Source organism: Clarias gariepinus, chromosome 8 (genome assembly GCF_024256425.1).
Source record: "Clarias gariepinus isolate MV-2021 ecotype Netherlands chromosome 8, CGAR_prim_01v2, whole genome shotgun sequence".
Classification (NCBI taxonomy): Eukaryota; Metazoa; Chordata; class Actinopteri; order Siluriformes; family Clariidae; genus Clarias; species Clarias gariepinus.
The window spans coordinates 17424948-17636978 of record NC_071107.1 but is presented as its reverse complement, the minus strand read 5'-3'; the positions used below and the strand labels follow the sequence as shown (position 1 = coordinate 17636978).

At 39.4% G+C, this 212031-nt stretch overlaps 4 protein-coding genes and 1 non-coding gene across 18 annotated transcripts; 1 reads left to right on the top strand and 4 right to left on the bottom strand.

Moving 5' to 3' along the window:
* Positions 1-913: 913 nt before the first annotated feature.
* Positions 914-127978, bottom strand: zmiz1a (zinc finger, MIZ-type containing 1a). Of its 11 annotated transcripts, none has more exons than XM_053501887.1 (24): positions 127410-127978; positions 97085-97206; positions 79811-79885; positions 50327-50446; positions 44564-44677; positions 38741-38846; positions 17283-17418; positions 15991-16114; positions 15664-15881; positions 15002-15197; positions 14440-14730; positions 13371-13553; positions 13222-13287; positions 12301-12469; positions 11837-11978; positions 10576-10786; positions 10030-10135; positions 8648-8808; positions 7967-8034; positions 7735-7803; positions 7333-7586; positions 6359-6525; positions 5197-5460; positions 914-4045 (listed from the first exon to the last, which is right to left on the bottom strand). In XM_053501887.1, exons 4-24 carry the CDS (start codon positions 50393-50395, stop codon positions 3938-3940), a joined length of 3222 nt encoding a protein of 1073 aa, XP_053357862.1. In that variant the 5' UTR covers positions 50396-50446; positions 79811-79885; positions 97085-97206; positions 127410-127978; the 3' UTR covers positions 914-3937. The 11 variants fall into 11 exon arrangements, with proteins under 11 accessions (XP_053357862.1, XP_053357867.1, XP_053357858.1 ...); XM_053501892.1 differs by having other exon boundaries at positions 13222-13290; positions 14440-14712; XM_053501883.1 differs by having other exon boundaries at positions 13222-13290; positions 127410-127977.
* A 42004-nt stretch (positions 127979-169982) lies between these two features.
* On the bottom strand, positions 169983-170064 carry trnas-uga (transfer RNA serine (anticodon UGA)). Its single transcript has one exon. It is a non-coding gene; the product is annotated as a tRNA-Ser (tRNA).
* A 10033-nt stretch (positions 170065-180097) lies between these two features.
* rps24 (ribosomal protein S24) lies at positions 180098-183623 on the bottom strand. Its single transcript, XM_053503045.1, has 5 exons — positions 183547-183623; positions 182811-182876; positions 182515-182724; positions 182256-182369; positions 180098-180168 (listed from the first exon to the last, which is right to left on the bottom strand). The coding sequence occupies exons 1-5, from the start codon at positions 183547-183549 to the stop codon at positions 180166-180168; spliced, it is 396 nt and encodes a 131-aa protein (XP_053359020.1). The 5' UTR covers positions 183550-183623; the 3' UTR covers positions 180098-180165.
* A 2967-nt stretch (positions 183624-186590) lies between these two features.
* LOC128529243 (microsomal triglyceride transfer protein large subunit-like) lies at positions 186591-193566 on the top strand. Of its 3 annotated transcripts, none has more exons than XM_053502650.1 (18): positions 186591-186660; positions 187251-187432; positions 187627-187752; positions 188406-188513; positions 188615-188734; positions 189358-189497; positions 189643-189793; positions 190050-190198; positions 190272-190440; positions 190533-190640; positions 190804-191013; positions 191122-191333; positions 191522-191619; positions 191807-191928; positions 192114-192338; positions 192556-192680; positions 192785-192955; positions 193251-193566. In XM_053502650.1, exons 2-18 carry the CDS (start codon positions 187313-187315, stop codon positions 193384-193386), a joined length of 2490 nt encoding a protein of 829 aa, XP_053358625.1. In that variant the 5' UTR covers positions 186591-186660; positions 187251-187312; the 3' UTR covers positions 193387-193566. The 3 variants fall into 3 exon arrangements, with proteins under 3 accessions (XP_053358625.1, XP_053358624.1, XP_053358623.1); XM_053502649.1 differs by lacking the exon at positions 186591-186660 and adding an exon at positions 186900-187015; XM_053502648.1 differs by lacking the exon at positions 186591-186660 and adding an exon at positions 186900-187015 and having other exon boundaries at positions 187248-187432.
* A 952-nt stretch (positions 193567-194518) lies between these two features.
* Positions 194519-209532, bottom strand: pald1b (phosphatase domain containing paladin 1b). Of its 2 annotated transcripts, none has more exons than XM_053501305.1 (20): positions 209298-209532; positions 207437-207637; positions 206801-206903; positions 206116-206295; positions 203507-203671; positions 202872-203032; positions 202704-202779; positions 201614-201762; positions 201387-201480; positions 201170-201274; positions 200972-201067; positions 200650-200784; positions 200401-200517; positions 200136-200315; positions 197651-197848; positions 197420-197560; positions 197243-197314; positions 196938-197078; positions 195479-195634; positions 194519-194980 (listed from the first exon to the last, which is right to left on the bottom strand). In XM_053501305.1, the coding sequence occupies exons 2-20, from the start codon at positions 207622-207624 to the stop codon at positions 194831-194833; spliced, it is 2607 nt and encodes an 868-aa protein (XP_053357280.1). In that variant the 5' UTR covers positions 207625-207637; positions 209298-209532; the 3' UTR covers positions 194519-194830. The 2 variants fall into 2 exon arrangements, with proteins under 2 accessions (XP_053357280.1, XP_053357279.1); XM_053501304.1 differs by lacking the exon at positions 209298-209532 and adding an exon at positions 207910-208269.
* Between the last annotated feature and the right edge of the window lie 2499 nt (positions 209533-212031).

Genomic DNA, 212031 nt, shown 5'->3' with positions numbered 1-212031 from the left:
CACACATACACACACTTACACACTCATTTACACACGTCGGGGAATTTGGGAACACCAATCAACCTAACCTACATGCATGAGAACATGCAAACTCCATGCACAGAGAGACAGGAATCGAGCCGGCTGGGAATTGAACCCGGACCCTGGGGGTGCAAGGCGACAGTGCTTTTCAAACTCATTCTCATATTTATTTTTTCAATTCTGTAAAGTCACTTTGCAACAATAATCATTCTTAAATGTGCAATATAGATAAATTGGATTAATTCTTTTAATAATTACCTTCAGTACTCAGTACTAGATTTCACAGTGTGGCTGTTAATTTAGTGGGATTCATCCATAAGAGCCTTAATAAGCTCAGACACAGGGCTGCCAGGGGTGGGATCTGTGTTCCAGCTCTCTCCCAAAAGTGATTAGCGGGGTTAAGGCCATGGCTCTGGACAGCTCACAGAACTCTGTTTGTGTACGTTAGTTCCAGTGAAGAAAAGCTGTGATGCTATAGCCTAAAAAGCCATTTAAACAATTGTGTGATTTAAACATTTGAACATTTGAAGACCAGTGCATGGCTGTAACACACATAAATTTCAGTGACAAAGAAAGAAAACTCCATGTTAACTTTAACACTTTTTCTGTTATACTAAACTTCCAGCAACCTAACACTCAGTATGACTACAGATCAATCCCTAATACTGTATACACAGTAACACTTACCTACCAGTGCTTTTGTAATGAGATCAATGTTATTCACGTCATCTCTCAGTGGTCATGTTATGGTTGATTGGTGTTTATAAATATAGTGAACTGTGAACATACTTATAAGCGTACATGTAGAGCACTCAGACCACTTCTCAGACAGATAAGAAAGCAATTAGCTCTAACCAGACAAATGGAGCAAAAAAACAGACAGACATCTTAATGAGCGTGTTTCATCTGAATACATATTTATTAGATAAATATTAGGATGTCACAGCATCTAACTACATACAGTTTTGCAAGACTAAAAATCACAATTAGTTTTTTTTCTTCCGAACAGTTTAGAATATGAAATGATTGTACACAGAATGTACAAAACAAAAAAGACAACTGCCACTTTAGGCGCCAATCACCTCAGATTGTACCTTTTGCCCACCCCCCCTCCTCCCCGATTTCAATATCAAAATTGTACAAACTATTAATTTGGTTACAATCTTTTGGAACCACTCCAGGCCCCATCCCCGTCCTCCGAATTATTCCCCAGGATTTACTTCATCTTTTGTAGCACCTTATAGAGTACACAGGTAATGGAGCAATACACGGAAGCTAATTACACAAAGGTGAAACAAGTGTGTCTCTTCGCCCCCCATAATTCCCCTTTTCTAGGAGGCATTGGAAATATTTTACATAAGTGAAACGAAAGAACAAAAAAATATATATGGAAAGAGGTTCCACAGACGCTAACGAACACAGATTCATTTTACCCAATTCGAGTCTGATAGGAGGTTGCAAGCTTTACAAATTCTAAATACACAATGCACATTCCCCTGGGGAAATTGAATACATTTCTGTTAACGTGTCTTTATTTGTCATTTACATATGTACATGCATCCCTTATGTCCCCTGCTAGGGCGTTCTTTCAAACCGATTCCCACTGAGACCTGTGACTGAACCAGGGACAAACGGCGTCTAATTCATTTCACTGTAACTGTTTCCACACTGACTCGCGTTCTTCCTCAATAACTACAACTACGGTGAGCGACAGGTCGAAAAACAGGGACTCGTCTCAACAACCTGCAGTGTAACCAATGTGCAAGTGGAGAGTTCAGTTCAGTTTAGTTCAGTTTCTGTCTGTAGGTGTCTACAAAGTAAGAAGGAAAAATGTGGCAGTGCATCGGTTAAAAAAAGACATACAAGTGAATTATAAAGCAGGTGGAGCTGGAACACATTTGCCGGTTTAGGACTACAAATGTGTCAGCACTGAACATAAAGTCTATACATAACTGAACACCGACAGTCTGTGATACAAAATAATTTAAAATGGAAAGAAACATTGAAAAATAAAATACATCGTGAAAGGTTCTCGCCTGTACTAAAACAAGTGATTGTGAGCACCGACTCCAAAGGAAAGTCAAAGCAAACATACAGTACATTTTGATGATTAACAGAATTTAAATAAGCAAGGAGTAATGCATATTTATTTGCAGTTCCTATTATGCTTTTTTAATTTATAGTGTGTTTTATGATACAAAAAAAAAAAAAAAAATCATGTGTTAAGTGGTTTCCTTTCTGACTAGGCAAGTTAGGCCTAACGCCAAAATGTACACTCATGGGGAAATCCTTATTTCTCCGAATTCTTTTAGGGGGTTGTGGAGATAAAAATAAAACCGATCTCGAACGCTGACTTGTACATAGACGTGTAACCTCTACAAAACCAAGACCTAAGAAAATTATTGTACCATACAATACTACATGATAATTTGTTGTATGAATGGACTGATGGAAATGAAGTTGTCACATGCTCAAACATGGCAAAAGAAGATTATTAGCTTGGTACGACAGGTTTGCTCCATCTCTTCCAATCACTACGCAGAACTTTGGTAAAACATGGCCGTTTCGTAATAAACGCACAGACACTGTACATTTAGAGAGTTACACCAACAGGGGAAAAACAGGAATTATATCATGAACAATATATTGCGCATAACAAACGTAGTCTGTACGTGATCAGAGTTCATGTTTAAAATAAATTAAAACAGGACAGAGGAACACACGTCTGAACGCACCGATTTAAAAAGAAAAAAAAAAAGGCAAATCAGTCACTAAAACGACATGGGATTGGCACAAGTGCACAATGAACACACTGTATGCACACACGGAGATCTTGTTATTCATGACATCACAGGCCTGGGAGGGACTAAGCTCATGCATTAAAATGGGAAAAGACTCCCAGAAGAGACAGCTGACAGAGGATACGGATGTTTTTAACACTCGAACTACTCTTTAAAAAGTGATTGCGTTACTTCTTACGTTACAAAATGAATTGCCCCATCGACGTTGATTCCACACCACTCTGAGATGGAGAGATTTGTGAAGGAGGTACAGTGCTGGTTATTTATGCACTCAATCACACATACAGTATTGATATGTTGGTGTTTCTATAAAAAACAGTGAAATGAATTGTCACAATGCCCTCGGGAAAAAATTGTTTTGATTCGAATACAACACTCGTGAGTGAACGTGATGGATAAAAGGAGATGCGATATGCCGATCTGAATGGGCTTCCCACACGTCACGCGGTCGCATGTTTTTACATGAGCTACAGAGGACGTCAGAGTCCAGGCATTATTAGTCTGTGAGACGGGAGTACCACATCGCTATGATGCTAAACCTCTCAGTGACTGTGATGCAGCCTTTTGTTCCTGTGATGTTTTCCTTTTCAGTCTGAATGATGTTGTGCTTTTTCCAAGGGACTTCTGACATACAGCGAGGACATCCAGTCAAAAACGCTAGATGGAGATTTGGGAAGCTGTGGAGGTAAAGCTTGGAAGAACAAACCTCAGAATGCTCATGGGGGACACACACATAAGCCAGTACAGGAAGTATCTTTTTTTTCTATTCAGGTCTTGCTTTTCACAAAAGGAAAAAAAATCTGAATTAAAAAAATGCTACAACACTTTCCTAGTGAGCACACGTACAGTTCTGTGTGACATATATTCTTATGATTATAGCTGCACAGTTTTTTTCATATTAGTATTGAAATATCACTTTAGTGCCAACCAACATGGCTGCCATACATGTGTGGAAAAAGGACGTCCGTAAAAGAGCGAGATATTTACACAGGTAAAGGCAGAGGGAGGACGAGTGTTTCACGGTTGTAAAGTACTTAATTGGTGGTCAGGGTTGTCTGCTTGACTCCTGACAGCTGAACTTGTCAGTGCCTCACGTAAAAGGTGGGTTAGAGAAGTCAGTTGTTCTCAAAGAGGGAGAGCAGATCGTCGTTGCTGTTGCTTGGGAGGTCCGGCGGGTCCAGATACGACAGTAACTCATCTGGGTTAGCCAGCTCAGGCAGCAGCTGCACACAGGATGACAGGAACGGCTTTAGAAACAGTGTAAAGTGGTAATCATTATGTATCCTATATCTCTACATTGTACATTTTTTTGCTGAAGTATGCAACAAAAAAAAACTTTACTTTAGTATATCCATATTCAAGTTTATTTACTCCCACAAAACAAGGCTTTTGAATGTTTGATACGAAGTAAAAATTCAGTAATCTGAATTATTTTATGCACTGAACTCCTATTACATGACTGACTGACCAAATCAATGCATACATAAGCAAAGGTAGATATGTTCCTGTTTAGGTGGCAGTGCAAGAATAGATCACTGTTTTTATTTTATATAAAAGCCAATGCAGTATTCATTCATCTTCTATAGCACTTAGCCTAAACAGGGTAGCAAAAGCCTATCCCAGGAAACCTCAGGTACAATACAGGGTACACTCTGGACAGGGAGCCAAGTAATCACAGGGCACACACCACACAATCAGGCAATTTGAGAACACCAATTAACTTAATCTGCATGTCTTTGGACTGTGGGAGGAAACCTGCCAAGCACGGGGAGAACATGTAAACTCCACTCACACACCTGAGTCAGGAATCGAACCCTTAACCATAGAGGTGCGAAGCCACAGTGCTAACCACTGCGCTACTGTGCTGCCTCAAGGCATGCATAATAAGTTAAATATATAAAACATATTCCTGAAATAAACAGTATGTCACTGCAGTCTGTAACAAACTCCAGGCGTTAAACAGATGTTCACACATTAAAGACTGAATGAGATATCTAATGACATTATCATTAAATTAATAATATTATATTAGTATACTATAGTGCAGAGATTTGATAAAACAATTATTGTAATTGAGATTAAACACCATGATTATAACTAAACTAAATATATGATTGTGTTATCTTCAAATTATCTCCGACAATCCCAGTTGGCTTAAATAATTAGGATTAGAGATTTCAGTGCTAAAAGTGATGTCTACCTAAATGTCTAGTAGTATAAAATAATGTTACTGATTTTATAATGATTCGTTTTTTATTATTTTGCCAGATTTATTTAAATTTTTTTAATTAAAAAACAACACCATCATATTTTCCATTTAAGCGAAACGTTGAGAAATACCTAAGGCTATGCTGCTTTGCACACTGATACTCACCTCCAGAGAGGGCTCGGGCATGTCTGCTGCCCCCTGACCCCCCACCTGGCCCTCAGACCCGGGGTTAAAGGACATGTCACCATGCGTGTGGCTGTTAGGGCCAGGCTGTTGCTGCTGTGAGGGCGGGGCTTGGCGTGGGGGCGGGCCAGATGAAGGACCACTGTGATGTAATGGCTGTGCAGATTGGCTGTTGGGGTGGGGCGATACGTGCATGCCTGGTGCCATGGAAGCATGGGATTGCTCAGCACTCACAGGATGAGGCATCTACAGGGAGAGCAGAGAGACGCAGTGAGGCATTATGGGTATTGGGGAGCATGAGCAGCCAGTCACATGCAATGGAACTCTGAGGACAATATCGGGTTTATAACATGGATGTTTAGACAGCAGTGGTAGGTGTTTCGCCTGCCATGCGGAAGGCCCGGGTTCGATTCCCAGCCAGTGCCCAAACCCTAGCCACTGGATGCAGTGCCGGTCCCAAGCCCGAATAAAATGGGAGGGTTGCGTCAGGAAGGGCATCCGGCGTGAAACCTGTGCCAAGTTGTAGTGCGGACTGGATATTCCGCTGTGGCGACCCCTTGCTGGGAGCAGCCGAAAGACCGACAACATGTTTAGACAGCAGTGCTTGTCCTGTTTACTTTATTTTATAACAATACATGTTTAATAATAGATGATATGGCCTCTTTTACCATTAACGTTATAAGTTAATTATAATCTTTAAAAAAAAAACTTGCGATATTCCTACTATCATGAGTGTATGACCAAATAAAAAGTGAGGTCATGTGACAGGATCTTTTTTTTTTGTTTCATGCTGTAGTAACCAGTTATTTAAAAACTTTATTTAAGACAAATAAACCAATGGTTCCACCTTAAGTAAATGTTTGACATGAGTCACTTTGACCTGAAAATAAGGGTAAAAGGCAACGTTACCCAATTCCCTCTCTTCTCCAAACAAGTGCCTATGAGAATACGTTGTAAAAAATATCAAACAGGTTCTGTCAACAAATGGAAGGGTTTGGTCCAGATTTTGTGTTCGAATAAAAAACAAGACTCTGGAGTGGTTAATATAAACAACATCTGAATGAGAGCAGCAAGGTTCTGGATGAGAGGACGAGGCAGCAGCTGATGTCAGAAATCTGGATGGCTTTATATGCAGGTGTCTTACCGAGTCGGCCATGCCGTGGCTCAGAGGTTTGTCTGGACCCATGAGGTTGTTGGGTACGTCCGGAGGGTGCGAAAGCTGAGGGCCGTGCATGAAGTCATTTATTGGAGGTCCTCCACCGGAATTACTGTGTGGAAAGTCAAAGTTTCCATGGCCCTGGTAACTGTTGCCTGACAAATAAAAGCAAAGACGTGTAATGAGGGACTGTAACCCGTAAGCCAGAGGCACAGAAAGAAAGGAATCCTCATTTTACTAAGTCTTTTAAAAGAAACATTCCAGTGTCAATCTGCCTGTAAAAGAAGGGGTCGATCCAAAATAAAAAGATCTTGCAAAATTTACTATTTACTTTTAACTAGTCACAAATGATCGTGCCATTTGGTTTGGTCTTCAAAACATTTATCTGTAAGACTCATCTTATCCAATCCAAAATGGGCAGTATATAACAATATTTATAAAAATATACAAGCAAAAGCACTACATATCCCTGGAGAGCCAAATAATAGCACACAATAAAATTTTCTTTTTTTACTCCATATTTAAAGGTCAGACAATTTATAATATGTTAGAAATGAATCGAAACCGACATTTAAAACCTCTAATCGACATAACCTTGTCTATTATTCTTGTACTGTCCCCTTAAATACAAACTACTGCATGTGTATAGTTACATGACTCCGTCCTGTCCAGACTACGACATGGAAGCAATGTGGAGAAGAAATAATAATAATCAATGTAAAATATTCAATTCATTGTATTATATATTTGATATTAGCAAACCACTAATTTCTAAAATCTTATTTCAGTTATGATAAAATGTGATCTTGATGTCTGTAATATAGATGCGGCATTTTAAATGATCATTTGTAACTGACAAACTGAGACAAAAAAAAGTAAAAAGTAGTCATTGTTTATATTTTCTACTGCTATGTAGGAGATAGGAGTTTAATTTGAATTTAGGCTGGAGTAGGTGGACTCACGTTGGTTACCTTGGCTGGCGTACTCTGCGTTGTTCCCTCCATGCTGAGGGGGGAGCGAGGTGTACGGTGAGGGTCCCGGCCCCAGCTGATCAATCATCTCCATCACATTAGGCATGATCATCTGACTGGGACTCATGGTTTTAAAGCGCTTGGCCAGTGGCCCATCTGGATCCTCCTTTATGTGCAGGTCAGACTTTATAGGCACCGGCCGCCAGCTACATGTGGGGTCAATCGTGACCTCCTCAAACTCCGAACTAAACAGGGTAAAATAATAATAATAATAATAGATGGTTAAGACAACCCAGGCTGTACATGCACTTATATGACAACGTGGCTGAATAGTTTATGAGAGTAAAAACAAGAACTAAATGGGCTACTGATTGTGGTTTTACTCATACATACTTTTGAATGGCATTGAGAATTCCCCACATGTACTGGTCCACTTCCAAACCTTCTAGCAATGCGGTTTTACTAGGAACAGAAAGCGTGAGAGAGAGAGAGAGAGAGAGAGAGAGAGAGAGAGAGAGAGAGAGAGAGAGACATAAAAATTATGAAGTTATGTCGAAAGATACAGTACAAAAAACACTATCTTGGTCCAACAGTGAAACCACAGCAGCTGAGTTCTGCAACTTACTTGCATACAGGACACCTCCACGTCCCTCTCTCACAGTTCAGCTGCAGGTAGGACTCCAAGTCAAAACACTGCAGATAAGACGTAACATCAGTAACAGAAAATAATAACACAATATCAACAAAAAATAAACCAGATGTGACATATAATGCTACTTTTGATACACACTGTACATGTCCTCTGAGCCCATAGTGTCTATGGAACAGGGAAGATGGTGACAGTGTTGCAGAAGGTTGCGCTGGCTGTGACTTTAACACAGTTCATTTAAAAAAGTGTTGTGACACGCTGAGGCAGTGTGCACATCTGTGTTTATTCTGAGGATCTTTACAGTGCAAACAGTTTGCTGTGCAGATACAGGCTGAATAGACGGAACATAATTATTGAGTTTAAGTTGAGGTCATAAGAACAAAAGTGGAATTTAAATAGATTTATATGAAAATTGTGGCTTACTTATGTGTATGTGTGAAACATTAGCTCACACTTTTACAAACAGTAACTGAAATCTGATGTGGACTGAAATACTGACTAACATGAAACCAACCATTTAAAAGAACACATCTGTAGAAATGCATCTGCTGTCAAACTGGATTATTCTAATATAAAAAAACATTATATTCCAATAACAACTCTGACAACACTCATCTTTGTTTAGATATCATTTTTCATTTGTTTGTATCTGATTACCTGTACATGCTTGCAGTCGTGTCCCCGGGCTGGAAGTTGAATCCGCCGGAATGTTATGGGACACTTAAGGGACACTTTGATGGCCGTCTGCTCCACGCCATCCTCTCCGTTCAGTGTAGCGTTCCCAGAGGATGCTGCTACACTGCTGAAATTTCTCTTTACTGCACACAGAGGATGAGAGGAATCAGCAGGCGGAAGAAGCAATGATGAAGCAGAACGCAAAAACAGATACAGCAGTATAAATCTGGTTCTTAGGCAGGACACAAAGCAGAGTCTATAAAACCCACTTAGGTTTAATAGGATCATTGTTAAGCATGATCCTATCAAACCTTGACTTTTTAAATAAAGAAAAATCTATTTTATCAAATACAATGTCCAAGACATACAGTTATAATTGAAGATTAGTAGTATACGGCACTGTGCAGTACAAATGTTTTTGAGCCAGTCCTCATTTCTTCATATTCTGCCACACTTCCTTGTGATTTTTAACATAATTGTGGGGAATAATTCTCCAGGCTTCCTAAAGGACTTTTTTGCCAGTCCAGTCCCTGTACCTGACCAGTTTTAGGGGAATGTGTTGTGTATGTTAAGCCAAACTGTCTCCCATGAATCATTCAAGAATAAAAACCATCTAATTTATGGCATAAACCAGTGAGAGACAGGTGAAGATGAATCAGGCAGATGATCAGGAGGGTTATTAGTATACTGGTGATGCTGAATGCTGAGCGGTTGGAACAGACGAGAGGGGAAATGAGGTTGCTGCTGAGGATTTTACATAAACATATTGTATCTTTAGGAAATTTGCTGTGTTTTGCAGTAAAACTTTTGTTCCCCTTTCTTTCATTTTTAAACTACTGCTTTAGTTTAGGGGACCTGGAGCCTCTGAGCATGAGGTCGGAAACACTCTGGACGGGGTGCCGCCAATCCATCACAGGGCACAAACAAATACACCCTTACATGCTCATTCAAAGACTATGGGCAATTTGGGAACGCCAATTAGCCTAATCTCCATGTCTCTGGATTGTGGGAGGAAACCCACCAAGATGGAGAGAACATACAAACTCCATGCACACAGAGGAATCAAGTCCTACCCTGGAGGGGCTAGGTGACATGCTAACCACTAAGCCACTGTGCCGGCTCATTTTAAACTACATAATTTTATTTATTTTGAAAAAATATGAGTGATGGCTCAAGATTTTTGCACAGCATTGTATGTACATCTCATTCATTTCTCCACTATGGAATGTAGTGTTTAAAGAGTATGCTTTGGGTTAATAATCCAGAATTATGTTTTTTCAATGCAGCTCAGCCTATATATTTTATAATGTATAACATATGATAATCTAATAGAATTCAGTTCACTGTAGAGTGTGCGCTCTTACTTTTGGTAATGCAGTGTTCTGCTGGCAGGAGCCTCTTCTTGAGCAGGCCCTGCAGGACGGATCTCACTGACGGCCTGTGCACCAGCTGCAGCACGAACAAGTGAGACTGCGACAAGAGCAGACATGTGTTAACACACACCAGCGAGACTCCCACACCATCCAATCTCCTTTACATTAGTGCCCTGGGATAATGATATCTCCTCTGTGCCATTTGCTTTTCCAGCAGAAGCCCGTGAAACCGATACCAAATGCGATGCACACAGATACAAAACACACAGGCACGCACGCGCACACACACACACACACACAGTGGAGGATCCTACACAGACCACAGCTGCTAAACCAAACCAGTGCTTCCATTATATTCTACATTTTATTCATTTAGCAGACACATTTAACCAATATGACTTGTAATTGGGACAAAATAAAATGTGACTACAATGTACGAGAGTTAATGGTGACTCTCCTGCTTCGTTAAACGAGGTCAGTAAATGAGCCTATACATTATTCAAGCATGGCTGTTAGCTGAAGTGTAGCAGTACTCACACAGCAGCAGGCTGTGACGGTAATCTGGATGGTGTTCCTTCCCGGTTGACACACATGTTTCAGGAGCAAGGGTTTGTGGGATGTCTTGTTGTCTCCTCTCTCGATGGTAAGTGGCGTGGCATTAACGCTGACCTGCACGGACGCTGGCCAATTCGTGTTCATCTGCCGGTCCTCATGGTGGTAGCACTTAAACTGCAGCTCCAGGTCAGACCTAAAACCAACCCGCAGTTACTCGATTAACACCATACTTACTAATATCTTCTATTTCTATTTCTATTATATATTACATGCATATTTAAATTACAGGTTTCAATAACAGCATAGTGCACGAGAGGATGTTCAAAAAGTTGTTAAGAGGATATGCAGAGACGCTGGAAGCAGTCATAAAGCCAAAGGGTGAGCATTAAGGTGTACATGAGATGGGTTTTTTTCCCGCTTTCTTACTCTTAACGACTTTCAAATATCTTTAAACCAATCCTTCAAGCTCACCGTTATTCTGTTTGTACTTGGCTGAGATATTTTCTAAAAAACATAGATTCGATTTTCCAAAATAGGAACATTATGTAAAACACAATGACCCAGATAAAGCATTTAACAAAGTGTATATACCAATGTGGCAAATTTGTAATGCAGCAAGCCACACCATCTCAGCAATCTCTTTTTTATACTCTTTTTACCGTTGTAAAAATCACAAACCATAATGATCAAAGGTTTCACATAAAATTGAGTTATTATAAAGCCTTTCTGGCTGCTCACTTGAATTACATCATTCAAAACCTCAACAGCTTCAAAATGAGTACGCTTACAAATAATGTCATTGTGAATCTACATAAAATGTTTTTAACTAAAATAAGTAAAACCCAGACTTCTAAAAAAATAATTAATTAATTAATTAATTAACCAAGGCAATTAAAAATGAGCCAAATACTTGAAGCAGTTGAATTTTGTTTATTAAACAAATATCCTGGTTATGTATGTATTTTATGGTTAAAACATTTGAAGCAAAAATTGTGAGGACCACACTGGCTTGTAGGAATGGCAGCATTTTTTTAAATGTGACAAACAACAAATATTGTTTTTTGTATTTTCATTTGTAAATTCATTTTAATTGTGTATGCTTTTGCCTAAGAGTATGCAAACTTTTGCACTTGACTGTATATAGCTGCATTCCATGCATGCCAAAATCTATTTAAAATGGATGACTGTTTTATCATTATTACTATTATTATTACTTATTTATTAATTAATATTCTTTACACACCTCCACATAAGTGTTTGATGTACAGAGGGCCGCAAGTGGAAGACGTGGTTGCTGACAGCCAGGTTGTGCTCCAGTCTGAACGGCTCGAGCACCACGCCGTCACGTACAGGGAAGGTCAACCGCAGCTCCTCATTGGGGTTAGCTAAAAGCAGGACACAGCATTAGCTCACACACACTCGCACAAATGCCATAAGTAGTTTACTTTTTAACCGACGCCCACTGCACTATACTCGGGAGAACGTTGCTTTCAGGGTCACATCGCTTCACCCTTCCCACTGAAATGCATGTATTATGAATGCACTTTGTGCAGATGTGAAGCAGACTGAAGCGAGATAAATGAGCAGTGGGACTTCTTCTCACCCACCTGAAGGTGTTAAGAGGATCAAACACTTTAGTCCTGACTGATACTGAGGTTTTAATAAAGCTGACTGAAAGCTTTAAACTGTTCTGTCAGTGAGACTCACTCGGCGGTGGAGGAAGAGACGTCATATTCGGTTTCATATCAGGAGGAAACGGAGGCTTGACGTCCTGATTAGGCGATAGGTATTGAGGCATACTGCTTCCTGGAGTCATGGGTGGTGTGGGATTCCCAGGAACAGGTGAATGGGGGTAGTTCACAACCTGCCGAGGAGGCTGCAAAAGGAAAGTACATATACGTTTCGTTTATTCGATTTATATATTCTATTGAAATGCACAGGGGGATAGCTTTCATGTTCAATAATCAGGGGCTAAAAATAAAAGACCTAAAGTCAAATATATATTAAATAAACAAGATCCAATTATTCAATTGAAAATGATTCAGTGTAGCAACAAAAAAAAAGAGTTATACTTATTACACTACAAAAAAAGATAGATCTCCCACAAAGCAAATCTCACCAACGATTATTACAATCTATTTCTAACCCATTTTTATGCTTGCTCTATTGGCAGAAAAAAAATGAAGTGAAATTATCTGACTATAGAACAAGAAAATGTGAAGCTTGAAATGAGTAAAAATGTCTAGAAATAGGTTTAATAATCTTATATTTTGTTGACTGTAATCTTATTATACGAAGTGCTACAGAATCCTGAAAATACCCAAGATCATTTCCCTTGCTTAGATGTCATTTTTACAAAGAACATCTTGATCATTTGAATATACCAGGGTGTCCCAAAAGTCTAATATCACAGGATTAATTTGTATAGTATTGTATAATGTAATTACAGACCATGATGTATCTGAGCAAAGAAGTGAGAATTCAGAGAATTCTATTCACAGGAAATGAGTTTGACACTTTCCATTTTTCCTCCTATAATACTGGACTTATGGGACACTGTGCACAGTAAAAACACTAATATATCAAGCACAGTCCAAGACCACAAAGAGAAGTAAAGGAACTGCTTACCCCGCTGCTTGGATTATAGCCATAACTACCTCCAGGGAAATTGTTATTTTGGCCATTAAATTGCTCCTGCTGAAAGCAAAAAAACACATCATGAGCTGTGTACAATGAAGTGCAATGTTGCTTTGTACTTAGCAGTTTGTGACCCTCACCTTGTAGTATTGACCCATGGGAACTCCTGAAGGTGGGTACTGGCCTGTACCCTGCTGGCCTGGCATCCTCTGGCCGGGATAACTGGGAGAGGGCAGGGCTCTGGAAGCATTAGGGTTAGGGTACTGTCCTTGCTGATTGGGGAATTGGCCATTGGGTCCAAACTGCTGACCACCATAGTTTGGCTGAAGTGAGAATAATAAAACAACTACTTATTAAATTTACTATGTTTATGGAAAAGTTTTTAAATGCAATTTCTGAATAAAAAAATTTGTTCTGACACATTTATAAATATTTAACATGATCTTGTGTCTAGTCTTTTGGTTTAAAAAGTCAAATTATTGAAAAATGATAAGATAAGTATAAGATTATGTCTTTTATACGTCACATTTATTGACAGAGAAATCTGCAAAAAATTATCTTTAGAACACTAAATGTGAAAAAATGAAACAAAATAAATAAACATAGCTGTAAACATGGAAAAATATTTTGATACTCTAATTCTAATTCTAAACTCTCATTAGAAAATTCTATTTCTAATTCTGATACTGATAATTCTGCCAATTTGGATTACATTACATATTGGTTTGTATTTATGCAATTTATACTATTATACTGTAAGTTGAAAAAAATAATTATGTATAGCAATTAATTTTTCTGGCAATTCATGTATCAGGATACTGACTCCAAAATTATTTTTTTAAACCTAATTTTAGTTTGTACATGCTATTTGCATTTGAGGTGGGAGAATGTTGCAATTCCTTCATAACCCTAAAGGTGGTGCACTCTGAACTAGTCACGTATTGGAAGGCAGTACAGCATACAGCGTGGTAGGAGCAAAGTATTTGCTAGAATTGTGAAAAAATCTGAAGAAAAGGTAATGTTTATAAAATTATGATACTGCAGAATCACAATACAAATCATATCTGCACCTGGGTATTGTGATAATATTTTATTGGGTACCCCTTGCTTATTCCCATCCCTAATTGTTAATATGTCTGTTACATCATAAAAACGTAACGATGTTCACTGAAGCTAAAAAATAAAGATAACAGAAGGCTCAATCCTCACCTCTCCAGGGTAGGGCCTCTTTGTGCCCTGAATTGGCATGGATTGTGCCCTGGGGCCTGGATATCCTTGCTGGGGCATCCTTTGTCCATGTGCCCCAAATGGCCCCATGCCTGGTGCCCGGGGTTGATTCATGCCCATTGGAGGACCACTGATATTCGAGCTGTTCATACCAGCACCCATGCCAGCTGGGTTCATGCCTCCTGCCATGGCCGGTGGGCCCCTGGGTCCAGGCTGGTTCATAAACTGGCTGTTATAGCTCTGCGCAGGGCCCATCTGAAACGATGAGCACATCTGAAGAAAACAAACAACACAAATACATATACTTATTATACTTTGCAGTTGACACATGCTGTTTACTGTGCATATAATAATTCATGTCATAGTTATTTAAATCTTTAATACCTTATTTTAGTTTTTTTGCTTTACTATATTCTTATTCTATGCCAGGTCATACACACTTGGACGTGAAATCTTACTTGTCTGATTCTGACTATATGAGTCAGTAAGTAAGCAAGGGAATCAATGGCACCGTTACAGTCTTGACTGAATGCACTTCATTCACCTGTCCATACTGGTTAATTTCTTTGTTGGTTTCCTGAAGGGCAGCCACAGTTGCCGTGGCAGTTGCTGTTGCGGTGGCAGCAGCAGCGGCGACGGCAGCGGCAGCGGCAGCAGCGGCAGGCTGGGTAAAGTCAGACGGAGGCCGGGTGTGAGGGGGTATGCCTATACCACCTGGAGCGTTCGGACCACCCGGATAACTTGGAGGGGGGAAAAAAATGAACAATGAACTAATGAACTTAATAAACACTCAGGTAGAGTGAAGAGGCAAGATTCCAAGAGACTTTCACATAAACCAAGACAACACTTAAACAAATAGAAGAAACCCTTTCTGCTTGATTAAAAAACTGACATGATTGAGTCTAGTGGATTTGTAAATACATCTTTAATCACTATTCTCACTCTCTCTCTCTGCTTGGCACCATGGGAAGGTGATATCATCTCTTTTGCGAAAACTCCTGGAAGACTAACATCCCTGAGCTAAGTGTTGGCTTGGCATTGGAATAAAATATCAAATGTCACTAATGGAAGCCTCATTGCCCACGTTTATTGAATTTCCCACAGAATGGGGCAAGGAGAGACTCCTCTCTTTGTGCAGTATCTTTTCCATCAACGTGTTTCATTCTGGTGCACAGATTTGTCAGTGCTGATGTTACAAACACTCACCTCCCGCTGAATCCGCCAGCTCCCGGATGCCCCGCTCGCCCGTACATGCCCTGCTGCATGTAAGCCTGGTTGGAGCCACCTTTGGCTGTGAACTGCTGCTGTTGGCCAGGAAACTGAGGGGAGTTCAGCCCTGGGTTGTTGGCTGGCATGCCAGACCCAATTCCATTGCCTCCAGGGTTCATGGGGTTGTTGCTGTTAGCCATGGGGTTGCCCAATACCTAGTATAATGACAGCAGGATTAAACCTTTTGGTTTCAAATATATTTACAGAACACCAGACCAAAGATATTAAAATCGGAACATTTCATACATCAGTGCGTGTTCTTACTTGTCCCACCTGACTTTGTGATGTATTGGTCACCCCCCACACAGTTGTCACAACTGACAGTGAGCCTGGGGCCTGATTGGCATTCTGCTGCCATGGAACGGAATCGTATGGAAAGGACCCATCACTGAAAACCAAACAAACACATCAGCTAAATGAGATTTAAAAAAAAAAGCCATGTATGGGGAGATGAACTGACTTTGAGGAAGAATTCTCTCTTTAGTAGAGAACATTGTTTCTCAGCAAAGCAAAGCTCTTCAAAGATTCACCAGGGAGACTTTCCTTGGCAACCAATCAGAGCTCAGGCCCTGACTACAGAATGTTCTATTAAACATAACTTCATTGAGCCAGCAGTTCTCTTCTGCTTAGATGCCACAGAGGCCTTCTGGCACGGTATCAACAAACAATTCTATTGCCCGAAGTTCTTTACTGACTTACACAGATAAAGGTTTAAAAGCAAGATGAGATATCATCAAATGTTTTCTTTATATTGGGGAGTCTCGAGTTTGCAAGCTATCAGAGTCATCTTGTGATGATGCAATGTTTACGCTACGTGGCTGACAAAACTTTGACTGCTGGTGCCTTGGAAAAGACTACATACAGGCAGCGGGTGGTAACAAAGGTACTCTAATAAAAAGGGACAGCAGTATCTTTTTATTCAGGTCTTTTCTGTTTTTTGTACATGTTCAATCTAAGTGAGGCGATACAATAATATGTAAAATCGAGGCATTTTGTGCAGGAAAAAATGTATTGAAAGTGCATTCGGGTGATTTCACTTCAAAGTAACAAAGTGAAATAAAAGTGACTCGGCTTTGTAAATAGGAAACAAAGAGATGACTTTAGTTGCTGTTGCATTACTTACTTCATTTATTTGCATTCACACCTGTGCACACACACCTCCCATCCCCAAGCTTGCAAAGAGATTTTGCGTATGTCATTTACATTTATTTACATTTATTCATTCAGCTGACGCTTGTATCCAAAGCAACTTAAAAGTAAGCAATAATGCAATCCAGGTTTATTCCTGAGCAGTTGGGGTTAAATGCTTTGCTCAGTTTTATGGTTCTCACTGTTCTGAGATGAACTTCAGCAGAACCTCAGTATTAACGCAGAGTACATTAACTAATAGGTATAGAAATAAATTTTACAAATCCATTGCTCTAACATGTAAAGAGATGGCCAACATCAATAGAAAGCATTAGAGCCAACAGGTACAGTACATGCAGTGATCATCTTAGTGTTTGAAAAAAGGTCCAGTGTGGGACAGGCTAGATCTCAAGGGAGGCTATACTGACCCGTGGGAGAGCGAGGGCTTCATAGAGTTCATGGGTGACTGCATAGGCACTTTGCCCTGGGGTTCGTTCTGCCGATTCTTCTGGTGCCGCAGCAGGAGGAGCCGACCCAGCTCCTCGCACCAGGACGACAGCAGCGCTAGAGAGAGAGAGAGAGAGAGAGAGAGACTGATAATGAGTCTACAGATTTAAGGTTTAGGAACATTAATATGACACAGGAATATAGGACTTGCAGCGTGCTTTACTTTTCATTTAGATAATCAACATTCATAACCCTGATCCAACTTGTTTATTTTAGTACTAAAAACAATTTTCACCTACGGTTAATAAATGACACATTTTACTGAAAGGATGTAATAAATGACAAGCAAAGCCATGCCGGAGAAAAGATAACTACAATAATTCAGTGAGACTGCAACACAATAACACATCAGCGTCTCACCTTAACCTTCACTGACAATAACATGCCTTTTTTTTTTTTGCTTTTATCAATTTGCAGCTGCAGTTTCAGCCTCTACCACAGGGGGTCACTGCAGTCCTGCATTTTCCCAAGCATTTAGAGTCATTTCAGCCTCTCTCAGGATCATATGCTTTTCATCCGCAGCGCATTGTAAGCAGTGATCCTACTACAAAAGACTGCTCTTGTCTTCTCATGGTGGGAGGATTAAAAAAAAAACAGGAGAGGAAAAGAGAGAGAGATTGAGATACGGGAGACACGAACTGAGGATGGTGAATCATGTCATGGCAACAGTTCACTGTTTGTCTTTCTCTACATCTCTGACTCAAATAAGTGCTTTAAGTGCTCTTTGGACTCTGTGTGTGTGTGTGTGTGTGTGCGTGCGTGTGTGTGCGTATGTGTGCGCGCGCGCGCATGTGTTTATTCAAACACCTGTGTGCAGTGAGATGAAGGAAATGAGAAAATATAAGAAATCCATGCTGTCCATTATCGTTCCACTCAGATACAGCACAAAAAAAAAGCCACAAACTGCCTCGCCAGTGCAGTCTTCCCACCACCATCAATAAGACGGTGCATGAAATATTTCCTTTAATACAAAATGAGTTCATCCTCTGGAACAATAGCCTTCTTTTTTCCCTGAGACCCCACCATGGAGACAGTGGACAGAGAATAAAAAATGCCCTGTGTGCTTATTTCGACACAGAGGGTGGTGTTAAAGAGTCTTTTTCTCCTTGTCTGGGAGACTGCAGCGCTCTCTGAGCTGAGTGCATGCTCTCTCTCTCTCTCTCTCTCGCTGGTGCACAAAGACAGACGTCTGCTTTAGCTCTTTCCTCCCTGTATCGATCAGCCAGTAATGACTAATAAGACTGCTCAGCTGTCTCCTGTGCCCTTAATGCTGGGAGAATGTAAACGAGCAAACACACGTCTGACAAGCGGAGAGGACCCACGTGCGCAGAACACATTTTCACCTCCATCTCAGCTCGATCACACATGGTCCGTGTGCATTTGTTTTTTGTTTTTTAAGACACATTTTGAAGGTAGATTATCTAACAACACATTGTCCCTCTTGTACACCTTTATTCATTACATTTCCGTTCTTTCCTCCTTGCTCTCCCAATGTCTCTCTCTGTCTGTCCGGGTTATAAAACATACAATTACAGTAAGGCCATGTATCGGTACACGTATCAAAGAGCCGCGTTTGAAAGCGAGTGTGGCTCGCAGCGCGACGGGCATGAAAAGCTGTCGCAGCAGGCTCGGAGCAAGAGGCTGGAATCACCCACCTACTTAAATGAGAATTATTCCACCCTGCCATTACAGAGAGCTTATCTCTGCACTAAATCACCACCTCTGCACGCTGGCAACTGCTATTTTCTCACAAAAGACCAACTTAGAACTCATATGACAGGTTACAGCCAGCCACTGCCTGCCAATTCCTCTCAGTAGTCCTGCTAGCACACCTCCTACACCTAACAAAGAGCAGAGCACTCATGCCTGCTTTCCAGCCTGTGCATTAGGTGCAAAAAAAAAAAAGAAAGAAAAGAAGAATGATCTGTACTTAGCTTTAACACCTGAACAACTTAAATCAACAAGCAACAACACCTTTATTCTAGTTGAATAGCCTATTTTTTTCCTGCTACACCTCCTGTGTTTTCATCTGAGCTGACATTTACTCCAGTCACTAATTCTGCTCTAACCACGTCTCCCACAAACACACCCAATTCTGCCTCCATTTCCTTCTTATCCTAATCTCTGTACTATTCGCTCCCGCCCTTTTTTTTCTGCCACAGACACCTGCTCCAGTGTTAGCTGTGGATTGGGTGTTGGCAACTTGGCAGTGGGCGATATGGCTCCGTCACAGGCAGAGTGTGGCATTCTTTTCTCGCAGGACAAAGTTCTTCCAGCCTCCAGCGGTTCCATGTGTTGGGTTTCTGACGTTAGGAAGTACGGTGTCGTGGGTGGGTTACCGCGAATGTTGGGTATGGTGGGCTGGTTTTGTACTGGCTCTACAGCCTGCGGTATAATCTAATAACCGGCATGTTATGCGCATGCTGGCTCTGTGGCATTCTGCAGTATGGTGATGGAGAACAGGATGCCAGGGTTGGCACGCAATGGCGAGCTTTAGCCAGAGACAGACGCAGCAGGAGGCAGAGAGAGCAGACACACAGCAGGGCTCCCACTGGGCCAGGCGAGCACCAGTCATCCAGGGCTGAGCCTCTACTAACACCAAATTATCCAGCAGCAGTCATCAACTCATGATTTACTAGCGCAGAACGTCCAGACGTCTTACGATCCAGTGGAAGAAGTGAATTAACAACTCAAACAACCTTATTTGTGAAGTTTTAGTTTTTTACTCAATGTCTCTTAAGGGTTTCACTTTTCATCGATTTTTGGGGAGTGGATTATTTTTGTTTAATCCAGTGTTTTAAAAAATTCCTGCATTGTCCTTGCAAGATGATCAAAATATTAGATCATTTTATGTACAGTTCTTGTTTAACACGGTGTATAGTTCATAGCCAGCACTAGGTCACCCTGTGCTCCAGCTCTGGTGACTGGGCATATCACAGGTACACCAAATATAACAAAGCAAACAAAGCAGAGGCAGGAAAACATGCCGGTTATTAGATCTAGGGAACAAATCTAAAGAACAAATCCTCTGGTATAGGGAAGTCATTAAAGATTAGTAATTGTCAAAGTAATCATGATAGCCACAATAATATGTACAATTTAATACAGCGCAAAATGTATTCTAATTAAGGCATGACATTATCAGCACTGATCACTTAAGTAGTCGTGACAGATCTTAATGAGGGACCAGCAGACTTTAAATTATCATAGCACAGAACCGACAATACATTCTCACGTCTGTACTACATTCGTCTTCTCTACAAATGACACACTTGAAACATTTAAACAAGTCTACACCGCTTGTTAAGATACAAGTTAATAATACATAAACTTGCTGTACTGACTCTTATGCTAAATATGTAATACGGTTTAATATGTAATTATGTAAATTAATATGTAATTATGCAAAACCATAATGTTTCCTAAGCACAAGGACATGTTTCTAAAAAGAGACTTCGGTTCACGTCTTTAAGTTGTTCTGGACAATATCATCTGATAAATGCTGCGAAGGTAAATGTCATAGTCTCGCAGTGACTCCTAGGAAACATGCTCTAAGGTGTCGGATCATCCTGTCAGCCAATAGATCTGATGAGAGAACAACAGTCCGTGGCCGAGCAGACAGCTGGCAAACAAGCTGCAGATTTCAAACATGACCTGTCTCAGTGTCTCAATCCTCCTTACCCTATGCCCTCTTATCCGCACACTGTGGTATAGTGAACTGACGTCCATCAATTCCTCCTGCTGATCATGATAAATCCTCTAACATGCAGGTTTCCATTGGTCTTTGTCACCCTGGTTACACAAATAGCCCCTAAATCTGCTGAAAATATGTGTGCTCAGCCGGGTAGGCTTTGCACCCCTATTTCTGCACCACATCTCAGCCACTGCCCTTTTTTTTTAGTACAACAAAGCCTTTCCGTCACTAATAAAATGGAGTTTGCAACAAATAGACAGTGGTGTAATGGAGAAAGGCCAAAACGAACAAAGCCATCAAAGTGGAGAACTCCACTTGACTCTATAATCACAGCCTGGCCTTATCAGATAGCAGATTTGAGCCTGGCCCGAGCAGGCAGCCCACTGTGCCAAACGCAGCACAGTGCCCTCGTCTTTTCCATTACTTATTCATTGAATGTATTACATCTCTGCATGTGAAGAGGCAGGCTGTGGGAAAAGAAGATTTGATTATTAAGAGTGGTGAGAATTATGAAGTGATGATGTTTTGGATAGTTACTCTGCAAGTACGCCTATCTGCATGCTAATTTGATCTGATGAAGCATTTATGTTATATTATTAAATAAGGTTTGCATGTCTAAAGGGCAATATCTTTGTATAATAAAGCAATTCACGGGGAATGTTAATAAAAGTGAAGGTTAGGTTAGTCTTGAATATTTTAAGTAATCAAATTTCTTCCTGATTTACACAGTGGGCATTACTATTCCAGACTACACGTCCCAAATCGGTATTTTCTAAAAACTGAAACAATATTCAAAACTATTTTCTGAAATCCTCTATCACATTTCCTTTGCTATACTTTCATCGCTTGATTCTTTCTTTCTGTCTGCACAGTGAGGTTATTAGTGCTCATTCCGGATGGCTGCCATGCTGGCGAGTGTTTAAAGTCAATCATGCCCTCTTGTCTTGTTATATCCACATGACACCACGGAAAAAAAGCCATTTCCTGCCCTATAATGACATCCGTGAAACCCCTCATTCAGCCAGCTCATGTATCTAATAATAATAATAATAATAATAATAAATTATTATTATTATTATTTCTGGAAAGATATGCTATTATATAAAGATAGTTTCCATTATTTCTAAGTCTTGCACGTGAGGTTGGTGGCAATAATCACAGAGCAAAAGCATAGTGTAAATAGATCCATAGATGTAGTGAATATATAAAATGTCAGTATGAGAGAATCTAACAACTAATTTCCTATTTACATTAAAAAAACAAAAAAAAAAACGTATATGCACAACTTCAGGAGAAATTTCCATATTTATTTCATTCTAATATGTTCCCATGCAAAAAGTGCAAGCTGGTCAAGAGAAGAGAAATCACAAACTATTTTAAGCTATAATGCCAAGCCATTACGTTTACAGTACATTGCAGATTCATACAATACCAGATTCATCACTGCTAAAAAGAAATGTGAATTTCCTGCTATAGTACATTTCAAATAAGATCCTAGAAAAGCTTGTCATGAGGTATGTGTTGTCCCTCCTCAGTATGAAACCCCACCATGATTTTACTGACTGTTTTCTATTTTGGTTTCAGAAAATGTCAAGTCATGAATCTGTTTAGTAGTTTTTACTACCATCTAATCTTAAAAGGATGTGTTTAGTTTTTTTATACATCACAAACATCAAACCTGTTGAAAAGCTGTCATGGGTAGCAGATAATTATGCTGGTTATGGTATCTTTGGGAGCCATTCTTTAAGATCTCCCTACCATAAAACATTTCTCGACAGCACAAAGGCCATGATTGTACAGAGATGTCGTTTAGTATTTGAAGGTGTAGTAGGTGTGTGTTCCCAGCATAATGACACTGTGCAGGCCCTACTGTATGAGGAAAACCTACTGTACATACTAATTAAAACTACAGCTGATCCTGGGGGGTACAGACTGCACGCATGCTACGGGACCTATTAAACCCTGACTGACTGAGGCTGGTGAGTCGCATCGTGGCGCCCTCTACCTCTGATGTAATGGCTCAGATCTGTACACACACAGCAGGCGTGCTGCACACATGGTGTACTTCCTAAAAATCTTAAACGGCTAATCACTAGAAGTTCAATTCAATGTCAAATATATACTGTGTATATATATATATATATATGTGTGTGTGTGTGTGTGTATGTATAGATCGGCCTCATTCTTCTTAAATTTTGGATCAGTTTTTAACAACTTTTTTGTTGTGTCTGTGGGGCCTATAGTCTACAACAGATGTCCTTTAAACCTTTCTGTGTAGAGGAAAAAATGCTCCTGTATTTGAAGCTTTCTAGAAGACATTATCTGTTCAATCCCAATGATAATGTAATCATATTCTGTAACATCCCTAGTAAGTTCAGCCTTACACTGGCGCTGTTTAGTGTGGAATCAAAACAGAGGAACGGCAATGATTTTTTGTCAGTGCAGATATACTATTTGAGCTGCCACTGATATCTACAATGCAGCCTCACTGCCACACAGTCTTTTTTAAAGCATCAATTGAAATAGCTTGATTCTAGGTGAACTGACAAAACAAATCATATTGTATTGTGTCTGCAAAAGCCAGTACAATGAATGAAATAAGGATTACTCACAAAAAGGCATTAACAACACAGAGGCCGGCCTCAGAAGTGAAGGACACACAGATGAAGGTTTTGCTTACACATACGTAGTAATATGTAATAAAATAAGGAAATAAAGAGGCAATTGGGAATGACTGACACAGTCTGAAAAAGCTTTTCCTTGTCTGTGGTATTAAGTGAGTGCGGAGCACTTTTTGAAAATATGATAGAAAACATAACTGAGCAGCACATGCTTCTGCGATACAGTTATGGATGCCTATTTAGCAGCCAACGAGCCACACACACCCCCGCGAGAGGAAGCACATCGAAAGCATCTGTGTCACTGTGACTCAGCTCCTGTGACTGCTCACAGATGAATAATAATAAAAAATAAAAAGAAAACTGAATGAATGTCCAGGGTGACAATGGCAGGGGAGAAAGATAGAGAAACAGAGAGAACGAGCTCTCTGCTGGATGTGTCACACAAACCAAATGAAGCTAGAACACAGAAGAGTACCTGAGTCACTTTGACATCTCCTGCAGGTGTTGGTTTCTGTAGGGTTCAAATTCAACATTTTACTCATGGGGGCAAAGCAAACGTCAACACAAACAATGCAGCATTAACCAAAAAAAAAAGAAATTCATTTTGTTGTCATTCATTTGTTGATGAATGACTTGATGAGGCATGAATGGCCCTCGGTAAAAGTCAGGAAGCCCTGAGCAGCTCAGTGCAGAAATGCAGAGCCTGACCTGCCTAAAAAAGTCAAAAACATACTTAATTACTCTAGACACTGTGTTAATTTAAAAAACAAAACATCAACAACAAATAATTAATTATTTAAAAATCTAAGCACTATTCATTAATGTTAAAGGGCCAATATGTAACTAAAAAAATGGATTTGTTTTGTTTTGCTGAACTATGAGCTTGCGTGTTGTATGAAATCATTTACACACGTACTGTAGCATTCCTTTCTCAGTCTATATATGAAAATTCATATGCAAGAACGTCACTCTGAATTCCTCATGCATGTGATGTCACCAAAGCGAATACATACTAAAGATGGGGAAAAGGCATAGAAATGTTTTAGTGTTCCATGGTACGGTACAGGCAGCAAATATCTCTTCCTGGTCTCCCGAAACACCCAGACATCAGAAAGCAGCAGCTAAAGCTGATCTTTTCTCATGTCCCTGAGGGTTTTAGTCTGTTAAACTGTTTGCTCAGCAATTTTCAGCCTGGACTGCTAGAACACAGTCTAGACGTGCCAAGAAGTCACTGCCGCAGTCCATACATAACTCGTTTTATGCCGATGTTTTATTTGTTAATGATTATATTATCACAGTGAACACTGATTTTAAGGCATCTTCATCTTGGATTTAACATCTGGGAACATTGCAGTTTTTTTATGTTTTACACTGTATGAGCACTCCATATCACTTCAAGAAGCAATACAGTCAAATGATAGTTTACCACAACCACAATAAGGTAAAAAGGCCTGCTATATAAGCTTGTGTTTATCTATAAACTACATTAACTTTTTTTTTAATGATATGGCTATGACAGTGCATGATATAGGTGGTAAAAAAAAAAAAATAAATAAAAAATAAATATATATATATATATATATATATATATACAGTGGAACCTCGGATTACGAGCTTAATTCGTTCCGGAAGTGGGCTCGTATTCCAAAACACTCGTAAACCACATTTAATTTACCCATAGGAAATAATGAAAACTTAAATTATTCGTTCTACAGCCCAAAAAAAATAATACATAAATATAATTAATACAAAATATAAAGTAAAAATAAAACAAATTAACCTGTACTTTACCTTAAAAAAATGTAAAATTAAACCCCGACAGATAAGGGTTTTCGTTTGTGCATGCAGAGTGTGTGTGTGTGTGTGTGTGTAAAATGTGCGCGCGCGCGCACACACACACACACACACACATTAACGGATAGACCGTTTTTAAAACCATTTAAAAATTAGCAAGGAACATTCCTAGTCACACTCACGTGAGCGCATACTAACAGGATCACTGCTGTAAGTAAAACAACAACAACAAAAAAACAAATTAAACAGCTCCTCACCTTTGAAAACAATCGCGACAGAGAGAAGTTTGTGTGTTTATTTGGCAACCTGAGAGGAGGGGGGATGAAGGGGGGCTCGCTCGCGTTTACGGCCCCCTTCTCTCAGGTTGCCAAACAAACACACAAACTCTCTGCCTTACACAGACACAAACACACACTCAAAAACACTGCAGGCACTAAGACCCAGCAGGGGAGACGATAGGTCTCGGCTTTACAGCTCCCCTTCTCTCAGGTTGCCAAATAAACACACAAACTCTTCTCTGTCGCGACTGTTTTCAAAGGTGAGGAGCTGTTTAATTTTTGTTGTTGTTGTTGTTGTTGTTTTACTTTACAGTAGTAATCCCGTTAGTATGCACTCACGCGAGTGTGACTAGCGATGTTCCTTGCTAATTTTTAAACGGTTTTAAAAACGGTCTCTCCGTTAATGTGTGTGTGTGTGCGCACGCACACGCACATCTCACACACACACACACACACACACACACAGCGCGTGTGTGTATTCACCCAGCAGGAGAGACGATTACCTTACAATTCTGCTGCAAGAGAGAGAAAAACCGTTGGCTCACTTGTGATGACGTAACGCTCGTTGTTAAAACAAGAAGCGCATGCGTGAAACATGATACTCGGTGCTCGTTAACTAAGACAATGCTCGTTTTTCAAGTAAAAAATTATTAAAAATTGTTGCTCGTCTTGCAAAACACTCGTAAACCATGTTACTCGTAATCCGAGGTTCCACTGTATATATATATATATATATATATATATATATATATATATATTTGAAACATGTATATTCTCCTACAAAATAATCATATGAGACATTATGTCACAAAGTCTTTAAAATATTGTCTCATTTTAAAATGATATAAATATCTGCAAATTATCTGAGATATGTTTATATTTATTATGGACCGCTTGTCATTTAATTTCATTGAACTATTTTTAAAGGGATTGTACCCCCTTATATATATATGTTTTATAACTGATTTTTACACTTTAGTTACTCAATATACTCAACTTTATTACTGGCTCCAAAACAACGTAGTTTCCTTGAAAAATTAAACATATCTTTTATAAATTTTATATAAAAAAATATTTTGTATAATGTACAGTATTTTTATTCCATGAAAGTATTAATATTCCATTCATCGATTTATTTTTCAAATGCTTATGCAGTATAGGATCATGGTGGCCTGCAGTTTATTCCAGGGATCTCAGGACACACATGCAAAGGACACACTGGATAGCTTAGCCAGACAATCCATTGTAGACGAATAGAATAGAATATAGAAAATTCAATTATTTGTCACATGTACTTTACAGCACAGCAAAATTGCTTCTTCGCATATCCCAATTAGGAAACTGGGGTCAGAGCGCAGGGTAAGCCAGCTTACAGCGCCCCTGGAGCAGATAGGGTTAAGGGCCTTGCTCAAGGGCTCAACAGTGGCAACTTGTTGATGCTGGGAATCGAACCCCTGACCAGTAACCCAGTAACCCACAACCTTAACTGACTGAGCCACCATTGCCCAAGAAGGTGACGAGCATTCGACTCTGGCGGGACCCGAACCCGCAACCTTTGAATAGCTCTACAGCTTAGCCTAAAAGTCCAATGCGCTATCCATTGCGCCACAGAGCCAACCATGGAAACATGAATATAACATACACAGACTCTCACGCTAAATCATCCGCTACAGGCAATTTTGAAAACATCAAAGCTTACACTGAATGTCTTTGGACTGTAGGAGAAAACCAGAGTACCTTGGGGAAGCCCAACAAGCACAGCAAAAACATGAGTTTGTTAGAAAATAAGAATTTATTCAGAAAACATATAATAAAAAACATAGTTAAATAGAATGGAAATAAAGCCATTGATAATCAACTATAATTGAATAAAAATATATATATATCTCTTTCTGACCTAATTAAAATAGGAGAAGGACGAGAGGCATTTCACAAGCTGTGATAATAGATGATAAAAACACTGGCGCGTATATATCACTCAGCATCACAGATATTTTACAATTGTTAAATACACTAATTGTCAGTCGCAGTATGGGTAAAAGTAGGTCAGTACGGTCAGCCATACTGAGGAGAAAATAATGACGTGCCAAAACCCACATTAAAAACCAGTCACGGACACACTTTAAGCAAGAAAACACATCTGATAACTTTCTCCTTAATAATTAAGTTAAGACGCTTAAGTCGTCCAGAATTGACTTGGTATTGTTTATTTAAGTCTAAATCCCAAATCTCTCCCTAACCCTTAACCAGGGTACAACTTGGTGTGTGGACTGTACACCACTGTGCACTAGATTTCCATTTAATGCTATCTCGAATTTAAATACTTATCGGATTTATATTTTTACCAGAAGTTAACATAACTGATATAATAAAGCGTAATAAGTGGTATAAAGTGGTATACAAAAAATGTATGAGATTTACAATAATATCCACAAACTCCATGGTTAATTCTCCATATCTTTTAGCTACATGGTAAGATTTCACCTCTGTTAAATTACACTTTCGCCAGCTCTGCCAGTCACAGTTAGTTACTTGTGCCAGTGGTGAAAGGATATGTGTTGGCGGAGCAAAATAACTGCTTAAATAAACGTACAAATCATAATCTGTTGCTAATAAATGGTGTATGTGGAACTGTTGTATTAAAGCAATATCACACTCAAGGTAGAGCTGTGGTGTTGAATATCAGCAAGGCTGTGGTGTTGAATATCATCACAGCTATCTGGATATCCTGGACAACAGCACGCCGTCTCGTGTGGTTTTGCTTCATTTATCATTTTCAATACCATTCATCATCCCTTTTTTAAATTCAAAATAAATGTTTACACATAAAAGTACAAATCCAATAAGTATCTAAGTTTATTATTATATTGGTATCAGACTTTTTGTAATTTTCTACAAACCAGGAAGTGCTTGAGGCTCTGAGCTAATGATCAGGAGCTTGTGAGTTTAAATCCCAGCACAGCTGAGCATCCACGGTTCAGTCTTTTGAAGTCTACTTAGTTAAAAGTATCAGCCAAATTGATGTGTGATTTTAGTGGGTCAGTCTTATGCCTATCAGTGCTCACCTGTTTGCTGGCTATTACTTAGACCTGGTACTAGTTAATCCGCTCCTTATAATCCACAAATACATACAAACAAAGAATGCATCATTTGATAGTGTACTTAGACATCTATTATAAAAGAGGATCGATGCAAAACAGACAGTACAATGTCCTCTGCTCTAGGATACTAACTAGCTAAAACTCTACAGGCTTATCAGATAATTAGCTTTTCACATTTAAGGAATTATAAAAAAAAAATAAAAAAAAACTTGACAGAAGGCAAAGCAGTGTTGGTGATAACCTTTGCTTTACCACATGCCAATTTTTGGAGACTTTCTTTTGCTGTATTCAAATAATCTGTAGGTTTTGTCAGACTTGATTCCATCTGTACTAGCATTTGTAATATTTCTGGCAGACTAGTAAGAAATACAAACCCACTTCATTTCATTTGCAGTAACAAGCTATCACAAAATTCTGTAACATCAGTTAGGTTTAAGGGCTCTGAAATGTCATTGTTAGCATAAAACATGGCCCTGGAATAATGCAGCTGACAGGAATTACAGCCATGCCTAGTTTGCCTACAAAACAGCTATCGCCTGTGTAGAGGAAACGTCGCTCCAGTCTGGTGTTGTGACTAGTGTAGCTTACAATTATTGTTAGCTGCATGTGAGAGGTTAGAATAACAAAAAGAAAAGTACACACAGACACAAAAGGAGAATTGGCAGGATTGGCACATATGCTAATTCCTACCTCACATATTTTGAATAAAACTGCATTAAATTCATGACTTTCTGCCCCAGAAATTTCCTGTATAGCTAAAAGCTCATGCTGTATGAATGGTCCATGTGAAAGCTGATTGTATCACTGTCTACAGAGAAGCTCGAGAAAAGCAGAGCTATTAAGCACACCTCAATGAGGAGGCAGAGTCGCTCGTGAACAGCAGGATCCTGATTATAGAAAACCACAAAGCATTTCAGTTTTGTCAGTTAACATTCACCACACTCAGAGTGTTAACAAGAGTTCACAGACATTTCTATTGTACCAAAGACACATTAGGCTGTTTGCTGGACAAGTTATTTGTAGTTATAAACGGTTGACTGTTATAACTGTTCGATGGTTTTGGTGCCCAGCAATAACAGCATTATGTTTATCTGTCATGGTTCTTTCTGTTTTATTTTGTTTGTTAGTTGTTGTTGTTGTTTTTTTTACTAAGACCTTTTTCAGTTTAATTACTGCTTGGTAAAATTAAATCTGCAACATTGTAATAGTAACTATCACCTCTCTAATTTAAGCGTGCAAATTTAGAGTATGTTTCAAGTAAACACACATCTGTTTTTTTTTCAGAAGTTTTAAAAGTTCACAGCGTTATTGTTCAGGTAGGATAGTGTGAATAATATCTGAGTCCTTCTTACCATTTCCCTCTCCATACAGGAGAAAGAGCAGTGCACTGACCCGGGCTAGTGGAGGCCGATTGTGTCTGCTTCACTACTGGTGCCTTCTGTGTGAAATTTGATATCCATCAAATACTATATTTGTGTCAGGATTTTCTAAATGAAAAAGTGACACTGAACATTCATTCATTCATCTCCGTTATGTGGTGAATCTAGATTAATTTTAACTCTACTTTCTGCGGCTGGGTCAAAAATCGTCATCGTCTGTATCGTCTTTATCCTGTATAAAGGGTCGCGGGGGGCTTGAAGCCTATTCTAGGAGAATCCATCACAAGGCACACACCTACCCAAAGTAAACCAGTGCCAATAAAGTGGCAGTGGTAAAACAGTGAGTCGAGGCTCTGGGTGACTGGGCATAAGGTTGGGCGGTTCAAGCCCTAGCTCCACCAAGCACTGTTGGACCCTTGAATAAGGCCCTTAACCCTTTGTGCTGACCCAGCACTCTGACTTCAAATGGGATATGTCAAAGGAAAAAAAATTTACTGTGCTGTAATGTACTGTAGTGTATATATTCGACAAAAACATGCTAACTCCACACCACAGATTAAAGGCAAAATTCAACCCCCCCATCTGCAGGTGTGAGGTGAAAGTACTAACCACTTATCCACAATGTATACATTTACATTATTTTATATAGTAATTCAAGTATCAAGTATTATAGAACCTACTGTATGTAATGGAGATAATAACACGCTGTATCAGCACCAACAGCACAACAAAGGAGACATTTGCCAGTATGAATTACAATAACAGTGTTGTTGGAGCTCAGACTGGGAGGGGAGAAACCTGGACCCAGGCCATGGTCATGGCTGGTCTCCTCCCGCTCCATTACAAATCAAACTTTCAGCATAGGATGGAAACTTCACAACTTTCATAACATATTCACTTTCCCCTATTCATATTTTAAATCCCATACCATGAGCATCATTCTGGTAAGTTTTCCCCAACACGTAACAAACTCATCAACAAACATAACCATGCTTGCCTTTGCATTTCACTTGCAGAAAACCAAAACATCTGTTACTTCAACTTTTGCCCTACAAGGTAAACTGAGAAATACAGGAAGTCTCTTATACTCGGAGCAGCTCTATTGGCCGGGAATGTTACAAATATTTTTCTGGTGCATTTTAAAAAACATGAGCTGCAAAATCACATTTTTGGAACAAGTGCTTTAAATATTAGAACCAAACAAACAGTCACAAAGAACTCCTGCAACTGCCTTCAGATCTTGCTGCCTCGAAGATACTGTAACTCTCTCTTTGGTAGAGAAATGGCCACACATCCGCTACGCTACACAGTGCAGACGTGCAGTTGGGTTGTAAGAGCGTCCCGAGCTGCTCTGTGTAATTGGGCGAGCAGTTGGAGCCGAGCTGTCGCATGGCTCATGTCAAGCAGCTAAAGGACTGCCAAAAACTCCAGCCTCAAGTAGGTCAGCTCTTCTACAGGAAATAATCAAGCCCATTCGGACCTTCTCTCTCAGTGTGCGAGCAGGAAGTGGGTCAAATGTAGTCAGCTGTTACAGCTCTATCATTCACAGCACTGGAAGCTCCAGTCACGCTTTACAACTCGGTTTCCATTAGTTAAAGGCACAGTGGGGAACTCCCTCTGGAGCCCCATGGAGGCTAAAGCTCATACCAGCAGCTTGATGCAGATACAGTACCACTCTGGAACCCGCCCACACACACGCACACACAGACATGCGCGCATATAGAGACACACACACAAACAGACACACCTCTGTCTCCAGACATTACTGATACACTCAACTACAAACAGACTTACCGATGGCCAAGCTTTGTCTCTGCACGTCTCAGCCCATTCTCCTCACCACACCGGGGAAACAGGGCTCAAGCGGTTGGAAAACAACTCCAGAAAAATCTTCAAGCTTTCTGATCTCTTCCCTGTTCTTCCCTCCCTGTTTGCCTCTGTCTCTCCCTGCTCCTCTCTCTCTGTCTCTCTCTCTCTTTCTCTTTTTTTTCACTCGGTCTGTCTGTTTCTCAGGGCACCATGACTCTGTTTTCTCTCTTCTTTCGTCTGTCCAGTGACTGCACGATACACATCAATTATTCAGAAGCGGTCTCTGGATTTCCACGGCAAAGCCAATCACAGATGGAGCTGTGTGCTAATGGGCTCCTGCTGTACCTGCCACCGGCTCCTTCATGCTCCGAGACACTGGGCCACAGGGAATCAGGTTAAGCTCTTCAAAACTTCACACAGCACACACACGGCACACACACACACACACACACACAAGCTTTCCTATACACACATACAGACACACACACACACACTGCTGGAAGAGTGACCGCATGCCTGTAAAGCATCTGCAGTGCAAAGTCACAAATGAACAGGAAGCTCTCTCTGGTTTCAGAGGGGTTAAAAGGAAGCGAAAGAAAAAAAAAGAGAGAGCGCAAAAGAGTGAAACAGAGAGAGAGAGAGAGCCAGAGAGAAACAGAATGAAGCAAATCCTTTCTCACCTTGGATGTTCGGTGTAACTGATGTCCCCAGCCTATCTGTCTCTAGTGATCCATTGCACCTTTGCCTAATGTTCTCATCACATCGAGATGGATGGACAGACACACACATGTGCGTAGACGCACTCGTACACACACTCAAATACACATGCACGGCGTGCCACTTTGCCCCGAAGGGAGCAAGAGGGAAATATGCAGGCGGCTCACATTTCAGACTTGCAAAGGGGGATGGTGCCTAACGTGGCAGACAGTCTGTGTCTTGGCCTATAGCCAAAGCATCACAAGAGACAGCGATGGGAAAAAATCCTAAACAACAAGCTTGAATCAATCCAGTCAAAGCTGTGTTTGAAAAAAGTGACTACCGCTACCAAAGCAGGGGGAATCCTCCCTATTGGTGAAGCTAATCGGTGCGAGTTTATGTGGGTTTGTCTGACACAAAATTAGTGACATCAAATTACACTGATTAATTAAGTCCGAGGCTGATGGCTGGCTCAACTGAACCATCTTACCCAGACTATCAGAGAGGATGACACTGATGGGAAAACTGTTAGTTTTGAACTCCCCTGATGACGGGGACTGATTATAACCCCCGGAAGTGCTCAAATTTTAGAAACAGAACATGTTTTTTTTTTTTTTCCCGGGCTGTCAGTGGTGAGTAATAATTTATTAATGAATAATGAGTTGCACAGTGCTGCGTTAACATGACACAGCTAAACCCCTCGAAAATTATCGTTGTTATTTTTATCACTTACATCCTTAAAAAAAAAAATAAATCATCTGTTCAGACGTTATATATTAAAGCATCAGGGCCAGCGCGACCTCGCAGCCTGAGACTCGGCATCAGTCCCTCAATATTATATTTCTACAGGGTGAAAGAATTCATAGAAGCGCGAGGACATGTCAGGACTGCAGGCTACATTAAAGAGGTGAGGAGATGAAGCTGGCTCAGACAGGAAATTGAGCTTCCTCTCACTCTTACTGCAAATGCAATGACTCATAGCAGGTCTCCGACAATATACTCGCCACTGCTAGCACATCTGGGCGGACGCAAACAAGTCTTCAAAGCCGGTTCAAGTCCAGATGAACTTTTTCTCCATGCCATTAAAGCTCTGAACTGGTGATAGTTTCATGCCGAGTGCAACATAAGGACTGAACTCCAGTTTAACTGTTGCGGAGCGATTTCATCAGCTGGACAGAGCACAGAACGTGTCAAAACAGTGGCCTCGTTAGAGGCAAAAAACAGTCGTGTTCATTATTTCAGCCTGCTCTTCTCCACACCGCAGGGGTTGATTACATTACTAACAGAAGAGATTCTGGCTTACTAATTACACATCATTAGAGGTAAAGCTTCACACAGGGAAACTGAGACAGTGGATTTTTTTGATCACTGGGTGCTGAATTGAATAAAGAAGGGAGAAAGGATGGTTTGCGGCGAGGGCGTGCTGCAGGGAGAGCCCTGGGCTTGGGTTTCCTGTACATCCTGTACACTCACATCAGCTCTGTAAACTGTGTGTGCGGTTATGACATGTAAAATACAGCGAGGCCGAGGAAAGCGATCCGTCACTGGCAACATGGCAGATTGGGTGCTCTCTTGGCGCTGCCTTCCAGTTGGGCTGATTTACAACATGCTGACAGAATTCTTATGCAAAGCAGTGACATTCTTTACATTTGCACTACAGGAGGAAGGTAGTTCCACCTCGCTGCTGCAGCTTTATAGAGCTGCTTTCACTTTCATTCAAAACATTACAAAGCTCATCACTGTGTCTTCTCGAGCAATCAGCTCGGTCTAACAAGGCTATTCTTACCCTAACTTGCACAAACAAATGTGATTAAGGAGGAAAAAGCACCGGCATGGTGCAAGTTTTGTGCTGCTAAAATGAGAAGTGGGAAGCATCGCTCAAGGAGACGGCTGAGTGCATTAACATGGCAGCTCACGCTTGCAACAGAGGGCGCCGAAAATTAAGAGAAGGATGATTTTTCACCGAGCTGCTGTAAGGAGTCAGGGTGCATGCTGGAGACTATCAATCTCTGTCCCGCTCTTTGGGTGTTAAGCCATCGTTTAGACCCTCAAAAAGCCACCAAAGCACCTCTTCAAACTGAAGAGCTGAGGATTTTTGGACTGTGTCATAATCCTGAAAAATGATCAAATACAGCGGTAGGGTCATAAACAAGAGAGCGATCCCATGATTGTGGAGCCATTTGTGTCCTACTGATATTTGATTCACAAATGCGTATGTAAATTACAGGTAAAAGACATTTTACACGTAGGGCAAGTGTAGTTTACAAAATCCTCCGTACATATATCAGATAAATAACTTTAATATGAACGATTCATTACATATCCAGTATATACAACATAATATATACCATGAGATATAATCATAATCATTAATATATTTAAAAAAATATTATTTTACGATAATGTGTAAATCATTTAACATCCTGTGCTCATCCTTCCCCCCCAAGTCATGTATTATAAATAATAATTAAACAAAAACTTTCAGTTCTGACAACATTCTTTCATTTGCCGTCATTCATGCTGTTACATGAACACATTTAACCCTGGGAAATCTTTTGGAATGTTTTTAGAATATAAGTCAGATGTTCGACAGGAAGCTGCATTTTGTGAATTTCCTACGGATCATGGGAAGAAAAAAAGAATCGTGAACGATTAATTGAAAAAATATTGAGTAAATCATAATGTTCTCATGCCATTAGCATTGATGGTAATCAGATGTTGTGCATTCGCTATTCAATTTCAAGAGAAAAATGTCATTATTATCGACACTGTTACTCTTTTAAGGGCATAAATGCAGCCTGTGTCAGCAAAGCGATGCTAAAAATAAGAGATGTTGTCTTAAGGGTTAAATTTGCTTTTCTTGAAAAAATAAGTTTTCTCAGATTCTGTATTAACAAAAGATTAATGATTTTAAAAATTTGCAGGCAAGATAACATGGAATAAATAAGTCATGGAATCCCTTATAAAAATAAATAAGTAATGTGAGCGGAACTCACAGAGTTATAAACGCTAGTACATCACATTTATTAGAAACCAATAAATCCCTTTAAAAAAAAACTTAGATAAATATAAACCCAACTCAAAGTTCATTGCAGATGCACTGCAGTCACAGAGGATCTGTTGTGTTCTGAACACTCAGAGTACACTTCGAAAAGGACAACAAAGCCTTGTTGCGTATCTAGTCGCAACTGTCTTCTTGCTAAAACTAGCCAAAAAGGCGCGTTAAAAAAATAATACTAAAAAAAAAAAAAAAAAACACTCGACCAGGAGTGCACCTTGCAATTAGTCTGTCGCAACATCTCAGGAAGAACAATGGAGTGCTATCTTTGCTCTCGCATGCAAGCAAAAAACGGGTCTTATGGAGACGAAATTGGTAGAGAAAAGTGTAAACAATAGCAGGCCGCCTGAATAGGGGTGTGTGTGAATGAGAGACGCGTCCTGCCAGACAAACACATTAGCTGTCACTCGCTATGCTAATGTACTTTCTATTAAATGTCAGCATGACATGCTCTAAGGGAAGAACAAGCTGTTGATCTAAGACAGCTGACTGCTACAACTGACAGCACAATGTTCAGATAAAAAAAAAAAACGACAACGGTGGTAAAATATGTACATTTTAATAATATAAATGTGCTCACATGAGTGAAATAATGAGTCAGTTCATTGGTTTGTATATCAGGATAATTCAGATATGTTCAGATAAAAAGCCTCCGAGTGTTGCAAGTGTTCAGCGAAACAGACAAAAAAGCCGCTGCAGGATGTTAGACGAAATAATTATCTTATTGCCCTGTCAGTGGGGCGCCCACCAAAGCCGGGGTAAGGAGTCTGTCTGTAGCACGTAAGCAGATCAGCTCCAAATCCAGACACACACTGTGGACAGATCACTGCAGCAATCACAGATTAATACAGGAGGCTAATCCTACTGACAGAGAGGTCAATGTCCTGTTCAACCTGTCCCTGACAAAACACTCCTCTCTCTCTCTCCCTCTCTCTCTCAGTCCACACACACACACAGTCCTAAAGATCAGTTATTGATAGGAAATGGCAGGCTTGTACACTTTGTACTAATCACATCACTCTTTTCCAATCTTATCAAACTGTCAAGCGAATGTTTCGCATACTTTTCAGACACCTCTGCTGTACCACCGCCGATGTGTATCTATGTGAACATTAAAATGAAAATCTGATGAAGATCATCGGAGAGCACAAGATAACGCCGTCAATAAAATTTTGATTGTCATACAGTGGATGATGGACATCAGAGATTAATTCGTCGAACGACAAATACAGTGCGACAGTAATTCCACAAAGTGTCGATTAGAAGCTTTTTCGAATTAGGTTAATTATGGACAGTTATGGTCTTGTCATCTGCAGTGTGTGTAGTGTGTGTTAGTGCAGGCTGGGGATCTCGTTCTGACTGAGCATTGATCGAGCAGCATGGCCCGGTGCTTGAGTGTGCGGTGTCGGGTGGCCGTCCTTCTGTCGCCATCCTGCCTGTCACTGGCCTTTCCACTGGTGCTGCGCTTTCCCACCACTGCCCGACATGCATGTGTACCTGCGTGTGTCTGTGTTTTTATGTAAATGTGTGTATGAGCGAGACAGAGTTGAATAAATAAAGAGACAGACAGGCTTACAGGCGAGGAGAAAATGAGGAGGATATGAGCACAGGGAAGGATGCTAAGGCCAGGCAGAGCGAGTGTTTATGGCTGCTGTGTGCTGTCGTCTCCCTGTCTGGGGCGGCAGACGCCCTTGTGACAGGGTCAAGATGGATGCCTGTACCATGAAAGTGTGGACGCTCCAGTCGTATCTACTTCCCTCCCCTTTCTTTAGCAAAGCATGCTTCCAAATGCACCCGCGGCTAAGAGGACACAAAGGATCCTAACAAGTCCAGCAGGCGCCACACAGCTCCTCTCAGTTTTATGAGGCACGTGAGTGCAATCCACGTCAATAAATGTCAAATATTATCTCCCTTTATACTCGGTTCCTCTTAGTATCTACAGAAGAGAACCAGCCACTCTTTTTGGGAGGCTCCCAGCATCCAGCAATCCTAGTAATCTGTACTGCTTTAAAACATCTGTTTATCTTCATTCCCCACAGCTCGGCATGTCAGGCCTCCTCTGAATGAAGTACACACACACTTCAACCCGAGTGCTCTCTCGCCATCTATCTGTGTCTCGCTGATGCCCGTTCGTAGCTCACTTTGACAAATGGACAAGAACAGGACACTTTAGGAGAGCTGGGCTTTGGCTCAGCAGGTCAGGATTTCAAACAGAGTCGGTTGGGAACGAACACCACTCTCAGGCCATGATATTTCTAGTGTCTGTTATCTTAATGCATGAAATGCCATAAAAGCATCACCTTTTCATAGCTCATCAGCCACCCTGGCCTTTTTTAAATACTAACTCAAAACCATACGTTTGGGTTGAACATTTATATAGGAGTAAATTTAAGCTTGCCCTTCTTCTCCGTAACATGTGGAAGTTATTCTGACTTTAAAAGCAATGTCGGAATGGAAGTGGTTGTCGACTTTTTCAAGCACTTAATTACTAACTTTCCGCTGGAACTGAAAGTAAAACCTTATGTTTTGCCTCCTCGTGCAACTGGCAAACATCAAGGTGAAGAACGGCTGACCATTATTTAGACGAAGTAGACCTGTATAGCTGATAGTTTGTTTTGATGAAGTTTTAAAGGGTGAGTAATAGAAAAGGAAGCTGCAATTAAAGAACAATCACACAATATAAAGCCATTTAGCCAGCTTTCATCCACAACTGATCCTGCTTAGCCCTACACTAAGTGTCTGAGCAAGAGGCTGATTGAACCGAGTGAGTGATTTACAAGAAAGGCTTTGAATCTGACATGAAAAGACATGTCGCTTCTTCATACAAGTTTGTGATGTATAAAATGCTGCATTTAAAAATGAAGACATTGTAGGACAGCCAGCCTGACTTGAGAGACAGAGAAAGAGAGAGGAAACAGTGCAGAAAAAGTGTGAGACAAAAGGCCTCACCTGCTGACTTTGGGGTGAACTTGTCCCGGTTGGCTGCACACACAGCCAGGAGCCGGTAGCCTAGGTCCAAGTCGAAGCCCTGCTGTGCAGCAACACGGCTCACCACCTGCAGGGACAGACCAGGAGTGTGTTAAAACATGTCTTTGTGTCAGTGGCAGTGCATGTGAAGAAACGTTGCTTGCTTTTCTGTGGTCTGCAGAAAACTTAAAAAATTTTTTTTAAAAAGGCTCAAGATACTCTCCACACTACATGGCAAACAAATTCGGTCGTCAAAGTGCTGTGGTAACATTAATTTGGCAACATTATAGATGTTGCAACGTTGCTATTAGTTTTTGAAAGTTATAATTATTTCAATGAAATGACGTCTGAACGACGTGGACTACATGGGAAAACTTGAACAAATGCTCCGAACACAATGTTGCAAAACAACAATATTAAGACCAAACTGATGGTCTGATTGGAATGCAACCTCCACTGTGGTGAGAGCACTGCATGCTCACCCCTCAAGCACTTCGGGACATGCTGATAATTCTCCTAAATGCACACACCCAACTATAAGTGCTACAAAAAAAAAAACCTGACAACAGCAATTTACTGAAATATTAAACTGGAAAGCAGCCAAAAGAGCAAAAATGCTTAAAGTCTGAGATCTGTCTTGTGAAACCGGACTTGATGCAGTTTGGCTGTTATGCGTACACCATATCACAGTAGAGCAGGGGTAGGCAAGTTTGGTCCTAAAGCGCTCCAGAGTTCAGCTCCAACCCTAATCAAACACAGTCTTTAGGAAAACTTAGGCTTCTGGTAGGTAAATTTTTTTTTTTTATTATTATCAGGGCTGTAGCTGAAATCTGCAGGAATGCGGCTCTCTAGGACCGAACTTGCCTACCCCTGCAGTGGAGTGATTTGGGAGATAAAATGCACCACATGGTAGTATTACTGAAAGAAAGTTAAACTGAGAGGTAACTTTAGACTTTAACATGAGATAGACACACTGTGTACAGGAAGCTGTAGTGTCTGTGCCCGTCTCCGACTGGAATTCTAAACTTCATTAGAATGTGAAGGGAACGAGGATGTTGTAAGACATACTGTATCTGCAGCATTGTGTTAGGCTCATTTATTCAACGTAATCTCAACATCATTTCATCAAGTCATTCTTTTAACTTTCATAAACAATGATTTCCCAATGTTCCGTTGTAATGGCAACGTGATCGCAAGGGGCGTTTAAGTCAAACCGGGACTTGTGATGTAATTTAGGCATAAATAGGCAATCAAACAGATTGACATTTACAGCAGGCTTCAAGTACAGTATAAGGATGAGACTCTTAGCCACAATAGAAAGTTTGATTGGTGCGAATGTTTTAAAGAAGGCTTGTACTTTCATAAATGACCATCCTGGCCAAGGTGGCTCAGAGCCTATTGCAGTTGTTCCTGTGGACATTCAGTGAGTAGCATGTCTGATTCTTAAAAATCAATAGATAACTTAACGATAGGCAACTTGCGGAAGAGACGCATCTGACTGTGCGAACTGTACACACAATCATTCACAAACCCCTCTTGCACATTATAGGAAGTTGGTTACTGCTATATCCCCCATACGGTCCTGACCTTACTCCAAGCTATTTCCACATGTTTGCGTTATTAAAGGAATTCCTGTGAGGCCAGGGTTTCAGAAATGAAGCAGGCAGTCTGATCTGTCTGGTGCACTTTGAAAACTTCCTGTCTTGATGGTATCGCTGGGATAAGTGCATTAGTGTAGCAGGGGATCATATAGGGAAATAAAGCTAGTTCTTACTCTCATAACTGTGTTTTATTTGTGCACGATCACAATTCCCGGTTGGTCTCAAATGCCTCTTGAATATTACAGCGGTCATTCAGCATTAGAGTTACTGCTAGGTAGGGGATTCGAACTGAACTCCTCGAACACACTTCTTTCGGACCGGACCTTTTCGATTTACATAAGTCTGTATTCTATATGCAATTATGCTTCCTTAAAATTTCCCCCGACCCTCATGAGAACGGCGGAAAACCAGGAGTGTGTTAGCACTACACTCTTCACCCTGCTTATCTCATTCTCTTACACAAAATATCTCTCTAAAATAACTCATAGCGGAGCAATTTCCCCTATTCCCCATTCAAACACATGAAATATTTACCATATCTGTTTGCATGAATAATGCATGGCAAAGGAAAACAGCCACCTCCACTGATATGGCTCCGTGTTAAGGTGGTATTGGTTATTTTCTCAGTGCTGGGCTGATGGGTTTTTCCTTGGAGACATGCCTGTTTGTTCTCTTACTCACCTAAAGCCTAAAAATGGCCCAACTTAAAGTAATAATGATAATATTTCAGTGCAAATCTGGAGTGAACAAGACCAAAGTTTATTGTGTGATATGAAAGGCACAGCCGTGGAAAGAATTCTGCCTCCACAACAGGGTTCAGTCAAACTAAAGAAAAAGACACCCCTGTCATTTACTGCAACAGTGCACAGTCCTGGACTGCTCCAGTTACAGCTCCTTTTTCCTAAAACAAACATTGATGTTTCTTCACATACAAAAAAAAAGAAAAAAGCTGACATGATCATGCGGAAAAAACAAACTAAGTCTAGAGAAAACACAGAAAACCAACCTGGCATTGATCAACATGCAGTTTACTGTCTGTACTGTCAGCTAGAACATGTCATCTGCTAACAAACAGTAAATCATACACCTCTGCATCAGCTAGACAGTGCAATAATTCACTTATTAACTCTATTTAATTCAAACAAACCTTCTGTTATAGATATGGACTCACTTCAGTGTTTGACTGTCAGAAAAAGAGAAAAAAAAATCAGGTTTCATGGACAAAATGACAACCTAACCTGGAAAGACAGCTTTTCATTCATGGTTTAATAGTCAAATAATTCAGTGGTGACAGAACTCCAAGATCTGATGAACAGCATCTCTTATAATGAAAATCCCGGGACATTTTTTATCCTGTAGTTTGCAGGGCTTTTGACAGCAGAAATGTCGACTTACTGCCAAACTTTAATTTCCCCTTCTGCAACTTGCATCTGCCAAGAGTACGGGACCAGGCACTGTGCCACGCAGGCTAGCACGGATTCGAACGGGCTTTAGAAATGTTCCCTCTCATAAGCCTTTGCTTCATAATCTCTTTTCTTAGAATGCTGGCCCAAAAATTATACGATTTACCAGCAACATTTTAGGTCACTGAACCAGGCTGATCCGAGTTTACAGTTCTATCGTGAAGCAAGAATATGAGGGAATCAAAACAACAACAAGAACAGTTGAGGATCAGTAGAACAAGGGACATGTCGTGAATAAATACACCCGGGATATTTACTTCTAGGACTTAGCTTCCGTTGAAAATGTAACTTAAATGAATAAAGATGATAATAAACTAGGCACCAGGTCAGTCCGTTCCCAAGCTTGGGTGCTTGGGGATGTGAGTATAAATAAGAGATCAAAATAACCTCATTGGGAGTACTCGTGCTGATCTAAAACTGCTGATTAACAACAAAAAAAACTTTAAATCCACTGTAACCCTAAAAAAGGATAAAACCATTACTAAAAATCTAAAAATGCACTCTATAATAAAAATAATTCCTAGTTCATCAAAGCAACTGAGCCTCGATTTCTCTCTCTCTCTCTCTCTCTCTCTCTCTCTCTATATATATATATATATATATATATATATATATATATATATATATATAGTATTTATTTCTTTAAAGGGAACCTATTGATTTTATACATTCAGATGTGTCTCCAGTATGCTAGTACAGACAAATAAAAAAAGATAGGAAATGTTTTTTTTTCATCTATTTTCCATTTTTTTTATTGGTCAGGGCTTAAACAAGTCAATTACATTTTCCCTCTATTGTGACCTCATATAAGTAGATCCCCTTCACTGGGTTGTTGGTCGGCCCTGTTATTCTCTGGTGAAGCACTAAAGCAGCACATTTGGAGTAAGACTCAGAAACAGAAATTTTAGCAAGAGCCCTAACACACACACTCCACTTTGGCAGAGCTCTGGGACCTGTGTTAACTTGTTAAAGAACCTGAAAATATGGGATTGTTGAGTACAAAAAAATGTAAAATGGGTCATTTGACCCACAGCTGATAAAGAAGGACAGTGAAACAATGTGCTTCCAGAGAGAAGTTGTCAGTATCGCTCCTGACAGGCTATGGGACATGTCATTTATCATTTGGCACAGTGTAGAGAGTGTGTGAGATGGAAGGAAAAGAGTGTGCTGGGGACAGAGCAGCAGCAGTGAGCTACCTGCCGCCCGAGGGGCCAATGTGTAAGACATGTCCACATCTGTCGGCCAGCATTCTTATCAGCTCTTCACTTTCATCTCCTTAACAACCAGAACAGTGCTGGAAGGCGGGAAAGGTGGGGAGAGGGGAGGATGTCGGATGCTAATGCTAAACACACCATAATAGACTAAGCATGCAAAGTGAACTGACAAAGACAAGCAACGCTATACACACAAACGGCACATGAAAAAAAAAACATCTATAATTATGTGCACACTAAAACCTGAAAATCTATTTAAAAATGATCCTTTGAATAAGAGATAATAGGAAAAGACCAAAATATTAGACAGTACTTTTATTCTGCAGTATAAAGATAATGCCATATAGATGGGCTACAGGAAGAAGCAGCAGACTGAATCAGAATGAACTCACCCTGAATCTCTGAGCTAGGGGTGGTCTTGTCAGAAGATCAAAGCTAAAGCGATTTTCCTCCTCTACTTTGGGTTCACACTTGTTGTGACATTCACTTGCAATCTCTCGTGTCATCTACATTGTGCACTTAGCCTTTGATGATACATGATAGAGTCACTCGAACTATGCACAAAATTCCTCCCTTTAACTTCCTGCTGCTTCTCTGGGTGTCTCGCTACAGTTTATGCTAGTCGTCAGGGACGGAAATAAGAACTCGAATGGAATTTGTTCCCTACGTGAGCCCTCGATTGCAGAATTTACTGTAATTAATCAAAGGGCAAAAGGCTACAAGTGGTTTCTAAGAGTGGCTGGATTCTCTGGTCGGCTGGTTTAAACAGGGCTTTAGGGGCTTTAAGGACTTATTTAAAGAATAAAGATTATTTTGTCGTTTACTCGATGCTCCTTCAGTTTGCCATTAAGTCCCATAATCTCACCATAAGATGAAGATTCATCCAGCATTACCCCCAGCTGCTCCTACAAAAGAACACTCTGGGCTCACTCAGCTAAACGTGCCTGTTGATAAGACATAAATTTTCCCCAATATGTTTTTTAGTAAATCATTATCTGAAGAATGGAGATTGATCACAGGCAGAGTGAAAACGTCTCTGCTGGAAATCAATGGGAGGGACGGCTTTACAGCCGCGCTAAGCGCCTGCTCTGGAGGCCTGTGTGAAGCTGGAGGTGCTGGTCCCTGGCCTCCTGCCATAATCGATGAGCAGCTGCAGTGGAGGATGGCAGGGTTGACTGCTTCTCCCTGACCTGTGCTTAAGTACCAGTGTCTTATCAGAGCAAAGGGGAGAAGGACAGAGTGAGAGGGAAACCCAGAGATATAGACTGTGTGTGCGTGTGAATGAAAGTGAGGGGGCAGGGCAAGACAGATAGAATGAAAACCAAGACTGAGAAACAGAGAAGGAAAAAAGGGCAAGTGAGTGGGAGTGAGACAGAGATTGTGGGAGAGGGAATAAAGGCACTCTAAGAGAGACTGAGCTGGGAGAGAGAAAAGGGGAGAGCCTGGCTATGTGAAGCGTGACTTTTGCTTTAACCTCCGTCTCCGGCCCCTGATGGGGCAACAGGAGGGGAGCAGCTGATGTCTTACCGTCAGACATCCCATCAGGCTTTGCTCAAAGGGCCTTTGGAAAGCTCTCGGGTCTCCACACCAGTCGAGCAGCTCTGTAGCCGCTGTCTGAAAATTGGCCGGATTCTGTAAGTGCTGTTGAAGGAAAAGAGAATGTAAATTTACTATACCAAGCACTTGTTATATATTGTTACCCATACATGTAACTAAAGGAAAACAACATATGTGTGTTTATGTGTGTGTGCAATTTTCATATACGCTCATATACAAATTCACATATATGTTAGGCATGAAATTAACACCAATGCCGGGTAAACTAAACTACACTACTAAACACCAACTATACACCAGTAAAGTGGGGAAAGGATCCTGGGCACCCAAGGCTCACTCATGCCCGTGGGGACCAAAGAGTAGCCTATTTAGTCGAATCTCACCAAAAAGCCAGTGCAGCACAAACCAACAAAAAAAGGTCAATGATGGCTACCAACACTGACCGATACTTAACACTCACTGGGTCATAGGCACTGTACACAGGGCCCAGCAGGCAAAGAGCCAAAAGCTGCCAACCTGGCCTCCAAATTTCCCCAATTAATTTTCTCAACCCAAATCCAATCAACACACCCCCAGATGTACTGTGGAGTCATGCCCCGGGGGACCAGGTGGCACAAGGGAGATCCAAAATCTAGGTGGTTTTCATCTTAATGCTTTTTATGGCTGATCAGTGTATTTTGGAAATGTCCATACTGTATGTTACACTTATCTATGGGAATGTAACACGGAATGTAAGAGTCACAATCGTTTGTTTATTTACTTGTTTTTAGACTGAAACGATCTGTATGCCTTAAAATGCATCGTTGATCTTTGGTAATTATGACATATTTAAATAAACGATGAACTTGATTAAAGGATTAATAAATTGCTTATTATATAAAAAATCTCTATCTTATTCGATTGTTTGAATTACAACTTATACATACATCATTACACAGACATCAATTAATGAATAAATGAATGAATGAGATTACCATAAGCAGGATCAGACAACAAGGTAAAAGCAATTTACTACAGTACAAATTAGACCTGTAACTACACAGCTACAATTACACTGATTAGGTAAGCTCGGGATACGTTGCCTGATCTTGCAATTATGGTTAAACGACCAGAAACGAATATGTGTGGTAGCTTCTCTTCTGACTGGCTGGAAAACAAACTCTTACTCACTGTGTAAAGAAAAATAAAAGTGTTTTATATTTATACTTCTTCTGTGACTCTTGACTCGCACCTGTGCAAGTTTTTTCTTCCCCAGATGCTCCCTGCTGATTCATGGCTACAATTTATGTTTTGTACTTAGATCTTAAAAGCTGCAATTATAAAATATATTCTGCATATTTGCAAATGTCAAAACTGCAGTTGTGGTTCGTGCTCCATATTTACACATCCTGAGATATAGTCACAAAACCAGTTCTACGCATTTACAGTACGTTGACGTGCAAGATTGCTGCCAGGAGTCATGTGATATTTGAGTTGCCATCTTATGGGTGTTTTCGTTTATATTTGCAAAACGTGCTCAACACATTTGCAAATAGTAAAATCCAAGTCCAAACTGTTTCACAATACAAGTACAAAATCTGCTCTACGCATTTGCAAATGGTCACATAGATTGTACACTTGTATTACAAAACTTCCTGTAGATGTTTAGATTTTAGGTTTGATGTCATTGAATTATTTGAATTATTAATCGTAAATACGTACTGATATGTCGTGCTGGGATCGGTGGTGTGTGTCACCTGACGGCGTTCAAGGAGCATGATTGTAACTCAGTGTCACTGCGATCGTGTATTTATTTCAGGAAGTGACACATAAATCAGTGTGTTCCTTCAATGTTTTATGATCTAATCACTCAATGAAAAGAGATAATAAACACAGTATAAACTAGGTGTTGGCACATCTGTTCCGGTATGAGACGATAATAATAAGATTTTACCCTAAGCACAAGTCAAATCAATGGATCAGAGCTTTAGGTACTTCGTATGTCCAGGTCCAGACATTAAGCGAAATAATTTTTTATTGTATCAATCTTACTTTGATCACTGGACCTTCTGACCTTCACAGGAAAGTGAAATTCTTTGCCTCAGAGCATTCTGAGATAAAAGACATTCTGACTGAGGGTTGTTTATATTTCCAAGTCTGTCTCTGGTGAGACTTGCAGCTCCTCCTGCTCCATCTTTGCTTAACCTCTGCTGCATCTGTGTGACCCTGTGAAGACCCAGCCACTAAACACGAGGCCTCCTGGCTTGAACGCAGCTGTGCATTCTGGGACGGCTCGCAACAACCCCCCCCCCCATTCCCTTCCCATTAACAAAGAGCTCGGTACTCCTCAAGGCCTGCTCACACCACCCTAGTGTGACCTAATCCACCCTCCTCATCATCTTTTGTCCACTAAGATGTAATAGATCCGCAACACTGAAAGCAGTAGCCAAGCAGGCGGGTAAACAAAAGAATGCACGTGAGCGAAGCTTTGAGGTGCTGAATGAGAAAGGGGCTTATTCTTTTTCACAGATTTTTCTTTTTCTTTTTTTTATTAAGCCCTGAAATTGTTTATGCTTTTCTTGAGTAAACCCCTTCTTTCTTTTTCTTCCCTATCACTCTGCTGCTCACAAGACATGATGAGAAATTTAAACAAACGAGCCAGCCTCTTCAGAGCTCTCGCTCTGGAGCCGGCCCAAAGCTGTACGGCCGTGCCGGGAGGAAGACCGCGCACACTCTGAAAACTTCCATTATGCTTGCTGACGGGCACCTCCTCTTCTCCGCTCGCTTCAAGGAAGCGGCATTGTCTCCGGGGGGGCAGCAGAGGTCGCCATTTGAATGAGAGGCTTTGGTGTCCATTGACAAAGAGCTCATGTGACAAAGAGCCAGTGTGTGCTGCCGCACAGACCCGCTGAGTAAATCCCGTGCAACATAAGGGCAGTGTGGGCTAGGAGGAAAAAAATTAAATCTCCTCCCGCCATGAAGCTGGTCTATGCTAGCTGGTATTCTGAAATGAATAATAAGTCACAGGGGAGGAAACGGAAGATAACACGAGGCGCGACGTGGCACAGTTTAGTGACACAGCCGAGCCAATGCGTGCGTCGAGAGCCGGTTGGCACAGCTCATGACGCAGGTGTTCTTAGAGCTCCAGCCAAACCTCAGCGCTCCACCTTTCTCCCAGCCATGTTGACACTGTCTAAACATGACCCCCACCACCACCACCAACACCACCACAGGACTTCAATTTATCACTTGACAAAGAATGTCAGCGTCATATCTTTTAAGTCTTTTAAGTTTGAGTAGGACAAATAAGAGATGCCTTCTAACGTTCAACAGTCTAGAGGTGAAATAGAGCGGCATGTCTAATCAAAAGCCAATTTCTTCATTTCGTACCATCGGGAAGTGAGGGTTTGTCTCGTCAATACGATGAGGTGAATTACACATCTGGCTGCTTTAGGAGCAGAGCATGGCTCAGTAGCACCACATATTTGTATTCCTCTTGCAAGCGAATAGTAATTCAGTCCTGTTCCAGAACATAGGAATAGACTTTCTAATTAAAACCGAGTTGCTCTGCCATGTTTCCCTAATTAATTTCAAGCACTGAAGTTCTTGGTCTTGAAGAGGAAGGGGCAAATTAATTGTTCTGATCATCTGAGATAACATTTTTAAGAGCTCCGAGGGAAATGTTGTGAACAATAAAGAGAGCTATATAGACCCTGAACAGGAGGGAGTTTCGCTCGAAGGAGCTGAAAGTAATGGTGTGCCAAGATCCAGAATAAACACTGAATGGAATTTAGTTTGAAGTGCAACTGTAAGGGCGTGGGGGCTGTCACTGAAGCAGTTCTCATTTTGTTTGATAGCTTTCAGCTGCTCTCGGCTGGGCATGTGGCTTTTACTGTGCATCGGGAGCCTCGTGACGACCGAAGATATGCGCCGAAAGACCGGTGTAATTGAAAGTGCTTTAACAATGAACGGAAGGGAAAAAAGTCACTCCTTTAACACTCACTAGCTTGGAGAAAATATCAACAGATAACGGATAGGAGATATCGAAACCTGGCTGAAAGTAATATTTAGTACATTGTAAATCAACAGATGTTTTTACCATGCTAAGAAAATTATATGCAGTGTTACAGCATCTTCTTACTGCTTCTCGAAGTGTGCTTTACTATCATGTTCAAAAGTATGTCAAAAATTGATTTATAGACAAAATGCAGTGCAATATCTCACTGATAACATGCAATCTCAAATCTCTTGCTTTTTTTTAATAAAAAATCAGAATTGTGTATGTTTGCTCAATCATGTGTCAAGTCTGATGCTAACTTAAACACACTACTCATTTTCCCCCCCAAAAGTTATCATCAGACACAGCTAACTCATCATCGTAGCTTAACAGGTCCACGATTCTGGCTACAAATGAGACGAAAATAGTAGCAGCAAAAAGAGCATCATGTCACAGGCCATAGGCTGAAGTAAAATAAAAATAAATAAGAGAAAGTCCCCATCAGATGCGGAGTATCAGCCTCCCGGGCAGCCAGGCTTCAAAGACGCTCCTGGAGTGATAAGGTGCCCTTGTTTACCAGCAGACAGGATCAGGCTGTACCTGCTGCAGCAAAAAAAAAAAAAAACAGCAAACACACTGGCCTCCAGCCAGCACCCCCGAATTCGAACGGCACAGCACATCGGGCTGCATGCAAATACACATAAACGCATAACACCGGCAATCAGCGACCTATACAGACTGACGCGCCTGTCACGCCTGATATACTGCACACTCACCACACCCCGTACGTGCCATTTCAATTTGATTAATGAGTGTCAATCGATGGTGTTTTGTCTTTTTGGTTAATAAGCCGCAATCTGGCACGCATAATAAAGCTAGTAATGTCATTTGTTATGAATTAAGCAGGTGAAACATTTCAATTGCCATCCGCTAATGCCACAGACTGGTATAATTGAAAGGGCAGAGGTAACAAAAGCCAAGAGTTAACACGCACACACAAACGAGATACTATAAACACTCAGGAGCACACATATAGTCATGTACTGCACTCTCATAAAGCTGTCAACAGCAACAAAGAGTCACACCTGCGCTCAAAAACAAACACACTGTCAAGCGATTAGCCATGTTTATATATTTAAAAAAAAAAAATGACAAAAGCATAGCCCTGGGTCAAACTATTATAACTATGTGCGTTTGTTGTATATACGTACAACGTCTTACGCTTACGTACAGTAAATAACCTGCGTCCAGTCATTCATTAATTCTGCACTAGAATTGCATTTGTGTCTAGTCGATATTTCAACAGACTGGTGAAAGATGTTGTCATGTGCTAGACACAAAGCTTCAGAAATGCCTGGGAAAGGGCTTACACAGAAGGACCTCGGCTCTGGCCCCGTTCTGCAACCCGATCCGGGCCCAGGCAATTGGAAAGCTAACACATCACCATTTAAGGCAGCTCACACAGGCCGAGCAGCCGTGACTGCTCAGCTACCAACTGCGCACATGTGCCAGTGCTCAAGCTATATTTGTACGTAGACTTTATGAAGGGCTGCGACAGAAGTAAGACAAGTACCCTACCCCCCCCCCCCCCCCCATCTCATCCCCTCCCCCAAAAACCCTCATGTTTTGACACTATAAGGAAATCCAGGGTATAACTCTGGCTAGGATTTTGATTACGTCTGATGAGCTCAATGTACAGTACGCATATAAGTGAAGGCTGTTTAAGTTGATTGTGCTTGGTGCTCCTGTCAGCTTACCTGTTTGATGCACAGCAGTCTGTCATTGGTCTGCTGTATATGCCTGTCCATCGAAGGAATCGAATTCATCTTGATTGCTGTCTCTTTCTCTCTACCTGGAAGCCATTAAAGTTCTTCTCTCTGAGGATCGGACAGACAAAGAGAGGAATGTGTCAGCGGAGAGGGAAAGCACTTCAGTGACGATCACCTCAACAAGGACATTAAGCGTTTTTCTTTTTGTTTGTTTGTTTTTTTATAGGATTTCAAGGATAACCAATTCACACATCTCCATTCATATTGCATAGTGATATAGTACCATATATATAAATAAGGAGTTATCTGTGAAATACAGATGTATAAGATGAGCCATATGTTCACGGTCATACCCGTGGAGTCTGTCATGGATACGCTAGTTTCAAGAGCATAGGCTGTCCACGAAAAATGAGATGTTACGGCCAAGATGTGCGCCGCACGTGCATGAAAAAAGCAAAGGCTGCATCCCATCAGCATGTCTATTACATGGTATTAAAGGTATCATACATTCCATTCAAGGTTATCAATTCTGCCCTGCTGGCTGATTTACAGTTCTATTTAGCACTGAATAAATCCAGGGCGTCTGGCTCGGAGCCGTAACTCATGTGCCAGAGGAGACTAGGGGCGGTAAGGCAGGACTTCATTCCTCATCAGCCCAACTTATCACCATCACTCTTACAAATTTCCTGAATCCAAACAGCCAGGCAGCTGAAAGAATCCCCCAGCATGCAGCCCTGTGGCAGCCAGATAAAAGCTCGCTTCACACGCATTGTATATACGATCTGGGTGCTTAACATGCGCTGGAACGTGTTGCGTTTAGGTATCTTAAAGAGAAACCGTTATCCGTGAACTGACAAGCTCACTGATGAACCCCTAGACGTGAAAGTTAAAACTGTATCAGACTGACTCGATTATATTCTAGTAGGTCAGTGTAAGCGAAACAGCACGCGTTTATTCCAGGATATACAGCACTCTGGGAAGTAAAGCCAGCGAGTTAACCTAAAAACAGCAGTTGAGCTCTGAGATGCGAGATGTGCAGAAACAGGATGTTTCCAGCAGGGGTCTCCCTCCTACACTGCAGTCTCGGCACTATCGGTGCACTGCTTGCCCGTGTTCCTTTAAGCCTTTACAAGCGCTACAAATCCTCTACTCCTGCTCGCTGACAGGACACTCTCAAACCTGCCGCATGCCCAGTTGACCTTGTGGCTATTGATTAACCATTTCCTACCGATTCCTGCTGTCTCTCACCTTCAGCAACCAGCTCAGATGCGATAACAAACAGTTAAGGCCAGATAGAGAAGGCTGGGGAAGAAGGAAGTAACAAGCTTGTCTGTGTCTCCCTCACACTCGTGGGTTATGTTTATTGGAAGGACGACAATAACACGGAAACACTGTCGCGGCGTATGCTGAGTGTCCTGCTCTCTGACGCAGGCCAGTCGTGGAGCACAGCCCAGAGTCCGGCGCTCTGCTCCTCCCTCGACTGCTCTCTCCTCTGTCCCTCAGACAGGGAGGGCTGGAAAAACACTGGTTATATAACCCGGCAACTACCTCAATGAAAACAAACTCATGTCTTCATTATCCTGAGAGAAGCACAACCTAGCCATGAAGTCATTCCAAGCACAAAGGCTGCAGTCAGATACTCAGACGGTACACGATTCCAGCACAGGTACCCGTAGCGCTAAAGATATGCGTTAGCATTGAGATAACTTGCATACTGCCCTGAATGCAGCCATATGAAAGATGTAAGAGCGTACACAATTAGAGGAGGTGATACTCTGGGATTACAAAACCCGACCCATCTGGGCATGAAACAGCCCTCCGAAGCGGAAGGAAGATTAATCATATCAGAGAAGCGGCCCTACTAATAACGCATACCACCAGAGCGAAAAAACAAAAGCCAGGAAGTGGGGCAAAAAATTACTGTGTGGAAACCCGTTCCGCCTTAACAGAGGAAGCAGAGGAGCAGGGAGATAGAAGGAGGAATAGAGAAAGCGCTAGAGCTAGAGGTACAGGGGTTAAGAGAAAGGAGATTATCTCTTTATAATCAGACGCACGCTGCATAACTGAGTTCTATATTTTCAGCTCGCGAACAACTTCTTGCTCTCACTCTAAAGATATCATCAGGGTTAAAGACACGGGTTGGGAAAGAGCAATACCAGCACACACGATCGTATGGGAAAGCAAAGGCCAGGGTAAAGCAGCGCCCGTAATTACGCATCTGAACTTCTCAAGCCATTTTATACGGTAACGCTGCCTGTCCCGGGCCGCGCCGGCTTCGTGAGCGCCGTAGTGGCTGTTATCAGTCACCTCTCGTGCTGGGTACAAGGGTGAGGGGTGTTAAACAGTGTGCCAGCAGGGGCTGAGAGGCTCGACTCCCACACTGATCGATCAGACCAGAGAGCAAAAATAAATAAATAAATAAATAAATAAATAAAAAAGCCTTCACATGCTACAAGTTAGGCTGAGTGCCTGGATGCAAACACGTGTTGGCTAATGAACACTTTAACAATTAAAAAGGATGGAGAGGAAAAGAGTCTCACTGTACAAGTCGCAGCAAGTTTGTAAATGATTAAAGCATTTTACAAATACTTCGCCATGGTACGTCATGACAGAGTGTAAAATCTGGTAAACGGCTCGAGCCATGATTTAAATGTGTAGATGTTTTTTTTTTTTCTTTTTCTGGTGCTCCAGATGCACGGGTCCAGTGTGCAGCCTCTGCACAGAGTATAAAGCTGTGTTTGTTGTGTGTGTGTGGGGAGTTGGGCTGGGTAAAGGCACTCCACTGCTTGCCATTGTCCTGTCCCAAAATGTGCTATAATCCCCTGAACAGTCTCTGCCACTCGTGTGTGCGTGCATGCGTGCGTGTGCGTGTGTGTGTGTGTGTGTGTTGGCCTCCAACTGCCCCAGCCTCTCCCTTTCTCCTTTCCTCCCCATTCCCTCCTGCCACTCATTCGCCCCCTCCCTCCTTCTGTCTCTCTCTCTCTCTGTCTCTTCAGAGCCCTGGGAGCATGCTGCTTTAACAGGCTGAGGAATGGATTCATTTCATCTAATGTGGTTTGGTCTGCAGCAGAGCCACTCACCCTGAGCAAGAGGCTCCCTACTGCAGTCATGTGTTTTCATACAAGCCAATCAACACGGCTGCACCAGCCTGGCCTCTTTCCCTCCCACAATCTCTCTCTCTCTCAGTCTCACTGTCGCTCCTTCTTCCCTCCCTCCATCTCTCCATCCCTTTGACTCACTCCAGCCTCCCCATTCTTCCTCACTCGCACCCCCCTCCTCCTTTTTCTCCCGCCTTTCTCTTTCACTCTTTCCATCTGCCATTGGCTCTCTATTTCACACTGTCCAGCAGCTGACTTCCCTCCACATCCACCTCCTTTTAAACGAACCGACTTCTAGACAAGGTCTGTTAGGAGTGTGCCGATTATCATTTTTTTTTCTTCTTCTTCTTCTTTTTTTATTCATTCCCTGGCTTACTGGACAAGCATTAACTCACAGTCGTTGTAAATGGAAAATAAAAACATGCAACCGGTCTTTCAATACACATTTAACATCGCTATTAGCTCTGCCAGTTATAATACTAGAACCTACTATGCAGCATCTGTCAGTGGTAACATCGCTACTGCTATTTTTTGCCCCCGTCCACCTCTTCCCCAGAGGGACTGATAAGATTGGACATTATGCACTCAGCTCCTAGCTAATGCTTAATCCTGGCCGATGCTCTGTGAAGGCGAAGAGAGAGAGAGAGAGAGAGAGAGAGAGAGAGCACTTGGTCTGAGATAAAACAACGTAAGGCCACAGAGTGGCAGTAACATGAAGGTAAAATCATAGACATATCAAAGCAGAATGACACGAAACTAATTGTTTACTGAAGCTGGATTTATGCGCACTAATAGGCCAGATGTCTTACAAGGTTAATTAATTACATTTCATTATTCAACCGCGCATTAACATGAGAAATAAACAAAATCCAAAATGACTTCTCAGATCACCCATGCCAAAGTCACACACTCCAGTGCTTTGTGCAGTATATTTCCTACAACACCCCAGGAGATGCAATGACCTCGGCGTGTGTGACCTTGCCCCCAATCGCGCCAGGGAGGCATTGTTGAAAAGCACATCGCTAACACGGGGCCAGTTTTCGCCACGCTGAAAAAAATATATTGTCAAGCCAGCATTTCTCACATACAGCCAAGCGGTTCCTGCCCCATGCTGCTGCTGCACCACGAGCAGAGCTCAGATAATATCCACTTTAACTTCTCACCTGAGGGGAAGTGCTGCAGAAAGAGCTAGCGTCAGTGCAGTGGCCAATTTTAATGCACAAGCTGTGACTTCTGGAGCCGCTCCGGGGTCAGCTCGGAGTTTTAGCTCATGGCGGGCGAAGCACAGTAATTCACCCGAGACGGTCGAACTTGCACCAGCAGTTAGTGATGAAAGTGCTACTAGAATATATCCGTGCAGCTGATGTGCCAACTCAGACCTTTTAAATTAAAAAGCAAAAAAAAAAACAATTGTTTTAAGTAAACTCATTATCTAATAAAGGGACTAATTTGAACACACAAATGAGCTATTTTATATAGAGACTATTCCTGTGGTCCTGTGTTCTGCGCTTCCCAAAAGGGAAAAATTGAGAGCAGCTGTTTAACAATTTGATATTTGAGAGCATTTGGTGGCTATAAATATTGAACAGCAGCACCGTGCCAGAGGTCCCTACAATGGCAGGTATGTGCAACCAGATACCCAAGGGAAAATCCCATCATTCCATGAATGTGCTAAGGGGAAAGGGCCATGGGTACGCTTGAGCTCCGTGATTCACTGCGCTGAAGGGAGTCTGTGAAAACATCCAGCAAGTTCAGATAAGAACAAGCTGCCCTGCTGTGGCGCTCGGCCTGCTCGAACTGACACAACCACGAATCACTGGGAGAGTCTAAATCACAATTTACTCTTATCAACTGTCAAACTGTGTGTGTTTGTGTGTTTGTGTGTGTGTGTGTGTGTGTGTGTGTGTGTGTGTGTGTGTGTGTGTGTGTGTGGCATTGCTAAAGCATGTTTGGCAATCCAGACAATTTAGTGTTTAACTCATCCCAAGATTCTTACTCAATTGTTAAAACTAGATTATGGGTAAAATGGTGATATGGCATCATTTCTGTGATAGAGTTCTCTGAGACAATATTTATTCTTTCATTCATCTTTTATAGAGTTTATCCTGTATGGAGCTGCTGGAAGCCTGGGCCTGTATTCACAAAGCTTCTAAGACTTCTCTCAGAGAGCTCCTATCTTATCCTAGCCAAGTCCTAGCTGGGAGTCCTAGACTAAAAGTGATTTGGGAAACTTCTCAGAGCTATTCCAAGTAAGGAAAGTACAAAAAAAACTTTATTAAAGTGAGGAGGTGTGGTTGACCCCGTTGCTAGGGACGGCGCAGCAATTCAGGGACTGTGATTGGTTGATAAAAAGTCTGTAAAGGTCTTAAAATGCGCTCTTTGTGAAAATAGAATATATGATAATAGAATAAACAAATCGTAATGTTTGTATATAAAGAAATTGTATTATCATAACTACAGGCTACTTTATGAAAAGTTTCTGCTATAGGCTTGAAAATGTGTCTACTTTTGAAGCAACCAGTTTCCACACAGTAGTTACTATATTAGAGTTCTTACATTTATTAACCACACTGATTTTATTACTTGTGATCTATTTCAGATTGACGGGAGCAAAATGGCTCATCTTTCACCAGTTTACATGATTGCAGGACAATCTATTCGAGTTGCACTATAAGTTGCACTTTTGGCTGGTATGTAGCCAACAATCCAAGATGGTTGGAAGGAAGTAAAAAAACAAGAAAACTAAATTAGACAGATAAGCAGTGTTTACGTTCAGCTTTACGTTCAGTGTTTGGAAAATATTTCTTCTTTCCGCCATTTTGTCGTCTGCTAGAGAAACTTCTAAGCCTCTTAAAAGTCCTCCTCTCTACTCTTAACACTTTTTACCTAAGGAGCTGTTTAAAAGGCTAAGATGTTTCATGAATCATTTTCATGTTTACTAAAATTTTGTCATAAATTTAAGGGGAAATTCTAAGAAAATGTCTTAATTCTAAGAATTTTCTTAGAATTTCGTCAGCAGGGGCAACTTTTAGGCTTAAGAAGCTTTAGGAATATGGGCCCTGAAGCCTATCACAGAAGACACCCTGAAAACGATTCCAATCCATTGCAGGGCACACATGCACACAAGGGCAACCTGGACGCACCAATTAGCCTGCTTTGCATGTCTTTGGACTGTTGAAGGAAACCGGATTATGCAGAGAAAACCAACCAAGAAGTGGGAGAACTTGCAAACTCCATGCACACAGACTTAAGGCGAATGGAACTCGACACTAGAGGTGCAAGCTCACAATGCTAACCACTACACCACTGTGAAGCCTTCTAAATCGATATGACATATTCATTTATTTATTTAAATTGCTAAAGGTTGTTGCATAAGTGTGCATGAAAATATCTCCAGGAACCATGATCGAGCCAATCCGCACTACCTCAAGCCTCTCCGCACATCTTTTGTCATTTTATCATGTTACACTGCTTCTCTTTGTCATGCATTATTTGTGGAATTCTGCACAAATCAATGGAGGTGGGTTTTGCATTTTGCTTTCATTTCCACATTGTGAAAAATACTGTCTAGTCTGTGGTTAATCGATGTAAGGGAGCAGCAGTACATTAGAAAAATCAGGTCACACTGAGCTCATGACCACCAGTGAATCTCGCATGTGCTGTTCCAGTCTAAAAATAGAGCTTAATGCACATCACATCGAGGCAGCCGATGTCTCTAAGCATTAGAAAAAAAAAAGATTCCAAGAACAGTGAAGCGATGTAGTAGTCAGGGTGCGCAGCGCGATGCTTCAGGAGGCGTCCGATGAAAAGTTTTGTACGTGTAAGTATTTACCTCTTTGAATCGAGAACGGTAGACTTCAGAAGGTATCTGTAATATTTCAGGATGCAGCATCTTTGCCAACATGATGCACTATCAGTTAAGAGGCAGCGTTCTTCAATCTGAATGCCTGGCCAGCAGAAAATGTGGTTCCACTTTTAAAAAGATACTTAAATCTTAAAACGTCTAATTTAGGGTGACAGCAGAAAGGAGAAATTCCAGGCCCAGGCTTTTTGGATACACTGTAATTTACATTCTTGCAAAGTTCATCAAAGTGAGAGGTTGTATTTCAGGCTGGGTCTTTATCTCAAAGCTTTTCAAACAAGAGCGCTCTGAGTCAGGAGACTGGTGCAGGCAGAAGTGCTTTAAAACCGAACTTGGCAGGGCACAGATCCAGCCCTGTGCGCTAGCTGCTTGAACAGGTACCGCTGAGAAATTCCACAGCCTTCCGTTTCACGCCAGGCTCGACCTAAAAGTGCTGAAAAATCAGCTCCTGGATGATCTACGCTGCACGGGCCAAGGAGTTCACTGCCTCTTGTGCTGGACAGAGAAGGAAAACCATGTCCGCGCCTGCTGCCAAGCGCTGCACAAATACAGCACGCGCGCACACACACACACACACACTACAGCTGCATGCAGATTTTATTACACGTTTATTCGCTTACACTAACACATGAATGATGCAGGGCCTCCAAAGAGAATGTACAAGACTGTATGAGGGTATGTATATAACACAGACAAAGGCTGTACGAGTAATAGAGATATTAAAAAGAGACAGATGAAAGAGGAAACTGTGTGAAGATGCTTGTGCTCACAGACAGACACAGCTAGACGGTGTCTGTCTCTAGGACACCGGGTGTGGTGACCCCTAGTGTGGCAGCGTTTTCTTCTTCTGCTTTATGAAACAAATCTAATTACTAAGAAGCAACCAATGAGATGAAAAGAAAACCAATTAGAGGCGAAAGTAGGACTCCATGAACAGGAGTTGTCAGTCTCAGCCACGGCCTGAGCGCCCAAGTCTAAAGCGGAGAATCTGATTACCCTAGCTCGCAGCAAATCACGCTTCCACCATAATTAAAGGGATTCATCTACGGCCGTGCACGCATCCACCAGCGCCCATTACTCCAGGGCCTGAGTGCAATCTGAAGCGAGCCTCAAGTGCAAAAGGGCAAAGGGGAAGCGATGAGGCTCTCTCGTTTTTGCTGCTGGATTGGGCAGAGAGCTAATGAGATTAGGCTGTAATGGACTGAGAGTAAACTCACACTTAATACAAGCCCTGCCAGACGGGTGCGAGCTCTCGCGGCAACTGTGCTGATCGCGGAAGACATGGCATGCACAGGGCTAGCATAAGAAAGGTTGGCACGTGGGATCCTGTACGAAGACCACGCCGGGCAGTAAGGGCGCCAGCGGGCATAGAGTAACACCACCGCAAGGCTGAGCTCGGCGCTTCACACAAACACCGCTCTGTGTTCACGCTGAGGAGGCTCATTCACACACACGCAGCTCCAGGACTTTCCCTTACAGAAAAAAAAAAGAAAAGTCCTGAAGCCAGGCGTGGGCACTACTAAATATTTGTCAGCCGGAATGTAACCACCGGGTTCTTACACAGCCTAGACTAAATTCTGCCGGTTTATATTCATTGTTTAAGGAATACTCAAGGTTTTTGGTTTTTTTTTGGATATAAACCGATGCTCTATCTCCCACATCAGTAGCATATGTGCAACAAGTTTTCCTATTCTGAGGGGGAAAAAACACAAAACGTAATAGAATGGATGTCTAAAGGCACTTGTTCATGCAGTCAATGTATCTTCATGCATAACACATTTTTACAGAACACTTTTACAAGTCCTTCAGTCAAACAGATTCATATTGTCCCTGCAAGCCAAAAAAAAATTGAATATGAATTGCAGAGTACATTTGAAGTATATTGCACTGCTGTGGCATAGAAACTTTTTTCTTGCCCTTTTTGTCACTAAAATGTTGCTTGTGATCATTCTTCCACACAAAATTGCACGACATAGATGCTGAGCAGAGTTGGTGAACCGTTGGAACGGTATTTTTAGTGTAGTTCTTTAGGACTATTCCTTTCTTTACAAATGTACATAGGCATCTTGGACATTACTTGCTGGGAACCTGCTCTATGAATTGACCATACGGGGTGAGGAGCCCCATTCATCAACTGCACCATAGCGGAGCATAAGATGCGTGTGTGGAGGATGGTGGCAAAATGTCACACTATCACAGAAAGAATCGGCGCACGCGAGGCGGCCTGGAATCAATCCTGCCGGCTGCCACTCAGCCCCTGTGGATTAAGATTTAAATTGGAGCCCATCTACGCTGTCACTAAAATGGATACTGTATCCTTCATGCAGGAAGTGGGGAATTACTGCGCCTCCTCCTTGTTTCCCCCCACCACCACCACACACACTCACTGCTCTTGACAGATAAGTGGTGCAAAGCAAAGCTGCGTGGTGCAGACAGCGCTGCTCCAGACCCAGCGGCCGCCTTCATCTAGGAACGAGCAAATAGAGCCGGAGACGCGTGGCTCTCCGAGTGACACGCTATTGCTTTCACAACCTCACACGCCATGAACCGAGCGCAAACAAAAACAGCCAAAGGCAGTTCTCGCTCAAACAAAGCTTTCCAAATAAGAGAGGCAAATCCAAGCCAGGAAATGGCACCGCCATAATACTCGCTTGTAAGTCTCCATTCCGCTCTCCTCTACTCTCCTCGCTGGGATGGTGTAGCTGAAAGGTCAGCGGTGGGTAATTTGTTTTTAGCCACGCGGACAGCCTCACAACAGACGCAGGCAGGTAAACCAATTACGCCGTGACATGAATCACCATGACGAAGGGCAGTGCAGCCATTAGAGGCCATGTTACTGTCCTCCTTCTCCTGAGCACAACCATGTCCTTGACACCCAGGCTGCCTCTCTTAGCCTCCCTCATTAGCTACCCTAAAATGTCATTTTACGCAGAGACCCGATTTAATGTCCAATACTATTTTAACAAATCGGCAAAAGGTCATATTCCGTGACTATGACTGCTCTTTACACGGGCGACGATCATTCGAGCCAGTCGCTGCATTTATTATTCGAGCAAATCAAAAAGCGAAGGCTGCAACAAGCCGTGTCCTCAGCCTAATGGCATAAACAGTTGTGCTGCTCCGAATAAACCATTAGTCTCTCTGGCTCTGTGACGGCTTGAAAAGAATGTCCCGTCGGCCTCCCACCAATGCACTGAAACGGGAGAGATCTGTAGAGAATTGTTGGCTTTTTGTAAAACAAGCTTACAGAAAAGACGATATAAAGAAGACCTGATTTATCTTAATAAATATTTCATAAAGCTTCACAAGTCTGGCAGGTTTTTTTTTTTTTTTCTGGTCTCCACCACCACCTTGCGAAAAAAAAAAAAAAAAAACAGCTTTCTTGGCATTCATTACCGGCCCTCCAGAGGAAATCTGCAGCTCTGTCTGGTGGCCATGGCGGCTTTATGGATGTGAGCAATTTCATCCACGTCCTTCTCTCTGCTTTTAATCAAATTGACTCCCTCATCTACCTACAGTAAGGAAAGCTCCTTCTCCAGGCTTCTGACACACACACACACACACACACACACACACACACTCTACCATTTGACTTGCAGCTGGCCTATGGGCAGAGCAGAGCTCCTGTGTGTCTATGTTAAATACGCCACCTCTGAAATTATTGATGCAAGCGAGCAGCGAGACTTTTAGTCTCTCTAACTAGCCTTTTCTGCCATCTGGCTCTTTTGCTCATCCACTGTACTCTATTCACCAGCCCCAGAGCAGCCCTCGGCCTCGGCTCGGCTGTTACTATAGCAACGGGGCTCTTTCAGCACTTGCAAAATAATGAAGACAATGTGTTTTCCATTTAGATTAGTTTTTGGCTTGGCGGAGATACAGAGTGTCCATCTTAGCACCTCTTTCATGGCTGATACAATGCAATAAAAAATGGCTCTCCCAGTCACAACTACAGGTTAAGATTCGCTCTCGGGCAGATGGCTGACAAAAAGGAGCTGCTGTTTTAGCAGCACAGAAAAGTTTACCAACAGCCTAGAAGATGAGATCTTTGGCCAACAGCAAACAAGGGAAACGGATAGCTTTTCCAACTTAGATTCGGTTACTTTAACATCTGTTTACCTGCACAGTCATGTAGTGTTTAATGAGTATCTTGAGGGACTAGAACTTTTTCATAATATAAAGATCTGTATTCAGAACTGTTTTCTCCTTATTTTAACACACACCTCCTTTTTCGTTCATCTGAACAAGGATAACGAAACAGGTGCAATGCAACTGTTTACTTTGGTGACTTTCCAAAACTTTTTTTTTTTCAAACCGATACCTTTTTGTCAGCAAGCAACAATCCCGCCGAATGTACTGTACACACTCTTACATCATGACCGATGTGGAAATCAGGCAACAGTGATAAGGCGACTTACAACAAAAGTCAAAGCACACATCAAACACATGAGCTCGTCCCCCGAAGCTTTTTCATTCCAGACTTGTGTCACACACACACGGTCAACACTAACGGTTCGAGCCGAGGACACGGCGAAGTAACTGGCAGGTAGTTAAACATCTTCGCTCTCAGATACCTGTTAGCGCTACTGATATAACGTCCAAACAAAGTTTTTGCCTGGTTTGGCCTTTTCTCTGAAAGGAGCCTTGGTGGAAAGAGCTTAGTGCATGTTTACAGTGGAAACAGTGAGTCTGGGACATTTTCTTCAAGTCCCTTTTCCACTGTTTATACAGAGGGGAGAGGAAGAACACTTCCTGAAAGGAAAGCCAGCTTTCCAAGCCCAAATGAAATCCAAGCGTTTCAACAAAACTGCAGACAGGGGAACACTCTGTATCCAATTTTTGTTTTCCACTTATTGGCCAGTAAACACATGCACGCACCATTGGGCCCCTGCACATGTGTATGCCTTCTTTCTCTGACACACACACACACACCATACCACAACACACAAATAAATGGTACATGCAAGAGATTCCCCTTTCATTCTAATGAAAAAAATCCGCAGTTCCTCGGCTAAATGTTTACTAGCTCTAATAGGTTTTTGTCATGCAACAGAGTTAGAATTTATGAGTTTGCAGCAGCAGTTTATCTGTAAAAAATGTAATAAGCCACTTCTTAGATCTCCTCTTGCCTGAAGTAATTGAGTCGCACATGGCCCAGCTCTGATTGTTTTTCACAGTATCTCTGGCATTATTAAATAGAAACGCAAACAGTAAGACGCTTTCCTCTTTAATTACCCCGAATAAGTCTATTAACAAACAAGAACTGCTTCACAACTCCTCCTGTACATAATACTCTTATCTAGCTTTGAGATCGAATTCAAATGAAATCTCTGCCGAATACAAATGATTACACAAAGCATGTGAATATTTAGACACGTGCTCAGATGTCACTTTTTCCGCTTGACCAGTTGTGTGTATAAACACACACACACAGGTAGCACTCAACTACTCGAGGTCTATGTACAGTGGAGGAGGCAGGTCAGGGCAGATGAGGCACCCTCTAGAAAAACCGTATTCAGTCTTATTCTATAGCATTTCACAACAGCGTGAAAATTCATTTCAAAGTAATTTCAGAGGAGCGAACAGAGGAATTGCTGGGGACTGCAGCGATATTGCAAACAGTAAGCGATTATTAGCAATCGAAAACAGTCCCAGCTAATTGGCTAGCTCAGGTCAATACACAGCATGTATATTTAATGAGCTGCTGGGGTTCATCTGATCCAAAAAACATCACAAGGGGATCAGTGGTCAATTTCACGTGGAGTAAATAACCATTTATAATGATGCGTTGTTAATGTTTCATTGCACCAAACGACAGGAGATTCCTCTGATCCCATCTTCTACTGATTCAGGATGAGGTGTGATATGTATACTTGAGCTTTAGTACCACACTTTGCGGAAAAATGGTTTATGATTGTGATGAACTTGGCGGGAAAAAATGCCACAGATTTTGAGTATAGTTCAATCATGAACACGTTCCCGTAGAATTTAGTACACCGATCAGCCCTTACTAAGGTAAGAGCTGGGCCCCACGAAGTATCCAATTATGTGTTCAGTGACCTTAGAGGTAAGTGTCACTAACTCCAGTATTAAACAGCCAAAAGCAGTTAAAACAGCAGCGCAGGGCGAAGGCCTACCATATTATTAAGTGCATTAAACAAGTTATGTCCACTTACGGCCTCTGGCTCATTAGGAGAGAAGGAGGTTCATTTCTTCCTTCATAACGGCATTAAACACCTACAGCACAATCGTGCTGATATTCGCAGCTTTAGCTGTAAAATGGCCACTATGTTTGGAAGTGTCAGCCATGCTGGCCTTGTCCATTCTCGGTTAGAAGAGCCCTGCTAAAAGGCCCATTGTTCCAAGTGACAGGCCTGCTCGAGAATATGTAAAGAGGAAGAAAGCGAGCGAGAGGCAGGTGGAGAGGTTTGATTAATGCCACACGCTGCCTGGGCTGGGCTGGTGGGAGACCCCCACAGCGCAGCCTGCCAGCCCTCACAGAGACCACCAGGTGAGCGCCATTCATCATCTGCAACTAACACAGCCAAGCCCAGCCGAGCCCAACCCGTTCCAGATCGGGCATCTGCTCACAGAGGGCCCACTCGACACTGACGCACACACAGACACCCCATGTGTCTGTGTGTAAAAGCGACACAGAGACAGAGAGCGCAAAGGAGCGAAACGCCCCTCTTCCTCCTGCCCTCCGATCCCGCTGGGGTAGATACCGTGCGGGGCCGCAGAGGCCGGCTTCCAAGCCAAAATCTGTAAGGCTGGTCTCGGCCAAGTCTGGCTCAGCACGCACTCATTAAGATGCGGCCGCTTTGAGAGGAAAACACTCGGACTGATGTCATGGGGTTCTGCGCTGCCATAAGGTCACGCTGCAGCCCATGCCACTCGATTTACATAAATGAAACAAAGGCGCATGCAGTTGGCTATGAAGCATGTGCAATGAGCCATGCATGACAGCAAGCAGAACAGTGATACGGCCCTGTTCATTATACGAGCCATGTGGCGTCGTGACGTGCCGCTGAATTTGTGTCATGTGATCAAGACTATATGAAACTATTTATTCACTTGTATTGAGTTGTAACAGCAACGAGCCCTCATTTCGCTCTAATGAAGTCAGATAAATTGTTTCCTCCCGAATTAACCACTGGGCAGATTACATTATAAGATGATAACTGCTGTAAATGCGTATGACAAAACCACTAGGCTTTCAACTAATTATCACTCGATTCCCTGCTTGCGATCACAAAAGAAGTATGTTGATGGCTTTTTTGAATTCAATTTGAAATTGATTAAAGTTACAACACTGATTTTACTTCACATTACATCAAACACTCAGCCGAGCTGTTTTATTGCCGGCGGGTGTTTATTTCATGAAACACATAGTGGATCTGCTATGTTTTATTCTCTTCAATCCACTCCATTACTTAAGGCTTGCTGATTTCCTCCATCTGACATAATGAACACAAAATTTTCTCCTTTGCCATCAAATCAATAAATTTGCCTAATAACTATTGACAGGCTCCATTCAAAACAATATGACACGCAGGCCCATTTAGCTGCATTAATTGGTGTTTAGAACTCATCGATCGAACTTTTTCCTTTTCAGACATCGGACATTGTGAGCCATGGCCCTTTCTAAGAAGGTGCCATGGACAGAGGAGCAGAAAAGGGGATTGTTTAATTATACAAGCTTCTCATGCCAGCACACAATGGGCAATGATTAGCAGAAGGTGTGTCGTTGCTGGTCAGGGATGCTAGATGTTGCGTGAGCATTGTGTTTGTCTGGCAGATCAGTGCCAGGCAAGACCAGGCACTCCACGGAAAACACAAAAGCTCACCCTGAGCTGTCTGACCACCAGCCAGATTTGACACACACCAACCGAGAAAAAGCATCTGGATTACCTAAATGAATTCTGCTTTCTGACAGTTGACAGAGGAGAGACTGCAACGGCAGCATTAACCTTTTTATAAAGACTGTAGGAAAAAAAAGCCTAAAAAAACACACACACACACACACACAAACACATAAAATTAGAATAAACAGATGTTTGTCTTACTATCCTTGTGGGGACATCTGGTTCTCTACCAAGACATAAACACACGAAATGAGCATATTTGCGTAACAAGAGTAAAAAAAAAAAAAAAGCCTGATTTTATCCTACAGGATGGACTGAAATCAACTAGATCATATTACTGTGGGCCAGATTGGGGTAGTCTGAGGGAAGGGAATTAAACGGTGCTGTTAAATGATTTTTTTTTTTGGACTTTCAGGTCTGTGGACAGCTTACAAAGCAAACAATTTAGCATGGAGCACAAGGATAGCTTTATTGTGGCAACACACAGTCAGCACAGTGTTAGGGAGCAGGAGCAGGAAAAGCTGGAGGTGTTTTATACTCGCTACAGATAATGGCAGCAGGTTATACCCGAGGCAGGGAAAGAAAGAGAGGGAAAGGGACAAGGGTGGGAGCAAGCATTGATTTTGCACACTGCCCCTCTTTCTATTACAAGAAGCTGATCAATATGCTTGACACAGTGCAGCACAGGAATACTGCTAAAGCTGCATATCTGCACTGAGCATGTGGCCTGTCTGGTAATCATTCTTTTCTGATTGCGTCTCCCCCACCACTCGAGTCTGTTTAAGTGCATCTGTAACCACCCCCCCGACTACACACACAGACACATATCTAAAGATACATGTGCACACCATTCATCAGTATTTTCATGGAAACACACTATGAGAAGCAGATTTTCGTGCTGGTAATGCACGGATGTATGACAGACTCTTGACGTGACATCTACGGTTTGTTTCTCAGACTAAATGCGTGTGGTTATGAGTGGATAAGTCACTAATCAATAGTGCACAAGCTCTACGGTCCAGGCCAGAGTACTGCAGGTCAACCAATCTAAAGCACTGAAATCTCAAACCTCATGCTGTGTTTATGCTCCCCTCCTCTCTCGCCGTCTCTCCATCACTCTCTTTGAATCCATAGCCACAGACACGACAATAATCAGAATCGTACACAAACACCCCGCCCTGTTCGGAATGTAATTGTTGCAGCGTGCAGAAAGTGAGTCTCTGCGGTCTGGTCTCTGCCGGGGCTCGCACGGTATGCTGCCTTTGATCAGATAATCATCGCCCGGGTGTTCGTTTGCAGAACAGGACATCGGTTGCATCTCGAGGATCAAATGCGTCCGCTCAAAAGTTCATGTCTGCTACTGAGAATGAAACTAAGTGGCGCGTACACGCCTCGTACGAGGGAGAGAAAAAAAAATCCAAGGAAAGTGAGTACGACAGCACTGTGTGCCCTGTGTGTGAGCTTTAGCTTGTGTCAGCACACTGATGTTATGATAGTGGCATGCGGCTATTGCTGTTGGCATTACGTGCTCCTGACTAGCTGCAGATTTACAAGAAGTGTGCAGCTTCTGGATCCTCTGCTAGCACAGCACCTGAAAAGTAACCAGGCTCGAGCACAGACTCGAACGCTGAGTCAAGATCAGGTAATAAGGCACTTCCTTTCAGCGTCTGAATAGAAACAGACTATTAAGTGTAGGAAGGTCTTATAGTGCCAAAAGCCGGCTCTAAGAGCTAAATAAATATAATCAGTGACTACACGCTGCTGTATAACTGCATTCTGTGATGAGCTATTTTGGCAACATAGTCATTTAACACAAAAGAGGTTCAAAGGCTTCTGAAGTGCTTTAATGGTATAACTCTATGTTCACACTAGCAGGCAAAAAAGCAACAAGTTGCTTATGCTGTTTGTAGTTTGTCTTTCATGACCATGCACTGTGCAACTAGACTTTTGCTCCTAATGAGAAACTATATATATATATATATATATAAAACCCACCAAACCTGTGCTAACCATTACGCCACCATGCCATTTGTGTATACTACACGTACTGTATAGTAGCTATTATATCTCTTAAGGTGGAATTAAATTTATCAGTGATCAGTAGGGATAGGAATAACCAGGGAGTACCCGATATGATATTATCACGATACTTAGGTGCCAAATTAATTTGTAATTCTGTTAGTATCACAATTTTATAAATATCATTATCTGTATATCTATATATATTTGTTTTGTTTTTGTTTGTTTATTTATTTTGTTACAATTCTAAATAAACTTGTCAAATAATTTGTTTGTCCCACACGGGACCCTGTGCTGCCTGCCAATGTGTAAATCTTTTGGAATGCACCACCTGTAGGATCATAGAGGAACTGCAACATGGTACCACCTCAAATGCAAACTAAAATATATCAATATAAAATATATAAATTTTAAAACATCGATTTTGGACTCCAGAAAAGAATTAGGATACATCACTGAATCGATTTTACCCATCTCTACTAAACTGACTTATTACATGCTAGACTCCATATAAGTTTTTGATATCAGTTTGGCAAAGCAAGTAAAGTATATACAGTACACTCACCAGAGCGACTAATGATTGGTGTAAGAAAGTTTTTCACAATGTCTCTAACCACGTTTAGTGAGAAATTATACTCTCTATATAGGATAAAACAGTTAACAGTTTACTTCCAGTGGTTTTTTTTTGTGCAAACTGCAAATGGGAACTAATTAGAAGTAGAAACTAAAGTGAGAAAAGATGAGGAGACACGCCAGACCACATTCATCCTTCATCTAAGCAATAAATCTACTGCAATGTATGTACATATCTTATATACAATTTGGACAGAATTATAGAATTTAAAAAAATACATGTATGCAATTTTAGAGATAATTTATTGTTTAATTTATGTTCTTCCTTTAATGGACCAGTTTTCGAATTAGTTTACACTTTTTAAATTCTTTAATTAAACATATACAGAATATGTTCTAATACAGATTTCTGTACATATACGGAAAATGATCTAAAATTCACTTATGGTTTAAGGAACATGCCACAGCTTTTGCTGAAGATATAAACACCCTCCATTTTCCTTAAATACTCACATGTTGAGAGGAGGAGCGGTTTTTCATTTTAGGGGTTTATGAGCGGTACCTACTGGAGTGTGGAGCAGAAAATGGGAACAACAAAAAGGAATAGTGTTCATAGCTGCTTGAGATAATATAGGCTATAATAACGCATTATATTATAATATTAGCATTATTGAATTGAACTAAATAAAAAAAAACATACTGCCTAAAAATGTAATTAAAACGTATTTGATAGTCTACCTGATTCACGGCTCTATAAAGTTATAGTGGAAATTTTTAATGATAAGCTAAAAATATTGTCAACAATATTGTAGCTGTGTCCTTGCAGATACTAACCCTGAGTCAAATGGTAAGCTTTTAAAAGTATCAGCCAAAAAAAATAGAGAGGAGGCAAAGGCTTGAGTTAAATGAACACAGAGTCTGATGTATTGCTGTTCTCAGAAATGAACTGAAACCAGTCTGAATTCCTGCTGTTGTTTAACCAGTACGCATATCTTTTTTTATTTAACACTGTACTTCACTGTGTAAGTGCTCCAGATAACAATATCTCATGTTTAAAAAAAAAGAAAAGAAAAAAAAGAAAAATAACGTGACGAGAGTATGTGACATTTTCTCTGCTATTTTTTTCATCATATTAATCACCATAGTTTGTACTTTTCACAACGCCCAGTTCTATTACACAATCAACATGGCCATGTGCTCAGCTATCGTTTTGGTCCTCCATGCTGCTCTGAGTCTGGCCTCGTCTGTGTCTGACTGATCAGCTCTGTCTACACGCCGGAGAGTGAGTGGAGATGCTGGGCTCAGGTCACAGCCCATAGCGTTAAATGATGTTTCAGGCAGCGGCTTGAGCTATGCATTAGTCAGACACGCTCCCGCATGCTCCCAATGCTCCCTATACTGCCGCCCACCTTCGATCAAAATTCATACCCTCTTCATTATGATTTAATGCTCCACACAAGATTCTCTAAATGAATCCTACACAAATAACATGGCCATTAGGTCATTTAATATCCTGAGTCTAAACGTGTGGGGCCCCTGGGGTTCTGCTCCTGTCTAGACATATGGAAGCACTCACACATGCACACACTCGCTCGCACGCACGCACACACACACACACACACACACACACACACTCAAAGCAATCCACCCAGTGCACTGAGGTCCCCCAGGAGTAGCAAGAGAGACAGAAACTGCTGAAAGAGACCAGGAGCAGAGAAAATAATCAGCAATAGTCGACTCTGGATTTATCAACCCGAAAAAAGAGCATCCACACTGGCCACTGCCTGCTCCTTTCTTACCCAGACTCATCTCTTCTGGCAACATTTCCTTGGTTACAGAGATGGGTCTTAAGCGATTAAGAGGAAAGAAAACAAAAAGGAGTTGCTGACGGACATATTGTGGGAGGCTGGGCCCTTAGAGCGGCCCTCCTCCTGCCTGCCTGCCTCACAAGCATGACCTCTGAACCCTGCCAGGGGCCCAAAGCACAGAGTCCCAGCACAAGCTGAAACTTAAACTCCTGTGTTGCCATTCCATTTAGGCCACAGCTGACAACTGGCCAAAAGGAACTCTTTTTGAGAAAGACAAAGACTTGAGCTGCTCCTCACGCCGATAGCGCCGGCACGAACAAGCACTGTGCAAGCACAGAGGCACTCTGCTTCTGTAGTTAACACTCCCTTTGGTACACAGTGTTGTAAACACATGCAAACACGTGCAAGATCGCTCAATGGCCCCATTGCTTTAGTGGCAACCATTAATATCAGCCGAGCAGGAAAGCAAAAGCTCCTCTCTTTTCACACCTCAATAATAAGCTGTCTGATGCTTTGTTAGAAGATGAACAGATTTAAGAGGATGGAGAGGGCAGAGGAGGAAGGGGGTGGGGGGTGGGGGCACACATGGGGAAGGAGTGACAGAGAGTGTGTTCTCAGCACACAGCTACATAAGGAGACACGATGTCCTGTTTTGGTGCGTGCCATTCGCAATGGCAAAATGCAGCGTGTCAGCTCACCGGCTGAGTGCGCTCGGGAACAAAGGCACAGTCAAAGGGGCTGGTAATGATCTGAGAAACCTGCACAATGTCTGCAGAAATTCCCCTCGACGCAGACGCCAGCCACCCAGAGGAAGCTTGTGAGTGCAGGACTAGCCCTGGTAATCTGTCTCCCACTCATAAAAAAAAAAAACGAGAGACAGACACAGAGAGAGAGAGAGAGAGAGAGAGAGAGAGAGAGAGATCAAACTGAAAGGGTACTGAGGGGGTGGTTGCTAATGCTACAGTGGATGACATGGAAAATGTTTCTTTTAATGTGTTACATAAAATAAAGACTAAAATCAGCCTATAGATAGTAGAAAAACACACTTTTAGCCTCAATGTAAAATGAGCAGATAGTTGTTTTTCTATACTGTATATATGCGACACAGTGGCATACAGTAGTGGTTAGCAATGTGGCCACGCACCTTCAGGATTCCGGTCTCGAGTCTGTGCCTGTGCTCGGTGGGTTTCCTCTCTGTACTCCAGTTTCCTCTCACAGTCCAAAAGTATGCAGATTAGGTTAACCAGTAAATGTGCTATCGTTATATATGTGTGTGGTGTGATGGATTGGCACCCTGTCCTGGGTATACCCCCGCCTTGTGCCCCAAGTCTCCTTGTATATTTTCAAAACTATGAAATAACACATGGAATTAAGTAATTATGTAATAACAACAATGACAACACTCTGTCGTTATTTCCCAGCTTTTCTGAAATAGTTCTTGCAAGAACAGTATTGTCAAGTGCATTTGCAAAACCCAGCAAGCGCCATGATGAAACTGGCTCTCATGAAGACCCTCACAGGAATGCACGACCAAAATTTACCTCTGCTGAAGAGGTAGCAGCCTCAAAAATCACCAATTTACAGCATCTCGGATTAGAGCCGTTGTGAAGGCTTTGCAGAGCATATGTAGCAGACACGACTATTCAAAGGAGATTATTGCACATTCTGTCCGCCTTCAGCATTGCTTTACAATGTAGAAATAAATACAAATCAGGAATGACCATGCATTTAGGAAGAGATCTTAAAGAAAGAAAGTGATCCTTTTGAGCAGAGCGCGAGAGAGCTATTATTATATAATCAATATGTACACCTGTCACCTTGTCCTGATAACTCAATTATGTTTTAATGTACCAAATTAATATACTTATATATATATATATATATATATATATATATATATATATATATATATATATAGCGCACATGATTTTTAGAGTTGCTGCGCAGCTTACACTACACTACATGACATTTATCATTTGGTCATCTGTTTAAACACCACTGTGCGTTGTGCCTGCACTTTAACCCGTCACTATAACAGACACCTGTCGTAGTGTATTGCTTTATTACGTCTACATAATCGTCTACGCTAACTGCTACGGGAAAGGAGCTACATTTTCCGCCTGGAGCTGCAACACTAGCAGCACTGCATCTGCATTTCATGCCGTGTACTATGGTGCCAAATCAAGCCTTTTAAGTAATAGGCTAGCTCAACATGGTGGCAGAACATCACAGGCTTAGGCACGTGGTGCGGAGACAAATAGCGGCTCAGACGTTCCACCTCATCGAGGCTGCACGGATGGACTAGACTCGTAGTAATTAAGTTCATTAAGGCAGACAGGAAAGGCCAAGCTAACCATAGGGATCCTACTGAATTGGTGTTTAATCCTTATAGGGGAGGCAGTAATCCTTCAGGGTAGCATCATCCCTACACCCTTCTTGACTGATCTAGATCGCACCTCCACCTTCACCTGCACCCTGAGGCAGAGAGATGAGAAGCAACAACCAGCTACAAGCGTGTGATAATGAGAGCGACGAAGCCTCAGTCTGAGGCCGCTGGAGTAATTAAACTCCCACACGGCTTCTTCAGGGGATGAGGAGGTGAGATCTCCTGAGACTGACGCCCATTTTGCGTGGGCTACTGGGAGCTGCAGCACGTCGTGCTGCGCGGGACCAGAGGGACGCTAACAGATGAATGCCTGTCACTGAAATGGAGCTCCTGCCTTGCGGAAAACAGCTATAAGCACCGCAAACTAATCTGGAAAAGGAAGATGGGGGCCATAACAGAGAATAGTGAACACACTCATTCACATTTACTGTAAGCAGTGAAAAGAAAAATAAACCGTTCTCAAGTCATATTCGTGCTACTTGTGTGATGATTTATGATATTTTTTTATTGATCATGCATGCAACGTAAATGACATCTAGAGTTTATTTTAACAAAAACGCCTCACTGGTCCACTAGCGTCCACAGAACTGTTTCCGTAATTAGTGCTATTGTATGCTGTGCTGTTTTCTCTACATGGAAGTGAGCATGTGGGAGGTCAGAGGCATGGTGCCCTTTCCAGCTGTCGATGGCTCTCTGTATACATAGTGGAAAATAGGCTCAATCTTATTCACAAGAGATTTCCAGGCAGCAGCTGTACCCTTAATAATTAAAAACTATGTGCGGTATTTAAATTAAACTAGCATGTCTAACATATATATATTAGCAAATTGGTACATCATATTAAACTATACAACAACCAGAGAGCAGCATATGCTCAGCGGATATGCAGCTGACAAGCTTCATTATGCAACAAGATAATATATACATGTTAAGGGGGAAAAAAAGTCTTTATGTCCCTGGTTTTGTATATTTTCAATGTAGGTTCAGAGGAATCGGACTATCAGGACAGTCCAAAAGCCCATATCAGGAAGCTAATGCAGCAGTGATTGCTAAATCACTTTTTCATGTAAAAATCTGCTTTAGCCAGGACACGCCGACAGAATCCGGAGTAGTAGCAGCAGCAGGCAGTGCAAACATGATCCTGGCATGGGGAGAGCATGACAGCAAAAGGAAAGGGGCATTATCTACTATCAGTCCGCTCCCTTCACCCACATCCCCGCCTTGGGCCTTCCTTCCCAGTTGCTTGGCCAGCTGAGCAATCAGGTCAGTCGGCTCTTCCTGCGTCGCCCCTGGTCAATTGTTCCCTCTCTACGCCTCGTGTGCAGCCCACAGCTCTGCTGAAATGATGTCATATCTGTTCCTGCGGCAGTCAGACTGTGCCACGGCGTAAACACACAGCGGAGGTGGCTGCGACTCTGGCAGGAGACAATGAGTCGGGTTCGGTTACGCCAACATTCCTGATGATCTCTGCACTTCTGACAGGAAAACGGATTGTTTTTGAAACGGCCCAGATGTCATTTCTCTTTCTGTACTTTGTGTATCAGGTGGTTCTCGAAGCAATAAAGAAAACAAAAGAACTGTCAGTGGTCCATTTCCGCTTCTCTCTCTCTCTCTCTCTCTCTGTTTAGAGAGATGAAACAAAAAAATTATTGCTGTAGACAATATGTGCTCTCTGAAGCCTGCTTATTGGAATGGTATATATATATATATATATATATATATATATATATATATATATATATATATATATATATATATTAGCAGTAGTAAAGCCATTGTGCAGCCATTATATTCATGAAATCATTCCTCTCAGAGATAACAGAGGCATTAGGATTGCTCAGAAGCACCTAGCCAAGCACGCACAGTAGTCTGTCTCGTCAAACAACTCCAGACTCACAGAGAGTGAAGCGATGTAATGCAGTATCTATAAACTCTCTGCCACTGATTTAAAAGAACGCAAACTCCAATAACACTCTAAAAGCAGAAAACACAAGACAGCTCCCCTGCCACCTAAAGTGATTACTATGCACGTCACCAAGAAAGGGATTGCAGATGAATAATTCACTGCTTCAAAGCAGGAAAACACAGTCAGAACTTACAGCACAGACAGAGTGCTTTCCAGCGAGCAGTGTAAGAGAGGAAGGTGGTGAATGAGAGGTCAAGTCTCCAAGAGCACAGCCTCAATGAACGGGGGGCTGTTTTTTTTTTTTTTTCCCTCTATGGGAGTGCAGAGTGTATAAACAAGCAGGCGATTTGATTAAGTGTGTAATCGAGTGAGAACCGGAGCCCACACAGGCCCAACACACTACAACACTCACACTGCTTTGACACAAACCAGCTCACAGGGCTGCTAATGAGGGCAAGCTCAGAGTACAGACTACACACCTAACACACCAACACGTGTAGCACGGCCTCTTTAACACCTGTGAACAGCCAAATATACACCGTATAATTTATTTACCTGTGGCCCTTAAATAATACAGGTCAATAGGAGTCTTAATCAGTTATAATTTCATTACTTTCCCCCAAAGTGGCACAATCAGAACATGAGAACGAAAAAAAAAACAAGGCAGTGTAATTCGACGGGAGGATAAATTACAGCACGGTACAACAGTAATAAAAATGACGGTGACATAATACAGGTTTACGCTGCTTTTCGAAACTGTAAATTGTTTTTATTCAAGTATACACTTGAAAATTTAAGCAAAATGTGTGAGTTAAAAGGTTTCAATTTGTTCCCCACAAATAATTTTTAAAAAGCAGTTGCACACTCTTATATTTATTCAATCAATTTATTCGAGCCTGTGTGATAATGATTCCTCATGCTCCCACAACTACTCTTTGATAATCTGAGTTCAGGCACATGCCCACACCATCAGGAAAGAAAATGTGCTTTGATGTGATAACCTGGTCATTCAGTACATTCAGGTTATCAGCTGACTTCATTTTATTGCCACAAAACATTGCTGTGCCTAGACCTGCCTAACTAAAACAACCCCAGATCATAACACTGCCTCCGGAGGCTTGTACAGTGGGTACTACCATCATAGATGCATCGCTTTATGCCCTTCCCTTTTTACCCGGATGTGCCCAGCTCTCAGGATCACATGACCTTTTTTCCCGTTGCTGCAAAGCCTTTTTAATTAGCCTCACTAACAAGAGTTCCAATCACATTCTCTTAGTTTCACTATTAAGCACAGCTATAATTTTTATTGTCCATATTGTCCACAATGTCCACAAAGTTGATGCTCCTGCACTATACCTTCAGCTTATAATAATGTGTTGGACTGTTTTTAGCCCAATTAAAGTCATTTCTTTTTCTTTGCTTGATGCAGGCCAATAATTTAATGTTTATAAAATGGATTTTTTTTAGCCAGGCAGTATCTTTGAAATCATTATACATAATGAAAAAATAAGCAAATATAACACTAACTTACTCACAAACCATCTATACCTCTTTATCCTGCATACAGGGTCACAGGAGGCTTTAGAGCCTGTCCATGGAGACTTAGGCCATGAGGCGGGGTACACCCTGGACAGGGTGCCAATTAATCGCAGGGCCCACACACATAAACAATCACATAATACGGACAGTTTGGTCTTGAGACAGTGAAAGGAAACCCTCCAACCACAGACCGAACATGCAAACTCCATGGACTCCGAGGTGAGAATCGACCCTGGACCCTGGAGGCGACTAAGCCACAAACATAATAGGTCCATTGAAATCTGAACTGATTCCTAATTCTATGATATCGATGCCACTAGCTTAAAACAAATGTATATAGAGATGTTAAACTTTATAAACACATACACAGTTTGCTTTTAAAATACATAATTTACAATTATATTACTATATACAACTCATATTTAGGTTAATTAAAAATTTTCTGAGCTCTAAATGTAATCTTGGGCGTGCAATTCCACTAACGATATGATCTAGAACCTTGACCTGAAACACTCTTTAAATGAAAAGTCCCGAAGTGCGCCTGTCCTTATAAAACACGCATAACCTATTAGTGAAAGGTTTCTCGAAGTTAACCATTGACAGGAATGCAATCTTCCTTTCATTGTTTATCTGGTGTCTAGGTAAAGGTAAAGGAAAGAAAGAACTACCTTATGTTTGTGCAAGTGTGACTGCTATCTCGGAGATCCCGACCGCGAGCTCCCGTACGCCCTTTAGATAAACACTACAGATTCTCGTGTGCCACGCTACGTTTTACAGCCGCAGAGTGTAAAATCCGATTTGTTCTTGTTTTTTTTGTGTGTGTGGAGCAAATGGCAATCGTTTTGAGATCACAGAGAGATCTTAAAAAAAAAGATAAATGTATCAATGTATAATAGAGTGAAAGAAATAATTGATGTTAATGTAGCTCATTAACATTAACTACCAGCTTGTCATTTAAATAATGCAATTTGCAGCAGCCGAAATAAACAGCGCAGAGGTTGTAAAACAAGTTCAGAAGATTACCTAAAAGAAACAACAATAATCATCATCATTATTACAATAATAATAACTGCATTGAGAAGCATATTTATGACATTTCGCTCTGAAAGCACCTCTAGTGCTTCATGTTCCACAAGCACGATTACTGAAACACATACAAATCTTTTTGTACTTCCTTTATATTGTCAGATTTCAACGTTTGTGCCGAATGAATTTAAATCTTGATTGGCAAAGAGAAACAGGTGCAAATTACATATTACAATATAAATTTCACAATACAATACAGAGACTGCATTAAGCTTAAAAAAAAAACAATAAGTGGTAAGTAATATTAATTAATAATTAGAAAAAATAACATACTTGCACAGTCCCACTGTGTACTTCCTGAAAGACATCTGGTGCAATTACTCTGACTAAAATTTGCACTAGGTCTGTCGCAGTATCAGGGAGATAAACTGCTGAAAATCATGGCTGAATGAAATGATTAGGAAACGCTTGCATGACGATAGGATGATTTATGAACACATTCGTTTAGAACCAAGGCTTGCTACATCCACCTCGTTCCTCCCCACGTTAGAAAAGTCACTTTAACAAACCAATTGAACGCATGGTGATTTAAATCTGAGCAGCCTGTGCCTACATGTTGAAGCCTTGGCACTGGCAGATGAGATCATGTCTCGGCCTGCTATGAAGTCACGAATATTTACAGCAGTTACTCAATGGCAGCTGTGCATCACGCATCTGCGAGGTGCGTCTCGCACCCATTTCTGCAAGCATGGTGTAGCAGCTTCTTAAAGCAGTGCTTTAGTGGCATGCAGGTCAAACCACAGCTAACAGGTAACATTGGAAACCTCTAACATCGGAGTAAATGTTATGATTCGTCCCAAACAAGATCAGTCAGATCGAATCACTCCATGGTTACATGCGTGCCTGTGCGCTAACAGATCCCGTGACTGCCTCCATCCCCGGGTCTGTTTTTCCCCGCTAATGCTATTTGTCTCTGCTTTACATCCTCTGAATGGTGGACTCAAGAGCCATTTATCTGCATGAGTAAGGTTTAAAGTATCTAAGCCGGGATGTGGCTGGAGCTCAGGGGCACCAGTGCACAGTGAGCCTGGAGGGTTCAAACACATTATTTATTGTCCATCTGACCACTAGTCACACTCACTAAGCCAAAGCTGACGCCCATGCCGTGAACACAACGAAAGTCTGGCGCTTTGAAAGAGGAACATCAACAACAGCCAGAGAGGTCTGATCCCAGGTCTTGAGCGCATACTATCCAGAATGGACTTATTTAATGGAGTTCGAAATAAAACTTTACGAACTTTACGAATGAAACTTCTGCTTAACCAAAAAAAAAGGCAAATCCCAGGTCAAACATGTGGCTTGATATAGAATTCCTATGATTTCCATTATTATGATTTTTTTCTCCCATGACAAGCCTCTGCTCCTGTACATGATCCAAAATCAATGGCCTACCAAAATCATCTTAGGTCACAAGCTTGCCTCACAAGCTCATATATAAACAACCTTAAAATATTGAGCAGGGTCTATTTCACCACCATATTTCATGCAGCCACGTCACTCAGGATTTGGTTGAATGGATAGCGTTGGTGTTTTTAGTCTCGGACCGTAGCTCTCTGAGCACAGCTGAGGGCGAAAGCTATTTAAAGGAGACCCTAGAGCAAGCCCACTGAACACACCACCACTGTACAACAGCAGCTCCCAGACAGCTGAAGAATGGCTCTATTATTCATACACACACAAATATACACACACACACACACACACACACACACACTGAGGTACAAACACCACTGACCTGCTCCTCGTGTAACCCATTTCTCTCCCTCTGCCTACTGGAAATTCCCCTGCTTGTGGACGTGAACATTAAGCAGAGCACATTGTTATACTACAAGAATTCTTTACTGATAACAGATATATCACAGCATGCCAGTGCTTCATTTTCATTACTACTAAAGGACCTCTAATTAGTATCTCAAACCTTTTAGGACTGCACACCGCATCTACACTCAAGACTTACATAAATTATTGTAGCTCTTAACAAAGCATGGATAAATTTAATCATGCTTTATCCCGAAATCATTTCTTCTCTTGTGAGGAGTCGGCTATGTATAATTACAAGGCTAATTGGTTTATAATCTGTAGCAATCACCCACTGCAATGAGTACGAGCGAGGCGAAAGCTTCTTTATTTAAGTTGTAACGAAAAATATGCTCGACGAAAAAAAAAGGATGGTGTAATGCGAGTTCATGTAGTAGCAGACGGAAGTCGCGGTATTTTTCTAGCAGAGAATTACAGGCAGAGTGGGATCTTTCTTTATATTTGAGAGGATCAGCAATTTACACCCTGAGTATGCAGAGTCAAGAGGATCATACTGTAAAGTATGCGCTCAGCATGTCAGGCGGTAACAGCATTGTGAATTATACCTGATGATTAAATACAGTTCACTCAACTGCAAATCCTAATCCTAGAGCAAGCCAATGAAAGCTTACTTATTTGGCTATTCTGTCACAGGCACTGTCTGTAAATGAACAAACTGTGTGTGTGTGTGTGTATGTAAATGTGTGTTTAGGAAATATCAGGAAATACCAAGCCGGGCATTCCAGCTCGTCAGCACCTCTGTTTCTCATGTGACTCGAGACACACAGCCCAGATTGTGTGCGAGTTTGCTCGTCCAGGACGATAAGAGAAATTCTGTAAAGTGCGAGAGAGGACGGGGAGGGGGGAAGATAATCTGATATGCATGACTTGAAGTTCTTCCCAGCTTCTCCCTTTCTTCTCTCTGGCACAAATCACAGGTTGCATCCATAATTTAGAGGTCGCTTCTCTCTCCTAGAACCCTGGCCGGTGCGGCTCCGGCGTCATGCGCTCATTAGCATAATGCAGATGCCGTGTATACGGTATACCCTTGGTCATATACAAGGTTGTGGCACCGGCAGCATTTGCATACCTAAAAAGGGCCCAGACTGGTTTCAAACTAATTAGACACTGATGCAACCCTGGCATTTTTTTTTTAAACGGAATCTCTTATCTCAATAATTCCACCTGTCATTAATAATGATGGAGAAAAAAAAACTGACACTAGCTTTGTGAAGAGAAGCAACAAAGAGGCAGCGCGATTTAAGAGTCCCTGCTGATAATTATGACTCATGTTGTACAGTGTGTTCTGCTGTTATTCTAAAACACTAAATGAATTTGTCGTTTGCCGGCGCTCAGGAAATATTACCTTACACAACACAATCCATGCATCGCTGTTTTAACCAGCAATTACACAAGCAGGGAAGGTTGAGAAAGCAATCACGCCATGCAAGAAGCACGCATGATTGTAAATCTGTGATTGGAGTGAGAGTCATTAGGAGAAATGAGCAGTGAAGGATCATCAATCAAGAACCTTACCAGAGGACGCAGTAGGTTTCTTTGTTTAGGGTTTAGCAAATCCACTCTTATATCCTCATCAATCATAGAGCTGATCTGGAATGGAGAAACAAAGCAGACTGTGTAAACACCTAACCAAAGCAACACCATTATAATAATTTAAATGTGCATCAATTCGGTATAGTTTTCCAACTTGGTGTGGATGGTTAACCTGATTAAAGTAAGCAGAAGACCACAAATACGCAAATATGGCAGAATATCGCATTCCGTAAGTTGCCGGCGTGAGCAATGACGGAAAAAACACAACCCACTCTTCCAGATCAGTTTCACATATGCACTAAATATTTGAAATGATGTTTGACAAATTATATAACATTATATGATGTTTTGCTTTGTTCTTCTCAGTGATGTATAGTTTTATTAAATAAATGGTGTGCGTTTTATCAGCTTTATGGTGTAGGAAGTAGTGAATCACACGGGACCACTTGATACGATATTATCATGATACCGAGGTGCTGATTCAATTTTATAGGTACCACGATTTTATAAATATCCCAATTCAATATTTTCCATTCATTCATTTTCTATAACGCTTATTACGCGTTAACGCGTACAGGGTCGCGGGTAGGCCTGGGCAATAATACGAAAATGATATGTATTGCGATAGACACGTGATCGATATCAATAAAAAATGTGTTCGATAAAACGTTCAATAATTTTTATTCTTTGTCGGAAGAAAACAGAGGTCGCGAAGCTAGTTTGGTTGCTGTCATGCTCACTGGTCGCGATTCAGGGAGTATAAAAGGAGACAAGATGGCGCTTTACATCGCTCAGTCATTGAGTCTGCCCATGCCGTTTCCGACGCTTCACCAGATCTTATGTGATTTTGGGTCCAATTCCTGATTGCGTGTGTGTTGCTAAAACTCTCCGCTTTATTTTGTCGTTTCTCGCGGCAGCGCAACAGCCCGTTAATTCATGCCCATGCAGTGATAAGAAAGACAAACGAGTCGATGCATGTCCATTCTTTTATTTACAGCGTTGTCAGGCGATATTACAAACTTCCGGGTGGATTCCGTACTTAAATCAAACCAAAAACTACTAAAAGTAAACAGGTTTGCTCTCTATATTCCAGCTCATCTCACATTTCCGCGTTCACGCACATTGGACTGAATTACCCACAAAGCATTGCCTGCACTGGACTACACTCCCGTAAACAGCTGCCGTAAAATCAACCTCTCTCCCGCAACAGCGGGTATAATTGTGTAAACTCTTGCTCTCGGCGTGAGAGAGTTCTTACAATGACTCGCGTGGTTATCCTGCCTGTTCGCGCTATTTCCGCGTTTGGATTTACCATCCACGCTACAAGGGCTAACTGCTAGTCTTCTGGTCCGCTTCCGGTTGCCTGTGCCAGTTGCATTAACAAAGGCACTCGCTCTCTGGTAACCTTGCAACGTAGGGAGTGATACACTAACGTCAATCATGTAACAGTATCACGCTTGGTTGCGCCATGTCGTTGTCTCGTGCTAGTCAGCTGGATTCCTCCATATTTTATTACACTTCATTAAGCATTTCTTACATTTTCTTTTATTTTGCACCTTAAATGTTAAGAGATAATTGTTAAGTGCCTTATGTGTACATTTTAATTATGAGTTTTCCATGGTTATTGACATTTCTGTCTTAATAACTGAGGGGACTATGATCAAAGGAAGTTAAGTTTAAAATAAAAATGTTTAAATGTAATATATTTTTCTCCTGGTCTTTATTTTAAATGGGCCATAAAAATATCAATAATTATCTATATCGACCGATATGAAACACTGATATCGTGATACAGTTTTCAGCCATATCGCCCAGCCCTAGTCGCAGGGAGCCTGGAGCCTGGAGCCTATCCCAGGAGACTTTGGGCACAAAGGCGAGATACATCCTGGAGGGTGCCAATCCATCTCAGGGCACACACAATGGGCAATGTGAGAAGGACAATTAGCCTAACTTAAATGTCTTTGGACTGTGGAAGAAAAAGAAAACCATAGTACCTGGAGGGAACCCACCAAAAACGGGGACCCAAGGCGCAACAATTTACGATCAATTTCTTTATTAAAATTCTAAACAAAGTTAACAAATAATTTGTTCCTTCCACAGAAGATACTGTGCAGCCTGCAGATGTGTGAATAGTTTAGAGTGCACCAGTTTTAGGATTATGAAGGAATGGCAACATTATTCCATCTCAAATGTAAACACATATAAATAAAACATTCAAATAATAATAATAAAACATTTTGCACAAAAGAATCGCAATATATTTAATAATCTCCAGTAGTTAGATAGATAGATCCTGTATCCCAGTAACAAGCACATTTTAATGATGAGTAGTACAGAAAAATATATTAGCATCAATCAAAAAAAGTCAGATACAACTCATGCAACATCATAAAAAATTAAAAAGCTGTTACCATCAATCTTACATCCCCCTCATGTGTGCTTCTCATCGAATTAAACATTTTGCACGATCATTTAAATATTAATTTAAGTCAAATTACTTCATAGAGAAAAGAAAATAAGCCTGGTGTGTATAACAATGTATGCAGTGGATCAAGTATAACAATCTATTACCGATCGAGCATTTTAAGCCGAAGTTAACTCAATCATTTTTATTAACTTGGGGCATCTTTATTACTTTATTAAGTATAACAATTCAGAAATCCATATTCACAATTACTGAGATGATACAGCACCCCTGAGCGGCTCTCAGGAAAATAAAACGTCAGGTTTCCAGGTGAGAGATTGAGCAATATGGCAGCATGATTATGAAACAGGGGGCTCTTTAGCGCCATTTTAATGAAAAATACCCATATTCATTAGATTTAACAGAACTGCAGCTAATCATGTGAGTGACATGTTTTTAGTGAATGATAACTGGCTTGGATTTTAAAGTACTGATTGAAAGGCAGAAGTTTTTTTTTTTGTACACGTTATAACACTTCAGGTTAATAAGCAAGAGGAAATATTAACAGGTGGTTAAGTAAAAAGCACGTTCTGACAACATTTTAGTTTTTTTTTTTATTATTACCCATAAGCCTCGTGTGAGAGAACCGTTCCATGTGTGATGTGTCACTATCAGTTTGGAGTGAGACGGCGTGTGGAGCCAGGAGCCTCGCTCACCCTGTTCGCTCAGTTCACCCATTTTATTTGTTTAGTAACTGAGAAATGATATAATCTGTACACAATAACAAACACTTGTTGAAGACAAATCCTTACTGCGAGCAGGCGTCTGAGTCATTTTTATATTCGAGTAGATTTGCTGGTACAGCGGGAGTGGACACCGATCGCTGTGAGTGTGAAGGGGGGGTGTAGTGGGGCTGGATTTTACGTGATGGTTTCCGCGAGTGAGGAATGAATGAGGAAATGAGGCAAAATTTACACTGTTTTTTTTTATCAAAAAGTGGCAAGGAAATAATCACCATTGCAAGTTGATTTTCGTGCGGTTCGGCTCAGAAATGGTGTTTATTTCTTCGACTCGTCGTATCTTCATTCCCACCCTGCTGTAATTACATATAAATATTTGAACTCAGCTTTTGGATACCTGAAACTGCTGATATTCTAATGGCCTCATGCTGAGAGTATTAATAGCCCTGTTTGTGATGACTGGATCTCTTACTCATTTGTGATTGAGCATTTGAGACGTGTCAGTCCCGGATATTGTCTGAGAATTTATACAAGTCTTTCTTCACAGAGTCACATATATACTGTATATACAGTATTCATTCATTCGTCACAAGAAGCCTGTAGCCTGTCCCAGACACAAAGTGCGGTATACCCTGGACAGGTGGACAATCCATTGCAGGACACACACATGCACACACCACACACTCACACCCTCATTCTCATACTACGGGCAGTTTTGTGGGCACCAATTAGCAGTAAACAAACCCGTAACCATGGAGGTGCAAGGCCACAACACCACAGTGTGTATGTATAGGTATGTATTCGTATTATTAATTTTATAATTTCTTATCCACAAACACGATTCCCATTGGTGTCTTTTTTTTTTACCTGCACCCCTCCCCTCCATTTAACCCTCCTCTTTTTATTGGCTGGGAAAACCTAGACACACTTATACACTACCAACAATTTGGAAACACCAATTAGCCTACAGTGTAAAATTATACACAACATAATAGTTATAATAAAAAAAATCTTTTTGACAGATGTAACCCTTTTATATGTTTGGGGTAAATTCAATTAGACATATTTCCTTAATTTGATCCATGTCCTATCAAACTTTGAAATGGTTCTGATGTGTGTCTGTGTGTGTGTGTGTGTGTGTGTGTGTGTGTGTGTGTGTGTGTGTGTGTGTGTGCGTGTGTGCATGAGTGTGAAAAGTATAACAGAAGAGAAACCTCCACAGGTTTTATTCACACCCCCTGGAGAACGGCGTCTACGGGATTTACTCAACCTAAGGACTTGCTGAAAATAAGGTTTAGGCAAAAGAATCCTAGTTACTCCCTAAGGACTGCTACTGCTCCTGCTCCAGATTTCACACGAGCCACTACTGCCTTAATTGGCTCAATTAGGTTATTTAAGCAGATATTTAACGGTGCATCCCATATTGTCTCGGAGTGCCTTTGGCTGGGTATAATGACAGAGTTATAACGCCCGTGAGAGAGCAGGTTCACCCAGGCACCTTAAGCCGCAGGAAAATGATGCTGAGCAATAAGATATACGGATAAAGTGTGCTGATGATGAAAGGGGTAAAAAGGAAAGTAGAAAGAAAAGGCGCACACTGTTAGGGCTTGATTATCTGCACTTTCGCACTGACTGCACACAAATGGAAAGACATCTAAGGCGGACCTCCCCTGGTTCTTGGACCGCGCCGGTGCTCAGATGGGCTCTTGGATTGGCCTGTATTGTCTGCGCTCCACACTCATTAGCTGAGTCAAGGAGGGACTTACTGGGGTGTTTAGCTCGCCAGGCTTGTGTGTCAGCTCAACAAGCTCTCCCAGCTGGAGCACTGCACTCTCATCACAGCTGCACACATACAATTAGTGCAGGTGCAGCCAAAGGGGTGAACTGGTACAACACACACACTCTCGCTCACTCACTCACTCATATATACACACACACATCCGCTAAGGTGTTTTACACTTCCGCTGACCGTTAGCACTCATATTGTGTAGTTTCTATTTTGAGAATTTGAAAGTCCTGGAATATAAGGTGTTTTTTTTTTCTTTTTTAGCTCAGTTACTAGAGTGTGAGTGTTTAATGCAGCGTCTGGTCTTTCAGTACCACACGAATATTCCTCAGATCACAGCCAAAGCTTGGCATTCCATTCTCTCATGACACTACATTAGTCTGAGAGCCAGATAGGTTTAGCGTACTGACTGCATTTTATAAATAACCAGAGAGGAAATGGAATGTGGGCATATGATTTTTTTTTTTCCTTCTGACCTAATACTGATGCTAAGAGCTGTGCTTGCACAACATTATCACAGAGCTGCGCGCAACAAAACCAGGCGCTGATTTGCAAGTTGTTTATTTAGGGGCCTCTAGAGGTGAAATAAATTCTGCCTCTTTTGGATTTGTCTCTCTGCCACATGGAGTAAAGACAAACAGGAGAGACTTTGCTTATGCTTTTATCTTCTTACATCAGGATTAATCTCCAATGGATGCCATTAAGCGGAGCGAGCAGCGAAACAAGCAGCACGTACATCTGAATGATTTGTTTAGAGATGGATAGGTTCCTGTATTTATTTATTTATTTTTTTTACATAAAATCACGCTCAGCATGAGCTGGCCATTCTGCACACACATTCAACACTAATTAACTCATAGGTTCCTTTGTGTGTAGAATAAGCTTTTGTTTACCTTCACACACAGTTAAATACACCCGCTGATCATATGAGCGTAATGTGGGCCTTCGGGGAGAGAAAGCACTCTTTCAGCAGGCGGTCTATAGTACACTGCTGAACACGATAATGATGGGGAGAAGCAAAGCCACAAAGGTCATCAAAGGAGGAATACACACCATCCGTCGTGAAAAAATATCAAACTTTGTTGTGGTGTTACATTTGAATTCCAAGCAAACCGTCGTTTAACAAAAGCACATGACGACACACTTGTGATCTCTTTCAGGTGTCCCTGGGGCGGCATGAATCTCTTCTTTCTAGCTAAGGGCTGATAAGGCTCAGTTTATTTTAAAGTGCAGAAGACCTTGTATACAGCAGCAAAATACACCAATTAGACATAACATTACAAGGCAAAACCATTATGACCATTATTCAGCCACAGGGGAAGCTCTGGCTATTTGGGGTATGACTCCATAAGACCTCCAGGAGTTTGCAGTGATATCTGGCCAAAGGGCGTCCTTTGGTTGCTGTGGGTTGTGGTGCTGGAGCCCTAAATGTATCAGACTTGATTGTCTGGCGTATCCCATGGGTGCGCTATCGGATTGGGATCGGACTGGGAATTTGAGAGCCAAGATGATGGCCGTGGGCTCTTTGCCTGCTGGTCTCCATGTGCATCAGGCTGTGGTGCACTGGGTGTCCCGGTGCCTTTTTATTGTGGCTAGCTGCATTGGTTTTTCTGTGGGACCATGATGGGACGGTCTAGACGTTTTTCCTCTGTGTGCATGGGTGAGTCTTGGGTGCCCATGGTCCTGGCACCAGTTTACTGTTTAACATTTTAATTAATGTTAATGTTTTTTTTTTGCTTAATTTTATGACTGATCGGAGTATGTGAATATGAGTCGTACACATTGTCAGTGATGAAAACAAATAAGCAGAACGGCATATAGGTCTCATTTATAATCAATTATTATCTATTAATTACAGTCCTGATATATTACCTACAATCTGCATCTTGCAATTCTCAGAGTTTCTTCACTGAAAAACATATATGTGGGAATTTTTAATTACTTAGCTTGGCAGCTGCAAAATGCCACGGTAGCCCACAAGTTTACAATGGCCCTTTCATTCAAACTCCTGAAAGACAGGCAAGCAGCCAACACTACCAACCAGCAGCACTCGGCCAAGCCGGAGCACTGGGCCAAATCGAGCAGACAACCACAGACATGCACACAGGCAGGGGACTGACCGACACTTTCACATGTGTGACACCAGGCAGGGAAACGCATGGAACCGTAGTGGGCCACCCTGCACAGTTCAGACCATACACACCTAACAATTACCGGCCTATTTCATCTGCGGAGCCAAATCCTGCTTATTGGCATCTAATTGTCAAAGGTTCACGGTGTCAGCCCACAGCAGACACCTCCCCCACGCTCAATGGGGTAAGATTGAGTCTAGCTCAGCAAAGATGAGTGGGATTCCAGTTTAGACTGCAGCATTCCTCAATCAGGCAGCATTAGAGTGTAGACGGCTGCTTCTGAAGGGATTAAAACAACTGCCATTCCTGGTGGGAAGGTGATCCTTAAAATGGTGACCTCAGCAATAGCTTAGAACCTGACAGTTCAAAGATTTGTAATATGCTAGTACAAAAGGTTAGAAGGAAGTAGTGAAGATGAAATCATTGCATTAAATTAAACCGCTTAAACGAAATGTCAGGAAAATCAACACAGTTGTATTTTCATCTTTCAAACAAATTTAGTTGATAAGCCAAGATACATGTCTGGTGTTTAAAGTTAGCTTTTTTATAATTGTGGCATAGACATGATGCTAATGTAGCTAACAAGTAAGAGAAGATTACTGTTTGTTTTAATTTCAGCAGAGAAAAAATTAACACATCATCACACTCATCATAAACAACATTAAAGGTCCCATATGTTACTATTTCTTTAGCTGGCTAGCACAGGTCTCAGAGCTTCCCTAATCTGTGCCTGTTAATGCTCAAGCAGAAACACTCTTTTAAATAATGCCTTTTTTCATACCCCAAACTCCCAGTATTTCATTCCCCCTCCAAATTTTCCTGTCTATGTAAATAAACTACAGCTGAGCCACGACCTCACCAGAGAACGAAAAAGCTGAGCAACAAGAAGATCTTCTTATATGAGGTCACAAAAGGAGAAAAAACAGGGAAAATTTTTCCCCCACTTTTTTTTTTGTAGACACATACTGAAAATACTTTGTATGACCTTTGTATAATAGGTCACCTTTAAATTTTAAGTAATCACACGTGTACTTTAACTGTGTTGATTCTGACACTATATATAATATTATTATGTGGCCAAACAGTGCCTTTTGAGGTCAGTGTGATTGATGTTGATTTGATTATGCAGTTTGTGCAATGGTTAGCTACAGTAACCTCATAGCGCCAGTCAAATTCAATACATCAAACATGTCTTGACAGATTTGAGGAGAGAGAAAAACTGTTTCATTTTGTTTTAAAAAAAAAAAAAACCTTCCTTAATGTACAAGTAAAAAGGATCTACCCAAAAATGTCGAAATTAACAATCGAAGGCTCCAGATTTACTCCTACAGTTACAAATCCCGCACAGCAACAAAGGAGCTCTAATTACACACAAATGTCACAAAGCGAGGAGTGAAAGTAGCGGGAGGGGAAAAAAGGCACCAAAGTGTTGGCAGTAGCAAACTGCTCCTGCTGGAGCGAGGTCAGCAGTGCAGGCACACAAAATAATTTGCCGCTTTCGGAAAGCTGCTTCCTCCCTTGTTTCATCACCTCATTCTCCCTTTGTTAGTGCACGGAAATGCCTTGAGTGAGGAATGAAAATACTGGCATGTCCCTGCAGCTCGGTGCGAGTGTGTCTACAGCTGCAACACGCGCACGGCTCATCAGAACAGGGTGCCCAGGTCAGGTTTCCCCCACAGATAGCCGTATTAACTCAAAAAAGCATAAACACCCACATCATATTTCACAGTGAAAGCTTGTGAGTCATGAGGGTTACAAGCCGATCTTTAGAAAACAAAAATCGCCCTCCAGTTTTCAATTCCTACAATAATAAACAAATCTCATACATACACATCGCAACGTTTTGGAGTTTGGGACGGAAGGTGGGGATTTATGGCTTTAATTATGAGAAAATGAAAAGGTTCGAGAGTTCAGTGTCAAACATGATTACTGCTTGTGATATATTAGGCATGTGGCACAAAATTCAAGCCGTATATCTAACGTTGAGCATGTAAGAGGATGCGGACAAATAAAAACATACTATTCGGTAGAAATGGGGAAAAATCGATTCAATGATGCAACAGGATTTTTCTTTGTGTGGTGATTCATGTATCGGCACTCTGACAGCAAAATCAATTCTTTTTTTATTTATTTATTTATTTATTTTTATGTGAGTTGCAGTGCCTCTATAATCCTACAGGTGGAGCGCTCTAAGCTACCCATACATAACCAGGCAGCACAGCATCCTGGGTAGAAGGAGCAAATTATTTCCGTGGGTTGTAAAAAATTATTATGAAATCAGAAAACAAAAATTACAACAAATTACAGAATCGCAATACGAATAAAATAGGCACATAGATATCGTGATAATACCGTAATGGGTGATCCCTGGTGGTCCCTATGCCTACTGTTCCCTGAATGTTTAGCTGGTCAACATGGCTACGCCTATCATCCAGGTTTGACTGTTTTTTCAGCATATGTGTGTTTGTAGCTCATTACAAAATCCTGCCATGCTATGATTTTTAGTTTAGCTCCCACCATTGAGACATCGCTGAACGCAACTGTAAAAGAGAAACGTAGTGTCATATGCGGCAACATTACTGTGCCAGGAATGCGAGCAGCGGCAGCAGCCCAGCCCTGGAGTGAGAAAACCGACACAAATTTGACTGACACATTCAACTGCGGGTTATGTAGGAGGCCCTATAGAGCCAGAGCATGATTATGATATGCTTATAGCAGATCTGCTTATGATCTTTCTAATCTCCATCGCACATTATCGAAGCTGCATGCCCATGTGCCACTGCATGTGGTGGTATCATGACCTTACTGTCGTCCCTCTGTGCTTTCCCATTAAGTACACTGCTCCCAGTAATTTTAGATGAGTCAAACTGCCTTTCTGGCTCGCTCCAATTAGGCCTGGGCAGGCCAGGCTCGCACTGCAGGCCTTTTTAGCCAAAGACAGCAGGGTGACGGTGATGACATCGAGATGGCGCGTGTGGAAGCCTGAGGGCCACACTAAGGAGACAGAAATATCCCCCTCTGACAGACAGGGATACATGACACTGCGCGTGCAGCTGTCTAAATGTTGCTGCTGCCTTTCTGTCGTTCTTTCTTTCTTTCTTTCTCTTTCGCTCACTATCTCTTTCTGAGCTTAAGCACTTTGACTGCTTGTGTGAGGCTAAAGTGAGAGGTCAGGCCAACAGTTGGACATGAGTATGCGAGATGGATGGGGCTGGAGTGGCTGCCGGAGCCTCCTACATAACCCGGAGACAGCCTCAGACGTTATCAATTAGGCAGGTCACGCTGCTGAGAGTAATTCACTCTCTGCTATGTTGGCCAGGACAGGGCAACGGTGTGCTGCAACTCATCCTGGCATGCAACTATTTGCTTTTCAAAACAGCGGGATTGGTTTTGTCTGCGTGTACGCATGTGCCAGAGAAAATGCATGACGTGTGTCACTCACACAACCGCGAAAGATCGCAATGGTTAGCTTTGAAAGCTGACATCAAACGTATTGCATTTTACAGCAAAAAAAACAACAACAAAAAACAGAGCAAATTCATTTTATGCTAATCTTAAACATCTAAACATCTGTGTTAGTTTAAATAAAAAGAATTTTAAAAACCTGCACAGCTACAGAATTCCCAAATTTCCAAGAACAACATGTGTCCCAGTCTGTCTCAGTCATCCCACGTTCCTGAAATGCTAACTGCTGCACATTATCCTCCCGATGCAATCAGAGGTTTAATAGGTAGTTTTCAGTACCTTGTGCTAATTAGACACACCATTCTCTCACTCTGCGCTTCATTAACACAAATACGCAGGCCTTTAAACGCAAGCTGGTTGCTTTTCAACCCGTCCCTCCTCAGGACAGAGTGGAGCTGGAGGAGGCCTCGCTGCTGATGAAATCATTTCCATTCAGACAGCGAATCTCCCGCTGCTTTTATAACGCTCACCGCATTCCTCTCTCTTCTCGCGCATTCACACACATCCTTACTGAATCCATAAAATATTTTTCCTCGTGATGCATCTACTTAATTGCTTTGTTTTCGGGAGATCTGCGAGTGCCGGAGATGGAGATACGCAGCCACATGTGCAGGTGCTGCTGGAAGCCCGGATCAGACGAGAAGCCAAGTCCCAAACAGGAGGAACAGAACAGTCTGCCACACCTGTCTCTCTTTATGGAGTTCATAAAGAGCTCAAGTCTGTTATACAAAGAGCCAAAATATACAAATGGCGAAGCAGTGAATACAAGGCATCAAAATGACAGATGTCAGATACAAGCAAAAAATTTTTAAAAGGCTGCCAATATGGCGCACACTGCCTGCTTTGAATCGCACATAAAAGCTGGAAGTGCAATAAATTCAGGCCAAAGAGCAAGCCAAGTCATAATGGGCTGGAGTCTGCCATCCTGCAACTATATATGTAAATCAAATAGAGCCTCCCTGTGCCAGATAGTAATACTGATCTCTCGGCTGCCTCAATTATTAGTAAATAAGTAAGAGAAATTCATCATATGTGTGTAGCTGAGCAAAACAGTCTGTTCTCAAAAGCTTCAAGCCTTATTAAGCCTCAGCTGGACACAAATAACACAGAGCTCCACTACAGCCAACCAACCCCCCACCCCAACCCCCCACACAACCCCCCCATCTCTTTGATAGTCTCAATTTCAAAATTACACTCCAATTATACCCCCCTTCCGAACGCGCTGTGTAGTGCTTAGAGAATATGAAAATATCAATCTCCGACTGAACAACCCTGCAAGATTGCGATGTTATCTGAAGACGTATTCAGATAAGTAATTCGCATATCCTGTGCAGATGAATAGCGCGCAGGTTCGAGATTGTGGGAACGGCCGTGATTTATTTCTCTTCAGTCAAACCTCGAGGGTTGGCACCACTCGCTCGGCTCAGGCCGGGGCGCTGCCAGGAACCACACCATTTGTGATATTCAAATGAGCACATTGTTTTCCTGCGTGCTGACATGTATAGAGGGCACAGGCAACACAACGAGATTAGATCGTTTGGACGCAATCAGACGTTGTGCGCTAGTAGCATTCTAGGTGTATCTCTCAAATTATGGAGGCCCATTAATGAATGTGTCCACTCCTGATGCACAGTATATTACATTCATTCATCACGGCTGAAACGTCTGACAGGGAAACAGAAAACATCTTCTGTAATCATATAACTTCATGTCAAGGGCGGCTTAGGTTTGCGTCCATTTAATGGCTCGAGCGCTATTTCCCACTTGTGAGTAATAGACAACAAATGACCGCATTTTAGCTTCAGAACCAATATGTTCATGCATGTACAATATCTGGCCATCTGGGTTTAAATGAGCGAATACTTAAGAGGCTGTAATTAGATAATTACTGTTGTGGTTAATATGTTTCAACTGCCAACTATTTTTTTAACCCTAACCGATGTGAGAAGTGAGTAGCTTCTCGTTTCAAAAACAACCATGTTGAAAGACATTTGCCGCGGATGTGGAAAAGATGTTACTGCATATCAAAACTACCAAATTATTGGCGTGCATCAAAGCAAAGACTACAACTAAGGAGGCTGCGAAATAGCTGAAATTACTGGAATTGGGTTAACTATAAAAATGCAGTGTAGCATTGAATCTTCATCTTCTCAGAAGAAATATGGGTCATAGATTACTTAACTGCCTGGTGACGTTACACCATTGAAGAAGAAAAAAATCAACAGAAGAAATCACAAGAGCTATGAATCATAGGTGGACTGTTGATCTGATTTCATTTTCATTTCGAGTCGGTTGCACTTCTGTTATTTTTTTTCAAGCGGCTTTTTTTAGTTTTTACTTTAAACTTAAAGTATCTTAGAAACAGTGCTGGGTGTAACGTGTTACAAAGTAACACAGTAGAATACTTGGATTACCTTTTTAATGTAACGAGTGATCTAAGGCGTTAGGTCCGCCATTCACAGTAAGTACTCAGTTATTTAGTTACTTTTTCAAAAATGTAATCCGTTATTTAGACAATTAACGTAATCCGTGAGCCAGACAGCAGTCATTCCCAATCTGTTAGTATGTATGTGAGAAAGGCGTTCTGCAAGGAATATAAGAAAAAGTTGTCAAACATTGACATAATCGCTTGATTGCTAAAAAGCACAGCACTAGAAATCACAACTATGTTTAATAGTGAAAGTACGAACATTTTCAAATGAACAATGTGATAAGAACTCACAGGACTGAGACTAGAGGCTAATCGCAAAAGGGTTCAATTTGCTAAAAAGCACAAAGATTGGTCCTTGGAGCCAAAGAAAAGTCCTGATTGACCCTATACCAGAGAATTGGCTGCAATAAGAATAAAAATTAAACCACATGAAACGATGCAACCATAATGCATGGTTCCCACAGCACAAGTCTCCAGAGACAATGTTATGATCGGAGATTGTTTCAGTTGGTCAGGTCTAGGCAAAAAAAAAAATCAAGTCGGCTGACAACCTGAATGCACCGAATGAACAGGGTAGCTGTGCAAGGATTTTTTTTTTATTCCATGACGACAATGCCAATATTCATCAAGCTCAAATTGTGACTTTAACCCCTATTGAAAATGAATGTGCATTGTGGTTGAGGCTAAAGGTGGTCCAATTTAGTATTTGTGGAATAAGGCTATATGTTAACAACAAAATATGCAGCACATCTTATTATAGTTATACTTAGCATTTCATATATTAAGTATTCTCAAATATTATTCAAAAACAAATGAATAAATACATTTGGAAACAAAATGCAAGTAATATAGAACACTAGAGCCTCATTTTGCAACACCAACAGTTTAAGGTCAGCCTCGGGTCACTTTCCCCTGCAAATTCTGACGTCTATAGGACCTATAAGACAAGCCTCCCTCCTCTTACTCCCTACAGGCTGCTGTCATGCGCATAGAGAGAGCACAGATGCAGCGTCCTGAGGGATGCCATTCTCAGCTCCCTCCTAAAGCACGCTGAAGGACATCCAAGGAAGGAGAAATCTCACTGCAGTATAGAGGCGGTAAGATGGTTAGGAGCGGCTGCACCTGTCCCTCACTTTTATATATGGGGTATTTTAACCATGTTGTTGCACACTCGGGCGCGGGCTGAAACGACCGGTCACCTGAGACAGATACACTCACCCTGCTTCCAAGCAAACTCAGGCTGACCCTGATTCACTCAAGAAAGTGCAAAAAGCTGAGCAGATAGTGTTAGAGTGCTACACAAAGTTCTAGTACAGCGTGTTCTGGATAGTTAGGGTGAATTATTTAGTGTAATTCATTGAAGATCAGCTCCATGTCCTCTCTGCTTGTTTGAGTTTCATCCTTTCAGGCTTGCAGAATGCGTTAACATTTTTCTTTCTGACCGGCTAATAAAAAAGTTTTATGGGGAGATGTTCGGTCTTGCTACTTCACACACAAAAATGTTTACTTCCATCTTGTGTTTTTTGGTTTATTGAATTACACACAGTGTAAAAGTGTATCAAACCAAACAGCAAACAAAGCAAGGTTTCAATCTCGCTCTGATTAGGACTTGGATCAAACTTTCAAGAATACTCAAACACTAATATATCTATTTAAATGTGGTGAATCTAGTGCTATAAATAAAAAACAATAAAAAACAGGTGATTATTGAAAATATAAAGAAATAAAAACAAAAAGAAAAATGAGGGCATATCTTGCATGTATAGTTTCCAACAAATGTTAATGAACTGTATTATCTGGCGTGATTTTATTGCCGTGCTAATTCGGTACGTTGGTGCAGTGGTCATCACCGTGGCCTGTCCAGGGTCCAGGGTTCGATAGCCGCCTCGGGTCAGCTTGGTGGGTTTCCTCCCACAGTCCAAAGACATGCAGGTTAGTTTAATTCCCTTTCACAAATCCCGCCCGGCAATGGGTTAGCACCTTGTCCCAGGTGCCCTAAGTCGATCCCCCCGTGACCCTGTATAGAATAAGCGGTATAAAGGATGAATGAATGTTAATTCCTGCCTGTGTTTTGTCTCTTATAAAAGAATCATGTATTTTACTCATAGGTAAAATCAACTTTCCTTCCAACCAGCACAAGCATAAAAAGTAGAGCAAAAACTGTAGCTTTATTTGTCTCAGATGAACAGCTTGTACTAGGAAAGACCTATCATGGGGAACAAAAATCAAACTGAACTCCTGTCCTACATGTAAGACGGGCTGAGATGTTCACAGTAACTCCTGCAGAGTTAACAAATCCTGTGAGTGTTGACATCCTTTCCCTTTCTCATGTACACCGTGTGACATGAACACACACCTACTTTCTTCACGTCAACCTGACGTCAGCATCCAGCATGATTTATACTTTTCAAAAAGTATTTTATATATGGATGCACAATCGTATTGCGTGGCCGAACACTGGGGACTACACACTACACACACTGTGTATGAAGGTATACACAGTTATACACTGAGGAAGGTTTCAATATCAAAGCGAAATGAGGGGGAGAGACAGAAGGAGAGAGAGAGAGAGACACACAGAGAGAGAGAGAGGGAGGGGCGGGGTCAAAAGGTTGTGCGCATAAGAGGCAGAGGAGAAAAAAATAGAGAGAACCCCTTGCAGGAAGTTTCACCCCTCCTTCCCTTTAATGAGGTTATCTGTGAAAGCCTGGGCAGGATACAGTACCCTTTTGCTATTCACAACGGAAAGATTTCGTGTCTCCCAAAGAGGCCCCATCTGAGTGCAAAGGAAGTGTAAAATAACAATTATGCCCTAAGGAACAGCACTTTTCATTACACACATTTCGTAATTAATAAAAAAAAGCCCTTGTGACATTTCAAAAATGAAAAAAAAAAAAAAAGAAGCTGCGATAAGCAAATCTGTTATCATAAACAGATTGTTCAGTCTTCACAGCTATATGTCGCTTTGATCGATATCAGAGCGTGCGGTGAAGCGCTGGTGAAGTGTGTGGCAACAGCCACGAGAGTCACCGAGTGTGTATGTGTGTGTATGTCAGTGCTCCAGGTGGAGTGTGGGAGGAGCGCCTGGCGTTCTGGCTTTTTCGTAGCGAGCGCAGTCTCTTCAGGCTGACGTTAGCACACTAATCGCTTTAGCTGATCCCACTCGGCTGTGTGTGTGAGGCAGATGTTTGTCAGGCCACGGCACTGCTCTGCATTCACACTACACTAAGCGAGATTAACAACAACTGTCCGTATTTATCTGTTTATTTATTTATTTATTTCCTCTCTCCTGATCTTGGCCTGGCCTCAATCGTAATCCCTTGCTAAAAAAGATAATGCTTAGAAAATCCTTAGAAATTTATTCATTTTAAATGTCATTTAGTCATTTCAATGATGAAGACAGGAAAAGAATAACAATTTGCCGCATCAGAAAAATTTACGTCTATGAAACACCATCACCTCAGCTGTTCAATAGTGTCAACACACAACAGCGTGTCACCTTATCAAGTCATAACAAATCTTCTTGCCGTGAATCAAAGAGAAAAGAAAAAGCTTGCAGTACAAAGCATAAGCCTCTGTCATTCGATTCTCTCTCACTCCCTCTCCCCCCTCTTCCCCCCTGTTTTTTTTTCTTCTTTTTTTTTAACTCTGTTGTTCTTTTCTGCAGGTGCTGGGGCCCCGAGGGCCCGGGGCATCCACAGACGTGAGCCAGATTCAGATGGAGGCAGCAGCTCTTTGCACGTAAACACTACCAGACGCTTTGGCCACATGTTAAGTCCAGGCCCGCGGGTTACTCAAACCAACCCGGTACTTGTCATGCTCATGATACACTGCGAACAAACTTCCTGAAACATTTCACAGCAAATAGAACAGAAAACTACACCGAAATCAAAAACCGTTTGAAGGCTCTGGAGTCGAGCCTGGTGCCACAAATTTAATCAGAAAAACCGCTGGAAGTTTTGTTTGTGCTTGAGAATTTGTTCGTTGAGGAACTTGGACAGATGGAGCGCTTTATCCAATCTAGCACTCGATCCACATGTTTACCTCGATGTATCAGTAACAGTTACAATAAAGCATGAACATCTGCTGGAACTTGAGCAGATACAAATACGCGGCTACGAATAGGGATGTCTCAATGGATATTAAAGCAAAACACTCAACAGATCACGAAACACAAAACAGTACTGAATAATGTAAAGAGAAAGGCATGGCAACCTGGAGCCCCTAAATGAAACCGAACAGCTCCCTGACTTCAACGATGTTTTAAAGCTAGATTAAAAATGGAAAGGCACTCCAACCTGTTCACAGTGCAGGCTTGCGGTGTGGTGAATGCCCCCCCCTTCCCCCTCCCTTCCCTTCATAGAGTCGGTGGGGAATCTCCTTCTCTCCCTGCTCGGAGCTACACCGGCCTCCAGCGCACCTGCAACCAGATAAAGCACATGTTACACTTGGCTCAAAATGTAAGCATCTTCCATGAAGTGTTTCTGAGTTAACCCGACCATGCACATTGTCATGAAGTGTTCTGTGTGCGTTGGGTGGGGCACATTTTGTAAAAAGTCAAAATTAAAAAGTTTCAAGCTACAATCGCAAGCGTCTGGCAAGACATGGAATCACATGCACCACCCCCCCACCAAGGCTTCCTCTGTTCCTACGGTGTCCTTCCATAAAGGTTATCGTAGAGCTGCTTTGTCGCTCCTAATCCCAAATTCATTACGTATAGCAGTTACCACAGTTTAATGTGATAGGTTTGCTGAATGCCTGGCTAAGCTCCTTCACAGTTCACTGCTAACTAAGGACAGCGGCAGTGAGACAAGGAGACACTTTATATAAGCATGCCAGAGCCGTAAACATGTATGGTGGTGCGTGTCATCGTCAAATTTAATTTACCGATCTCACAACTCATACCAAGTTGACGGATAAGCCTATTAAGTCACTATTAAGTCTACAGAAATATAAATAATGGCAGCGTGAAGACTCTTAAGTTTCTTGGCGCGAGTCAGAGCAGTCGCTTTCCTTCCAATAAGGAAGGTCAAGCCGCACCATGTAAGAAGAATCCGAGGGTGATAATGATGAGCTCTTGGACCAGGCTGTCACAGGACCAGGCTCAGATAGCTGTTAACTGGAGTGAATGGCCAATCGCCTCATTTTCGACTATGAGGAACACGTGACCACCTTTGAGAGCATAAAGAAAATATGGTGGAAAAGAAAATTAGTTGCATTGCCAAAATCAGTACATACACATAGTAGTATGAAGCGTTATCTATGGGCAGCCATATCTTTATCACTTTAGAGATAGTGATAATGCACTAAATATTCAACAAATCTGAAACCTTTAATCATGAATATGATTTAGATTGGATCGGGTATTATGAGAATCCAGTTCCCACTTTTGCTACGAGTCGCTATGGTTTTAAAATCGTCTTTACATGGCACATGCTCCTTCGCTCTGTAGTATCCATTGCTGAGATGATTTTTTTTTAAATACTTTCATGCAGTGGAATAATGACTGTTTAGCTTCCAATCTTCCGGTCATGTGACACCTCACTGTCACTGTGGCTGCCTTGGTGATCCGTAGCATGCTGCCAGCTGTCACAGCCTTTGGCAGGTTGCGATTGCCCTGTGTTTGAGTGCAGAAGTACAGGAATAGGTCTACGGGAACATGCGGTAAACCTACACTTTTAAGCTTGTTCACTAAGCATGCCAGCAAGCTCATCACTTATTACAACCTGTGAATTTATACTTATTTGTAGCAAAAAATCAGTGGTAAAGTGGAAACTGGGCATATATCATTTACACCTTGATGTGGCAAAGTCTAATTACTAGGGATGGGAATTACCAGGGAGCAGCTGACATGATATTATTATGATACCTAGGCACTAATTCGATTTGTATTGCTAGTCTGTCCTGATACAATGTTCTTTTTTTTTTTTAGATTTTGTTACAATTCTAAACGAAGGACATGTTTGAAAAGTTCAGCACACACCACCAGTAGGATTATAGTCGGACTGCAACATTTTACCACCTCAAATGCAAACGTATATAGATTAAAAATATATTTTTTTAAAATCTCTTTTTCCAGTCGGTGTGATTATAAATGAATCATCACACAAAAGAATCATCAGACACATCACTGAATCGATTTTTCCCCCCATCTCTACTAATTACTATCTACTCCTAGACTTCTACTTAAAAAATGTCCTGTCTTTTCTGGTACAGTACCCTGAAAGTTAGTAGCTACTGCTTAGGCACAACATTTACATTACATTTACAGCTTTTGGCAGGCGTCCTTATCCGGAACGACTCACAGAAGTGCTTTGTAGTCCGCATCAAAAAATCTCCTCTCGCTAGGTCAAGGTCTGAATACACGATCGAGCACAATCTCAACAACAGCTATTTTACATCCGACTGAGAACTCTCAGTGAGACTGGATAAAAATATTTGAGCTTCTGAAGTTGTTTATTTAAAGAAAATGATTCATTCATCTTCAATATCTGCTTTATCCTTGTCAGTGGATCAGAAGTCTATTCCAGCAACACTGGGTACAAGGCAGGAACAGAGCCTGGATGTTCCATCATACACATACGCACATTTACATATAGAGAAAAGCAAGATTCTCTGCACATTAATGCATGTAAAAGATTAATAGCTGTTCGTGTGAAGCTGTGGAAATTTGTTTGGATTGTACGACCTAAAAAGCAGTGTTTATGTCTTAATGTCTAATAAGCATGATGCCCACAATAAAGCTATTTACATTACATAATCTGCTTTCCATTATATATGATTAAATCAATAAAATAAAATGTATCAGGTTTTTATTTCTAAAGGTATTTCACAAGTAAGTGTCAATTCTGTTTGTTTGTTTTTTTGTGCAGGGGTGAGTACGAGTGTGCGATTGTGATATTACTTGTTCATTTTTATTCAAAGGTTTTATTAATATAAAACGCATAACCAGGTGTATGAAAATTGACATTTTCTTAAGTGGATTTTCTGAGAGATCTATATGAGGATCTCTGCCTCAAAGCTTAGAAAGAGGATCATGTATCATTTCGATGCAAAACAGAAGCGTTAACCTACGTCGTTCTTTGTGCGAGTGGAACAATTGACCATTTTGCAGAAACACAATTATAGTGAGTGAAATGAGTACATGCTTCACTCCAGGAGAGAGAAACTGTCATTTCTGCATATTTGAATCTACTAGAAAGCAATCACTGCAATATGCAAACATTCATGAGGAAATAAATGTAGTAGAAAATTTGGTGCAGATCTGCCAATTGCATTTGGATAGGGAAAGTCAGGACGGAAAAACACACTGTGCATACACACACACACACACACATACACACAGACACAGAGCAACACTGAAAGCACTACACTATTCCACTGGCACTGAATATTAACTACAGAACAAACAGCTTAAAAACACATAAAAATGTACTAGAACACATGATCAAGTTAACACCCTTCGCATGTGTTATTAAAGTGTGTGCAAGTGTGAAGAAAGATGTTTAACACGCACAATTAGCTTCATGCATTTATCTGGGGACGAGTTTCTAAAGGTTATGAATGTACCATTTCCCTATAAGCCACATTTATTTCGAAATCTCAGCCATGCTAACGTTTTTTCTTTAATTCTTGGCCAAAGACGGTCTGAGGATGGCTGAAATGTCAGCTAAACCAGCTTAGAATTTTGGACTCAAACCTGGCTGGAGCATTTCTGCTGAATTTACTGGATAAATGCTCCATTCATGTACCATGTGTTCACCTATTGCATTGTAAATAAAGTAAATAAGTCAGAACTAATGACTGATAGAAGAGAAAAAACCTTCCAAAAAGAGCCCTTAAGAAATTTTACTATGGTATGTTTACTATGGAACATACCATAATATCACATAGTATTACCATGGTAGCTATTATATAACTGATCAAGGTAGGTACTATATCACTTTCGTGGGCACTATGGCAGCACTATGATATGTAACAGCGTAAGTTATTGAATACCGTGGTAGTTCGATGAGTACCGTGTTAGTACTATATGAGATATGTTAGTACATACTATTGGTATGGTATAGTACAGAGGGTACCATATTAGATATATGTTAAACTTTAACAGTGGGTACTGTGGTCCCCACAAATACCATGCTATCCACCAAAGCATTGTGTACTATCCTATGGAGTGTATCATAGCAGGTAACAGTATCACTGTACCGAATATGTACTATATAGAATCAGGTACTATAGTGTGGTATATGAATTATATCAGCAAACAATGACAGTGGTACTGTCAAAAATGGCTTTAAAGCATCCATTCTCTAAAAGTATTTGTCAAAATTAAGATGATTTTTATAATAATAATAATCATCATAATAATCATAATATATTATTTGTTATTATTATAAGATTTTTTAAACATCAGGTATGTTTTAGCATTCTTAATGTTCTTCTGAAGCACCCACAGAATCACTACATAACCATTGAAGAGTTGGTGTTTCATTCAAAATATTCTTTCTAAATCTGCACCCTATAATTTCACATCTTACTCATTACCTTCTTACGTTTTAATACACAAAACATACCTGACTTTATTGATCTAACATTCACCTATCATGCCTTTCATCCCGTTCCCGCTCTAAACGCTTCAGCTCGAGTGGTGGAGTTGTACGAGTCTGTCTGCACTGAATTAGACGTCCTGGAACTGAGAAGAGCATTAAACTACAGCTTACCTCCTCATAATACACTCTCAATTTAAAAAAAAAAAAAAATCCCAACCAGCCTAAGTGCAGAGACATGCAGAAAAAAAAAATCAATGTAGCCAGCAGAGCAAACGGTTGGTAATTGCAGCTGGAAAGGGGAGTACTAAAGTGATTTGTTAAGGTGAAATAACACGGCTCCCTCCTAACAGCACTCGCTCATTGGAGACAGAAGTATGGCGGCGGAGGCCTGCCAAAAGCAGTAATTGATAATTTACATGCAAATAGAAAAAGCCACAAAATGGGCGCAATTTAGAAAACGTACTGAGCTCTTTCAGATGCTGTGTGGCACCGGCTTCCTGCGAAATCAATTCACACTCTGAGGAAACCATTTTCTTCAGCCGGAGATAAAGCGCCTGACTATGAGCTGTCAGATACTTATCAATGGGAAATTAGCAAAGAAGTACTATTTCCCCAAAACAAACAGGCCAAGTGTTCCACCTAGTGCCGCTGTCTCTCTTTTGAAATGAACTATATCATCATCTGTTACTTTCAGTGATGCACCACTATAAACATCAACGATAAAATGTTTAGAGCATGTTTCCCAGGGAGACAGGTCATTTCTCATAAAAAAATAAAAAAATAAATACATACATACAGTGTATTTTAAATCCTAAATGGCACAATGGCGTGTTTTGAAGGAAACAATTGCCTTCCCTTGGGAGATCCTGTGTGCAGCGTGTAGTAGTACATGTGCCTATACTGTATACAGTACATACATACATCCATCTCAATGTCTTATCATATGGAATCATTTTATTTCTTTTTAGGGAAATATGTATCCAGTAACATAACCAAAGGCAGACAACAGCGTTTTTAAACAGACGACAAACTCGTGGAGTGCAATACGAAGGAGCGTTCCCGCTCTCAGTGTGCAGCCCACCTGCTCGTCTCATCTCTCAACACAGGCTACAAACCCCAAATTTAATTCTGAAGTTTTAACCTAACCGCCAGCCATTTTGCATTTCATCTTTATTGAAATGTGTCTTCTCTGCTCCCTTAATGTGGATGCCAGTTAAAGAAAAAATGCTTGTTCAAGTACAGCCAAGTAGTTTCTCTCCTAACCTTTCCATCGCTGTCAGAAATGCTCAATTATACTCGACTCTTGAGTGTAGAGGGAAAAAAATTCAATAAATATTTTTTCGCGATTGAATATTCAGGAAATGACACCGGGATGTGAGTGAAGATGCTCAGACTCAGTTTTTCATCCATTTCAAGCTGTTTTGGGGTTTTTAATGAACGACAAAGTCGAATGCCAGATTTTACAGTGGAGGAAATGTGGCTAGAGGAAATGTTACAGTTTACACTGCTGATATGTTTTAACAATATTACTCTGATTTAAACAATGCTTATCAGAATTTGATTAAACGCACATCCGAGATACACATATCTAACAAAACAGCTTGTGGATATGCAATCAGACACACCTCTCGGGCAGCCAATCGGCTTTCTCCTGACATGCAGCAGTAAAGAAACACACAGTGTGTGGTTAGCTCATGGGACGCCCCCTTTCTGTTTCTCATGGCAAATATGTAAAAATCAAGTGTAAGTAAGCTGTAACAGCCACATTAATCGTGTGTTAGTCGGCACATCTCACTATTATTTAAGCAGATCTTTTATTTTATTTTTACAATTTTTATATTTTTATATTTACATCTATATTTAACAGTGGTGCTTAATGACCTTTGGCAATAACACATATAGTATGTTATTGTAAATGCAAAAACTTACATATTTAATTGATGATTTTTGCATAACTTAGTTATTGGAAATAGCAACAGATTGAATGTAATAAATCTTATTAACTGAGAATAAGAATAAAATGTCTTTCTTTAAGCAAGAAAAAAATTGTGCTATAGATATTTTTGCTCAGAAAGTCCATGCTTTGATATATTTATATATTATACAAAATGTATGAAAATTCAGTAATTGTTAGGAATCTTTTTCTATTAAAAAGTTACAATTTTATGATAAAATATGTTAATATGCCTATATACTGTAGTATATAAACTAATAGATCATCAACCAAATAAAATCATCTACTAATCAAGTATCGAAGGCTTTTAGAAACTCGCACATCAGTAAACTAATTTGTGTTTTGCACTTAATAACATGAAGCTATTTCGAAATTTCAATCACACTATTACATTTAAACTACGAGACTAACGCTAAAATTACACTCAGTTTACCCTTCTAATTAACAATACCATCCTGACACAAATCTTTTCATGCTGAAGGCATTCAGGCTAATCTCAGAGACATCGCTTATGTTTTTTTTTTTTAAGATCAAACGTTTAAAGGAGGCCCTAAAGACAACTTATGATTTAAAGGGATGACTGTAGAAGCATCATATAGCAGGACAAAATAGCTGCAGAATACAAAGGTTTTAGTCTGAGCATCTGTTGAAAAAATATATACTTCTAACACTGAAGCAAGACAATAAATGTTAAGAGAACACAGCTGTTATTTTAAATGAAGGGTCCTGTGTTAAAAATGAAATGCCTTAATTAATTTACAGATAAGCATGACAATCTGCTTAGCATTAATCAAATTGTGATACACTCCATTAGCGGACTTGTGTGCTACATTCATGAAACAAATTACACAATTTTATATATCCGCCTTGTCAACTTGATAAGGGAATATGGACAAGTTAGAGACCTACAAAGACGCCAAAAGAATGAGTTTTAAAGGTACAGTGGCATCCAAAGTCCAACAGTAAAAAAAACATGCTATTTAACATTATTTTGTAAGTAAATATAATATTTTTATTACAAATTAAATGATTAAACTAAATAACTTTAAGAGGATTAAAAATAGAATAATTAAAAATATTTACATACATTTCAGAGGTTCTTAGTATTTAAGACGTCCACTTCGTGTTTTAATGACAGTCTGCGTTCTACATACCAAGACATTTTAGACCAAAATCCCTCAGACACTCGTCTAAACACCAGTTGCAGTAGAAGGGTTAAAACTAAAAAAAAAAAAAAATAACTTTTGCATGATGAAGCTACATGAATGACGTCACAAGTTTGCTCGCCTTTAAATGTCGACTTATAAATTGTGCTCAATCTTAAATATTCATGATGTATTAAACATTCCCTTTCTTTTAATATTTTCAAAATCGTGCAGCACAATCGTTCGACTCGAGCGTAATCTGTCATCTGAATGTATTGAAGTGTCACAACAGCCACAGGGCCACATGACACAGCTTCTAGTTATTTCTTTGCGTTGGAATGTGAGTTGTGTACGTATTACATATAGTATTTCTGCTTAGTCTTTTTCATGAATGCATGACAAATGAAACACAAATACGTTGCAGTTTGGGATTCTGGCTTAAATTGAATTTGAGAACTTACTCCAGAGTTGTTCTGTGTAACTGTGCTGTTAATGCTATTTTTTTATGACCTTATTAAATCCATCCCTAAGATCCGTCTATATCATCATTCCTTTCCAGAAGTACACCTTTCGAAGGATCAGATGCTTTATGTAGCAGCTGAATTATCTGTCAGGGAGCTGAGTTCCTCAGATTCGAGCACCGATATGAAAACAAACATGACAAATTCATAAAATTATGACTCCATTTTCTCTCTGCCGTTCTCGCGGTTCCATTTATCCCCTTCTCACTGACTGGCTGTTTACAACAGCGGTAATTAACAGACCCTTCTCTACCGGAGGATGCGCCAAGCAGTAAAGGTAAATTATGCAGAGTTTTGCTATGCTAATCCAGGTAATTTGCTTCATGCTGAGCAAACTTCCACAGCCTTGATTAACGATTCATTTTACTGCATTAGTCATCCGGTCATAATATGACATACTGCAACACGCACAGCTCACGGAGCTTGTAAGAGATGCTGATTTGGTTGCAGATTGTTAAAGCTGTCGGTTAAAAAGCCCCAAAACACTGGCCAATCAGAAGGCCATACCGCAAGTGTGAAAACCTGTTAAAGGAATAAACGTCTACTGGGAGATGAGACCAGGCCTAGCATGTGACTATGTGATAAACAAGCACTGCATTCTAAACCTCAGCAATGTCACACTGGAGGCTTTACTTTGGTTCTTGCGGTCCTGGTTATGCATAACACTTTAGGCACATGTCAGAGGTCTTACTGAGGACAGGATGACTGATAGCCATAGTAAGAGCTCCTTATTACATGGACAATGTCCATAAAGACCTAAAGAGTACCAAGCTGAGAAGTGTAGTCTGAGCAATAGATATTGCCATACTCACTCTTCATAACCCCTTCAAGAGAAAAAACAAAGCCTTTTGGGGGGGAAAAAAAATAAACAAATTTTCTTAGAAAATCAGCTTCCTACTATATTTTCCAGGAGGGCTGTAGCATAGAAGACTGTGCTGTCTAGAGAATCCTGCTGCTCAATGCGTTCATTTATACGCCTGTCACTAAGGGCGGTGGAAATATCTCATTTTTTTCCCCTTAAACCAATACCTCATCAGTCAATGGTAACAAAAGGTCAGAAACATTACAGCGGTCCCACTTGGCACATTTAAACCAACTGCATCTTCTCTTAAGTGAACTACAGAGTAGGTTTGAATGGTAAACACAATTCAGTGCATAAAAAAAGGTACGCTACTGAAACACTCCGATTTGTTAGAGTGTCTAAAATAATCACTGAGGGATTATAATGATAGGTTTCACCACCGAAGCCTGCAACGTGTCGTTTTCAGTTGATTGTAAACCACGTCCACAAACAAGATGAGAGAGAAGATAGTTGCTGTTTTGCAGGTCGCTAAATGGGGCTGAATGCCAAAGCGATAGATAGACTGATAGATTGATAGAGACAGAGAAAAAGAAATAAGAAGAATGAGAAAGCAAGGGCGGGCTCGACAGCTGAGTAGACACTGATTATGGTGATGATGCAAGTCCAGACCTCAGGCCGAGCCACAGTGAGTCACAGAGGCGAGCAAGCTGTTTGGATCGCACAACAGAGTCTATTATTACATCTCGCATGTGACAACTCCCAGCTCGCCGCACGGCCACGACCCGCACCAAAACAGCAGCGAGACGCTGCAAAAACAAACATGTGACAAACAAACAACTTAAAGTTAATAGATAAATATAAGCTAATTTTCTATAAATGAGTAGGATAAGATTCAATAGAATGCATTATGATGCATTGCAGTCTTTGGCTTTTGATTTCATGTAATGGAGCTAAAAAAGGGCACTTGACTGAAACACGCAAGAGCCATTTTTAAGGTCGAACAGAGCATCAACAACCATCAAAATGTAAAAACCGTTGCAGCCGCGACATCCACCCAAAGGTAATCCACTTCACCGAAGTCGAAGTGACATGAATCTGGCTCATCGCACACACATGCACACTTTACAAAGTCTGCCTGAGTAAAGGTGTCAGGGCGAGTACAGGGCAGGGCGGCCCAGGCTGGATTTGAGAAATGAATGCGGCAAATGGGTGGCACTTCAGAGCCGCTCTCCACGACTAAAGACCAACAAGATCAATTACCAACAGTGAGCGGCACCTTAATGAGAGAGGTTTCCATTACCTCCATAAAAGGCCTAAGTGAGGCCCGCTGATGAAGCGGCCCTGTAATAGCCTTCCTCCCTCTCCCTCCCTAATGACACTGCAAGTGGATTACGCGGCCAATCCCAGCATCCGCCGTGTTTATCATTTATGTAAATAACATAAGGAGCGGTGACACGACACGGTAAACGAGGCTCCGGAGCGCCCACTGAGGGAAAAGGTGGAGGAGCTGGCACAGGGGGTTGAGAAAACAGCAATATATAAGCTGGGAAAAAGCTTTTAACAGTGTGTTACATTATTAAAATGAGCTTCTACCGTGACCGTGTTTATATTCTGGGGAAAAAAATGTATTAGCAAGAATATAACTGTATACTCGGTGTGTGTGCGTGTGTGTGTGTGTGTGTGTGTGTGTGTCTGCAAGATTTTATTTTTTTTTAAATATAAGAACACTAAAAGCCTTCCTACTCTGCATCAGCCGGGCTATTCTAATATGCACCACCTGACAGAAAAGGATAAAAAAAATGCATCAGCACAAATATACACAAGTGGCAGTAATCCTCTGCCCCCAATGTTCAGGCTGCGCAATAAGCAAACTGAGCTTATCAGTTCCAACCACCGCTCCTTTTAATAGCCACCATGATGGCAGTCGTTTCAGGCAGGTTTCAGTTCCTGCTTTTAAAGAGCCCTAGCACATGCTCGTGTGTGTACACAGTATGCATGCAAGTCGATGTGTGTATAACAACTCTGGCTTTTCTGCTCTTTGAGCTGTGCACAGGTGAAGACTGAGTAGAAAGATGTCTGGACCGACTCATTATCTGGGTGCAAACAGCTGAAGTGAGCATACAGCACATTAATGCTTTACCGCCTGCTCACTCGTATCGGCCTTTAAATTAGAGTTTTGCACCGGCTCGATTTTTAAAGCTGTTTACCATGTAAAGCACAGTGCACTCCCGTCTATAACACCAGTGCCTGATGCAGCAGGGGGGGAAAAAAAAGACTCTTGGTATGAATTTAAAACATAATAAACTCAGCTGCTGTCCATTGCGGCTCCCCGAACGCCGCAGAGCGCTCGTGCGAAAAAACTCCGTGATGCGCCAGATCTCAAGTGACGAGGACAAACAGTAAATTCCCTCTGGATCACGACTGAGGCAATTTAGATAAGTGTCAAAACAATCCAGCGCACTTCCATGCCGCAAGTTTCGGGTGACAACTTCCTATAATTCCAAGGGGTGAGTTTAGATTACAAATCAAGCAATTCACACGTTTTTATTTTAACAACAACACAGAGACATGCCGTTGCACAGAGGAAAAGCTCGGCCAATCTAAACACAAGCTGAACTGATTCTCACATCAGGAAGTCTGGTGATTATCTCGCTAGTGCATCGGCTGCGTTCGCAAAGGTCAGCCGCACGATCGCAAGTTCTGTTTCATGAATCACACTCGAGTGCGATTCTTAGCATTAAAATGAATCTCCATCTGTAAATCTAACGGATGGCATGCGGATGTGCATGTCACCAAAGGCTTGAGAGAGGAAGCGAATTATATAAATATTAGCTGTTGACACAAGTGTGTGACCATATTTCAGCGAAGTGACAAGGCGAGCTGATCACAGCCGCGCGATAATAAAGTCAGTGACGGCCACTAACGTCAAACGATGTAAATGATCTCAGGCGTCCTCGCTGCCAACAACTGTAGCTCTCTTCTGCTGCAAACAAGCTTCAAAAATCCCAGCGCTCAATAACACCAGGCTGATTTGCACACTTGCACAAAAAAACGTGTTAATTAAGAAAGCCATGTAGACGGTAATAATGACAGATCAGCTCTATCACCTAGAGCAGAAGTTCTTGCGCGTTTTTAGCAGCCAGGGACCCCTTTACCTATAAAGCATGTTCCACTGGGTGCCACAGTACATATTTAGGAACATAATCCAGGACTTTATTCATAAGGCTTATTGTTAATTTGTACAGTAACTGCTTTTTATTAAAGTCATGGAGATTTTTCATTGAGCTTTCCACTAGAGGAATACATTAAGCCCAAGCTGACATGATTCATAGGCCTACTTGTTTTGAGTTATTGATTTCTGAACTAATACACAACAATAAATTAGGCTCAACTGATTTAATTCAATAATACATATAAGAACTTGTGATATTTCTAGACAGTGAACAGATAAAAAAGAAGAAATCACAGATATACTGTATATTTTATAAAAATGCTCACAAACGGATAAACAATCCTTGGGCCATCGGTTGGTTTGATGTGCTTAAAGTGCTCAAAGGAGTGTGTGAGAGTGGTGGAATAACACACACACACACACACACACACACCGATATTTAATCAGGTCAACAATATGGAAGAAAAAGGGACATGCTGGATGTCGCTCAGGTGTTTCCAGCGCCAGCATGAAATCTCTATCCATGCTACTCTGTGTTACTGTGGATGAGTCTGAGACACACACACACACACACACACACACATGGAATATACAAACATTCCAGCAGACTGACATAAAATTCCAGCTTGTTAGTAAAATTCCAGCTTGTTAGTATACACCAGCCAGCCACGGCCTTCACAGTGACTTAATATGCCACACACACACACACACACACACACACAGACACACACGTCTCTCTCTCTCTCTCTCTCTCTCTGCCATTTCAGGCTAAAGGCCAGGAAGACATTACTGTGCTCTTCAGTGGAATGTTCTAGAGCCTGCCCCAAGGCCACTGAGGACATTATCATGAGAACTCAGAGGAAAGGCCATTGTGTTTACAACAGGCAACTTCCTCTCTCTCTCTGATCCCTTTGTGTTTCCACGTTAATGCAAATAGATGGGACTCGGCGCGTACCTGCCATTGGCTTAAAGGAAAGGGGATCCCGAGTTTAAAAAGAAAAAGAAAAGTCCTTTTTAAGAGTTTGCATGACTGGAAATTTAGACGCAATAAAGTGTTTCACAGAGTTTATAATAATTAGTGAGCAAAAGCTGGCTTTTATTTGACAACCTAAGAGCTCTGTTCAACTTGCTGGCTCTCGGTGACTACTCATAGAGACAAGACAAAACAAACACAAATATCAGCACGGAGCTACGCTCACACACACACACACACACACACACACACACACACACACGTCTCCAGCTCCTCGTAAGGTAAAGGTCAAACTGTCAGTGTACTGCCAGAGGTAAAAGCAAGCACACCACACCGATGATTATGCCTCTGAGTAAATTATGTGAAAGTTGGGAGTGCTTAGCGACGTGGCGCAACATGACGAGGTTAAAAGGACACGTTTCGTGTCACGTTCCTCCGAGACGCGGAACGTTCAGCTGAGGTTAATTGCAAAATCTAGCTGTAACTGCAACAATGCATTCATGGAGAAGTACTATGGGTCTGTGTGTAAAAGGGCTCTCCCGGACTTAAACAAAACACACACACACGCACGCACACTTCAAGCATAAAAACAATTTTGAGCAGAAAACTAAAAACTTTCACCACAGTTGTAATTTTTTTTTTTTTTTTGGAAATAAAAACCTTATAAAAACAACCTCCAAACCACTAATTCTTTTGACAGGTATTATCAATTTGCGATTTCAAACGGTGACTGATATTTCATGGGCCACCAAAAGTGCTTTGAATTATTGATAACGTAGGAGCAGGAAGATTTTAAGCAGCTCTGCTCCTTTTATCAATCATTCATGCAGTTTCCATCGAAAACACTTCACTCCCTCAAGTATCAGATCTCACTTGAAGGTGGAGGGCTTACTCTTGGATCTCACTTAATTTGAAGGGCTTCTCACCAGGAAATAACACTCCCTGGGAAATTAGGAAATATTATCTCGATCAAAAACAAAATCCATGCTAAACAGCCCTTACGCAGACCACTTGACAAATACTTAAAAAAAAATTCTGATCAGGAAAACGAAGGACCGACATTCGATATCAACCCAACATATCTAACTAACAATTTAGTTCTCAGAATAAAATAGTTTGCATGCTTTCATGCTGGTAAAATTTGAGATACTTACTATGATTATTATTACTATTATGGCTCAGGAATGAGCTTCTATTCCAAATGAATGCTTCGGAAATAATAGGTCATGGCTTCAGCAGACGACAAATGTAATCAAACTGCATGGTCTGTCTCACTCCTACTCGCCGTAATGCAACACAAGGGCTCGGTGTAAAGTCCTAAGGTGCCTTTTGCCCAATTAGGGTCCACATGTGAGTGCTTTCTGAACAGACATCACAACATCAAAAGCCAGAAACCCGAGGACAATGAAAACCCTGCTTTCAGCATCTGAGCAAGTCGCTGAACCTCATGAGACACCGAAACCTACATTAATCTAAGTGAATGAAAGAGAGAAGATCTCCATCTATATTTCAGGATGCTGGTCATCTCTTTCTGAAGATTTTCAAGAAATGATCGAACATGATCACATCTTTCAATGTGGCGTGATTTCTAAAATAAATAAAAGAATTAATAAGTACAATAAACAGATGATTACACTATCGTTCTGGATGGCACTCAGATACAGATGTTTGTCAGTGGAACCTTTTTTAGGTTTTCACAACCTGGCTTATTCAGTCTCCCGACAACTTAGCATTATGTTCTCTTCCAGCTTTCAACACAATTAAATTAGATCATCATGAGCTAGACAACAGTAATTACCTGCCACAGGTATGTGGGAAATCTATGGACTGTGTGCATCAACATGGTGGGGACTCTAGACGTGAACTTCTGTAGGTATTTGAGTGTGCTTAAAACGTGATCTTGCTGCTGCTAGCAGTGTGTGAAGTTCCATTAACCTTCGTCAGTATTTGTCGCTTTGTCTTACGGGCTAAAGTGACAAAAAAAACATGGCGATCTATGCAACATTACAATGGTACCTACTCTTACAGGAAATAGATATAACTCCCTCATGAGTTACGACATAACATGATTATGTGTTGCCAGGTTTTACTCACTACACACAAGTCCAGAGTTATTTCATCCACTTACCAAGATTCCACTTGTGTAGGAGACATTAATAGATGTTAAAAATATTAATGTTTTATTGACTTTAGTATCAAAGTTTGTTTTAACAATAGTTTCTTTGGAAACAATATACTTTTAGATTAAAGGTCCCACATAAAGTTAACAATGGGGACAAGTCCCCAAAGTCTCTGTTAATGTTACAGCTGAAATACTATGATAAATGCAACAGATAATGCATTTTAATACCTCAAACAAATTTCCTCGGTTTCACTACTTTTCCTGAACACTCCGTTTAAGTTTCTATGTAAATGAGGTTGTGCTTAGCCACACCCCAAAAGTGAGCAACATAGTTAAGCAACAAGCTGACTAGGTCACATTAGCGGGAAAATCTAATTGGCTTGTTTAAACCCTAGTCAATACAAGGGACAAAAAAAAGCAGGGAATGTTTTTTTTCCCTCTCCTAATGGTGTTTGTTTGCTTACCAGGTCCCCTTTTTGCTTTAATTACAGCATATCAAGTCTATCACACATCGCAAATAAACAATCTCGTTAATCCAGACAATTTTAGATGACTAATCTTTTGCAAACACCCTGCATTTTTCCAATTTTATAACACAAAATCATCGGAAGATCTAACTCAAATACCAAGAGCTCTCTATGCGGCATCACATTCAGGGTCCCCAGCGTGATTAAGGGCCCTTAATTTAATGCAAGAACATCACAGCCATCGTGTATTACAAAAGAGCTGAACGCCTCACTTTTTTAATAGAAAAGTTTTTCTAGCAAACTGGAACACTGGGAATCCCTTCAGAGAAATGTCAGAGAAACCCTGCCTCCCTGAGCAAGCTCTACCTCGTTCCTACCATTGATTTGGCCTGCAGTTTGAAATGACATCTAAACCAATTTCTTATTGCCTCTTATTTGTTCCTTCCCACCACCAAATGACCTTTCATTCAGGATAATGGGCGAGTGCACTTTTGTACAGCTTCAGTGTCAACTTTGTTGAGATCCTATCAGCACATACCTAACATTTTGCAGTCCACCGAGGCCTATGAGGAAAGAGATACGAGTAACATTTTCGAGCGGTGTGATTTAAAGGTCAGCTTGGTTAATAAGGCAATCATATCTGAAATGCATAGAAGAAATATGCTGAGAATGATCAAACATAACACATCTGTTTATGAAGTGTTCATGGCTATGAATTTTAAACGTATCTTCCCGGCAGAGTGCTGTTCTCTCATTACGCAAACCGATACGAGTCTCAGCCTCGACGTCCACAGCTTGTATGCTTTCGGGTGGACAAGATTCGCTCTGGAGGTCTGTGACTTATTAATCATAGGTCAGACACATACTCGGAATCGTTCAGTGAGAATCTATTAAGTAAATGAGAAAATCTGGGTTAGAATACTTTATATCTGGCAGTGTGTTTACTCCAGTTTGTTACACATCGTCTAGGCAAAACAGGTCAAAGCAACATCTTTATGAAATGCAGCATTTGGAAGCAAAATCAGCAATGATACACTACTACTAATTATCATCCAAAATGTTTTTGACAGCAATCCCTATGCCAGTAATCTCCGGCTTGGCGCTCTGCCAGTCATGCTTATTTATTTGATTTCAGTCGCAGTCAAATGCAGGCTGTAATGGAAGCAGCGGTCACTGTGGCATCAGGAGGGAAAAACAAGCAACCTTTCCTCGTTTCCTTTACCAACCTTGCTTATCTTGCGCGCTGTATGAATTTCATTTCAATCACTGAAAAACAAACCACATAATCGTACCAATTACAAAGAAGCAATATTGTAGGTTTATATAGAAGGAAACCTCAAGATTTCAACTTATTATTCCATCATACCATATAAAGTTGAATTATTACAGACAATTTTATATGCAAAAGTTGCCAAATAAATAAACACATCGGCTCCGTTCCGCGGTAATCCAACACATCTCCGGGGTGAGAAAGAGATTCCTCAGCTCGTGCATTATGCAGCGGACATGAATTTCTACATTTCAGCTACCTAGCAAAATGCTTAAGCAAACATACAATATTGATCTTCCTGCTTGTCTGTTCTGAATGTTGTCTATAATCATTTCATAATCCATCAGGACTTGGCTCTTTTGCCAAACAAGTGTCATGACTTAATTAGTTATCAGATAAGGTAAAGGCTGAACCTGTGAATGACAAGCCTAAGTGTAAGCTGTCCGTGCTGCTTCTTGCTTTTCAATGCCTCATAAGAAACTAAACAAACAGTGAAATAATTCACAGAAGTGGCAGTCATCAAATCTCCCGCTACACTGGCCAGGCTGGGATGCAGCACGTTCGAATTTTATAACGGCTGTAACAGAACGCTTATACTATTAATCACCTGGTAAGTCTTAAAAGCAAATGAGGTAGAAATATGCTGAAATCACATACTGTAAATGCTCTCAAAACATCATAAAAAAGAAAAAAGGTGTCCTTTTGTCTAGATCAATTAGTAGTCAAAAAGAGGTTAGTTTATCGCTTGTAATGTAACTGAGAATTTATCTTTATCTTTATAAGAAATACTATGGCAGCTCCAAAACCAATAGTTCTAAATCGAGGCTCATGCAGAACAACACTCTTTCCTGTGAGAAACTCCATCACCCTTGTTTAGACTTCAAGGTCTCCACTGCACAATAAACCAGGAAACATCACACCTCCACAATTAGTATACATACATACACACACACACACACAATATTTCCTCCTTCTAATAAAGCAAGTCGAATTTAAGGTAACACATTAAGCATTAAGCCATTTTGACTTTATCAGTGCAAATTAACAGGCTGGCCTGGTTTATATCCACTTAAACCGTTCATGCACAGAGTAAAACAGAATCAATGTTTTAATGTTTATGGTGGCTGCGGTTTGAGCAGTCATTACAACACGTATTAGTAAGAGTCTGACCTGTCAATAGAACAGAAAATGCATCTATGACTTTCGAAATGTTAGAAGATTTAGGCTACGTACACATTACAAGTACATTCATAACTACAAATGTGCCATCTGGGTTAGAACACATTGTATTTTGCGCAGATTCTTGTCAAATGACCAAGTATCGGGTATATATGAGATCCAGGCTCATATACCAAAGTAACTCTGATCCGATCTGAAAAACATACGATTTGTGCGCACAAACAGCCCTAAAAGATCAGATCTGTGTCGCATCGAACTTAAGTCATACATCATATGGAACAAAAAAGTAAGTACTACAGAGAAAAACATATTTACATACACAACCCATGAAATCACGATCAGTTACAATGCTAATAAACTTCTCACTAACGTTTATACACTTCCTGTGGTAAACACGTGGAAACAAAAATATCAGCGTTTCTTTTCCAAAACTAAACTGAAATCATCTCGCAGCATCCATTGCAGTGAGCGCCAGCGAACATCAACACGGGGTGATAAACGTCTGGCGCAGTGCATGATGCCAGGCACGAGTGGTGCAGGAGAGGAGAAAGCGTAGAGAGAAGCGCTCAGATGTTTATCAGGCAACAAACAATACTTTGTCATGTTTCTGACAGCCAAGAACCAGTCTGGTGAGTAAAATCACACTCTTGACAGTTACCCCAAAGCAGTCACAAATTACCTGCATGTTATTTAGTGTTAAAAATAATTAGGATCTAATGATTTATCTGAGCACTGTGTCATTATGGAGAAAATAATGAATGTAGAATTCAGCGATTAGTCCTGTTGCAAGCTAAGTAAAAATGCATAACAATTAGTAGGTGCATAAAATGAGGTAATAGTCATCGAAAAGATGACACAAATTTTTTTTTACATTTTTTTTACTGCAACGCTAATTACCGGTACTGGCAGATACGTTGGTGCTAATAATATCTTTACTAAAGGCGAAAAAGAACAAGCAAACAAAAATATAATTGCTCAGAAGAGCAACAACTCTCCCCCCCAAATGAAATAAAAAGGCTTTTAGCCATCGTAATGATTTACAAAGTGACGAGTCAAACAGATTTACGGCGACAGCCTGAAAGGAACCCAACACAAATACAATTACTGCTCACGTGACTGCTGCTGCCAACCCCCCTCCACACACACACACACAAAAACACAGCCAAATAATAGAAGCCACACTATACATACAAGCTCGGAGCTTCCTTAATTCCTTCAAGAAACAAAAAAACACAGAGACAAGGAATGCTACTTGTTACAAGTGTATTTTAGTGACAGAGCCTGACAGCAGTGCTGAGTAAATTTGGAAGGTTTTGCTGAAGTCCAGCCACTCGCATTGCTCAATATGTGTTGACCTGATGGAGCATGGCCAGAAGGCAGTCACGTGTGCTAATTCTTTAGACACGAGCTGCAGCTAACAACACAGGCTACGCCGCCTCATTAAAAGGGTCAATACACAAAAAAACAGTTATTCCTTTACCTAAATAAACCATTTTTTAACAGAATAACTGACCTTGATGGGTAAAAACAACACCAACTCTCTTGTTGTTCATTTGTTAGGGATTTTTTTTTGGCTACTAACAGATTTCGAAAGCAGGAACATCATGGGGGTCAAAAATCAATGACTTGAAGAAAAGCAGCAAGAATAACAGCATACCTTTTGTCTTTGAGGCTAAATTTTCGTGTCTTCTTGACAGTTTTTATTTAAAAAAAATAATTAGCACAGTCTAATTTGTCGCTATTTAATAGCAATAATAACAATTATTATTATTATAAAATAATACAATGTTAGCACATTATTAACAATACTGTCTACAAAGTTTTCTTTACTGATTTCTTAATTATGCATGCTCACTTTGTGATTGAAAAAGCCCATTAAAATAGGCTTAAATAAATAACCATCTATGTCTCTCTCTCTCTCTCTCTCTCTCTCACACACACACAGCTTTCATGCTAATTAATGGAGAAGTAGACTCATGTGCCGCGGCCCCCATTGAACATCTATTTCACCAGCTTAAGTTATCCCACTTCAACACTAATAAACCAGCAGTCTTGCCTGCTGGTGTAGTCGATGGCAGTGGTGTGACGCAAGCTCTTAGTTCAGCCCCTTCCTTGAAAGCAGACCTGCAAAAATGTTTGTGTGGGTGTTGGCAGCTATTTGGGTGGGAAATCTCGACCGGCAGAAGCCCTCAGGGCAAGCCAGATTGAGTTTCCCCATTCCGGCGTTCCAAAGTCGAAAGAATTCGAGTGAAAATCAACCAGAAAGAAGACCGCGCACTTAAAGTCTCGTACGGCACTGCAGGCTTTTACTAAGAGAACTGGCTTCAGTTACATTCAATTTCATTAAATATAAAAAGCATTCAAATTAAACCGGGATTTTTATCAGATTTCTAATGAAGGAAGGTGTAAAACGATTGAGATTTACAGAGAACTTCAATACTGCGATGTGACTCTTAGCCACAGTACAGCATTTGAATGGTGCAAATGTTTTGAAGAAGGTCATAGGACAGTGAATGAAGATCCTAAATTGCAAAAGAGCAGCCAAATTCTGAGGGAACTGTATACACAATCATTGATAAACACCTCTTGCACATTTAAGGAACTCGGCTGGGAGTTATTACCACATCGCCCATATAGTCCTGACCTCACTTGAAACAATATCCACAGTCATAGTCCATTAAAGGAGTTCCTGGGAGACCAGCGTTTCAAACTTGAAACAGGCACACCTGAAACACCTGCTGGGATAAGCGCACTAGTGATTATTGTAGCATAATATAAAGCTAGTTTTTACCCTCATAACTGTGTTCTGCAAAATCAAAAGTCCTGGTTTGACTTGAACTCACAGGATGCTTCTAAGGGACGGCATTTCGCTTTTCCATAATCAGGATCGGAGTGCGCATAAAGAGGAACTGACTGTTATTTCTGATCAGGCTGTTTCTCATCCGTCGGACACAGTGTAAATTTGAGCTGGCATGTGCCACACGTCCCTGGTGACCACTTACCACAGATGCAAAATCAGGACACTCGTCCAACACGCAGACTCACAGACACATAGACAAGCCACCCCACCATCTCACTCACACCAACACAACTGGCAAAGCTTCTTAACTCAGCCTTGAGCTGAAAGAGAAAGCCTGAATGAATGCATCTAAAGCTTACTGAGAAATACAACAGCATGGGGGAGAAACACCAACGTGTGAGGTCTTTTATTAACCTTTGTTACAGATATAATGGCCAACAGAATGTTTATACTATAAAGATCATTATCTACTAGTTTAAAGTTCATTAAAAGAATGCTACTAACATAATCATAACGCTTCGTTTTTTAAAACACAGCCAGGGCCATTACAGCACTTCTATTCACTGTAAATGTTTTACATTTTTTCAAACGTTAATGTTCTTAAACACACTCGTGTACTTATAAGACGCTGGCACACGGAACATTCTGAGAACATTTAAAAGGCAAACTATTACACAATCACCACAAAGATAGCACGATAGACAATGATTACATGACAGGACATGATTTTATTACAAGAACCTGCGTGAACATGTAGGTGCTAGAAATAGGTTTTGCTAGCACTAATATTAACAGTGCTGCTTCAATTTAGTTACAATTGCCGGCAAAGTGGTTTGTTTCCTTCTTTGAATAATGATTCATCGTTGTAATCTTCAATGTTATCAGCATTAATCTGCAAAGCTTCATGCACTTCTAAAGTCATGATCGTGATGGTTGTTGTGAAAGTATCTGATTTGTCGCATCATAATTCTTGATTGCAGGCGAAGCGTTTTGGTGTTGAAGGAGACATAGCGGTGGAAAAGCATGAGCGGTTTATTATTTACCACCTTGGTTAAAAAAAAAACAACACAAAAACAAGCAACAGCACCTTGTGAGTGGAAACAGTAAAATAGACTGCTTTTACATAATGGACGCTTACAGATACAAAAAACGGCTGTATACTGATAAAATCTGGCATAGTCCGATTATCTTATCACAGGCCGAGCTGCTCAAACTAGTACCTCTGTGATCTCGTCATAGTGTAACAACAAGATTTCAGAACAATTTTTAATAGATCTAATGGAGTAACCTCGACCCGATTTTCACTGCTCATCATCAGCGTAGTTCCATAATCTGAACAGAATGGTAATATTGTTGTATTTCTAACCATTGCTAAAATTTCTTACTCTCCAAACCACTCCTTCTTGTCATTTGAGCTGTAAGGTACCTTACACTGTGTCACTGAACCTTTGACGTCCATACTTACACTCACTAAAGCCTTATTTGTTTGACAATATACACTCACCAAACACTTTATTAGGAACATTATACACTGTATAACACTGCATCAGGACTCGCTTTGCACTCAAAACAGCCTTAGTTCCTCATAGCTTGGTTTCCCCATGATGTTGGAAACATTCCTTTGAGATTCTGTTCTATGTTGACACGATTGCATCACCCAATTCCTGCAGATGTTTCAGGTGCACATCTATGCTGAGAATCTCGTGTTCTACCACAGGTGTCCTATTGTATTTGGATCCAGTGACTGGGAAGGCCACTGAGGAACATTAAACATTGTCATGTTTATGAAATCAGTTTGAGGTAACTTTCGCTTTGGTGCATGATGAATTATCCTGATAAAAGTGATGCACATAGTCAGCAACAATACTTAATTAGGCTGTGGCATTCAGGCGATGAATGATCAGGATTAACATGGCCAATTAAGTGTGCCAAGAAAACATTCCCCACACCATTACACCACCTCCACCAGTTTGGCTTGGTTGGCTGTTGACACAGGGCAAGTTGAGTCCATGGACTCATGCTGTTTGTGCCAATGTCTGTTAATGCCTCAGCTTAAATTATATGAGACTCATCAGACAAGTCTCCAGACTCCAGACAAGTCATCAGACTCCTATGCTTTTTCTTTAATAGTCCAGGTTTTAGTCATCCTGTGCCTGAGCCTGAGCTTTCTCTTCTTGGTTGACAGATCTAGAATCTGACATATTATTCTGCTGTTGTAACCCATCCACGTCAAGGTTCAACGTGTTATGCATACTGAGATCTTGCATAACAGTCTTGCCATTCTCTGATAACGTCTCTCATAAACAAGTCGTTTCTTTCTGCAGCTCTGATGCTCCCTGGATGTTTTTACTTTATTGCACCAATTTAAGTAAATTTAAGGGACTGTTGAGTGTGAAAGTTAGGTGTTATAAGAATACTCAAACCAGCCCATCTGGCACCAACAAATATGCTATGGCCAAAATCACATGGACATGATTTTCCCCAGTTCTGGTTGTTTTAAACTGCTGCTGGCACATATCTGTGTGATTTTATGTGCTGCAATGCTGCAAAATGATTAACAGATTAGATATAAATGAGTAGGACTACAGGTGTTTCTAATAAAATGCTCAGTAAGTAAAGAATACTGGATCACTATGTGGCACTGCATATAGTCAAACGTTTGCAGGTTTTATCCACAAAGAGCCTGTGCGGCTCCAGGTTGTCATTTAAAACCAAAGCAGGAGTCACACCTGATTCCACTTGTTTAATCAATTGGTCTCGGGCTTCAAATAACTGATGAGCTGCATCAGGTGCGTTCCTGCTTGGCTGGGATAAAAAAAATTAAGCCGTGCTGGTGCTTTACAGATACTCTTGCTACAGAGCGTGAAGTGTATCCTTCCTCCCTGGCCAGCCTTGTCTAGTAACCATTTTAGTTTTAGCCACACCTGTCAAACAAACACAGGGAGTGGTCTTGGTTTTGTGGTTTTCCTTGTTTAAATGAACACTGGGGATGGATTCTTTTCAGCACATCGAGACTGTTGCCAAGTGTCAGTGTTATGCATCACACAGTGTGCAAGTGTACATTAGGGGTGGGCTATACAACAAAAATATCTCTTAGCCGTTGACTATGTTAGATGGTGTGTATTGTGATGTACTGTACAGATGTTGCATGAGAATGTGTTCAGTGATGCTTTATTTAATGTCTATAAAATGCATTTGTATTTATATGTAATATTTTACGATTTTAAAGATATGGGGTAAATGTTTGCATTTACTGCCTTTACTTAGTTTGTAATTAATACAAAAACAAATGTTTTTTAAGAGCTATATAATCATATTTTGGGTATGTCAGCAAATTTCTTATGACATAATTTTAAATAAAATTATAAAATTACAATATTTTATACAGTAGTATATACCGCAAATTCAAGAATACTTTACACAATATTCAATAATACTTTTATGTATTTAATATTCTTTAAAAATGTACAAAATAATTATTTTGGAAATTATCAAAAATAAGAAAAAGTACAGAAATCTAAACTTTAAATTTTTCCATTTTAAAGATTCGCACAAATGTAACAAATTTTATTATTTTTACCAGAAGATCTAACATTATTGTTAATATTGTCATCATTTTTACCAGCTCTAGTTGATACAGAAGGCGAATTTGCCTCACTAATAGCTACAGTTTAACATTAAACGTTAATAATTAATGTGTGTTTTGTGCACACTCATACGTCTTGTATCTAGCCTGTGTTTAAATATCAGTGGTGATTTATGCAGACTGTGGTCTGTGTTTCACAAAAAAAAAAAAAAGAAACCACAAGCAGTCGCATTCAGATTGGGAACGAGCACAGCACAGACGCTCTCTCCTTTGTCACTGCGTGACAATCAGGTATCTGTTTGCCGTATGAAAAGAAATACAGAGAGCGTACACTAAGAGTGGAGCCAATGTTAAGAGGGGGATGAGAAGGACAAGCCCGGTTTAAAACTGGCCCGGTGGTAATTATGAAAAGACAAAAAAAAAAGAACTGGTTTAAAATGCTAAAACTCTAGAAAACCTGTTTAAACGTGGCTAAGCACATATGTCACTTCTTTTTTATTTGTTTAAATAAACACTGAAAACCAGAGGATCATAAAATGCATTCGGGATTAGATCAGCCCACGGCTGCACTTCAGCTCAGCAAAAACTGCTTTGCCAGACATTCCATTTTATAATATTTTCACACCGAGGTTCCAAATGTGGCTCTTTATCTAAAAAGCCCAGGCTGAAAAATGAAAAGACATGAGCTTATAAGAGTGTGAAGTAGTACAGTTGCACTGGGAGCATGAAGAAGAGGGAAGGGAACCAACTGGGCACCGAAAGCCAGGCTTACAGGACAGTTATTAACAACTGCATGATCCTGCACTTACCTGGGAAGTAGCGCTTGCGATCACATGCCAATTTGGTCATACGCAAACACACACGTTTTAACATCTCTAGATTCATAATGCTTTTATCTGATGTTGAAACACCAGGAATCCGAGATTGTGTCTCGGTTGCTTACGGCTGTCACCTCGCGAGCTCCGCGTTGAACCTGTCATGCATGAAATGCATTTGTGCAGCAACGCTCGTGTTCTCAGAAAACAGGCTTTCGCTTTCCTTTTTCGGGAAGTTAATAGCCACTAATGCAATAGCAGAAATGACTTTGTACTGGATGTGGTCTGAATTTAATTTACCAGAATTCATTTGTCAGGTTTACGTGACACCTTGTGGCTGCTTTCCGTTCAGCTTTCATTTTGTTCACCTTGCTACAATGAACGGCACAGTGTCAAGGTAGGTGTCATGATGTGAATCATCGAAATGTGAATGAAGAATAACAAACACTCTTAGGCTCTTAGGAAATTCTGCTTAATATGCTTAGAAAAGAGGAGTACGCATCCCTCGATGTCATGCTGAATGTAATGCCATTCTCTTTGTGATGGAGAAAACCTCCTCACACACTGACAAGGCTCACGCTATGTGACATGCTCAAGGCTTTCCATATGATAATGAAAAAAGCAACAGTACTAGATATTAAAAGAGATGCGCTTTAGCAGGTGGTGCTTTTTGAGTAGTGTGTGGCGTTGGACTATTGATCCTGAGGTCCCAGGTTCAAAACCCAGCACCACCCTACTGCCACTGTTAGGCCCTTGAGCAAGCCCCTTGACCCTCAAGCTCAAATGTTTAATGAGATAAAGTGTAAGTCACTCTGGATAAGAGGGTCTGCCAAATGCAGTGGATGAAAGTTACCTCGAAATATTTTTTAAACCTTTTGGTTTTGTGATTTCCACCCTAAAACATTTCACCTAAAATGTACGCAGGCGCACAAAAGAGACGTTACAAAAACGTGTAGAAGAATTTAATTCCGTCTTTCTTCCAATTGTTAATAAAGTGGATGATGCCACTGGTAAATAGACTCTCGAAAGCCTGAAAGGTTTTTCATCCCTCTCTAATCCCACAGAAGGATATTCAAATATTTCCACTGCTGACCTTTTTTCCACACATGAAACTTTAAACCTTTAAATTGCTGACAGTATGACTTTAATGTAAAAAAAAAAAAAAACTAGAACACTTGAGACTAGACAAGAATATCTAGATATTTAAAGTGGCTATCACTAAAAAATATAAATAAAAAGGTAACGAAAAAGTCAGATTTACAGAATTACAATAGAAACCTAATGACAACACTAGATTACAGCAACCACCTCTAAGCAGGTTCCACGTTTAATTTAACGTCTTATGTATATTTTCATAATGAAAATTCTTCTCAGGTGATTAAAAAAAACACACATCCTCTTGATACATCTTTATAAACATATTACTCTAGTAACATGGTATGTATTAAGGAGCTCCAACCCAAAAAGATTTAGTGAGCAGCATTACTTTCTTAACACCATTGTTTTAAGTGTTCAAGTGTTTCTCAGCGAGAGATTATATTACGCAATCAAGAGCAATTGAGATTATACATAACACCATCACTAGCAGCTCTGTGTCTCTCTAAATGAAGAGCTAGTCCAAATCAATCCTCCCAGAAGACAGCGCTTGCCTAAAATACAGCATTTGATTTTCCCATGCATGATCCCCAACTCACAGCTGTCTATTAAGTGAACATGAATAGAGCAGCAGGGCAAACGGCTTGACACGAAGAACATGGCTCAATAAATTTGTCGTAGTCAAAGGAAAACAGTTTGAGCGCAATATGTTTGTTTTTACTCAGAATGGATTTGCAAGGCACACAGCAGTTAGAAGGAAAGCGCACGGAGCTATCCTAAAAACCAAAGCTCGTAATCAGGTGAATTTTCTTGTGTGGCGAAACGTTTTTGCCACGGCGTCCAAGCCGCGAGCTCGAATATCAAGCGAGAGCGAGTAACTGGGTGTCGTTTAAGATTCGAGATTCTTGCTCTTTTGCTGACAGAAATGGGATACATTCACTGTGACATCTTCCGCGTTCATTTTTCAAAGAACGTCAAATCAAACATGCATGAGCCCATGACAGCGTAGCTTTGGAAGTCTCTATCCGAGGGAGAAACGCTCAGAGTGGCACAAGCTAGCTAATGCTGTGCCCATCACATTCTAAAGCTTGTGCGGTCATATTGTCAAACTGACAGCTGGAGGCACCCGACAACAACACATTCTTATGGGGACGTGAACTCTTTTGATTGAATGCAAAAGAAGTAGCTCCTGTCTCTCGCTCTTTTTTCTGGCTACAGGAAAGCAATAAACTGTCAGCGGACCTCAAGGAAATCAAGAGGTGCTGATGCATTTAAACCTGTTCTTTAAAAGAGTTGTACTTTACAAGGTAAAAATTCATAAGAGACAGAAACCACAAGAAGAAAAAACAAAACATTTAAAAGTGGTCTTGAGTGGTTTCCTGTTCCAGTGGTATTTATTTATTACACAGCAATAAACGCCCCTCTCCATTGTTACAGAAGTGTGTGAAATAGTCACTGGGTTATAAAGTGTATCTGACTTCACTTGTCAACAGGAATGAAAACTGCTGTATGAATCCCTTGTGGAGCACATGCAAACAGACACAAAGTCTGACTTATGTTAGAGAGTGGGTGTGTGCAGCTAGTGACGAGAAGGCTGTTCTACTCCGCGAAGGATAAACACGAGCCAACTATTTCACAACTCCCCACAACAGTGCACTAACAGTTAAATGTCAACCTGTCAAAACACTGATTAGTGTTCAAGCAGTTTTAAAGGACTAGCAGGTCTCTTGTGACTACAGGCAATACAGGCATTAAAATAACACTTAACTTGAGTTTAAGAAGTAGTCAACATGTTAAATCCTGCTTTAGAATATAAATCAGTAACAAACAGTGTTTCATCCAACTCTCAGATCAAAGTAGTAAGAGCTTAGACTTTGTTCGTATTTCTCTCATTTGTGTCATACATGCTTGTTGGACACTAAAGTCTAATGTTTAGTTGACTATTTCGGGTACATTGTTGATAGACAATTACTATGTAATTATCAATTACTAACACTTACAACAAGATGTCTAGAAGTGAGATCCATGAACCCCCATGGATCCTCATTGGTGTGTGTGTATGTGTTGGGGAGGGTGTGTCGTTTGTTACAGTGATGAAAATCACAACGTAAAAAAGTTATAATATTTATTACTGTTACAATGCAGTTACAATGATAAGAAATATGTTTGACTTGGACACATGTTCTTTTATGTTTAATAAATAGCTCATCATGTGCAATAAATGGCTAAAATTGTATTTACAGATTTAATTAACGACACAAATATCTAAACTGTTTTTCATTAAAAAAGACCTGTGCCTAGGGAGATTATGGAATATATCTATATATATATATATATATGATATGATTTTTCAGCACTACTGTGCCACTCAAATAAGTAAAAACAAAAAAAAACTTACCAATAAAACGCTCACATATAACACACCTGGCAGCTATATATAATCTTATTTAATAATCACTATTTAATAATCACTATCATAGTACACCTTCTTTCAGCTCGAGTGCAAATCTGTAATTTATGATCCACTCCCTCTTAACCTGTCCCCTCACACCGGCATGGCCCGGTCGTAGAGGTAGTGATAGCCCTCCTGGTAAAGCTGATCCTCGACCCGAGGCCCCTGTCTGCAGTAGTGACAAACGTACACATTCTCTGTTCCTGACTCACACACATTCACTGACATAGACCCTTCAGATTTCCCAGGCGTTTTGAAATACAAGCTGACAGAAACAGCATGAGAACAATTTGGAAAGCAGTTTGCCAAGTTTACCATTCTTGACTCTTACAACTTTTGTTGTGGTTAAGAACACACAAATTCAACATTATACAGTCTCTGGATAAAGAAAAAAGTCGAAGCGTAAGATACATATGACAGCTAATCAACTTTCACCTTTGCACCAAAGGCAATGTGAAGCAAAGGGAAGCTTTTACATTATCAGTGTCCACACAGCCATGTAAACATTGCCTCAGATTGTACAGTGCTTAAGAAGTAGGGAGGCTATTGTCCGGCAGAAAGAAAACATGAGCAAACCCGCCTGAACTAACAGTGTACAGGTCACTGTCGAGTGAAATAATGTTACAAAAATAAAAAATAAAGTGTTCTGGATGAAAAATAATATGCTGAAACAGCAGGGTCAAACATTTGTCAGGGTTGACAGGAGCTTCTCAGGTGTTATATGATATACTGTGCATGACAGCAGCATTTTTATTCTGTTTGAACATGATGGCTGTTTTATTAGTTCTAGTTCCTGGGTTTGACAGGACTTGAGCTGCTTCAGGAATAGGATGAAGTTAGCAGCTTTAGGCTAACAATAGTGCTCCTCGCTCAACCTTGCCCTTCCGTGGTTTGCTGGTGAAAGTCATGTTTCCCTAAATTCCCTCCGAAAGCCACTAACAAGGGAGGAAGGGGCCGCTCTTTTCTCCACACTGCTGAAGCTCTACTCGGGTCTGATCTTCATCTGCTGGTCCATCCAACAGCCCAGCGCAGAAAACCTGCAACTTCTTGCCTGACTAAAGCAGTACAACCATGACACCAGCCGGAGCGCCTTCTGGGACAGAACCGGTTTAGGAAATCGCACGTTTATTGCTTTGCGAGCTTGAAAGCAGCGTGCGAGTCGGTGTGATGGAAGTCCTCCGTACTGTAATAGTCATGCAGCGAACAGGCTGTTAGACTCACTCACGCCTGGATGGCGAGCTGCTCACAATACATTTCTCTACAATACTACACACACGCCTAACATCCTGTGCTGATCAGCAGCTGAGGGCATGACAGTGTGTCCCTGCCTAATCTGCAACAACACGGCTGGAAACGTGGAAAAGCGGATCGCTCCCAATATCACTAGGGTTGCATGTGCATGGAGCACCACAAAAGCCAGATTCCGCGTTTCTCATTCACACCAAAGTGGCCAGGAAATAAAAACGATCACCGGGCTTTGGTTTCAGATCGGGATCCGACAGCGCGAGCTGTTTTAGGCCAAAAACAAGAAACAAACACGAGCCACGATTCAAACGCTACACTTCAGCGATCCTTTAAGCCTGCGCTCCATTGTTAGCTGAGCTCGGCGCTAGCTTCGCAGGCTACACACACAGTCTATCACACACACATTCAAATGCACTGCACAAAAAAAAAAGCTTCGTGGAAATGAGCTCGAGGTGCGAAAACGGCTCGCAACTTACTTTCAGATCTGATCCGCGCGCGGCTCCGAGAAAATCCAGCCTCAGTCCGAGTCGCCCTGGGTATTTCTTTTTCTCCTTTATAGCTAGTTTGCAAAACAGTCGGGGGAAAAAACGCGCACAAGGCTTTCGCCGGAGTGCGACTGCCTCCTGAATCAACTAGCGTAGAGCACGGCAAGTTGAAGTGTCAAATTACACGGGCTATTCTATTACCACAGCCATGCTCGGCGGTTGCTAACAAAACGCGTCCCAGAGTGCTGGCCATGAGGACACTGAGCGCACTGACGCCTCACGCATCCTCCTGGAGTTCACAGCGCTCCTCTCTCCTGCTTTTACACTCCTAATCGCCCATTCACCCGCGCCTTTAGGATATTATTATTATTATTATTGTTATTATTATTATTTAGTGAAAAAATAACCGCGCGCACACCTCGTAGGCTTCTCTTTGTTTGTTTGTTTAAACTGTTTGCTTGTTTTTGTTTGTTTGGTTGGTTAGGTCAAATAATCATCTCATGTTTCGACTGGCGCGCGCGCGCCGTGCATCATCAGTTCAACCAGATTTTCAAAGCGGAAGTATTAGTCTATAATAGCTACTTAATTGTCCATGGTCACGTGACTCATATTTAGCGTCTTGGCACGTCTTGTGTAACAGTTGAACAAGAGCTGACGTAATTACTTTTACATTTTTTTTTAGTCTGGTGTTAACATTATCGCGTTACGGCAGCAATCAGCTAAGCGCGTGCGTAATCCCCCTAGCGTGCTTCCTCAAAAAGGAGACGAGAGGACAGGAGAAGAGGAGGAGGAAAAGGAGGAGGAGGAATGCCTGGTTCCGTATTTTGCGAGTCGCCGGCTCTGTGCGATAGAAAGCCCTGAATAACAAAGACGTGTTTGAGAGCGGCGGCGGCAGGCTCGCGCTCAGCGGTGACGTCAAGGAACAATGAGTCTCTCCTGACGGTGGAGAGAGAGAAGAGGAGCGCGAGCGAGCGAGCTCGCGCACCGAAAACGCACTGCGTCCTCCTCTTCTTCTTCATACAACACCGCGAGGCTCAGCTACCCCTAGAGGGTTATAAGGGGCAGGTCTAAATCTTTACGAGCGCAACACGGCATGCACTCATTCATTCCACGCGCCGCGATTAAGTCTTTCCAAACACTGACAAAAATTTCCATTACCCTTTATTGGTGAAAAAAAGCTCCTCTTGGATGCATTATGCAAAGTATGACATGAATGCGCAACTGAGTCCAAATGAGCCTTGTGCTAGCTTAAACGCCCATTCTAGTCAATTGACGTTAGAGCAAATTAGGCGTTGTTTATTTACAGAGCTTTGACCTCCTCAGTGTTATCTTTATACAGCTTCCTGATTCACTATGTTGCCCGGTGCTTTCCAAAGAACCATTAGCCGTGTCTTTTGAACAGTGTCCTTAGCTTTTCCACTGCAAGGCTTTGACACTAATGCATTGGGCTTATTCTGTGAGCACTCTGTCTCAAGGACACTAGCTTCTGTGCAGTTATCTAAGTTGGCAGGGATAAATCTGGCAGATGACATCACTGGTTTCAGGCACTCATTCATTTTTATTTCTGTCCTGTTCTTTATATGGTGATGGTCCGAATGACAAGAGAGGTAGAATGGGCAATGTCAGACTTCACATCTTTATCAGATCATTCTAGTTTTGATTGGGCGATCATATAATGTGAATTATTACATTTAAAAAATTGTTTAAAATTCCTGCAATAAGGTTTTGAAAATCCCCCGAGAAGAGACTGTGAAAGTGCTTTAACAGATGCTGAAGTTGCAGACATCTGGATTTTTTTTCTTTTTTGCAGAGTAGGCTGGTGGGTAGTGTTTTTCCAAAGATAGACATACCCATGTAACATCAGTATCAAAGCGAGGCTTAGTTATCACAAGTGACCCAGCATCTATTGTTATATACGTTTCAGACTGCTCATAATATCCTGTGTTATGGACCATTAATCATGTTTTTGTGATGTCACTCAAAGTTGCATGGGTTCATCACGTCTGGGGGAGAAAAAAAAACACAAGCAGTCAATGAACAGCCACTTTAGTTCAAAGCCAGTTGTTGTACGAACCCCTGGTGTTGATGGGTAGGCCCTCAACTCTTGCATTCTGAAACAATATGGCCAGATGGCTGCCAAGAAGATGGATGGACTATAGGTGGAGTGACTTCAGCTTGACTGAATTGCTGTATAATTTTATACATACACACAGCTGTGAGGTGTTATTACAGAGCACTTTGCATTATCAAAAGGATGCTTCAGTCTACATCCTTCATCCACAGTCTATATTAAAGCATTAAAATGCATTGTTGCTAGAATAAGGTTCTTATTCATTTTAAATATTTTTCCTTAAACACTAAATGCCTAATGACAGCCACGACTGCAGTATTTTTCCTTATATCTCCATCTGATATTAAAAAAAGTAATTGCACAAAGAATTCTCCATGCTAACATGACTTTCACACTGAGGTGTAGTGAACTCGACTGCCACGGTGAACCTCAGCTTGGCTAATTCCCTGACAATCACAGGGGAAATGATTGATGCTGTTGGGCCTTCAATTCTACATGATGGAGAGAGAGTTTCAGTTCTGCTGACATAAGCTTTCACACACAGGCCGAGCTTTCACAGATTATTTACAGCTCCTATTTGCTTTACACAGTATACTATCGCTCTCATGGACCTCCTCAGAGGAAATATGGTCTATGCTGCCAAACTACTATTAACATGTTAGAAGAAGAGGTTATTAAGAAAATGTGTAATAAACAAGGTGGGAAATACAGAAAAAAAGACAAGATGGTGAGATGTTGAGATTCTGGAGATTACCTACCACAGAAAGGCAGAGGTGCACAATATATTTGACAACAAGGCACAAGAGAAATCTGTTTAAGTACACTATTGATCCTCTTTGGAGCAGCGCCACCGAAAGCAGAGACAGGAGTGTGTATGAGAGAGAGAGAGAGAGAGAGAGAGAATGCATCTGGCCAACTATTTGCAGGAGAGTAGAGGAGGAACTCTTGGAGACTCTCTCCCCCTCTTTTATTTCAGTGAAAAATGTGAGTGGTGGTAGATAAAGCAGACAGCCTATACCCCATGCTGACTGGCTTGGCTGGCTTTGGAGAGGGTAGAGGCAATCAATGTGTGCTCACAATAGAGCAAGAGCATTGAGAGAGCTAACTGCTCCCTCAGGCCATGCACGAAGGATGAAGGAGGGCGGGGGTGTAGCGGGGGCTAAACGGACAGAGAGTGAGTTAAGGTTCATTTTGAACTTCCTAATGAAGAACTATAGGTGGAGTTGTTTATTTGTCCTTCTTTCCCCTAACAAAGAAAAGATTATATTCAGTTCACATACCTTAAATGATGTAAAAAAAAATATATATAAAATTTTAATCAGTGAATGTGTCAAACCATGTTTGCATTTGTACATTTATTTACTATTATTATATGGCAAATTTAAATTATATAGTTTATGTGTTAATCAGAAATGATCATCCATAGAAGACAACATGGAATAAAAACAGCAGCAGCTGCAGGTTATAAATGGCTTACATTTAATGTATATAACACCTTATCTAAATGTGCAAATGTTAGGAATGGCAATCTAAGGACATTTTCAGCATCACCCCTGTATGTGAGAAATATGCGTACTGTAAGATTAAAGCACCTGAAGTCATCCAATGCAAGCTCATTTCTTATATAAAACATAAATGTATCATAACATTTTGAAACAGCTTATTAATTAATATATATGGCATGACCTATAGAGATGCAGAAGTATTTAAAATTCTGACATAATACCAAAGCTACAGTATGTATACCCAATATACAGTATAATCTATATAACCTTTGCAGCCAGACAGACCTTGCCTTAGGGATTTAATAATTGTCTAATTTATAATTTGTCCATGTAGCCGTTTACTATGAGCATAATTCCCACATGGTCTGTTTAAAAAAATACATTGATTTTCAATAATTATCTATTTTGTTTGAGAAATGAAAGAAATTAATCATATTGAGAGACAAACCACTCTATTGTCAGATACTCATTTTAAAACGCAAAGAAGATTAACTGGAAGGTTTGCTTATTAAGGGCTAAGCTGAATAATTATTATCGCCATCTCCTGTAAGCAGAGGAGCAGAAAATCTGTGAATATAAAATGTCAGATGTATAACTAGCAGATGAAAATGGCAAAAAAAAAAAAAAAAAACATTTCCAAATTTCCTTGTCACCATGAAACAACATTGATATACTGAATATTCATAAATACTCTCATTGTGATGCAGTCCTGAGGTACTGAATCACCTCCCTAAAAAATAAATTAAGCTGTTCTCTGAGAATGACCAGCATTTTCACAAAGCTTTTGGACATGGATCATATTACTTGAGAACTGGCATGAGCCAGCAGGTTGCGACTAAGGAATACCTCTTCATGCATGACATCATGCAGCTTAACCGAAATGTAGCAGACAATCAATTCTCATTTTAAGCTTTCACTGAAAGTGCATAAAAGATTAGTTTCTATATAAATATGTAAATTGAGCTTTTTTTTTTATTCATTTAAAATTGTTTTCTCTATCAGTAAGATCATTGAGGTGGAGCTTCTGAGCTTCTTTTCTTTCTGCTCATGGAAACGATGTCACGGTTACTGGAACTGATCACAGAAAAATGTTGTGTGCCTCACTCATTTTAAAGATAATTTTTTTAAATATATCATTGGATGCTGTCACTGAGCTGAGAAATATCTCAATTTTTACTAGAAGAAGTCTGTGCATGACAAGATCTTCAGTAACACAAGATACAGCTATAGTTTCAGATGTCTAGGCATGTTTCATCAGCACAACAAGTGGGCGCTTCAACTGGGCAATTAGTAGACAAGTGGCATGAAAACATGCTAATGAAGTTAATCCTTCAAAGGAGTGGTGGCTCTCAGGCTCTGATGATTCAATGACAGCGATGCTAATGCCTCTCGCCAACACAAACTGGGAAGAGGGGGTGCACAATAGACTGTGAGATTGTGTTATTGTGTGGGATGAAATTAACTCGCACTCTGTTGCCAGTAAGGGTGGTCGCCCCATCTTTGCTTAGTGCACCATGAAAAAAATGGGATTCTTCAAAGTCTTATGTCATCACAAAAGATGAGGCACACACATCGGATACTGATGTCTGTATGTATTATACATTTCATTTGATTCTTTGCTCAACCTTAAATACATGGCTGCATATAAAATTCTTCATTACTGGTGACTTAAAGATCAAAATATTAAACATTTTTTAGATTAAAAAATATCTAAAGTATATTATACAATTTATCTGGGCAAATTGTCATAAAGCAAAGCAAATACGTTATCAATTATCCAGTCCTTATTGCAGGAACATGGTTGTTGCTTTAAAGATGTCGGTGTTTACAGTAGGTGATTAATGGAAACTGTGTACTGACTCCTAAATCTTTTTTTTTATTATTATCACTTAGATAATATGTTGTAATTGAAAAGTGTGTCTCAAGTGTAACATGTACTTAATAACATTGTAATGAACTCTAGTGCGTGTGAGTCCAATTCACACTAATGGTTCACTTAGAGACTTGTATCTCACACTTAAATAATCTCCTGACATCAAGTGTTTAACCTTGGGTCTTTCCACAGCCCTCCAGGGCGATGGCATCTGGGAAAAGGCACTGAAACTACAGCGAAGACTGACATCTATTGGCTGAGTGTCACCCAGCCTCCCTTGTGGTAATGCAAAAGAGTGATAATACTGTATATACTGTATATGGGATAAGTATTTAAAGGAAGTTTAAATATATATATATATATATATATATATATATATATATATATATATATATATAGAGAGAGAGAGAGAGAGAGAGAGAGAGAGAGAGATAGATAGATAGATAGATAGATAGATATACTGTATATACTTTAAAGCACATTTATGAAATCTAGTAACTACACAGCTTTTCTAATTCCACTTTAATTTTACCTTCATAGATGATGAATACTTTACAGTACAGTAAATTATTCAGTAAAATGCTGAATATGTCTCACCTGCCTGTTCATGCTTTTTTGGATTTAATTATTTTGGCATAGTAATGTAGTGGTTAATACAGGTCGAGGGTTCGACACCAGCTTCAGGCCTGTGTGCGTGGAATCTGCATGTTCTCACCATGCTTGGCGAATTTCTTCTGGGTACTCTGGTTTCCTCCCACAATCCAAATACATGCAGATTAGCTCAATTCCAAATTTCCTGCAGTGTGTGTGTGTGAGCATATGAGTGCGTCTCCTTGTGTGTCCTGCAATAGATTGGCACCCTATCCAGATTGTATGCCACCTCATGCCCATTATAAGCATTAGAAGTTACTACTGTAGGATACTCATTCACTTTTGTCCTTCATAAAGTCCTTCCTCTTTAATAAGTACATGTAAGCAGTAGTTCTAGTTCCTATAATTTTCCCTTTTACCGTATGTATTGTCCTTTCCAACACGCTCCTGTGGACATTTTAACCCTTCTGCCTGTGTAGACTAAATGTTAAATGTCATTAAAAAAAAAAAGAAGAAAGAAAATAAATTTATTCATAGCCTGCACTAAAACTTCCTGCACAGTATCACGGGCATCCGATAGGCAATCACAGACCCTCTGATTGTTTTTAGAAAACTAATTAACAATTCATAAGGGCATATGCTTATGCATTTAATGTGTGCATCGCAGCATTAATAATAAGTACAAATGCCTGCATTTGCACTTGTTACATCCTGCTCCAGACAAACTCACAGACACATTTGTTACCAGTTAAAAGGACGACTGATTAAAGGCAGCCAAGTGCTGGCCAGTCTCCAGGTAAGCGCAGACTACACTAAAATTATGCTTCACATTACTGCAGTGTATAATAGCTTACTTATTTGGTGAATGATACAGCTACTTAACTGTCAAGTATAGCATCATCCCCCTGAAAGCTCATTTAAAATAGGCACTCCAAATAAATAAATAAGTTAATACAAATCTGTTATGAATCACAAGAACAAACCTCTACTAGCCAATTCTGCTAACATTTGGCTGTGTCTGTCACATATGGTCTCTGCTTCATGCTCCCTGCTTTGGCATGTGGCTGTATCCAACACATGCAGTCTTTGGTTGCTGCTCATTGTGTCACTGACTAGAAATGAGAACCCATTGAGGCCTGTCCTAAAAGTCAAAATTATCCTTATATCAAAATAAGAATGATGTGAAGAAGACTTTCATGCACTCTTTGGAAAATGGCATGGTGAAAAAGATAACAATTGAGAAAACATATGAATGGAGAACAACAACCTTTTTTTGACACGGAGAAAGTAGCATTGTTTCAGCAATCAATATGAATCTTCACAAGACTTCAGTGACGTAATTAATCAAAAGCCTTCCAGTCATGCCAGCGTGTGGGGTGGAGCATGTTATCGCACTGAGTGCACGGTATGAATCGAATTACAGATGTTTTATTAGATTCGGGTTTGCAGAGATTTCTCGCTCTACAATGCATGCCAGAAAATATTGTTTCGTAGTTAATACTAAGCATGCAGTGGAAGTAAACAGCTATCAGTATGTGGTTTTACCCAAAGCAAATGCTTTTCAAATCTTTTTTTAATGACAAGTCTAGCCCTCCAGTAAAGTTTTTATGCAGTGTGTAACTTTTACAAAGCACAACCAGGTGTCCTGGGTACTTGAGGGGAAGTGACTTTAACATAAAAATGTGTCAAAACTTCAAACAGGCCAATTTTATTACAGTGAATAAGCAGGTCTATTACATGCTGTTTTTTTTCTTTTGGTAATAGGTTGCAACACTAGTACCTTAATCTCTTACCTTAAAGCTCCCTCTTCTTGGTTTTACTTACAATTATTGGCTTACATTAGGCTTTTGTATATCCAGCAGAAATAAGCTTCCTTTTGTGCGATAGGTCAGCATCCATATAAGGTTCTTCCTGTGTTTTGTAAGCTATATGTCTGTACCCAATAGTATTACGACTAAGTCTAAGTGTAAACTAATTTTTATTGATATTTTGATATTATGTTTTACACATAAAAATAAATAGTTTCTACAGTACATTAACAGAATAATCTAAAATGTCATTAAAGCATTTTTTTTTTTTATTGGATCACTATGATCACATTTGCACATTTGCACATTTTGAATAACATCCACACAGTCAGCATGTCAGAAAAGAGTGAGCAGGATATTTTTGAGGAAATATATATATTGTAATATGAAGTCTTTTTGGTTCTGCTTGCACTTCCTTTTATGAGTCACAAGAATGTCACACACCACAATGTCATTTTATGTACTTACCTTCATTTTCCACAATATCTACATTTTGTTAACCAAAGATATTGTTGTACTGTAGTTGTTGTTGTTGTGATCATATATCATGTTATTACATTGTATGCATAATTGTTGAATATACAACCCTTTGCCACTAACTTATTTGAAGCTTTTAGGTCAAACATAAAGTAATGACACACAGTGACACAGCCGGTGTGAGGAGTACATGTGGTATGCCACATTATTTCATTTCCCATCATTGCTTCCATTCAAATGTAACTCAATTCAATAGTGGTGTGACATTACCACCACAACATTCATTTTGAGTAGACAATGGTTTCTTAGGAAATTTTCTGCATTAGTGGTGTAATGTTAAGACTGAAATGATTTTGCTGTGCAAGAAATAAATTATATTAGTTCCATTAAAGTACCAATGCTATCAAAGCATGTCTGGTTGCCTCCAGAATCCCTGGGGAACTACCCAAGGTCTTTCATCCAGGCAAGTACACAATTTAATATACAGGACAAAGGGTTTGAACACACACCATATCATCAAAGGTATGTGGACACCATTTGTGCTTTTATTTTTTAGATCCCATTCTATATGTAGTCCCGTCTTTTCTGTTATAATAACCTCCAGACTTCTTGGAGGGCTTTCCACTAAATTTTGGAGAGTGACTTTGGGGATTTGTGACATTCAGCCACAAGAGTATTAATAAGGTCAGGCACTAATGCTGGGTGAGGAGACCCATGGAGCAGTCTGCGTACCAATTCATCTCGAAGGTGTTCAGTGGGGTTAAGGTCAGGGCTCTGTGCAGCACACTAGAGATCTTCCACACTAGACTTGGCAAACCATATCTTCATGGAACCTCAGGGAACAGGCTTGGACCTCTTAGTCAATGTGAAAGAAAATTGCAAAACTAAGACATCATGTGCTTCGAACTTTTTAACTTTGTGGCAGTAGTTTGGAGAAGAACCATGTATAGGTGACATGGTGAGGTGTCCACAAACTTTTGGCATTATAGCGTATGCTTTTTCATGAAAGAAAAATATATCTTGACCTAAAGCCTTAGACTAGAATTGTTAATAGGCTGTTATAGTGTTATTGGAATAGCTTTTACTAAAGGTACTTGTTACACTGACAAGTACTCCCTGAAGTGGATGGTTATTATTTAGAAAAGAAAGACAACCAAAAAAAGAGATGCCCATGCAAAAGTGATAAAATCTAAAAGTAATTGTTAAATAACAACTTAAGCAGAAAGTGACACTTGATGTAACTAAAAGGGTCAAAATTCACAAGTCATGCAACGTTTGTTTAACAATTTTTACTTCCCCGACGGCTCCATGCTTCTTTTTCAACCCGCTTTGTTATGCTATTCTAAAAAGATCAAAAATGGCTTTCTTAGGTGTGTCAGAATTTTCTCTGGGTAGTATTTTGTTTATTATTTTAAAATGATGTTACGAAATCAGTTTGTCTGACTCAGAGACACCAAAAGTCAAATGATCACAGTTTGGGCTGTTTGCGAAGCTGGAGTGATATGGGACATGAGGAAACTCTGTAAAGGGCATCTTGTTGTTCCATCTGCTCACTGCTCTCAGCTCTGTTAGGAATGTGTTGCATGGTAACAGCCATAGCAAACAGCACACCTGGCAGTCCCAGAGTTCCAACAGGAAACCACAACACTCTGAAAACCTAGCCACACACACACTCACGCACACATACACACACACTTTTGCAACTAAAGAGCCAGAAAGGAAATGCCTGCTTCTATGCTGTAAAAGACTTTCTCATCAAAAAATAATTTACCTTTATATTCCTTTTTTCTTTTCTATTGCACATTTGTTACACGTCTTAGCCACCTTTTGCTTACCCTCCTACATTTGGAGCACACTTTCTGCAATTAACACACCCTAATTTACATTCAATGAGGCATGTATCATTTTGTCCATTATGGCAGTTCCCCCAACTACCTCTCTCTCTTTCTCTCTCTCTCATTCTCTCTCTCACTCGGCCATCAATTTATTGTTGTTGCTGGTGGTTTAGTTGAAGCTCATGTATTGATTTCTCACCCTCAGAGAAGATAAGGTGGAGAATCGAGATGGATTCCATATCTATTATCTAATGGAATTCCTCCTCTTAGAAAGGCTATGGATTTTCTGCCATTGAACCTCTGCAAAAGAGAGTGGGGGACTGAGTAGCTCCTGCAACCCACAAGAACTCTCCACTCGATGGATTAATGTGTGCAGTACAATGCAGCAGAAAAGCCTGGAAAGCTGGTCCATACTGAGAATGTAAAACAGCAAGTTGTGAGAGAAGTCTGCACTGATCAGAAGTGTTTATTGACCTCCTGGTGTTCCTGCTAGCAGATATTCAAGTAGTTTGTATATTTTGCAGTCTCTGCAGGAATAAGTTGAACAGCAGCAAGCTTTCTAATTGCGTGCAAGCCACATTTCATAGAAACTTTCTGATGTTAATTACATGCTATTAATTTCGATGACCACCAACTGATGAAAATAAAACTGAGCTTGATGCCACAATTAGAGGCCACACATTTTATTGATTAGGTATTAGTACACATATTCACTTTCAGATGTACATTACTGTGCAAAGCCTTGAGACACCCATCGTTTCTTTATAATAAATTTAATTATGTAGATTAAATTAAATTCAAGATATTGGAACAGATGTTTTACTGTGACAAGCTGCCAACTGTCTAAAAATACAGTCTAAGAATTGGTTCTTGAAATAACCTCAGTAGCAACCTCATTTCCCCTCTCGTCTGTTCCAACCACTTAACATCAGTATACTAATCACTGGTCTGATGATCTGTCATCATCTGCACCTGTTTCTCAAACAAAAAGCCTTCATCTGATACTGGTTAGGTGTAGGGACTGAACTGAAAATGTAAGGCATAAATGTGTCAAAAATGAGAGCCAAAAAAAAAGTCCTTTTTTATGTATTTAGGGTAGCGGGGACCTGGAGCCTCCCCTCATCCCCTCACCCTTAGGGCACAAGGCAGGGTACACCCTGTACAGGGTGCCAATCAATGTGTGGTTCTTTGGGAGCAAAATATGAACAAATCACAGGCAGCTCAAGACTTTTGCACACTACACTACAAAAGTTTAAATAAAAGTGCGAATAATATGTGCCCTAGCTCTTTGGCAAATTAAATACCCTAAGATCAGTTTTTGTATGAATATTGATAAAGACGTTTTACATGTTTACACAATTTTAAAAAAAAACAGAGCATTAGTGGTTCAGTGGTAGAATTCTCACCTGCCATGCATAAGGCCCAGGTTCGATTTTCAGTGCTCAAAACCCCCTGCCACTGGATGCAGGACTGGTCCCAAGCCTGGATAGAAGGTGCATCAGAAAGGGTGTCTGGTGTAAAACCTGTGCCTAGTGTGTGGATTAAGTGGACTGTTGTGGTGACCCCTTGAGGAAAGCAGCTGATACAATCTACAAAACACATAACCTCTCAACCAAACTGAATATTTATTACTAAAATGTTATTTGTTTCTATTTTTTACACAGGTTAAAGTGCAAAACATACACTTTATAATGAATATCTGTAGGCTTACTCATATTTGCAATGATCTAATCAGTCAGTTGTGCAATGCAAAAAAATATGCTAATACAACTATCAGTGGAATCCTTACCATGAAGAGCTGAGACTGTTTTAAAAGCGAAGAGAGGCATCACCCAATATTAGGACTGTACTCCTAATAAACTGCTCCATAGGTGTTATTGTAAGTGAAAGCAAAACTAAAAGAAAGAATCACAATTGAAAACCATAAGAAAATCTTTACTTAAAATAATTTATTATGGTTAATTGCACTTAAAATATTAATTAGTTAGCTTGCCAATAGCTGACTGTCAAAAGTAGACCAAAGGTGCCCAAACATATTTCAAAAGGGGGCAAATTACATGCCCAGCAATATACCCCAAGGCCAGTCATACTGTATGTACATTTATGAGAAACACCTGTACGTTATCTAATCCACCAATAATGCGAGAGCAGCAGAATGCATAAAATCATGTACATACAGATCAAGAGAAGCTGAAGTAAACATGCACATGCACGCACACACGCATGCACACATTGTACTGTGCAAAGGTACATGCAAATAAATGCTGTAGAGAAGAATGCCTTAAAAAATCTATAAAACACAGTAAACAATAATGCAATAAAATCAGTATTTTGTGTGACAGCGCTTTAAGGACCCTTTAGTCTCAGGTTCAATTTGTGCCGTTTTTTAAGAAATTTAATTAAGAAGTTTTATTGAGCATTCTGCAGGGCCATCCAGAGTTCTTCTTCAAACTTTGACTGTTGCACCTGCTTCTTTTTTCCATGCAAATCCCAGCAGCTTCTATTTTGTTTTTTGTCTACAAAATAGTTGCTTATATAGGCTAATATGCTGCTTTCTTTTCTGGCATACAAATGGTTTTCTGTAACTTTTAAGTTTGTGGTGGAATTCTAATGTTTTTTTGTACTAAATCAACAATAAAGTCATAAATGAAAAAGAAAATGTATAACAAAATTTGTACTAACCTACATAGGGTTCCTAAGACTTTATACTTTGTACTGTATATACTCTATATAGTCAAGGATTCAGAAAAAAAGGTCCATGAGTAGTGTTTTTTCTCTACTGGAAATAGCCCATTCCCACTGTTAACTTTTTTTTTTTTGTCTGTAATCATGACTAAACATCATATTCTGTTAATTAATTTGCAGGTCTAACCATAGGGGAACAAAGATTGTTGTATTAGCTAGCTGTGTTTACAGTTTGCTGCCACCATCAGGTTGGAAAAAAAGCAGCACGTGTTGGCCAGTTGGCCGCCTATCATCCATTCTAATGGACAGGCTAACATCTGCCCAGAGGTCACATTCATATCATCATGCATAAGAATAATCAAGTGATCCTCACCAATTTTGTTTAAAAAAAAAAACCATTCACAAGCCATTTGGGAAAATCATGTACACCTGTCCTGCTTTCACAATTATCAAGAGAGTAATGAGCAACCAGGTGTTACTAATGAAACTGTACAAGATTAGTTAATCATCAATAAGTGTGTCTACCTCTATAAAAGCAGAACTTCTGGCAGATTGGGTCTCTGGAGCACTCTGTATGTATTCACATTAAGCCAAGAAGAAAGAACTTAAGCCATGACCTCTGTAAGTACATGAAATTTTTAAGTTCATAATGGCACATTAGGAAAAAAAAAAACTGAACAAACATAGCTTTCATGGAAGGGTAGTGAGAAAAAAGCTCTTTCCCTCCAAAAAGAATATGACATTATCAGTTAGACTAGCAATGAGACCAAGGTAAAATTGTTTGGTCCTCATGCATAGCACCAAATTTTCCAATAAGACTATCTCTGCATATACCTCATTACCTCATACCATCTGTGGAGCATGGTGGTGGAGAAGCTGGACGTGAGAAATTTGCAGTTATTGAGATATTCTTGAGACAAATGTGAGGCAATCTGTCCTAAAGCATAAGTTGAGCTGATGTTGATTCATTTAACTAGATCTGAATTGCTACAGAAGGACAAGTCAAGGTATTTCATTGGCCAATTCAAGAACCCACCCATTCAAGATCTTGAGGGAGCTGTGTATATACAAATACCATCACACATCATGAACTGAACTGAACTTTAAAATGATGTAGGAGACTATCATAGTATAAATAAACTACTGCAGTAATTAGGGATCGGACCACAATATTATTGGTGCCGATTTGATTTGTATTCCAATTTTTATCCCATTTTTATAAATACCCTGATTCTTTTTTTTTTTTTTTTTCTTTTTAGATTTCATTACAATAAAAAAGGCAGGAAATAATTTGCTCCTACCACACTGGAGGGGAGGTTGCCTGTCAATTTGTGAATAGCTTAGAGTGCAGCACCTTTAGGATTATAGAGGAACTGCAACATATTACACCTTCAATTCCAAAAAGTATGTAAAAAAAAAAAAGATATATATATATATATATATATATATATATATATATATATATATATACATATATATATATACACACACACAAACACTTTTTTTCTATCGATTTTTGGAATCAGTTAATTTTTCTCACATCTCTAATAGATATAAATATTTACTTCATGTCATCGTTGCTAGATATCAGTCTAATGGGGTGTACATAAATGTTAAATGTTAAATGGTCTACATATTTTCCCACTTGATTTCTAAATGCTGGTTTCTACTTTTTAAAGTAATTGCTTTTATTAAAATCAGTAGTGTTTAATGTTCACCTGAGATTATTTGTTATATTTATTATTATAAGTTTACCAGTGTAAATCATATGCTATGGCTTTGAGAGTCAACTAAACTTAATCTAATTAAAGAGCTATGAGTAAACTATAAAGATTTTTTTAACTAAACTGTAGTAAGCAAAGTAAAAAATATTTAGAGAGAGAGAGTATGGGTGTGTGTGTGTGTGTGAGAGAGAGAGAGAGAGAGAGAGAGAATGAAAATCATATTTTACAAATGGAAGCTGCTAAAAAAAAACAGATTACTGTCTCAGTTAAATCATCATTTTAAGCTGTCCTAAAAGCAGTTTCTCCAGATTACATATTCTGATGACATCCATTACTTTTACAGAGTGGAGATAAGTACGTGGCTAAAATACACATCCACTGTCCATGTGACAACTGTTCAGACATGTGACATGTGTTGCTTTATTAAAGTATCAGGGAAGCCTCTGAGGCCCTTTTTCCTAATCAAGAACAGATCAGTATTGGCCAATCCAGTGCAGGAAATGGCTCTATATTTCATTTTTAATATCCACAAGACAGTAAGTAGTATTTCATCCTCAACAAGAAGCACTTTGAAAAGTAACTGGCGCCATCTTTTATGTCCTGCCTCGTGTGTAATGCAAGTTCTCCCACTGGAACAGTAAATCCGTAATAAAAACTGCCAGGTTACTTCGTTTTTAAGAGGAGAAGTTTTAAAGACTATAGAGAATTAAATATATTTATGTCGATTTGTAGTAATTACATATTTGATTTCCCTGAGGGAGTAACACATTACCTGTAAAATTACACCCTTTATTATTATTATTTTTTTTTTTTACTTGTTTAGCTTGCTTGCTTGTGCATGCTCAAGGTAAAGGCAATCAATAATCTGTTGTCAATTTAATAATAATAATAATAATAAAATAAATAAATTAATAAAAGAGAGTGCATTTAATATGTCTGAGAAATCAGGGTAGTAAGACATGTCAGCAATGCCTAACATAAAGGATGATGTTTTTAAAATGATTAGAATTACATATCAAATGGCTAGTATCACGTATACCCTATATGCCCCAAAGCATGTGCACACCCATCCGATCCCACTTATTAAAACATGCCATTTAAGATTTTGTTAACCTTTTCTGTTCTGACAACGTTCACCCTTCTAGGAAGGCTTTCCACTAGATTTTGGAATGTAGCTTATTTAATTCAATTCAATTCAATTCAATTCAATTTTATTTGTATAGCGCTTTTAACAATTGACATTGTCGCAAAGCACCTTTTCACACTCAAAAGAATTATTTAAGTTTGTATGAAATGTGAATGTGTATGAACCAAAATAATAAGACTATCCCTGATGAGCAAGCTGAGGACGACGGCAACAGTGGCAAGAAAAACTTCCTGAGATGGCAGTAGAAAGAAACCTTGAGGGGAACCCATCCTCATTTGGGTGAAACAGATAGCAGGGACTGATCTGGACTCATACTGTTTGGCTTATTCAACCATATGAGCATTAGTCAGGTCAGGCACTAATGTTGGGAGAGGAAACCTGACACATTGTCAGCCTTTTACCTCGTCCCGATGCATGACTTTTAAGCTGTTACACTTGTAGAGATCTTCATGGATTGTTGTCTAGACAATGCTATGATTCCAACTTTATGGCAACATTGAGAGGGCATCAAACCGTGACCATAAGGTGTCCCCATACATTTTGACATACAGTGTATAAGAGCTATTATTTTAACAATTTATATCCTTTTTACAGAAATTATACAGCAATGTGGCCATTGCTAGAGCACAAACACCCACGGAGACTAACCGATAACAGACTGCTTTTTACTTTTTGTTGCTCAATCCTGTGCACTGATGTGGATTGATCTCCATGTGCCATGTAACTACTGTGATTTTGAACTATCTGCAATTTCTTCCGTTCTTTTTTGTTCTTTCGCACATTAAAAAACACACAAAAGAAGCTGTATAACACCATTAAATCTGATAATGTGCCTAAGAGGCATCCTTTCAGGGATAGTACTGTCAGATTTTAAGACATCAAGATCAAAAAGAAACATTAGATACAACACAAGCATTTCAAATGAATATCTTGACAATCACTAGCTAAATTTTATTGTCACCTACCATTATCTTTAATTGCGTAAATATAATTTAAGTGGCATCTTAATTAACCAAGCTTCAGAGAGATCTGGGCCCACTTATAGGTGAGTCAGTGTGTGGGTGAGAATGACGAGGGTGGTTGTAGAAGATTTATGACAGGGCTGCCACAGCAGCTCACTGTGTCCCATGACGTGTGTCTGATAAGAGCAACCCGTGTCCTTTGTTAACACACCACCTACAGTGACAAATGAAATAATAAAGCCAGGCTCCCCTCTGCATCCAGCCCCATCCCAGCTCTCAGAGAGAATGTCTTTAATGGGGTGCATGCTACCCTTAATCGGCAAATGGATGTCAAGTGCAATTAAAGGTTCTCAGTGATAATGGTGAGCAGACGGCCAAAGCTGCAGAGAATGAATGTTGCAGGCAAAGATGTCCTGAGGGCACCAACAAAACACACTCTCTAGAGAAAAGATGCGCAATGAACTGGCTATGTAAATGCTATGGGTGGTACATCACTGAAGAATCAGTAGCAAATGTCAATAAGAGACTCCAACCTTTAAGCATTCTTTGTATGTTTATCATCAGTGCAACAAATAGCCCATGCAACATTTATTTCTCGTTGTATTGTATGTGCATTTATTTGCGATAGATCCTGTATATTGTGATAGTCATGGATAACAATAAAAACGATTGCAATAATTAATAATAAAAGATAAAGAGAAAGCATTCTGTAGAACTGTCTAAGACAGTGCAGTAAATCATGACATACTGGTGTCAGAATTTAACACTTTATCATATTGAGCAATGGGTTTGAGAATTATGCAAAGCCGTTCCGATTAGAAAGGGTTCATTTCATGGACAATGATTTTCTTAATGCTAACATAGTTGAAGTCTTTCAAGAGCAAACCAATACAATCAGAGTACAATAGATGTAGTTTAAAGTGTTGCATTGACACATGACACTTACACAAATGTAATTCACCTGCATTTCAAATTAGATTTCACATGAATTGAATCATATACTAGATCACATGGTTAACCGGCTATTCATATGAATTGCTATATTGGATTACTGTTCAAAACCTTAACCAGACAAGTATTTGTTTTTGCTGTACCTATTTGTTCAGTAGGTATTCGCAGTGAACTACTGTAGATCATACACCAGTGTTCACACATCATAAACTCAAGGGTGGCAGTATTGTTCAGATGGTGCGACAGTAATGCTGAACACAATTGAATTTTGTTCAGTCACTCTTTAGGACATTGTAATTTAATGTAAAAGCCATTACCCTGCCCAGGTGTGGGCAAAGTGATTAAGCTCTAGGCAGTGTGTAGAAAACACTCTTAATTGTATAAAGCATCCTCTTTCAGTGCCTTTCCATGTTAATGACTTGCACAAAAATCCCAGGTGCTATAAATCCACAGTGCACTAATCAAATTCAGCAGGGTCTTAAATTAGTCCTAAAGAGGGCAGACGCACTGATGTGTACACTTGCACTTTGTCATTTGTAACTCCTTTCTTTCTGCATGCTGGAAAGAGAACCAGGCTGAGACTAATTGGCAGTCAACCTTAACAGGACAGTGAAGAATAAGAAAGGTCTACTGCAGGGAAACAAAACCATGTTAGCACATTAACCCTTTCTACACAAACACACTGAATCAAACAGGCAAGTGCTGTACAATGGCGGACAACAGTTCTTAGCAATCTCAGGAATTATTAAGAACTAGGTTAATCACTGTAGTTTTTCTCATGACTTAATTCAAAGCAAATCCAATGCAAAGGAATTCTTAGCCACTATAAATACTTTAGGAGAACGTAGGTATATTTTAGGCTAGTGCCTTAAATCAGGTGTCTGCCTCTAACGCTGTGCCTTGTTTGCTTCTGGGAGACGGAGAAACCTGTGCTGGCATGTATTGAACGGTTTGATTCAGACACAGGTCTCCTGGGCTCACTTCTGATCCATTACACACTCTTCTGCAGTATAGGAAAGGACACCAAGCTAAAAGTGAACTGCTGTGCTCTGAAACTCTCTCGCCTGGTTTCCCTAACAACAAAACACCCCTGAGTCTTACATCGGTTAGCAAATATATTTTACTATATCTATGCCTAGAACTGCCCAATAAATTTGAGAGAAACTATAGATCAAAATAAAAATCAATAACCCAGAATACAGAACTGATGTTGAGGGATAGCTTAAGACTCATTAAGACTGAATTATGGAGTGTTCTTACTTGATATTGCTGAGAATTACACACAGACAGTTTAATTTAAAAGAGACTAAGGAACTGATGTAGTAGTGAGGTCTGGTATAGTCTTCATTATTCATCCATAAAATCACATCAGCTCAGTATGACATTGAAATTAATAAGACTTAATCATCACATTGTGAATCCCCTGCAAAGGAAAACATAATGACTTAAAATGAGACAGTAAGACGTTAGTCAGTGATGGCCATCTATAGGAATTAAGGCAAGACGAACTCTTCAAAATCAGATTTTACAACCATAAAACTTGTGTTATATTAACTTACTTTTTTTATTTTTTATTTTTTATTTTTCAAAAATCTGCCAAGTTCACTTATCAACATGGACATGAATGACTTTTTTTCATAAATTGTTCATAGGAGAGTTAAATTAAGAAATGTGGTATTGACACAAATCCAGTCGGTTCAAAAAAACATTTGTATTCAGTAAAATGGAGTTTGTGTACATTTACAGGGGTGCCCAAAACACATGTGCCATGTATACAACACAAACATAATGCCCGAATTTGTGTAGGCATCCCTTGTGCCACCAGGGCAGCTCTAGCACCTCAGGGCATGGTTTCTGGGGTGTACTACAGTGTCTGGCAACAGCACATTGGCAGCGGATACTATGGATGCTCTGTGTTTCAGGTGGAGCCCCTGTGGATTAGACTTGTTTGTCCGACACTTTCCATGGGTTCTTGATTGGATTGGGATCTGGGGAGTTAGGTGGCTGGGTCAGCGACACTGGGCTCTTTGCCTGTTGAACACCTTAAACAGTGACTTGTGGTGCATTGCGTGTTCTGGTGCATTTCTATTATAGCCAACATTGACTTTATTTTGATTTGTATTGGCTTTTGTGCGGCACACAAAAAATGTTAACAAAAAAAAAAAAAACAATGTTAATGTTATGGCTGTGTAGTAATGTAATGGGTGTAGTTTTCCCTGCACACAAGAGTTATGCTAATGAACTGAAAAACAAGTGAAAAACTACCTATGTGACAATGGTATCCAGACCCAGGAGCCATGGCCTGGGTCATGACCAGACCTAAACCAAATAACAAACTGTTGGACAATGGTGAAGACAGCAGTAGTCGTCAGAAAGCAATCAAGCAGTCAGATATTGAACAAGTGACATCAGAGTACTGCAGACAGCTTCAAAACATTAAATTTCACTTTTGTCTCAATACCTTTGGCAACCAGTGTACATATAAGTGGACTGATTCACTTAAACTTTCATTCATAGGCTTCAAATCATAAAATTGAGTTGGCATTGATTTACTGCTTTTTATATTACATTTTTAAATTTTTATTGTTTATCTATTTTACAAGGATTTTAAATCAAACAAAAATGTGGAAAACCTCCTTGTTTATCATTGACAAAATTGACGAAAGCAATCCAATAAATCCAAAGCAAAAATAAATCAAATATTAAAACAACCATACAACTTGCAGTTAAATTAGGACAAAAAAGGCACCCTATAAAAGTACTAAGAGTTAGTGTGTACCTGTGGTTCCTTACCTACTAAAAGACTAAGCTGAATTAATGAATAATTTAGCGCATAAACACTTAATCTTTATCTCTGTTACAAATATTCAGTAAGATTGGGACTTTAAGAGAGATTGGGAAATGCAATCTGAAATTTAAATATTGTTTAGTAACAGGTCCACTGCTATTAAACTCCAATTCAATGCATTGATTACATTCCTAACATTCCTTGCAACTACATGATTTTCCTACAATACGAGGCCTTCCAACAATTGTTAATATAAAGAGAATGGTCGATATCAATGTAACCTGGCAGACCAGGAGAGTGGACTAAAATGCATATATGTGAACAAGAATGACTTCACTGTACTAGTCAATAGGGCACTAAACGCCATTGAGTGATCATGTGGTCGACAATAAATTTCGCATTAAGTTTAAACATTCCTCCATAGAAACTATTCTAATGATTTAGAAGGCTTTCGTCAATGATGCAATGAACATAGTGCAAAAAAAAGTATGGCACAAATGTTTCAAAGATGGTCAAGAATCTGTTGAAAAGTTGAAACGGTTTGGAAGGCCTGCAATAATCAGAATACCTGAGATTGTTAAACGTGTTCGGCAACTGGCAGTGTGAGAACTAGAAGTGTAGTTAACAGTTTATTACATCGAGTCATCACATCTGATTCTTTCCAGACAGACTTCATATGAAATTTATAAGTAAATAATAATAGAACTTACTTAACAAATTCTCACCCAAACTCTAATGTTGTTTGCCATGTAAATTCGCAAAAGTTTCTGTTTTTCGCCTTATAACTAGTGAACTTGATCTCAGTTTTCAAACAGGATTGCCAATGGTCAATATGAATATCTTACAAGGATATACACACAATGTAGTTGGGAGGAAAAGTGATTTCCTCAAGCTTTAACATTGTGGCATTTAACAATTCTGTAACGCAGACTGATTTTCAGCAGCCCCTACACATTCTCATAGCACTTGGAGTTTCTGTACAGAGAGAGAGAGAGAGAGAGAGAGAGAGAGTATGCAGTCTGCTCAGTCTCAGAGGTTGGTGCTGACGTTACCTCACTGCCTGCTGGAAAAGTTACAAAGAGCACCTTCACAATGTAAAGTCTAACAGCACTGTTTTCTTGGCTTGATCACAGATGCACATCTGCTTTGATTATTAGCTATTAAAAGGCGCCAGTTGTTTCAGGTTACATTGGTTCTCTAAACTCACACACTACAGTTTCTTGCTTGGCTTCTAGGTTGGCTTTGAGGTCAATCTCTCTTTCTCTCTCTCTTTCTCTCTCTTTTTCTCTCTCTGTTTTTCTCACTGCTTTATCCATTACTGCGAAAATATTGAAGTCTGTGTATAAAAACCTAGCACTACTTTATTATTCTTTATTCAGGTTTTTTTAGGCAAGGTTTAAACGAGATCTCAATTCATTATGAGCTCCTCAGCAGCACTTAGCGAATAGCAGATAGCAGCTTTTGGTACAGTGTGTTCTGTTCTGTCATCTGTAATGCGTTTAAAACATTAGCAGTCATATTCATTTTGTCAACAGAGCTGCAAAAAAGATACGATTTGAATTTCTGATATTTATACCCCATAAGCCTTATTTAAAAAAAAAAAAAAAAAATATATATATATATATATATATATATATATATATATATATATATATATATATATACAACAATATACATGTGGTAATCCTAATTTGTATGGTGCATTCATATTGTATGTATTTAGTAATAGCCATGTCATGTGCATTAGACGCAGTTTAAAACTCACTATTGTGATTTGTTTATTGCTAGTTTAAGTGCTAGTTCTTGCCTCTGGTATAAAAAAAGAGAGAAGCAGAGAGAGGGAGAAAAAAATGCCACTTCAGCTTTTGCCATCATGGTGTCTGTGAAGTTGCTGCCAAACGTAGCCCTCAGGCTTACGATGCAAGTCTTTCATTTTGAGCTCTTTATTTTACCCTCATAACCCAAATTAGACCACAGTCAGCTTTTTTTGTTGACTGATACAGTCACATTTGGGACACAAATCCCAAAGAGCAGCTCAGGTACTTTCCACTGGAGTTAATAAGTGTCTGTGAGCACTGAGTTGATCGCCAAACTGTATTGTTCTGCTGCTATTAATCTGCATCGTTAAAAGAGAGAGGCAGAAACCATAGACTCTGTCCCATAGTCCACATCTGGATCAGATGATGATGATGATGATGAACAGCATATACCTTTCTACCTTTAGTGTTACTAGAAATACATCAGCTTTATAGGACGCATCATTTTAACTGTTAAAACATGGATAACTGTTAGCTCACAAATTTCATGATGGTGTTATAGCCTAGATCATGACAAAAATCTACCTTATTATTTGAGAATTGCAAGGTTCAGTGAGAATTCCCCATTGACACATTTAATATGCTATAATCAAATGCAAATAGTAAAACAATAACAGCTAATGTGTTTCAGCTCAACTACTTAATTAGTGTTCCCTCCATGTTGTCTGGTTTTCCTCCACCTTACAAATCATAAACTAAATTGGTCCTAGACATGAATGTGTGTGTGTATTTGTGTACATGGTGTACTGCAATAAATTGGAATCACATCCAGGGTGTATTCCCAACTCGTGCTCAGTGTTCCCGGTAAAGGCTTTGGATACACTGCAACCCTAAAGCTGTTACTGATATTGAGGGAGTGTGTGATTCATCTTATCCAACACATCTGTCTGTCTTGTTGCATCATCAAAACCCTGCTGTTATGAGACACTTTTTTACTACTGATCGTGCTGCTTCATTTTTTTTCTCTGTCTTTTTACCTACCTAATTGCATGTTGGCATCATGCAGTCTGTATTGAGTGTTACACAATCAGGGGACCAACACTACAGCAGTGATGCTTGTTAAGACTAGAGTATAATGAAAGTACAAGTTGTATTTTTATTTTGAAACAGGTTACAATCAGTTGTTGAACATACCCACATTCCTACTGCCTGGAGAGCCACTTATTTATGACAACAAATGAAAAAAAAAAAGCTCTACAAAAAGGTAAAAGTCGATCTTTCATTCTTCAGAGTTTAGTCTCGCCTTTTCTTATTGGTTGCTGCAGAGTGCAGGTTGGTTAATATCTATGAGAGAGTGTTCGGGTCAAACCAGGACTCGTGATGAAATTTCTGGTGAATGAAGACATACTGTAAAACTGACTGACAGAAGACTTCAAGCACAGCACGGTGGTGAGACTCTTGAGCCACAGTAAAACCTTGAATGGTCCAAACGTTTTAAAGAAGGCCGTATGTCCATGAAAGTTGATCCTGGTCGAGGTGGCTTGGAGCCTATTGAAGTCTTTAATGTGAAATTCAGTGTGTGGAATGCCTGATATTTGCAAAATTGACGAATAACTTTTGACCTTGAAGGAATCTGAGCACAAGTGAAACACTGGGATGCACATAGTGTAGCAGGTGATTAAATAGAGAAATAAAGGTGTTCTGACAATTAAAAGTCTTGTTTTGACCTTTATATATATATATATATATATGCCCTTCAAGTGTCTTTGGCAGGAGAAAGCAGATTTCCTTTTAGAGCTCAACAGTACTGTATTTTTCTTCTCTGTCAGCATGCCTTCTGTCCTTTCAATGCCCCAGTGCCTGAAGAAGAGAAGCAGCTTTTTGAACAAATTACTTGAAGAATGTAAGAACCACAAGTTGTTACTAAAAAAATAACGTTACTAAAATAAAACCCAACATCTTTCTAAAGAAAAGCTGCCTGTGTGTATGTGTGTATTGGGGGCGGGGAGGGTGTTACGGGGACGACACATGTGTGAATGCGAAAAGCAAGCACATAGTCCCAGTTCAGTGATCAATCCTGGCAGGTAGAGCTCCAACAGGAGCCTAATGTATTCAAGCTAATTAAAACGCGCCAGCGGGAAACTCCAGAACCCCGCTATTAAAACCGATACTTTTAAATGCAGTGCAATTAGATTTCCCATTGGCACACATGGCCCTGAGACCATCTGCAGTAGAACTAGCAGATCAGCTTCACCAAGTCGTTTCATGTTGTGTTCTGAAAACCAAACTGAACTGTGTGTAGTCACAAAGCACTGCACTGCTCCAATTATGTCATGATACTCTGCCTCTGTTTAAGGAAATGTCTGCGTGAGGTCTCTTGATTGTTTTGGCAAAGGGCTCTCTGCTGAACAGAAAACATGGATATCATTAATCTAATAAAGGACTGCTACAGGATGCTCCATATGGGTTGGATGAATACATATGCTCCAGACTATCATATGGCATGTAGGAGGTAACTATTGTAAAAAAAAAATAAAAAAATAAAAAAAAAAATACTATGTCAAATGAATCTGAAAAACACATTGAATTTCTTTGCTTTGGTTTGTTTAGTTGGTGATCCCAGGGAAGGCTCCCTAAGCTATGCTGTGTAGAAGAGATAAGAATGGCTTGAAGCTCACGGCAGCTCTGATGTGCATAAAAAACGTGCTGCTCTGATTCAGGCCCAGCTGCAAACAATGGATTTCCAGTCTTGGCCTACGAATTCATTTTTGCTTTGAAGCTTCACTGTTGTGTAATTGGACAATTGTAAATTTTATTATCTTGACATTCAATTTAAAAAATTGTTCACGCTTTTGATAGCTTAACATATCTTGGCTCACATACAATACCAAAAATCTATCACCAAGACAGCTGAATTTCTACTCTTGTTTATCTCCTCGTGAAAGATAATCAATAAAAGAAAAACTCATTCTTTTGCGACAAAGATAAGGTATTTCCAACACTCCTCCAATACCGAGAGTATAATTGTCAGTTGCGTGCTTTTTCTCGTCAGGTGTTTAAAGAATCCAGACTTGAGTAATCAGCGAGTTCCTTAATTAAAACACAGCTGACTTTAGAAACAAATGTGTTATTTCAAGGAATTCTTGGCTCTCCAAGCTCATTTATTTGTACTTAAACAATGCTATGATTTCATTATAAATAGATTACTTCTAATGTTTACTTCTGAAGCTAATCCTTTGGTTTTCTCTCGCAATTTTCCAAATGCATGTAACCACATGATTAATAAAAGAAGATTACTCATACAGTCTAAATCAAGTTGGAAAGCTTGGTTATGATTGCTGTACACACACAGTAAATCCCATTAGTGAGTGAAGACACTGGATAACAGACTGTTCTTACTGTTGTTAGATTTTGATAGTGCAGCTGTACCCCACTGCCTGTGATGTTCACTTGCCCAGCAGTGGTCTGACAGCACATTGCTTTTGACCCACAAGCCCCTGCCAGCTGATTTACATAAATCACACTGCAGATCTGACAGTTACTAGGCAGCATGGGCAAATAGCGACTCATCTCCAAATGGAAATCAGGCTACCAACACAGAGAACATCAGCACTGCTATGGTGACAAATGTGGCAATGATTTAACTGTTTCCTGTTCCTGCCAGTGTTTACCCTGGTTTCCTCTTTTATTTATTTTTTGTTTGTTTTAAATGCACATTACAAGCTTTATATACCTATCTACCTATCTATCCATTCATCCATTCATCCATTCATCCATCCATCCATCTATCTATTTGCCCATTTTATTTTATCGCCTTGCAAATATTGGGTTGGACCCCTTCAGAACTGCCTTAATTATTCATGGCATAGAATCAACAAGGTGCTGGAAAAATTACTTAGAGATTTTAGTCCATATTGACATGATAGCATCACACAGTAACTGCAGATTTGTCAACGATGCAAATCTTCCTTTGCAGGAAATCTTCCTTTGCTTCCTTTCCTTTACGTCCCAAATGTGTTCTATTGGATTCAGCTCTGGTGACTGTGGAGTCCATTTGAGTACAGTGACCTCACTGTCACTATGAAACCAGTTTGAGATGATTTTAGCTTTGTGACAAGGCACGTTATCCTGTGGTCATAAAGGGATTACTGTTGGTACCAATTTGCCCAAAGTGTGCCAAAATAATAGCTCCCGCACCATTACACCACATGCAGCAGCCTGAACTGTTGATATAAGCAAGTATGGATCCATGCTTTCATGTCGTTTACACAAAAGAAATTGAGACTCATCAGACCAGGTTATGTTTTTCCAATCTTTTATTGTCTGATTTTGGTGAGCCCTTTGAATTGTGGCCTCAGTTTTTTGTTCTTACGTGACAGAAAGTACATGTTTGGTCTTCTGCTGCCGTTACCCATCTGCTTCAAGTTTGAATGTTTTGGGGGTTCAGAGATGCTCTTCAGCCTACCTTAGTTGTAACAATATGTCGTTTGAGCTACTTATTTTCACCCTTCTATCAGCTTGAACCATTCTGGCCATTCTCCTCTGACCTCAACAAGACATTTTTGGCAAGAGAAATTTTAAGACCATTCTATGTAAACCTTAAAGAAGGTTGTGTGTGCAAATTCTAGTCGAATGAGAAACTGAAACCAGTCCATCTGGCACCAAAACCATGCCATGTTCAAAGTCATAGATGGATGGATGGATGGATGGATGGATGGATGGATGGATGGATGGATGGATAGATAGATAGATAGATAGATAGATAGATAGATAGATAGATAGATAGATAGATAGATAGATAGATAGATAGATTTTTTTCTCTAGAAGTTCATTTGATTCCAGCCCGCTATTGATCATATTAAATAAACAACCTCTAAATTACCATATAAATGTGAATACAGGATAAGGTGTCTAAAGAAATCTAACATGATATGACATTATAATGCCTTCAGCAAAAGGAAATTAATAATAGAAGTAGAGATGTTGATATAAAAGCTCTGAACCATGGCTGAAAGGTGAGGATGAGATTTTCAATACACTCCATTTTGGGAATGGAGATGTGACCCAGCGAAGTGAGGGTCATATTTCCCTCAGCTCCTTTAATTGGTATTTTAAGGATATCTCACCCCTACACCAGCTCTCCTGTCGGACTCTTTGAAGTGGAACATTGCAATTACACACAGGAGAAGATTTTACCCGGCTAATAGAGATCTGAGGCGTTTCTTCCGAGTCGTGCTCGCCTGGTGTAATATGATGACTAATATGGTGACAGTCATTGTCTGTATACCTGAGGGATCGCTTTGGGAGATTGGTTTGTGAAAAAGACAAAGCTGTTTTTTTTTAAAGGGGATATTCCTGAAATAAACAAATGGATTTTTTTGAGTAGAATGTAAACACTTTATATTGTGTTATATTGTATGTAATGTAATGATGCTGATCAGCAAATGAGGGAGTGTGTTGCAGCAAATGTTTTAATTAGTATTAAGAGACTTTAGCTCTAGGAAATATCATTTATTCAAAGTAATAATTCGTGGAAAGCTACTGTTTATGAATGTTTTACTGCAGATGAACAAAAAAAATCATTTCACAAATTACTTTCAACAAAAGTCAGTAACAACATTTTAGAACGCCTATAATTAATTGTTTTGTTCCCTTGTCCACCAAAGCGTAACAGCATGGCAGACATCGTAATATAGTATTATCGCTTCTAAATATTGAATATTCAGTCTTAATTATTCCTGTAGTAAACATTCATTTAGTAAAAGAATATTTTGTTTTTGTAAATGGACAGCTGCTTGTCATGTCCTAGATTGTCCTTTGTCATAAAGCTAAGCTTAACGCACGGTTTGTGGACATCTTTATCTCTGTATCTTTATATCCGTTTCTGTAGATTTGTCTGTTTAATAGCACAACTTCTCTGTGGTAAGATTTTGAGCATCACATGCATACACCCCTGGCACTTCACCCTTCACTGACATCACAGCTGTTTGCATGCCCATCCTTTGTGCTTTGCTCATCCAGCTTACATAATGCTGCCTGTGTGTTTACATGCATGAAACAGAAGAAAAACATGAACCAGGCCCTAAATGATACTCTAAAATGTTGATACAGGAGACTAACAGTTTAGTGAGAACAAATATGTAAACAAGTGGCTGTTCATTTGTTCATTGACATTTTGAGGCAAACAAAATATAAAAGGAATAGCTTAAGCAATTAAATCTACTTTTAGATTAGGTGATAGGAACCTCACAATGATGCGGTTTCAGGTGGAATCGTTTAGTTGTGGTCTAACAGTGGTTCAAAATACATTGATGTTTTTTTTCTTCTCGTTCCTGACTCACACGCATCAGTTGTTTCGTGAAAAACATGGAATCTGAGACAATATTAGAAGCTTTCCCCTTAGGCCCTTCTTTGAAACTCAATGCCAGAGCAGGCCCGGTGATAGCATGCAGCTTTCTCTCCTGGCACTGATGACAGCTAGGGCATTGTTAATCTGAGCAACGTTTAGGCATCCTTATTCAAACTGTGCACAATTTTACTTGCATATGTGTTTAAATTAGAATGTCATTTAGCTATGAGTGAAACAATCTAGTTAATATTGCAGTGTTTTTTTCACTGGTGCTAACAGATGTATACTGCAGTATTGTTATAATACATAAGAAATGCCACATGCAGTAAAACGGTGTCATCCTGATCATTAATTTAAATAATTGAGCCTGCCTGAACAAATGTCATCAAAGGATTTCTGTATAAAGCAATTTCATGTTATAAACCAGAGCCCTCAGGGAAGAGCGATAGTGTGCAGGGAGAGGAAGGACAGCCTCAGTTAACTCTCAGAGACCTCCCAGTCAGCTGCCACTGTGCCTCTGGTGCCTGTGAGACCATGCCGCTCTGATAAATATGTCATTTCTTTGGCTGATAGTGCTACAGATGGAATCTGGTTTGTACTGGGAGAGTATGCAGTGCATTTTGTCATCCACTGCACTGGCTGGTAGAGGGGGGCCTCAGAGGGAGCAACCTGCCAATTCATATTCACACTGCAGATTTTCCCTGTCTCCAGGAGGATGGGGGTTTTCAGGTGAAAAATAGCATGCCGTTGTCCTTTGAAATAGGCTTTTTATAACTCCCTCCTCTACAGAATGCTGAACTAGTCTCATTAATATAAAAGCAGCTTGGGAGGAAAGAAGCACATGCTTGTTTTTTCCTGCTAATGCTGCCACAGAATCATAACGGTTCCCCAAGACAGTATTACATTATACAGTAATTGTAGTGCACTCTTTTTTTTTTTTTTTAGCTTGTGTCCTCTCTAATCACTCCACGATGTTTGAGGTTGGAGGCTGTCTAACAACGGCGCAGCTCAGCATCACACCGCCAGTGTGACACAACATGGCATTGTGTGAAGTATTGCTGTAACTGTCTTTAGTCTTGCTGTGTGTGGACACACAGCAGCTGAAACACAACAAGAACAAGGACATGTAGAAGAAAAAAGTCCTATCTGCTGCACTGTCACATGGAGTTGAGATTGCAGGGCCATTCATGGGTGAGACAGTGGGGAAAATGCTTTCTTGCAGTTGTGCAATGAGGCCAAGTAGAGGTTAAGCACAAGCTGCATGCGTGACAAAGAGTGAAGTGTGTGCTGAGTTTAAGGAAAGCCAGGCTGCTGCTGTTGCTGCCACCAGACTGCAGTGTACTCCTGTTAAACTCCCAGGACCTGTCAGTTGATGCAGACATACAGTACAGATGGAATGTTTCCAGATCTTTTCTCAGGTTTCCCAGTCTCATATATATATATATATATATATATATATACACACACAGTATATCAGTCATGTTGAAGATTCCAGTGAAGTCCAAAGCTGTCATGACTACTTTTTTCGCTACAGACTAAAAAACAAGTGAAGAAACAAATCAAACATGACAAGAAAAGAAGAGAGAGAAGTTTCACACTCGTCTTTAATGGGTTTAAATACTTTTTTTTCTCATCATTATACACCTAATACTCCACAATGACAAAGTAAATGCAGCATTTTGTTAATTTCTACTAAAAATGACTGAAATATACCAGTTACAGGTATTCAGACCCATCACATGGCATTTAAAGCACTTTTGGTGGCACTGAAAGCCTTTTGTCAATGATGCTACAGGCCTTGCGGTACACCTTTATTTTGAAAGTTTCTTCCATTTTTCTTCTCAGAATGATTCGAGGTCAACCAGTTGGGATGGATCCAGCAATGTTCAGGTCTCTCCAGAGATGCTCTGTTGGGTTCAGGTCCAGACTCTGGCTGGGACACTCCCAGACTTTGGAAGGATTGTTTGGCTGTGTTTTCTTGGCGGTATGTTTTGCCTCGTTATCTTTTTAAAATGTAAACCATAGCCCCAGTCCAAGATATTGAACACTCTGGAAAAGGTTTACATTCATTTTTTTTTTTTTTGCGGCTAGATTTGGGAAGACTGTTGGTAGTTCCAAATTTCTTCCATTTGAGAACGATGAAGGCTACCATGCTTTTGGGCATTTTCAGTGCTGCAGAAAGTTTCCTGTATCCTTCCTCCTGATCTATGTCCTCACACAATCCTGTCTTGCAGATACTTCTTTCAACCTCATGACTTTTTTTCCACTCTGAAATACACCATGTACTGTGAGACCTTATGTAGACATGTACGCCTTTTCTAATTATGTCTAATTAATTCTTTTAGACCCAGGTGGACTCCAGTCAAGTTGTATAAGCATCTCAAGGACGAGTGATAGGAGTACGATGCACCAGAGTTCAATTGCAAGTGTCATAACAAAGGCTCTGAATGTAAATGGGATTCTTCATTCTTAATTATTTATAAATTATCGGAACACTCTAAACACTTGACTTTTTTTTATTGTGGAGTATTGTGTGTGTTGATGAGGGGAAAAAAAGGATTTCAGTCCATTTTAAGATGAATTTAAATATTAAAATGTGGAAAACTTAAAAGGGTCTAAAAACTTTCCATCGACATTGTATATTCCTTTCACCTTTTACTGTAGTTGCTAAATAATTTTCTGGTAATATAATAATAATAATAATAATTATTATTATTATTATTATTATTATTATTATTATTATTATTTTAATTTTGTTAATATACAAAATTCCATTATGTCATCCTGGATTGGAAGATGTGCGCACACATGTAAATGCAGCTTTCAGATCAAAAATTTTATGTTTTTATTTGATTTCACCACTCCAAGGGCTCTAGTTCGATCCTTAGCTCATGTCACTGTCCACGTGGCATTATGAATGCATGTCCATGTGGGTTTCCTTGAAAATATTCTGTTTCCGTCCTCCAAAAACATGCTGGTAGGAGGCCTCGTTCCTGGTGTGAATATCTCTCAAATATGTAAAATTTTGCCAAGCCAATAAAGAGCAGTTGCATTTTGGGTTTAGTTTGTTTTTGTATTGTCCCCGTTTTACTTTTACCTGAATAGAACATAAAAAGTAAGAGAGAAATTTCCTACCTGTGTTCAGAATCATAGGACTATAAAGTCTTCTGTACAGACTTGATCTTCGGTAAGCAACAGAACTACTGCATAACTCGTATTTCAAAGCCTTTGTCGCATCATCATTGTTTTAATCGTCATCATTTCAGAAAGCTATAGTTTTGCCCATTTAACATCTGCTTAGTCATTTTGCCCACTAGGGTTTATATAGCACAAGTGGGGCATCAGTAATCCCGCACTGTGTGTTTATAGTTACTAAATAACTGCGTGAGCTCAAACTGCAGTGTTCAAATCTTGTTAAAAGAAAATAATGTTACATTAGATGGAACAAAACTTTTTTTTTTATTTCAAGCATCAGAATAAATGCACAATTTATGATTTAACATCATCAAGGTTCAATTACTGTATGTTTAGATGACTCACATATTGGAACCATTACATCAGTCTTATAAACTACACATTGTCCTAGAGTATTTTTCATTACAGTATGTGCTGCATTTTATCTGAATAATAAAGCAGGCAAACTGCATTAAAATTGACTCCAGGTCCTTATGCACATATAAAAACACATCTTGTCCATCTTTCCAACCCACCCCCACCCCCCGCCCTGCTATCTGCCTGTGCAGAGCATCTGCTGCCCAGAGAAGAGGGGGAACATGGGAGCACATTAGTCACCAGATGTCACCTTTCGCTGCCAGCCCGATCGAACAGGCAAGCGGACAATGCCGCATGCATAGTGAACATCTGACTGAGCCTTTCCTCTGTGGCAGAACAGGACACATTTTCCTGGACTGAACAGCCCCAGTGGCAGAAGTGGCACCCACAGTTTCCTTTACCTAAACACACACACTCACACAGACACACACCCAAACACACATACTACAGTCCTGGCACAGCATCTCACACAGTATATGTCTGGTAATCACACTAATTGCTGCAGTCATATTTCTGTACCACTCATGCGATTAGAGTTGTGTTATTACATGTCGCATCAATTTTTTTTTATTTTAATTTTTTTAGATTGAATCTCACAGAGGACACGCAGGCAGCTCTCCACAGGGAATCAAAGCATCAGTTGTTGTGCCTGGAATAGCAACGCCTGTAGACATGACCTCATGCATACATTTCCAATCTATTAAGAGTGCACAAGGTGTAATCAGTTTGGTGTTGTACCTTGGGCAAACTCAAAAGCTTCACCTTGGAATCGGAAGATAAATATTTTTGAATGATCATGCTAGAAAATAACAATATATTTTTATTCTTATTAACTATATTTATTTGTATTATTTTTAAATATATATTTCTAGATTTATATTCAGCTATCAGAACGCTCATTGAGGGTGTTCAGCTCTTGCTGTGCAGTCTTTAGAAGACCTTGTGTTACACTGATGGTGCTGGAGCAACACGCTGACCTGAACAGTGACCGAGTCATAAATCAGAACCTCATAAATGATGAATATAGCTGTTCCTATGGCAAAGAGGTATGATGCAAGGGTCTCAAGTTCAAATCTCCAAAGCATCTGCTATATTGTGGCTGCAGCCGAACCTATATTGTCTCCATCATGCCTTTGCTAGAAACATCCTCAAATAGAGGTTCAGGTATTTACTGTATAGATGGTGATATAGCCTATGTGAACTTGTTGGGATGAATAATTAAATGAGACATAAAGTGGTTGACCTCATCCATCATTTATATATATATATATATATATATATATATATATATATATATATATATATATATATATAGTTATAGTTATATATATATTTTAATATAGTTATATATATATTTGTATATATAAATATTTCTATACAATATTCATTCTGTAACGGTCAGTCACAATAGCAGGAAGGCAGCAGTAAGGTCAATGAGCATTGATTTTCTTGCAGCATATTGTCAAATCTGATTCTTAGGATTTAAACTTAGGTTTATGACCTGCATCTGTGCTAGAAAATCTTTTTTGGTGCTACATAATAAAGAAACATCAGTGTAAACATTATTTTACCCAGATGTACTGTACATTATAGCATTGTATTGAATACTGTTTGCAAGATCTTTTCAGTACACAGCATTAGAAGATGATCTATTTAAAAATTGAGCTCATGTTTGTTTTTTCCTACTTAAAAATTCTATAAAACGGAAAACATAATCATGAACCTTATACACATTTTTATGCTTTTATATGTATGCCATCTTCAGGACCTAGACATCAAGGAAGGAGTGACACTCTCTTGCAATCAATAGTAAAATTCGCTGCTCTTTGCTCCAGTAAGTAAATGGAATTGAAAGTGGGGCAGAGGGTATTAATGCAGAAGGAGGAATATCCATTTAATCACATCCTCCCTGCAGGCTGTGTTGATAAAAATGACAGCGGGAGCACATTACTAATTCCACCACTGTCACATCCCATAGTCACTTACCTTGCAAATGAAGTGCAGTAATGACACCTGCCTAACAGTCCAAATACATATACATTTACTAGAGAGAGAGAGAGAGAAAAAAGGAATTGTGTGCAACACTTAAATGACTTCTTTACTCTGTAATTCTTTTCACATTTGGCAAACTGAGTCTCTGATTTCTTTATTTTTTGCCACAACCTATATTTGCATGTAAATTGTTATGTTCGTGTTTACACGTAACCTCTGCTAAAATATATATCACTCTAATACCATAAGTAAGCACCATAATTGTTATTCATGCCTGGATGTGGTTTGTCATGTTATTTATCACACTAAATAAAATGGATGCTGCAAAGATTTACCCTTTTAAAAATACCTTATTTGGCTCCCCCTGGTGTTGATTTACTTGATTAGCTCCTAGATCAACTGGGAGTGGTTGTATCAGAGGTTGCCAATTTGCAGGATGCATCATGTTCTTTGGCAATAAATCATTAATGAGAAAATGATTTATGACACATTGGAAATAATGGCACCTTTTACAGTTGTATTGCAGCTGCTAATACAATATTAGCGGAGGAAAACATCCATTACTTTATGTACAGGAGCACATATATATCATACACAGAATTGATGCTCGCCACTCCCCTGCCATGTTAAACGAGATTTCCCTGTGAAAATGTTTACTGCATAATAAACGAACAACCCCCTCTTATAAATTAAACATGGTATTAAACACGGAACAGGTAATTGGATCTGAAAGCCAATTCAGAATCTTTTCTACCTACACATTTAATGAATTGGGCTTTGTTCAGACACTAATTAGATTATTCATATTTTATCGTGTTCATAGTTAATCATTCAAAAACAACAATATCTATTTTAATCCAGAAAGTCAGTATTTGCCTTATTACAATACACAGAAATAATATGGGATTATACATTATATAATCCTGTAGGATTTTTTTTCCTGTTTTTTTTATTATTTTTTTTAGATTTTCCCATACATGCATTTCAGATTGAAAAGGAAAAAAAAGTATCATAGAGCTGGGAGATATTTGAAGAGATCAGCATTAAGGATTTTGCAGCATCTTTGTGTGAAAAAGCTTTTAGAAAAGCATTAGAAAGCTTCATACAGTAGACTTTAGCACATTGTATAAATGATTTGTAGGGGGAACAAGCTGGATTATTCCAGAGTGCTGATTGAATCATTTTCAGTCAATCTTCAGCCTTTGATTAGCTGAGTGATAATCTGCAGCAGGAAGGTAACAGATCACTGAGCCCATGGTCTATGATAATGGCTTCAGTAGGATAAGAGCTAAGAACGTATTCAAGGACTTACTGCAGCAAGGACTTATGTAGTTGATCTGGCTGCAAGTTATGCCTGTTCAAAAAGTCTCCGTATTTAATTATACATATATAATTTATACATATGAAGTTTTAAATTATTATAATGTACATTCTATTACTGAGTAAACCACATGACAGTGTTTCTTGGACACCTGATCATCATAGCTGATTTTCATTTTCTCCTATTATAGTCACACTGGCCGCCGTTAGACCTTGTGTTTGCCAACACAAACTATGATCGCCAAGTCAAACCACTATTTTCTTCCATGAAAATAATGAGGACACATATAGGAGGATCCTCTACCCCACTGCATGCTGCAATCTTATTCTTAGTGTTCGGCAACACCCTGACACAGAGATATTACACCAAGACAGGACAGAGACGAGAGCGATTTTCTATTAAAACCAGAAATGAGGCATGCATAGAGAAATCATCTACTCATGACAACCCTCTGAGTAAACGGTAAATCACTACCAAATTAAGTGGATTGAAGACTTAGCGGAAAGTAAATCTTAAGGAAATAAATAATCTAAGAGCATATGTGGATGGCAGAAGGCTAAGCCTTTATGTAAATCTAGCATGGTAGCACTCAGCGTGAGTGATGTGGCATGAGCATTGTGGAGCGAGTGGAGGAGACTCAGCTTGTTTTCATTATGCACTCTGCAGTTTTTGTCTGGGCAAATCACAGCCTGAGCCAGGCTCGGGATACAGTGTGCATGATTAGAATTCTACCAGCCCTGCATGGCCTCTGCAAATCATTCGCCAGATCCTGGGGGCTTTTAAAAGCCTGCACATTTTACATATTAGCACCTAGCAACCGGCACAAAGCACATTGGCAGTACCAACACGACTGGATGGTGATTACTGCTGCAGAACTGATATTATTGGGCCCTTCAGCAAAATGTATTGAGCTGGCCTGGGAATCCACGTGTCTTTAAATGTATCCTAAAATTAACATACTTGTGTCACTGTCTTATTAGAGACAGTAAGTATATTTAGCAATTAGTGGCTGCAATTATCAGTAAATTGCAATATCTGGTGTTTCATGAGATTTCTATAACAATCATTAAAAAACGAAAAGAACAATTGCTGTTAAAGCCTCCTTATAAACACAAACAGTGTGCCTACGAGAGCAGATCGTTTTTAACGTTGACTCCAGCTGTGGTTGCAACCATCACAGGTAACTCATTTATAGGATAGTGTTTGCTTTGGCATGAGGTAGTAGTGCTTGCTGTGCCTTATGCTCCGCTGTAAGGGATGCAAAGACAAGCTCAGCCTTGTGTTCATAATGTGTAGCTGCCCTAAATCTCTGAGTAATGCAGCAGAGTCATATTGAACATATCATCTCAGTGCTCTGTATGGAGAAATACCAACACACACAGTTCAAACTACGTACACTGACGTACTCTCTCTGACTTCAGTCTATAAGGAGGATACAGAGGCAAACTCTCCACTCTGTCTCCGTCTTTTATCTGCAGCTGCCCCTAGAGAAGAGCTGAAGCGGCCCCGCCATCTGCTTACTGCGTCTGGAAGGGCCAGGATGGCCACCTCGGTCCAGATGACAGAACTGGCCGGCCGAACCTCTCCAGTCTTGCATAATAAACACCCACCCTATCCTACGTTCTGTTCCATCTTTCCTTGTTTTTCCTTTTCTCTCCCTGGGCAGCGATGCAGCAACTTAATGTGGCAGTGGTTCGGTGAGCTCACTCGCTGTTCTTCCATGCGTTTGTGAGTGGGGAGAGAGAGAGAGAGAGAGAGAGAGAGAGAGAGAGAGAAAGAGAGGGAGGGATAGGCTGAGAGAGAGAGAGAGAGAGAGAGAGAGAGAGAGAGAGAGAGAGAGCCCCTGGGAGCCAGCGTCAATGCTGTTGAGAAGAGCCTCATTTTCCAATGCCATCTGTTACCAGTCCCTGAGTTGAAAGCCCCATTTATGTCATCTTTCCCATTGCCACACAGGCAAAGCAGCAAAGCAAAGCACTATGTTCTCTCACTCTATTGTTGCTCATTCTTCTATGCTGCAACCACCCAGATTCAAATGTTCCTCTAGTCATTTAAGCTGCTAAGCAGCATGCTTTATACTTGAAAAATAGATTCTTTTATAAAACATAGTATTTTGATCTTCAAGGTAAAGCTGACTCCATGAAATATATGATGTACTGTATATGGACAACAAAATGTGAAGCACTAAAGATGATGTTATTACAATACATACCAGGGGGAACTTTCTGTGATATTGAATATGCTGTCTTATTGTTTAGATTGAGAATGACAGGAGAAGACTGTAGACCTGTTGTAAGTGATCTGAAAGAGATTGCAGTGTAACTATTGTACTAATGCAGATGTTATCTGTATAATAGTATACACAAACAGGGCTAAGTGTATACTACTGTACTATATGCTGAAAGACAAAATGTTATATAAAAAGAAACTTGCAATAAGAAGATGTTTAGGAATGATTCTCATTAGCTTTACATTTGTTGCAAGTTTAATAATTAATCATTTAATTATGTTATCTTTGCTAAAGACCAATGTATTAGTTTATCCCATAATTATACATCTTAAATAGATAACCTGTGTATGTACTAATATATTTCTACTTATGAAATACCAAATGGTTAATTTTGACCTAGTTATGCTAGATTTCTTGGATTTCAGACTTCTACAATCATGATGTCAAGAGACACCACTAAAATACTTCAGGTGAAAATGCCTCACTCTAGAGATTTTCTTTTAATTCAGTGACACTGTGCTGGCCAGGGACCAACAGAGCAATCAACACTCTAATTAATTATAGGCCCCTGAAACTTGGGGCTATACTTAAAATATTGATATAATACCTATGTGTTTCACCCAAGACATACACAGGTATGTATTAAAGCTGACATCTTATACAGTAGTTTAACCAGTTATTTGATTTCAATGTAGTTGTGATTTTCAATGTATGGTAGTGTGTGTGTAGATTTCAACTGTACTCTAGTACAGTAATAGCATATACATTGTGACACTATTACAAATGTATTAAAAAGTACATAGAAAGCTGTGAACAGAAAAAGAGGTGGTCATTTATCTATCCGTCTATCTTGAGTAACCACACTATCCATCTATCTTGAGTAACCACATTATCCTGGTCTTGGTCATTATGGATTTGGAGCCAATCCCAGAAACATTATGTATGTTGTGAAGTTACATCATAGGATCAAGAATGGCTTTAGTCTGCATCTAAACCCCTAAATTGTAACGTTAATTGGATGGTAGTTGCACCTCCTGGTGGCAAAAAGCAAAGCAGGAGATTGTGGGGATTTTGTTTTTGAATAACAGTGTGTTTGCGTTGGGTATCAGCTGATTAAGAGGGATAATTGCTGCAAAGAGGGCAGTCTTTTCAGGTCCCGATTCATCTCAGCTACTGTATTAACTAACTATCATGTCATTAATATTGGGTTGCTAACTAGGAATGTAACAAGCTTATCCTGCTTTTTAGCTAATATGCTTGATTTGTACCATTTTAACCCACCAAAATAGTTTTAATAAATGAACAAATTATCTAATGGCACCTGGTTGGGCACCACTTTTTTGCTTAACAATTCACCTTGAATGTTCACACGAACAAAAAAGTTTAGCTTCTAGAGACTTGTATTGAGTTCCTTAAAGAAATATCCAGATATTGCAGATAAGAGCGCCACTTAGGATTATTTAGCTGCTAATGGAAATAAGTCAAAATGTACCTTTGAAAGTTTTAATGTATCTTAAATGATAATCATTTAAGTCAAACACAATCAAAATACTTAATCACATATACATATAAATTTAGTAATCCGAAAAACTTAAATCTTAAGTCCTAAATCTTAAACTTAAAGTTTAAAATAAGTACTTGTCTCAGATGATAATCAAATAGATTTTCATATTAAAAGAGAGCATAATAACATCAGTAGTAATCTGTCTGTGTAAAACAATGAAGTCATTGTTCCAGTTTATTTTAATTATAATCACAATAAAATGTTTAATGCAGTAAGGCAAAATCGTTTCCATGGCATGTCAATCCATCACAAGGCACCTTGTACACATATTCACATATTCATTCACATATAGGCCAATGTAGCCTAGCATATGCAACTATGTTTTTTGCATAGGTAAGGGGAAAACAACATAGACACAGAGAGGACATATAGAACCATCCACACATACTGTCAAAGCTCAGGGTCAAATCAAGGACCATAGAGCTGTTACTATATATATATATATATATATATATATATATATATATATATATATATATATATATATATCAATGCACCGACTGAGCCCACATTATTCATATATGGTCAAATTTGACGCATGTCGTTGATAGTCTTGTCAGCCTTATTTGGAATACAAAGATAATTGAATACCCAGATCAAAGTGCATTTGCATGTTGCAGTCATTAGCTACTCATCCATCCATCTAGGAATCTTTAGACCATCTAGGCACCGTACAGGCCAATGGTGACCATTGTATTTATTCCAATTTTTACGACCATGGTAGGACCTCTGCTCAACATTCACACACTATGGGCAATCTGGGAGCGCCAATTAGACTACATCTAATGTAATTATATAACTAAATATCTTTGTACTGTGTGAGGAAACCAGAGCACCTGGAGGAAACCAATCAAGCACTGGGAGAACATGCAAACTCCATGTACACAGATCCCAAGGTGGTAATCGAACCCAGACAATGGAGGTGTAAGGCGATGGTGCTAACTACTCTGCAACCGTGCTGCCAGTTATTAGTTATAGGAAACAAACATCCTATATTTATACTTAGATGTTTGTCATATGCTTTTATTTTATACAGAAAAAAATGCAAACTAATAACTCGCTCACTCACTCACCTACTATACCCCATCAGTGAGACCTGGATCCAAGAGAACTCAGGGCACAAGACAGGGTACACTCAGTCCATTATCGGACATACAAACAAACACATTTCCACAATCTTTTACACTACAAGCTATTTAAAAATGCCAGTTAGCCTAATCAGCATATGTTTGGATTGTGGGAGGAAACTGGAGTATCTGCAGGAAACCCACCAAGGACAACAATCAAATACATATACAGTATACACTTACGGAATCTTACCCTTGACCCTGAAGCTCTGCTAAGCAGAGTGCTAACCACTAAGCCACTGTGTTGGACACATATAAGTGAAACAGAACTGAATCTTAGCAAATCAAGCTATTGAGTGTAAGTGAACTTGTGTAAAAGCCCGATAGTGACTCTCTTGAGATTTGAACCCACACTCTTGTTTGTAGCACTGTATCCTACCTACCAGTAATAGATATACCAATAACAGTGCATTAATTAATATAATTTAATAACAGATTAAACTTCGTAAACATGCAGCTTCGTACAAACAGCAATATCAGGAACAGGTCTATAAATGTCTTCAATGTTTAAAACCACGTTAATAAAATTCCTCTGGTCATAGGCACATACAGAAAGAAAACCAGGAGAAAACATGTCATACTGATTAAAATAGAGTGAAATGTCTTAATGTGATATTTAGGAAATACATCATTCAGACACTCGGCTTATTTGAAAATCAGAGCTAGCAGAGAGCGGGTCGCAGACAGGGAGCAGTCCGTGTTTTGACATGTCAAATGACTGCAGCTAGAGGTGTGTGTATGTGTGTGTGTGAGCGCGCGCGCTCTGCATTCAGCCCGTTTTTCCGGAAAATTCCACGCGATCTCCTGCGGCTTGATGCGACCCCACCGGCAGCCCTTCTCGCATCAAATTCAGCATGCTTGTGCTACTGTTCAATATTTTATTGACACCAGCCTCAAAGACTGCTGCTATAGTGACACCAGAGATAATTATTTTTTACCACAGTCTTTTTGTTCTGAGACATTTTCCCCCCTTTTACAGCCTGGGCTCCAGCCATTCCTGTGGAGAATTGTTCTGCATAAATCAGCCAGTGGAATACTGAATCAGCTCCGCCACGGGGAATGTAGTTTTGTGTGCAGTGTGTGTGTGACTGATTATTACTACAAGTCAGGCCACAAAACCAAGGCAGAAGGAGCCCCCAAGTGGCAGATTTTATAAGTGAAGTGGAAAGACACTTTCACACATCCTGGCCCTGTTTCACTCACTCACTCATTCACTCACTCACTCATCTATACCGCTTTATCCTGTATTCAGGGTCGTGGGGACCTGGAGACTATCCCAGGAGGCTTAGGGCACAAGGCGGTGTACACCCTGGACATGGTGCCAATCCATCGCAGGGCACACACACATACACAAACTCACATGCTACTACACTACATCACCGCCTGGCCTTGTTTCAGTACTGTTTTAACAAGCACTCACTGACACAGTCATAGTGACTGGGGTGTATTAAGATTGTTAACATACTTAATTTGCTTATATTTAGTACATTAGGGTTCTTGGATTGACAATGGATCAATTCAAAAGTGAGTGTTAAATTAAGAAGCAGAAGTTGCCTCAAATGTGTTGCAGCCTGATAAAATTGACTTTAGAACAAAAGTCAAAGGAATACAAGGTGTGTGAAAATTATCTAGGCAATAATTAATGGCTATAGGACTTGTAGTATCACTGGATGCATGATGAAAACATGGTCTCTGCCCATTTTGCTCTTACTGTGCGTGCGTGGTTAGACCAGCATTTTCTGTTGGCTGGGACGACACAGACCTTGTGAAGTCCAAATCTTATTAAATTTGATTTTTACCTGTGGCACTATCCTAAGGAGGAGACGTACAGGACAAATACTGGAGCACTTGGAGGATTCAAGAAGATCTCAGGAGGTTCTTTGTGGATGCTAATGTTGAAATTTAACTTTCATTTCCGTGTGCAATAAAGTGCATGTACAATTTGTTTCAATAAATTAGTATTAGAAACATTTAGAAACCATTTTTAACGCATAGTTACAGTACTTTTAATCCACCCTGTAGATTCAACTATTTGTCACATACACTTTAAAGCACAGTGAAATTATTTTTTCGAATATGCCACTTAGGAAGTTGGAGTCAGGCAGGATACAGTGCTCCTTCAGCAAACAGGGTTAAGTGCCTTGCTCAAGGGGTCAACAGTGGCGATTTGGCAGTACATTTGCTTGAACCTTCACCCTTACAGTTACTAAGAGGCTTTTTTTTTTTTTAGCTGCCACTGCCCTAAAAATTCCTCTACTCGCTGTGAGCAGGGTTCAAACTTGCACAGGGAAACCCCATTGGATTTCAAGTCCAACGTCTTAACCACTCGGCCATCACAGCTGCCTAGCTGTGAGCAAAAGCATTTAGTTGTAAAAGTTAATATTAATAATAAAATTATTTTATATAAAACACACAGTGCCTTAAATAAACTTTGCCATACTCAGATCTTTTCTACACTTGTAATTTGCAATTGAAATTGTCAACATGATGACAGGCTTTTTTACCAACAGCTCCAGGGGTCCAGATTTGATCCAATCACAGGCTACTCACTATTTCCCGGTTTGTTCTCTGGTTTCCCCAGCATCTCCAAACAGCATGACAGTAGGAGAATGGCCTATTCTCAATTGCACCTCACACTGAATGCATCTGTTAATGTGTATACATGGTGCTCTACAACAGACTGGCATCCCATATAATGGGTGCATTTCCACTTTGTGCCCAGTTTTCCCTGGAGAGGCTCAAATCTGCACAAAACCTCAACCTGGTTACTTAAGATGAATGAATGAATTATACAACATGTCTAACATTTTAAGGTGCAAAATATTTTACTATGACACAAAGGGGCAGCATGGTGGTTAGCACTGTGGCTGTGCACCTCCAGGGTTGAGGGTTTGAGGTCCGTCTTCAGGTTTGTGTGTGTGGACTTTGCACGTTCTCCCTGTGCTTTCCTTCACACGTTATTGCCTGTAGTGTGTGTGTGTGTTGGTGAATGAACTGACACCCTGTCCAGGATGTGCCTCTAGCTCCATGAGATAGGCTTCAGGCATCCTGTATGGAAAATTTATGAGAGAGACAAATTTATTTAAACAAAAAGTTTAATTAATAGTCAAGATTCAAGATTTTTTCAAGATTCAAATAACTTTATTAATCCCAGAGGGAAATTGCTCAAGTCAAGTCAAGTTAGTCAAGGTCTTCTGGAGAAGAGAGACAGTTTGGGGTATTTAGAGAAATACAAGAAAATACTTATGCAATTGCAACCTTTATGATTTTTAACTATATTGACCCCAGATACAAATACTGTACACACACACACTGATAAATGTTATTTTGTGTAGATTTATGATATACAATCCTAATTAAGTCCATTTCAGTTCCATGCTGTAGTGCAGCAAAATGTGCTAAAGGGTAAGGCTGGTGAATACTAATTTGCATACATGATGCAAAGTTCCACTGGATTTCTTATTTCAAACTGGAGCAAAATGGATTTTACATAGCCAATTACTGCATTTCTACATGACAGATTCTTACTACCTTCTTTCTTTAGCCTACTTTGCTGGCTAATTAGCAAGCTTAAGTCTTGACTTGTTAACATAAGCTCATGTTAAGCATAAAACGAAGAAACAAAGACACTGATTAAGATGAAAATATCCAATGTGGACTTCACCAGAGCAAGGTAAAAGTGGTGGTAAAACATCTTTTTTGATGTAGAGACTCACTTCAGAGAACAAATTAAGATGAACATTGGCACAGTAGTCGTTCACCTCATACTAAGGTCTGTTTCCATGTGGCCTTATAAACAGAGCTATAATCAGCTCAAAAATATGATTACTGAGCACTGCCCTGGGTAAGGACATCTGCCAAGCAAATAAATAATGTAAAATAACATAATGCAAACCTAACCTCAGGGATCCTGGAGGAAGCATTGCTGTTATCCACTTTGATTATGTGCATATTTAATTGCTGTTTAAAGGCAAGCTAATGAAATGCTCTTCAGAGAATGCTGACCAGATCCTTCACATACTGTCTATAATGTGGATCTGAGCTACATTAACACACTGCGCTATAATCATCCACAGTCTTTCATCCAGTTTGAGCAACATGACATTTCTGTTCAGTAAGAGGCCAAGACAGCCTGAGTACATTTAGCCTGAGTAATCAATCAACATTCACTTAAATGCTTTTATTATTTTAATTACTTGCAACCAATAACTGTGCTGTTCACAGTTAATTTTTCAAATTAAAGGCAAGTAAGCATGATACATTAGATTAGGACAGGAATCTGCTCATCTGATCGTTTACGAAAAACAGACCACCCATTAAACACTGCTTCATTTCTAAAGCACGTTGCATCCCTCAGTTTTCACTCTACACCTGTGCTGACAATAGAATATTCCTCAGTGAAGCATAGTGCCCTGAGGCAAGAAGACAGAAAGGCATGAAATCTTCAGATTTCCCTGCATGTTCCGAGTGTTTTTGTGACTCATAAATCAGTGGGTTTGAACTGAGATATGTGCACATAGGGAGCTCTGGGTTTCTGTGGTTACGGTGAAACCCTAAAGACACGGTTTTGCGCAAGACCGTGTGCCCCAGTGGCATTTCTCTAACAAGATCTCCTAAAATGCACTGCCAATTTTTAAGCTCTTCAAAACGATACAAAAAGCAGCAGTAGGATTATCTCAGCCTCACTGTAAGCATGTGCACTACCGATGCAATAAAAGCATGCATGCTGAAATCCTTCAGCTTTCTCTCATAATTATTTACAGTATACTTTGTAGTGAAAGAGAAACAAGTACAGAAGTCCAATGAAGCAATATGATCTGTCTTGAAATCACACACTTGGAGATTAATTGTTCACTAGATATAAAAAGTCTACACACCCTTGTTGAAATTGCAGGTTTTGTGATGTGGTAACCTGGTTGCACAGGTGTGCTTACAAACATTTTGCTCTAATCCACCACACTAAGACCCTTAAATCTGCTCCAGGGACATGTGACAAATAATGATGAAGATTGTCTACCTTGAATAGGGCAACAGTCCTTGAGGGAGCCCCAGTGAAAAAAAAACAAATATATTGAAATCCTCGATAGTATATTGCAAATATACTAACAAAAAATTGTACCATCAGTTAATATATAAAAAGTATACTAACATCATGTTTTTAACAAATTTTGGAATTTTACTTTAAATATACTTCAAAATAATTGTATTATAGTACACTTTCCGAAAATAAATTATTGGAAAATATACTTTAAGTAAGGGTTTTGTTTAATTTCCAAAGTATACTTATTTAAACTTGTTTTTCAATGTATTTTTGGTATATATTTTTTTAAATATGCTCAAAATAATCATTGTACAAATGTACAGAAAGTACACATTAGAATACAATGAAAATCACTTTTGCACATTCAAGATAATTTCTGTGTTTAAACTTGTGTGTTCATTGTTATAAAACAAACTGCAGCAGTGATATAGCTCCTCAACTACCCCAGTGAAAAAAAATACACTTTAGTGTATTACAAATATATTGAAATTTCTCGATAGTACATTGCAAATATACTAACAAAAAATTGTACCATCAGTCAATACATAAAAAGTATACTAACATCATGCTTTTACCAAATTTTGGAATTAATTTTTTTATATACTTAAAAATAATTGTATTATAGTACACTTTTCAAAAATATATTATTGGAAAATATACTTTAAGTGAAAGGTTGGTCTAATTTCCAAAGTATACTTATTTAAACTTGTTTTTTTAATGTATTTTTGGTATATATATATTTTTTTAAATATGCTCGAAATAATAATTGTACAAACGTACAGAAAGTATACATTAGAAGACAATTTTTAATATTCGGTAGTCTCTGTATATTATCAGTTAAATTTAAATGTTCTTATATTTAGTGCACTACTCTCTCGTGCTTTTAGACTCATTTCTGCACGCTAAATCTCTCTCTCTCGCGCGCGCGATGTTAAACTCGTTTTTGTGCGCTGAAGATAAGCTGTTCAAGATAATTTATGTTTGCACTCTCTCACTCTTCTGTGCGCTCACAGAATAAAGTGACACACTGCAGCAGTGTGATATCTTTGTATCTATTCCAGCCAACCATAGACTAGTATTCGGCGGGCAGATTCAGAAAGTCCGCTCTCTGATTGGCTCCCCAGTCCTCCACTTCTAGTTTGAATTAACGGCTGGAAGCTGCAACATCGCGTGCGTTAGTTCGTATCGTTATTATTTTATTTTCATCAGCATAAGGTAAATTTATAATTAAGTAATTTGTAATTAAGTACATACTTTAAACTATGGAATGTATTGTCTAATGTGTTGTTGCTAAATCTCACTTTAGCTTACTTTGCTTGTGATATAATGCTCCGTAGCTCTCGGCCTGTTTTCAGTCTCTGTGTAGCTAGAATCAACACATCAGGTTTAAACTAATACTGTACCTGTATACTCTAATACTAATGTCTGTCTGTGTTCAAACTACAGTTTAAATTTTAGTTTGTGTGTTTGTTAAATACAAATAAACTATAGGACAATTTTTGTAACCTTGTGCAAATTAAATCTGTTGAACTTATGAATAAAATCTCCCTCATAATTACTGTACTAATGTAATGCGTTTCAAAAACATGTTATAGTGTAGAAAATACATTCAGCATTTGTAAATTATCCTAAACACCTTTAGTGCACTGGTAATACTTTTGCAATACTGTAATATAGAAGGTTTTATGTACTGTATGATACAATAAAGTATAATTGTATTATCCACAAAGTGTACTTTTTTAGTATTTGTAATTGACCAGAACAGCTACTGCTGTAATAAAAATATATACTCATAGTATATTAATCATGTATTTGTAACACAGTAAAAATAGCTGTAATGTACTTATAATATATTAAATATATACTTAAATTGTATTAATTACTGTCAGGTATGTGCGTTAGTACACACACAGGCATATACTTTAAGTGTACTAAGTATACTTAAAGTTGTTCCACTTTAGCACACAAAAGTATACTTAATACACTTCAAATTGTACTTTTGTACAATTTAATTACAACTTAAATACACTTAGCACAAAATTAGTTGTTTCAAAATAGCAAACTTCAAGTATACTAGTCATTAGTCTGGCTGCAAGTACATTTAAGTATGCTTTGGCATGCTAGGATTTAGTATACTTAGCATACTTTTTTTTTACTAGATAGAAAAGCAGCACTAAACGACGATGCTGCCACCACCATGCTTTACAGTAGATATGATGCTTATAAGCCCCAACAGATTACGATCAAAATGTTCTCCTTTGGGTTTATCAGACCACAGCACACCCTACTTCCAAAATGTTTCTGCAGCTCCAATTATGATGCTAAGGGTCTCTTGCCAGCCTCCCTGATACTGTATGTTTCCTTCGTGTCCCATTGTTGGTAATGTGTTTTGTTCCATGATGTATTTATTTTTTTGGATATTTTTTGTAATTCTGTACAACTGTCAACAATGAGATCCTGTTCACACCTCCCAAGATCTTTGAAGATCATGGGTTCAGAAGTCTCTAACAACAAAACCAAGAATTAATCAAGAAAAATAGCTAAAAAAACTGATATTAATTTGTGGTTAATCAGAATGTCAAGTTTACGTAATCAAACACTAACTAACCTGGCACTGTGTTTCAGTTCAGGAACATTCTCTGAAACATTATGTGTAAATATAGTTGCAAGCAACGATAAGCAGGCCCAAGCACCCTGCACCATTGCCATGCCGGTGCTCTAGAAAAACAGTGGGTACACTGGTCTTTGCATGCAATTAATACCAGACATACCAATACCATTATGACATAATTTTAGAAAAGGGGGGACTTTTATGTTTTGATCTCTAAAAAGCCATAAATGCTAGGAAAAAAGCATCACACTGTGATGTCACTCAATGTGATATCACAATATGTCACTCAATATATTGCCACACAGAACATTATTAATCACTTAGCATAAGTTTTAGCCATCATCATGGCTGAGCCATTTAAGGATTGTATAAAATTCCAGAGGGTGCATTTTTTGCAAACAAGCCAAAATAACTGTCTACCTTTTAAGCCTATGACATGCAATGCGAAAGTTGTTCAATGAGCTCTAAATTTGTACCAGGTTTTGAGGGCCCTTCATAATAGGGCTAATGTTATAGTGCTTGGGCCCTAAATAATCCTTAGGAAAACAAGAGGGCCCTTCACACACTATGACAACATACTGTATGGCTGATGTCATAGTGCTTGGGCCCTAAAAAAACGAAAATTATTTAAAATAGTATAAAAATATTATTCAGTAATTTTAAAACGTTCCTATAAAAAAAGGCCCAATAAAACCAAATCATTATCAGAAGGTTAGGAACTGAACATTTTTATTTATATAGGGCCAATGGATCACTTGAATGGCAACACACAAACATCAACCAAAGAGATCAGGAAAACTTTGGAACCTGAAAATCTGGGCCCGTATTCACAAAGCTTCTTAAGCCTAAAAGTTGCTCCTAGTGAGGAAATTCTAAGAAAATTCTTAGAATTATGACATTTTCTTAGAATTTTCCCTTAAATTTAGGATTAAATCTTAGTTAAGATAAAAATAATTCACAAAACATCTTAGCCCTAAAAACAGCTCCTAAGGTAAAACTTGTTAAGAGTAGAGAGGAGGACTTTTAAGAGGCTTAAGAGTTTCTATAGGAGAGGACAAAATGGTGGAAAGAAGAAATATTCTCCAAATACTGAACATAAAAGAAAACATTGCTTTTCTGTCCAATTTGGTTTTCTTTTTTTTACTTCCTTACATCTCTCTTGGATTGTTCGCTACATAATCTTCAAAAGTACAACTTAAAACATGCAATCAAGTAAATTGGTAAAAGGTCAGCCATGTTGCTCCCATCAATCTGAAATGGTAAAATAAAAGTAACTAGAGAGGTACATTTCCTGAAGAAAATGTGAGTGGTGCTCGCCGTTGCAAAACTCCTGTCGGTGGAGGGGCGGGGAGGGATTGTGTTGTGGGGGGAGTTCTAATGAGTGTGGCTATTATGCATACTCCTCTGGGACAGACACAGAGAACGGCAAACAGGAATTAAGGTCTCAAACAAAAGGTCCGATCGCAAAAATTCTTTTTTTGAGTGGCAGGAACATCTAGACTATGACATATTAATTTCTCATGTCTGTAGAATGTATTATACTGACGTAGTGACAGTGTAAAGACACCCTCTGATTTTAAATTTGAGCCGGAAAGTTTTAGAATGGGCGTCTATGATTTCAATGAGGAAGACACTGCATGAAAGAAGACAACAGTAGCTACAATACCAACAATACCTACGTTGTAGGGAAAAAGGTTTGGGCAGCAAAGAAGGAGAAAGACCTTTTTTTCAAATTATTCTCCACACTGTTTTTTATGGCAGTTGAAATTGGCACGAACATTTCATGAAAAATCTAAATTTTCATAAAACTTAAACTGCTGTTGTGAAACAACCGTAAAAAATATTAAGACATGGATCTAATCCCTAAAAGTCATGTGACCCATTTAAAGTTTGAATGATGTATCTACGACAAACTATGGCCGAGCGGTAGGCCTTCAAATTGGCTTGGGTTGTGACCCTTTCTCGGGCCACTTCCCAATGGGGAAAAATGGGATAGTTTCTTAGGAATTTTGGGAGAACCGTGCGACGAATTCCTACCAAAAGTCAAAGAAAAACTTTTCCCGAATATTCTGCACAATTTGACCTCACTCATGGGTCTACGATGAATGGTGCGGGACTAGTTATTCGCCAAAAATCCCCATTACAAGTCAATGGGGCAAATTTGGGGACCTCTCTTGCCCCGGGGGTAAAACTTATACCCTTGTGCATGGTATCTTCTGACACAGGCTGCAAACCTCTTCAAATGTGGTAAATTTGACGTTTCTACTAAATTTCCTCTCTATGCTACAATCCTTTAAAATTGGCCTCAATGTTAAGTCAATGGGACTTTTCAGGGCGGTGCAGGGGCAATTAACCACCCACCCCTTAGAAAAGTCATAGCACCCCATTTCCGAATAGGCTGCACGATTTGACACCTCATTCATGGTTCTACGACAAACGGTGCGGGACTAGTTACGCGCAGAACTTTCATACGGAAGAAGAAGAAGATAAAGAAAAAGAACTAGAGAGCAAAAATTTCGGAAGAAATTTTAAGTGTGCCTCTGCAACGGTCAGGTCACTGCTAATGTGCGTGGACACCATCCAGTGCATGGTCGAGCCTTCCGATGCATCACAGTCACGGGAGTGATGTCACAGCAGAGGCCGGCCTCAATGTTAAGTCTATGGGACTTCTTGGGGCCGGTGGAGATTTTGGGAGCACTGCCTAATAATAAATGGATTGCGCAATGATTTCCAGGGGAGAAGAGTAATAAGTGTGCGCCGGCACACTTAATAACTAGAGAGCGAAAATTTTTGAAGAAATTTTAAGTGTGCCTCTGCGACGGTCGGGTCACTGCTAATGTGCGTGGACACCATCCAGTGCGTGGTCGAGCCTTCCGATGCATCACAGTCACAGCAGCAGTCTATGGGACCTCTTGGGGCAGGTGTTTTGGGGATTTTGGAAGCACCGCCTGACGATGTCATAGCACACCATTCCCAAGCGAGCCACACGGAACGGTGTAACATACGTGTGGGTCGTCTCGAAACTTCGGGACGAGAAACGCTGCAAAGTTTTAGGGATATAATAAATGGATTGCGCAATAATTTCTAGGGGAGAAGAGTAATAAGTGTGTGCCGACACACTTTATAATAATAAGTTTGCAAGATAACAATAGAGATGCTTTGCAAGCACCACTAATAATAAAATCAGTATGGTAAATAAATGTAAGAACTGTGACTACTGTGTGGAAATTGGTTGCTTCTAAAGTAGACATATTTTCACCATTTGGCTGTTTTAATTAACCTTAATATATTTAGTCTATACAAACATTATGATATCATGTATTCTATTTTCACAAAGAGTGTATTTCAAGACCTTTGCAGAGGTCAGAGGTTATTTTTTTATCAACCAATTACAGTCCTTGAATTGCTGCATCATCCCTAGCAATGGGGTCAACGACACCCCCTCACTAAGATAAAGGTTTTTGTACTTTCCTTACTTAAAGTTACTCTAAGAAGTTTTCTAAATCCCTTTAGTCTAAGACTCCCAGCTAGGGCATTTTAGGCTAAAATAGGACCCTCTGAAAGAATTTTAAGAAGCTTTGTGAATACGGGCCCTGAAATTTAACTTCAGCCATTGGAATGCTTCAACAAAAACAGATGTTACAAGATGTTTTGTAGTTGTCAGGAATACCATTAGATACAGATTGTAAAGAATGGGTTCCACTGCTGACTACCCTAGGTCTGGAAACCCAAGAGTAACAGCGGCAAGATAAGACAGACTTATTCAATGGTGCCATTTGAGAAATTGTAAAAAAAAAAAAAAAAAAAAAAATCCTGCCCAGGTTTTAAGTGATCAATAACATGTTCACTTGATATTGAACTTCTCAATTTTATGCTGTCAATCTCAGATTTTCCATGATTCCTGGAACAAAACGTTTAGAATTTCTGGTGCATATAGACCTATGTATAAAATCAAACTTCTACTTAAAAAAAAAAAAAAAAAAAAAAGTGCACTTTTTGTCCCCGATTATACAGTATAAAGGAACCCAGTGACACCATTGTTTGGTGACGGTCTCTTTATTCTACAAAGAAACAGTATTCTGAGGTCACTGCAAGTTACTGCTTATTTCAGTTAAGAGTCTGATGCCCCTTAAACACTTAAAGTTTGTGGCAAGACTGCTTTGGCATTAGCTGACTGCACGTGTCAATCAAAACCCTTGAGCATGTGACACGAGACTTTTAGGTTTTAAAACACCAAACTTCAAGTTGATGTTTAGAGTATTGAGCATCCAAATGACTAGCTTATAACAATAGTAGCAGCTTAATTGTTGCTGTCCCTCTTGCATGGTTATGTACAGCGTTAAAGAGATGAGTATTTTGTAAAAGTAAGCACCTCATGTTTGCTACCAAAAAAATGACCTGAGAAATTGATAGCAGAGCAAAATTTTATTACAACTGTTGAGCGAGTTAAGTAGACCAGCAGCCAAAGATGCAGGGCATGACAAGAATATTTTAAGTTACTGCTTTGAAACACTTTCGCTTCATTTAATAATGCTTGCTCTGAAAATCCGTTTTTTTTTTTTTCCCTTTTAAATGTAATGATTCCTAGTTCAATTAAAGTACCTACATTTGCCTACTGACATTACCTACTAAGCATTTCACTGCATATCGTACTATGTATGTGACAAATAAAATTTGAATTTGATTTGACATCAAAGACAAATAAATCACATAAGACCAGCCTTCTTTTAGAAATTTATTTGCACGCAATATACAAGAACATTCAGGATGATGATCTTCTCTGAAGGTCTTACTGTTGGGACAAGAGGGGAAAAAAAAAAAAAAAAGGTACACATTAGAAAAATTATGGCATTTTACTATAAATACAACCACAGGCAGTTTACTACAAATAGCAAAAAATGGAATGACCAAACTTGAATCTGATCCACACGTCAGCGAACATGCAGTTCATCAGCTAGTAGAGATAAATGTAGAATTAACTGAATGTCATGCTGCTCACAGTGTCATCAGCAATTTGGTTTTATGTGGTCAGAAATTAGAATTCTACATACAAGACAAACAAAACTGTCTTGTACTGGGATTTTCTTTAGAGGCAGTATTATAGGTTTAACATGCACAGCACTTTAACTAATTAGTCACTGGACTGCAATCAGCACACCATGCCGATTCCGCTCTACCTTTTCCTGACACCTCATTTCTGAAAACATCCAGGAGAAGAAAAATAAAAAAGGGCATTAAAAAAAAAAAAAAAAAAGAGATCCTTTTTTAATAAACGTGTGCAAAACTAATTTGAAACTGTTTAACCTCCTAAACCCCAAGGAACAAATGCGCAATCACACATTCAATTGCATCAATGTAACATCTTAAAGCATAATGGAATGTTTTCCATGGTATTACTGGAGCTTTATGTTAAAGGAGTATAAGAGGTTAAATCATGAACTTAATAAATATAATTGTTCACTTCTGCAAACTGGTTATGCAACTTGTGAAAGGCATCAATGCCTTTATTAATACAGTCATGTCTCAGATTTATTAACATTACAGTGGTGGACAAATCAGTAGCCTAGCCATAACAAGTACAACATGCGTCTAGGATTCTGCTTTATATTCCTAGTGACCCATCAGTTAAGTGAGTTGCAATTTAGTTTTCATAATTGTAAGACCTCCCAATGCAACACTTTATTCACATCATATAAGCATGTGCTGTGCTGCACTTAGTCCTAGTTAATCGACTAAGTTAAATAGTGGTTCTTGTGCGCCAATTCATGCATCACCACACTGGCTGCAGATTTGCTTGTTTTAATTACTTTATATACATGTTTGCATTTAAGTTAGTAATATAATATCCCCTATAATCCTACAGGATATTTCCTAAACTATTCACACACTAGCAGACAGAACAGCATCCTATGTGGTAGTAGTGAATTACTTGTTAAATGTAAAACTTTAGCTTGTAAACAAACTTCTTTATATCAAAGTATAAAGTAATTTAGAATATGAATTTTATAAAATCTATAATATGAATAAAAATCAAATCAGCACCTAGCATCGTGATCTCTTATCAGGTGATTCCCTATATACTTTCTACTAAGCAATTAATCCACCAAGTGACCAACACACAGAACTGAGCATCAGAGTTTGCACTTGTCAGTGACAATTTGTCCACCTCTGCATTACTATTTTATCACATATTAGTGCAAGAGTCAAGAACAGTACCTTTAAAATTAAGATGAAATGTACAAATTACCCCTTAAATGCAGCCGAACAAATAGACACTTGATATCTGAAGTTTGCGTTTTAGCGTCACACCGAAACTACAAGTGTAACAGAGCTAACAAGACGTCTGTAGCCTCCAGATGGGCCTTGAACTTGATCAATGAAGACACAGGTGGAATGGTGTGATACAAGATATTAATTAAACTTTTGTTGTATTAAATTTTTGTTTTAAAAAACAGACTATGTTTTTTGCTGATACCTGCATGAGATCGGACTTTATCAAAATCTAAAACTTCAAAGTATCTTGTAAATAAAAAAATTACAGTTAGCATAAAGGGTAAATACAGTACATTTCATTATGGAACAAACTACTACTCAAACTCATAAGGGCAGATAGTGAGACTTAAAGGATGAGGACTCTAAAATAATATGCACACGTCATTTAGTCTTCTATGATATTAGGGAAGATGGTAAGGGATCTCACTCCAGTAAACCTTACACAGCAATTAGTCTAGTTACAAATTTACCTTCTACAGTCCAGATGTACAAGTGAGAAGAAAGATGACATTAAAACATGGCAAAAGTGAGCATAAAAAAAGTAAAGACTAAATTATGGTATGGACAGAACTGGAAACCTGTAAACAGATGCAATCAGAACATTACCTTCTTGCCAGCAGCACCAACGGAAGCTTTCTTGGTGCCTCGTACTTTCTTCATTCTGTTCTTTCTTTCCTTGCGCTGTTTTCTGGAGGTCTTTTTCTTCTCATAGAGACCGTGCTAAAATGGATAGGAAGGGGGGAAAAAAAAAAAACATGAATGGACATCCTTAACACAATTTCTGTTTTACTTTTTTTTTTTTTTTTTTAAAGTAAACTTTTAGTAACTAATTCACAATGCATTAAAAAAAAGCGCAACATCTCACTCTGGTCAGTCTGTATTTGGGCTCATTCTTCTTGGCGTAGTCCAGCGAATCGTAGACCATGGCAAAACCTGTTGTCTTGCCACCACCGAATTGAGTCTTAAAACCGAACACAAACACCACATCAGGTGTGGTCTTGTACATTTTGGCAAGCTTCTCCCTGATTTCAGTCTTGGGGACTGTTGCTTTTCCAGGGTGCAGGACATCGAGAACCTGGAGATGAAAGAGTGGGTCACTTAAACACCAGCACGACATGTATATTCAAGTTTATTCATGAGACTATTTAATCGCACACTTACCATTTGCTTCCTCTGAAGCAAGCGGTTCGTCATGAACTTCCGAGTCCTGAGTGTGACACTGTCGTTCTGAAAAAAAAGGGGGGATAAACTTTTATCCTAACTTTTATTTTGTATGTTCACCTGTTTTAGCACAAACTTAAAACCACACTCAGTCCCTAATTAGTGTCAGGTTAGAATTTCTTACCATAATGTTAAAGATCAAACCACAAGCATCACTTGCTAAATGAGACTTCTACAAAATATGAGCAAATTGACTCCCAACAGTCGAGCCATTGTATTTACAGGACTCTAATAATTAAATCTAGCTACCTTTAGCTATGGGTTTTGAACAGGACCAACGAGGTAGCAGAAAGCATTTGGCTGACTAGCTAGCTTAGGATTATGCTAACTACAGCTAGCTTTTCCATGTTCGAACGTACACCAACTACAATAGTTAAAAACTAAACATATCTATGTTTTCATATTTTAAACCAATTTCCCAAAATAATTACTTCCTCATCCCCAGTGTACCAGGAGCACGAGCTCAGGCGCTCAGTAACAGCGTTAGGCTAAACACATACCTGATCTTACTACACACAAGAAAATAAACTTACACACCGACATTCATCTTAATACGGCCTCAAAACACTCACAAGGCACATAGAGAATTTTATTAGACTAATTTTATAAGTTTGGTGCTTATGATTGCGAGGATTTTTTTTAGATTACGTTCTGGATTTTTTTGACGAAAACTCACCATCTTGACGTCGGGCCGCTCAGGAACGAGAAAAAGGAAGGAGGACCCGTAGGTGGCCGGCAATATGCCTGAGCGGATCGGTGTTTGGGTGGCCGCGTTATTGCCTGACAGTAAAAAGTAGGCGAGCTGAAAAATAATCGCTTAAAAAAAGTTAAACATGCATTTTAAATATTTTAAACGTAATTTTATATAATTACGTTTAAAATATTTAAAATGCATGTTTAATTTTTTTATTAACATTTATATTTGATTTTTAGAAATTAATTGTTGTTTTTACATGATTCAAAAAGGATTTCATGTATTGTAATCAAGAAAAAATATATTTTGTTAAACAAGAACGACACTGAAGCACGCCTGGCTAAAACCCACTCGTTGCTTGTGATATGAGTTTTCCTAGTGCTAAATTCAGCATTAGCAACGAATAGTTTGATTGCCTCTGCATATCACTACAACAGTTTTAGTTTAACAAATTTTTATATGTCCCTTGTAGATCAGTGTTACTCAGCCAAGGCTATTTCATATTTTGGTCTCAAATAAAAATTCAGTAAAGCATATACTATTAGCATTTTTTAATATAACTCATTTACTCACTCATCTACCTCATACCCTGTATATAGGGTCACAACGGCCAGGAGCCTGTCACAGGACATGGCAAGAGGTGAGGTACACCCTGGACGGGGTGCCAATCCATCACAGGGCACACACACATTAAGGGCAATTTCCGAATGGCAGTTAGCCTAATCAGCATGTCTTTGGACTGTGTGAGGAAGCCAGAGTTTCCGGAGGAAGCCCACCAAGCATGGGGAGAACACGCAAACTCCATGAATGGATGCAAACCCTGAGGAACCGAAATCTAGACTCTGGAGGTGCAAGGCAACAGTGCAAAGCACTAGGCCACCATCCCACTTGTATTTATGGCACTGAAGCTTATTGTAATTCCATATGTCTCATATATGCAGATATTTAAACATATTCCCAGGATGTTCCAAAAACAACTGTTTATGGTTCCTAAAACACATCGATTTCTAATTCCCAGATGATTTTCTGGAAGCATAACATTTTGTTTTGCCCTATGGTTTAGAGAACATTTCCCTACTTGCTTTATACCCTCTCATTTAAGATATAGTATTGTGCCCCTGGAGGAGAGCAACTAGAGATAAGGGCAAGGGCCCAACCATGGCAGTTTGCAGAGCTGCGTCTGAACTGTCGAGCCACCGCTGCTTTTCATTCTGATAACATAAAAAAATATATATATTTACTCAGTGCTTACATGATAACCTAGACTAGATAGTCTAGCTTTACAACCATCAACTTCATAATACAAATTAAAATTAGTTTCTTACATTTTCATATATTTGTTAGGAAGCTAATACTAGAATACTGTATGTTGATACTAATAAGCAATTTTTTTTTACTTTTAAGAAATCTCAGGAATTACTCATGTTAGAAGCACCTGAAACAAACAGAAATTTTAATACACTTTGTATGTGATAAAGTTGTCAGATTTTTATATTAATTGCAGCAAAGGTTTTATTAATGCCCCTCCTGTCATGATGCGCTAATCTTTTATGCAGATTTTGGATTTTCAGACTTTTAGAGCACTAAGGGTGTCACTTTTTCACTAAGGGTGCCCTGCAATCACATCGGATGTGACTCGTTAGAGTGCAAGAGAGGCCAGAAGCCTACAGTACTCCTGAGCTACCACTGTGCTACCACTGAGCCACCAATGCCCACAATAATGATTTATACTAGCACAGCTTGTTGTTCCCAAGAAGAAAACTGGTTGCTTTTTGTCTATGGTTGTCTATTGTTATTTTTTAGGTTTCTTAGTGTTGTCCTGGGGAACATGCCACTGTCACTAATGCGTCCAGATTCTGATAGTAGAAGTAGTGTAAACCTACACTAAGATTATCTCTGTTGTTAAAAGTCCATACAAAATGGAATTAAATTGAATAGTTTTAAAACCTTAAAACTTAATGTATTTTTTTTTTCTTCAAACAATTGTGCCAACTGTCTCCTATCAAAACCTTGCAGCCATACTGGGCCACTCCAGATAAGATTGAAGACCATTGATGTAAATGTGCATGCAATACAATACACCCAATAACAACACAGCAAAATTAAAAATGCAGCCTATAACAAGGAACATTGCAATAATGGTGGTAGGTAAGTGGTAGAATAGCTGCACCCTTGATTGCACACAGAATGATGATCATTATATCATGCTAAAGGTCCTGCTTATTGACCTGTGTTAAAACATTAGCAACAATTAAAATGAACAGCCAAGCTGCAGAGAATTCGATAATACCTTCTGAATCAGATTCAAGAGGATTCAAAAGGTTCAGAATCTTTTTTTCTTGGTTTTTGCAAGGTTATTAAATTCAAACTGATGGCTGATGATCACCCTAAAGAAGATGACAATGCTTTATGAATCATTGAAATTTTTTTTAAGAAAATCATTTTCTATGAACGGCATGAAAAGCCATGCCTAGATCATACAACATTAGATTTCTTGAAACGAACTAGCTGTAAAGGTTTTTATGTATGTGCAAGATAGTTTGCTTCAAATCCATTTCAGTAGGGTCATGGAGCCCTCTGCTAAAATCTGTCTAATCTTTGGTTTTAGAGATAAGACATTTGCCAAAAGTCAAACTTTATACTTCAGTTTATTCTGTAGTTACTACAGAGTTAACATTTGTGTGACCTTAGTTTGATCAAGGTCAGAGAGACCTTTGCCAAATGTTGTTTGTCGAATCTGGATCATGTTGGACATACACGATTTTTTTCATGAATATTTTTTTTATTTCATGATATTTTACATAAAGCAACATCAAAAAAGGTAATAAATTAATTACCTTGATTTTATTGATTTTAGAACAATATGCTTTAATAAGATACATGTCTAATCAGTTTAATTAACGAAATACATCTCGTGTGTATCTTATACTCATTGACACCTAGGAGCAATTTAATCTAAGCAATTTACTGGAACTACCTAACTATTTATTGGATTTGGGAGGAAACGGACGGAATTGGGGGAATCCTACATAAGCATGAGGAGTAGCTCCACACAGGCAATAACCCCAGCCCAGGATGAAACTATGGACCCTTGAGGTATGACGTGGCATTACTATTCACTTCATCTCTGTTTCACGTAATACAATATTACCAAATAAACAGTATTTTTGTTGAGGGACATGTTGACATGGATAAATCCTTTTCAGGTATTTAAGCCGAGGTACAAAACTGTCATATAATATGATTCTCTGCCTGGCAGATTTCAGACTCTACATATTGCATAATCCTCGTTTTCATTGGTAAAAGCATATCTGTTGACACTGTTCTTTGTCAAACTGACCGAGTAAACCTGCCAGAGTACTCTTGCTGCTCCAGTCCAGAAACATGAAGCTATTCATTTATTTGGCATTTTGCTTCCTCTTTCTTTTGGGCTTTAGAGACAATGTGATAGGTAAAAAAAAAGGTAATTTTTTTATTTGTGATGAGAAATTTAAAGCTCTTTTAAGCATTTCATATTTCAAATCTTTATTATCTTCTGTTCGATTAGTTAATTTTTAATGTGAATTTTTAAAAAGCTGATGATTATTATTGCATGTTCATACTGCTAATGCATTTAAAAATTCCATTATAATTAGGTTATCACTTTTGTACTTCTTCAATTATAACGGTGCTGGTCTCTTTAGCAGTACTCAGTACAGGTTTCCACTTCGATTCGGGGGTTCTGTATGAGTATGAATACAGCACATCTATGGTGGTGGCTCCCATCTCTGTGGATTTTGAAGAAGTAACTTCATTCACTATGCTAGCAGTCATACACATCCATTCATTATGGAGGAACAGCAACCAAGAGCAACTTCTGCACATACACGTAAGATTTAAATTAGAAATAATGGCAAAAATGTATATAATATTTATGTTTCTAATTGTATGTCTACTGTACTATTAGAAAACTATGTCATTTAATATGACTCATTTTTATATATATATATATATATATATATATATATATATATATATATATATATATATATATATAATTTTGTTTGCATACTTCTATTGCAGGTTCAAAATCTTAAACTTACACCTAATTCAAGTGACTCAACCAGTAAACCCTATGACCTTGGTGACCTAATGAGTCACTCTCAACATTTTACGGAACCATTTTTTGTGCATATCCAGTTAGGGAAGGTATGTTTATTCTTTTGAAATATGGAAATCTTATGGACTCCCGCAGTGTTGCTAAAGGTTTTGATTTAAACAAAGGATAAGCAAACTCAACCTTGTTGACTATATGAAGTCAGTGTAGTTACTTGTGGGTGAGATTAATTGTCCCTATAGAGTGAGTGCCCAAAGTACACAAACGTTCAAAAATATTACTTATGATAAATATAAGGAATAAACAATGAAAAAAGCTTGATAAAGCCGGAACTATGTATTTTTAGAAGACACTAGCTGGTCCTAACCATACTAAACTTATCTCACTGGTACTGAATTTTTTTGTTCGTTCATGGAAATTAACAAAAAATAATATACAAAAAGAAAAACATTTGCAATAGGTTATAATTTAATTTCAACTCACATGCAAATTATTAAATAGCTTTATTTTTCAAACACAAAGCAATATTTATGTATTGAGATTTTTTCTACATTCCTTTAAAATTTATATCTCTGACATAAACTGTATTTGATTATTGTTGTAATTCATCGCTTCCTAGTTTTCTTGCAAAATCCACAGGCATTTACTACAAAAAAATAAGGATGTCTAGTTGTCATGTACATGTCATGTACTGCTTTGGTGAACTTAAATAAAATGCTCAGTAACACATTTATGATCTATTTAGATTAAAGGAGTTTTTGATGTTTCTTCGAACAACACAGTAAGCTTGAATTTCAAGAAAGGCTTGGCATCACTGCTCCAAATTCAAGTTGCATCTGGGACCATTACAGAAGTAAGCTGAAAGCTTTTGACTTAGTTTAGATTTGAATGATGTACAGGAGAATAATAGAATTTATTTAAAAAAAAATTGGTTTATGACCATTTGCATTTCAGGATGACACAACAGGACAGTGCCAGATCTCATATCACATGTTAGGGGATGATGTCATCAAAATCAAACGTCATGAAAACTGTGAAAAGAGAATGAACGATGGAATAATGTTTGCTAACCAGGTATAAACATTACATATTTTGTAGTAATATAAAGTTGGAACTGTTATGTCAACTTATTGTGCTTAATGTAGCGTATGATGGAAACCAAATGTTAGCAGTAAGCTGCTCAGAAAACACAGTACACAGACCAAGGGTCATGTGAGCTGTTTTGTCTGGGCAATCAGTAACGTGAAATCTCGAACCTCAAAGCAAATAACTTTCCAGCTTGTCTAACTTTGCTTCCCATTTCACATGGTGCAAATTTAACTCTTAACAATCATGTTAAATACCACAGAACTAATATTGTAACTATAAAAAAAATGCAGAATATTCCACAATATCCCGGGTATTGGTGTCTCAGTGGTGTGTTGCTGGCACTGCCTTACAGAAGGATTGGGTTCAATTCCGACCCAATGCCCAAACCCTAGCCACAAGATACAATGCCGGTCCTAAACCCGGATAAAATTGGGTTGTGTCAGGAAGGGCATCTGGCATAAAACCTGCGCCAACTTGTGTGTGGACCACATGGTACGCTGTGGCAACCCTTTAACGAAGCAGCCGAAAGACAAATAGCAACAACCATTGAGAGCATATTCCTACTATAAGAGATATCTTATAGGTTTAATATATTTCTGTCTCTTTAGTTCTTTAGGGTAAGTTCAGGCGGGAGTTCTGAAACAGTTTTCACCATGGATGGTAGGCACATAAAATCAGTCGTTTCGGATGAAATACGCTCACTGGTTTTAGATGAATATCCCACAGTTGGAATCCACATTTCTTCAAGGTATGCTGCATGATCATTAGGTTGAACCAGATGATGTTTTAAATATAATTTGCATTATAAGGAGACCGCATTTATTTTAGTTTAAAAAATGAAATAACGATTTTGTTTGAGACTGAATGTGTAAAATCTGTGCAATTTTCTTTAGGCAGTTTTTGCAGCTCTTGTCATCACACTCTGATGCTAATGAGGCACAGGGAGCACTGCAGGATGTGCTTGGGTCTCTCCAGGCAGGATATGTGAATCATACTATTCATGCAATACCTGCTGTCAGACAACCTGCCACCAACAGATATTCAGTAAGTTATAATCACTTCACAAATTGTAATGCTTAATTAGTTTCTAGCCTTAAAACATGCAAATATTTTTTAAGAATGCTGTTGTTCTCTGATAATCCTCAAAAAGTATGGTTAAGCAGGGCTTAAAAAGTAAGTGTTTATTATGGATATCAGGTTACTCAATGAGACACAGTTAATGTAAGAATTATTATTTTTTAAACTGTTAATTTATTTTTGAAAAAAATAAAAAAACAGTTAATTTTTTATTTACTTTTAGGTCCCTAAAATTCTAGCTCATTTAAAAGCAAAAGGGTTGCACACTCAGTCAGCAACAGTGAAAATGTTTCTCCAGCTATCAGAATCCCTGCGCAATCTGGAAATGGCTGAAATTAAAACAATTTTTAAAAAGGCAGATGCCAAATTTGTGTAAGTATAGAGTACACAAATAATGCTTGTTTCTTGATTCTTGTTCAGAGGTGATTTATTATTATTTCTTTAGTCCTATTCTGATAGATGCAGCTGCAGCAGCCTCTACACCCGCTTCACTGGAGGCCATTGTCTCTTTTATTGACATCACAAATCCAAAGATATCACCACTGCTGGAGAAGTTCCTCTACGCCTGCGCATTCTCCTCTCAGCCGTCCACTCATTTAATTAATATCATCACTGTGAGGGATTTATTTTTTCTGTAAACATTATTTACTCTAGTTATGATTAGGAAATTTTTACTTAATTATATTATTTAATGCTTGTCCTCTAGCGCATCCTTACACACACATCTGCACGGTGGGAGACACATGAAATTGCTCTTATCGCTCTTGGCACAGTAATAAGGAAAATGTGTTCTGCAGACATGTGCCATCTTCAGGTAAAATATGGCAATCTTTGTTTTGTTCATTTATGGCAAAAACATTTGTTTTGTTAATTTATGTTCATACATTTGTAGGTTTTAGTAAGACACTTAGCACATTATTCTATGAATGGAAGATATTAAATGTTCCATTATTTACTCTTTGTATTTTACACCCAAGGAAGTTAAACATGTGAAGAGCCTTATTGTAAATGGACTGATGACATCCACTGAAGAGAGAGAGATGAAGTCATATCTCCTAGCCCTGAAAAGTGCTCGTCTTCCAGAGACAGTATCTGTCCTTCTACAGTATATTGATCACTCCAATTCTCTGTCAAGCATTGTGTTCTCAGCATTGCAGGACTTTCCATCTCAATATATCACAAAAGAGGTAAAATAAACATTTTCAATGTAAAGTCTTGTAGAGACCAAAATACTAAAATAAATAAAATACTAAAAGACTTAAATACCAGCCTTTCAGTATATACTCTTTCATTAGGTTAAAGACCATGCCAGAGACATATTTACCCGAAGAAAGACGTCTTTTTCTGCTCCTGTACGTCTGGATGCTGCCCAGCTCTTGCTTAAGTATGATCCTCTGGACACAGATGTCCGAGAGATAATCCTGAAAATTGCAGATGAAAAGCCTGAGGTTGCCAAATTTCTTACCTCCAAAATTATGAGCATGTTACAGTCAGATTCTCAGGCCAGGTAGACTATTTTTCTATATAAATTAAAAAAATGTCTGTTACTTTACTTAAACAACTTTTTAACACCTCATGTTAAGTTACATTTTTACAAAATATTCACAATATTCACAAATACTGTGAAGGGATTTTAATATAAATTCCAAAAAAGTTCTTCCACTGCTTATCAAAAACTGTTTACTTCCTTTTTAGAAAGGTCATTCGTAATGTGTTGAAAGATCCAAAGCTAAATAATTATTTCCATCTTGCACGACTTGGTTGTTCCTCATCATACACTGGACTGATGACAGGTATTAAATGTTTCTATTCACTGCTCATATTTTAAATCTAAAGCTTATCAAAGTTATTGCTTCTAATTATGTCACCCTACTAACTTCAAAAAATAATAAATAATAAAAATAACAGAATGAAAGTAGCGCTGAACATGTTATGTGATATTGGGGTAGTTTTCATCCTAATATGTTCATTGCTCCACAGAGAACAAAGACATGGTTGCATCATATGACTTTGAATTTCTCTTCTCTGAGGGTGGAGCTCTAAAAAAAAGTAACAGTCATTTCTTTGCCCAAACCAGAGGAAGAAAATTGCATTTACTGCAGGTACAAAAAGCAACTGTAATATCCAGTTAAACATATTTGTGTAACATGGACTAGAAAAGCAGTTTTAGTGATGCTTTAGAATTTGTGGTGCATTACTTTATAATTGAGTGCTACCATGGCAACTTGAATTTAAAAAGTAAAAAATAAACAAAATATTAGCATATTAGTGTTTTTGTACATCCTAGGTTTCTCTAGAAACAAGTGGTCTTGATTCTTTATTTGGGGCTGAAGCAAAGGGAGCAGAAGAGGAAGAGCTAATGGCAGGAATGTCAGCCATGTTTCTGGGAGAGCAGATCCAGCCCACTGTCTTCTTCCGGGGATATTCAGACTTGATGAGCAAGTACTTCTCAGCAGGTGACGGACCAATGAACATTATCTCTGGGAATATTCTTGTTCTTGATCACAGACAGGTAAAAATTTGCAGATTCATTTTTCATGTGTTGAAAGTCATTGATGATCAAGTGTATTCATTGATAATTTATATTTTATTCCATCATTCATCCCATGCTCTAAACTGATCTGAAAAATATTATTGATAATAATAACTTGTAGAACTCAACACAATGGAAAAAAAGAAACAATTTAAAGCAGAATCTCAAACAGCCTATCTACTTTTACCTTTATCAGAGTCTAATTCTCCAGTCTGGAATACAAGCTCAGGGGATTTTTTATGGAGGTCTTTCTGTTGATGTATCAGCTGATTTGGCATTCAGCTTATTCACTCAGGAATCAAAAACCACTGTCAATAACAAGTATGTAAAATTCACACACAAAAATAATCTGTGTTTTATAGATGAAGCTTTCTTGGGAAAACTAATCTGTTTTTTTTTTTTAATCTATCCTTTGCTTTGCTTAGGTTCTCACTGATTGTCAGCACCAGGGCAGAAGTGGATGCTCTACTCATGAGCACTACGGCTAAGTCTGTGGTGAAGATGGACCCTTCTGTCAGCTTTGTCACCACTGTCAACTTCTATAACACGCCTGCACAATACTGTTTGCAGCTTATCAGAGAGCCTCTGGTTTACAGGTAGAAGAAAATGAACAATACAATTTAAAAAATAATTGAAAATAAAAATTTGGAGCATTGTTCTATAATCTATGTATTTAAACTTAATCATACAAACTTTGTGTACAGTGTTCACACAGTACAGTACATTACTGTCTTAATTCATTACACTGACCAGCCTGAGGATATGATAAACATGACAATTGCATGACTAAAACATCATAAAAACCTGAACATATTATTCACTTATGCAGTTAAGAAAGACAGTTTAGCTCAAGTTCTGTATTTTAATTAGCGGTTTCATTTTCTTCCTCAGAGAGAAAGTGTCTACCCAAGTAAACATTCAAAACAGAAGGAAACTTGTTCAACAAAGTAAACAGAAATGGACTCTTTCAGGAGAAGAGACAGCACTCCACAGGGACAATTCAAAAATGTGTAAAAGTGTGCTTTAATTTTAATTTAAAATTCATTGAGACTCTTATTTGTTAAGTATAACAGGTGGAACACATTGTACCCATAGGCATTATTTACAGGTGGGATGCTGGGTTGCCACTCCCAGTAACCAAAACCATTGCATTGGCCATTACAACTTCCAAAAAATTTCATATCATAATGAAGGATTAAAATAAAACTGTTATTAAACATGATAAAGTGGTTGGCTTTCTCTGTTCAATGTAATTGGCAAGCAAAGTGTAACATTCCCAACATGCAGCAGTAATGCCATGCACTAGCAATAGCAAGCACATACAAAATGAAAAGAGGAAGAGTAAAAGACCAACTAACAATATTTGAGTTGTTGATTTATCAACAGAAAAAGTAAAAAAAAAAAAAATCTCTTCCCAACAGAAAGTATCTACCAATACTGAAATAAGAAATTTAGTGCTTTTAAAGTAAATCATTCTGCGCTGTGTCAAAAAAGTAAAAAAAATGTGTACACATTTCAGAAAAAGATAAATAGTATGCTGTATATTCTATTTATACAGCATACAGTAGTAATATTATCATATGTATCAATATATAACATATAGCAATAAATTAAGTATTAAGTATAAATTAACTATTAAAATATTTATATTAATATTTAAAAGTTTTTCTTTTTCCTGAAGTATGTATAATTTGTTTTGTCTGACTCTGTATACATACTGTATGTGTGTATATACCAATCCTATTTACGAGGGGAATTCAAGGCAAACCAGGACTTATCTAACATTTAGAGCTCATTGACTTTAACCATGTCATAGATATTGGTGACAGACTGGATTGAGTATTTCAGAAACTTCTGATCTCCTGAGATTTTCTCGCACAATTGTCCTAAGTTTACATATATCAGTATAAAACAAATAGACAGTTAAAGAACACCACAATATCTTATTCTAATCTTTAACTGTCCAACTGTCTAGATTTAGTGAGCTTGCACCCACTGTAGCTTCAGATTTATGATAATGAGTAAAACCCGATGTGATCATCTGCTGTTGTAAGCCACTAGGTTTCCTTTGTTTTGCATCATAGCCTGTGCAGTCTTAGTTCAGAATAAATAACTAAAAAGTTACAAAAATTTGGAGAAAATTGACACCACAACAAAAATTTACACAACTTCTAAAGTTTAATTCAGTTTCATACACAGGAATAATCAGTGCTGTGAATAATCATTTACATCTGTAAATATCATAGGTGTTTTCATCCAATGTGACTTAAACTTAAGTTGAGCAGTTAAGGGGTTAGGGGCCTTTCTTTTGCTCAAGTGTTACCATGGTGGTGTTGGCTTTGCACTAGCAAAAAGTGCAAAGCCAAAAGTCACTAAGTAAGTGCTCATCACACCCCAAATAGTGTTCTGAATAGTAACAATAAACAGCCCTCAAAACAAATTTCAATCCTCTATTAAAAGCTAGCATTCTGTTAGATGAGCTCTCCACGGATTGGCAGTAAATAGGCACTATATTGTCTCCAGCGGTAGCGTAGTTTGGACAGTAGACAACTTTTAGGTGCCTCAAACTCAGGGAAACCCAGCTGGTTGAGGATCTCATAGATGCCGGCATGTGCTGCCACCTGCCAAATTGTGTAAAGAGATGAGACGTAAGTTTTTTTTGTTTAACGCCTTAATTTATATTTTAAACAATAACACATAAAAAAAATATATTAAAGTAAAATATGGCATCGATTACTGAGGTAATTTTATTACAAACTGCGGTTGCTTCTGTTGAGGGGTTAAAAATTAGACTATAAATGAACCTTTCCACAAGATAATATTGTACATCTGAATCAATTTGAACACAAGAATGGTTGCAGGACATAGTCAAAGCTAACATTTTGCAGTGACGGTCTCTGGAATTTAAAATCAATAATCAAAAACCTTGAGAACTAAAGTAGGCATTTTATTAAATGAGCAAACCGAATATACAAGAGCTTCTACTGTTCTGAATGGAGCAGTAAATGAAAATCCCTCTAGAAAATGTCTCCAGTTATGCTACATAATATAGGAAGTGGTTCAGTGATAACCAGCATGTCAGTGGCATGTTTTGTTCTGCACTTCGCATATACTGTTACCTGATGCATCCACTGGCTGAACGATCGTCTCCAAGAGTCTTTCTTCTCCAGGTGGAGGTAGCTGTTGAATAGGATGAGGTAAATATAGCGCTCCAGGTACTGCAGGCTTCTCAGACGTAACTGCTGCAAATCAGTTTCTGATTTTGCTTTTTTGATCTGAGAAGAAAGAAGAAACATTTTTAAAAAATTGCTACAGGTCATCCTATGGGATGTAAGCTGATGGCAGAACAAGTAGGACATTGGCTCTGTCCTCTAGATGCTTGTATGATAGACAGAAGACACAGAAAATGTTTATTTAATTGCCTTTAATAAGCACATCTCTTTGTCCAAGAACTCTGTCGGTCATAGAAAAGTTTTGATTTATTTGTATATTTCAGCTGAATGGTTTTAAATGTATTAATCTTATGACAACAAATGAACATATATTCAGTCATTTGTCACATGTAATAACATGTACGATAAAATATTTTTTTGCATATCCCAGTTAGAAAGCTGGGGTCAGAGCACAGGCTCCACCCCTGGAACAGATAGGGTTAAGGGCCTTGCTCAAGGGCTCAGTAGTGGCAACTTGGCAGTGCTGGGGCTTGAACCACCGACCTTCCGATCAGTAACCCACAGCCTTAACCATTTGAGCCACTACTGCTCTAGTCAGAGCCCATGTGAGGTTTAAGTGAGAAATAAGAGTATTTTAATGCAATCAAAGCTTTTCTAAAAGCAAGATGGAGTTTGATTGGCATCGGTTGCATACTGCATGTTTCGGCTTTATAAATGGCTCTGTAAGTAAGTGTAATAAATTTTCTTAATGTATTTTATTCTTTCTTGTCATGCCTCCAGAAACCACCAGGGGGTGGTCTGAGCTCAACTATAATAAGCATGATGTCCAGATTATTTAAAACCATACATGGACTTTGACACACATTTTTCCACTTCTCTAACACACTGCCTCCTATCATGGAGATTCCCCCATATGCCTTGCCTTGTCTTCACCTTAGATTCTCTGCCCATGGACAGAGACTGATCTTTTGAACAGATATCTGGCCACAAACGTTTGGATGTTGAAAGCTTCGGAGCTTTATGAAGAATATAGTTATCTATAGTTCATCACATCAAATATTTATGTTTTGATTAAAGAGCTTAACCAGAAGCAGGAAATTCTGAATAGACCACCACGATAAAAATACATTTACAGATACACTACAGGAAACAGTCTGTAGCTGTAGCTGTCTGTTAAATGGCCTCTTTCTTGTGATCGACTCTCTAATCAATACTGGAACTCGCAATACCCTGCCTAGTATAACTTTTTTTAAAAATGATGAATAGTTCAGTATTTCGGGTTTTTAAATTTACTTAATTAATATCAAAAAACTGTAATATGCACAAAAAACTTATAAAAATAATTTCCCATTAATAGACATAAAATAGTTTGTTCTTAAAGTATATGTACAGTACAAAAAGTCACCTGTTTATACGAGCATATAACAATCTCCCGTAAGTGGTAATGCATGGGAGTCATTGTCTCACTGACGACATCTAGGGCCATGTCCACCTCTCTTTTCATACGAGGACCATCAGGTAGCAGTCTGACCACCTGCATCACCACCTGAACATGCAAACACACAAGGAATGTTTCCTGTGTAATCCCTACCACCAAAAACATTGTGATGCTACTTTAATTATGGTAGTGATGCTACTATATTAGCTTGTTTCAAAATGGTTGCAAAATGTTTAAAAGTGGACAAAACTATACAAAGGAAAACACCGTACCTCAAACTCTCCTTTTGTGTACTTTGCATCCGGTACACTTACAATTTCTTCTTCCACACAATCAGGAAAACCCTAAAAAGATAAAAGTCATATTGTTATATTTTTGATCAATCTAAGATTGCTTTTTATTATTGCAGGATGCATTTTAGTATAAAAAAAAAAAACAGTGTGACCTACGTTGAAGTGCCAGAGAGTAAGTGTGGCAATGACCATGGCAGTGGTGGTTCGGTCTTTCCCATCACTACAGTTGAAGATAAAAGCTGAGTTGGGGTCCTCACCAAGACTGCACTTCATAGCCTCTAAGAGCTGGTCAAAAAACTAAACAGAAGCAGCAACACATAGCATCATTTAACATGAGATCTTTTACAGTTCTTTTTTTATAGGCACTTCTGCAACGTGTTGTAATACCTCCTCGTTTGGAGCACAACAGTCAGTAAGAGGGATACGTCGATATGTGAGGCCTGGATAGACACTCATTTGATTGGCAAAGACTTCCTGAACAGTATAACAGCTTTTCAGCATTCTCATCTGCTTCTCCTGTTCAAGAACTACCTCGAGCCACTTCTCACACCTGAGAACCTCCTCCTTTAGTGCCAGCTCCAGCATCTGAAAAATACATTTTCAGTAGGGTTTATACTGTATGGTCAATCGTAATTCAATTTTGGTCTCATCTGACCACAACCTACAAACTGTTACAGTCAATAAACTGCATTTTGTGGGCTGCTTCCTTTAGAAAATGTTTCCAAACCTCCTGTTGTTACAGAGGAAATGTCCATCCATCCATTGTTTACTCCACTTCCTTTGTAGGCTAGCAGAAGAAGGCTATCCTAGGGAACTCTGAACCATCATAGGGTGCAAGCCCCACATGCACACAATCATAAACTATGAGTAATGTGAAATGCCAGTGAGCCCACACTACATGTCTTTGGACTGTATAGGAAACCAGAGTCCAAAGAGAAAACCCACCAGGCACAGGGAGAAAACTCAGACTCCATGCACAAAGACCAGAGACAAGATTCATATCTCTAACTATGGAGGTGCAACATGACAGTCCTAACCCATAAGACTAAGAAATATCTAATTGCTTATTCTGAAAATTGACAACCTGAACGTTCATTCTGTCATTGACCATCCTTTTCACCATGATACATTTTGTCTTCTCCCAGGCAAATTTTTTGTTATAATAACTGTTTTAAAACCTTAACTACTTCTGAATTTCATAAGTCCATCATCTGATTTTTATTTATAAATAACTATCAATATATTTTGTGCAGGAAATATTTTTTTCTAGCTATGTGCATCATAACCAAATTAGATTTAATGCTTTTTTTTTATCATTCTCAAAAGTGAGTACACCCCTAAATGAATTTGCCCAAATTGTGCCCAATTAGTTCTTTTCTCTTCCCGTTGTCATGTCACTCATTAGTGTTACAAGGTCTCAGGTGTCCTTGGGGAGCAGGTGTGTTAAATTTGGTGTTATCGCTCTCACACTCTCATACTGGTCACTAGACGTTTAACATGGCACCTCATGGCAAAGAATTCTCTAAGGATCTGAAAGAAAGAATTATTGCTCTACACAAAGATGGCCTAGGCTATAAGAAGATTGCTAACACCCTGAAACTGAGCTGCAACACGGTGGCTAAGACCATACAGCGGTTTAAAAGGACAGGTTCCACTCAGAATAGGCCCCGCCATGGTAGACCAAAGAAGTTGAGTGCACGTGCTCAGCGTCATGTCCAGAGGTTGGCTTTTGAAAATAGACATGTGAGTGCTGCCAGCATTGCTGCAGAGGTTGAAGGGATGGGGAGCCTGCCTGTCAGTGCTCAAACCATATGCCGCACACTGCATCAAATTGGTCTGCATGGCTGTCATCCCAGAAGAAAGCCTCTTCTAAAGATGGTGCACAAGAAAGCCCACCAACAGTTTGCTGAAGACAAGCAGACTAAGGACATGGAATACTGGAACCACATTCTGTGGTCTGGCAACCAGGTGAGGAGTACAAAGACAGATGTGTCTTGCCTACAGTCAAGCATGGTGGTGGGAGTGTCATGGTTTGGGGCTGCATGAGTGCTGCCGGCACTGGGGAACTACAGTTCATTGGGGGAACCATGAATGCCAACATGTACTGTGCCATACTGAAGAAAAGCATGATCCCCTGCCTTCGGGCCGTAGAGCAGTATTCCAACATGATAATGACCCCAAACACACTTCCAAGACGACCACTGCCTTGCTGAAGAAACTGAGTGTAAAGGTGCTGGACTGGCCAAGCATGTCTCCTAAACCCTATTGAGCATCTGTGGGGCATCCTCAACGGAAGATGGAAAAGTGCAAGGTGTCTAACATCCACCAGCTTCGTGACGTGATCAAGGAGGAGTTGAAAAGGATTCCCGTGGCAACCTGTGAAGCTCTAGTGAACTCCATGCCTAAGAGAGTTAAGGCAGTGCTGGAAAATAATGGTAGACCAAATATTGACACTGGGCACAGTTTGAACATTTTCATTTAGGGGTGTACTCACTTTTGCCAGCAGTTCAGACATTAATGGCTGTGTGTCGAGTTATTTTGAGGGGACATCAACTTTACACTATTATACATAAAATGTGTATAATATATATAAAATGTGAGGGGTGTACTCACTTTTGTGAGATACCGCGTATATATATATATATATATATATATATATATATATATATATATATATATATATATATATTAGGCACTTGAAGTGTGCCAAAAAACTTGAATACTTTTTTTATTTTATGTATTCTAACATCAAACTCCTACTGTATGTCACTTCAGCTATTTAAATCTGAAAGTGTTCAAGAAAGCTACAGTGTTGAAAAGCCAACACTTCATGATAAATATGTAGCTTGTGGATGTAGATTCCTCAAAGTACCTCAAGTTGTTGTGGGTTCTGCACATAGACTTGGATTGGTTGTTCCAGACAGCCTGGTTCTCGAGATGTAAACATCTGCCCATTAGCTTCTAGAATCAGTTCTTCCTGCAGATTCACCCATACAATGCTGGAATGCCTTCGTCGTTCATCCATGAGGTAAGATAACACAATAGAAACAGCCTGAAACAAGATTGATTTAATTCTTACCTTTTTACACAATATAGAATTGCAAAAGGACTATAAAAAGCAATAAACTAGACTTTACCTCTGAGCTTGGCTGGGCCATGCCATACACAGTTGTCTTAAGAACTCGTCTGAAGTTGGCCACCCTCATTTCCTTGGCTGTGCCAAGTAAGTCTGGTGCCAAAAACTCACTAGCCACCTTACAAACAAACAATGGATAATCTTTAGTATTTTGTAAGCAGTGTGTTCTGACATTTTTAAGACACACAAAGAATCAAAGGAATGGCTTTCTCATATATTGTATATGAATGAGTGTAAAAATAGGCCTTACCAATATCCTTGTTCCATCTGTAACAAGGCTGGCTGGTGCTAAGAGCTCAGAACGGTTTATACTCCCAAGTAGTCTGTAGATCCATGCATTCACACACAGCCACTGACTGAAACTTTGGGCAAACATCTGAGGATACTAGATAACAATGATAAGGAAAGACAGATCACACAAAATCTATAATTAAAAAGTGAGAATATCTGCAGGGAAAGACGCCAAGAATGCAAAATGAGAGAAAGACAAAAGAGTGCAAAGGAGATAAAAGATTTCTTAATAATAATAATAATAATAATAATAATAATAATGATGATGTATGCTTAAGTACCTGATCATGAAGATAAGCATCGAACACTATTAAGTAGAAATAAGCCTCAAGACTCTGCATGGTCTTTTGCAAGAAATAGGCCTTTGTACTGCTCCCCTTAAAAATAGTTTACCACATAAATATTAACTTCTTTTATAAACATTGCTCACATTGTAACAAAAACTTTTATATCCTTTTAAAGTAAAAATTTATACTCACTTGAATCTGATAATCCTCACAAATTGCTTCCATTTTTCTTTTATTTTCATATATTGCATCCTTAATGTTGTGCATTTCTGAACACATTTCAATAGCTCTATTGACCTACAGTAAAAGAGAAGAAACCTTTTTTTAACACTCTTGCAAAGACACCAGATGCAAAATGTCTAGCATCACTAGATATACTATAGTGCTTTCTACAGCTGTATAAACAAACCTCATCAAGCACTTGTTGACCTTTAGGAAGCCGACTGGTCAGATTCTGAATGACTTGAAACTCTGCTTGTTGCTTGACTGGTGCATCCTCTTCCCTTGACGATAAGTGACAAAGGTTTAACAATTTAATTATTTTTTTAGAACCATGTATACACATGACTAGCGTTTGAAACTCTGAGAATTACATGAGATCCGCGAGTTAATAAATAAATAAATAAATAAACTCACCAGCTATATGGTGCCCCTTGCAGATGGCTAAAAACTAGTGCACCTAGAATAAGCCCAAGGTTGGTTCGACCCACTCCCACCTGACAGCTAAACAACATTGCAGGCAATGGCCTGGAGCAATCGCGCAATATTGACAAGCTGGGACTTTTCTGTATAGGAAAGAAAGTCATCATATACAGTATATGGAATTTTTATGAGTTTGTGTGTAGCATTCACTGTATGTATGCACTGTAAAACAACATAAACAAACAACATTAAAAATGACTTTTGAAGGCAATTTATTCTGCATAAATGCCTTATATGGTATAATAATTTATGCTTTCATTCTTTGGCTAAGTATCTAAAGTTTTTGAATAAAAAATCACCAAATCCTCGGTTAAGAAATTCAACCTTGATCTCAGTGACCTGTATTCAAAAACTTTTCATTGAATCATAGTATTCGTAAAACATGTAACACATAATAAAAATACCCTAAAAATATACACACAAAAATTTTAGCTCACAATGGCCTTAGATGAACTATTTTACTCAGAATGTAGCACTACTGAAGCAGCACTGGTTAAAGTAGTAAATGACACATATACTGTGAATGACTCACTTCTGACTTGGTACTACTTGAGCTCAGTGAGGTATTCAACACTATAGGTCATATTATTTAATTAGATAAAGTACAAAATATTGTTCCATAAAGTCAATATTCCACGAGCATTGCTTTATCCTCATATATGCTGCTGGGTATATCATATATACTGAATATATATATATATATATATATATATATATATATATATATATATATATATATATATATGTAAGCATGGTATTCGCTTCTCTTGCTATGCTGATGGATCTAAGCGGTATGTACTGTAACGGCTAAATCACCATCAATTCACCATTAATTTTTGATAAGTGTGTAAGGACTTTGGACTCATATCTAATTTTAACAGAACTGAAGTTCATTCACTGGGTTCAAGGCCTACTTGAAGCAAACCTTTCTTTATTTTGCAGTATGTCAAAGTTTGTATTATTATGAGGTTGGAATTGGGTTAAACCAAATAATAAACCTTTTATTCATGAGATATGATCTTACCCTAAGCACATTTACAAATGCATCAAATTCTTCCTCCATTGGTGTCCCCTCCATAGGAAGACAAAGTCTGTAATATCTTCAAAAGAAATTTGCAGTGTATTTAGAATAAAGAAATATAATATACAGTAAATCAAATATCATTTTGATCACAACTTAAATACACATTACCTGTAAGAAGTGTAACTGAACTGTGGTCTTTTGTAAACTTCCTCGGTTACATGTATGTCCTCCTCAGACACAATCCTTACATGTTGTGGCTCATCTTTAAAGTTTTCAATGTCATTATAAACGTAGATGATGTTCTCATTGAGTTTAGCAAAGTCACAAAGCTGGGGGAAAGTAATTAAAAGCCAGACTCATAATTAATAGCATGTGACCACCATTTGTGATATAAATGTGGTGGACCTAGTCCACTAAGGAGTTTGTGCTTTATTTACACATTAAGCATCTATCGCATCCATCTGGGACCCTCTGTAATTCAGGTACTAGGGATGGTGGGGTGATTCCCATTGTATTTATTACCATTTTACGATCGTGATAGGACCTCCAGTCAACACACACACACATACACACACACTATGGGCAATTTGGTGTCATTTAGCTAAATCTGCTTGCCTTTTGACTGTGGGAGGAAACTGTGGGAGGAATGTACCCAGGGGAAACCCACCCAGTACAGGAAGAACATGCTAACTTCATGCACACAGTCCCTGGGGCGGGAATTAAACCCTGGAGGTACAAGGTGACAGTGCTAACCACTAAGCCACGTTGCCGCCACATATTAAGCATGTTATTTTATAACTTGCCTCTTTTCTGATGGAGAGCTCCAGCTTCTCTGCACTGGCCACACTTCTCATGTCATGTAGGTTCTCATGGAGGTTTTCTTTCCTCCTGGGAGTGTATGGAATATAGTCTTTATCCACACGCAGGAAAACAACCGGCTCTTCCCGCACAGAGAAAAATATCACTTCCTGTACATACAAAAATATTAATGTGGATCATAACATACTACATACAATACATAAGTTGGATTACTACAGCACCGGATATTACTGTTTAAATGGTGGTGAGATGCTTTTGGAACACGGGAAGCTCAGGTGTATTGTTAGTCTGTTCTGTGCACAGTAATTCTCAGTCTTGAATTCTCAGAAAATAAATGCTCATATATGCACTGTCGTATTTACATTAAAATATATTAAATTATATTAAATAATAAAAGTGTGCTAGAACTCGTTTAGAATCAGGTATTTATTGTAGATTGTTTGACGCGATTTTCTTGGATGATAATTGGATAAATGCACCAAAATCTTCACTTCCAGCGAAGCTCAGCTTCTCTGGGAGTGAATGGAGCAGTGGGCGGGCCAGGACGCTGGGCTGCTGCATTATGATTGGAGGAGCTGTTTAAAGGGCGGAACCCCTTTTTGATTGACAGAATGTCTTAGGTATACATCAGCGCTACAGAGATTCGAGTTCAGTCCCATGCGGATTTGCAGGTTAAGTGGCACGATGAACTGCCACACTCTGTATTGTTTGCTGGTGACATAAACCATTTTTGTTTGTACAAATCATTCTTTAAATAATAATAAAAAAACATATTATAGCGTTCTTGCCTTTTCTTCTTGTTTCAGCATTGTAAAGTTAGTTCGTTTATATAATTAAAGTAGATCGTTGAGGGGGAAACTAGCAAGCTGTGCATAATGGCAGACGGTGCTAATATTTTTGACCTGCTTTTGGCAAAACCATTTAGTAGTCTTCCTTACGAGGAGAGATTTAGAATTAAACGGCAGGGCAGACCAATGCCCAAGATTGATCTGGTGCAAAAATTAGGAAAAAAATAACAGGTCTTTTCAGCTCTCCTGGTATGACAAGGTGAACTGGCTGACTGGAAGTGCTGTGACAGAAAGAAAATTTACTGTTGCCCATGCCTCTTGAAACCTTCTCAGGGAATGGGATGTGTTTGGTCAAACGTGGGTTTTGGGAATCTGGGTAACTTTGACAGGGCATACAAAAGGCATGAAAAGTGCAAAGAACATAATGAATTTTATGATGAAGGCCTAATATGAGCTTCCCCCTGTTTCAAAAGCTGCCACTGGTTAACAAGATTGGTTGTGTTGTTCAGAGCTAAGCTAAGCTGCTAGGTTACAAATTCAATGCTAGACCAATTTAAACCAGTTCAATGTCCATAAGTATTTGGATAGTGACTGAAATGTAGACTTTCAGCTTTAATTCAAGGGGTACCAAAAAATATTGCATTAAACATTAAGGAATTATAGTCAGTCTAAAGAGGTGTCAAGGCAAGTGAAGAAGGCCATAAAATAAATGATCACTGAATTCTTTCCTTAATGAAGAAAAAAACTTTTTCAAATATGTAGTATAACCAGTTCAAAAACAGCCTGGAGGGGGTACGTGTTATTAATACAGATGTTTTACCTCAAGATGCAATCCACTGGTAACATTTAAGAACATAAAAAACAGATTAGGCTTTACTTAAAGAAAAACGTGTCCCAGTTTGGGAATTTGGAATTTCCCAGACTGATTTAAAGAGAAGAGTTTTAAAAAGCAAGAAATAATGTCCCAAAATATACCACATCATCTGTCAAACAGCGGTGGAGGCAGTGTTATGGCTTAAAAATGTATGACCGTCATTTAAGACTGCTGATGGAAATAACAGGATGGATTCTCAAGCGTATATAGCTTTGCTTGTTGCTTTGATTCAGTTATATATGGCAACAAAAAAAACCCCCGCATAGGACAGTGCGTTATAGTACAGATAGATAATAAAGCAAAACATACTAAAAAAACTACCTAAGGCAAAGAAATGGAATGTTTTTAAAGGCCTGAGTCAGTCACCTCACCTCAACCCAACTATGCATGCTTTCACGTACTGAAGACAGCAAGACGCACAAACAAACCGCAACTACACGTCTGGCAAAACCTTTCAAGGGAGGGTGCTCAGCATTTGGTGATGTCCATATAATCTATACTTCAGGCAGTCTTTAAGCCTATGAAAATGGGTGAACTGAAAATAAATGTAATTCCTGGACAGTCCATGCAAGATTAATATAATTAAAGCTGTAAATTTACATTTCAATCACATTTTGAAACTATTATGAAATGAGTTACTGGACAACCACTGCAGCTTCAAGCATTGATTGTCTGGCTAATGCTTAAATATAAAAGTTGTTTACCCTGGGTAATTAATAATGTGGACATATTCTACATTTAATAGATAATTATATAATTTTTGCTTTTTAATTAAATTTGAGGCCATGCTTCCCATGTGGCTTTAAAGTAATCATGTCTGATTACTATACAACCACTTTGGCTTAAGCTAAAAATATAACATAAATGACACAACAGATATATCCTGACTGGAGCTTTCTGTACAGGTTTATCCTGTACAAGAATGACTGACCTCATGATCTTCTCTCTCTAGCCTCTGGAGGAGCTGTTCGAAGCCATTCAGACTGGCTTGGCCCATTCCGAACAGAGGGTAGTTTTCCTTAGCTTTCCGGAAGTTAGGGGCCCCGTAGCTTCCTGTAGTGTTTAAGACATCTGCTCTAGTGTTAACATCCTGGACCATAAAAAACTCCCCCTGGGCAATAAAAAACATATAAGTTTTGTGAGCATGAAAGTCACTCATGTTTTTAATTAAAGGGTGACCCATTATATTCCCTGAAACAAAAAAAAGACTCTTTAAGTCATTTAATCTTCCAATCTGCATGCAACTCTTTGAACACTCCATTAAAGGTCACTAGAAATATGACAGTAATTATGTTTCCAATGAATAAAATCTAATCTCTAATATCTAATAATAAAATTTTCTAATATAAAACTAAATAAAGCAGACTGCAATGACTTTTTTAGTTTTTTCAATGATGGATTGAAATGAAGTTTAATGGCAAGTGCTTATTTACCGTTCTTTTGTTTAAAGGTTCCAACTGACATTAAAATCTTCTGCTTCAGGTACATTCTGTTTTTCCATCAGTAATTAAGAGTTAATAAATTTCACTATTATATAACTATGAGATAAAAAAAAAACTCCATGCAATTTGTTTCATAATTTAGGTAAGTAAGTTAGTGGTAAAGGTTATACATACCAGTACTAAGTAATGCTCAGGTAAAGTATCAGATATTTTTCCCACCAAGTAGTTAGCGGAGAGGATACTGTCATGAATCTGAAACTCTTCCCGGCAGTTATACCTGCTCAAAAAGACAGTGTTCAGTTTCTTAGCAAAGATTTTTTAAACCTCTAACTGAGAAGTGATACATGTGTCTTACTGATATTTCCCATTATAATTATACTAAAATGTATTTATTGAAATTTTTTATTTAATTTTTTATCCATGTGCCGATCTAAGCACGTTATGTCATTTTGCATTAATCAATATCAATTATAGGTTATGAAATGGTATATTTCACTAGTCATATGATTAATAAGAAGTTGCAATATCCAAATATAGCAAATCATTAGAATGTTCTTAATGTTTTCATGCTAAAAACATGGAATGCCATTTAAAAACACAGAATACCATTTTTAAAACACAGCTGCTTCCACCTAAGACATATTGCACAATATGATATGTGATATCGCTAGCTAAAATTAATTCACATTACATATGTGCATTATATTATACGGCATCAGCATGTTCATTTAAGGAAAACTGAACTAAAACAAATAATAATAGGGTAAGATTAAGATCATAACAGACAAAAACTTTGCTCTTAGTGCTTACGTGATGACAACAGGGGCCACTTTGTTAGGGATAATGGACTTAGCCTTGGTGTTGGGAATGTTCAGCGCCTGTGAAGAGCTGCTGCTCATGGAGCGTTTGTCTTCAGCAATGTCACAGGCTTGGTGATCGATGTGGTGTGTGGGAGTCACTGATGCAGGCTGGGACCCTGCACTAGCAGTAGTGCCCATAATCCACCCAGTGCTGTAATCATAAGTAATATACATTTGCAATGACAAATTCAAAGCACTTTAAAGCTACACTGAAATAAAAAAAAAGGTAATACGACATGAAGCATCCCTAATTAATGCACAAGGACAAATAAAATAGTTTTCAGACACACACAAAAACACACAAAAAAATTACAGACTCTACTTACTAGAGTTGCGTACATTATTAAAACACTTAGGTACATAAAAATTTTTTTTTACATTTTATCTTATTTAAACTGTCAATTAATTAAAAAAATATCTCACGATCTGACAGCTTTGCTGATATTCTTTGCTTTGTGCTTCTTCATTTTAGACTTCTTCAAGCTTCTATGAAACAACCCAACAAACAAAGCAACAAACGTTCTGTGCTGCCAGCAGATTCTTCTCAACGTAGTTTATTCTCAGCCCAGTTCTCCGGAGCACAAACATAAAAAACAACTAGACATTTGCTGCCCTGTAGTTAACTAAGTTTCTGGATCTTTTCGTATAGTACCAGATGTAAAGTAGAAAGGGGGTCAGCGGAGAAATATTGTACATCTGGCAGTCAGACAGCTCTGTGGGCGGCTCCGGACGTTCACAGGACAACCCCCTTTCATGAAGCAGACCCAAAACAGACCAAAAACTCTTACAGCAATGCTTACAACAACTAATAGCCAAAAATGAGTATGAAGAGAAAAACTACATTCAATTTTTTGTACAGTCGTAAAAAGGTTTTTTTCACAGATTTTGCACCAACTAGGGTTTCAGAAATATAACTAGGGTGTGCATTTAAATAAAAGAAATATGAAAAGAAATAAAAAAAGGCTTAAGTTTCTCAGCATTTTTTTTTATACTTGTGTATTTGTTTAACTGACTGGTCTACTTGAGGTTTGGACTTTATGTTCCGGACATCAGGAACTTTATGCTCTTGATTAAAATTCCATTTGTGCCATATTAGAGCAGACAAAAAGCAAGGAAGAAAATCTCTAAATATGGACAGAAAATCCTCAGGATGTATTTGTGTGATGTCAGACAGATAGGAGGAAGGATATGAGCACCAAAGAGCCTTAGTGCAGAGGAGGAAGTACTAAAGTATGAGGGGTACCACTGACTGATATATCCTTATTTAAAGCACATGAAAAAAGAACATATGGCTTATTATTCTTTTTTAAAGAGTATTTTTTATAATTATTAATGAGGTCTTTGTGTGCATCCAAAATCATTTATGCTCAAATTACACACACATGTGGTCAGAAAGATGTACAGTAGATGTCTCAGATTTACAGTTTCTGAGTGTTTGAGGCCTGTAAATTAAAAAAGAAATCTGCCACAAACATACACTTTTGTGTATGTGTATATAAACGTGTGTTTCTCATAAGCCGGCACAGCATTAAACTATGCAACTACAGCCACATGGCAATGTGCTTACTTTCTTACATAGATAACAAGGCTCAGCACATTGATGGTTTAAACAACTGGACTATTTTAAACTTCACCAAAGTATTATTTAAACCACTATGTATACAATATAAGTGAGGCTTTCAGTTTTATGTGGACTCAAAGCCAAGCAAAAGGAGTTCAAAACTAAATCTTGATTTATTTTTATTTTTTACTTTTTTCTCAGTGGACCCGACTAGTCACTACAGGAGAAAAAGTAAATATTAAAAACTTACCTTTTTTTTCTTTACTTAGATGACCATGAGATTTTCAGCGTCCACATGCACAAGACAATGAAGCACCTAAAAAAAAACTGTCTAAGTTGTTTTGCATCTTGTGTCTCCTCAGAACTAACAGCCCTATATGGATCCTTTCTCGGTTGTCCTCAGTCATGTGGTCAGGTCTGAATGCAGGACTACAGCAGCAAGTCAGAGACCAGTATACACAGAGAGAACAAGGAAGGTGGGAAAGTACTTATCCTTACCACCTCTTCAACTCACATAGAGTGAGGATGCGAGATGAGGATGTGGGGGAGGACTCTTGTCTCCTACTCTCACCAATCAGCAATTCCATCTCCTGGCAACATAGCACCTACACTTTAACGTGGGAACAACGAGAACAGAGAGGATTTACAGTAAAAGCAGAGCATTAGTGAGTCAACAAGGCCTTGCATTGAGAGTCTGTATTTAAAAAAAAGGAGGTCATCAGCACTCTTCATTACTTCATCACTTTTCATTAAAACAGAGCTACAGGAATATGCAGGACAGTAGTGAGCATAAGTGCAGAGTCCAGAGAGCTGGCGACATTCTCACTAAATCTGATCATTTAAGAAAACTGCTTAGACCCTGGGGATATGGCATTTAACACTCTACAATATTAATTACTTACATAACTTACATTGACAACATTTTCAAGTATGAATAATGGATGAAAATATTCTGTGCAAAATAATCACAGTGTGTCCTTTAATTAGTGAATGCAAATGTGGATTAGTAAACGGGACCGGAAAATACAAGTGTCACTTTTGTATTTGGGGACAAACAACCTTAGTTTTAGTGCCAGTTTCTTTCAGTGCTTTTAGTCTCAGTTAAATAAAGTCTTTTTAAGAGGTGGCGCCTTTCACAGCACTGATAAAGAACACCCTCAGCTCGAAGGCCTGCTGGTGTGCCGTGGACAGTGTTGCCAGGGGTTTCCAAGCAACTGAGCACTTCTCAAGAATCATTTATACACTGTAGTTTCAGCAAGATTAATTGCCTGAAAAGTAGTACAGAAAGGTTTAAACACTGCAAAAGTGTTTCTTTTTTTTAGTCTTGTTGCAGAAGTGAATGTTTCTGGTTTTCTTCCCAAATATTCTGAGATGACAGGATTATTAAACTATTAAAATGTTCTTTAAAAAAATTCATGCAGGTGATCAAAATCGACCAACATAAAAAAATAAATAAATTAACGAAATGTGGTGTAAAATTTCACTGGTTTTATGTATGGACTTACATTTTTAATAAGATTTCAGAGCACATTAAAATGAATATAAACGTATTTAATTGGTCCTTGCATTTACTTATTTGTTCATATCTATTTCTTTCAGTCACTCATTGATTAACGTAATGCACGGCTGTCAGTCAAACATCATGGTGTATTCCCACTGGTTGACTGATAGAATGCCATAAAGAATGACTGCACCTACTCTTATACAATCGCAATGTTTAAAGTACTGCATAAAAAAAACTGCATACAGACAATATAAAGCAAAAGATCTATGTCTATGAGCTTGATCACTGGGCTGAAAGACTAAATGCTGGATTATTTATTTCTTAAAAGCTTTTAGTTTAGGAATTTTAATGCACACTATGTGACTGGCTCAGTAAATAAATCATCTATTGTTAAAAAACAACTTTAATCCAACTACTTTTGGATACGTTTAGTATTTTAGTAGAAGTTTGCAATGGAAGACATTGCATTAGATTGGGTCACCAAACAGTGTCAAGCTAAAGCTATATTGCCACCAGAAACTTCTTGTTGCCCTAAAAAAAAAAAGGATTGTTTAATACTTTAGCTGAAGCAATTTCTAGTATTTACTGCTGCACCTAAGTGTATCCATGTTGATAAATAACTTAGGATATCCAGAATTTGTTTACCCGACAATATATACACACACACTATACGGTCAAAAGTATGTGGAGACCTGACTATAACACCTACACATGGTGGTTCTTCAAACTGTATGGGTTGTCCTTGTATACTATAGCATTACATTTTTTTTCTTCATTAAAAATAAGATTCCCAATTATTTTCCATCTTGGCGAAGCTGAGCAGAAAGGTAGCTAATAGAGGACAGTTAAATGAGCTGCTTAAAATCACATAGGTTTGATGGTCGGTTGTCCACATATTTTTGGTCATAAAAGTACATGGTTTCATGTAACACAATTTCACCTGTTCTCAATTTACATGCTTCCCCTGGGAAACATCATTAGAAGGCATGGGATTAGTTTCCATTGTTATGCTGATGATACCCAATTATACATCTCAACAAAACCAGATGAAATACCCAAGTTGTCTAGATTAACAGAGTGTGTCCAGGACATAAAAGATTGGATGACCAATAACTTTCTTTTACTAAATTCAGATAAGACAGAGATATTGCTCATCGGCCCAAAAACCAGCACACAACAGCTTTCACAATTCAGCCTGCGTTTAGAAGGATGTACTGTTACTACTAGCTCAACAGTAAAAGACCTGGGCGTGATATTAGACAGCAACTTGTCTTTTGAAAATCATATTTCCAATATCACAAAAACAGCCTTTTTCCATCTTAGAAATATTGCCAAACTTAGGAGTATCCTATCCGTATCTGATGCAGAAAAGCTAGTTCATGCATTCATGACCTCCAGACTGGACTATTGTAATGCATTACTAGGTGGTTGTCCTGCATCCTCAATAAACAAGCTACAGTTAGTCCAAAATGCAGCTGCC

Coding starts and splice junctions, on each gene's coding strand:
- zmiz1a (XM_053501883.1), bottom strand. CDS start 50,395: ATGAATTCGATTCCTTCGATGGACAGGCATATACAGCAGACCAATGAC. Junction 17,419..38,740: donor GTTCACCCCAAAGTCAGCAG/GTGAGGCCTTTT, acceptor CTCTCTCTCTAG/CGCTGCTGTCGTCCTGGTGC. Junction 15,198..15,663: donor GCTGGCGGATTCAGCGGGAG/GTGAGTGTTTGT, acceptor CCCCCCTCCAAG/TTATCCGGGTGGTCCGAACG.
- rps24 (XM_053503045.1), bottom strand. Junction 182,725..182,810: donor TGCTTCAGAGGAAGCAAATG/GTAAGTGTGCGA, acceptor TTTCATCTCCAG/GTTCTCGATGTCCTGCACCC. Junction 182,370..182,514: donor CCAAATACAGACTGACCAGA/GTGAGATGTTGC, acceptor TATCCATTTTAG/CACGGTCTCTATGAGAAGAA.
- LOC128529243 (XM_053502648.1), top strand. CDS start 186,949: ATGAAGCTATTCATTTATTTGGCATTTTGCTTCCTCTTTCTTTTGGGC. Junction 189,794..190,049: donor CTGCCACCAACAGATATTCA/GTAAGTTATAAT, acceptor ATTTACTTTTAG/GTCCCTAAAATTCTAGCTCA. Junction 191,929..192,113: donor GAAAATTGCATTTACTGCAG/GTACAAAAAGCA, acceptor TGTACATCCTAG/GTTTCTCTAGAAACAAGTGG.
- pald1b (XM_053501304.1), bottom strand. CDS start 207,953: ATGAAGAAGCACAAAGCAAAGAATATCAGCAAAGCTGTCAGATC. Junction 201,481..201,613: donor CAAGGGGCACCATATAGCTG/GTGAGTTTATTT, acceptor CTTATCGTCAAG/GGAAGAGGATGCACCAGTCA. Junction 195,635..196,937: donor TTATATGCTCGTATAAACAG/GTGACTTTTTGT, acceptor CTTTCTTCTCAG/ATCAAAAAAGCAAAATCAGA.